The sequence below is a fragment of the Moschus berezovskii genome, chromosome 27 (genome assembly GCF_049115385.1).
Source record: "Moschus berezovskii isolate FMDL1 chromosome 27, NW_MosBer_1.0, whole genome shotgun sequence".
Lineage (NCBI taxonomy): Eukaryota > Metazoa > Chordata > Mammalia > Artiodactyla > Moschidae > Moschus > Moschus berezovskii.
In genome coordinates this window covers 24,154,023-24,442,380 of record NC_142486.1, presented here as the reverse complement: position 1 = coordinate 24,442,380, position 288,358 = coordinate 24,154,023, and the positions used below count along the sequence as shown (strand labels likewise).

Below are 288,358 nucleotides of genomic sequence, written 5' to 3'. Positions count from 1 at the left end.
TATTCTAATTACATCCTGCCACTCTCTTTTGGCCTGTGGAGTTTCTGCTGAAATATCTGCTCACTACCTTATGGGTGGGTGGAGGGGGGTGGTCCCTTGTATGTTATTTATTGCTTTTTCCTCGATGCTTTTAATATATTTTAAATTTTTTTGATAGTTTGATTAATATGTGTCCTGGTGTGTTTCTCCTTGAGCTTATGTTGTATGGGACTCTCTGTACTTCCTGAATTTGGGTGGCTATTTCCTTTCCCATGTCAGGGAAGTTTTAAGTATAATCTCTTGAAATATTTTCTCAGATCTTTTCTCTTTCTCTTCTTCTAGGATCCTATAGTTTGAATGTTGTCCCAGAGGTACCTGAGAATATCCTCATTTCTCTTCATTCTTTCTTCTTTATTCTGCTCCTTGGTAGTTATTTCCACAGTCCTATCTTCCAGCTCACTTGTTCATTCTTCTGTTTCAATTATTCTGCTTTGATTCTTTCTGGTGTATTTTTCACTTCAATTATTGTGCTGTTCATCACTGTTTTTGTTTGTTAGTTCTTCTAGGTCCTTGCTAAACATTTCTTGTGTCATTTCATTCTGTGCCTCCGTGCTATTTCTGACATTCTGGATTATCTTTACTATCATTATTCTGAATTGTTTTTCAGGTAGGTTGCCTATTTCCTTTCATTTATTTGGTCTTGTAGGTTTCTACCTTAATCTTTTATCTGTAAAATATTTTTTTTGTCATCTCACTGTTTTTGATGGGTGGGGCTGTGATCCTGTCTTGCAGGTTGTTTCGCCTGAGGTGTCCAGCACTGGAATTTGCAGGCAGTTGGGTGGAGCCAGGTCTTAGTGCTGAGTTAAGGACCTCTGTGAAACCTCACATTAATTAATATTCACTGGGACCTAAAGCTCTCTGTTATTCCAGTGCCTTGTGGAGAAGGCAATGGCACCCCACTCCAGTACTCTTGCTGGAAAGTCCCATGGATGGAGGAGCCTGGTAGGCTGCAGTCCATGGGGTAACTCAGAGTCAGACACGACTTCACTTTCACTTTCACACATTGGAGAAGGAAATGGCAACCCACTCCAGTATTCTTGCCTGAAGAATCCTAGGGATGGTGGCACCTGGTGGGCAGCCGTCTATGGGGTTGCACAGAGTTGGACACGACTAAAGCGACTTAGCAGCAGTAGCAGCAGTACTCAGTAACCCTCCCCCACCCACCACAGGAGTTCAGGTCCAATGCCTGGCCCATGAACCACAATTCCACAACCCATGTGGTACAGCAAAAACAGCAACAACAACAAAGAAAAAGCAACAGCAAGGATCAGAACAAAAAAAATTTTTTTAAGTAAAATTAAAAAAATAAAAATATGCAGTAGAAAAATAACAATAAAAATGAAACAGCAATAACAAGAGAGAACCATAACAGCAAAAAAATTATAATTTATATGGAAACAAAAAAGACCCAGAATAGCCAAAGTGAACTTAAGAAAGAAGAAAAGAGCTAGAGGAATCAGTCAGTCTCCACAACTTCAGACTATACTACAAAGCTATAGCAATCAAGACAATGTGGTACTGGCACAAAAGCAGAAATACAGATCAATGAAACAGGATAAAAAGACCAGAGATAAACCCACACATCTATGGCCATCTAATCTTTGACAAAGGAGGCAAGAATATACGATGGAGAAAAGATAGCTTCTTCAATAAATGGCACTGGGAAAACTTGACAGCTACATGTAAAAGAATGAAATGAGAACACTTGCTTATACCATACACAGAAATAAACTCAAAGTAGGTTAAACACTAAATTTAAGACCAGACACTATAAAACCCTTAGAGGAAAACATAGGAAGAATACTCTGACATAAATCACAGCAAGAATTCTTTTACCCACCTCCTAAAATAATGAAAAGAAAAATAAACAAATGAAATTAAACTAATTAAACTTAAAAGCTTTTGCTCTGAAAAGGACACCATAAATAAGAGAAAAGACAACTCTCAGTATGGGAGAAAATATTTGCAAATTAAGCAACTGACAAAGGATTAATATGCAAAATTTAGAAGCAGCTCATACAAATCAACATCAAAAAACAAACAAACAGAAAAGCCAAAAACCAAACAACCCAATCAAAAAATAGATGGGAAGACCTAAATAGCTATTTCTCCAAAGAAGACACACAGATGGTCAAATGACACATGAAAAGATGTTCAGTATTACTAATTATTAGAGAAATGCAGATCAAAACTACAATGAGGTATTACCTCACACCAGTCAGAATGATCATCATTAAAAAAATCTACAACCAATAAATGCCAGAGAGGATGTGGAGAAAAGGGAACCCTCTTGCACTGTTGGTGGGAATGTAGATTGATATAGTCACTATGGAAAACAGTATGGAGGTTCCTTAAAAAACTAAAAATAGAGCTACCACAAGACCCTGAAATCCCACCCCTGGGCATATATTCAGAGAAAATTATGATCCAAAAGGACACATGCACCCCAGTGTTCATTGTAACACTCTTTACAATAGCCAAGACATGGAAGCAACCTAAATGGCCATCGACAGGAGAACGTACGAAGATGTAGTGCGTTCACGCGAAGTCGCTTCAGTTGTGGTCAGCTCTTTGTGACCCCATGGACTGTAGCCTTCCAGGCATCTCTGTCCATGGGATTCTCCTGCAAGAATACTGGAGTTAGTTGCCATTCCCTTCTCCAGGGTATCTTCCTGACCCATAACTCGAACCTGAATCTCTTACGTCTCCTGTACTGTATATACATTCTTTATACATTGGAATTATATATATATATTCCATATAATGGAATATTCAGTTCAGTTCAGTTCAGTCTCTCAGTCGTGTCCGACTCTACGCGACCCCATGAATCACAGCACGCCAGGCCTCCCTGTCCATCACCAACTCCCGGAGTACACTCAAACTCATGTCCACAGAGTCGGTGATGCTAAACCATTAAAAGGAATGGAATGATACAATTTTCAGCGACATGGATAGACCTAGAAATTGTCACACTGAATGAAGTAAGTCAGAGAAAGAAAAATATCGTATGACATTCCTTATATGTGGAATCTAAAAAGAAATGATACAAAGGAACTTATTACAAAACAGAAACAGACTCACTGACTTAGAGAATGAACTTATGCTTGCCAGGGGAAAGGATGGGGGAAGGGATAGTTAGGGAATTGGGGATGGGGATGTACACACTGCTATATTTAAAATAGATAACCAGCAAGGATCTACTGTATAGCACATGGAACTCTGCTTAATGTTATGTGAGATAGCTTGGATGGGAGGGTTATTTGAGGAAGAATCGATACACGTGTATGTTTGGCTGAGTCCTTTTGCTTTCACCTGGAACTATCACAATATTGTTAATCGGCTATACCTCAATACAAAAAAAAAAAAGTTTAAAAAAAATGAATGAAATTCAGTCATTGGTAGTGATGCGGATGGACCTAGAGCCTGTCATTCAGAAAGTAAATCAGAAAGAGAAAAACAAACATGGTTATTAAAATACATGTTGGCCTTCCCAGGTGACGCTAGTGGTAAAGATCCTGCCTACCAATGCAGGAGACGTAAGAGACACGGGTTTGATTCCTGGGTCTGGAAGATGCCCTGGAGGAGGGCACAGCAACACACTCCAGTATTCTTGCCTGGAGAATCCCATGGACAGAGGAGCCTTGTAGGCTGTGGTCCATAGGGTCACAAAGAGTTGGACACAACTGAAGCAACTTGGCATGCACACATGCATGGAATCTAGAAAGTTGGTACAGATGAACCTGTTTGCAGATCAGAAACAGAGATATAGATGTAGAGAATGGACATGTGGACATAGCGGTTAAAGGGCAGGTGAGAATAATTGGGAGAGGGCTTCTTTGGTGGCTCAGTTGGTAAATAATCCACCTGCAATGCAGGAGACCTGGGTTCGATCCCTGGATGGAGATCACCTGGAGGAGGGCATGGAAACCCACTCCAGTATTCTTACCTGGAGAATCCCTATGGACAGAGATTCCTGCCAGCTGCCGTCCATGGGGTTGCAAAGAGTCAGGCACAACTGAGCGACTAATCACAGCACACAGGATTGACATATATATATACTACATTGTGTGAAATAGGTAGCTACAGGGAAGCTGCTGTGCTACACAGGAAGCTCAACTAAGTGCTCTGCGATGACCTAGAGGGGTAGGATCAGGGAGAAGAGGATGGGTGTGATGGAGGTTCAAGAGGGAGGGGTATATGCATACACACAGTTGATTCACTTCATTGTACAGCAGAAACTAACACAACATTGTAAAGCAATTATACTCCAATAAAAATGTAAAAAATAAAAGAAAATAAGAACAAATAAAAATAGTAATAAAAAATAATTCTCTGGTGCTTTCTCTATCAGTGTCCTTGCCCCCATGGTGAGCTACAGCTTATACCTACCTAGTAGGTCTCCAAGACCTCTAGGTAGGTCTCTGGTCCAGCCCAACCTCTGTGTGTGCTCCTCTCAGCTTCTCCTGAAGCTGGTTTAAGGCATACATGCCTGCCTGGGGCAGCCAGGGCACAATCTTCCACTGGTACATCCAGAGGAGGCCTTGGAAGAGGGGCAGCACAAACTCACATGGCAAGAATAGGCCTGGGGGTGGGGTGGGGTTCAGGGGACCCACTGAGTTGGAAGAGCCCTGGTTGGGGGTGTATGGCCCAGGCCAGAAGACCCATGTGGCCAGGAGAGGCCTGGAGGGGGTCTCAGGGGGTCTTCTGAACTCAGGCCACCAGGGGGCTGAATGAGACCCTGGGGGAGGGGTGCTCACACTCAGGATCTGCACAGCCAGAGGGGGTCCCCGGGGATGGAGGTTCAGCCTGGTACCCCAGCAAGTTTGCCAGCAGAGAAGACACTGGCTGCATTCCTCTCCAATCCCCTGAGGTCCTTCTCCTTCCCTGCCAATCCCCCATACAGCTCTCTGGATATGAGAGCCCCTCCCCTCCCCCAGGCCCTCCTTAGGGCTGCTGATCCATTGTCTCCACTTTTCTTCCCTCCCTCCCACATCCTACCTGGTCTCACGGGTGTTCCTCTTGTCACCTTTAGATGTCCAAGAACAGTGCCTAAAAGGTGCCAAGTTGTGAGGAGATGTGAATTCTGTGTTCTCCTACTCCACCGTCTTGACTCCATCCCCTGACTCCCTCATGCTTTAAATAAGATATAGAAGCAAAGGGATTTGTCCAAGGCCACTCAGTTGTTGACCAATTATTTTATTGGCAGGACTAGAGCCTGTGTTTCCAGACTGTAGACTCAAGGCTGTTTCCATTAGGCCACTTGGATGTGCAGGTAGCAGGGTCAGAAAAATCACTCTTGGGGACACTAGAAACAGATAGCCCGGGTCTGAGTTCTGGCTTTGTCACTTACTGACTCTGTTACTCATCACAGGGTTTAAGAGCTTGAATTGCCTCATCTTGGACCCCAACTCTCCCCCACCCCCCGCCAGAGTAGAGGTTCAGAGCTTAGAGTCTGAAACCAGACTCTGAGCTTCATTCCAGCTCCACTAACTATGTGACCTTGGGCACATTACTTCACCTCTCTGAGTCAGTGATGTGGATAATTATAGTATTAATACTTACTTCACAGAGCTGTGGAACTGAGTCAGTTTAGGTCTAAATGCCTGATACACAGAATAATGTCCAGAACACATAAAGTACCATATGTTAACATTATTATAATCAAAACGGTGGATTGTATGACTGTTATAAGGACCAATGAGAGTGATTAAGGTGAAAGCATTTTCTAAACTTGTGTAATAAAACAAGTGGAATTTATTATTTTTCTCTATCTGAATTAAAGGACTAGCAGCTCGGAGAATGAATTGATGACTGTCATTTATTAAAGCCTCACTGTGTGCCAGGGAATCTATTTCTATTATTTAAGCACCCCCAATAACCCAGAGATGGTTATTGGTTATTATTTTTTGCTGACAAGAGTGGCAGTGTAGCAGAGTGTAGGAAGGAAGCCCACAGAATGTGAGTCTGAATCCTCACTCAGCCACTTACTGGCTGTGTGAGCACGGGTGAGTTTATTAAATTCCTCATGCCTTGTATATTATCATATGTGACCAGTCCAGGTTCGATGCATGATACAGGATGCTTGGGGCTGGTGCACGGAGATGACCTGGAGGGAGGATATGGGGAAGAGGGAGGTGGGAGGGGCCTTCAGAAGGGGGAACACGTGTACGCCGGGGCGGATTCATGTCAATGTATGGCAAAACCAACCAATATATTAATGTAAGGTAATTTGCCTCCAATAAAATAAATTAAAAAATAAAAAAAATAAATAAATTCCTCATGCCAAAATATCCCAGTCTATAGATAAGAATGATGAGAATAGTAGTTTCTGCTTTATAGGTTGTTCTGAGAATTAAACGACTTCGTTTTGCAAAGTGCCTAGGATAGTGCTTGACACATAGTATTTGTTTAAGAAAGAAGGGAGGAAGGGAGAGAGAAAAGGAAGGAAGGAAAGAAGGGAGGGAGAGAGCCCCAACAAGATTAAGTGATTTGTCCACAACAAGTGACTAATACATCCGAAAGTTGGGATGTGAAAGCAGATCTGTTTGGGTCCTTTCTGAAGTCTGTGCCTCTTCTGCTCATATGGCTTAGGAGAAAGGCAGATACAAGAGATGTTTCAGGATGTCAGGCACCAATCAAGCAGGTTCCAAATGGATGCATGATCAGGGAAGGCATGAGCCATTAAGTGGTGTTCAGAAAGGATAACCATCAGCTTGAGAGTTAGTCCACTTGACATATTTCCAGGGTTTCTGAGGCCACGTAATGAATAGGTCCTTGCATCCCTTGCCAAGGACTTGCCATGTTGGAGCTCACAGCCCTGTCTTTGCTCTCCCAATACTTTGGGAGCTCAGGGAGGGGATCTGCGGTTCAGAATCTAGAAATTGCAGACTACAGTCTGCTGTTTCTCAGTTGGTGTGCAGTGTGTTGCTGGATCATCTAATGAAGTCTTCATTTGTGTTTTCTTCTCCTGGTACCTTGTCTCCTGGAATTTAAGATGCAATTGATTTTAAGATGTGCCACTGCTTTTTGTTTCACTAAGAAAAAAAAATCACACTACTAATTAAGCTATGATACATGCTTGTCATTAGAATTTTACTTTTATATTTGTTTAATAAAAAGCCTGTTAGTCTTTTTGAGACATCAATTTGAACATGTATCATTGTAATAGAATTCTAATGGATATATCAAAAAGAAAATTTTGACAAAAAATGGTTTAGGATGGTCTTAAAACCTCTTCACATACAATGCACAACCCTTGTGAATCATTTTCCAACTCAGAGCCCTCTGTGATCAACAGTGTCTATGATTTTCCACACAGAGTCAGCCTCTGTGCTGTTCAGAGTGTTGATGATATAGCATTTCCTAGAAGACAGCTCCATCATTGTCTCTCGGATTTTCTTCCAAACCTCTGACATTCATTCTACAAGTTTGGATGCTGACATTTTCTTGATCTTGCAATGAAGGTTTTAGTCATTTGTTGATGGACAGGTCAAAGGGCTGTAGGTGTCCAGACCATCTATCTGGAGCCACAGTCAATTTGGACATGCACAGGAAATGTTACCTGTGTCTTGACTGCCAATGACCAATGGTAAGATGGCATCAATAGCGATGCCTCAGACTTTCAGAGATGTTAAGAGGCAGGAAAAGATTTACATCTTAGAATAAATAAAATAAGGTGTTTTCCACTCCTTTGTCTTTGCCTGGAAGGAGAACCCCCTTCTAGCTTTATTGCAGAATTTATTGGGGAGGTAATACTAGATGGGCTCTGAAAAGTGAGGATGGGGAGGCAAGTTCTTTTTGGGGGTGGGGCAGAAATGAGAAGGGCAGAGAGAAGAATAAATCCCAAGTAGACGCTAGTAAAGTCATGCTCAAAATTCTCCAAGCCAGGCTTCAGCAGTATGTAAACCGTGAACTCCCAGATGTTCAAGCAGGTTTTAGAAAAGGCAGAGGCACCAGAGATCAAATTGCCAACATCCGCTGGATCATGGAGAAAGCAAGAGAGTTTCAGAAAAACATTTATTTCTGCTTCATTGACTATGCCAAAACCTTTGACTGTGTGGATCACAATAAACTGTGGAACATTCTGAAAGAGATGGGAATCCCAGACCACCTGACCTGCCTCTTGAGAAACCTGTATGCAGGTGAGGAAGCAACAGTTAGAACTGGACATGGAACAACAGACTGGTTCCAAATAGGAAAAGGTGTACATCAAGGTTGTATATTGTCACCTTGCTTATTTAACTTATATGCAGAGTACATCATGAGGAATGCTGGGCTGGAAGAAACACAAGCTGGAATCAAGATTGCTGGGAGAAATATCAATAACCTCAGATATGCAGATGACACTACCCTTATGGCAGAAAGTGAAGAGGAACTCAAAAGCCTCTTGATGAAAGTGAAAGAGGAGAGTGAAAAGGTTGGCTTGAAGCTCAACATTCAGAAAACAAAGATCATGGCATCTGGTCCCATCACTTCATGGGAAATAGATGGATAAACAGTGGAAACAGTGTCAGACTTTGTTTTTTTGGGCTCCAAAATCACTGCAAATGCTGATTGCAGCCATGAAATTAAAAGACGCTTACTCCTTGGAAGGAAAGTTATGACCAACCTGGATAGTACATTAAAAAGCAGAGACATTACTTTGCCAACCAAGGTCCGTCTAGTCAAGGCAATGGTTTTTCCCGTGGTCATGTATGGATGTGAGAGTTGGACTGTGAAGAAAGCTGATCGCCGAAGAATCGATGTTTTTGAACTGTGGTGTCGGAGAAGACTCTTGAGAGTCCCTTGGACTGCAAGGAGATCCAACCAGTCCATTCTAAAGGAGATCAATCCTGGATGTTCATTGGAGGGACTGATGCTAAAGCTGAAGCTGTAATACTTTGGCCACCTCATGCGACGAGTTGACTCACTGGAAAAGACTCTGATGCTGGGAAAGGTTGGGGGCGGGAGGAGAAGGGGACGATGGAGAATGAGATGGCTGGATGGCATCACCGACTCTGTGGACATGAGTTTGAGTGTACTCCGGGAGTTGGTGATGGACAGGGAGGCCTGGCGTGCTGTGATTCATGGGGTCGTGGAGAGTCGGACACGACTGAGTGATTGAACTGAACTGAACTGAACTGAGGGGAAGTTGGGGAGCTTCTGTGAGGCTAGAAGCTGATCCCTTAATGAGGCCTTGGGGAGTCAAGACCTTAGGGTGATGGTCAAGGTTCACCCATGGAGATGTGTTTAGACCCTGGGCTTCCAGCACCCTTTGGGGTCCCATGGCCAAGCAAGACCCATCATAGTAGAGCTGCCTGACTCTGAAGAGTGAAGTGGCTACCAGAGTATTTTGCTCTTCCTAAGAACTTTGATTCTGAAAGAGATGGGAATCCCAGACCACCTGACCTGCCTCTTGAGAAACCTGTATGCAGGTCAGGAAGCAACAGTTAGAACTGGACATGGAACAACAGACTGGTTCCAAATAGGAAAAGGTGTACGTCAAGGTTGTATATTGTCACCTTGCTTATTTAAATTATATGCAGAGTACATCATGAGGAACGCTGGGCTGGAAGAAACACAAGCTGGAATCAGGATTGCTGGGAGAAATATCAATAACCTCAGATATGCAGATGACACTACCCTTATGGCAGAAAGTGAAGAGGAACTCAAAAGCCTCTTGATGAAAGTGAAAGAGGAGAGTGAAAAGGTTGGTTTGAAGCTCAACATTCAGAAAACAAAGATCATGGCATCTGGTCCCATCACTTCATGGGAAATAGATGGAAAAACAGTGGAAACAGTGTCAGACTTTGTTTTTTTGGGCTCCAAAATCACTGCAGATACTGATTGCAGCCATGAAATTAAAAGATGCTTGCTCCTTGGAAGGAAAGTTATGACCAACCTTGATAGTATATTAAAAAGCAGAGACATTACTTTGCCAACCAAGGTCCGTCTAGTCAAGGCAATGGTTTTTCCCGTGGTCATGTATGGATGTGAGAGTTGGACTGTGAAGAAGGCTGATCGCCGAAGAATCGATGCTTTTGAACTGTGGTGTTGGAGAAGACTCTTGAGAGTCCCTTGGACTGCAAGGAGATCCAACCAGTCCATTCTAAGGGAGATCAATCCTGGGTGTTCATTGGAGGGACTGATGCTAAAGCTGAAACTCCAATACTTTGGCCACCTCATGCGACAAGTTGACTCACTGGAAAAGACTCTGATGCTGGGAAAGGTTGGGGGCGGGAGGAGAAGGGGACGACCGAGAATGAGATGGCTGGATGGCATCACGGACTCTGTGGACATGAGTTTGAGTGTACTCCGGGAGTTGGTGATGGACAGGGAGGCCTGGCGTTCTGTGATTCATGGGGTCGCGGAGAGTCGGACACGACTGAGCGACTGAACTGAACTGAAGAACTTTGAGTTCCTTTCCTAGTCCTGGAGAGTGAGAAGAAACTCTGGTAATGACTGGAATTGAATTTCCCACCTGGCCAATGGGATGAGGCTGGGATTCAAATTTGACTTAGAGAAAATAAAGTACTATGACAGTTTTTCTCCACTTAATTCATAGAATAAGAGCTAAATTCATATCTGTTACTTGTCTGTTAAATAAAGAACTTTTTTAAATTGAAAAACTGCTCTGGACAGAAATAATCCTAGTGTCTAGCCCCAGTTCCCCCAGAATTTCTCTGTGTGGCCTCATTGAGCTTTATATGGTATTTCTCAATGGGTCACTATTATAGGCATTTGGGGCTGGACAAATCCTGCGCATTGCAGATTGTTTTGCAAACAGCTCCTTTTGCTGTCAATGGTGTCTGTTTGATTACTATGACAACCCCAAATGCTCCCCACATTTCCAAATGGTTTTTGTCAGGGAAGTGCCACCTCTGGTGGAGAATCACTAGAATAATGGGCTATAGTCATGGTGTTACTGAGTGATGTTTAAACTCTTTGCGCTTAGATTTCATTCATCATTGCCACTGTGATAATTTAAAGATAAATTCTGAGCAGAATGAAAGTATGCAAAACAAAGAAACAAGGAAATGGCAAAACAACTGATTACATTAAAACATCAAACTCTCTGAGAGTTAGCTTGGGAGAAATCAAATATGTTTGTTCTTTGTGCCGCAATGGTTATTCTTAGAATAGCTAAGAACGCAAGAAACTCTAAACAAGTGCTACTTATCTGCTTTCTCAACATAATTTGGGAAAGTGAAAAAAGAAAACATGATCATAATGATTACCTAATTTCAGACTGGTGGCCATGAGAAAACACTCCTTTTGCTGAGGGGAAAGAAAACAAAAGAACACTTTACTTTTCTAGAATTTTTAATATGCCAGATACTGCAGTAAAGGTATTGCATGGATTCCCAGTTGATCTTCACTGCAATGCTGATGCAGCCATTGTTGTTTCCATTTAACAGGTGAGGGAATCAAGGCTCGGGGAGGTTATCACTTGCTCAAGGTCATACAGCTAGGAAGGGATAAAAGACACATAATTTTTTCATCACAAAACACTCTCCAGATTAAACTGGAGGAGGGTTTATCAAAGCAGCTTTTAAGACTGACTAGCTGGAAGAAAAAGTCAAATCATGATAAGAGAGGGAATGGTCAAGGCATAACTGGGGAGGTTGGTGCTGAATGTGGATGGTCAGGTGAGCTGAAAGAAAGGAGAACCAGAAGTCAGGAGGGCTCAGCACAGGGCTCAGTGGACGCAATAAGTGAGGACAAGACATTTATAATTGAGCTTCTGGGCATTTACATGTGTGTGTGTGTCTATCTGTGTGTATGGGTCTCCAGTATCCCTTTTGCCTGGATCAGAGGCAAGAAAGGGAAAGGAGACTTAAAGGAATCATACAGTATTGATGGGCAAGACGATCAGCTGTGTTACCAATGTGCTTGGTTTAAGGACATGGTCTGTGCTGTGGGCTCCTAAATACAGACTCCTGCAGTAAGAATTTGGAGAAGGAAATGGCAACCCACTCCAGTGTTCTTGCCTGGAGAATCCCAGGGACGGGGGAGCCTGGTGGGCTGCCGTCTATGGGGTCACACAGAGTCGGACACGACTGAAGTGACTTAGCAGCAGCAGCAGCAGTAAGAATTGTGCTCAGACTTCTCTAGCAAGGCCGCTGAAAGCTTTTGCTTCTTAGATGCTCCTTTGGCATGAAGCTGGGATAGTGATTTCATTGCAGCACTATTGGATTCACCGTTTACTCCTGCCGGTTCAGCTAAATTATAGCCAGTTAGCTGACACAGAGGCTGCTTGCCAGTCCTGGGCACTGTTTGGTCGCTGCTCCATCCTTGGACAGTCCGTGCCAGATCTCTCTGCTCTTCCAAGGTTTTGGCTGATATTGCTTCCCTGGCTCTCCTTTTGTACAGGGTCACCACTTTCAGAATCAGCCATTTCATTTTCTGTGCTCCAGCCATTCTGAATACTGTTCAGTTCTTCAAACGTGTCTGGCTTTTTCGAGGCTCTAGGCCTTGGCACGTATGTGTCCCTCCACCTGAAGCACTCTTGCATCTTCCTGGCCTCTGTGCCTGGCCACCTCATCCTTTCGATCTCAGCTGAGACAACACTTTTCTCAAGAGGGCTTTCTGATGCCTCATGCTGGGCAGGGGTCCAAGCCAACATTTATTTCCCACTCTGTGTCCACACACCTCCTCCCCAGCCCCAAATCAGGACATCGACTTGTCACCCCTAACTAGTTATTATGACTGTCTGTTTACCTGTTAGTCTACCCTGTTAGGTGGTTAGCATTATAAGTGTTAGGGGTAGCACACTGACTGAAACCGCCCACCCTGGCCAGGCACCATAGTAACCATTTGCATGGGTTGTTTTACGACAGGAGGTCCTGGTAAGGAACAGGGAACTAATAAGCCTCCACCAACCGGGAGAGTTCAGGAAAGGTCACAATGAGACACCACATGTCCGACCACCTCCCAGAATCCTTTTTGCTGGCATCCATCTTGGCTGAACAAAGCGTGAACCACCAGGAAGGGCTCTGAGTCAGATGATTGGCTAAAGACAACCCGAAAACTAATCCCATCACCAAAAAACCCGAGACTGCGAGCCACATGGCAGAGCAGTTCTCCTGGATTCCCTTACCCTGCTGCTCTCTGCCCCGGTGCCCTTTCCCAATAAAATTTCTTGCTTTGTCAGCACATGAGTCTCCTTGGACAACTCGTTTCTGAGTGTTAGACAAGGGTCCCCCTTCCTGCAACATGAGAACAGAGACTTTATTTGATGTGTGTCCAATTTCAGTTCTTGAGATGAAACTTTGCAACTATCTATTGTTAGTTACTGACAGCATTGGCATTCTTTGTTTGAATGCAGGGGGACGTTCCAAAAACCCTCCTTGGGAGAAGATTTGACATATGTGAAATGAGTGGTGCCTACTTGGTTCATTTGATGGAAATAGAAAGCTGTCGTCCTTTAACAGTCTTACTCTGACATTAGATAATCTACTCTTCTGAGCAAACTGTCTTCTGTTGAGATGTACATATACCTGGAAGAATTAATCATTTATTACAAATTAGCTATTCTCAGAGGTCTCAAATCAGGCTGATTGGAGGGATTACTAAATAGAGTTTTAAAAAATACAGATTCCTTGTCCCTATCCACAAAAATTCTGATTCAGCTGGACTCCGGAATGAATGGATCATTAGCATACTTTCATTCAGCCAACTTTTTAAGGTGAAGCTTTTAACACCAGTAGAACAGTGTATTCTGATGGTAATTTAGAGGGTTAGATTTCATTTCAGCACCAATTTTATCCCTGATTTACAACTAAATTAATCTCCTTTGAGGAAGGATGTGGATTGGTTCAACCCACTTTCACTCTAGCTTCCTTCTTTCTTTTGTTCCTGGAAAGATAAAAACCACATCTCCCAAAGAAGGTTTCTGAAAATCAGACACCCTTGCCTGAAACTCAGTTTCAGAGCTGAATTAAGTAGGGGGCAAGTTAGGAGGCACCCTTGCTGGTGCAGCACATAGTGGAGATGGCTCAGATCTCCAGCTGTAGAGCAGTATCATGGGAGTGGAGGTTCCTTTGGGGCTCAATTCTGCTGTTTGACTTTAGGAGTCATCCCAAGAAACTCAGTCTAGAAGCTGTTTCTTCAATTTTCCCAAGAATTCTAAAATCCATCCTCCACAAAGCCATTAACAGAGCCCCAAAACCCAAGAGATTGATGCTTTAAACGCTGAAGTTCTCTGCAACCAAGTACTAGAAAATCACCTAACAATTCTAGTTCAAACCTCAGACGTTGTCATTCACATTCACACCATTGACACCTTGGGGTCTTGGGAAGATGAGTTTTACCTGTTAGCTTCTCTGTAGAGTCTTCTCTCCACAAAGTGTTGACCACTAAGCGGGTTGCATCATGATTCCATAAAGCCCCAGTTTTTTGCTTCCCTTGTGGTTTCCCCATCCTAGATGAAAGTCCTGTTTCTTCCCTTTCTAGAACTTTCAATCTTTCATCAGTAGTTAACCTAGTGTCTGCGATAGCACAGATTCTTATAAACATCTGTTGAATGAATTCATTAAATAATGAATTAATGAGGAAGTGAGTGAACAAGTAGGGGATGGGGGAATGCAAGTGAAATGGTAACATAATACCTGTGACCAAGTGGGCACTCAATGAATAACCACAGAATAAATAAAGATAGGGACTTTTCTACTGTCAATGCAAGATGTTTCCCTTTTCTCCACACCCTCTCCAGCATTAATTGTAGAATTTTTGATGATGGCCATTCTGACCATACATGATACTTCAGTGTAGTTTTGATTTGCATTTCTCTAATAATGAGCTATGTTGAGCATTTTTTCATGTGTTTATTAGCCATCTATACATCTTCTTTAGAGAAATGTCTGTTTAGGTCTTCTGCCCAACTTTTGATTGGGTTATTTGTTTTTCTGGTATTGAGCTACAGGGCTTTCCTGGTGGTTTAATGGTAAAGAATCCACCTGTAATGCAGGAGACGTAGGTTCGATCCCTAGGTTGGGAAGATCCCCTGGAGGAAAGTATGGCAACCCACTCCAGTATTCTTGCCTGGAGAATCCCATAGATTGAGAAGCCTGGTAGGCTACAGTCAGTAGGGTTGCAAAGAGTCAGACACGACTGAAATGACAGAGAATGCACGCACTCCCACATTGAGCTACATGAGCTGCTTGTACATTTTGGAGATTAATCTTTGGTAAGTTGTTTCATTTGCTGTTATTTTCTCCAGTTCTGAGGGTTGTCTTTTCACCTTGTTTATAGTTTCCTTTGCTGTGCAAAAAAATTTAAGTTTAATTAGATCCCATTTGTTTATTTTTATTTCCACTACTAGAGGAAGTGGGTCATAGAGGATCTTGCTGTGTTTTATGTCAAGGAGTGTACTGCCTATGTTTTCCTTTAAGAGCTTTATAGTTTCTGGACTTACATTTAAGTCTTTAATCCATTTTGAGTTTAGTTTTTGGAGATCCCTTAAAAAACTAGGAATAAAACTACCATATGACCCAACAATCACACTACTGGCCATATATCCTGAGGAAACTGTAATTGAAACAGACACATGTACCCCAGTGTTCACTGCAGCATTATTTACAGTTTCTAGGACATGGAAGCAACCTAGATGTCTATTGATAGATGAATGGATGAAGAAGTTGTGGTGCATATATACAACAGAATATTAGTTGTAAAAAGGAACACATTTGAGTCAGTTCTAATGAAGTGGATGAACCTAGAGCCTATTATATAGACTGAAGTAAGTCAGAGAGAAACAAATGCTGTGTATTAGCACATATATCACCAACTCAATGGGCATGAGTTTGAGCAACTCTGGGAGATAGTGAAGGACAAGGAAGACTGGCATGCCATGGCATCGCAAATAGTTGGACACAACTTAACAACTGAACAACAACAACGTATAAATATGGAATCTAGAAAGATAGTACCGATGAACCTATTTGGAAGGCAACAGTGGAGATGCAGACATAGAGAACAGACCGGTGGACACAGAGGGGGAAGGAGAGGGTGGGATGAACACAGAGAGTAGCATTGAAACACATATTACCATGTATAAAATAGATAGCCAGTGGGAACGAGCTGTATGATGCCAGGAACTCAAACCTGGTGCTCTGTGACAACCTAGAGAGGTGAGAAGGGATAGGAGGTGGGAGGAAGGTTCAGAAGGGAGCAGACATTTGTACATCTATGGCTGATTCATTTTGACGTATGGCAGAGACCAATACAATGTTGTAAATCAATTATCTTCCAACTAGAAATAAGTAAATTTTAAAACAAGATGTGAACAAATGGATAGTATGTTAGTACAATAGGCGCTAGCACTGTAGGTATGTACCTAATAGTACATAGAAGGTGCTCATTAAATTTTTATTGAATGAATAAATGGATATCTATGACTCTAGCAAACTTCTTGGCCTATAACATTTTAAAATAAATGAATGAACCATAATTTCCTACACATGCATGGATTCTTTCCTGCATCATTTCTGCCTCCATTCCTCCTATTCACCTTGGCTATGTTCCCATCTCCTCCCTTGGAACCTTCCTTGACCCTAAGTGAGCCATCAGTTCAGTTCAGTTCAGTTCAGTTGCTCAGTCATGTATGACTCTTTGAGACCCCATGGACTGTAGCACTCAAGGCTTTCCTGTCCATCACCAACTCCTAGAACTTGCTCAAACTCATGTCCATTGAATCGGTGATGCCATCCAACCATCTCATTCTCTGACGTCCCCTTCGCCTCCCACCTTCAATCTTTCCCAGCATCATGATCTTTTCCAATGAGTCAGTTCTTTGCATCAGAAGGCCAAAGTATTGGAACATCAGCTTCAGCATCAGCCCTTCCAATGAATATTCAGGGTTGATTTCTTAAGGATTGACTGGTTTGATCTCCTTGCAGTCCAAGGGACTCTCAAGAGTCTTCTCCAACACCACATTTCAAAAGCATCAATTCTTTGGCACTCAGCCTTCTTTATGGTCCAACTCTCGCATTCATACATGATGACTGGAAAAAAAAATAGCTTTGACTCAACAGACCTTTGTTGGTGAAGGGATATCTCTGCTTTTTAATATGCTGTCTAGGTTGGTTACAGCTTTTCTTCCAAGGAGCAAGCGTCTTAATTTCATGGCTGCAGTCACCATCTGCAGTGATTTTGGAGACCAAGAAAATAAAGTCTGTCACTGTTTCCATTGTTCCCCATCTATTTAACATAAAGTGATGGAAACAGATGCCATAATCTTAGTTTTCTGAATGTTGAGTGTTAAGCTAGGTTTAACTCTCCTCTTTCACTTTCATCAAGAAGCTTTTTAGTTTCTTTCATTTTCTGCCGTAAGGGTGGTGACATCTGCATATCTGAGGTTATTGATATTTCTCCTGGCAATCTTGATTCAGCTTGTGCTTCATCCAACCTGGCATTTCACATGATGTGCTCTGCATATAAGTTGAATAAGCAGGGTTACTATATTCAGCCTTGATGTATTCCTTTCCCAATTTAGAATCAGTCCACTGTTCCATGTCTGGTTTTAACTATTGCTTCTTGATCTGCAGACAGATTTCTCAGGAGGCAGGTCAGGTGGTCTGGTATTCCCATCTCTTTAAGAATTTTCCACAGTTTATTGTTATCCACACAGTCAGTCTTTGGCGTAATCAATAAAGCAGAAGTAGATGTTTTTCTGAAACTCTCTTGCTTTTTTTATGATCCAGTGGATGTTGGCAATTTGATCTCTGGTTCTCTGACTTTTCTAAATCCAACTTGAACATCTGGAAGTTCTTGGTTCATATACTGCTGAAGCCTTGCTTGGAGAGTTTTGAACATTACTTTGCTAGCGTGTGAGATGAGTGCAACTGTGTGGTAGTTTGAGCATTCTTTGGCATTCCCTTTCTTTGGGATTGGAATGAAGACTGACCTTTGCCTGTGGCCACTGCTGAGTTTTTCAAATTTGCTGGCATATTGAGGGCAGCACTTTCACAGCATCATCTTTCAGGATTTGAAATAGTTCAACTGGAATTCCATCACCTCCACTAGTTTTGTTCGTAGTGATGCTTCCTAAGGCCCACTTGATTTCATATTGCAGGATATCTGGCTCTAGGTGAGTGATCACTCCATAGTGGATATCTGGGTCATGAAGATCTTTTTTGTATAGTTCTTCTGTGTATTCTTGCCACCTTTTCTTAATATCTTCTGTTTCTGTTAGGTTCATACTATTTCTCTCCTTTATTGTGCCCATCTTTGCATGAAGTGTTCCCTTGGTATCTCTAATTTTCTTGAAGAGATCTCTAGTCTATCCCATTCAATTATTTTCCTCTGTTTCTTTGCATTGTTCACTTAAAGAGGCCTTCTTCTCTCTCCTTGATATTCTTTGGACCTCTGCATTCATATGCTTATATTTTTCCTTTTCTCCTTTGCTTTTCACTTCTCTTGTTTTCTCAGCTATTCATAAGGTCTCCTCAGACAACCATTTTGCCTTTTTGAGTTTCTTTTCCTTGGGGATGGTCTTGATGACTGCCTCCTGTACAATGTCATGAGCTTCTGTCCATAGTTCTTCAGGCACTCTTTCTATCAGATATAATCCCTTGAATCTATTGGTCACTTCCACCGTATAATCGAAAGGGATTTGATTTAGGTCATACCTGAATGGTCTAGTGGTTTTCCCTACTTTCTTCAATTTAAGTCTGAATTTTGCAATAAGAAGTTCATGGTCTGAGTAACAGTCAGCTCCTGGTCTTGTTTTTGCTGACTCTATAGAGCTTCTCCATCTTTGGCTACAAAGAATATAATCAATATGATTTTGGTATTGACCATCTGGTGATGTCCACTTGTAGAGTCATTTCTTGTGCTGTTGAAGAGGGTGCTTGCTATGACCAGTGCATTCTCTTGGCAAAGCTCTGTTAACTTTTGCCCTGGTTCATTTTGTACTTCAAGGCCAAACTTGCTTGTTACTCCAGTTATCTCTTGACTTCCTACTTTTGCATTCCAGTCTCCTAGGATGAAAAGGATATCTTTTTTTCGTGTTAATTCTAGAGGTCTTGTAAGTCATCATAAAATGGTCCAATTTCACCTTCTTTGGCATTAGTGGTTGGGGCATAGACTTGAATTACTGCGATATTGAATGTTTTGTCTTGGAAACAAACAGATCATTCTGTCATTTTTGACGTTGCACCAAAGTACCACATTTTGGACTATTTTGTTGACGATGAGGGCTACTCCATTTCTTCTAAGGGATTCTTGCCCACCATAGTAGATAAAATGTTCATCTGAACTAAATTTGCCCATTCCAGTCCATTTTAGTTCTCTGATTCCAAAAATGTAGATGTTCACTCTTGCCATCTCCTGTTTGACCACTTCCAATTTACATTGATTCATGGACCTAACATTCCAGTTCAGTTCAGTTCAGTCGCTCAGTCGTGTCCGAATATCTGCGACCCCATGAATCGCAGCATGCCAGGCCTCCCTGTCCCTCACCAACTCCCGGAGTTCACCCAAACCCATGTCCGTTGAGTCAGTGATGCCATCCAGCCATCTCATCCTCTGTTGTCCCCTTCTCCTCCTGCCCCCAATCCCGCCCAGCATAAAGGCCTTTTCCAATGAGTCAACTCGTCGCATGAGGTGGCCAAAGTATTGGAGTTTCAGCTTTAGCATCAGTCCTTCCAATGAACACCTAGGACTGATCTCCTTTAGGATGGACTGATTGGACCTCCTTGCAGTCCAAGGGACTCTCAAGAGTCTTCTCCAAAACCACAGTTCAAAAGCATCAATTCTTCGGCGCTCAGCTTTCTTCACAGTCCAACTCTCACATCCATACATGACCACGGGAAAAACCATAGCTTTGACTAGATAGATCTTTGTTGGCAAAGTAATGTCTCTGCTTTTTAATATGCTATCTAGGTTGGTCATAATTTTCCTTTCAAGGAGTAAGCATCTTTTAATTTCATGGCTCTAATCACCATCTGCAGTGATTTTGGAGCCCAGAAAAATAAAGCCTGACACTGTTTCCCCATCGATTTCCCATGAAGTGATGGGACCAGATGCCATGATCTTTGTTTTCTGAATGTTGAGCTTTAAGCCAACTTTTTCACTCTCCTCTTTCACTTTCATCAAGAGGCTCTTTAGTTCCTCTTCACTTTCTGCCATAAGGGTGGTGTCATCTGCATATCTGAGGTTATTGATAGTTCTCCCGGCAATCTTGATTCCAGTTTGTGCTTCCTCCAGCTCAGCGTTTCTCATGATGTACTCTGTGTATAAGTTAAATAAGCAGGGTGACAATATACAGCCTTGACATACTCCTTTTCCTATTTGGAACCAGTCTGTTGTTCCATGACCAGTTCTAACTGTTGCTTCCTGACCTGCATATAGGTTTTCTCAAGAGGCAGGTCAGGTAGTCTGGTATTCCCATCTCTTTCAGAATTTTCCACTGTTTATTGTGATCCACACAGTCAAAGGCTTTGGCATAGTCAATAAAGCAGAAATAGATGTTTTTCTGGAACTCTCTTGCTTTTTCGATTATCCAGCGCATGTTGGCAATTTGATATCTGGTTCCTCTGCCTTTTCTAAAACCAGCTTGAACATCTGGAATTTCATGGTTTGCATATTGCTGAAGCCTGGTTTGGAGAATTTTAAGCATTACTTTACTAGCGTGTGAGATGAGTGCAATGATGGAGTGGTTTGAGCATTCTTTGGCATTGTCTTTCTTTGGTATTGGAATGAAAACTGCCTTGAGAACTCCATAAACAGAATGAAAAGCACAATGATAGGATACTGAAAGAGGAACTCCCCAGGTCGGTAGGTGCCCAATATGCTACTGGAGATCAGTGGAGAAATAACTCCAGAAAGAATGAAGGGATGGAGCCAAAGCAAAAACAATACCCAGTTGTGGATGCGACTGGTGATAGAAGCAAGGTCTGATGCTGTAAAGAGCAATATTGCATAAGCACCTGGAATGTCAGGTCCATGAATCAAGGCAAACTGGAAGTGGTCAAACAGGAGATGGCAAGAGTGAACGTCAACATTCTAGGAATCAGTGAACTATAATGGACTGGAATGGGTGAATTTAACTCAGATTACGATTATATCTACTACTGTGGGCAAGAATCCCTTAGAAGAAATGGAGTAGCCAACATGGTCAACCAAAGAGTCCGAAATGCAGTACTTGGATGCAATCTCAAAAACAACAGAATGATCTCTGTTCATATCCAAGGCAAACCATTCAATATCACGACAATCCAAGCCTATGCTCCAACTAGTAACACTGAAGAAACTGAAGTTGAACAGTTCTATGAAGACCTACAAGACCTTTTAGAACTAACACCCCAAAAAAGATGTCCTTTTCATTATAGGGGACTGGAATGCAAAAGTAGGAAGTCAAGAAACACCTGGAGTAACAGGCAAATTTGGCCTTGGAGTACGGAATGAAGCACGGCAAAGGCTAATAGAGTTTTTCCAAGAGAATGCACTGGTCATAGCAAACACCCTCTTTCAATAACACAAGAGAAGACTCTACACATGGACATCACCAGATGGTCAACACCGAAATCAGACTGATTATATTCTTTGCAGCCAAAGATGGAGAAGCTCTATACAGTCAGCAAAAACAAGACTGGGAGCTGACTGTGGCTCAGATCATGAACTCCTTATTGCCAAATTCAGACTTAAATTGAAGAAAGTAGGGAAAACCATTAGACCATTCATGTATGACCTAAATCAAATCCCTTATGATTATACAGTGGAAGTGAGAAATAGATTTAAGGGACTAGATCTGATAGAGTGCCTGATGAACTATGGATGGAGGTTCGTGACGTTGTATAGGAGACAGGGATCAAGACCTTCCCCATGGAAAAGAAATGCAAAAAAGCAAAATGGCTGTCTGAGGAGGCTTTACAAATAGCTGTGAAAAGAAGAGAAGCAAAAAGCAAAGGAGAAAAGGAAAGATATAAGCATCTGAATGCAGAGTTCCAAAGAATAGCAAGGAAAGATAAGAAAGCCTTCCTTAGTGATCAGTGCAAAGAAATAGACGAGAACAACAGAATTGGAAAGACTAGAGATCTCTTCAAGAAAATTAGAGATACCAAGGGAACATTTCATGCAAAGATGGGCTCGATAAAGGACAGAAATGGTACGGACCTAACAGAAGCAGAAGATATTAAGAAGAGGTGGCAAGAATACACAGGAGAACTGTACAAAGAAGAGCTTCACGACCCGGATAATCACGATGGTGTGAGACTCCTGGACACTCATAAGTCTGACTCAGTGTCTTGTGAGGACACTGCTCCTTTCTCCTGGCTCCTGATGCACACAAGGTTTTGTTTGTGCCCTCCAAATGTCTGTTTCCCCAGTCCCATGTAAGTTCTGTAATCAAATCCCACTGGTCTCCAAAGTCAAATTCCCTGGGGGTTTTCAGTCCCTTTGCTGGATCCCCAGGTTCAGAAACCTGTTGTGGGTTCTAGAACTTTCTTAACAGTGCAAGAATTTCTTTGGTGTAGTAGTTCTGCTGTTTGTGGTTCACTGCTCAGCGGTTCTATGGTGGGTAATGCTGCATGACACAGATCTGCTGCAGCCAGAGCACCTGTCCCCCTGGCAGGCCACTGCTGACCTGTGACTCCACAGGAGACACTGAAACACCCAAAAGCAGGTCTGGCTCAGTCTCTGTGGGGCTTCTGGCTCCTGGAGCACATAAGGTTTTGTTTGAGTCTTCTGAGTGTCTCTGGTGAATATGGGGTTTGATTCTAAAAGTGATTCACCACTCCTACCGTCTTGTTGGACCTTCTCCTTTGCCTTTGGGTGTGGGGTATCTTTTCTGGTGGGATCCAACATTGTCTTGTTGATGGTTGTTTCACAGAAAGTTGCAATTTTGTTGTTCTCACAGGAGAAGATGAGTACATGTCCTTCTACTCTGCCCTCTTATTGCGATGACAAGCTTGACATCTGTTAATCTGTCTTCTGTCAGCCAAATTCTGGTTCATCCCTGACCAACATTTAAAAAATTCCATGTTTACATAGCTTACTAAAATGAAGAGGTAAGTAGTAATGGATGTTGCCTGCTACTGCTAAGTCACTTCAGTCGTGTCCGACTCTGTGTGACCCTATAGACAGCAGCCCACCAGGCTCCCCCGTCCCTGGGATTCTCCAGGCAAGAACACTGGAGTGGGTTGCCATTTCCTTCTCCAATGCATGAAAGTGAAAAATGAAAATGAAGTTGCTCAGTCGTGTCCAACTCTTAGCGACCCATGGACTGCAGCCTACCAGGCTCCTCCACCCATGGGATTTTCCAGGCAAGAGTACTGGAGTGGGGTGCCATTGCCTTCTCTGGATGCTGCCTACTACTTGCTTATTATGTTTTAGGCACATACTAAATGCTTTCTGTGTATCATCATTTTAGAGCTTCACTACAGCTAATTCCACTCCACTGTTCTTGCCAGGAGAATCCCAGGGATGAGGGAGGCTGGTGGGCTTCCATCTGTGGGGTTGCACAGAGTCAGACACAACTGAAACGACTTAGCAGCAGCAGCAGCACAGCTAATTATCTCCAGTTTTCAGATGAGGAAACTGTGGCTCGGAGAAATTAAGTATCAAGTCCAAGCTCACACAGCTACTAAGTGGATGAGCTAAAAATTAAACCTTTATCTCTTTAACGCTAAAGCTATCTGCTGATTGTGCAGTTTCGCTCCAGAGTCCAGGCTTTTTACCCACTACACCATCCTGCCTTCCCTATTTGCTGATTGTATAGCTGTAAAACATTTGAAATAGACACACATGTGCATCTGAATGCACATTCTTTGACATTAAGATCCTTCAACAGCAGCTCAGTGGTATTCTGGATTAAATAGTTCTTTGTAAGAAGGGGCTAACCTGTACGTTGTAGGCTGGTTAGCAACATCTCTGGTCTCTAGGCACTACATACCATTAGCACTCCTCACCGCAATTTTGATGACTAAAAATATCTCCAGATATTGTAAAATGTTCTCTGGGGGTAAAATTTGCCCTTTTTGAGACAAACTGCTCCATGTAATTGAAGAGGAAGTAGTTCAGCATATTTGGGATGTTGCCAGCAGGGAAGGTGCTCAGAGATGATGGAGCTCTAAGCTGGTTAAGACCTTCGCTTGGCTGACCATCAGATTGCCTGAGAAGTCCTCCATAGGAATCAGGGGGTCAATCTAAGCCCTGCAGTTCATGGGAACACCATGTGAATTCCATACCACACGTGAACTCAGGAACTAGTTATTGATAAGGAGCTTCTGGAAGCAGTGAGATGTAATGGGGACAGTGAAAAACTGGGAAGAGCACAGGGCTCTGCTTCTACTTCATTATGTGCCTTTGGGACCATCTCAATCATCTTATAACAGTACTAATATTTACTAATGGTTATTATGTGCCTCACTGCGGATGCTGATTGCAGCCATGAAATTAAAAGACGCTTACTCCTTGGAAAGAAAATTATGACCAACCTAGATAGTATATTAAAAAGCAGAGACATTACTTTACCAACAAAGGTCCGTCTAGTCAAGGCTATGGTTTTTCCCGTGGTCATGTATGGATGTGAGAGTTGGACTGTGAAGAAAGCTGATCACCAAAAAATTGATGCTTTTGAACTGTGGTGCTGGAGAAGACTCTTGAGAGTCCCGTGGACTGCAAGGAGATCCAACCAGTCCATTCTAAAGGAGATCAATCCTGGGTGTTCATTGGAAGGACTGATGCTAAAGCTGAAACTCCAATACTTTGGCCACCTCATGTGACGAGTTGACTCACTGGAAAAGATTCTGATGCTGGGAAGGATTGGGGGCAGGAGGAGAAGGGGACGACAGAGAATGAGATGGCTGGATGGAATCACCGACTCAATGGACATGAGTTTGAGTGAACTCTGGGATTTGGTGATGGACAGGGAGGCCTGGCGTGCTATGATTCATGGAGTCACAAAGAGTCGGACACGATGAGCAACTGAACTGACAGATTATGTGCCACGGAGAGGGGAGCCTGGTGGGTTGCCATCTATGGGGTCGCACAGAGTCGGACACGACTGAAGCAACTGAGCAGCATAAGCAGCATTATGTGCCAGACACTGTCTTAATGCTTCATGTGTATTTACTCATTTAATCCCTGTGAAAATCCAATAGCTACTCCCTTTTTGTGGGTAAGGATACATGTGATGGAGTTAAGAGTCTCTATTTCCTCCCTGTGTAAAATGAGGGCTTACTGTGCTATGCTTAGTCACTCAGTCATGTTTGACTCTTTGTGACCTCATGGACTGTAGTCCACCAGGCTCCTATGTCCTTGGGGATTCTCCAGACAAGAATACTGGAGTGGTTTGCCATGCCCTCCTCTAGGGGATCTTCCCAACCCAGGAATCGAACCCAGGTCTCCCAAGCTTCAGGTGGATTCTTTACCATCTGAACCACCAGAGAAGCCCAAATGAGGGTTTGGGATAGCTTATTTCTTAGGTATCTCCTAGTATAAAAATTCTAGGATTCTAGGCAGTCATTGATGTAATATACATTTATTGAGCAAAAATATATGCTAGACAGTATGGGGCATAAATCTTCTCCAGAAGCCTATGGTTTTAGAGCAGGTGAAGAAAGACAAGCACATTTTTATTTAAGAAATTAATTGTAATGGCCACTTTTACTTAAGTAGCTTTTAGATGTCAATTACGGTTAGGTGTTTGACCAACATAGGTCACAAAATAAACCTGAGGGGCCAATATCACCTTTTCTTAGATGAACAACTGAAGCTCAGCAAGGTGAAATGACCTACTGGTGATGAGCAGAGCAGTGAAATTAGAGAGGCCTAGAAAATGCTCTATTATGTGTGGGTGCTGAGAGGTGAATGTCTTATGCCAGACTCACAGGAGCCACCGCACCCCTCTGTCATTTGAGAGAGGTTGTGATGGAGGTCAATGCAGACCCCAGACTCTGAAGTCTTGGGGCAGCTTCAAGTCTTGGGGCAGCTTCAAGTCTGTTGGCAGCTTCAAGTGCCTTTCCCTTCCTCCTGAGAATATCCATGGAGGGAGAGAGATTCTAGGTGGATGCCATGGGGAGCTGGTGGCTACATAAGTACCACACAAAGCAGTTTTATCATCTCAGCTTGTTCCAAGAAGAGCTCAAAGGCCCAAGTGTGACTGGGGCCACCTTTTCTCAGAACACCAGACGATGCTTTCCCCACTTGGTATCCCTATGTTATCTGTATAACCACTCCGTGTTGCACCTACAAGCTTGGTAAGGTCCTTTCTGCGTATCTTGTCCCTGCTCTATCCTGCTGGCCTTGTCTCTCTAGTTCCCCTCCCCTTCTAACATCACTTGGCAAACTCCTACTAATCCTTGGTGACACGCAAAATCGCCTCCTCCCAGGAGCTGTCCATAATTCTCCCAGTTTAAATGGCAACTCCTTTTGTACTTCCTTAGCCTTTGGTTTATATCTTTATTTTTATAATCAGTACCCATGTAATGTTTGTCATAGCCACTTGGAGGTTCCTAAAGGATAGAGACTCGTGCTTTATTTGTGTCCTATTGTGCCCAGTTGAAAATATGTATTCATTCATTATTCCACAAATGGTTTCGGGTATGAGGCAAGCACTGTGCTAGACGTTGGGATAGATAAGGTGAATTTTCTTTAACAACCTAGAATCCAGAGTCTGCTTCAAGAGAAAAGCAATCTAACAAAATCTGTGACTGAGTGTTCTAAGGGTATTAAAAGAAGTACATCCAGGCACAGTATGAAACAAGAGGATGACTCTACAGGAAGTCAGAGAAGGTTTTCCAAAGGGAGTGCTCCAGTGGGCTCTGAAATACAAATAAGTGGGAGCTTGTCAGGTAGACAAAGAGGGGGGAGAGGGAAGATTCATTAGATGGAGGGAACAGCCTGAGCAAAGGCCAGGAGGCAGGAAAACAGTGAGGGGAGGTCGCGGCATTGTTCATTTAGCACAGATGAAGGGCAAAATTTGTGCAGGGGTCACAGAGCATGTGGCAGAGAGGTAGCCTGAAAGGGGTAGGGAGTGAAGGATTCTGTATGCCTTACTGAAGAGTTTGAGTTTATTCTGATAGGTAATATGGAGTATCTGTCAAGGCCACAGGCCAACAGCTTGCTGCCACCATCCATAGGCAGAGTCTTGAAAGCCAAGTTTGTTCTGAATGAGCCCACATCCTTGGGCTTAGCCAGCTGGACCAGCAATGGACATCTACCCCAAATCTGGACTAACCCCAAATCTTCTTTTCCAAAATTTGTAATTTGAGATGAGAGTTTAGTCCGTCTTTCCTTGTGGCTTTGATATGTGAAATTACAGAGTAAGCTCCCTTTATGGGTGATTACAGGTGATGTTATGAGCTGAAGCGTCCCTCCAAAATTCATATGTTGACGACCTTAACTCCCCAGTCCTAGATGCGACCATCTGGTGATAGTCTTTAAAGAGGTAATTAAGGTTAAGTAAGGTCACTGTAGCAGGCCCTAATCCAATGTGACAGGTGTCCTTATAAGAAGAGGATATTAAGACACAGATACACAGAGCAAAGACCATGTGAAAACACAGGGAGAAGGTGACCATCTACAAGCCAAGGAGAGAGGTCTCAGAAGAAACCAACTTTACTGATACCTTGTCATGGTCCTTTAGAACTGTGAGCAAATAAATGTCTGTTGTCCAGTTACCCAGCCTAAGGTGCTTCATCAAAGGCAACCTCAGCAAACTCATACAGTGTGTCTCTAGCTAACTTAACCATTTGGGTATCTGGCTTCTATATCCCATCTGGCTTGGGTATCCCATATCTGCTCAGTAGTCCCCAGTGATGCCCCCACCCCCTCCACCTCAGAGTCTACAGCAGGAACGTTCTGATGCCTGGTGGCTCAGGAGGGTGCTATTTCCTTCCTTATTCTGGAAACAAACTTGCCTGCTGTTTCCAAACTGAATGATTGTACACTAGACTCTGATGGAAATTTGAGCAGCTCTTTGCTCAGGGATTCAGGTTCAGGTGATAAGCACCAAACTCTTCATGTCTGGGGCAGCTGGACCTTAGTCTTTGCATCTTGACCATAGGCACCACCCAGAATGCCTCAGGGCTTAGACTTAGAAGTATATACGGTATGGATGTTCCCCATGTCCCCAATCCTAAAGTTTTCCTTTCTCTCCTACCCTTCCTTAGCCCATTCCCTTTATCCCCTCCCCCTAACACTCCTATCTTCCCTCCCGTTCTTGAATCCAGCCCTCACTCCACTCAAATATTCAAGTTGCCGCACTCATCAGTTTCTTCTGATGTCTGGCAGGTTTCCAGTCTTAGGCTCTGCCTGTCAAGGGCTCTTCTCTTCTGCCTTGGTTACTGAGGTCTGTAGAGAGCAGTTCCAACTTAGGGCCAGCCAGCTGAGTTCTGGGGACTGCTTTTTTTCCTGTAGATTGATTGGAACATCCCCTTCTACTCTGCATTTCTACAGCTGGTTGTTCCCTAGAGTATTTAAAATGAAACTAATCTCATCACCTCAAGAATTAATTCATCTCCAAAAAACACCCATGCCACATATACCTCCTTCTGATCTGCATGAGGATTTAATATTCCCTTTGTTAACATAACTTTATATTTATTTCTCATAGCTAATAGCCCGACCTCATTATGTTCTTATTTGCCCCTTACTGGCCCAGGGTTAAATCATAGATTCATTTAACCTGGCAGTGAATGCTCATCCCAATTTCCATTTGTGTTGGAGCCTGGCTGGTCTTATTTTCCTTCACTGGATGCAGAAGCCTAGAAATTGTGAGGTGGCCATAGTGTTCACATCCCTGGGCATGAAGGGGCTGGAGCTGAGGAAGGAGAGGGCAATGAATCAGACATCCAAGAGAAGCATAGAAGGGTGATGGGGAGGGAGATATATTCTTAGTTCCAGGTCATATTCTGGTTTCTGTTTCCAGAATTTTCCTGCCTTTGGGTGACTGGCAGAAATGGGAGTCATCCTGGATGTATAACCTCCCTTTTGCAGTAAGGATAGAACCTCTAGTTTTGGGTATGGGACATGGCTGCCCAGATAGAAGACTACATTTCTCAGCTTCCTTGCAGCTATACGTGGTTATGTTCTGGCCAATAAAATGTCAGTGTAATTGACACGTATGACTTCTTAGTTGTACTCTTCATACCAACTATTGCTTCTTTCACTCACCTTTTCCTTTTTTCTGCTGGCTGGATGGTAGATGTGGTGGTGAACATGCTTAGGCCATGCAGCTGAGAATGATACCAAGGCAAGGCAGAACAAAAAGCTGAAAGGCACCCAGGTCTTGGACAAAAGAGAGTCACCTCACAGACCCTGGTTGGTTTGTAGCTGAACTACTGCATTTAAAGCCACTGTTATATTGGGGTTCTGTTATGTTAGTGAGATCTATAACCATCTTGATTACTGCAGATGGCTTTTTTAAAAAAATCTGGTCACTATCTGTTTTTCCTGCAAATTTTTCAAGTCAACCTGAAGTAAGAGAGCCCACCTTTTCTTTCTTGGTTACTTAAAGAAGCAGTATAGCTCTAGTTGTCACAGGCATACTCCCTTTGGGTGAAAGCCTGTGTGAATGGGAACAAGGAGTCCAAATTTCAGAGAGAAATGGAAATGAGGGCTAGAGAGGCCTGACTGCATTTGAGCCCCTGATTCCTGGGTTGCCCATCTTTACCATATTTTCTGCTGTTTCCTTATGTGACCCAGAACATTGGTCTTTTGAGACTAGGTTCATTGAAGTTGGGTTTTCTTCTTTTCCTGAGCTATCAGATCTTACTAATAAACATGTCATCATACCTTCTTTCTGCCCTTGTCCCCCGTCAAGTTTGCTGGCTTTCTTTTCTATGGCTGGCTACCCATGAGTTCCGCAATCGAAAGGGATTCAGTAGCAGAGGTTTCAACCAGATGACAAATGGGTTAGATACACCTTTTAGGATTTTCACCTGGAGAGTGGTGTAGGTTTTTATCTAATGCAGAATTGAACTCCCCGTAGCCAGACATGGGCAGAGAGGATTCTGCGGGACCCTGTATTTTTCCCTAAGCATCAAACCTTCCTCATTTGCAGAGTGGGACAGCTCCTCTCCCTCTCCTAGGGTTCCTGTAGGCCCAGACCTCAGCTGCTGCCCCATCCCAGAGAATGGTCTGCGAGTCACCCTGAGCTGGGTAGGAGACCTGGGGGTAAGGGTGGAGGCTGTACTCAGAGACTTTTGTATGCCTCTTCATTCAGGGAAGTCACTGGGGCAGAAAGGTTAAGCAAGTGACACACAGCTTTTAACTTGGAGTCCAGGACTTGCAGGGTCTCCCAGGTGGCACAGTGGTAAAAAATCTGCCTGCCAATTCAGGAGACGTGGGTTTGGTCCCCGGGTCAGAAAGATCCCCTGGAGGAGGAAATGGCAACTCACACCAGTATTCTTGCCTGGAGAATCCCCTGGACAGAGGAGCCTGGCAGGCTATCGTCCATAGGGTCTCAAAGAGTTGGACACAACTGAGCAATTGAGCACACACACACCAGGACTTGAAAGTAGATATAAGCCTTAGTTCCCTTATCTATCAAATGGTGATAATAATCTCCATCTCATCAGATTATTGAGGGGCTTAATGGAGACTGTGTATGTTAAGCAGATTGCCTTGGTGAATTCTTGATAAATGGTAGTGGCAATTATTTTTGATCATTATGATTCTTACCAGACGACTCTCTGGGCCCATTGGACCCAGCCTGGAGAGGCTGGATGCAAGAGGTGGGGAGTGGGGCTGCCATGTTGCACAACTCCATGGTGCTTCTGCAGAGTGCTCTGTGAAAGAGTTGCTGACTGCAGGCTTCAGTCCTGAAAAGAAATCAGAGAGAAGGAATCCTAAGGGTGATTTCATTTTAGAGGCTTTTCTCAAGGAAACAACCATTTCCCTCTTCTATGGGAAGCAGAAGCATTTCCCTTTCAGTTCAGAGATACCCCTCACCAAGGCCACTCAGCTCTGCTTCCAGCAGGAAGACCCCTGGGGCAGGGCAGGCCTGCTGAGCTGAAAGCTGCCTACGCAGCTGCTCCCCGTCTGTGCTGCACCCCATGGGCTCCTCTGCAGCTGCGCCCTGGGCAAAGCTTTAATTACTGCCAGAAGAAGGACACCCACAGCTACATCTGGATTCTTCCTGGCAGCTGAGGCAAAGTCTCAGGTGCTGTGGCTGGGGGCAGGGGGGTCTGCCCAGGGTCACTCCCCTATTGAAGACTTTCTATGCCCCACATGGCCCTCTGGACAGAAGCCAAAATCCTTAGTGTGAGGAGCAAGGCCCCATGTGTGACATCTTGTGGGCCATAGTACAACGGTGAATTCCATAGGTGGGCCACCAAATTCAAACAGTGTTTGTACGGGAGCATAAACCTAGGAGCACATTTGAAGAAAGATAATGGTCACTATTAGAGAAATTTGCAAGCTGAAAATGAAGGCTGAATTGCTCAGAGCAGAAGGAGTTTTGAGAGGCAGTGTGGGAGGAAGAGATGAGAGATGAAGGGCCTGGTAGGGGTGAGGGTCTTGAGTGTGTAAGGGGGAAGCAATCCTATTGTGTGCAACTTAGTCCACCCAAGTCTCCACCCAATCCAGAAGCCATTCACTTCTTAACAACAGGTTGTGGAGTGGGTTTATTTTAAGGATGTGTGAAGTGCTTAATCGGCCTTCCTGTGAATGAGACCCCCACCCCCACGCCAGCCTGCAGTTCTGGAGGTTGCATGTGGAAGGTCCTTCACATCTGGCTATGTGTGCAATTTATTCTTGCCACAACTTAGAACAATGCCACAAGTGGGGATACTTCCAAGATCAATATTGCAACACAAGCGAGTATCCAGCAACACAAGAGAGGAATGACCTGAAACATAAAGTTCATAAAGGTAGAGCACGCTATACATTTCACTCACTGCTGTATCCCCAGTGCGTAGAACAGGGCCTGGCATACAGTAGGTACCGAATAATGATTATTCTGTGATCTGCTCCATTTACCTCTCTTGCCTCTTCTCCCACCTTGCTCTACATGCTCTCAGTTTTATCTCCACTTCCAGATTCCGGCTCTTGGAATATACCCTACTTTATAACCCACTTACCCCTACGTTTATTTAGCAAATATCTACAGAGTTCTTGTACCAGCTTGTGTTAGAAGCTGTAGATACTTGGTGAACAGTACATGGAGTTACTTACCAGTGGGTAGATAGGGCGACAACCTAAATGTTAGATAAGGAAATATAAGATAATATAATAAACATCATTAAATAAGGAAATATAAAATTGCAATGAAGGACAAGTGTGAGGGGTTTTAAGACTACATTAAAGCAGGATTTATTCCAGAGGGAGTCAGTGATATTTGATCTGAGCTCTGAAAGCCCCCTAAGCCACTGAAAGCATGAAAGTCTTTCAGTGTGACTGGAGTGCAACCACTCCAGAGTGGGAAAGCTCACCATGAATATAAGGCTAGACAGGTCAGCAGAGGCTAGACCCTGCAGAACCTTGTGAATGATAGTAAAAGCTTTGGTTTTTATCCTAGAAACAACAGGGAACCACTGAAGAGTTTTAGATGAGATGGAGATGCTTTACATGATCAAATTTGATTTATGGAAAGATCATTCGGGCTGTAGAGCTCCCTTGAGCCCCCTGTCACCCACCTTCACCTCACAAACCAAGTTGAGAACTTGCAATTACTTTGCTGATGGTGAAAACAGCCACCAGGTGACTGAAATCTCAGCCATGTATTTACTGACTTTTGGCTAGTGTTCATAATGAACTCTCTACTTCCCTGGGTGGGGTTGGGGGGGATGCTGAGTAGATCTGCTGAGAAGAGGAGGAGGAGGGGGTGGCTGTGAGGGATGGATATGGGGCTCCATGTTCTGTTCTCATGCCTGTGTCTGTAGATGCCCACGCTGCCATGATGATGTATTAGAATTCAATAAGCCTCACTACTCTTTCCCTAGAATTGGAAGGACTAGCAGAGGGGAGAAGTGGGCCCCTCACCATCTTTGAAGGGGGAAGTAGTTCATAGCAGTTCAAATGAATCATTCTACTAACTAACAGGGGGAACCCATGGTTGGTGCAAGGCCATTGCTGTGTTATTAATTCCACTTCTCATCCAGAAAGTTTAACCTTGTCAATTCTGGTGGAAGTGAGACCTGCAAACTGTAAGCTGAAAGAGATGGCCGCACATCACACTGTCTCTGCTCTGGGAACCAGTGTGGAAAGCCTTTTGCTCTGTATGCCTGGGATGTTGAAACCAGGGATGGGAGGGTCTTCCCAGAAAAATGAGGGGCAGCAAATATCCATCTTATCTCCTGCTCAGGAACTGCTATGATAATGTCCTCTGTTGATGGAGGGCTTACTTGGTACTTGACTTAGGAAAAGAGACAGAGGATGTTTGTTTCAACCAGAATTGCTCTTTGGAAACAATAGCTATCATTGTTGGGAAAATATTTTGGTGGCGTTTGGAGCCAAAGTTTATACTTGGAAGTACCTGGGTGGATTTCCAGGGTTGTTCTGGGGAGGCAGGGAGCAACAAGAGAGGAAAGTGACCATATGGTGGAAAGCCACTTGCTTTGTGATGTAATCCTTTCCCATGACCTGCCCGGCAAATTTATGAGTCTTCAAAAGTCATAAAAAGATCTATGCAACTTGACTTCTCATAGACACTGGAGAATCACCTGAGCTCTGTGTCTCGGTGTGCCTGGGTTAACTTTAATCGATGCTCTCCTCTGGACCAATCACAATGGCCAGGAGAATGTGAGGCTCTGATTGGCTCAGGTCTGTGTCACATGCTTAATGGCCGGAAAAAGGGTGGAATCCCACCAGAACTAGTGGGCTGAGAGCTGCCCATAAGGGCACTTCACCCCATACAAACATTATGTGATTCGCCCTCCCTGTGTATGTTCTGCTTTTGCCTTCTGTCTCCGTCTCCCTCTCCTATTTGTTTATCTGCTGCCATCAGTGGTAACCTCTGCTACCAACTACCTGTAACTCGGGGCTAATATATGTCAGCCTCCATGCTATGTAGTTGATGCAAGTTGTCAAATGAGATAAAGAAATGAATTATTCTTATTATCCTTATAAAGATCGTGAAACAGGCTCAGCGAGGGTATACAACATAGCTGCTACATGGCAGGAAGGTGCCAGTAGGATTTTATACCCAGATTGGTCTGGCTGGTGTCCACGGTGCTTTTCCTTAACTCTGCTTGAGCAGGAGAACAGATAAACTGCCACTGGAGAGGGAATCTGGCTAGCTCTGTCTGGTTCCACCAAAGGTAGAGAATTCTGAGCCAGGGTACCTCACGGACCCTCTTAGTTAGGTGTCCAGTGCTGCTTGGAACCAGGACTCCAATCTGTAGTTCAGTTTCTTGTGATTAGGGGCAGCTTATATCACTCAAAGCCCAGTGACTTGAGTGGGAAAACTTCTTGTGGCCCTTTTCTCAGGATGATGAAGGGAAGCATGTTCTGGGGAGGCAGATGTCCCTGTAACTTTGTCCTGTCAGGCTCAAGGATACAAGGATTTGACAACTTAATGTTCTCAAACTGTAGACTACTAAATCTAGTCTGGCACTCATTTGCAGACAGAAAAACTAAGATTCTAAGAGGAGATACAATTAGCTGAAGTCTACATCCCAAACAGGAAGTTTGGGACAAGAGATCTCTGGACACAGACCCTAGGTTTCTTCCTGCTACAAAGGACTGGCCTCCACCCCCAAATCAGAAAAGAGAATTAGAAATGCCACCGTCGCGCACTTGAAGAGGGAGGTTGTTAACTTTCTTCTTTCCTACATAGGCTCATTCTATCCCCCTTTCAAAGTTTTTAAGAAAACCTTGTTAAAAAAAAGATACTGTCTCATTCTGATGTTTTATTAACATTAGAGACTGCTGGTGTCTCAACAATTTTAATTAGGGCTGAATTTTACTGTATGCAAACCTCAGGGAGCATCAGGGAAAGGGAGCCACTGAGCAGACCAGAGGATCAAATGAATAGATTAATTAAATATCACCACATGGGCAGCTTGAGGCAGGAGGACCTGTAGCCTCTCCCCCTGCCACGGATGGAAGCAGGGAGGAGATGGCAGGAGCCGAGGGCACCTGTGTTGCACAGTGGCTCAAGGCAAAAGAGTAAGTTTCAAACTTGTGAGTCAGGGCCCAGAGGGCTGCATTTAATTTGTATCCTTAAACCTCAAGCTCCAGGGGGTCCTTCATCTCATCAGGCCAGCAGTTAGCTCTCAGCAGGACCCAGAATCTTAACTCAAGATTCACTCCTTAACTCCTGTGGATGAGTCAATCTATGGCTCCTGACCATTTGGCTTAGAATCCAGATTCTGCCACTTGCTACCTATGTGACTTCGGGCAAGTTACTTCTCTACCTGTGAAATGGGGGGGGGGTAATGATAATAATGATGCGGAATAAGTGAATTAATATGTGAAAACCTTTGAGTCAGTATCTAACATGTAGAAGGCACTATCCAAGAGTTTGATTCATTATTACTGTTATTTTTATATTACTATTGTTTTCTTCCCAAAAGGCTTCAGATTCTCTCAATTCCTAAACCTGAGATTGTTTTTCTGCTTTTAGCCCCTGTTTGTCCCTCAGACCTCAAAACTTGTACTGTTCCTCCTGCTCTGAGCTTTGCCTTCTCAGCCTCATCTTGGTGTTAACTTGGCCCTGTGTCTCACTGTTTCTGGAGAAGCACCTTCCCCAGTCTAGCCCAGCCCAGCCCAGCCCCTGGGGCTGAACACCTGTTCCCTCACCCTCAGAATCAGCACAATCTGTGGGCAGGTTGCTCTTAGGTGGAAAGGGAATTTCTGGGCCCCAAAAGGGCTCTGTTTAGCATAATCACAAGAGTGATGGTAACAAAAAACAAAGCCAGCTCCATTTCTAAGATCACTAGCAATTAGTCAACCAATCACAAAATGTTTGTCAAGAATTTTTACATTCTAGTTGTTGAGGGGATATGAAAGATAGAGGACAACCCTATACTTATAGATTAAAGAAAAATTTTAAGGGGTAAAATTTCCATAACATAAAATTGACCATTTTAATAGTGGTTAAGTCCGTTCACAATATTGTGCAAGCATCATTATTACTATCTAATTCCAGAACTTTTGCTGCTAAGGCACTTCAGTCGTGTCCGACTCTGTGTGACCCATAGATGGAAGCCCACCAGGCTCCCCCGTCCATTGGATTCTCCAGGCAAGAACACTGGAGTGGGTTGCCATTTCCTTCTCCAAGAACTTTTACATGTTCCCAAATCGAAACTCCATACCCATTGGTGATCACTTCTGACTTCCCCACTTCCTAGCCCGTCATCACTAATCTGCTTCCTCTCTCCACAGAGTTTAAGGATATTCTAATCTACTTACTGAAACAAAGGGAAACAGTCACTAATGGAAATAAGCACCATGGACCAGATGATGCAGCAGCACTGTGGTTAGCTGTGTGGACGCTGAAGCCAAACTGCCAACTCTGCTGTTATTTCTGTGTGACTTTTGACAGGCTAATCTACCTTTCTGGATCTCAGTCTATCTATCTATCTATGTAAAATATAAAAAGAGGGTTGGATAAGTCCCTCCTCCAAGGACAAATTGTGAGGACTAAGTGTATCAGTGCAGGGAAGGATCTGAAAATACCCGACTGTGCTGTATAAAGATTTGTCATCGTCATTAACATGGATGGTAAGTCCTGTGGCTTAACCATTTTGAAGGCAGAAACCTTTTCTACCTTGCTTACCAGTACTTCACAGTACCTAGTATGATGCGTGACATTTAGCAGGTACTTGGTAACTATTTGTTGGGTGACTGGATAGGAATTTAGGAAAGAAGGGAGACCACTGTGGGACACAATAGACTCTTTGGGAATCCCATGCATACTGTCAAAACAGTCCCAAGCTTCTTGGAAAATTTTACCAAGAACCACCTTAGTGCTTGATATCATGTGACCTGTTACAGGCAGAACAAAACACCAGGCCCTGTCTGCAAGATGAATATGGTAATAATGACTGTGACTAAAATTAATCAAAATACCGGTTATTCGTCCAGCACTTAACATGTGCTTGGCACTGTGCTAAAAGTCTTACATGCGTCAATCTGTTTAATTTTATTATGACTCAACCTGTCAGGCAAAACTCACTAGCACAATATAATAATAGAAATGAAAAGCCTTTTTTTTTTTTTTAAACAGAGCAAAATGTCAACGTGTGCAAATAAATCTTGTGATAATTGAGTCTGTATGGAAGGTGGGGTTGTTGAAAAACATCAGGTGAGAGCAATGTGGAATTTGGATGAAACATCTATATCTCTGATGCAGCCAGCCTGTTACTCATCTGGATATTTGCTGCCTGAGCTGTTAGTAGCTTTTGGTTTGCAGTTTTTCTTTTCTCATTCTTTAGAAGTCATCTTTGACTCTTGTATAGGACAGATCTCATTGCCTTGCTGCCTCTTCCAGGTATGAATGGCTAGATGGCAAAGAGAAAGCTTGCAGATGCCTCAATAAACCAGTTCCTGGAGAGGAGAGAAGGTACTCAGGTCTTGTCTCCATCTCCAGGGCAGTGCTCAAAGTCAGCTAATTGGATCCAGGAAGGGGTTACAGAGGTAGTCATCAAGGAGCAATGGCCTGAATCAAACCCTAGATTAATTAAAAAGTGTCCAAGTGGATTGAATATTTCATGCCCTAAGGGCTGAAGTCAAGGTCTCTTTGGGATAGAAATCAGATGTGCTGGTGTGTGTGTGGTGGGGATGGCAGTGAATGGGAAAGAGAAGGACGGTGAGGGGTGGGCAGTGAGGGAGAGAGAAATGAGAATGAACATAAGAGTTAACCAGAATTCAACCAACTTCCCACCTTCGTTACTGGATTATCTCAGAGGGTGATGTACTTTTTTGGGGGCGTTCATGGTGTTATTTGAGCTGATCCTGTAAGAATTCCATGAGGGTAGACAGAGTGAGTTCCTGGTCATAACTTACAACCTTGAGGAGCCTGGAGCCCAGAAGGGCCAGCCGCCACCCGGCCCCGGCCTCCAGCACCACCTTAGATAGAACTGGCAGCAAGCCTGGAGATGAAGGACATTTCTTACCTGCCAAGAAATGGGTTTTCAGAATCTTCTTCCATTTCTCTATCAAGGAATTAGTTCAGTAAAAGGATAAACCGAGAGGAGTGCGGATTCCCTCGGGCAACCCAGAAAGTCTTTGGTCCCGCCCTGTCTCTGAGCCTTCTCAGGCTTTGGCTGTACTCTTTCCATCTCTGTGCTGTGTTCCTGTCTGTGGGGTCTGAGCATCTCTGTGCCTACCGTTCTTTCATGTGTTTGTCCCACGTGTCCTTGTTGGTCTGTCTCACTGCCCCCACCTCCCTCTTCTCTGTCTGCGCAGCTCCCTGCTCCATCTGCTCACTCGTATTCCACTCACCTCAGCCCCCTCTGCCTTCTGTCTCTCTCTGTCTGCACATCTCTGCTCGTCTATTGCCTCAATCTGCTCAATTCACACTCGATCTTCTTCACCAGTTTCTCTGCCCTTCTCCTTCATGTCTTCCTTCTCTCTTCTCCTCACTCCTGCCTTTCTCTTCTCGCCTTTATCTCATTCCTATCTCACCCAGGATATTCTGTGGGTGGCTTTAGTCCATTCTAATCAATAAGCACCTCTAGACTCCCTACCATAGCCAGGTATTGAGCTGGAGGCCCCCTGGGGATCCAGACCCAACTGGTCCCTGTTTGCAAGTGGTTCTTAGTGGCTAAGGTTTTAGGAACTTAATACAGCTTTCATTTGGGACTTAGCCTCAGCCAGGAGAAGTGGTTGGGATGACTGAGAGGGATGCAGGAAGTTGGGATCTCAGTGGACAGAGTGGGTAGGGAGCCTGGGACTGTCCTGAGCAAGGCTGTGCCACCAATGGGGCAGTCCTGACTTCTCCCCACCTGGGAAGGTGGCTCTTACCTGTCCATTGTGGCAGGCCTGGCTCTGCTTTCACCCTCAGGGGAGAGTACCAACCCCTGTCCATCATCTCGAGGCTTTTTTCAAGGACTGATATGTTACATAATCAGTCTGGTCTGGACCTCTGATTATACATTTGGTGACTTCTGAAATAAACCACAAGACTCAGGGAGCCTCACAGCTCTAATTATTTTGCCAACTCCTGCTCCGCATATCAATTTCCCTCCCCACACAATTCATATTCTATACATCTGTCTGGCAGGGAGGGTGCCTGGGGAAATGACATGGTTTTGCACACGACATTTGTTAGAAGCTGGAAGAGAGACTATCTTATTTCACTTGATAATCTCTTATTTATGGATTTGTTCTTTTCGTAATAGTAATGAGACTTACTATTTCCATCTTGTTGTGACAGCTTTATCAACACCTCTGTGGCTGCATTTGCATCCAGGTAATAGAACTATGATCAAATTGAATTGGCATAAATAGCAGGAAAATTCCCTGGTTGGGTATGTCAGCAAGCCCAAAGGAATGGGTCTCACAGAAGCTGCCTTCTCTGGTGGGCGGTATATTTGTTGGGCTCTCTAAGAGTCAAAGTCCACTGTGTCTGACACTGACACAGTAGGACTTTATAAAAGCCTTTACCCCTCTGAATTCAGAGTCTCTCTGCAAAAAATCCTTCCTTTTGAGGCACTAGGTGCTGTGGGAAAGGCACAAATTTTGGAGTCAGACTTACCTGATTTGTGTCTTGCCTCTGTGAATTATTACCTATGAATTTCCTCTTCAGTAAAAGAATAAAAGCTTTAAAATAGCTACAGCACTTGCCAAGCACTTGTAAATGCTTTACCAGTAGCATTGCATTAATTCTCACAAACACTGTAACATAGATTTATTTTCTTGGTAAAGAAACTGAGTCATACACAAATCTCAGGGGTTGGCTCTGTCTGGCTCTTTATAGAAAATTTTGCTGACTCCTCACCCAGATGACAGTTTGAACCCCCTTGAGTTGTTCAATATGGTAACCCTGGAGCCAGGATTTGAACTTGTGTCTCACTGAGTTCTGAATAACTAAGGTTTTCCTACAATATAGGATAACTAGGAAAACTCTTGAGGTAGGAATCCCTCTGTAAAAAATAAATATTTATTACAAAGATTTAGGGACAAGGATGGCCAGTGCGGCACTGTTTTCTACAAGGAGGATTTGGAAATAATCTGAAAGCCCATCTACAATGGATATGGCCAAATAAAGCAGGTACATACCTGTTTCTCAGCAGATTCTTCTCAGAGAAGACTGGCTTTTCAGGTAGCTCAGTGGTAAAGAATCTGTGTGCCAATGCAGGAGGCATAAGAGATGTACATGTGATCCCTAGCTTGGGAAGATCCTCTGGAGGAGGAAATGGCAACCCACTCCAGTACTCTTGCCTGGGAAATCCCATGGACAGAGTAGCCTGGTGGGCTGAGCATGCATTCATGCACGCACATGCAGACAATGGTAGCTCACACAGACATTTAAACAAATGAGGCAGACCCACGTGTACTGAAAGCTGTCTATAGCAATTCACACAATCATACATCTACTAATATATAATTGGATGAGCACTATATAGTATATATAGCAAAATATAGTAGGTATTATGTTACTCCCAAATGCCACTTATTTCAAGATGCACCTTTATTGTGTGTGCCAGTAAGAAAGAGAGAAGTTGGCCACCATACAATGCCTTTAACTGTAAGATGCATTCTTATCTCAGAGATTTTAAACTTGAAAAAAGTACATTCTAGAATACATGAAATATGGTTTGCTTATTTATTCATGTAAAAACATGTGCATTGCAAAGAGAATAAAATACCTAGGAATAAACCTACCCAAGAAGACAAAAGAGCTGTATGCAAAAAACTATGACACTGCTGAAAAAAAAATCAAAGACAACATAGACAGATAGAGAGATGTTCCATGTTCCTGGGTTGGAAGAATCAATATTGTGAAAATGACTATACAACCAAATGCAATCTATAGATTCAGTGTGAGCCCTATCAAATTACCAGTGGCATTTTTCACAGAACTAGAATAAGAAAAATCTCGCAATTTGTGTGGAAACACAAAAGACATCAAATAGCCAAAGTCATCTTGAGAAAGAAGAATGGAGCTGGTTGAGTCTATGCTAGAAAACTACAATCATCAAGACAGTATGGTACTGGCACAAAATAGAAATATAGACCAATGAAACAAAAAGCCCAGAGATAAACCCATGCAACTATGGGTACCTTATTTTTGACAAAGGAGGCAAGAATATACAATGGGGCAAAGATAGTCTCCTCAATAAGTGCCGCTGGGAAAACTGGGCAGCTACATGTAAAAAAATGAAACTGGAACCCTTCCTAACACCATACACAAAGATAAACTCAAAATGGAGTACAGACCTAAATTAAGACCAGAAACTATAAAACTCTTAGAGGAAAACATAGGCAGAACATTCTATGGCATAAATCACAGCAAGATCCTTTATGACGCACCTCCTCGATTAATCTGAAAACAAAAACAAAAATAAACAGGTGGGACCTAATTAAACTTAAAAGCTTTTGTACACCAAAGGAAACTATAAATAAAGTGAAAAGACAACCAACCCTCAGAATGGGAGAAAATAATAGCAAATGAAGCAACTGACAAAGGATTAATTTCCAAAATATACAAGCAGCTTATGCAACTTAATACCAGAAAAACAAAAAAACCCAATCAAAAAGTGGGCAAAATATCTAAACGGACATTTCTCCAAGAAGACATAAAGATGGGTAATAAACACATAAAAAGATACTCAACATCGCTCGTTGCTGCTGCTGCTGCTGCTGCTAAGTCTCTTCAGTCACATTCAACTCTGTGCAACCCCATAGACAGCAGCCCACCAAGCTCCCCCTTCCCTGGGATTCTCCAGGCAAGAACACTGGAGTGGGTTGCCATTTCTTTCTCCAATGCATGCAAGTGAAAAGTGAAAGGGAAGTCGCTCAGTCGTGTCTGACTCTTAGTGACCCCACGGACTGCAGCCTTCCAGGCTCCTCCATCCATGGGATTTTTATAGGCAAGAGTCCTGGAGTGGGGTGCCATCGCCTTCTCCGTCACTCATTGTTCAGTTCAGTTCAGTTCAGTCGCTCAGTCGTGTCCGACTCTTTGCGACCCCATGAATCACAGCACACCAGGCCTCCCTGTCCATCACCAACTCCTGGAGTTCACTCAAACTCATGTCCATCGAGTCGGTGATGCCATCCAGCCATCTCATTCTCTGTCGTCCCCTTCTCCTCCCGCCCCCAGTCCCTCCCAGCATCAGACTCTTTCCCAGTGAGTCAACTCGTCGCATGAGGTGGCCAATGTATTGGAGTTTCAGAGAGCTGCAAATCAAAACCACAATGAGATATCATCTCATACCAGTCAGAATGGTCATCATCAAAAAAATCTATAAACAACAAATGCTGGAGAGGGTGTGAAGAAAAGGGAACCCTTTTGAACTGTGGTGTTGGAGAAGACTCTTGAGAGTCCCTTGTACCGCAAGGAGATCCAACCAGTCGATTCTAAGGGAGATCGATCCTGGGTGTTCATTGGAAGGACTGATGCTAAAGCTGAAACTGCAATACTTTGGCCACCTCATGCGACGAGTTGACTCACTGGAAAAGACTCTGATGTTGGGAAAGGTTGGGGGTGGGAGGAGAAGGGGACGACAGAGAATGAGATGGCTGGATGGCATCGCTGACTCTGTGGACATGAGTTTGAGTGAACTCCGGGAGTTGGTGATGGACAGGGAGGCCTGGCGTGCTGTGATTCATGGGGTCGCAAAGAGTCGGACACCACTGAGCGACTGAACTGAACTGAACTGAACTTGCACTTACAGTGGAAATGTAAATTGATACAGCCACTATGGAAGACAGTATGGAGATTCCTTTAAAAACTAGGAATAAAACTACCATATGACCCAGAAATCCCATATACCCTGAGGAAATCATAACTGAAAAGGACACATGTATCCCAATGTTCACCGCAGCACTATTTACAGTGACTAGGATTTGGAAACAACCTAGATGTCTATCACTAGATGAATGGATAAAGAAGCTGTGGTAAATATATACAATGGAATATTGCTCAGCCATAAAAGGGATGCATTTGAGTCAGTGCTAGTGAAGTAGATGAACCTAGAGCCTCTTATACAGAATGAAGTAAGTCAGAAAGAGAACAACAAATATCATATATTAACATATATATATGGACTCTAAAAAGATGGTATTGATGAACCTATTTGCAGGGTGGCAGTGGAGACATAAACATAAAGAACAGACTTATGGACACAGAGAATGGGTAGGAAGGAGACGGTGGGATGAGTGAAGAGAGTATCATGGACACACATACACTAACATGTAAAATAGATAGCCAGTGGGAATTTACTGTATGGCTCAGGGAACTCAAACTGGGGTCCTGAGACAACCTAGAGGGGTGGGATGGGGTGGAAGGTGGGAGGGAGGCACAAAAGGGAGGGGATATATGTATACCTATGGGTGATCCTGGAGAAGGCAATGGCAAGCCACTCTAGTACTATTGCCTAGAAAATCCCATGGATGGAGGAGCCTGGTAGGCTGCAGTCCATGGGGTCGCTAAGTGTCGGACATGACTGAGCGGCTTCACTTTCATTTTTCACTTTCACACATTGGAGAAGGAAATGGCAACCCACTCCAGTGTTCTTGCCTGGAGAATCCCAGGGACAGGGGAGCCTGGTGGGCTTCCATCTATGGGGTCACACAGAGTCGGATACGACTGAAGTGACTTAGCAGCAGCAGCAGCATGGGTGATCCATGTCAATGTATGGCAGAAACCAATACAATATTGTAATTATCTTTCAATTAAATAAAATTTTTAAAAGAATACATGCATTTATGAAAACACACAGAAAAGTCTGGATGGATATGTACCAAAGTGTATGGTGATTATTTCCAAGAATGTTAAGGGAATTGAGGGGTAAAGGGAGTGAAGGGAGCTTTCACTTTTTCATCTTTATGCCCCTGAATTGCTGAAAAATTTTACAACTGTGTATTACTTATGTAATTGTAAAAACACTTTTTAAATTAAAAAAAGCATTTAATTAGATAATACGTATAAAGTGACTTGTTGAGTACCTGGCATAGAGTTGGAAGATAGTCAATGTCATTATCTTCCCTGCTTTCTGGTTGACCACCAAGAAATCACTCAGTGAAGAGAGACAAAATATTGGAAACATTTCTAAACATTTACAAATTTAAAATGTCCTCGTTCCTTATAAAATATTTCTGTTTGCAGGTAAATATTTGGCCAGTTATTTAATCTTCAATTTTCTGTTCTTCCCTAAAGGTAATTCCTCTGTTAATCATAGACTACAATGAACTCTATAAATACTACACTATAGGAAGAGATTTGGGGTTCTAAGTTTCCCTGAAGAGCATATCAATACAGAAAAATTAGGAAACAAGTGACTTATTAGCCATAGCCACAGGAAATACTTTATTAATAACATTTCAAAAGAAAGAAGTGTTTACACACAGGTTTTCATATCCATTCTCCATACTGCTGAAGGAGAATGGGGACAGGCCTGCTCAGAATAACAAGTAATCCCCAAATCATCTGCAAAATGGAATTTAGTTTGATAGCTCTCCACATTGCAAACAAAATAAGAACATTTTCTTCCAAGTCATATTTTTGTGTTGCTTTCTCCCATTTTGAAATACAAACTGACAATTTTCCATGACGTGAATCAAAGTGTTTTACTTTGATTTTTCATACCTGGAAAAGGGACCTTTATATTAAAGGAATTGGGGTCATAGATTTCAAAGTTTCATGAGGCTGTGGGGGCTGCTTAGTCCAGCCCACTGACCTGTGTAGGAACCCTGTATTACACTCTCTGTGACTGCGGCTCAGCTTTTGCATGCAAAATTTAGATAACTCACAGGAATCTCTGTTTAACTGAACGATGAAAGTGCACAGCAGTAATCGCCATGATAGCCGTAATCTTGGCTATTGGGGGAAAGGGGTAGCTAATACATTCCATAGGGTCCAGGGAAACTTTCTAGAAATGTTGCCTGATTTATCAGTTAGAATGGCTTCTAGCTGCATGTAACATGATACTTATGTAATAATGGTTAAATAAGAAAGACAGTTATCTGATACAACTAAAAAAAAATCCAGAGAAAAGCAATCCCAGAGCAGTTTTAGTGGCTCAAGGGTGTATTAAGTTTCTTTCCATCATTGTACTCCACCTTCATTAGTTTCTAGTCTTTCATGCTTAGGCTTATTGCCACATGGTGGCAAGATGGCTTCCAGAGCTCTTGGAATCATATCTTCATATGATCAAGTCTAAAGAAATGAATCAGAGAGGTGACCAAAAGGGGAGCAAGAGAGAAAGAGAAAGTTTTTTTCAAGTCATTATACTTTTTATCAAGGAGGACCTAGAAGAAATCCCCTATGAAACTGCTCTTTACATACAAATGTCTAAACATAGATAACATAGCTGCAAAGGAAGCTGGAAAGTCAGTATACTGCTTGTTTAGCCTCTACAGTGGGAGGTGGGCAATGGTGAAGGAACATTGAAAATGGCCTCTGGGTCAGTTAATAAGTGTTTGACATAATTACCACTGTGCCCACAGTTATTCATCTCTTTTTCATGGGAGCATGACCTAGGGGAGGATGGGTCCTCTTCAACCCCAAGGGATGAATCACGATTGAACTGAGAAATTCAGTTCCCCATGCCAGTTAGGAATGGGAATGGGATGCAGTTCTGACAATGAGATGTGAGACGATATCTCCCGGAAGTCTGGGGAGCTTCTAGGAGACTTAACTCCCATCCAGAAAGGCAGGGCTATGCTCTCTTCCCCTCTTTCAGAATTTGTATATTTTTGTTTGAGGTTCTGTACTTGGAGTAGGTTCTGCTACTCAGAGCTCTATTAAACTGTGAGAGGATATATGTGAGGACAAAATCAAATGCACTGAAAAAGAAAGACTGGAGAGAGAGAAAGGGCACCCATCCTTCTGAACTCTGGAACTTCCTACTTCCATACTTTTTGTTATGGGTGATTGTTATCTTTCGTTTGCTCAAAAAAGCAGATCGTGGGACAAAGGGCTAATATGCACCTCATTAGATGGTACAGTATCAGGAAACATGTGTGCAGAACAGAGAGAGCGAAGCCAGGAAGGAGGAAGGGTCAATATGAGAACACATTATCAAGTTGGCTGCCATTGAGCATGATGGTCCTCTAAGAAGCCATGTAAACTGCATCTCAGGACAGTGCATCGGAGACGGAGGATGGATAGTTTCTCCACTAACTCTCACCTCTTGTCAATCAAGGATTTTCCTGTGGTGTGTTAATTGCCCCAGACTTCTAAGTTTTGTGTGCATGGGTACCAGCCAGGTTCTACAGTGCCCAATAGCTTAGCATTAACACGGAAACCTTGGGAAGGAGATGAGAAATGTGTGGTGCAGTGCAGGGATGAGCTGAGGTGTAGTCAGATTGCACCTAATTCTGATGGAGTCTCAGTGGTGGATATAAGGATTCAGGTGATATGGTGTCTAATATATTCTACAGCTTGCATCAATCGGATCTCCTCTTGACCTCCACTTTTGAAAACAAGATACTCTTACTCCTTCCCTGAGAAAAAAGATATGACTTATTAATCACAGAGTCCTTTCCAACGTGGTAGCTGCAAAGACTCAAGGCAAGAGGGTTTTTGTAACTAACTATGATCCTTGCTGTTGCAGCTGGTTGAGCTCTTGATTCATATCCATCATCTTCACCCTTGATTACCATGCTGGATTACTCTGGACCTTTGTTGCCTTGCCTTTGTTGGGCCGTGTTTCCTGAAATTGCCAATTCTGTATAATCTCAGGGCATGGAAGCACCAAAAGAAGCTCCAGGGAATTCTCCCTGCCCCCACTATGCAGTTGTGCCTCTAGCTCTTTATTTAATAATCAATTAACCCCACTGGCACTGGCACTCCTTTCTTTGTTTTCTGACCCACGGGCATGAAGAACTCAATGTACTGATAGCATCAGAATAATATGTAGGTGGTATCTAACGTAATTTAATAGTAAATATCCTGTTGTTTAAGTCATTTTGAGTTAAATTTTGGTTTTCTCCTGGCAGTCTAAAACATCCTCACTAACGTAACACAGGAAGTGACAGCTAAGGTTGAGATCCAAAAGAATAGCAGAAATTAAAAATAGGCAAAGATTATGGGCAAGCATGTTTCCGGAAGATGGACACACATAAAAATCTGCACAGGAATAAAAATGTAAAGTGTCTGTAGAGATTTAATTGGTTCAATATGGCCAGAATCAAGATTATTTTAAAAAGTCCCATGTTGAAGTTTCTTATATAATGTTGGCGATTTGCAAAGTAGAGTTTAGTGCCTTTGAGGAATCCAACCTGAAGAAGAACCTTGGGTTACAGAATAATAGCAGAAGTTGCCTTGTCTTCTGAGAATTAGATAACATTGGCTCATATTTCTAACTGCATCCCATGCTATTGGATTAGTTTTCCCCAAGATTTTCCTAAACTTTATGGCTTATGCTCCAATTTCCAGCTCTAATTTCCATTACGGTTAGGGGCATTTGTCTTTTGCTTTCTGTGGCCGTGCTCTTCTCTTCATCATCCCATATTCAACAAAACTCTTTCCCTCGCCTCTGCAAAGTGCCAATCAACAATGGGAAAAGTTAAGATTCACTTAATGTATTTTGGAGGGTGGGTGAGTAGGTGGAGAGAGGCAATAAAAGGGGTTCAATTACAGCACAATTGATCACCTAAGAGGGTGTCCTTATTGTAAGACCCCTCTGCCAGACCTAGCAGAGTATGAGGGGAATTCTCATGGGCCAACATCATTCTTCAAGTTTCCTGTCCTGCAGTCATGATATGGCCTTTCACCTCCAAGAATTTCCCTACTTCTTCGCTATTCATTTTCCCCAGCAGCTTCCAAATGCCTCCCTCATTGTTATACAGAGATATTCAGTGTGAACATCCTAATCCTTCCCTGATTAAGAGTCAAAGGACCATCTTTCCACAACCAAGATTGTTCATCAAGGTGGTTTTGTTAGACAAATGCATCCCTCTCCCTGAATCTCAGTTCTTAATCTGAGAACTGTGGAAAATTCTTCTGAGAACAGTGGAAAATTCCAGCAAACTGTGGAAAATTCTTAAAGAGATGGGAATACCAGACCACCTGACCTGCCTCCTGAGAAATCTGTATGCAGGTCAAGAAGCAACAGTTAGAAGCAGACATGGAAAAATGGATTGGTTCCACATTGGGAAAGGAGTACATCAAGGCTGTATATTATCACCCTGCTAATTTAACTTATATGCAGAGTGCATTATGTGAAATGCTGGGCTGGGAGAAATATCAATAACCTCAGATATGCAGATGACACTACCCATATGGCAGAAAACAAAGAAGAGTAAAGAGCCTCTTGATGAAAGTGAAAGAGGAGCATGAAAAACTGGCTTAAAACTCAACATTCAGAAAACTAAGATCATGGCATCTGGTCCCATCACTTCATGGCAAATAGATGGGCAAACAATGGAAACAGTGACAGACTTTATTTTCTTGGTCTCCAAAATCACTGCAGATGGTGACTGCAGCCATGAAATTTAAAGACGCTTGCTCCTTGGAAGAAAAGCTGTGACCAACCTAGACAGCATAGTAAAAAGCAGAGACATTACTTTGCCAACAAAGGTCTGTCTAGTCAAAGCTGTGGTTTTTCCAGTAGTCATGTGTGAATGTTGAACTATAAAGAAAGCTGAGTGCTGAAGAATTGATGCTTTTGAACTGTGGTATTGGATGATACTCTTGAGAATCTCTTGGACCGCAAGGAGATCCAACCAGTCCATCCTAAAGGAAATCAGTCCTGAATATTCACTGGAAGGACTGATGCTGAAGCTGAAACTCCAGTACTTTGGCCACCTGATGCGAAAAACTGACTCATTTGAAAAGACCCAGATGCTGGGAAAGATTGAAGGCGGGAGGAGAAGGGGACAACAGAGGATGAGATGGTTGGATGGCCTCACCGACTCCATGGACATGAGTTTGAGCAAGCTCTGGGAGTTGGTGATGGACAGGGAGGCCTGGTGTGCTGCAGTCCATGGGGTCACAAAGAGTCAGACACGACTGAACTGAACTAAACTGAATCTGAGAACTGGCTTCTCTACACTTCATTTGGGAGAGAAGGAAAACCTAGGAGTAGAAGGAGTTGATTGGGAGAAGTTTCTCCGAGGGGATACTAATCTTGAGCTGAGTCTTGAAGGCAAAGTTAGAGTCAATAGGGAGAGATGTGCAGAGACAACATTCTCCTTGAGCAAGGACATTGAGGATGAGCATGGTGAACACCCATCCCCTGTATTATGCCTCCTTCCCCTGCAGGATGTTTTAACCTTCAACAAATTATTTGAGCAAGTGAATAAAAGAGGGAACCCCGTGGACCTGATCTGAAAGGCTGGCAGTCCAGAGGCCACCAGCCACTGTCTCTAATGAGAACACAGGGGAGAGCCCCTTCAAGCTGTGCATGTGCTCACTAGGGTCACATACAGTAAGAGGCATTCCTTTTAAGTTCCAGACAGTTTCCCTATAACGTAGAGCCTAAGAGTATTGACCTTGGATCCAGGCTGTTTAGATTCAAATGTTGGCTCAACCACTTGGTATCCATGGGATCTTGGTTCAGCCACTGAACCTCTCTCTGTCTGGGTTTCCTTTTCTGTAAAATTGGAATAATGATAGCACAGGGTTTTCTGAAGATTAAATAAGTCATGTCTATGTCAACTGCTCAGAACAATGCCTGTCACAAACTAAGCCCTTATTAAATATTAGCTCAATGCAAATCATTGACTTGACTCATTGACAATGCTGGCTTGTGATACCTCATGTGTGAGCCATGAAAATATTTCTGGTCCCAGCTGCTTCTGCCACACAAGTTTTTTTTTTTTTTTTATTGGAGGCTAATTATTTTACAATATTATATTGGTTGGTTTTGACATACATTGACATGAATCCGCACACAAGTTTTTTATAGTGGGAAATGGATCTGATGTCATCAATTAAGTGGCACAACCTGTTTAACTTGGACCTCTAGAGCATATAATGGGAACAAAATTTGGAACCAAAAGCATGGATGTAAGAAGAAAAATCACCACATATGTTGCAAAGGAATGCCCAGCTGCTTTATGGAGCTGTTATCTGCTTGCTGGGGACATTTTCTTCACGTTCCTTTTGCGTGCATGCTGTTATTAAGTTGTATCTGACTCTTTGTGACTCAATAGGCTGCAACCCACCAGGCTCCTGTGTCCATGGGATTTCCCAGGCAAGAATACTGCAGTGGCTTGCCATATCCTCCTCCAGGGGCTCTTGGTTGCTACTAAAAATGATGCTCATGGAAGCTTCAATGTATAATATCTGGGTCTTACCTTCATAAATTTTGATGTATCAATAATTGGTTTGGGTTTTAGCTTGAACTTTGGGGTTTAAGGGCTTCCCTGGTGCCGCAGATGGTAAAGAATCTGCCTGCAATACAGGAGACCTGGGTCCTATCCCTGGGTTGGGATTCCTGACCTGGGTCGGGGAGATCCTCTGGAGAAGGGAGTGATACCCACTCCAATATTCTTGTCTGGAGAATTCCATGGACAAAGGAGCCTGGCGAGCTACAGTCCATGGGGTTACAAAGAGTTAGACACAACTGGGGTTTAAAAAAACTCTCCAGATCTCACAATTGAGAACTACTGTTTAAAAAATACTCACCAGCAAACCACACCCAATACAAATTAAATCAGAATCACTGTGGGTAAGGCTTGGGCATCAGCATTCTAAAGGCTCTCCTAGTGATTTAATGTTCAACCACCACTCCCGTGGTTCCAGAATGACCATTCTGGAAGCTCATTAATTTGGATCTGATCTTAAGTGCTGCCAAGGCTATACTCAATGATGTCTCATCAGTTCTATAGCTTCCAATGACAAAATAACACACCTATCTTAAAAAAAGACAACCTTGTTATTGAAATTTCTGCCAAAGCCCCCCCCCCACCCCGAAATTTGGCCTTGCAAGTGAGATGTATTTATAATGTGATTTTTGATAATGTGAGATTTCTTAAGATCACAAACCTCACTCTGATAATAGTGCACCGCTATGCTTTTTTAAAAAAATCTTTTTGGCTACCCCCAAAGCAGATTCTTAGTTCCCTGACCAGGGATTGAGGTCCTTGCAGTGGAAATGTGGACTCTTAACCACTGGACCACCAGGGAGGTCCCTGCTATGCTTTTGATTCCCAGAATGTACCATTTTTCTGATAAAATTATCTCCAGGATTTTCTTTGTAAAGTCACTTTTCTTTAACTCTTATCCTCTGTTTTTTGTTTCGCTGGTGGAGAAGAAAGAGGTCCCAATTAGTGTCAGCCGATTAGCATATCACATCCCTACGGGCATGGTGATTGCTTCCAAAATGGTCAAGTGATCACTTTCTGGCCAATGAGAGTTGAACTCAGGTTCAGCTATGGAGAAAGAGAAGCTTCAACTTAGTGGGATATGAAACTGAGGTATGAGGTCGGGAGCTGTTGAGAGGAGCCAGGCTGTCTGAGAATGAAGTCCCACACAGAGGAGAGCTGAGCAGAGAGTCATGGTGAAGTTGTCTGCTTTCTTGTTAAAGCCCTGGCACCAGCAGTGCCAGATTACCCTCCAGCTTCCCTCTTGCTCATGTCAATGACTGCTCTTTCTGTGAAAGCCAGTTTGAACTGAGTTTTGACTTAATCGCCCTGAAGCATCTAACCGACAGAGCAGAACAGAGGCGAGAATTTACATAGCAAAGTCATTTTAGCTCTTCCAAGTAATTTCTTGCCTGCTTCTTCATTTGGTCCTTGCCACAGCACTGTGGAGTCAGTGTTGCCAAGTGCTAGACTGTCAGCTCTGTGGGCACAAGAAGCCAGGGTGCGTGGCTCCCTCTCCCCAGCACGGTGCCGTACAGGAGGCAGTCACTCCCTAAATAACTGTTGAGAGGAACAGTGAATTCAGAGATTTCACAATGCAGTTTCAGCCTCACCCAGGACTCCCCTTTATCTGAAATGAGCACCTACCATTTCTTGAATGGACCTGATATTTTTAGGCTTTTGGCCAAGTCATTCCTTCCACCTAGAATATGTTTTCTGCTTCCTCTGGGTTTCAGATCCTCATTTACCATTCAAGACCAGGACAAATGCATCCCTTTATGAGGTTTGCTTTGGCTTCCACGAGTTTTCTATAATGATGTTCTTACTCTCTAAGATCCTGTGGGGAAGAAGATGAAAATTCAGAAAAATCCAGATTGGAATCTCCATAGTGTCACTTCCTAGTTCTGTGACCTTGAGCATGTCATTTAGCTGCTGTAAGCCTGTGTTTCCTTAGTACAAGTTTGAGATGAAAAGCCTGCTGATCTAATATGTCTGTTGTGGAGAGCAGATGAAACATACAGTGTATGAATTTTCTGTGTGTTCCAGCACAGAGAAGACAGTGATTCGAAGAGGAAGTCTCCCCGTTTCACATTATCGAGTAACCCGTGCAATTAAGTAACCCATGCCCAAGGTCAAATAGCTGTTCATTCACTTATTTTTAAGTCATTATTTATTGAGCCCCTACTATGTGTCAAACTCTGTGGGTTCTAAAGTCACAGTACTAAACAAGACAGATAAAAATCCCCACTCCCATATTCATAAGAGAAAGTAGATCTGATATAAATAGATAACCACATGCCTAACAAATGGCACAAAGAGGGAGTTTAGGGATATTATGGGGAGGGAATATCAAGATACTGGAACTTGAACATAAGACTTCTCTGAGTTAAGACAGTTAAATGTAAGTGGGAAGAACATGCATGTTCCCCTGTAACATAAGAGGGATCAACCTCTTTCTGTCCCTACTGGTCCTGGGGGGCTGTGACTCGGGCAGCCGGGCACCCCTTCTCTGCAGATCCCTGCCTTGGCCAGCCCCAGGGACCTGTGGAGACCTTGGAGAAGGACTTCATGCCTCTGGCGTGTCTGTTTCTGGCTCTTCTTATCAGTGCCACCAGTTATTACATCCATCCCCTTCACGCGCCTCTCCACTCTGACCAGGCTTCTGATATTTCATTGTTCTCTGAAATTACCTCCGCAAGATTTTAAATAAAAGTGAGAAATGGCCTCTTAGAGCCTCCATGTTGGCTCGGTGCAGTTTTTCCTTCCCTTTGTTCATGCTCCCATCAGCAGAGTTGATACAGCCCCTGCTCAAAGACTAGTCTTTTCCAGAAGCTTCTCGTGGAAAATGCCCAAGGCTGAGGGATTATAAATGGGTGGCACACAGACTGTGGACACACACAGTAGTTTAAAAATTTGGGAATTTCACATGAAAATCCACATTTCGGGCTTCTCCTGAAAGGTCAGACGAATTGGCAGCCCCATTCCCACATCTCCAAAGGCAATACTCAGCTGAAGCTGAGTGATGGCTGTCTCCTTTAGTGCAATCACGCTGCAGTTCATCACAGACCCCACTGCTCCCTGTTGATCCCCAACCCAGCCTTCTGTAGTCATTTACTGCACTTGCCTGGTCTTTGAAAGCACAAAAGTTTGCACTGAATTTTAATTTGTATTTAAAGTGGTTCAGAAATGTTGTAAACACTGAATTAAAAGTAGCTATTATTAATAGTAATTGTGGTAACAGTCAAAGAGTACAGCCCTAGGGCTGGCTTTTAAAAAGTATATATAGGGCCTTTCTCATAGCAATTGGGTACTTTGGCCACTTCATGCAACGAGTTGACTCACTGGAAGAGTCTGATGCTAGGAGGGATTGGGGGTAGGAGGAGACGGGGACGACAGAGAATGAGATGGCTGGATGGCATCACCGACTCGATGGACATGAGTTTGAGTGAACTCCGGGAGTTGGTGATGGACAGGGAGGCCTGGCGTGCTGTGGTTCATGGGGTCGCAAAGAGTCGGACACGACTGAGCGACTGAACTGAACTGAACTGAATGACAGCTCAACAAATATTCAGAATGACACCATCCTTTCTTCCTAATCAGTATTCCTACCTTAGAAAATTTCTTAATAAATTGCCTAAAATCCTCACCCATAATAGAAGCAGAACATGTTGCAACTAGGTAATTATTATTTACTGTCATTACATAATTAGACATAATTTCAATAATTGCCTAAATAGAAGCTACGTGAATAAATATTCCTTAGGAAAACACAAATTAAAGAAAAGGGAATCCAAGTCGGTGATCTGCAAGATCCAGAGGGCTCTTTCCCTTTTGGGTCAGGTGAGGATGATATGCACAGAGGATGGCCGTCAGGGATGTGGACCGGTCAGGCAATTGGGTCTTTTTGAGAATGGATTCAGAGCAGTGAGTTTTCTTTGGCTCAGTCTCTAGCAAGATGGCTTTGTCCATCAGAAAGGGGAAATAACAATTTAACCAAACTTCAACCTGCTTACTTGTGCTTAAATGTGCAAGTGTCCTGCTGTAGCTGACCGCGCTCCCTCCTTCCCTCCCTCCCTCCCTCCCTCTCTTTCTCGTCCCTTTCTTTCTCTTCCTCCTCTTTCTTCTTCTTCCTCTTCCTGTCCTTCTCCTTCTCTTTTTTCTTCTTCCCCTTCTCTCTCTTCCTCCTCTCTCTCTCCTTTATTCAGCGGTCCTTGAGCTGTGGCTTGAGCCTTCTGCTGTGGGCACTGTCCGAGGCGCTGGTGATACAGTGGGGCAGGAATGGAGAATGCCTTGTTGGAATTTGCTATGTAGCACCTTCTCCCCTTGGCTCCTGGGAAATGTGATGCAATCTGTCATTCCATACACGCTTGCTGATCACCTCCTATGTGCCAGTCAGGGAACTAGGTACTGATCTGCAGTAATCAAGCCACTTATGGCCTTCTTCTCTTGAAGTTCACATTCTAGAGAAGAGTAGACTGATAAAGCAAACAATCAAAGCAGAAAAACAGTAGGTACTGAAAATGCTATGCTAAAATTAAGATGGTGTTACAGGTGTCTGAGGAGAAACATTTATCACAGAACCTGGTTTGTGGACACTTAAAAAGTTCTGTTCCAGCTTTCTTCACTGTCCAGACAACCTGTATGATCTCGCTGTTCGCTGTTCTCTCGTTTTTGTCTTGGAGTCTGGAGTCAGAGAAACTTGGGTTTGAATCCCAGCTCTGACTCTGTGTCTCTGAACAGTGCCTTTGCCTTCTAGAACCAACTAATGTATTGTTGATTTATTTTACCTGCTAATTGTCTGTCTCACCAAACCTAAGCTTCTCAGTCTCCCTTGCAACCCTGACTCCTATGTACCTAACACACGTCTAAGGCCTTGATAGGCAGATACATGTTTATTGATTGACAACATGCATGTGAGTTAATTTTCTTTGTTCTGATGCCTAATCATTTTGAGTGGACCAGGTAAAAGGGAGACCTGTGTGGCACAGTGTGAGCATCACATTTGGAACCCACCCACCCCCGCCTCCCCCCACTTCTTATAATGATGCTGACACTCACATGTGTAAGGTGGTTAGGACTATTGTCCTCAGATTTACGAAGACTGAATGCAGTGGATAACTCCCACCTTTCTTGCATGAAGGAGAAATAAAGGATAGTCGTATGGCTTTCCTCAGCTCCATCTGTGTGTGTGAGGAGTGTTACACTGGCAGTAATTACAGAAAGGAGAGGAAACGGAATAACTAGCAAAGGAAGAATTAGTTGTACTCGACCTAATTAAAATCCTGTAGAAAGAATTCTCCGATTTGCAAAGGTGATCTAGCATGACCTTGAAGCCATTGTATTAACCACTGTACTTTTCATTTTAAGGGGAATAAATGGCAGAAAAATCATTTGGGAAAGGCAACCCTTTACTTGCCTTTCAGAAATTAAATGACCTTGATTTCTGAACCACTTCCTCCCAATGAAATTAAATTGCACTGAACCCTGTCGGTTAACAAGGGAAAGCTAATCAAGCTGGAGGAGGGAGGAGCTCACCCAAATGATACTCTGCCAAGGGGTGGGGACTTTGGGGAAGAGAAAAGTAGTAGCAAGATGAGAGCCTGGGGCCTTTGGTCAAAGTTGACTGAGGTTTTTCACTTTGTTTAAAAAACACACGCACATTGAAGATACAAAGTCTTCCTTCCTAGGTAGTATTTATGCTATTTTATATGTCTTAATGGTAGAGAGGTATTTTTCTACAATCTAGCACAGGTTAGAAAGTTTCCAGGCAGTTTATCTGCCCAGAAGGAAGTTGTTTTAGTCAGAATGTGACAACCACTAGCATGAGAGCTATCATGGGTATATTTTTTATCATGTCAAGCTCTTTGTACACATTATCTTATTTATCTTGCAACTATTTATACTAGCTGCTATTATTTTCCCTGTTTTGCAGATAAGAAACCCAATACTTGGAAATGTAGTTTGCCCAAGATCACACAGAGTAAATGAATAGCAGATAGGGGCCAGAATTCAGGCTTGTCAGATTCTGTTACCATAACAATCTTTTGTCCCAACTTGGCCATGCCACCTACAGGAGTGTTTTTCTCAGGCAGGATGTCAGAGGCCCTTTACTCCCAAGTGGGAGGTATCTTGGGCCCAGATGGCTCTGGTTTGGTAATGACAGTGTATTCTATAAGTGCGTGCTAAGTTACTTCAGTTCACTTCAGTTCAGTCACTCAGTCGTGTCCGACTCTTTGTGACCCCCATGAACCGCAGCACATCAGGACTCCCTGTCCATCCCCAACTCCCGGAGTCCACCCAAACCCAAGTCCATTGAGTCGGTGATGCCATCCAACCATCTCATCCTCTGTTGTCCCCTTCTCCTCCTGCCTTCAATCTTTCTCAGCATCAGGGTCATTTCCAATGAGTCAGCTCGTCGCATCAGGTGGCCAAAGTATTGGAGTTTCAGCTTCAAAATCAGTCCTACCAATGAACACCCAGGATGGATCTCCTTTAGGATCAACTGATTGGATCTCCTTGCAGTCCAAGGGGCTCTCAAGAGTCTTCTCCAACACCACAATTCAAAAGCATCAATTCTTTGGCAATCAGCTTTCTTCACAGTCCAACTCTCACATCCATACATGACCACTGGAAACACCACAGCCTTGACTAGACGGACGTTTGTTGGCAAAATAATATCTCTGCTTTTTAATATGCTGTCTAAGTTGGTCATAACTTTCCTTCCAAGGAGTAAGTGTTGCTTAACTTCATGGCTGCAGTCACAATCCGCAGTGATTTTGGAGCCCAAAACAGTAAAGTCAGTCATCGTTTCCACTGTTCCCCCATCTATTTACCATGAAGTGATGGGACCGGATGCCATGATCTTAGTTTTCTGAATGTTGAGCTTTAAGCCAGCTTTTTCACTCTCCTCTTTCACATTCATCGAAAGGCTCTTTAGTTCTTCACTTTCTGCCATAAGGGTGGTATCATCTGCATATCTGAGGTTATTGATATTTCTCCTGGCAATCTTGATTCCAGCTTGTGCTTCTTCCAGCCCAGCGTTCCTCATGATGTACTCTGCATATAAGTTAAATAAGCACGGTGACAATATACAGCCTTGACGTACTCCTTTTCCTATTTGGAACTGGTCTGTTGTTCCATGTCCAGTTCTGACTGTTGCTTACTGACCTGCATCCAGGTTTCTCAAGAGGCAGGTCAGGTGGTCTGGGATTCCCATCTCTTTCAGAATTTTCCACAGTTGATTGTGATCCACACAGTCAAAGGCTTTGGCATAGTCAATGAAGCAGAAATAGATGTTTTTCTGGAACTCTCTTGCTTTCTCCACGATCCAGTGGATGTTGGCAATTTGATCTCTTGTTCCTCTGCCTTTTCTAAAACCAGCTTGAACATCTGGAAGTTCACGGTTCATGTATTGCTGAAGCCTGACTTGGAGAATTTTGAGCATGACTTTACTAGCGTGTGAGATAAGTGCAATTGTGCGGTAGTTTGAGCATTCTTTAACATTGCCTTTCTTTGGGATTGGAATGAAAACTGACCTTTTCCAGTCCTATGGCCACTGCTGAGTTTTCCAAGTGTGCTGGCATATTGAGTGCAGCACTTTCACAGTATCATCTTCCAGGATTTGAAATAGCTCAACTGGAATTCCATCACCTCCACTAGCTTTGTTCATAGTGATGCTCTCTAAGGCCCATTTGACTTCACATTAAGGATGTCTGTCTCCAGGTGAGTGATCACACCATTGTGATTATCTGGATCATGAAGATCTTTTTTGCACAGTTCTTCTGTGTATTCTTGCTACCTCTTCTTAATATCATCTGCTTCTGGTAGGTCCCTACCATTTCTGTCCTTTACTGAGACCATCTTTGCATGAAATGTTCCCTTGGTATTTCTAATTTTCTTGAAGAAATCTCTAGTCTTTCCTATTCTATTGTTTTCCTCTATTTCTTTGCATTGATCACTGAAGAAGGCTTTCTTATCTCTCCTTGCTGTTCTTTGGAACTCTGCATTCAAATGGGTATATCTTTTCTTTTCTCCTTTGCTTTTCACTTCCCTTCTTTTCACAGCTATTTGTAAGGCCTCCTCAGACAGCCATTTTTTTTTTTTTTTTGCGTTTCTTTTTCTTGGGGATGGTCTTGCTTCCTTTCTCCTGTACAATGTCATGAACCTCTGTCCATAGTTCATCAGGCTCTCTGTCTGTCAGATCTAGTCCCTTAAATCTATTTCTCACTTCCACTATAGTCGTAAAGGATTTGATTTAGGTCATACCTAAATGGTCTAGTGGTTTTCTCCACTTTCTTCAATTTCAGTCTGAATTTTGCAATAAGGAGTTAATGATCTGAGCCACAGTCAGCTCCTGGTCTTGATTTTGCTGACTGTATAGTGCTACTCCATCTTTCGCTGCAAAGAGTATAATCAGTCTGATTTCATTGTTGAACATCTGGTGATGTCCATGTGTAGAGTCTTCTGTTGTATTGTTGGAAGAGGGTGTTTGCTATGACCTCAGTCATGTCATGTTACTTCAGCCACATCCAACTTTTTGCAACCCTATATAGCCATCAGGCTCCTCTGTCTGTGGGTTTCTCCAGGCAAGAATACTGGGAGTGGGTTTCCATGCCCTCCTTCAGGTGATCATCCTGACCCAGAAGTAGAACTCAAATCTCTTATGTCTCCTGCATTGGCTGGCAGTTTCTTTATCACTAGTGCCACCTGGGAAGCCTTGTACTCAATAAATGTTTGTGACTGTATAAATTGGCAGGTGCCTGAGAAATGCCCTAGATAAGGTCAGAAGAGACAATGTGAATCTCTCATGGGCTGATAAGAGCTTGTCTATCCAAACATGAAGAATGGAGCTAACAGCTGATGTAACTAACGAGACACAGCAGCATAGTGCAGTCATCAAGAGTATGGGCCCTGGGGTCTAACTGTCTGAGTTTAATCCTGGATCCAATACTTTGCAGTTGTGTGACTTTAGGCAAATTATTTAAGGTCTCTGTGATTCTGTTTCTTAATCTTCATAAATGGAGAAAATAATAATACCTACCTTGTAAGGGTGTCATGAAAATTAAATGAGATAGTTATGTATCTAGCATACATTAAGCATCTAGTATATATTAACTATTAAGATAAATTTGGTCCCCAATCATAGGAAAGCCTGAGCTTCTGGAAGAAGGCAGAAGTGATCAGTTCACTGGAAGCTGATCACCAAGGGAGACTTGTTTAGGGCCCAAGTGAGCTGGCAGAAGGAAAAGGGAACTAGGAGTTAAGAGATGGAAGAGTTCACAGGACTTGCTACTTTCCTGGTAGATGACCCAGGTAGATATCCATGGAGAGGAGGCCTTGCTAGGAAAGACCAGACCAAAAGGAAGGAGAGAAAGCAATTTAGGAGAATCCCTACATATATACATCCGTCTTTATCCTGCCATTCTCTACCCATCCTTCCATCCTTTCGTTCCAGAATCTGCCAACCTGTCTAGACTTCCATCCAACCCTCGGTATTTCTCTCTTTTTGTTAATCCATACGTTTATCCTTTCATTCCTCCTCACCACCTACCCTTTCGTTCCCAGGCTAGCATAGTGGTTAAGAAGGCCAAATGTGGAGATTCAGAGCCTGGATTCCAGACCCATGTTACTCACGGCTTATATGACCTTGACAAAATTTCTTAACCTCTCCAGGCTCCAAGTTTCCTACTTGTTAACTGGGGCTGTCTCCTGAAGGCAAAGGAAAGTGACTGGAAGGTGTTGAACATATTTATGTTTTTGCAAAGTTGCTCTGTCTGCTTTGGGGAGAATGGAGTGAAAGAGGGCAAAATCAACAAGGGAGAAGTCAGTTGGAAGGCATTGAAATAACCACGGCAAAAGATGGTGTGAACATGAGCCAAGTAGTGCTAGCTGTCATTTCTTCTGTATTTGTGGTTTTTCAGTCACTAAGTCGTGTCCGACTCTTTATGACCCCATGAACTACAGCATGCCATGTTTCCCCATCCTTCACCCTCTCCCAGAGTTTGCTCAAACTCATGTCCATTGAGTCAGTAATGACATCCAACCATCTCATCCTCTGTCAACCCCCTTCTCCTCTTGCTCTCAATCTTTCCCAGCATCACTTTTTCAGTGAGTCAGCTCTTCACATCAGGTGGCCAAAGTATTGGAGCTTCAGTATCAATCCTGCCAATAAATGATCAGGGTTGATTTCCTTTAGGATTGACTGACTTGATCTCCTTGCTGTCCAAGGGACTCTCAAGAGTCTTCTCCAGCAGCACAATTTAAAAGCATCTATTCTTCAGCTCTCACCCTTCTTTACAGTTCTTATGTCTTTAGGAGGTGTCAGATGCATTGCTGTCTGCTCTGTCTGGATGATCTCTTTGACCCTTTCTAATAACCCTAATTATTTCCATTTTACACATGTGGAGAAGGAAAATTAGAATATTTTAAGAACTAACTAGGATCACACAACTGGTAAGTAGCCAGGATTCGAACATAGATCATTTGACTCTGACATTTGATCTGCAGTTCCAAGCAGCCCTCTGAGCAAGGACAGTGGAATCAAGAATGAGGAGGAAAGGGCTACTTTCAAGAGACCCTGCTGCTGCCAAAGCAGCGAGATGACTTGATTGACAGATTGCTGGAAGCGTGGGTATTCTAAACTGGTTCTCTGAGGGGAAAACCCTGGTTTTGTAGCTTTCATCAATTTGTATGGTATAAATAATCCCATCGTTACTAATGTGATGTCACTGAACTTGGAACTGGGAAAAGAGTGGAAATTAAAGAGAAGAAGAGTCAAGGCGGCCTTGGGAGTTTTCAGCTTATGGTTGAGTAGAGAGATGTGGTTAATTGTTTCAACTCAGTTCAGTTCAGTCTCTCAGTCGTGTCCGACTCTTTGTGACCCCATGAATCACAGCACACCAGGCCTCCCTGTCCATCACCAACTCCCGGACTTCACCCAAACTCATATGCATCGAGTCGGTGATGCCATCCAGCCATCTCATCCTCTGTCGTCCCCTTCTCCTCCTGCCCCCAATCCCTCCCAGCATCAGAGTATTTTCCAATGAGTCAACACTTCACATGAGGTGGCCAAAGTATTGGAGCTTCAGCTTCAAAATCAGTCCTTCCAATGAACACCCAGGACGGATCTCCTTTAGAATGGACTGGTTGGATCTCCTTGCAGTCCAAGGGACTCTCAAGAGTCTTCTCCAATACCACAGTTCAAAAGCATCAATTCTTCACTACTAAGCTTTCTTCATAGTCCAACTCTCACATCCATACATGACTACTGGAAAAACCATAACTTTGACTAGATGGACTTTTGTTGGCAAAGTAATGTCTCTGCTTTTTAATATGCTGTCTAGTTTGGTCATAACTTTCTTCCAAGGAGCAAGTGTCTTTTAATTTCATGGCTGCAGTAACCATCTGCAGTGATTTTGGAGCCCAGAAAAATAAAGTCAGCCACTGTTTCCACTGTTTCCCCATCTATTTCCCATGAAGTGATGGGACCAGATGCCATGATCTTAGTTTTCTGAATGTTGAGCTTTAAGCCAACTTTTTCACTCTCCTCTTTCACTTTCATCAAGAGGCTCTTTAGTTCCTCTTCACTTTCTGCCATAAGGGTGGTATCATCTGCGTATCTGAGGTTATTGATATTTCTCCCAGCAATCTTGATTCCAGCTTGTGCTTCTTCTAAGTGTTTCTCATGATGTACTCTGCATATAAGTTAAATAAGCAGGGTGACAATATACAGCCTTGAAGAGCTCCTTTTCCTATTTGTTGTTTCAAGGGGGTTCTAATTTCCCTTAAGTCAGACACAGTTATCAGAATCCCCTGAAATCTTGGAAACTGTTTCCCAGAAAATTGCTTGTTGTCACAAAATTCTCAAAGCATTTCAAGGTTTTCACTGTTGTGCCCTTATACTTCATTAAAAAAAACAAAATCCTGGTGGCACTTAATATATAAATCAATAAATATTTATTTAAATTTCATATTTGAGACTTGGCTGGGGTCTGGCTGGGCTTGACTCAATGCGTCCACTCCGTGTGTCCCTCCTTCTCCACCTGGGACCAGCAGATTCATCCAAGCATGGTCACATGGCAATGGCAGAAGCACAAGATGGTAAATGTAAACATTCAAGGTCTCTTTAGCCCTAGGCTTGTAGCTGGCGGCCTGTCACTTACACATCATTCTGTTCTCCAAAGCAAGTCACATGTTTGAACTCAAAGTGAAGGGGTGGGGAAATATGTTTCATCCTTTAAATAGAAAGCAGTGAAAGTCGCATGTCATAGACCTGGATACGGGAAGTGTTGAGGCATTGGGGCCAATGATTCATCTACCACTGGGGCATCTCTCCAGGTGAGCAGAACAGACTCAATGCTGGAGGGCTGTATAAGGGCTGTATACCTCCCCTAGAGTATGCATCTAGCCTCTACCCACCTCTGTTTTTCCTTTACCTTCATGAAGAGAAGAAAGGGGCCTTAGAGTCCCCTAGAAGATAGAGGTCTCCTTGGTTTCCTCCTCTGCTGCTGGGAAAGCTAGTTTTGTCCCATAGTTTAGAGACTTGAGCATTACATCATCCCTCCTTTGCTACTTTGACAAACCAAGTGACTTTCTCCCCACTCAGGGTTTCCAGCGAGCCCTTCAGAAAAAGGTGCTGGAGATGCAACTTTTCCTATTGCATCTTAAAATTAGTGCCTTTTCTTTTTTTAACAAATAGGCCTTATTTATACCATGCACACACAACAAAAAAAGGAAGATAATTAGGCATACACACTGCAATCAAGCTTATTGGGTTCGTTGGAATCATTAAACTTAATTACTTTCACTTGTTATTCCTGGGGGCTATAATATCAGTATTAAATGCCAATGGAATCTTGCAGTATGTTTGATTTAGCTGAAACAAGGATTCAGTAATTTACTGCCTCTCTGAGAAATTTTTACCAAAGCAAGGAACATGCTGCATGCCTCCTCTTGTTTTTCATGGGGTCTGCTGGAAAATACCTTTGCTGAAAGTCTGGGAGGTTGTCTTTCAACCTTTCTCAATGCCCTGAGAGTTTCTCTCTGAAATTCCTGTCCACCTCTAGGAGGAATTGACCACAAGTAATAACCAATGGGCACATCTTATTTAATCCTCATAATTTCCCATTTTGCAAAATAGGAAACTGAGGTTCCAAAAGATTAAGTAATTTGCCTGAACTCACACAGTTTATAAGAGGCAGGTCCGGGACACTGCCTAATGGGGAAAGACCCTGAGCCTGAAATCAGTGTAATCACTTCTGTGATTCCTAAATCTTGGTTATTGGTTACTTTTCCAACTTCTTGATAAGTCTTATTAAAGACTTCTTGATAAGTCTTATAAACCCTCTCAACTTCAAGGTCTAATAAAAACCACGGTATGTGAATGTTTGCCACGTTCCTGTCATTGTACTAAGGGTTCTAACTACTTTGACTCATGCAATCTCCTGACAATGCTGTCTATAGCATACGCTCATTGTATTTTGTTAATATTGTTACTATTACTACTGTACATTCATTCATCTGTGTATGAGGCTAATGTCAACATCTGTATCAGCCAGGAGTGTTTTCAAATGCAGATAATAGCTGCCCACAACAGATTACCAAAAAGGGCTTTATTTTTTCACACAGCAGCAGATCCTGAGAGGCGGTCCCGGCTGCTATGGCTGTTCACAGTGCCATTAGAAACCCAGACTCCCTCCATTTTTCATCTCAGTCATCCTTAGAGGTTGGCATTTTTCTTCATGGTTTTGCAAAATCATCGCTCCACCTTCAGGCATTGCATCTATCATCAAGAGACCAAAAAGGAGGTGAAGGGCTGGAGGCAAAAGCTCCCTCCTCTGTGCCCCCCCCTTTATTATTGGTGCAGGGTCACCCTCTCTGAGGTCTACTCCCAACATCTCACTGTCCTGGGTCACTCCTCACTCAAGAAGGCCTGGGAAAGACACTTTATTTTGGTTGCACATGTGGATGCCATAAGCAAAAGCAGGGTTCCTATGTAAAGAGGAGGAGAACAGATACGGGCAGGAGAGGAAGAACCAGGTGTGTCTGGCACAACCATCTCTGAGGCCTGGGTCAACAGGCTTTGCTTATCGAAGCAGGCTGAGGTCTTTTCCCTTGAAAAGCTCCTTTTCACTCTGCTATTCCCTATGATCCTCACACAATGTTTTGAGGAAGTTGGTCCACTCTCATTCCCGGGTGCTCTCAAAGACATTTTCCTAGTCCGTTTTTTCAGCCTCAGAAATGAGGGGCAGGAGGAGGGAAAGGGGCCGCCTCTGCCATGGACAGATCTGAGCAGGGCTGTCATCTCCCCAGCAACAAACAGGGATGGCAGGCCGGGACAGCCTTTTGAATTGGGAACTGGGATGGAGGATGGGTGGAGAATTAATTATGCAATTAGCTAGGCTTGGAGTCAAACCTCTCACCACGCTCCTAATTAATTGATCAGATGCACCACCTGCTGACCTTCTCCCCTTGAAGGCTCCCAGAATGCAGTGTGGGTGCAGGAGGGAGTAGAGTCTGCTCATACTTTGGGGGACTGGGGAGTTCCGCATGAGGTCTGTGCTCTTAACATAAGAGCCCAGGGACCCCCTGAGCATGCCTTATAATGATCAATTAGGGTGAGTAAGCCAGGGCTACTAGGAAGAGGAAGCTTGATTCATTGGTTACATGTGTAGGGGAGTGGGGCACGGTATACAGCGGTAATCTCCAATAGCCGTTTTCAGCACAGATAAATTCTATATTCCAAGGAGGAAGAAGGCAGGAGAATAAGAATGCCAATAAGAGTTCAATGATTACTGACATATGACATGAGGGTTTTTGTTTTGGTTAAGAGTTTGTAATTATAAAAATCATATATGCTAACAATAATGGACATGAGTTTGAGTGAACTCCAGGAGTTGGAGATGGACAGGGAGGCCTTGTGTGCTGCAATCCATGGAGTCACAAAGAGTCGGACACGACTGAACGGCTGAACTGACTGAACAATAATATAGAATAATATTTCAGAGTGATCATTATTAATGAGACACTGTGCTCAATGCTTTAGCTTTGCTGTCTCATTTAATGCTTACAAGAGCTTATGAGAAGGTTACCACTCCACCTACATTCCAGAGGAAGAAAGAAGGGCTCAGAGAGGTGAAGGAAGTTGCTCACGTCACATGGCTAGGAGGTGGAAACACAAGAATTTGAACCCAGTTTTGTCTAACTTCAGACCTTGTCCCTTTAAACACTAGTCATTCTATCTAACACATGCATTTCAGGAAAACTGGATCCTGCTAACAATTATAAAGAAAGTAATCACCCATAATTTCAGCACCGAGGGACAGTCTGCACAAGTTATACTAATCTTTTCCTCCCACTGTCTTAGCCTCCAGGCCCATTTTCATTTCCCTTCCATCCCCCTCCCACTCCCCTTCACTAACACCAGCACCATTTAGATCAGGGGTAAATAGCTGACTCAAGCTGGGCCAGTCACATCTGCCCATCCTGATTTAGAATAGAGCCACAGAGACCATTAGCTGGGGAAAGTGAGAGTTGCTGAACTGCAGAGGCACGTGGGCCACTGAGGCCTCCACGCTGGGTCTTGTGGGGGCTGATGAATGAACAAAGAGCTGGTCTGCAGGAGTGAAGCAGGAGCATAGCATAAGGGGCAGATTTGAGGGAGTATATGAAAGAATAGGTGAAAGAATAGCCAAGATTACAGCTCTTTGAGACCAGCCTGAATTGTCAACAGGTGTGTCCATAAGCCCAGTCTCCTTTCAATTTAGCTTCCTTGTGTGAGTTTCTCTTCCTGATAGCCATATGCTCCCTGACTATATAACAACTGCTAATATTTAGGAGTGTTTCCTCCTAGTTTCCTTCCTCCCTTCTATTCCTGTCTGTAATCTCAGATTCAAAGAGCTGAGATGCTCCTACTTCCAGAATCATCACTGCAATACTCCTCACTTTACTTATTGTCCCACCCTGTTTATTCCTATTCTCTATCCCCTTCCCTCTCCCTCACAAGCACTTGTTCTAATGTTTTTTGATATATGTCTATAATGCATGTGATTTGAATATATTTAAATGGTGGCCTCTGATAAATCTCCATCAGTTTATTTTTTTTTCAAAACATTGTATACTTTATTATTAATTTTTCCATTCAATTTTAAAAGTTTTTATTAAAATATAGTTGATTCACAATGTTGTGTTGGTTTCAGGTTTACAGCAAACTGTTATATCCAGACAAAACTATAATTCAAAATAAAGCATGCACTCTTTCGTTCATAGTAGCATTATTTATAATATCCAAGGCATAGAAATAATCTAAATTTCCATCGACAGATGAATGGATAAAGAAGACACAGTACATGTGTACGATGGGATTCTACTCAGCCATAAAAAAAGAATGAAATAATGCCATTTGTAGCAACATGGGTAGAACTAGAGATTATCATGCTAAATGAAATGTCAGAAAAAGAAAGAAAATTGTCATGTGGTAACACTTATATGTGGAATCTAAAATATGACACAATTGAAACTCTCAGTGAAACAGAAACAAGCTCACAGACATAGAGAACAGACTTGTGGTTGTCAAGAGGGTAGGTGTGAGGGGAAGGAAGGATTGGGAGTTTGGGGTTAGCAGATGCAAATGGCATATAGAATGAATAAGCAACAAAGTTCTACTGTATAGCACAGGGAACTATATTCAATATCCTCTGATAAACCATAATGGAAAAGAGTATGAAGAAGAAAACACACATATATATGTTTATATATATATATGTACATAAACTATCACATTACTGTACATCAGAAATTAACACATTGTAAGCCAACCAAGGTCCATCTAGTCAAGGCTATGGTTTTTACAGTGGTCATGTATGGATTTGAGAGTTGGACTGTGAAGAAAGCTGAGCACCGAAGAATTGATGCTTTTGAACTGTGGTGCTGGAGAAGACTCTTGAGAGTCCCTTGGACTGCAAGGAGATCCAAACAGTCCATTCTAAAGGAGATCAGTCCTGGGTGTTCATTGGAAGGACTGATGCTAAAGCGGAAACTCCAATACTTTGGCCACCTCATGCGACGAGTTGACTCACTGGAAAAGACTCTGATGCTGGGAGGGATTGGGGGTGGGAGGAGAAGGGGACGATAGAGAATTAGATGGCTGGATGGCATCACCGACTCGATGGAGGTGAGTTTGAGTGAACTCCAGGAGTTGGTGATGGACAGGGAGGCCTGGTGTGCTGTGATTCATGGGGTTGCAAAGAGTTGGACAAGATTGAGCGACTGAACTGAACTAAATGAACTGAAATCAACTCTACTCAAATTAAAAAAAATCTCTCACTCTTTGATTCAGGCAAGTCCCTTCCATCTGTGAGCTTCATTTTCTATAACTGTCAAGTGAAGATTCTTATGTAAATACAGGACTGTGACATACAAACAACACAGTGCCTGGCCTACCACAGACTCTCAACTGTTTTGGTTATTTGCCTTTTCAATCACTTACACCACTTATCACAATATGTTAAAACTATGCATTTGTATATTTAGTTCCTTCATACTAGTCTGAGTACTTACAAGGCAAGGAATGTGGCCTATTCATTCTGTACTGGCATACTCAGGACAGAGCATGTGTTTATTAAGCATTAATTAGATAAATAAACTTTGTTGATTTGGAGTCTGGCTCACGATTGATCAGATGAGTGGCTAGTGGTGGGAGTTACTCAGAGACCACGTGTCTTGCAGTTAGAATTTAACTCTCATTCTAACCTTGACCAGAGTTTCATATCTTCACTTTAATCCAAATCCAAAGCCTACCCTGAACATACATAAATGCCGAGTCCCTGGTGAACTCTAGCTAGGCCTTGAGGTTTACATAGAAAAAGGTCAGCTAATAGTGAAATCGAGGAGGGTTTGAACATGAGCAATAGCAACAAGCAGTATTTTATGAGAACCCATATAGACACGACTACTCTTTGTAAATTTAGCATGGCAAGATTTTAATAAATGAGGCCACTGGGATGTGTGGGGCTTTATATATTATGCCCCATATTTATAGTCCTGTCAACTTTCCTTGCTTAAGCAATGTATTTATTATAGTCCATCTCACCATTTCTCATATGATAGCCACTGTATCATGTCAGACAGAAAAAGTGGGGTGGGCATGGGACTGAAATAATGAAAAGCCCAGAAGCAAAATTTGGAGCAGAGGACCTAGGAATAGTTTGTGCTTTATAAAAACATTCTTTTGTTTTTTGCTCACACAAGTGGCAAATGGTGAGCCTTTTTGTGTGGTTCCCTCACCCCCATCTCCTAGTTTGAGCGTCAGTAATTGAGAGGTTGGTGGAATCCTCTGATAGCCTAAGAAAAGTCAAAGACTATTTGGTCCCCCTAAGATGCATACAACATTTTATACCCAACTTTAGAATGTTCCTGAAGCCTGATTGGTCTGGCTTGAATCAGGTAATCTTCCTCCAAACCAATCAACTGTGAGATCAAGTTGTAACCAGTGTCAAGGACTATGGCATGTCAAGATGGCGGGTACGGGAAGGAGGATTGATAGTTCTCTGTAGTGAAGAGAAGGGAGTTTTCTAGGAGGCTAATGCTCCAGGCATCATACCTAAAGTGCTTTTGATCATAATTCTCCTCCATCTCTCACTTTCCCTCTTAGCCTTTGAAAACACTGCCTTACCATGGTTTCCAAGGTGTGTAGTGGTTTGAGCCTCACCCACCAATGTAGACATGTCTATCTCCACTTCTTGTTTTGCTATAATTACTGGAATTGCTGAACTGCCTGGCTGTGGGTCCCTGGTCCTGACATTGTCCTTCATGTCTCTGGGCCTTTGTGTATGCTAGTCCCCAACCAGAAATACCTTTCTTTCTACTTTCACATAATGCACCTAGTTCAGAAAGCTTTCTCTGACCCTTGTTCCCCAACTCAGTTCCCTCCATCAAGCTGAGAACTGTTAGGCTTTTCCAAAACAGCTTTTTCATTTATTCTCTCTCTTTCCCTCCCTCCCTCTCTACCCGCAGCTCCTTACATGCATAAATATATATCTTTGGAATTCCAATCACCTGTCTACTTCTCTGTCCTGTCTATTAGACTTTGAGCTTCCTGAGGTCAGGGACTATCTCTTATCTCTGTTATGTTCAGCACCTAAATGACTAAATATGTAGGAGCTTAGTAAATGTTGATTAAATGAAAGAAATCCCTCTAGAACTGAGCCATTCACAGATCACAGGGGAAGGTTTGCAATTAGAATTCAGAGCTAGACACCTAATGATGCAGGAATTATGGCCCTGTAATATTTAGTGGAAAATTTTCAACAAGAGCTTCTTTGATTCCTAATTAGGGGAATTATGTTAATAAGCCATCTAGCAAAATCCTTGATAATCATGTTCCAAACTTACCCACTGGGTCTCATTTAGATGTAAAGGATAACAGAAACACTCTGGTAATGAACACGATTTCTGGCCTCAATTAGCACGTGCTGCCCTTATTGTACCCTGAAGACCTCCTATCAGCTGGACACAAAGCACAAACTCAGCAACCACAGCCTTGGGGCTTTTCCAAGTGCACCATTAGCGTTTCCATTGCACAGTTGCTAAGTTTTCCCACTCTTGCGCCTCACTATGTATTTAGTCCACTGATCATTTTTATGGTACTGCCTGACATTAATGTCAAGTATTGATTCTTTGACTCAGCTTCAACAAGGGTTCACTGAATGATCTCAGCATCTGGGGAAATAGGAATGGGATCACATGGAGGCTTTAGCCTTCAAGGTATTGACATATGAATATTAGCCAGAAATACCAGATGACAGGTAAGGATGTGCAAATTCACTTATTCATTCACTTTATCTGTCTTTATGTCCTGTTAAGGCATCTGTGTTTACCCACTTAGTTTTAGGACAGTGTTCTTTCAGCACCCAATCTCTTTGTCCACAATTGCTTAATTCAAAGTGGGCATTGGACTTTCCCGGGAGCTGATATAGAGATCCAGTCTCCTTCTGACTGTGAACAGTGTAAGATGTATAATTCAGGAACTGTCACATTAAGAAAGAAGTGATAGGCAAAGAGAGCTGAATTGAAGACGGAAGGAGAATCTGTTCTAGTTCTACTTGTTCTGAGGCCCAGAGTGTCCCCATCCTTCATGAGGTTTGGTTATTAACCAAGTTTTAGAGATTATGTGAGGCAATAAATTGCCCACCCTTGCTCGAGGTAGTGATAATTTTCTGCTAATATCCATTCTGCCCTTCCTCTTTATGACCTCTGATTTTGGGTTGCCCATATGGCGGCCCAAATTAAAGACCATATTTCTGCCTGCCTCCTTAAAACCAAGGGATGACATGACCACACTCTGGTCAATGGATGTAAGCAGAAATCTTGTAACTTCTGGGTGGTCTCCCTGAACAAAAGGAATAAATCTTCCCCTGCCCTTTTACTTTTCCCTCTTCTTGCTTACAGGAATATTGATGAGGCCATAAGCTCCCTCACATCAGATAGATAGGGGCAGCATTCAAGGGGATGGTAGAGCAAAGACCTAAAGAGCCTGGGTATGTAACATTATGGAGCTGCCACATCAGCCCATGGATGCTTATACGACAGCCTATGGATGCTTATACCAGACATGTGAGAGAAAGAAGTTTTTGTTTTATTGAGACTTTGGTACTCTGGCTCTCTAGTGTAACAGTTGAAGTTATAATCTAAATAATGCAGTGAGTTTCTATTGCTTGCCACCTCAAGAGTTCTAAATAATTCCATTATTTATTGAGCATCTTCTGCATGCCAGATTCTGAAGGATGCAGCAAAGAAGGAAATAAACCTGTCCCTGCCTTCATAATGGTTACAATGGGCTTCCCTAGTGACTCAGATGGTAAAGAATCCTCCTGCAATGTGGGAGAACCAGGTTCGACCCCTGGATCTGAAAGGTCCCCTGGAGAAGGGAATGGCAACCCACTCCAGTATTCTTGCCTAGAGAATCCCATGGACAGAGGAGCCTGGGGGGCTACAGTCCACGGGGTCACAAAGGGTCAGACACGACTGAACAACTGAGACTTTCACTTTCTAAAGTCAATCAATAATTGCACAAAAACCTTTGTAATTACAATTGTGATCAATGTGATGAAGGAACAAATACTCCGAGAACAAATATCGGAAGAAACTGACTCTGGACATAAAGAAGTACATTCAGTGAGAGTCTGTAAAGCAAAGATAGCAGGCTGGGAGGAGAAACAGCTTATGAAAGGGCTCAAGAAGGAAAGGAGTTCCTTCAAGGTTTAAGGTAGTTGAGAGAACAGATTTCAAGGCATAAAGAAACAGCAAGTGAAGAAGGGAAGGGAGTGACCAAAGCTGATGTTGGCAGTGGGCAGAAGTCAGATCCTTTCATTGCAGTTCAGTTCAGTCGCTCAGTCGTGTTCGACTATCTGCGACCCCATGAATCACAGCACGCCAGGCCTCCCTGTCCATCACCAATTCCTGGAGTTCACTCAAACTCATGTCCATCGAGTCGATGATGCCATCAAGCCATCTCATTCTCTGTCGTCCCCTTCTCCTCCTGCCCTCAATCTTTCCCAGCATCAGAGTCTTTTCCAGTGAGTCAACTCTTTGCATGAGGTGGCCAAAGTATTGGAGTTTCAGTTTCAACATCAGTCCTTCCAACGAACACCCAGGACGGATCTCCTTTAGGATGGACTGGTTGGATCTCCTTGCAGTCCAAGGGACTCTCAAGAGTCTTCTCCAATGCCACAGTTCAAAAGCATCAATTCTTTGGCACTCAGCTTTCTTTATAGTCCAACTCTCGCATCCATACATGACCGCTAGAAAAACCATAGCCTTGACTAGGTAGACCTTTGCTGACAAAGTAATGTCTCTGCTTTTTAATATGCTGTCTAGGTTGGTCATAACTTCCCTTCCAAGGAGCAAGCATCTTTTAATTTCATGGCTGCAATCACCATCTGCAGTGATTTTGGAGCCCCCCAAAATAAAGTCAGCCACTGTTTCCACTGTTTCCCCATCTATTTCCCATGAAGTGATGGGACCAGATGCCATGATCTTAGTATTCTGAATGTTGAGCTTTAAGCCAGCTTTTTCACTCTCCTCTTTCACTTTCATCAAGAGAATCTTTAGTTCTTCTTCACTTTCTGCCATAAAGGTGGTGTCATATGCATATCTGAGGTTATCGATATTTCTCCTGGCAATCTTGATTCCAGCTGTGCTTCATCCAGCCCATTGTTCCTCATGATGTACTCTGCATATAAGTTAAATAAGCAGGGTGACAATATACAGCCTTGACGTACTCCTTTGCCTATTTGGAACCAGTCTGTTGTTTCATGTCCAGTTCTAACTGTTGCTTCCTGACCTGCATACAGGTTTCTCAAGAGGCAGATCAGGTGGTCTGGTATGCCCATCTCTTTCAGAATTTTCCATAGTTTATTGTGATCCATGCAGTCAAAGGCTTTGGCATAGTCAATAAAGCAGAAATAAATGTTTTTCTGGAACCCCCTTGCTTTTTCAATGATCAGATGGATGTTGACAATTTGATCTCTGGTTCCTCTGCCTTTTCTAAAACAGCTTGAACATCTGGAAGTTCACGGTTCACTTATTGCTGATAAGTCAGTGTAGGTTTGGGTTTTAGCTTAAGAGCAATGGGAAACCATGCAGGGCTTCGGGCAAGATTAAATGTACATTTCTAAAATGTGACTTGATGTCAGTAAACAATGGATTGGGGTGGGGACCATAAAGAGAGAATGTGGGGAAAATAGGAGCTATTGCAATGGCTATGACAAGAGATGATGGTGCCTTAGATTAGCATGGATGTGGCTGAGATGGGGCATCTTCCCAAAGATGTAAAACAAGGTTCTGCCTTTAATCCTTCTGTAATGAGTGCCATTAATTTGCCCACATCCATTGGGTCATAGAAAAAGCAAGAGAGTTTCAGGAAAACATCTACTTCTACTTTATTGACTATGCCAAAGCCTTTGACTGTGTGGATCACAACAAACTGTGGAAAATTCTTCAAGAGATGGGAATACCAGACCACCTTACCTGCCTCCTGAGAAACCTGAATGCGGGTCAAGAAGCAACAGTTAGAACCAGACATGGAACAGCAGACTGGTTTCAAATTGGGAAAGGAGTACATCAAAGCTGTATATTGTCACCCTGCTTATTTAACTTATATGCAGAGTATATCATGCGAAATGCCTGGCTGGAAAAAGCACAAGCTGGAATCAAGATTGCCAGGAGAAATATGAATAACCTCAGATACACAGGTGATACCACCCTTATGGCATAAAGCAAAGAACTGAAGAGGCTCTTAATGAAAGTGAAAGAGGAGAGTGAAAAAACTGGCTTAAAACTCAACATTCAGAGAACTAAAATCATGGCATCTGGTCCCATCACTTCACGGCAAATAGATGGGGAAACAATGGAAACAGAGACAGATTTTACTTTCTTGGGCTCCAAAATCGTTGCAGATGGTGACTGCAGCCATGGAATTAAAAGCTTGCTCCATGGAAGAAAAGCTATGACCAACCTAGATAGCATATTAAAAAGCAGACATTACTTTGCTGGCAAATGTCCATCTAGTCAAAGCTATGGCTTTTCCGGTAATCATGTATGGATGTCAGAGTTGGACCATAAAGAAAGCTGAGTGCCGAAGAATTGATGCTTTTGAGCTGTGGTGTTGGAGAAGACTCTTGAGAGTCTCTTGGACTGCAAGAAAATCACACCAGTCCATCCTAAAGGAAATCAGTCCTGAATATTCATTGGAAGGACTGATGCTGAAGCTGGAACTCCAATACTTTGGCCACCTGATGCGAAGAATTGACTCATTGGAAAAGACCCTGATGGTGGAAAAGATTGAAGGCAGAAGGAGAAGGGGATGTCAGAGGATGAGATGGTTGGATGGCATCACCGACTCAATGGACATGAGTTTGAACAAGCTCTGGGAGCTGGTGATGGACAGGGAAACCTGGCATGCTGCAGTCCATGGGGTCGCAAAGAGTCGGACACAACTGTGCAACTGAACAGACTGAACTGAGTACCATTGGCTGCCGCCTACCCTAAACTCCCTAAACTCCTTCACCAGCATTCATTTGCCCCTTCCTAACAGATGGCATCACCGACTCTGTGGACATGAGTTTGAGTGAACTCCGGGAGTTGGTGATGGACAGGGAGGCTGGCGTGCTGTGATTCGTGGGGTCGCAGAGAGTCGGACACAACTGAGCGACTGAACTGAACTGAACTGAACAGATCTCTGCTTTTGATTACCTTCCCCTCCCTAACCCAGGCATCAGCTTGAGGGGAAGCTGAACACAGCCTCACAATAAGGAGTGAATCTGATTGGTCCGGGGGTAATCCCACTCCCAGATCAGAGAATGGTTTGGCATGAGCTTGTGATACCAAAGTAGCCAGGAGGGGGTGAAAGGAAATTTGCTATGGACTTGTGGTTAAAACTTACAGCTCCTAAAGTAGAGTAATGAGAAGAAATGACCTCTCTTCTTGTTCTGGATGTTTGTCATCTGAAAATAAAGTAACACCAACCTGGGGACACCAGCCCTAACAGTGACTGAAAGGAGAATTGCAAAGAACCTGGGTCTTTGATAACATTTCTGAGTGGCTGAATCAAGCACTCCAGAAGTCCACTTTCTTCAGACAATCTGCAGGCGAGGTGGTACATTTCTCAGTCTTGGAAGCCAGTTGGAGTCCTGAATTCTCTCTCTCAGCTGACTTCTTCATAGTTGGTACTTTCCCAAACACACACCAGGAAAAACTATACTGGGCATCTTGGGGTCATTCCTTGTCAAAGACCTGGATTCTTTCACCCAAGTCATTCATCTTGTCAGCTCAGCTTGTCTGAAGTAGAGGTGAACTAGGATAAAGGGAGAATGAAGGTATTTAATAACAAGCAGAAAGGTTTAGGTTTTGTACTGAAGGCAGTTGCCAACATCCGCTGGATCATGGAGAAAGCAAGAGAGTTTCAGAAAAACATCTATTTCTGCTTCATTGACTATGCCAAAGCCTTTGACTGTGTCGATCACAATAAACTGTGGAACATTCTGAAAGAGATGGGAATCCCAGACCACCTGATCTGCCTCTTGAGAAACCTGTATGCAGGTCAGGAAGCAACAGTTAGAACTGGACATGGAACAACAGACTGGTTCCAAATAGGAAAAGGTGTACGTCAAGATTGTATATTGTCACCTTGCTTATTTAACTTATATGCAGAGTACATCATGAGGAACGCTGGGCTGGAAGAAGCACAAGCTGGAATCAAGATTGCTGGGAGAAATATCAATAATCTCAGATATGCAGATGACACTACCCTTATGGCAGAAAGTGAAGAGGAACTCAAAAGCCTCTTGATGAAAGTGAAAGAGGAGAGTGAAAAGGTTGGCTTGAAGCTCAACATTCAGAAAACAAAGATCATGTCATCTGGTCCCATCACTTCATGGGAAATAGATGGAAAAGCAGTGGAAACAGTGTCAGACTTTATTTTTTGGGGCTCCAAAATCACTGCAGATGCTGATTGCAGCCATGAAATTAAAAGACACTTGCTCCTTGGAAGGAAAGTTATGACCAACCTTGGTAGTATATTAAAAAGCAGAGACATTACTTTTCCAACAAAGGTCCGTCTAGTCAAGGCAATGGTTTTTCCCGTGGTCATGTATGGATGTGAGAGTTGGACTGTGAAGAAAGCTGATCGCCGAAGAATCGATGCTTTTGAACTGTGGTGCTGGAGAAGACTCTTGAGAGTCCCTTATACTGCAAGGAGATCCAACCAGTCCATTCTAAAGGAGATCAATCCTGGATGTTCATTGGAGGGACTGATGCTAAAACTGAAACTGCAATACTTTGGCCACCTCATGCGATGAGTTGACTCACTGGAAAAGACTCTGATGCTAGGAAAGGTTGGGGGCGGGAGGAAAAGGGGACGACCGAGAATGAGATTGCTGGATGGCATCACCGACTCTGTGGACATGAGTTTGAGTGTACTCCGGGAGTTGGTACTGGACAGGGAGGCCTGGCGTGCTGTGATTCATGGGGTCGCGGAGAGTTGGACACGACTGAGCGACTGAACTGAACTGAACTGAACTGAACTGAAGGCAGTGAGTAGGCTGTAAAGAGTTTGCTATCAGAGTAACAGCAGGGTGGTGGTGTTTCACACAAGCAGCAGCAGCCTTGTGAGGGAGAAGCTGAAGGGGAAGAAGGGGAAACCCTGGGAGGAGGAGGCCTGGCTGGGCTGATGCCATGGTGAGGGTGTGGGTGATGAGGATGGGCTCAGATGATGACTGTAGGGACAGTGAGGAAAGAAAGGAATCAATCTGAGAAATGCACTGGTCTCTTCCTCCTCCCCCGCCCCCAACAGAAACCATGGGGCAGGAAGAGACCTGAGCTTCTAATCTCTGGTGGCACTTCCCCAGGGTCACTGAAAGACTGGAGATGAGCCTCTGGCAATCTCAATACTCTATCTCAGGAGGACTCTCTTTGCAGAAGTCTTGTTTTTTAATTTAATAGCTTTTTATTGTGCATTCTTATAGGGAATATAAATACATAGTATTCATGTTAACAGCCCTTATTTTGTTACCTATGGCAGCCCTTATTTCCTTTTCAGTTCAGTCACTCAGTCATGTCCGACTCTTTGTGACCCCATGGACTGCAGCACACCAGGCTTCCCTGTCCTTCACCAACTCCTGGAACTTCCTCAAACTCATGTCCATCCAGTTGGTGATGCCATCCAACCATCTCATCCTCTGTCGTCCCCTTCTCCTCCTGCCTTCAATCTTTACAAGCATCAAGGTCTTTTCCACTGAGTCACTTCTTTGCATCAGGTAGCCAAAGTATTGGAGTTGCAGCTTCAGCACCAGTCTTGCCAATGAATATTCAGGACTGATTTCCTTTAGGATTGACTGGTTGGATCTCCTTGCTGTCCAAGGGACTCTCAAGAGTCTTCTCCAACACCACAGCTCAAAAGCATCAATTCTTCTGCACTCAGCTTTCTTTATAGTCCAACTCTCATGCCCATACATGATTACTGGAAAAACTTCAGCTTTGACTAAAGGGATCTTTGTTGGCCAAGTAATGTCTCTGCTTTTTAATATGCTGTCTAGGTTGGTCATCGCTTTTCTTACATGGAGCAAGCGTCTTTTTAATTTCACGGCTACAGTCACCATCTGTAGTGATTTTGGAGCCCAAGAAAATAGAGTCTGTCAGTTTCCATTGTTCCCCCATCTATTTGCCATGAAGTGATGGGACCAGATGCCATGATTTTAGTTTTCTGAATGTTGAGTTTGAAGCCAACTTTTTCACTCTCCTCTTTCACTTTCATCACTTATTTCCTTACCTGTGACACAATCAGCAGTGCTATTCTTTCGCAAGGAGTCCAGACTCAGTACTTTCAGGTGTTTCCAATTGATCTGAATTGGTCTGGTGTGGTGAGAATAATGGCCTTCTCCACTACATGCCTGGTCATGTGTGAAGCCCTTGTGTTAGCTTCATGTTGCTGCTGTAACAAATTGCAAGATTTGATGACTTGAAACAATGGAAAGGTATTCTCTCACAGTGCTGGATCTTCTACCTTTTGTGCCTCAGCATCCTTATTTGTAAAGTGGAGATTACAGTCCTTCTTCACAGGGTTATTATGGTATCAAATGGTAAGTGCTCAATAAATCTATGCTATTATTATTTGGTGGTACTGCCCTCCTGGAGGTGCCCCTGGGAAATTGCTCAGGGAAATCAGTCTTTAATAGCACGTCTGATTTTCTCTCACCTTGACAGTTCCAGAGATGGGTGGGAGATGGATTGCAGGCAGATTAGAGTCTTTTTGTCATGTGCACAACTTCCATTATTAAAACACTCTGTGGAAGCAGTTTGCTCCGGGAGACTGAGAACTCTATCTCCAGGCTCTAAAAGGCTCTTTGCTGAACTTGGAGGTGGGACCACTCAGACACTGAGGAAGCCAGGGGGATGATTGCTGTTGTTCTTTCACAAAGTCACATCCAACTCTGAAACCCCAGGGACTGCAGTGCACCAGGCTTCCCTGTCCTTCACTGTCTCCCAGAGTCTGCTCAGATTCATGTCCATTGACTCAGTGATGCTATCCAACCGTCTCATCTTCTGTCGTCCCCTTCTCCTTTTGTCTTCAATCTTTACCAGAATCAGGGTCTTTTCCAGTGTGTTAGCTCTTCACATCAGGTGGCCAGAGAATTGGAGCTTCAGGTTTCAGGAATAGTCTTTCCAATGAAGATTCAGTATTGATTTCCTTTAGGGTTGACTAGTTTGATCTCCTTGGGTCCAAGGGATTCTCAAGAGTCTTTTCCAGTACCACAATTCAAAATCATTAATTCTTTAGCCTTCCTTATGGTCCAATTCTCATATCCATACATGACTACTGGAAAAGCTATGACTTTGACTATATGGACCTTTGTTGGAAAATGATGTCTCTGCTTTTTAATATGCTGTCTAGGTTTGTCAGGGCTTCCCCAGTAGCTCAGTGTTAAAGAATCTACCTGCAGTGTAAGAGACCTGAATTCGATCCCTGGATGGAGAAGATCCCCTGGAAGAGAATGTGGCAACCCACTCTGGTATTCTTGCCTGGAGAATCTCATGGACAGAGGAGCCTGGTAGGCTGTAGTCCATAAGGTCTCAAAGAGTCAGACACAACTGAAGCAACTGCACACACACACTCAGTCTGTCATGGGCCTCCCTAGTGGCTCAGATGGTAAAGAAGCTCCCTGCAATTCAGGAGGCCCAGGTTCGATCCCTGGGTTGATAAGATCCCCTGGAGAAGAGAATGGCTACCCCTTCCAGTATTCCTTCCTGCAGAATTCCATGGACAGAGGATCCTGGAGGGCTACAGTCCATGGGGTTGCAAAGACTTCCAAGGAGCAAGTGTCTTTTAATTTCATGGATGCAGTCACTATCCACAATGATTTTGGAGCCCCCCAAAATAAATTCTGTCACAACTCCACTTTTCCCCCTTCTATTTGCCATAAAGTGATGGGACTGGATGCTAAGATCTGTTTTTTTAATGTTGAGTTTTAAGCCAGCTTTTTCATTTTCCTCTTTCACCCTCATCAAGAGGCTCTTTAGTTCCTCTTAATTTTCTGCCATTAGAGTGGTATCTGGAGAAGGCAATGGCAAGCCACTCTAGTACTATTGCCTAGAAAATCCCATGGATGGAGGAGCCTGGTAGGCTGTAGTCCATGGGGTCGCTAAGGGTCGGACACGACTGAGCGACTTCACTTTGACTTTTCACTTTCACACATTGGAGAAGGAAATAGCAACCCACTCCAGTGTTCTTGCCTGGAGAATCCCAGGGACGGGGGAGCCTGGTGGGCTTCCGTCTATGGGGTCACACAGTGTCAGACACGACTGAAGTGACTTAGCAGCAGCAGCAGAGTGGTATCACTGCATATGAGGTTGTTGATATTTCTCCCTGCAATCTCGATTCTAGCTTGTGCTTCATCCAGCCTGGCATTTCCCATGATGTACTCTGCATATAAGTTAAATAAGTAGGGTGAAACTATGCAGCCTTATCATACTCCTTTTCCAGTTAGGAACCAGTCCATTGTTCCATGTCTGGTTCTAACTATTGCTTTTTGAACTGCATACAGATTTCTCAGGAGATAGGTCAGGTGGCCTGGTACTCTCAGCTCTTTAAGAATTTTCCACAGTTTGTTGTGATCCACACAGTCAATGGTTTTAGCATAGTTAATGAAGCAGAAGTAGATGTTTTCTTGGAATTTCCTTGCTTTTTCCATGATCCAGTGAATGTTGGCAGTTTGATCTCTGATTCCTCTGCCTTTTTCAACCCAATTTGTACATCTGCAAGTTCTCAGTTCATGTATTGATGAAGTCTAGCTTGAAGGATTTTGAGCATAAACTTACTAGCATGTGAAATGAATGCAATTGTATGGTAGTTTGAACATTCTTTGGTATCACCTTCTTTGAGATTGGAGTGAAAACTGACATTTTCCAATCCTGTGGCCATTCTGAGTTTTCCAAATTTTCTGGCATATTGAATTCAGCACTTTTAGGATTTGAAATGGCATCATCTTTTAGGACTTGAAATAGCTCAGCTGGAATTCCATCACTTCCACTAGCTTTGTTCAAAGTAATGCTTCCTAAGGCCCACTTGACTTCACACTCCAGGATGTCTGGCTCTAGGTGAGTGATCATACCATCAGGTTATCTGGGTCATTAATATCTTTTTGTATAGTTTTTCTGTGTATTCTTGCCACTTCTTCTTAATTTCTTCTGCTTCTGTTAGGTCCTTATTGTTTCTGTCTTTTATCATGCCCATCCTTGCATAAATGTTTTCTTGATATCTCCAGTTTTCTTGAAGACAACTCTAGTCTTTCCCATTCTATTGTTTTCCTCTATTTGTTGGCATTTTTCACTTAAGAATGTCTTCTTGTCTCTTCTTGTTATTCTCTGAAACTCTGCATTTCAGTGGGTATATCTTTCCCTTTCTCCCTTGCCTTTTGCTTCCCTTCTTTCCATAGCTATTTGTAAAGCCTCCTTAGACAGCCATTTTGTCTTCTCACATTTCTTTTTCTTTGAGATGGTTTTGGTCACTACCTTCCGTACAATGTTATGAACTTCTGTCTATATTTCTTCAGGCCCTCTGTCGACCAGATCTAATCCCTTGAATCTATGTGTCACTTCCAGTGTATGATAATAAGGGATTTGATAGTGATAGAGGCCTCCTCCTTGGAAGGAAAGCTATGACAAATCTAGACAGCATTTTAAAAAGCAGAGACATTACTTTGCCAACAAAGGTCCATATAGTCAAACTATGGTTTTTCCAGTAGTTATGTGCTGAATGTGAGCAGTTGACCATAAAAAAATTTGAAGAATTGAATTTGAATTGTGGTGCTAGAGAAGACTCTTGAGAGTACCTTGGACTGAAAGGAGATCGAACTGGTCAATCCTAACAGAAATAAATGCCTGAATATTCATTAGAAGGACTGATGCTGAAGCTGAAGTTCCAATACTTCGGCCACCTGATGCGAAGAACTGACTCATTGGAAAAGACCCTGATTCTGGCAATGGTTGAAGGCAAAAGGAGAAGGGGGCAGCAGAGGATGAGATGGTTGGATGGCATCATCAGCTCAATGGGTTTGATTCTGAACAAACTCTGGGAGATAGTGAAGGACAGGGAAGCCTCGCATACTGCCGTCCACAGGGTCGCGAAGAGTCAGACATAAGTTTGTGACTGAACAACAAAGAGGCCCCCGGTTGTCAGAAGAAGCATTGGGTCTTAGCTCCATTTCATTCCCTCACCTTGTCCCCTACTCTCTTCCCCTCCTCAGTCTCCTGCTCCCCCTCCTCCTTGCCCACAGGGAGGCGGCTGGCTATGCTGGAGATCCAAGCATTCTCTCTGTATCTGCCAAGCTGAAGCAGCATATTGATGATCACCTGCAAATGTGAAATAGATGGGAAATGTTTTGCACTTCAGTGGCATAACAGGTGTTATTTCTCCATGGAGGATGGAGCTGACACTTCTTTTGGGATGAAGGAGAGGTGATGGAGTCTCCCACTTCACCTGAGACAGAGATGATTTCTGAGCATTTGTTGTGTACTATTGTTCTGTGGTATTTAGTATAACGGCCTTCATACACAGCAACCTCCCGCCTGGAAGAAATAGTCATCCTTAAGTTTATAAATCAACTCAAGATGCTGTGAGACAATATATCAGCCAGGGGATTTCAGCGCAGATGTAATTCATGATGAGGCCTGAGAGTTTGCCTCCACCCACCTGGGTTTTGGAAAAACATGCTGATGGATGTGGCATTCGGCTTTCTTAGGTAATGCCACAGGCCTCCTTTTCCAGTGCTAGACCAGGGGTCAGCAAACTTTCTGTAAAGGGCCAGATGGTAAGTACTTAGGTTTTGCAGGCCAATAATCTCTGCTTCTGGAGAAGGCAATGGCAACCCACTCCTGTACTCTTGCTGGAAAATCCCATGGATGGAGGAGCCTGGTAGGCTGCAGTCCATGGGGTCGTGAAGAGTCGGACATGACTGAACGACTTCACTTTCTCTATTCACCTTCATGCTTTGGAGAAGGAAATGGCAACCCACTCCAGTGTTCTTGCCTGGTGAATCCCAGGGACGGGGGAGCCTGGTGGGCTGCCGTCTATGGAGTCGCACAGAGTCGGACACGATTGAAGTGACTTAGAAGAAGCAGCAATCTCTGCTTCAACTACTCAACTCTGCTGTTATGACAGGAAAATAGCCATAGACAGTAAGAAAACAAATAGACATGGCTGTGTTCCAGTCAACTTTATTTACACAAACAGGCAATCAGCCAGTGTGCAATGATTAGTCAATCCCAGAAGTCAATCACCTGAGTATGACTCATTCCTTTTCCAGTTACCAGCTGTATGACCTTATTTAACCCACCTGGGCCCCGGTTTCTTCATCAGTAAATTGGGACTAGCAATGCCTCGTAGTAATCATCATAATTGTAATATCCAATGAGGTAGTTATGAGAATTAAATGAATTCAAATAGGAAGAACTTTTACAACAGTGTCTGCTGTAGAGTCAGAGGTCAGTGTCAAGTGGCTTTGTTATTAGCATCATCATCCTCATCTTCAGCATAGTTGAAAGGACTTGGAGCTAGAAAATGGGGATAATACTTCCTTCACAGGTTTGCTATGCGGATGAAGTGAGACAATGTATGCAAAATGCCATAAGCTGCCTTAGCACATAGCAGATGCTCAGTGACCCCGCAGGTGAATCTGCAAACTCTCATCAGCTCTTCTCCAGCTAGTCCTATAAGCCTCTTCTGGTATTAAAAAAAAAAAGTGAAAAACCCAGCCATACACTCTTAAGCTGCTCTAGTCTTAGTTGGGAAAGACAAAAGTGTGAGAAAGATTAAAAGAAGCTTCAGTCATTAGGTAGAAATAATTCAGGGCTGCAGAAAAGAGAAACCTCAAGGCTCAAGTCTGGCTCAAGTCTGGGGTGGGGGAGTCTCCCACTGGGCTGGAGGCTCCCCACCGGAGTTGGGCTTATGAGGGTTGGGAAAGGAGTGCAGTGAGTGACCTTCTCCTCTGAAGATGACCACTACAAACTGCCTCTCTGATGAAGCACAGAGAAAGCCCTGCCTAGCCCCATGAGGACCCATCAATGCTGGTTCCTGCAAAGCCTTTCCTGGTTCTGCAAATTTCAAGGACTTAGTGTCAACATAAGTTAGAAATACTCTGTGCGCACCCAGCCTTATGACTTCCCATTTAGCTGGCCTACACTCATCTTGAGGGAAGAAGGCTGATTTGAGAATGAATTTAGTGATCCTCTGCAATTCTGAGCTGCTGGTTGTTTGCACAGGAGCTGGTGCTGTAATGGAGGAGGAAGGAGCCTGCCAGAGGTTGAGCTGGGGCTCTGGAGTCAAGTGTTTGGAGTTTTCTGGGTAACCTTGGGCAGCTTGTGTTGATAGCACATCAGTGTTCCCATCTGTGAAACAGGGATCCTAAGAGGACTCAGAAAGTATAAGTGGAGACCCTGGCAAGGTGCCTGCCATATTCTAAGCTGTTCTCATGATGAGAAAGATTGCAATACTGAAGGACAGCTGGAGAGATGAACCTGGATTTGAATTCCATTCAGTCTTGGGCAGGCCATTTGACTCATCAGAACCTCAAGTTCCTTATCTGTAAAATGGGTACAGCGATTAAGGATTAGGTGTATTAAAAGGTCTAAAGTACTTAGTTCAAAGTCTGGCACACTTTAAGTAAAAATGAAAGTTTTTATTATTGTTATGGGCCTGACTGCTATTATTGTTATTATTACTGCAGTTATTATTGTTATGGGCCTCTCTAGGGCAGGCCTCAGATGTGCCTAGAGCAGATAGTAGGATGTGGTTGAGCTCAGAGGAAGGAAAGGTCCCTGCTCTTGACCTGGCTCCCATGGAAGGAACAACAATACAGGAGCATGAGGTCGGAGCTGTGCTTGGTGCCCCTGACCCCTAGCCTGGTTTTAAGTATGACTGTGTGATGTTATTCTGACCTTTGGCTCTTGGAACCTCCTCAAGCTCCTGCTGGAGTTTAGGGTTCTGAGACTTGAACTCAATCAAGAGCACTCAAACTTTTGTATTGCACAGGCCTCCCTGAGACTTGGTTTCTTCCCCATTTAAAAATAATAGTGTTGATACTTACCTGGTAAAGGCTGTTATAGCACTTTAATGTGTCAGATACTATTACAAATGCTGTAGACATACTGAATCATTTAATTCTTACAATAGCCCTTAGGGGTAGCAAATATAATCCCTATGTATTAGTTTCCTGACGCTACTTTAAGAAATCATCTACACTTGGTGGCTTAAAACAACAGAAATTTATTCTCTCGCAGTTCTGGAAGGCAGAGTTTGAAATCAAGGTTTTGGAGGGCTGTGTTTCCACTAAGGCTCCAGATGAGGATCTTTTCCTTTTCTGTTCCAGCCTTAGAGGCTTCCAGCTGCTGGCATCCCTTGGCTTACAGCCACACATTCTAGCCTCTGCTTCTGTGGTCACATCGCCTTCTCCTCTTCTGTTTGTGTCTGAGTCAAATAAGAGCTCCCTTATGAGTACACTTATGATGGCCCTTAAAGCCCACCAGGACAATCCAGGGTAAGCTCCTTATCTCAATGTCCTTAATTTAATCACATCAGCAAAAGCTTCACCAAATGAGGAAACAGAGGTTCTATGGATGAGGACCTGACATCTTTGGGAGCTACTATTCAACTCACTGCATCCCACTTTACTGGAGAAGGCAATGGCAACCCACTCCAGTACTCTTGCCTGGGAAATCCCATGGATGGAGGAGCCTGGTAGGCTGCAGTCCACGGGATCGCTAAGAGTCGGACAAGACTGAACGGCTTCACTTTCACTTTTCACTTTCGTGCATTGGAGAAGGAAATGGCAACCCACTCCAGTGTTCTTGCCTGGAGAATCCCAGGGATGGGGGAGCCTGGTGGGCTGCTGTCTATGGGGTCGCACAGAGTTGGACATGACTGAAGCGACTTAGCAGCAGCAACCCCACTTTACAGATGAGATGGGAAGTAGGTGGCAGAGTAACCTGGTTCAGTCTGCACCCGTAACCCCTGTGCTGTGTTACTCCAAGCAGGCTATGCACCACACGATGGCTGCCCTGTCGCTGATCCCTGCAGACATCCCCAAACATCCCTTTCTTTCGGGCACTGTCAGAACACATGGATTTTTGCTCATCAGCAAGCAACCAGAGAAAGTCACGAGATGTAATTTGCCTCTTCTCCTGATGTCTTTCCCTGGTCCCGGCTCTGGTGTTCAAGTTCCTCAGCCAAAACTGAGAGGAAATGACTTCAGTCATGGGTACTAATCCATTTAAAATGAGGCCAATGTCTTGGCACAGGAAATTTTTCTCCCCCCCCGCCCCTTAATCTGTTTTACCATCCGCTCTGCAGACTCCGTGACCCGGTGTTCTTAGACGAGAACAGTGTCCTCTTGGATGTGATTTCGGTGACAATGTCTATGATGAGTAAGCCTCACCCAGCCCAGGCAGCCCTGGGCTCCTGAGGTCACACACCAATCAAAGGCTTTGAGTCCTTGGCTTCCGGGCTAGATGTTGCTGTCATGTTAATGCATAACATTTCAGAAGAGAGATTTTTTGTTCCTGCTCACTCTCAAGTAGCACTTCTGCAGCCTCCCACGGAGGACCATGTACTGTGGACATGTAGGCGCAGCCAGGGAAGTGACACTCTGTGGGGCTGGCATTTGAAAATGGACTCTGACAGCTTTTCTGACCTCAGCACCTCCCACCAACTATGGTTATGAGTGGTCAAACTGCAGCAGCACTGAGTTGGTTGGAGAGAGTTGCTTCTCTAGTGAAAGGCCCCAGGAGAATACCAGTGAGTTACCGAAATACCAAAGAGCAACACTCAGTGTTAGATTGTTTGCCAACATGTTTCTGCACAATGACGTCTTTCCCTTGCTGGCCAATCTCAAATGTGCATGCTCTCTCATCCTATGTTATAGGGGTTGTGCGGGTGTGGGAACATTTCATCTACAGAACCCATTGGACATTGTTAGATGTCTCCTTGAAGCAACGTCAGCTTTTATGTATTGGGGTGGCATTGCTTTGAGGTCAAGTCATGGTTTACATACCCAGGGCATCATGGAACATGCCATGAGACCTCAGCAGCCACGCTGATAAGCAGGAGAGCAACTGACAGTAACAGTTAAAATATAAAACACGTTGCAACATGCAGTCTAAAACTATTGATCATACCACCTGCACTGTTATGAATGTTCACTAGTGACTCATTATTGGATCAATAAGATCAACAAATAGCCAATTAGGGCATATCAATTCCAGAATACAAATGGGCACAGAGAACATCAGAAGAAAGACAGTAGAACAAAGTGCTCTAAAAGCCAGGCAAGCTTAGGTTCAAATCCTGTCTCTGCCACTTCTGAGACATATGACTTGAGCTAGACCCTATTCTCTGAATCCCAGCTTCCTAATACATAAAATGGAGATGATGACTGTTTCTTCCTCACAGGACTGCTGTGGGGTTTATGTGAATTTGTGATTATGAATTCTTTACCATAGTCTCAACAGAAAGTAAGCTCCAAAGTAAGTAGTAAATGCATAAGAAGAAGCAGAAACTTTAGTGTACGTTTCACAAGAGCTGAGGTGAGCCTGTGAGTCCTTGGAGTGGCTCCTTTATCAGAGGGCCATTTTAATCCAGGATACCTCTCTTACTGTTGCCTTCCTGCTTGTTCAAATTGCTGCTGGTGTTTCTCATGATTCATTGGGCATATATAGTGTGTCTTGACCTCAGAGTAGCTCCATTCAATTAATAAAACTCCAGAACACTCCATTAATGAAAATGGTAGGCTTTAGTTAGTAGAAAGAGGCCTCTGTCTTTTCTCCTTTTCTTCTGTATCTCAGACTCTAGTCTTAGACTTGGATGATGGTGTCAAGGACTAAGAATTGTGGCTGGACACTGAAAGACCCTTACACAACACAGTGAGAAGAAATACAATGTAATTAAGTGGCAGGAGCATGGGTCTGGGTTCCAACTCATATGGGTTTGAATGCCAGTTCAGCCACCAACTGCCTGGGCGAACTTCAGTGAATCATTCCATTTCCGAATGACTTCTAAAGAAGAGAATTTGAGTACTGGAGGAGTGAGTTATTTGTCTAAGGTCACCCTGCTAGCAAGCCAGGGAGTTTATTTCAGCCCTAGGACTGTGTGACTCTAAAATCTAGCATTTTGCTCTGGTATTAGACTTCCTGATATTCTATTGTTTTAAAATGTTTTAATTTTTTTTCTTATTATTCAAGTCTGGTGATGCCAACAGATTAGGAGACTGAAACATGTTGAACAGATCAAAAAGATAGTTTGTTACTTACAGTTTCCAAGAGCAAGGGGTCTGCCTCTCCATGCAGGTCCAACCCTGGGGAAGCACTAGGGTTGGTCAAGAGGCAGAGGAGCAGGAGCAATTCATGACCTGAGTTGTGTAGTTCCAGGCTGTGGGGTGATTAGGACAGAAGAATATGGACAAGAGTGTAAGAGCTCGGTAAAGGAGGGGGTTGGTGGGTGGGTTGTCTCCATATGAGAAGTGTGTTTGTAAGAGAGTAGTTTGCTGTCTCTAGGAATTAACTAGCTCTTGGAAGGACAGTCTTTCCCAAGTCAACAAGTCCTCAAAATATTAAAGCATAATAATAATACAGAAAATGAAAAAAAATGTAATTAATACATCTATTCTTGGTGGACTTTCTAAGCCATGCAATTGTTATTCTCTCAGTGGGATTTCCAGATTAATTTGCATGACTTATGTCTATTTGTTATATAATTGCAATTATGAAGTACCATGAGATGGCTTTTGTTGTTGTTCAGTCACTCAGTCGTGTCTGACTTTTTGTGACCCCATAGACTGCAACACGCCAGGCCTCCCTGTCCTTCATCATTTCTCAGAGCTTGCTCAAACTCATGTCCATTTGGTTGGTGATTCCATCCAACCATCTTGCCCTCTGTTGTCCCCTTTTCCTCCTGCCTTCAATCTTTCCCAGCACGAGGGTCTTTTCTAATGAGTTGGCTCAGCTCTTCACATCAGGTGGCCAAAGTCTTGGAGTTTCAGCTTCAGCATCAGTCCTTTCAATGAATATTCAGGGTTGATTTCCTTTAGGATTGATTGCTTTGATCTCCTTACAGTCCAAGGGACTCTCAAGAGTCTTCTCTAACACCACAGTTCAAACAGCAATTCTTCAGTGCTCAGCCTTCTTCATGAGATGGCTTTAACCACCAAATAATTATCTTCATAAACAATTGTAGATATAAAATATACACAAAAATTCCCAGTAGCTTTCTTATAGATCATAAAAATTAATAATAAAATTAAATCATAATAAAATTCTGAGCACAAATGCAGGATATATAGATAAAAATTTAGTAGCCAACATATACTGTATTGTAACAGTGTATTAATGCATATATATGGAATTTAGAAAGATGATAATGATGACCCTATATATGCGACAGCAAAAGAGACACAGATGTAAAGAACAGATTTTTGGACTCTGTGGGAGAAGGCGAAGGTGGGATGATTTGAGAGAATAGCATTGAAACGTGTATATTACCATATGTGAAACAGATCACCAGTCCAGGTTTGATGCATGAGATAGGGTGCTCAGGGCTGGTGTACTGGGATGACCCTGAGGGATGGGATGGGGAGGGAGGAGGAAGGGGAGTTCAGGATGGGGAACACATGTACACCCATGGCCAATTCATGTGAATGTATGGTAAAAACCACCACAATATTGTAAAGTAATTAGCCTCCAATTAAAATTTTAAAAAGAAATATATGCTGTATTGTATGAAATTGAAAATCTTTATTGAAGTGTATAAGAGATAAATAAATGTAATCTTATGTTTTCAGTATCAAATACTTGCCAGTTTATCCCAAATGATATAAATATTATCTGATATTAATTAAATATTAGCAGAATTTTTAGCATTTGACAAAATAATAAACTCATCTGGAGCAATAAATGGCTGAAAAATATTCAAGGATTTTCTGAAAAAAGAAGAGCAATGAATGGATTTCTTCTAAGAAAATGTCTATATATCATAAAACTATTTCAGATCAGAGGGAAGGGTTAATTGTAAAATGAATTACCTTTATTGGAAAGAATAAAGTTAGACCCCCTACTTCATACTTTATATCAAAATAAATTTCACATTGTTTAAATATTTATATAAAAATAAGCAAATAAACACAAAATTCTTATGGAAAAATATAGGTGAAAGTTCTATTCTCTTGAGAGAGGGGAAAGCCTTTTAAAATTTGAAATCAATGTCAGAAACCATCAAGAAAAAACATTGATATATCTATCAACAGATGAATGGATAAAGAAGGTGTGGTGCTTGTGTACAATGGAATACTACTCAGCCATAGAAAAGGATGAAACAATGCCATTTGCAGTCATGTGGATGAGCCTAGAGATTATTATGCTAAATGGAGTAAGTCAGAAAGAGAAAGATGAAGGCCATATGATGTCACTTATATATGGAGTCTAAAATATGACACGCTTATCTGCAAAACAGCCTCACAGACACAGAGAACAGACTTGTGGTTGACAAGTGACGAAGGGAGGGCGAGGGATAGATGGGGAGGTTAGGATTAGCAGATGCAAAGTATAACATACAGGATGGATTAACTACAGGATCCTACTGTACAGCACAGGGAAACATACTCTGTATCCTGTGATAAGCCATAATGGAAAAGAACATGTAAAAGAATGTGCATATATGTATAGCTGAATCACTCTGCTATACAGCGAAAATTAGCACAACACTCACAGCTGTTCAGAGGTAAATCAACTATGTATGACCAAAATAATTTTTTCAAAAAGAAAAAGCATCAATGCCTTTATTACACACAATTGAAAAATCTGCACAGCAAAGGAGAACAAAGTTTAAGGACAAAAGGCACGTTAAGAAGAGTATTTTCAGCATATCTATCTTTAACATTTGAAATGGCACGATACCAAGTTACTCCATTGGGAAACAATGAACAAGATGCCTAATATACAAATTCACAAAGATGTGTTTAATAAACTTAATATTAATGAAGTTTATTAATGTATTAAAAAGGAGACAGTAATGTTATCACCATTTTTTTCTGCCATCAGATTGTCAAATATATAAAGATGGCTCATACACAGAACTGATGTGATGTTTGCTAGGAAATAGCAGGATCATGCACTGTTTGTGAAAGCAAACTGAGCATTTATTTTCTGTTTTTTTTTTTTTCTTTTTGTAATGGGAGTCAAAGTCTTTACAAGACCCATATCCTCTGAAAAGACAATTTCTCATCAAGAAATTTATATGAAGGAAGTAGTAAGAGAAAGGCACTCTTCTGTCTGTAGATACTCACTACATCTTTAAGTTATTTTTTACATAATAATGAACAATGGGAAACAATCTAAGTGTCCAGTGATATGGGATTGATTAATTATCTCTTGTACTTTTATACAGTGGAATAACATACAACCATTAAAAGTTATGTGCATTAGAATGAAGAAACAGACATAGAGAATAGACTTATGGACATGGGGAGAGGGGAGGAGAGGGTGAGCTGTATGGAAAGAGTAACATGGAAACTTACATTACCATGTGTAAAATAGATAGCCAACAGGAATGTGCTGTGTGGCTCAGGAAACTCAAACAGGGGCTCTGTATCAACCTAGAGGGGTGGGATGGGGAAGGAGGTGGGAGGGAGGTTCAAAAGGGAGGGGATATACGTATACCTATGGCTGATTCATGTTGAGGTTTGACAGAAAACAGCAAAATTCTGTAAAGCAATTACCCTTCAATTAAGAAAAATTTTTTTTTAAGTTATGTGCATTATAAAAACACTTCCATGTAAGAAAGGTCTCCATACTGTAATTATAATTAGAAAAAAGACATTTGCAAAATAGTTTGCATAATACAATCCCATTTAGTAATAAATAATATAATCCTTTTCTGGAAGAAGATCTAAAAGATTAGACATCAAACTATTAATAATTATTATTTCTGTGTGCTGGATTAAAGACAGCCTTTATTTTCTTCTATATAATTTTATCTATGTGTGCGTGCATGCTAAGTCACTTTAGTAGTGTCCAATTCTTTGTGACTCTATGCCCTGTAGCCCTCCAGGCTCCTCTGTCCATGGGATTCTCCAGGCAAGAATACTGAAATGGGCAGCTATGCACTCCTCCATGGGATCTTCCCAACCCAGGGATTGAAACCAAGTCTCTTCGGCCTCCTGCATTGGCAGGCAGGTTCATTACCGCTAGCACCCCCTGGGAAGCCCTCAGTTCAGTTCAGTTCAGTCGCTCAGTCGTGTCTGACTCTTTGCAACCCCATGAATCACAGCACGCTAGGCCTCCCTGTCCATCACCAACTCCCGGAGTTCACTCAAACTCATGTCCATCGAGTCGGTGATGCCATCCAGCCATCTCATTCTCTGTCGTCCCCGTCTCCTCCCACCCCCAATCCCTCCCAGCATCAGAGTCTTTTCCAGTGAGTCAACTCGTCGCATGAGGTGGCCAAAGTATTGGAGTTTCAGCTTTAGCATCAATCCTTCCAGTGAACACCTAGGATTTAAGGGGAAAACAGCTGAGAAATCATCTTTTCATAGATTTATAGTATTTTTTTGGATTGTAAAAATGTATATCCCTTTCAATAATTTCAGGATGGGATATACATTTTTACAATCCAAAAAAATACTATAAATCTATGAAAAGGTGATTTCTCAGCTGTTTTCCCCTTAATAGGGGACTTCAGATATTTGGTAGTGAAGAGCATGGAGAATGAAACTAGGTAAAAGAATTCTCAGTTTCCTGCTTTCCATTCTACTTGCCATAGATTGACAATCAAGAGAGAAATTCCTTTGCAGAGCATTCATTGCTCTGACCTTCACTGTGAAATGAAATTAGAAGGCCTGTTCAAAGGAGAATGTTTTCTCTCCAAGTTTCCTATAAATATTTAAAATGGAAAATATGGATTATGTCACATGTGGTTGAGGAAGCTAACACAGAAAGCCCAGGCTCTGTGTTGACACAAGCATGAGGAGAGGGTAACCGTAGGGTGAGGGGGTGGCTGTCTGAAGGCTCAGCTGACTCAGGGTTGCTTCCACAGATCAATAGTGCTGATGTTGTTGCAGAAATGACAGGCCTTGTTGCACAGCTGAGTCTCATTATACTCTACCACTGGGATCCAAGCTTGGACTCTGGAGGGTGGTTCGCGACCTATTATGTCTGAAATATAAGCAGAGAGGGAGAACATCCCTACTGGCATAATTACTTTCCAGGGCCTCTGAGAGCGTGATTCCTGCTCGTTAAGTGGCATTTGCTCACCTAAACAAGCCAGTCTCAAAGTGCCTTCTGTCAAGCAGAATATTAGCTCATCATTGGAGTCTCTTTCTGCTGCTTCTTGTCCAGGTAGGTGTAAAGATATTAAATAGCTCCTCATCCTCACTAACTTACCTGGTATGTTTATAAATCAGACACACCCAGATTTCCAGCTCAACCATATTTCTGGGACTCTGGGTGCCATTTTACCCCTTGGAGAGCTAAGATGTTGCTGGGATGTTGAAAGCAGAAACAGAATAGTGACATTGAATCACTGTCCATCCTTCCATCCATTAGATATTTATTGAGCATAGACTATGAGTCAGGCATTAGAGCTCAGGATGACTCCAGCATGATCCCTACCTTCAAAAAGTTCACTGGCTAGTGAGAGACATAAATATATGAAACAGTATTTGTAGTACCATAAGCACAATAGGTACAAGAAAAACCTACAATGTTATCAACAACCAGAGAAGGAAGAGGCTAAATGTGCTTTGGAAAAACGTGGTGTTAGACAAGCCTTCTTAGTGGAAAGGATTTTGATCTGAACTTTGAAACATGAATAAAGAAGTACAGGCAACAGTTTGATACACGGAAGTCCACAGCATATTTTGAACATACCTGAAACCCAGTAGGCATTTTTTGAATGAATGACTGTGCAAGCAAAGAATTAATAAATCTGTGCAGGGAAAGAGGTTAATGACATGGAAGCAGTGTCTCGCCAGGGGCAGGGGAGTGGCGGAGAGTTGAGACTGGAAAGGAAGCTTAGGGTCAAGTTATGAAGGGATCTGAATATTTTCCTAGGGAACTGGACCTTTCATTGCTTGATGAGCTTGAGCTCATTCAGGGATGCAGGTAGACAGAGCCCCCACCATCTTGACACTCTGGATGGCTTCCACCTGAAGCCACATAGCTCACTTCCACTCACATTATGTCGGCCCCTGCAAATCTCATGGCTTTGTCAGGTCAAAGAAAGGGAACCCTACTTTGTGCTTAGAGAGAGGAGACCAAAATATTGGTGAAGACCACCAATGATGGTCCCAGAAGCAGAAGAATGTTTCCCACTTATTATTCACTACTAATAGGGGTTCTTTTAGGTAAATCACTAAACTTTACTGAGCTGCACTTTTTTTCTTTTTAGTAAAAGGAATATAGAATTCTATTCTATTCTAGAATTCTAATCTACTTCTCTTTCTTCTCTCCCTCCCTGTCTGATGATAAGAATGGGGTGCAACAAAATTGGGTACCAAAGGGGTCAGGTTCTTTCACAGAAGCACAAGCAGACATGCTGATGAGCCTGAGAGCAAAGGACAAAACTTAACCTCAGAGTCCATAAAAAATTTACAGAATTGCAAAGCGCCAAGCAAAAATATAAAAGAGTTCTCTGCACTCCGGGAAATTATTGAAGCCATAAAGATTCCTGCTCTTGCAGATGAGGCAGTTGGTGCGTGGAGCAGAGCAAATCAATAATGTCATACTTCTCGCCTGGATCAAAATACTAAGGAAATAGCTGCAAAGTAAGTGGAGGACAAAGTCTATCTCAGTCAATCACTGCGTTGGGTAATGCCATAGCAGAACACAGCCTAATAGTCTGGCCTGGCATCTTAAAAGCCAAGAAAACACTTAATCAAAATTTGGAGCCATTGTAACTCCTAAAAGATAATTGCTCAGCACTTTGGCAGAGGATAATCTTGAAGAAAGAATCTGATGCGGGCTGTGCATATTTAAATGAATGTTAGTTTCAAAACTATAAAGAATTCTCAGGTAAGACAGGGGCAAGAATAGTTTCCTTTTGGAGGACTAAAAAACTAGACATCACAAGGTGATGACTATAACGAAATACATGTGTCCTGTTCATGGGTGCGTCCTCTGCCTTAGTAAAGGGCCAGGCCCATCCTTCCATTCTTTCCTCTGACCTGATTCATTAAACATCTATTATATTATAGGTACAGTTTTAAGAGCTAGAGTATAGCAATGAACTAAATAAAGTAGGTGTCTGCTCTCCTGGAGCTTACATTATATTGAGGAAGACAGATAATAAACAAGAAAATAAATTTGATCTTAAGATGGTAGTAATGTTATGAAGACACCAGAGTTGAGTTGCGAGCAGGGGGTCTAGGATGCCCTAGGATGCTGAGGACTTTTCTGAGAGGAGATATTCAAACTGAGACAGGGTGGATAGAAAGTGTCAGTCATGACATACAGAAGGAAGAGGAAACAGCAGGCCCTGAAATGGGAACAAATTTGCCGCGTTTGAGAAACTTCGAGAAGGCCAGAGTTAGCAAGCTGGTGGTAGGAGAAGAGAACAGGGTGATGGTAGGGCCTAAAGGGTGTAGAAACTTTGAGGCTATGGGAGGACACATCGTAGATGATCAATAAGTGTTTGTTGAATGACTAACTAACCAACTGATCGAAGTGACTGAATGTGGTGATTTATCCTAGACGATACAGGTTGAGTGACTACACTTTCACTTTTTCTTTCTTTCATATGAGGTATTTGATGGTTTTGCTGAGACTAAAACTTGAGACACAGCCTCAGGGTTTTTCACATAAGATCACAATAAGTTTATAAGTGTTAGTTGCTCAGTTGTGTTCGACTCTTTGCGAACCCATGGACTGCAGCCCTCCAGGCTCCTCTGTCCATGGAATTCTCCAGGCAAGAATACTGAAGTGGATTGTCATTTCCTTCTCCAAGGTATCTTCCCAACTCAAGGATTAAACCCAGGTCTCCTGCATTGCTGGGCAGATTCTTCACTGTTTGAGCCACCTGGGAAGACCAGGATCACAATAATCCCTGGTAAATGGGAGTGGTAGGGAGCAATAGATTTTGGTGTGATAAATACACTCTCTTACATTTATTGAACCCTTGTTTTCATTCATGTTTAACCTCCTCAAATCTCTGTAGATAACTCTTATTATTCTTTCTTGATAGATGAGAAAATGGAGGCTCAGAGTTTGACCTCAGTGGTCACCAGCAGAGACTGGTCAATGGATTGGTGATTTCCTGATGGACAATCTTTATTTTGTTCACTGCTATATCCCCAACTCTTATAGCATCTGATAAATAGCAACCACTAAATACATTTTATTGAATCAACAAATGAACCTGATTGTAACAGAAATGAAGTTGTATTATACAATTTGCTTCTGAACCTACTTTTTCTCATTGTGAATATTTTTCAACATCAGCAAAAGTCTGTATATATCATTCTAATGACATATATGCACATTTTAATGTATATCATTGTATAGATGTCTCTCCATTTAATTTACTGATCCCCTATTATTGGATATTTGGTTGTTTCCATATTTTTACTGTTGCAAATATTTCTGCCAATAAAAAATCCCTGATTTGACATCTTTACACATCTGTCTGATTAAGTTCTTGAGATAAACCCCGTGAAGCAGAAATGCTGGATGGAACAGATGGAGATTTCAGAAGCTTTGCAGACACAAGTCCAAACTGTGCTTTGGAAAGACCAGGTCTACTTAGGTGTCTGTTTGGGTTGCTACCCTTAAAGCAGCATAGATGTGTTCAGAGCTCAGGACCCCAAAGCATGAAAGAAAGAAAGAGAAATCCGGTCAGGCCTTCGAAACAGCCTTTGAAGATATGGAAACCTGGGAGTCTGTTGGCAGAAGCCAAAGGGCATAACTGGAAGTAAATATCACGAAAAGTAGTAGGTGTCAAGCTTAAGTAGCAGAGGTCTGGGAGTAGGCTAGGAGTATTCAACCACAGAAACATTCATGCAGGAGAAAAGGCCTCCTGGAACAGCCATGAGCTGGAAACATTTGACACTTGAGTTATTTCTGTGAGTTGACTTTGTAGTTTTTTCCTATTTCCTTTTGTTTCTCTGGGGAACAAACTGGATGGGTAGCATGAGGGTGATCTTTGGAGATGACAGGAGTCTGAACCCAGACTTCATTTACCTACTGTATGTCACTGAGTGGCTTTCAAACATTTCTGGATCTCAGTTTTCACATCTGTTAATTGGAGATAAAAACACCTGTCCTGCAGGATGCTTAGAGAATTAGATGAGATCGTTTCCATGTGTAGAATCCAGATGATGAGAACATAAGAGCCTGCCAGGTTAGGCCCCTTATGCCCCAGTGTGTCTCCGCAAGTATTTCTGAGAAGCACTTAGGGGTCCTTCTGAACCGGCAGTGTTTCTGTCCTCATCTAGGGCCAATATTCTGGTCCTGAAAACTGTGCTCTGCTGATGAGCCCAAGTACTCTGGCCTCTGTGATGGGACACCATTCTCAGCATTCATTTCACACATATCTGTTGAGTACCCACTACATGCCAGGAACTGACTTAAATGCTGGAAATTGAAGAGTGAGAAAAAATTGAATATGCTTCCTCTCCTTGTGGTACTTACAGTCTAGTAGGAGAGAAAGAGGGCTTCCATGGTGGCTCAGATGGTAAAGAATCTGCCTACAATGTGGGATCCCTGGGTTGGAAAGATTCCCTGGAGGAGGGCATGGCAACCCTCTCCAGCATTTTTGCCAGGAAAATCCCCATGGACAGAGGAGCCTGGCAGGCTGCAGTCCATGGGGTTGTAAAGAGTCAGACATGACTAAGCAACTAAGCACAGCACAGCACAGGGGAGAAAGATACCAATCAAACAATCCCATGAATAAGTATGTAATTGCAAATCATGAATATGATAATTAGGGGATTATGAGAGAGCATAGGAAGCATCTACCTGGTCTGAGGGTGACAATTAGGAGGGTTTTCTTAAAGAAGTGACATTTTCAACGATAGGTCAGAGTGAGCAGGAGTGTGCAGGCAAAGTGGGTGGAGGCCAGCCTTCCAGGCAGAGAGAAGGTGTGCAAAGGCCCTGAGGCAGGAAGGGATGTGGCATATTTGAGGGTCTGAAGGAAGGCTAGAGTGACACTTCCCCCTCAGTGTGGTGTAGGCACTTTGCCTTCATTCCCCCATTAGAGCAGAGACCAATACTAGCTATTAACAAGCATTTATTGGCAACCTGGGGCTAGTTGAAAGAAGGAAATAATATAGAGAATAATTATGACTGAACAAGGGCTTCCCAGGTGGTGCAGTGGTAGAGAATCTACCTGCCAATGCAGGAGATGCAAGAGAGGCAGTTTCGACCCCCGGGTCGGGAAGATCCCCTAGGGTAGGAAATGGCAACCCACTCCAGTATTCTTTCCTGGAACATTCCATGGACAGAGGAACCTGGAGGCCTAGTTCATGGGGTCACAAAGAGTTGGACATGACTGAGCGACTGAACACACACTCACACACACTCACACACACACACACACACACATATGACTGAACTGGTCCAGCTGTGTCCTCAGCTTTTCTTGAATGCCTGGCCCTGTATGTCTCTTTCAACCTGCTTCACCGTGACTGGCCTAGAGTCCCCTCCTTTCCTCACCAGAAATACTCCAGGCATCTCTGCCCTGAGTCCAGGCCCAGCTGACCCCCAGTTCACAGAGGAGACCACTTTCCATCTTTCTCATTTAAGATCTGTTTTCAGAATTCTCATTTCCTGCTCCAGGACTGACCACCCTCCAGGAGGTCTGACTGCAGGAGCCTCCCTTTTCAGGGACAACCCCACCCCCACCCACAGGGCTGTGACCTGTCCCTGCTCACAGACAGAACAATCCCACATCCCATCTTTGAGGTTATTTTATATTAAATAAAGTTGGAAATGAGGCATGGAGATTCCAGTCCAGGTGAAGATGTACTTCTCTCAGAGAATTTTCTTTTCAGCCTTTGCTTATCATAGGTTCAAAAATCTTGTGGCCTGATCTCCTTTAGAAACATCTGATATGGCATGTATTAACATAGCATTATCTTTGTGTATGAAATTGGGCTTCCCTGGTGGCTCAGATGGTAAAGAATCTGCCTACAGTGCAAGAGACCTATATCGATGGAATTAAAACCTCTGATTTCCCCTTGGGTCTATGCCACCCAAGGAGATTAAAGATTACCATTTTCAGCCACCTTTGCAGCTGGCTAATGGGAAATGTACAACTATGCTATTCATAAGTTCACATCCTTAAAGGAAAGGGGCATTTTTTTTCTCCATCTCTCTTCCCAGCTGGCTGGAATGTAGCAATGCAACATCTTGGCCAAGGTTAATGAGGACAATATGTAAAGATGGCAAAGCAACAAGATGAAAGGAACCTGGGATTCCTGGTATCCTGGAGACTCCATACCAACCCTGGACAGCTTACTCCTTGACTATTAAATGAGAGAGAAATAAAATTTAATACCATTTAACCATTGCAATTTGGGGATTTCAGTTTTAGTAACCAAAATTATAATTTAAATTATATAATCTATCATTGTGTAAGAGGCATGGCACATAGGAGGTGCTCACGAAATTGTAGCTATCATTTATCTTTAGAATTCTCCAGCTGACAATGGGGGGGAAATTGCAGCCCCTTAAGGAGCATTCTTTTCTAGTGAGTCAAATCTTCTCATGAGGTGGCCAAAGTATTGGAGTCTCAGCGTTAGCATCAGTCCTTCCAATGAACACCCAGGACTGATCTCCTTTAGAATGGACTTGTTGGATCACTTTGCAGTCCAAGGGACTCTCAAGAGTCTTCTCAAATGCCACAGTTCAAAAGCATCAGTTCTTCGGTGATCAGCTTTCTTCACAGTCAAACTCTCACATCCATACATGACCACTGGAAAAACCATAGCCTTGACTAGACGGACCTTTGTTGGCAAAGTAATGTCTCTGCTTTTTAATATGCTATCTAGGTTGGTCATAACTTTCCTTCCAATGAGTAAGTGTCTTTTAATTTCATGGCTGGAAAAGACTCTGATGCTGGGAGGGATTAGGGGCTGGAAGAGAAGGGGATGACAGAGATTGAGATGGCTGGATGGCATCACCAACACGATGGACATGAGTTTGAGTGAACTCTGGGAGTTAGTGATGGACAGGGAGGCCTGGCGTGCTGTGATTCATGAGGTCGCAAAGAGTTGGACACGACTGAGCGACTGAACTGAACTGAAGGAGCATTGTTATGGGGATAGCCTTTAAAGGAGGTGCCTTAATGGAGATGGAGCAATATTGGATTAAGATAGATCTTTATGAAAAAAAAAAAAAATGCAAAAGACATTTGGTAAATCTGTGGGAATGCACACGACACTATGTGGTAATGGGAATTTAAATATTAATTTCAGTTAAAGTAAGGTGAAACCATTGATTCTCTTGAAGAGGATTAGGGCTAGGAGGGAGAAACTTGTGGAGTCTCTGGAGACTGTTTAATTTGAAGGTGACCCACATCCTTTGTGCTGTATCTAATACCATCGCTCAGAGCATTCCCTGCTCTCTCCCATCAGTTGTGAATTATGAAGCTACATTTCTAGTTGATCTCTGTTTTCAGTCTGGGAAATTGGCATGGTGAGAGTGAAGACTTTTCTTCAGGCTTAATGCCTCTCAGAGAAGGAGAAAGGGAGAGAATTAGGGAGGGATTGAGATTTTAACTGGTTTACCAAAACAGGCATACCAAGAGGGCATCAAACCTCCTGAATAGCTGAGCCATCACCCCATACTATATATAGCCTTCTATCCTAGAGGCCTTTCTTAGTGGGGCAGGCAGAATCCCAGACTTCTAGTAGAACCCTTGAATCCAGGCAAAGTTCCCTAACTATTCCTGGAATTTGCTCTCAGCAGGTACGTGCATGGGCTTTGGCTTCAGAGAGATCTGAAGTGAATGTGCACTCTGCAACTTCCGTACCAGGTGTGAGAATATAGACAAGTAAATTCAGCTTTCTTGAGGCTAACTGTCCTCATTTGTAACATAGGATTCATACCATTTCTTCATGCCACTGTTTTAACTGTGTATTATTCATCCCTAAATTTGTTTGGAAGAATAGATTCAGGGTGAATTGATCAGCTCACTGAAAATAAATATGCAAGCTTGACAGAGGCTATGATGTTCAACTACACAGCAAAACCTGCCATTGATCTGCCCTGTGAGAAATCAAGTGGGAATGGACACTGGACTTAGGCCAGCGAGTGGCTTCCAGGCCCAACTCGATTGCTCTCTCAGTGTCTGCATTAACTGTGTTCCTTCTGTCCTGTGGGCCTTCATTTCCTCATCTCTAAAATCCCTTCCAGGAGAAAGGAGGAGCCTCACCGAACTTCTTGGGAGTGAATACTTAATGCTTTGTGCTCATGCTGTGTGCTCAGTCGTGTCAGACTCCTTTGTAACCCCATGAACTGTAGCCCACCAGGCTCCTCTGCCCTTGGCAAGAATACTGGAATGGGCTGCTATGTTCTACTCCAGGGGATCTTCCTGACTCCAGGACCAAACCTGAGTCTTTTGCATCTCCTACGCTGGCAGGCGGATTCTTTACCACTGTGCCACCTGGAGAAGCATCTTTTATTTGGCAGTAGGAGTTGGTGATGGACAGGGAGGCCTGGCGTGCTGTGATTCGTGGGGTCGCAAAGAGTCGGACACGACTGAGCGACTGAAGTGAACTGACCTGACTGAAGCGTTGATAAAATGAATAATAGACAGTTTTTGGATGATAAAAAATATATAGAAAATAAAATCCTTTCCATGATGTCTGTTGGTCCAGCAAAACCTGGACATCAATAGTATGACTTGGCCATAGGCCCAAAGAAAATCAGTAAAGGCCAAGGTGGACCAGAATCCTGGTCTGGAGTTTTTTCCAGTGCTTTTTAACATCTTGAAAATGCCAACTTAGTACTCACTGCCTGCTGGGTGTGGTGATAGATGCTCTGGGAACAAAGAAGAGAAAACAAGGTTCCTGCTGTCAAAGGCTTACAGTTCAGATGGCGACATACACACACAAGAGGGGTCATTGATTGACCCCCAGAAATTCCTCTCTTGCGCATCATGATTTTACTTGTGACAAGAAGCCCTGTGAGCCTAGAACAGCCTCACACCTTGCCTCCTGCACCTCTGGGCCTTTGCACATGGGAACTTTGTCCTTCTAATCTGCTAGCTTGACTCGCTAAGGTTTACAATACCATGTCAAGTGTTTTTTTTAATGCTCTCTAGAAAACCTAACAAACAACATATGAAATATGGACTATTTGTTTTATTCCCACTTTGCAGTTGAGGAAACTGAGGCACAAAGAAATTTAACTTGCTCAGAACACATAGATAGGAAATGACAGATATAAAATTTGAGCCCAAGGAGTGTGGATGGCTACGCTCTCAGCTGCTAACTATTCAGCAGTTATTTCCTCTATGTCTCTACCAGTCTCTTTTGGGGGTGACCTGGATAGCCCCATGACCCCAAAGCTGAGAGTTTAGCAGGCCACTACTGACAGGAGGTCACCATTATTTCACTGTCTGACACCCCATCTGTGTAGGCCTTTGGGTTCTCCCCTTCCAGGTGAGGTCTCACCCAGATTTTGCTGCGAGTCCCAAAGGAGTTTCACACTAGCTCTAAAATAATTTATTCAAGGTGTGTTTGCCCCAGGCTCCTCTCCAGTGGCTACCTCTCACCAGCTCCTGCTGGAACCACCTTGGCAGCATTGATGAATACAATAGGGAGGTGTCGCCCAGTGCTTCTCAAAGCTGGAATTCCTTAACAACAGCAACATCAAAAAACTATCCAGCATTTAGCAAACACTCTCTGTATACCCAGATAAACACTCTCCCTGTGGAAACTTAGATATTCCTCACATCAGACTTAGGAGGCTGGCATTATTAATTAATGTACCCACTTTACAGATGAGAAAAACAAGACTCAAATAGGAGAAGCAACTTGCCCAAAGTTAGTTAGAGCCAGAGTTTGAACCCAGGTGGTCAGTCCAAAGCCTGAAGTCTGCCCCACTGGGGAAGACCAAATTTCCAGTCTGTCCTGAGTGGAAGCCACGCTGTATTGACATGAGTCAAATGCCACTCTGCCACTGCACCTGCCCCCACTTGGTCCCCTGGTCTCCAAAGCTGTCTGAGTTTGAGGCTCAGAGATACTCCTTCAGCCTCTCTCTCCTCGGGGCTTGTACACCATCCCTGCAGCCAATGAGAACCCCACATTTTTATTCCACATCAGTCAATGACTGCACATGGAGTATTTTGGGGATGCTGACCTCCCAACTTGTCTGACATGCAAAATAGCTTGAATCCCCATTTTCTCAGACAGAACCTCTGTTACATCAAGCAACAAAATTCCTATGAAATCTGCTTCCTTGACTCATCATTTTGTCAGTGCCTTCTCTTCAGGGAGACTGAAACCCATCAGAAAGGATATTTATTTACCCAAGGCTCTGAGAACTTCTGCTACTAGGCTGCTATTTTCTTCTTCTTTTGAATGGGCATTGTTCAGTCATGAACATCAGAAGTTGACTTTGAAGCCAAAATTATATCCTAGGACCAACTCTGATTTTATGCTACAGAAGATCACTAAAGAGCGGTGAGTGAGCTTCTCTTTTTCTAAAGGTTCGTTTTTCTCCATTGGACAAGAAGCGACAGGATCCAGCCCCTGAAGTTTCTACCTGGAGGTCAACTCCCTCCCTGGGTAAAGTCTTTGAAACTCAAGTACAGCAGAGCAAAATGCAGTTTCAGTGGCAAGGCGGGAGGTGAAAGCCTCAAAGCTTTGTGTAAATGCTACCTGCAGTCTCATCACTGTAGTAGATATAGTTTAAAACCCAAAGCAAGGATCTGGCATGATGTATCTGGCAGGACTTGAGATCTCGGTGCTGGGGACATCTACAGTTGGAAATGGTGACACTTGGAAGGGGCCAAAATCTAATAGGGGCCAGAGAAGCTTCCACGTGGTTTTCACCTGTGTTTACTTCACCTCTTATTTGTGCCTTTCAGTGATGAAAAAACGTGTGACTTCTTCCCACTTCATTGTGCCACAATCAATTTCATCAACTGTTTCTCTCTCAAACCTCTGCCAAGAAGACACTTCTTTAGAATCACTGGGTGAAAAATAAGGCTGAGTTGTTAATCTTGAGGCTGGCAAATTTCACCACCTCCCAACAGACAATACATCAAATGCAGCTACAAATGGGCCTCAAACACAGGAGTAATGAATTGGCCACACACTTAGAACAGCAATTGAGGGCTTGGAGCTGAGCTGGCAGCTCAAACTGAGTTTTACATGCATTTTTCTCTACCATGTTTGGGTCATTTTCTTACAAGGCTATGTGGAGACTCCAAAAGTAAGCCATGTTTTAGGGCATCAAAACCTTCTGGACTCACATGCTTTCTGTGTGGCCCAGCAATTTTACTCCTAGGTATCATTCATCTTAGACATTTGGAAATATATGTCCATTCCAAACCCTGTTCATGAAAATCATGACCACATTCTTCATAACAGCCTAAAAATGGGAACCCTACAAATATCCACCAACTGGCGCACGCGCGCGTGCACGTGTGTGTGTGTGTGTATGCGCGTGTGCTCAGTCACGTCTGACTCTTTGCAACCCCATGGACTGTAGCCCACGGAGGCTCTTCTCTCCATGGAATTTTCTAATCAAGAATACTGGAGCCGTTTGCTGTTTCCTACTCCAGGGGATCTTCCCGACCCAGGAGTTGAACCCACGTCTCTTGCTTGGCAGGTGGGTTCTTTACCACTAGTGCCACCATAAAATGCGGCACATCCATGGACTAGAATGCTACTCCAGAGTTAAAAGGAGCAAACTACTGATGCATGCCTGACATGGCTGAACCTAAAAATAGTTATGAAACTTTGTGGGGAAAGCCAGACAGAAAAGACTACATAATGTATGATTCCATTTATATGAAGTTTCTAGAAAAGGAAAAATTAGAGAGTGAGGAAGCTGATCAATGGTCGCTTGGGACTGGAGTTCTGAGTAGGGACTGGCAGCAAATGAGCAAGGAAAGTGATAAAAGAATTCTAAAACAGGGTTGTGGGGATGGTTTCCTAACTGTGGAAATTTACTAAGACTTACTGAACTGTACACTTGCAATGGGTCATTTTTATGGGATGCAAATTATACCTCACTAAAGAGTCAGGGAAACTAACAAGAATCCTCTGGACTTCTTTCTCTCCTTCCTTTACTCCTTGCTTTCTTCTCTCTCTCCCTCTCTGTTCCCCTCTAAACATTTGCTCACAAAGTGTGCCTGGCCCAGTGCTAGGTACTGAAGTCATTCATCCATCCACTCACTCTGCAGAAATGTATTGAGTGTCTATTATGTGCCAGGCATTGGCGTGGGGAGTGGGGAGACAGCAGGGAATAAACTCAATCCCGTGGCCTTGCAGAACATGCATTCAGTGGGACAGACTGACAAATTTAAACGTCATATTAGGAAGCTGTGATGCTTTGAACAGAGGACTAGAGAAGGGTGGTGATGGTCATTTTGGGTAGGGTCTGAGAAGATCTGGAGACAGCAATTGAGCAGCAACCTGAATGAAATGACAGACCCAGCTGTGCAGTGCAGCTTTCCGTGGAGAGAGCAGACTACAGGACCGACCAGCCAGTGCAAAGCTCTTGCTACATGAGACAGAGGAACAAGGAGGCCGGTGTGGCTGGAGAAGGGGGTGCAAGGAAGGAGAAGGCAGGGCCAGGTCCCATGGGCCACTTTTGCCACAGTAGGCACTTTGGATTTTACATTAGTAATGATGAGAAACCACTAGATAGTTCAGAGCAGGATAAGGCCCAATCTGACTTCTGTGTTGAAGATCCCTCTGGCTGCTGTAAAGCACAGTCTGAGGGAGTGGACACAGTACATCGAGTCTGGTAGGAGGCTAATATCCAGGTGGGAGAGGATGGTTGTTTGGTAGGCGCTGTGGATGAGTTATGGTGTGCTGAGAAATGAGATCTGTTTTGAAGATAAACCTGACAGGATTGCAATTAGAAAGTTCAGAAGCTCAAAAGATCTAGTAATGTAGTGGAGGGGGGAACAGCTGTAAAGGCAATAGCTACAGTGAACACCATATCTGCTAAACACATCTTTTAATCCTCACTGATGTTACGATTATCACCATCTTATGTATGGGAGAACTGAGGCCTCCCATTCCCTGGTGCGGCTTCCCCAGTGGCACTAGAGGTAAAGAACCTGCCTGCCAATGCAGGAGACATAACAGACACTGCTTTGACCCCTGGGTTGGGAAGGTCCCCTGGAGGAGGGCATGGCAACCCACTCAAATATTCTTGCCTGGAGAATCCTATGGACAAAGGAGCCTGGTGGGCTACAGTCCATAGGGTTGCAAAGAGTGGGACAAAACTGAAGCGACTTAGCATGCATGCACACACCTTCCTTGGTGGCTCAGATGGTAAAGAGTTTGTCTTCAGTGCAGGAGACCTGGATTCGTTCCCTGAGTCAGGAAAATCCCCAGGAGAAGGGAACGGCTACCCACTCCAGTATTATTACCTGGGGAATTCCATGGACAAAGGAGCCTGGTGGGCTATAGCTCATGGAGTTGCAAAGAGTAGGACATGACTGAGTGACTAACCCTTTCATACATTTTCACTTTCACTTCACAACAGATAGTAGGTGGTAGATCTGGGATTTGAACCTAGAGCTACCCAATCAGGCCCTACTTTCTTAATCACTTAGTTATTATAGCTCTGCACACTAAGTGTTAGTGGAAGCATGCACAAGATGTGTGGATGCAGGTTTGGGATGAAGAAGGCACCCTGGAGTAGGAGGACTTGGATTGTGACTTGACCGAGGAATGGGAGTTCTCCAGGGGACAGAGTACAGATGCTCTTCTTGGCTGGGGTAGCATGTGCAGTCACTGGACATGATCAAGCTAGGCACAAGCCTAAAAGAACACATGAGTCCAGAAGGCTGGAGCATAGCATATCTGAGAAATGAGTTTGGAGGAGGCACAGACTGGATCATGGCCAAGAAATTTGTAACGTCTGGGGGATCAGTGTTTCCCTAAATAGTAAATGCATGGTACAAGCAAATTATATATAACACATAGGCAAGCACTTTCATTTAAATTATTATGGACTTCTTATCTATTTATATTAATGTGAATTTGAAAAATATGTTTGGCCCATCACCTGCCTTCTGAGAAAACTATATGTAGGTCAAGAAGCAACAGTTAGAACCAGACATGGAACAACTGACTGGTTCAAAATTGGGGAAGGAGTATGTCAAGGCTGTATATTGTCACCCTGCTTAGTTAAATTTTATGCAGAGTACATCATGCGAAATTGCCGGGCTGAAGGAAGCTCAAGTTGGAGTCAGGATTGCTGGGAGAAATATCAATAACATCAGATAGGCAGATGACACCACCCTTATGGCAGAAAGTAAAAAGGAACTAAAGAGCCTCTTGATGAAGGTGAAAGAGGAAAGTGAAAAAGCTGGCTTAAAATTAAACATTCAAAAAACTAAGATCATGGCATCTGGTCCCATCACTTCATGGCAAATAGATGGGGAAACAATGGAAACAGTGACAGACTTTATTTTCTTGGGCTCCAAAATCACTGCAGATGGTGACTGCAGTCATGAAAATAAAAGGCTCTTGCTCCTTGGAAGAAAAGCTAAGACAAACCTAGACAGCATATTAAAAAGTAGAGACATTATTTTGCCAACAAAAGTGTGTATAGTCAAAGCTATGGTTCTTACAATTGTCATGTATGGATGTGAGAGTTGGACCATAAAGAAGACTGAGCACTGAAGAACTGATGCTTTCAAACTGTGATGTTGGAGAAGTCTCATGAGAGTCCCTTGGATTGCAAGATCAAACCAGTCAATCCTAAAGGAAGTCAATCCTGAATATTCTTTGGAAAGACTGATGCTGAAGCTGAAGCTCCAGTACTTTGGCCACCTGATGCGAAGAACTGACTCATTAGAAAAGACCCAAATGCTGGGAAAGATTGAAGGCAGGAGGAGAAGGGGATGACAGAGGACAAGATGGTTGGGTGGCATCACTGGCGGACATGAGCTTGAGCAAGCTGTGGGAAATGGTGAAGGATAGGGAGGCCTGGCATGCTGCAATCCACGGGGTCGCAAAGAGTTGGACATGACTGAGTGACTGAACAACAAGTCCATCAAACCTATGATTTCATAGATATTGCTGAGTATGGGAGCAACGTTTTAAAAAATAGTTCATTGAGAGAAAGATGTTATATCACTAACAATATAATTGGAGGATTATTCATGTTGCACTGTTTGCAATATGAAAATATTAGGAACCACCTAAATGTTCATCAGTTGGTCAAAGAATGGGGCAAGTGAGTACAAAGTAACCTTTAAAAATGAAGAAGAGTTTTGTATTCTGATCTAGAACAAGCTCTAAGGTGTACTGTTAAGTCATAAAAGCAACTAGCAGAACATTATGTCTGATATGATTTTTTATGTTAAAAGGGGTGTGTGTGTGTATGTGTGTTTGCTACTGCTGCTGCTAAGTCACTTCAGTCGTGTCCGACTCTGTGTGACCCCATAGACGGAAGCCCACCAGGCTCCTCCGTCCCTGGGATTCTCCAGGCAAGAACACTGGAGTGGGTTGCCATTTCCTTCTCCAATGTGTGAAAGTGGAAAGTGAAAAGTGAAAGTGAAGTCGCTCAGTCGTGTCCGACCCTTAGCGACCCCACGGACTGCAGCCTACCAGGCTCCTCCATCCATGGGATTTTCTAGGCAATAGTACTGGAGTGGCTTGCCATTGCCTTCTCCGGTATGTGTGTTTATTTGCTTATATATTGGTGGATTTTCTCCAGAAGGACACAAGCAGCTAATAACCATTGTCTTAGTCTGCTCAGGCTGCTATAACAAAATACCATACTCTGGATGGTTTAAGGGTTTCCCTGGTAGCTCAGCCGGTAAAGAATCTGCCTGCAACGCAGGAAACCCGTTTGACTCCTGGGTTGGGAAGATCCACTGGAGAAGGGATAGGCTACCCACTCCAGTGTTCTTGGGCTTCCCTGTTGGCTCAGCTGGTAAGGAATCGGCTTACAATGCGGGAGACCTGGATTCAATCCCTGGGTAGAAGGGAACAGCTTCAAAACAACAGAAATTTATTTCTCACAGTTCTGGAGATTGAGAAGTCTTGAGAACTCAAGTTTAGTAATTTCAGGCAAAGTAGAAAATGTTGATAGTTCTGGTTAATTGATTTGATTGGTTTATCAGTCTTTATTTTTCCTATGAGCTATTTTCTGAAAAATGGAACTTGATGCAAACGCTTAAATTCCATGCTCTCTCCCCTTTGCAAACATTGGCATATCGTTGAGTACAAAATGGATTGCATATCAAACAATCTGAGGAATATTTCTTGTAGAGGATTAGATAGGGTGGTGGAACTAGTGTGGAGATGAAGCTTTGAGCGTCTTTTTCTCTCTAGTTTAGGTGTTGATTCCTCGTGTGGATTATGCTCGCCAATGTTAGCACCTCAGTTCAGTCTGCTCCAGATAGGCTACCACAGGTAACTGTGTGAAATCTGGTATGTTTCTTTTTTGGAGGAGTGGGGGATACTGAGAAAGGGGAAAGGATCTACATGATGCCAAACAGCAAGATGTTTTAAAATATTATTTAAATATGACTAGTACCAATAAAGTTCTATGATTCCAGCACCACAATTTTTGAAATGCATGGAAATCTTTAATATGGAAAAAATATGACTTCAATACCAATTAAGTTTTTTGAAAGGCAATTTTGGCTAAATCCAAACCACATCAAAACATCTACATGGAAAAATGAAAAGTTCCTTCCATTATCTAGTTATTTCATTCAAAATATCAAACATTTAGGGATTTTAGCACAAGCAAGACTTATAGCTGATTAATGAAAATTTAAACTTAGATATTAAATGTTTTGGTAACCTGTGGAAAGTTAAAATTTTTAGGACTGAAGATTCAGTAAGTGTTATTTACTTCCAATGAAGTATTTGTTCACTAACTCAAGATATTCTTGGGGCCATTTAAAATGACTTTCACGTTTGACTCCAAACAAAAATAAATAAAAGTTACAGTGAGATTCATTTCCTCACATTACATTGGTCAAGTTTTTAAAAATATTTTTAGTTTGTCAAGAATTATTCACACTAATTTGTTTCTGATGCATGTTAGCCTTTCTGCGGAGCAATTTGACTCTGATGGCAAAAGAATTGACATAGATCATTTGACTAGGAAATTTTACTCTCAGAGAGTCATTCTAAGGAAATAATCATGGATATGAATAAAGTTTTTGGTGCTAGCCTGTTTGTGGTCATGCTAAAATACAAAAAATGGGCAGAACCTAGAAATCTGTGAAAATGGCAGGAAGCATTAATAAGAATATCTAGACATCTACTCCATGCCATGGAAAGATGTTCATGACAAATTATACAATAGTCTAAAATAGTATATTCTGTTTGGTTTCATTACAAAATATGTGGACAGTCATAGGACAACGTGTCTGATAAATGTCTAATCCTCCAAGGTCTTAACATTAGTTATATCTGCCTGTATTATGTTTTGGTTTTTTCACAGTGAATGCATATTGATTTGTAATTTTAAAAATTATTTTATATTAAATGTGTGTAAAAAGTTAAAAAATAAAAAAACAAATTTATTTTTCACAGTTCTGGAGATTGAGAAGTCCAAGGTCACAGTACCAGCATGGCCACTTTCTGGAGGATACCCTCTTCATGGTTCACAGCTGAAGCCTTTTCCATGTGTCCTCACATGAGGGAAGGGGGACGAGAACTCTCTGGGGTCTGTTTTGTAAGGGCACTAATCCATTCACGGGGGCTCCAACCTCATGACCGAATCCCCTTCTGAAGGCCACACCTTCTAACACCATGACATGGGGGTTCGGATTCCAACATACACATTTTGGGAAGATGTACATTCAGGCCATAGCAATGGTGGCGCCTTTGGGAAAGGAACCTAACTGACAGGATGGGTAGGAGAATTTTTGCTGTTTGCCGTTTGATAGTTTCTGCATTTTGAACCACACAAATGCATTCTAAGCTCAGTTACCTAAAATTAAGGAGTGCAAGTCGTCTCTATGGTAAAGATCATCATGGCAGTACAAGAAAGGCACGTGTCTGAGACCCATGTGTAGGCAATGGGAAGGCAGAGAAGAGCAGCTGAGGAGAGTTAGCCAGTTGTCTGTAGGACTTGGCATCATTTCTTTCCTTTCACCCTCTTACACGTCTGTGTTCTCATTGTATTTTCATATGGATCCGAGGGGAAGGGGCCCCTCCCCCAAAGCGAGACTGTTCATCAGAACATATGCCTGTGAGTCAGGCTTGAATGACCCTGTTGTGTCCAAATGCTCTAGCTGACTGCCATGGCCAAGAGCACTTCAGGCCAGACCTGGCTCCAGACTGAGCTCTGACTCTTCCTAGATGACCACAATGAAGTCATTTCCTTCTGTCTCTTGAACCTCAGTTTCTTTTTCTCTAAAACTGAGAAGACTGTGTGACCTCTGTCCCAGGGTTATTGTGAGAATAAAATGAGGCAATAGATGTAAAGCATTTCACACAGTTCATGGAAGACATTAAGGACACAACAAATCTCAGCTCTTCTGGGTCATGGCAAGTCAAAAATATTTCCTCTAAATTCAGAAACATTTGAAAACTGACTGCAGGTGCTATGGAGAGCCCTTATCCTTGAAGATTTCACTTTTGTTAGAGATCCCCAAGAGTCAGACACGACTGTGTGACTGAACTGAACTGAACTGAACGTCCTCCTCAAAACAAAACACGAAACAACAAACTAACAAAAAAAGCAATGCTTGTTTCATTAGTGACACAGGAAGTTATCTCGGGAGCTCTGTGGACAACCAGGGAATCACAGAGTGACCATTTTCCCCTTTGCGTATATTCACTGGTCTTTCTGATCTGAGGAAGATGTCGCAGTGCTGATATGTCCTTAACATCCTTCTAAAATTGGCCAGTTTCCCTTCATCACAAAGGAAGTGGCATAGCAGTTACATTTATTTACCTTTTATTGAAGATAAAATGGATTGATATTATTTGGGTTTAGAGAATATCATGCAGAGAAGGCAATGGCACCCCACTCCAGTACTCTTGTCCGGAAATCCCATGGACAGAGGAGCCTGGTAGGCTGCAGTCCATGGGGTCACAAAGAGTTGGACATGACTGAGCGACTTCACTTTCACTGTTCACTTTCATGCATTGGAGAAGGAAATGGCAACCCACTCCAGTGTTCTTGCCTGGAGAATCCCAGGGATGGGAGAGCCTGGTGGGCTGCCATCTATGGGGTCACACAGAGTCGGAAACAACTAAAGCGACTTAGCAGCAGCAGCAGCAGAGAATATCACGAAGGTGGGATCTGAATGACCAAAAAAAAATGAGAATAGGTGTTGGAAAAATGGGGCATAGAGATTCCAGAGCATGGCCAAAATGGTCAGAGTTGGTCCAGGTCAGGCCATGTTTCCTGGAGGGGGCTGGACTTGATCTAGGGGTTAAATTGATGCAGGAGAAAGACAGTTTCAGATGGGGAAACCAAAGATTTGGCGTGCTGTTTCTAGACCTCCTGGAACAGGCTTCCCACTCTTGACTCTAGGGCTGAGGTCCAGTGTTACTTTATGGGAGAAGTCTTTGCTGACCTCCCTGTCACTTTGCTCTCTTATCACATGCTCCCTTTCCTTTTTTTCTCCCTTTTTTCCCCCTCAAAACACTTATCACAGAATGTAATTATCTATTTGTGTAATAATTGGATTAATATTGGTGTTTGTCCACCCCTCCCACCCTCGTTACACATAGCTTTTGCAAGACAGAAACTCTGCCTATTTCTGCTACTGGGAATTCTCTGGTGTCTAACAGAGAGCTTGGGACAAGGTAGGGGTTCAGTCATTTGTCTAATCAGTCAATCCATTAATTCATTCATTAATGGTTGTCTTCTACTGCAGTTGTCCAAAGGGCAAGGAAAAGAGAACTGACCTCCTGGGGCCTGAGACTGGGGTCTGAAGCTCCTGAACATAAGCACAACGTGTTTTGTGGGCCTTTCTTTTATCTTAGAAGTGTATTCTGTGCCATAATATATCTGTTTGCTTTAATCTAATAGTCTTGTTTTCAGTTACTCATTGATGAAATCATTTAACTTTTTTCCCCCCTAAAACATCTTCTGGTAAATTGACTTTCCAGGAGGAAGATGGTTATCTTCCTCCTGTGGCTTCCACCACCCACACGGCACATGCTGTTTTCAGAAGTATGTCCTTGGAGGTTTTTTAATTTTTTAGCAGATTCCATAGCTGTGATGCCAACACACCCAGGGACAAGGCTGAGGTCACCTCTTGATTCTCGGGGTCTCTTCTCCCGTCTCTCTTTGTTTTCCTGATCTCACTCATGCTTTCTCCTACTCTTACCCTTCATTTTGCTCCTCTGACGCACACAGCCTGAAAAGTGGAGGATCTTAGGGCTGCATCCTGTAGCCCAGAGACCCTCAGAACTTGGTTTTATAAAAACAGATTGCTGGGCTCCACCTCTGAAGTTTCTGATGCAGTGGGTCCCTGGAGGGCTAAGATTTTGCATTTCTAGCAAGTTCCCCAGTGATGTTGCTGGTTCAGAAATACATTTGAGAAGCACCATTGTCATCTCAATCCTGGTCATATAGCCACAGCACTGGATGTGTTGGCGTCCAGACCAACTGAATCAGAATCTCTAGAGGACAGGCTAAATTGCTTATGTGTTTAAAGTTTCCCTGGTAATCCTAATGTCCAGACAGAGTGGGATTTGCCCAAGGTCACACAGCAAGAGGCAGAGGCAAGACTAGAGCCCAGGACTCCTGGTTCTCAGAACAGTCTTCCCAATGCATCTTCATTCATCTGAAATTGCTGGGCTCTTTTAATATGTTATCAGAGATAACCTTCACTTTACAGATGAGGAAACTGAGGCTCAGTGAGACGAAGGCCTCTGCCTACAGTGGCAGAGGTGAAGCTGGCACCCAGGGCTGCCTGCCTCCAATGCTGCTCTCTCAGGGGACAGTATGAGAAAGATTTGGACTTGCCTTCCGTTTCTACCACTTGGTGGAACTTGGTGACCAGGGAAACTTTCTCAGCCCCATAGCTGTAAAGTGGGGTTGATGGTGTCCCACCCAGTGAGAATGAAACGTCTTGCTCCTGTGGAACCCCACATCAGCCCTGCGACCCACACCTGCTTCCTCATACCCTCAGCGATGTACCCTCTTTAGGACCTCAGAGTCCCTTCCAGCCCTTGCCCTGGACCCCGAATTCTTAGGAGAAATCCCACTTAACCCCTTTGCACATCTGAAGTTAGAAGACAAGGGCCCTTTAAGCTCCCTTCACACATCATCTCATTTAATCCCTACAGCCACCCTCCAGGCTAGACATCACCAAAGACACTGGTCCTTGGAGGTTGTACGGTTCATCATGGGTTGGACAGGAGCAGAACCCAGGACCACCTAACAGCAGAGACCATGTTGTTAAGAAGTAAATTGATCACTGTGTGCAGAAAAATATGCTCTCTTTCCAAGTAAGAGCAAAACTTACTCCTTAAAAAAAAACAAAACAAAAAAGCCAGTATCCAAACCAAAACAGATAGCAGAAGGCTGGCATCTATACGCAGCTGCTAGTTAGCAGAGCTCGCTGCTCTCTTCTCAGCTGCTGCTTCCACCAAAGCCCCCACCCCATCTCTCCCTGTGGGGCTGGCTCTCACCCACAGCCTCCCATCCACTGGCTCTGGTCTGATTGCTGGAGAGCCAGACTGGCATTTGCTGCCTGGGGGTTTCTTGAAATCTCCTGACTGTGCAGGGCATCTGCGGTCAGACCATCTCCCCTCTCCTCTCCGGGAAAGCCACGCTCTCCGTGTCAACTGCTTGCTTAACTATGAAACATTCCCTTTCTCTTTGGTGTTATTCAGTCACTCAGTCGTGTCCAACTCTTGGTGACCATATGGACTGCAGCACACCAGGCTTCCCTGTCCTTCACCATCTCCCAGAGTTTGCTCAAACTCGTGTCCTGGGAGGCGTAGTATGCTGGCATAAGTCCTTTTGGAGGAGGTCACCATTACCACCATTATCTCTACCATAATTTGATCTCAGGACAAGCTATAGGGAGGCAACAATCATCAGCAGAAAATTGGATTAAAGATTTACTGAGCATGGCACTGCCCACCAGGGCAAGACCCAGCTTTTCCCAAGCCAGCTCCTTCAGGATGCTTACACAAATCTCTTGTCCTCATCCACCAGAGGACAGACAGAATGAAACCCACAATCACAGAAAACTAACCAAAATGATCACATGGACCACAGTTTTGTAACTTAATGAAACTATGAGCCATGTCATGAAGGGCCATGCAAGGCGGACAGATCATGGTTAAGAGTTCTGACGAAACATCATTCAATGGAGAAGGGAATGGCAAGCCACTTCAGCATTCTTGTCTTGAGAACCCCACAAACAGTATGAAAATGGAAAAAGATATGACACTGACAGATGAACCCCCCAGGTTGGTAGGTGTCAAATATACTACTGGAGAATAGTGGAGAAATAGCTCCAGAAGGAATGAAGAGGTTGAACTAAAGCAGAAATGACAACCAGTTGTGGAGGTGTCTGGTGGTGAAAGTAAAGTCTGATGCTGTAAAGAACCTGGGATATTAGGTTCATGAATCAAGGTAAACTGGATGTGGTCAAACAGGAGATGGCATGAGGGAACATCTACAATTTAGGAGTCAGTGAACTAAAATGGACTGGAATAGGTGAATTTAATTCAGATGACCTCTATATCTACTACTGTGAGCAAAATTCCCTTAGAAGAAATGGAGTAGCCCCTATAGTCAATGAAAGAGTCCAAAATGCAGTACTTGGGTGCAGTCTCAAAAACGACAGAATGATCTCTGTTCGTTTCCAAGGCAAACCTTCAACATCATATTAATCCAAGTCTATGCCCCAACCACTAATGCTGAAGAAGTTGAAGTTGAACTGTTCTGTGAAGACCTACAAGACCTTCTATCAGTTCAGTTCAGTTCAGTTCAGTCGCTCAGTCATGTCTGACTCTTTGCGACCCCATGAATCACAGCATGCCAGGCCTCCCTGTCCATCACCAACTCCTGGAGTCCACCCAAACTCATGTCCATTGAGTTGGTGATGCCATCCAGCCATCTCATCCTCTCTCGTCCCCTTCTCCTCCTGCCCTCAATCTTTCCCAGCATCAGGGTCTTTTTCAATGAGTCAGCTCTTCGCATCAGGTGGCCAAAGTATTGGAGTTTCAGCTTCAACATCAGTCCTTCCAATAAACACCCAGGACTGATCTCCTTTAGGATGGACTGGTTGTATCTCCTTGTACTCCAAGGGACTCTGAAGAGTCTTCTCCAACACCACAGTTCAAAAGCATCAATTCTTTGCCACTCAGCTTTCCTCACAGTCCAACTCTCACATCCATACATGACCACTTGACTAGAAGGATCTTTGTTGGTAAAGTAATGTCTCTGCTCTTTAATATGCTATCTAAGTTGGTCATAACTTTCCTTCCAAGGAGTAAGCATATTTTAATTTCATGTCTGCAATCACCATCTGCAGTGATTTTGGAGTCCCCAAAAATAAGGTCTGACCCTGTTTCCCCATCTATTTGCCATGAAGTGATGGGACCAGATGCCATGATCTTAGTTTCCTGAATGTTGAGCCAACTTTTTCACTCTCCTCTTTCACTTTCATCAAGAGGCTCTTCAGTTCTTCTTTGCTTTCTGCCATAAGGATGGTGTCATCTGCATATCTGAGGTTATTGATATTTCTCCCAGAAATCTTGATTCCAGCTTGTGCTTCATCCAGCCCAGAGTTTCTCATGACTAACACCAAAAAAATTTTAAAAATGTCCTTTTTCATCAGAGGGGACTGGAATGCAAAAGTAGGAATTCCAGAGATACCTGGAGTAACAGGCAAGTTTGGCCTTGGAGTACAAAATGAAGCAGGGCAAAAGCTAAGAGAGTCAAGAAAATATGTTGTCATAGTAAACACCCTTTTCATTGAAATCAATGACAAACTGCTTTTGTTGATTATATTCTTTGCAGGTGAAGATGGAGAAGTTCTATAAGTCAGCACAATCAAGACCTGGATCTGACTGTGGCTCAGATCATGAGCTCCTTATTTCAAAATTCAGACTTCAATTGAAGAAAGTAGGGAAAACCGTTAGGCCATTCAGGTATGACCTAAATCAAACCCCTTATAATTATACAGTGGAAGTAACAAGTAGATTTAAGGGATTAGATCTGATAAGAGTGCCTGAAGAATTATGGACGGAGGTTTGTAACAATGTACAAGAGGCGGTGATCAAAATCATCTCCAAGAAAAAGAAATGCAAAAAGGCAAAATGGCTGTCTGACGAGGCCTTACAAATAGCTGAGAAAGGAAGAGAAGCAAAAGGCAAAGGAGAAAAGGAAAGATATATTCATCTGAATGCAGAGTTCCAAAGAATAGCAAAGAGCGATAAGAAAGCCTTCTTCAGGGAACAATGCAAAGAAATAGAGGAAAACAACAGAATGGGAAAGACCAGAGATCTCTTCAAAAAATTAGAGATACCAAGGGAAGATTTCATGCAAAGATGGGCTCAATAAAGGACAGAAATGCTATGGACTTAACAGAAGCAGAAGATATTAAGAAGAGGTGGCAGGAATACAAGAAGAGTTATACAGAAAACGTCTTAATGATCCAGATAACTATGATGGTGTGATCATTCACCTAGAGCCAGATCACTCACCTAGATCACTCACCTAGATTCCAGACATCCTGGAATGTGAAGTCAAATGGGCCTTAGGGAGCATTAGTATGAACTAAGTAGTGCAGGTGATGAAATTTCAGCTGAGCTATTTCAAATCCCAAAAGATGATGCTGTGAAAGTGGTGCACTCAATATGCGAGCAAATTTGGAAAACTCAGCAGTGGCCACAGGACTGAAAAGCTCAGTTTTCATTCCAATTCCAAAGAAGGGCAATGCCAAAGAATGTTCAAACTGCTGCAGCGTTGCACTCCCCTTCCTTGCTCCCCACAAATCCAAGGGGCCAGACTTTGGCAAAGTTGGAAGTGCCTGGGTGGGGCTTGTCTGGACTGTCTAGATGGGACCTTTATGAAATCCTGTCACCCTTGGCCTAGATAAAGGAGAACTTCATTACTTTGGAGTCAGGATTTCTTGCTCTCCATTCCTTCCTTCCCTCCCTTCTTCCTTCTCTTCCCTTCCCCCTCCTTCCTCCTTGGTTTCTATCTTCCTTCCTGAGCTGATATCAAGGACAAACTGCTCACCCCTGAGGCATCCTCTGAACTTGAACTCATTCAGAAATTCTCCTTCCGGGACCTCACAGAGGGGGTGGGTAGAATCAATATTCAGTCCCTCACCAACTTCATTGCCTTTCTTGCCGAAACCTGTTATGTCTTTACAAGATAACACCTAAGCCTGGCCCTTCTAAGACAAGAGACTCAGCTCAACAGCTATCCTTCCTGAGGATAGCTGAGGAACTTTGGAATCAGAGTCCTGAGATCGAATCCCAGAATGTTCTCCGACTTCTAATGTGACCTTGGTGAAATACTTAACCTTTCTGAGACTCAGTTTCTTTAACTGAAAAATGGGAATAACAGGTCCACCAGTGTTGTTGAGATCAAATGGTATAGTATAGTACCTGGCACTGCACAAGCCATGTTCCCAGGTCCCCATGCTCATTAAAACCTCTTTCTATCAGGCTAACTCACTCAGGTATGGCTGATAATAATTTAAAATAGTTACATAATGATTTCTACTTTTAAATATATTTTAATTTCTATCATCTCACTTATATCCATGCTCACCATACCCCCTTGTATTATTATTTTCACAAATAGTACTTTTTATAGGAGGAACTGCTCTCAGAGAAGTTGTGTCGTTTGCCAGGATCAAAGAGCCAGTGCATGGAGGGCTCAGCATTTTACATAAGGTCTGGGAGCTCCAGGCCTGAGCCTGGTAAGAAGCTAACACATGACCCTGCCATGGAGAACTTGCATTTTTATAGCAATTCAAAGAAGTAGACCTACTAATGGCCTTTCAGACCTTCTTTACCGACCAGTGGAAAAGCCTGTATTGAGGCGGGAGAGGATTCCACGGGGTTCTGCCTTCATACCAGGTGACCCCACCTGAGAAAGCTAACAAGAAAAAAAGTCATGGCTTTTAGGATGGAAAGGAGTCTCAGAGAAAATCTACTGCCATTTTCCACATTTCGAAAAGGAAGGCTAGAAAGGAATTTGAACCCATGGCCTTGTGATACCCTCTGCAGGTCTCTGCAAGATGGAGGGGAGGAGCTGTCACTTGGCTTCTGTACCCTTGGGCCTTAGTGACAGCAGCCAGGAGGCTCCCCCAGCTCTCAGGGAACCCCGTGTTCCCTCCTCACCCCATCATCAAAGGAGCTGGGAGGGAGGAAGAAGCACCCTTTTATCACCCACTTGGCCCATTCTCTGGGACAGGATGTGCAGTACTCTGGTCGAGGGGCTCTGGGGACCCCGGTCGTCACTCTGGAAGGCTCTGAGGAGTGGGAAATGATCCCCCACTCCCCGCCACACTCGCCACTTCAGGGGCGAGAGAGACGGAGGGAGCTGGCAGTGACTGAGAGCTCCATCCAGCGCCAAGCATCGATCTGGCTCTCAGCGTCGTCATGGCAACGGCTCTTCTACTCGGAAGAGATCAGCTCACCACCACAGAGGAGACGTTCTTCAGTCTCCTCTCCTCCTCTGCCCAAGCCACCTCTCCCTCTCCTCAGCCCCCGTACCACCTCGTCCCCACCACACCGTCGTCCTGGTCACCTTTCCATCTGCTCCGGACAGTCGTCCTGTGCCGCCAGCATCCCCCTCCCTCCATCACGCTCCCCCATGCTGCCCCTCCTCTCGTCCCGGCCTCCCCATCCACCCTCTCCCTGCACCTGGCCCCTCCTCATTGGCCTCTCCCTGCTCTCTGCCCACCGGCCATCACCCCGCAGGCCTTGGGGTTGCCTGTCTCCTGGGCGCACACTGAGGTGTGGGGACAGGAGGAATCTCTGAGCTGGGATGCTTCAGACAGCCTCTTCCCCCATCTGCTCCCTGCCTACAGCCTCCTCCAGGGCAGAGCTCAAGGCCACCAGACCATTTTGTCTGCCTGAGTGAGCCTAGAAAGCAGCTCAGACTTACTGTCAGGCCAAACTGTGCTCTAGTCCCTTCTCTGCCCCTTAAAGTAGAAGTGACTTCTGACAGTGACAACTTCTCTGAGACTCAGCTTCCTCCACTAAAAAAAGAAAAGAAAAGCATGGTAACATCATCCATCTAAACCAGTTGTCATGAGGGTAAAAGGGGACGCCAATGGCTGCTCACACTGATGAGCCCTGGCTGAGTACCAGGCACCAGGCTAGGAACCTCATGTGGGTAACTCAATCCCATGAAGAGGCCACATTCGCTGTCCCCACTTATAGACAACGAGCTAGTTCTGTGAGAGATGACGTGACTTACCAAGGTCACCATCACAGCAGAGTCCTGTAGACAGCCAGTCTTTGAGCCCAGTGAGACCACCACCACAGTTCTTGCGTTCAGACTCTGTACTACTTGTCCCCAGTATTGGGAAAGCAGCAAGCAGACTGTCTGGCTCACAGTAGGTGGCAGATATATATCACGTCCTACCTTGACAGTTAATTAATTATATCATTTATTATGTGCCCAACATATCTCAGGTGTTAGAAATACAATGATAAATTTCACACAATCCTTGTCCTTGAAAAGTTTAAGAAGCTGTAGCAGCAGCTCAATTCCAGAAAAATAAACTACCCAATCAAAAATTGGGCCAAAGAACTAAACAGACATTTCTCCAAAGAAGACATACAGATGTCTAACAAACATGAAAAGATGCTCAACCTCACTCATTATCAGAGAAATGAAAATCAAAACCACAATGAGGTACCATTTCACGCCAGTCAGAATGGCTGCTATCCAAAAGTCTATAAGCAATAAATACTGGAGAGGGTGTGGAGAAAAGGGAACCCTCTTACACTGTTGGTGGGAATGCAGACTAGTACAGCCTCTATGGAGAACAGTGTGGAGATTCCTTAAAAAAACTGGAAATAGAACTGCCATATGACCCAGCAATCCCGCTGCTGGGCATACACACTGAGGAAACCAGAATTGAAAGAAACATGTGTACCCCAGTGTTCATCGCAGCACTGTTTATAATAGCAAGGACATGGAAGCAACCTAGATGTCCATCTGCAGACGAATGGATGAGAAAGCTGTGGTACATATACATAATGGAGTATTGCTGCTAAGTCACTTCAGTCGTGTCCGACTCTGTGTGACCCCCATAGACGGAAGCCCACCAGGCTCCCCCATCCCTGGGATTCTCCAGGCAAGAACACTGGAGTGGGTTGCCATTTCCTTCTCCAATGTGTGAAAGTGGAAAGTGAAAAGTGAAAGTGAAGTCGCTCAGTCGTGTCCGACCCTTAGCGACCCCACGGACTGCAGCCTACCAGGCTCCTCCATCCATGGGATTTTCTAGGCAATAGTACTGGAGTGGCTTGCCAAAATGGAGTATTACTCAGCCATTAAAAAGAATACATTTGAATCAGTTCTAATGAGGTGGATGAAACTGGAGCCTATTAAACAGAGTGAAGTAAGCCAGAAAGAAAAACACCAATACAGTATACTAATGCATATATGCATTAGTGGTCATGTATGGATGTGAGAGTTGGACTTTGAAGAAAGCTATCACCGAAGAATTGATGCTTTTGAACTGTGGTGCTGGAGAAGACTCTTGAGAGTCCCTTGGACTGCAAGGAGATCCAAACAGTCCATTCTAAAGGAGATCAATCCTGGGTGTTCATTGGAAGGACTGATGCTAAAGCTGAAACTGCAATACTTTGGCCACCTCATGCAACGAGTTGACTCACTGGAAAAGACTCTGATGCTGGGAGGGATTGGGGGCAGGAGGAGACGGGGACGACAGAGGATGAGATGGCTGGATGGCATCACCGACTCGATGGACATGAGTTTGAGTGAACTCTGGGAGTTGGTGATGGACAGGGAGTCCTGGCGTGCTGTGATTCATGGGGTCGCAAAGAGTCAGACACAACTAAGCGACTGAACTGAACTGAATGCATATATATGGAATTTAGAAAGATGGTAACGATAACCCTGTACGCGAGATGGCAAAAGAGACACAGATGTATAGAACAGTCTTTTGGACTCTGTGGGAGAGGGCGAGGGTGGCATGATTTGGGAGAATGGCATTGAAACAGGTATGTTATCATATGTGAAACAAATTGCCAGTCCAGGTTCGATGCATGATACAGGATGCTCGGGGCTGGTGCACGGGGATGACCCAGAGGGAGGTGGGAGGGAGGTTCAAGATGGGGAACACATGTACACCCGGGGCAGATTCATGTCAATGTATGGCAAAACCAATACAATATTGTAAAGTAATTAGCCTCCAATTAAAATTAATGAAAAAAAAAAAAAGCTGTAGCAGAAAACAGACATGCAGATACAGGCAGTGTGGAGCAGGGGTTTGAGCCCAGGCCCTGGAATCGCTAAGCCTGAGTGCAAATATCACCTGTCAAAGGTATCAGCAGGCACTCCAAACTTGTGACTACATCTTTCGGGATCCTCTTCTCCTCACTCATACGATGGGGCTTTCAATGAAACCTTCCTTCCTAGGTTTATGAGACATGAAAGAGAAGGTACAGATGAACCAGCACAACACCTAGGAAATTCATACCCCACAAAAGGGTTAAGTCAGTATGTTTATTATCAACTCAGTTACACCAGAGCCTGGGGGAGGAGGAGGGCCACATTCTTTGGAGGAATTAGGAAAGTCTTCCTGAAGGTGGTGAGATTTGCAGAATCTTGGAGGAACAGCTGTGTGCCAGGCAGTCCTGGAGGGGCAGGTCATATGAGGCAAAGGATTAAGCCTTGGGCTGATGACAATCTGTGGGTGTGTGAGGAAGGGCGAACGGTGTGAATAACAACAGCAGCATTTACGGAGTATCTGCTGTGTGCCTGCTGCTGCTTTACATCAGTGAATCTCTCTCCTGGCTGCACATTAGAAAGACCTATGGAAGCTTGTGCTTGATCTATTTTAATATGAATGTTGGGCTCCTTTTCCCTGAAGACTTTTATTTAAATGGTCTCGGGTGCCCAGCCATCAGCATGCTTTAAAACTCCTCAGGTGATCCAGGATTGTGAAGCTCTGGTCTAGGTGTTTTAGAAATTTAATCTCCACAACAGCTCCATCAAGTTGGTCCCAAGACTCAGAGATATGAAACAGCTCAAAGTTGTAAAGTTAAGTCAAGGCAGATCTGACTCGAGTACTCTCTAAATATTAGGCTGAGGATGGAGAGGAAGTAATAGGGGAATGTTGAGGGGAAGTGGAGACAGCAAGATGGAGGGGCTGGTGGGTGGATGGGTGGGTAATGAGTGCCATGTGGCAGCTATGCTAATTGTCAGCTTTGCGTCTCCATCTCTTTTGGCATCAGGTGGGGAACCATCTTCCCACAAACATCTGCATGTATTTCTAGGGATCAGGGCCTGGGCCACCTCATTCCTATCCCCAGCCCTCGCTGAGTGAGTTGGGCACTCAAATTTTAACCTCTGTATGCGCCACTATGGGGGAAGTTTATTACAGTGTGCGTTTTCATTCACTAGGTCTGGTGAAGCCTGAGATTCTGCAGTTCCAACAAAGTCCCTGGTAAAGCAAGTGCTGCTGATCTGCAGACCACACTCTGCATAGCAAGTGGATACAAAAGCAAGGATAACTGCCTGTTCTGTCTGTGAGAGCCCATGTACCCCTGAACTTGGAGAGTGCTCTCTCCTCTGTGCTAGGAGTGACTTCTGCACTGCCCCCTGCACCCCATCCCACAGAAGCCTCCCCAGGCTGAGAAATGATCTGCTTTACTTGCACTTCCCATAAGGTACACACATTGTACCCTAGTAGTGGTTCCTAACCTTTATTTTATTTTATTTTATTTTTTTTGGTAATTTATTTATTTTTTATTGGAGGCAAATTATTTTACAATATTATATTGGTTGGTTTTGCCATACATTGACAAGAATTCGCCCTGGGTTTATATAAGTTCCCCCTCCTGAACCCCCCTCCCACCTCCTTCCTCCCTTTATCCTCCCTCTGGGTCATCCTAGAATGCTGTAGACTCATTTGGAAGACCTGTGGAAATACAGCTCAATGGGCCTCATCCCAGAGTTTCTGATTCAGTAGGTCTGGGGTGGGGTCTGAGAATTTGCAGTTTCAAGCTCCAAGGTGATGTTGATACTGCTTGTCTAGGGGCCAGTTGAGAATGGCTCTATCACAGTAATATCTCTAAGGTGGCATTTGTTTATTATGTGCATGTGGTTAGATGCACTGGACTATCCCTATGTACATGGCATCCGGTATGGAGTTAGGATCCCTGGCTTCAAATCCTGGCTGCGCCACTAGCTCTGTCAGTGAACATATCCATTATGGATTAAGATAGCTGTGGATAATGGTCCAAATAACAATGGCTTGTACAAAATGGGGGCCTATTTTTGTCTCGAATGACGTAAAATGCAAAGTGATCCAGGGCTAGGTTCTAGACGTCATCAATATTCCAGACCCCTAACTTTCTGCTCTACTCTTACTTTTGGCTTCTGTCACTAAAATTGCCTCTTGGGCACAAAATAGTCCCCTCAGCTCTGGCTTTCATCCTTGTGTTACAGAAGAAAAAGGGAGAAAAGACAAAGGCGCTATCTGTTGTCAGACCCTCTTTTAAGAAGATGTTCTAGAAGCCGTATCAACAATGTTACATCGCATCGGTCAGAACCATTACATGACCATCTCTCCCTGAAAATGAGGCTGATAAATATAGTATTTATTTGCTTATTTATTCATTTCTGGGTTTATCACCATTGCCACCAAAATCTGGGTTCTGCTTATAAGGACAAAGAAGAGAATGATATTGCTCAGGTAACTAGCAGTTCCAACTACAGTAACCCCTGGCAAGTGACTTTCACTTTGGGGCTCCATCTCTGTAAATTTAAAATGAGATTGTATGGCAAAACCAACCAATATAATATTGTAAAATAATTTGCCTCCAATAAAAAATAATTACCTAAAAAAAAAAAATAAAATAAAATGAGATTGCTATTTCATTTATCATCTTAATGATTCAAAATGATCAAAGAAATTCATTTCAACTCCAAGGTTATCAGATTTCATGATTCTGAACCTACACTTATTAATACGTATCAGTGATGTTCAGGGGAAAGGAAAGAGGCCCGGGTATTACCCTCATGAAGTCCTCCAAGCGTCCTCAGTCTGATGAAATGTCAGGACATATCCTGTGCCTGTCCATCCACTCACCTACAGTACCTATTAAAAATATTTTCAGGTACCTAAAGGGTACAGCAGTGAATAAGACAGGTGGTCCCTGCCCTCCTTGTCCTCTTAGAGTTTACAGTTTAGCTAAGAAGATGTCTCTGAAAGTGTTAGTCGCTCAGTCATGTCCAACTCTTTGCAAACCCACGGACTGTAGCCTGCCAGGCTGCTCTGTCAAGCAAGGATAATAGAGTGGGTTGCCATTTCATTCTCCAGGAGATCTTCCTGGAGATCAAATCCAGTGTTCAAATCCAGGTCTCCTGTGTCGCAGGCAGATTCTTTATCGTCTGAGCCACCAGGGAAGCCCCCAGCTAAGAAGATAGATATTAATAAATAATGCTGAAAATGTTCCACAAAGTACTATAATGAAAGTGGATGTAACAGATGAGTGCCTTAAAGAAGATGCAGGCAGTGCAACTTCAATGGGAGAGGCAAAGAAAATTTCCCCAAGAGTTTATTTTGAAAGTGAAACCTTAGAGAGAAGGAGCCAGCAATGCACAAAGTCAGAGGAAGGACATTCCAGACACAGAGAACAGCAAGTTCAGACACAACCCTGAGGCAGGAAAGAGCTGGGCTCATTCTAGGAAATGAAAGATGGTCAGGGTGTCCAAATGCCATCAGTGAGGAGGAGGCTGACACAGAATAAAGATGGAGCGGTCAGCAGAACCACAGCTTGTAGGTCCACACAGGGCCTGGGGAGGAATTTGGATTTTATTCTAAGGGCAATGGGAAGTCATTAGCATATTTTAGATAGAGGTTGAGTCAAGGCTGATCAGATATGCATCTTTACAGCATTCCTTTGGTTGTTGTATGAATAATGGATTGAGGGGTGCAAAGTAGAAGTGAAGAGACTTCTAGAAAGCTACTATATCTGTCTGAATAGGAACTGATGGGGATAGTGATGAAAAGTGGTCTCACTGAGAATTATCTGGTATATTCATCCATCCATCCATCCTTCCATCCATCCATCCATCCACTGACCCATCCACCCACCTATGTATTCAACTAATATTTATAAAATTTCTTTAAGTATCAGGTTCTACACTAAGGGTGTGGAAGATGGTTCTTGGGTGGATAAGATGGTTCGTTCTCTGTAGGAGTTCAGACAGACACATAAACAAACCATCACAGTTTGGAACAGGCCATAACAGCAGTGAGTTCCAAGAGGTGTAGGAAGAGACTCTTATCAGTGGTGATCTGTTTGCCGACTGTGGACAGGAGGTGAAAAGCCACAGTATGATTCATCCCTCTGGCTGCTGAGAGGGAGGACTTTTCTAGGCCAGAGTAAAATAAACATATATGGGGGCAACAGCAAGACAAGGGGAAGTTTCAGTTCAGTTCAGTTCAATTCAGTCGCTCAGTCGTGACCGACTCTTTGTGGGAATCAGGGGATAGATAAAAACCCCAGAGGCTACTGGGAAGTATACCCACCCAGGAAGCATGGAGCCATCCCAAGAATCTATCCTAGGGGGTCTTCCTGCACGAGTTTGAAGCCTCCTTGTTGACAGCCCATTGGTAATTTATTGGCTGGACTCCAGCGGCTGTCAGTGAGAGCAGGACTGGCTGTCTCTGCACCAGGCACAAAACAAATCCTTGAGACCAGGATGCCAAGGCTCTGGGAGCAGAGAAGCCTTGGGGCTGAAAGCATATGGGTTCAGACAGGCACAGTGGTTGAATGACGCAGGCATTACCACCCAACTGCCTGGATTCAAATCTTACCACTGCAGTCTGCTAGCTGTGTGACTTGGCAGTTGTTTAATGTCTCTGTGACTTAGTTTCCCATCTTACAGGAGAATACAATTGTACTTGCCTTGCTAGGATTAAAGGACTTAATATTGTTATGACGCTTGGGGCAGTGCCTGCAACACGATAAACTAAACACTATGTGTTTGTTGTTAAGGAGATTGTCCCTGACTTAGTTTTTCAGACTCTGATGCTGGGAAAGGTTGGGGGCGGGAGGAGAAGGGGATGACAGAGAATGAGATGGCTGGATGGCATCACCGACTCTATGGACATGAGTTTGGGTGAACTCTGGGAGTTGGTGATGACAGGGAGGCCTGGTGTGCTGTGATTCATGGGGTTGCAGAGAGTTGGACATGACTGAGCGACTGAACTGAACTGAACTGAACTGATGGGGCTGAGATCTGGAAACTGCATACCAGGACATAACCACAGAATGTGTTGATTATCAAGTGTTGTATTGTGTCTGGGGGGGAAATCTATATCCTTCAAAATGGTTGTCCTGATGACATTATTTCCTGTTTCTAATAGCTTGTCACTCATGCCCACGACTGTCCATCTGCTTGCACCATGCTCCAGTGGGCAGAAAGTATACTGTAGTGGAATAAACTTGGGTTTGGGAGTCAGACTTGTTTCAAACTGCTCAGCTCTGTGCAAGTAATTTAACCTCTCTGAGCTTCAGTTGGTTTAACTTCAAAATGGTCAAGAGTGCTGAGCTTGAGAAATCCTGGAATAAGGTAGCTGGAGTTTAATGACCGGCCTATAGTTAGTGGAGCAGAGAAACTGAGAGGACAGAATCAATAAGGATCAGAAAGGCAGATAACATAATGATTGATAGGGTAGACTCCGGAATATTACCTCCTCGGGTTCAAATCTTCTAATTTTCTTTTCTGTCCCATTTGAGTCTGGAAATCCATGTGCCCAAAGTTTTGGCTTCCCAGCTGGGTCAATGCTGACACTTTCTCCTTTGATCATTGCTTCTGAACCTTCAGAGCATCTTTTTAGGTTCTTGCCCACAACAAAGGAAGGGTTAGCACCCTCCCTTAGATGTGGTTACTGGGGCCTAAAGGAGTAACATGGAACTTGGACCAACCTGGCGCATTCTGCTACAAAGTCCACCCAAAAAGAGACCCAGTCTTGAAAGAGTGAGAAGCAGATGAATGCTTAAATATGGGAGTTTTCATCCCTTTGTCTAATTTTTCTTGAATACAGGGTACATGTTGCAAAGGCAACACAGTCAGAATTTGGGGATCCCTGTGATCCAAGAAACAGGATGAGTGTTGGACCATTCAAGATTTATAACTAGCAATTTCAACCAATTTCATTGCTGTTCTGTGCCCAAGTAACCCTGGACTCCAGTCCATGCTCTGCCACTTTCTAGTTACATGATCTTGGACAAGTCTCTTAACCCTATATGTAAATGAGCTTAATTAATAACACCTACCTCACAGGGTTGTGGTGAGGAGCTGATCTGTTTGCCTTTGTCGAAATGCAAAGCCCAATGCCTTGAACTCAGTAGAAACTCAATAAATGTCATGTCCTTTCAAGCAACCACAGGAACAATCTCCAGACTTATCTATTGACAATAGCAGATGATGGACATCTTTGCTTAATTCAGCCCCAGATTCTCCCTGCCCCAGACACATGAGCATAGCATTTTAATATGACCCTTAACAGTTTTTTGTTTGGCTTGACTGCGGATAGGGCTGGGGTTACAGAGGAGCCAGTGATTATGAGAGTCTTATTCAGACAGATCTACATGGTAAAACATTTCCAAATTCAAATACCAGCTGAGCACTAGGGGCATTCTGGACAGCTGGGCTCAGATAAACCTTAGTTGGAACACACTTCTACTGTCTGTTTTCTTCTCAACTCTGTCCTCCAGGACCTGACTCTTCTCCCCAGAAACAGACCTCGGGAGTCAGGCAAACCTGAATTTGAATTTTGTCTCTGGAACCTACTATCAGATATCAATGACTCTAAGATTACTTTGATTATAAAAGACACCATTATTATATATATCACCAAGAATAAAAGAATAGTACCTAGAAACTATGTCATGCCATCAATTATAGAAACTTCAGATATCATAAGATGTGCTTTTTAGAGTCATTTCCCCCTATCTAAGTAACGAGGTGAGGAAACTAACATTTAGTAAGCACCTGCCAGATGCCATCCCCTTACACACAATACGCAGTCTCCCTGCATCTTCATAGCAACCCTGGGAAATGGGTATTATCATCAGCATCTCCACTTTACAGAATAAGAAATTGGGGCTCAGAAAAGTTTTCTGGCTTTTCCAAAGTTACATAGCTATGAATGACCTTGGGATGCCAAAATATGTTGTCTTCTTCGGGCTGCCTTTTAGTGCGTTCTCCATCACCAAAGGCAATCAAACATAGGGTGAGTGCTGCACACTCGGTCGCTCAGTTATGAATGACTCTTTGCAACCCCATAGACTGTAGCCAATCAGGCTCCTCTTTCCATGGAATTTTCCAGGCAGGAATGCTGGAGTGGGTTGCCATTTCTTACTCCAGGGGATCTTCTCGATCCAGGGATTGAACCCATGTCTCCTGCATCTCCTGCATTTTGGCAGGCAGATTCTTTACCACTGAGCCACCTGGGAAGAAAGCCCCCCAAATACAAGGTGGATGACCACAATATCAATATTAGAGAGGAGATCTCATCAACAAATGACTGGCACAGCCACCCATATACTTGTACAATACAAGCATGAATCCCTATTTTATAAAAGGAAATAAGGGCCTCAGTTTACATGACTAATGCAAGGTTATCATAATGCTTGAAAATTAATGAGTTGAAACTTGAACTCAGGCCTGTCTAGCTCCAGATTTCTTCTTGCACTAGGTTCATTGTTTTCTGGGAGGAGGAGAGGAGTTGATACAGACAGTAAATAAGTAGACAAGTAAATAACCAGAATTGTTATAAACATAATTGTTAGAACTGTAAAGGAATAAACCAGGCGCTGTGGTGGGGAGGAAATGGTTGTGGGGAGAGATCTCTTTCAGTGGGGTGATGATCAGGAAAGGTCTCCCTCAAGAGATGGAAAAACTGAACCTGCAAAGCATTCCTGGCTTGAGGATTAAATCTAGTAATGCATAGTATTTGGCACCCAGGAATTTCCCAGTAATTGGTAGCTATTATTAAGAAAAGGAGAATACTTCCCACTTCATTGTGGGATCAAAAGGGCGTTGTGTGCTTTGTCCTGCTTCCAAAATCTAGATGCTTTCTCTGATGCAACAGGGGCAAGGAAGGGGAAAGCAGGGGCAAGGAAGGGGCTGTGAGGGGCTTGGCAAAAGGGGCCTCGGAGGCTGAAGGCTGCAGCGCCCACCAGTGGCCGGCTGATTCGGTGCTGGCAGCTCCAGAGCAGAGCGGAGAACGCCAACCGGTGGAGTCACCTCTGCTCGTCGAGCAGAAGCAGGGTGACCTTGGGTCAGTCACGTCTCCTGTCTAGGCATCTGTTTGTTCAGCTGTAAAATGATGATTTGGGTCTGCCGAATGAAGATCCCTTCCGGCTCTAATTCTGACCGCCTCCCTCCTGCTTTGGACATGCTCCCACAGTGCCCTCTACTGGCCGTTCTGTAGAGAACAGGCACTGCGCAGCTCCGGGAAGATAGGCGCTACCCCTGGGCCTGCGGAGATCTCCCCTTGCTAATGCCCACCCCTCAACCCCCGCGGAGAATTTAGAATCCTTAACGGGCATATATGGATCGGCACATCGGAATAAGAAGAGTCAGGAAATCTGACTTCCTGGAATCAGGATTTCGGAGAAAGAAACGTGGTCATTTTTTTTCTTTTTGCAAAGAGACTATTTATTGCAACAACAGCAGTATTAACTAATATTTTGCTTACTGATGGCTATTTAAAAGGATGGGCTGGTTGCAGTGCATGAAGTGGTGAGTGTCACAGTCACAGGCTTGAAAGGGGCACATCAGTAATGAGACCTACAGTGAGCACTTGTCCATCCTTCACCTGGAAAGGTTATGACAGGCCAAGAGGACAGCATGTACAAAGGCCCCAAGAGAGGCATGGGCCTTGGTGTGCTCAAGGAATGGAAGAAAATAGAGTCAATAGTCACTAGATCCTAGAGGATAAAGAATCTTGGGATGTTTAAAAAAAATTAAAAAGAAGCATGCAGGATACAAGTACAGTCACCTTGGAAAATGGGCCTAGTTGTTAATACTGTAGTTGAATATACACACTTCATCAGAATTGGGTACCTGTGCTCACCAAAAGCCATGAACAAGAAGCAACGCACTTCATGACAGCTGAAAACTGGAAACAACTGACCAGCTTGTCAATAGTAGAAGTGATGAATAATTTAGGTTGCATTCTTTCAATAGAATAACGTCAGTCAAACTGTAACTAAACACAACAGCATGGATCAAGTTCACAAAGATAACACCGACTATAAGAAGCCAGGCTCAAAAGAGACATCGTAGGACTCCTCTTAGATAAAGTTGAAAATCAGACAGAGCTACTCTGTGGTGCTGAAAGCTGGGACGGGTGCTGCATTTGGGAGATGCAATAACCAGATGGGCAGGAAGGGGGCTTCTAATTTGGAACTGGGTAGTGCTTACATTACCCAGTTCCAAACTAGAAGCCCCCTTCCTGCCCCTCTGGCGACTTCACTTTCACTTTTCACTTTCTCACATTGGAAAAGGAAATGGCAACCCACTCCAGTGTTCTTGCCTGGAGAATCCCAGGGACGGGGGAGCCTGGTGGGCTGCCGTCTATGGGGTCACACAGAGTCGGACACGACTGAAGTGACTTAGCAGCAGCAGCAGCAGCAGCAGTGCTTACATTGGAGTGCTCATTTTGTTAAAATTCATCAAGCCATATACATGAGATATGCACATGATATGTGTATTGTTGTTCAGTCACTGAGTCATGTCTGACCCTTTGGGATCCCGTGGACTACAACATGCTAGATCTCCCTGTCCTTCACCATTTCCTGGAGCTTGCTCAAACCCATGTCCATTGAGTCAGTGATGCCATCCAGCCATCTCGTCCTCTGTTGTCCCCTTCTCCTCCTGCTTCAGTCTTTCTCAGCATCAGGGTCTTTTCTAATGAGTCATATCTTCGCATCAGGTGGCCAAACTATTGGAGTATCAGCTTCAGCATCAGTCCTCCCAATGAATATTCAGGATTGATTTCCTTTAGGATTGACTGGTTTGATCTCCTTGCAGTTCAAGGGACTCTCAAGAATCTTCTCCAACACCACAGTTCAAAAGTATCGGTTCTTCGGCAATCAGACTTCTTTATGGTCCAACTCTCACATCCATACATGACTACTGGCAAAACCATAGCTTTGACTATATGGACCTTTGTTAGCAAAGTTATGTCTCTGCTTTTTAATATACTGTCTAGGTTTGTCATAACTTTTCTTCCAAGGTAAGTGTTAGTTGCTCAGTTGTGTCTGACTCTATGCAACCCCAAGGACTGGACCCCACCAGGCTCCCCTGTCCATGGAATTTTCCAGGCAAGAATACTGGAGTGGGTTGCCTTTCCCTTCTCCATTTCTTCCAAGGAGCAAAAGCGTTTTAATTTCATGGCTGCAGTCACCATCTTCAGTGATTTTGGAGCTCAAGAAAATAAAGTCTGTCACTGTTTCCATTGTTTCCCCATCTATTTGCCATGAAGTGATGGGACCGGATGCCATGATCTTAGATATGTGTATTTTACACCAGTAAAAGCATTCTGTGGCTACAAAGTGACATCACCCTTTTGATCACAGTTGCATTACTGTTGTTCACAATGAAACACAGCCACAACTCTTTTGAGGACAATAAAGGCTTTATGTGCCATTTTTCCACCTGAGAAGTTTCAACTGGAAGGGACACTTGGCAAAGTAAACCAGTTCCAGGGAGTCCCCAAAGAAAGAAAGACTAACACAAGAGCTGGCCTACTGGACTCTTCAGAAAGAGCTTGAAGGAATCAAGAAAGGGAGCAATCTCTTGAGTTCTGAACCGCCTTCCCGCCTAGCATTTCAGGACCAGAAAAGTCTTCTCCCAGGTTCTGAGGCAATTAGAGAGTTCTGAGGCCAAGTTTACCACAGAGATTGTGTCTTGAGATAGCCCCAGGCTAGACAGAGACAGCTGTGCTGAGACTAGATCATGTGACAGCCACGGCCTGTTAATGGCAGAGTCAAAGATCATTAAGTGCAGCAGAGGAGATATCATTATTTTAATTTACTGATGACCTGAGGGAAGTTAAGTGGCATTCTTGAACTCACATCAGCAGATATCAGGCTAAAATCTGAATTTCTTGATTTTTGCCCCAGTGCATTTTAAAATCTGAATTTCTTGATTTTTGCCCCAGTGCATTTTAAAATCTGAATTTCTTGATTCTTGCCCAGTGCATTTTAAAATCTGAGTTTCTTGATTCTTGCCCCAGTGCATTCTGGGTGTCAACTTTAATTGTGGACACAGGAGTGGGTAGAATTAGATCGTCTGTAAATCTCCTCAGGTCTCCCAGGTCCAAAGAGCCTTCTGAATTCCTACTGAGTGGGAAAGGATTTCAAAGATGCCTCAGGAAAAGTGGTTTTTATATCATTCAGCTTACAGTTAGTTATCTAGTGGCTGCCAAAATGCACATGCAAACACACATGCATGCATACACAAAGACACAAAAAAGCGTGTGCATGCGTGTGTCTGTGCTCAGTCTCTCCAGTCATGTCTGACTCTTTGCAATCCTCTGGACTGTAACCCTCCAGGCTCCTCTGTCTTTGGGATTCTCCAGTGGGTTGCCATGCCCTTTGCCAAGGGATCTTCCCGACCCAGGGATCGAACCCACATCTCTTGTGTCTCCTGCATTGCAGGCAGATTCTTTCCCCACTGAGCCACCTGGGAAGCCCGCGTACTTGCGTACACATACACACATAGGCATGTGCACATTTTGCCATGGTTCTGAGATAGGTTTTTAACTGTTGTTGCAGAGGATCAGGGTTCATGCTGGGAGGCCAGTGTGGCATGGAAGCAAGAGCACATGTTTTAAATTTCAGCAACCCTGAGTTCCAGCCTTGGAGTCTGTCACTTCCTCACTGTGAAACCTTGAGCAAGTTACCAGTGTTTCAGAATCTCAGCTTCCTCCTCTGTAACATGTGAAATTTGAACTGCTGACCCATTGAGCACACACACAAAAATGACGGGTGTGTGCTATCCATGTGATGATGAGTCCCTTAAATCTCCCAATACCTCAATTTCTTCCTCTGTTAAGTGGGCATAATAGCACATATCTCAAAGGATTATTGTGAGGATTAAGTTAGGTACTAAGTGTCAAATGTGCAGGACACTGGTTGGTGTGGAGTCCTGCCCCAAGGCCACGGGTGTGAGGTCTGGTACCAAGGCCACAGAAGCAGAGCCCAGAACCAAGGTCACTTTTGAAGCTGACTGAGCCCCACTGTAACCATTGTCAGAAGCCCCCCGATCATCACCAGCAAGCTTCCTGACCCCAAATTAGGCAAAAATGCCCACCCTGGAACTCTGTAGTGCTCTAACCATTCACCTAATACTAGCTTGCCAGCAGGAATGTTCTTTGTCTTGAGGCTATAAAAATTAGCTACTAACCCATGAAAAGCATCCACTCTCCCCGGTCTGTCAGGAGGCTGGCCCACTGCATTTGCAGTGACTTCATTATGTCTGCTCCTGCCCTTAATAAACTCACTCCCTTCGGAAATTCTCTGTGTTAGGAAATTCTTTTTCCACCTGTGCTCAGACTGCCTCAACAGTTTGTATGTATTCAGTTCAGTTCAATAACTCAGTCATGTTCAGTGCTTTGTGATCCCATGGACTACAGCACACCAGACTTCCCTGCCCATCAGCAAATCCTGGAGCAAAGGTCACTTTACTCAAACTCATGTCCATCCCGTCAGTGATGCCATCCAACCATCTCATCCTCTGTCGTCCCCTTCTCCTCCCGCCTTCAATCTTTCCCAGCATCAGGGTCTTTTCCAATGAGTTGGTTCTTCACATCAGGTGGCCGAAGTATTGGAGTTTAAGCTTTATCATCAGTCCTTCCAATGAATATTCAGGGCTTGTTTCCTTTAGGATTGACTGGTTGGATCTCCTTGCAGTCCAAGGGACTCTCAAGAGTCTTCTCCAGCACCACAGTTCAAAAGCATCAATTCTTCAGTGCTCAGCTTTCTTTATAGTCCAACTCTCACATCCATACATGACTACTGGAAAAATCATAGCTTTGACTAGATGGATCTTTGTTGGTAAAGTAATGTCTCTGCTTTTTAATATACTTTCTAGTTTGGTCATAACTTTTCTTCCAAGAAACAAATGTCTTTTAATTTCATGGCTGCAGTCATCATCTGCAGTGATTTTGGAGCCCAAGAAAATAAAGTCACTGTTTCTATTGTTTCCCCATCCATTCACCATGATCCAGATGCCATGATCTTAGTTTATTGAATGTTGAGTTTTAAGCCAATTTTTTCACTCTCGTCTTTCACTTTCATCAAGAGGCTCTTTAGTTCTTCACTTTCTGCCATAAGGGTGGTGTCATCTGCGTATCTGAGGTTATTGATTTTTCTCCTGGCAATCTTGATTCCAGCTTGTGCTTCTTCCAGCCCAGCGTTTCTCATGATGTACTCTGCATATAAGTTAAATAAGCAGGGTGACAATATACAGCCTTGAGGTACTCCTTTTCCTATTTGGAACCAGTCTGTTGTTCCACGTCTGGTTCTAACTGTTGCTTCTTGCTGCATACAGATTTCTCAGGAGGCAGGTCAGGTGGTCTGGTATTCCCATCTCTTGAAGAATTTTCCACAGTTTGTGGTGATCCACACAGTCAAAGATTTTGGTATAGCCAATAAACAAAAGTAAATGTTTTTCTGGAGCTCTCTTACTTTTTCAATGATCCAACGGATGTTGGCCATTTGATCTCTGGTTCCTCTGCCTTTTCTAAATCCAGCTTGAACATCTGGAAGTTGAAGCCTGGCTTGGAGAATTTTAAGCATTACTTTGCTAGCGTGTGAGATGAGGGCAATTGTGCAGTAGTTTGAACATTCTTTGGCATTGCCTTTCTTTGGGATTGGAATGAAAACTGACCTTTTCCAGTCCTGTGGCCACTGTTGTTTTTCAGATTTGCTGGCATACTGAGTGCATCACTTTCACAGCATCATCTTTCAGGATTTGAAATAGCTCAACTGGAATTCCATCACCTCCACTAGCTTTGTTCGTAGTGATGCTTCCTGAAGCCCACTTGACTTCCCATTCCAGGATGTCTGGCTCTAGGTGAGTGATCACACCATCATGGTTATCTGGGTCATGATGATCTTTTTGTCTAGTTCTTCTGTGTATTATTGCCACCTCTTCTTAATACCTTCTGCTTCTGTTAGATCCAGACCATTTCTGTCCTTTATTGTGCCCATCTTTGCATGAAATGTTCCCTTGGTATCTCTAATTTTCTTGAAGAGATCTTGTACATATAAAGTTCTCATAAAGTATTACCCCATATCTGAGGGAGGGGGTACTCCCTTTCACATGCTCCCAAGAGTCCTATTTCTGGCAAGCACAAAGATTATGAAAAACAATCTCTTTTGGTTCCACCTAGAAGCTAGGAGTACAAACAGAGACATGAGAAGCAGCTTATTACTCTACCGTGGGGAAATCGCCACGGTGAGGATGCTCCGTCAGGCTGGTAGTGCTGCAGGCATCATCTGTCTGGTTGCAAAGTGACATCATGCCTTGTACCTCCTTTGCTTCTCTGGCAACCTTGCAACTCCCATTTTTACATTTTAGGAGTGGGAGCATTTGCGTGGGTTGTTTGGGACCCAGAGTCTGAGTGTGCTGCCCTTTAAAATTGTAGCTCTTCTCAGTGAGTCTGGAGCCAGGTTTAGGTATTGAGATAAGGTATGTACAAACCAGGCCCCTCTGCCTCCTTGCCAACTCAATTCACATGCAAAGTACTGTATGAAACCACGCTAATTTTTCTTGAAGACTAGGGCTCCCAGAATCTGGTATTGTGGCTAGTGTGCACAATGGATTCTTTCTCTAACACTTGTCTGTTTGAAAGTCCCTCTCTGATTTTCTAAGATTTGTTTGTTGATTGGCTGCAAAGGGGGACAGAATTCACCACTCCAAAATATGCTTCTTGGACATAAGGATCATTTTGAGCTGCTATTTTTAAGAAACAGCAGACACAGGAGACACTCTGAAACCTGAGTAGAAGTTATCTTTAGAAGGTATCTAATAACTTCTAATAAGACATTAGAAGTTATCTAATGTCTTACAAGAGACATTCACATCTGTGAGGGAAAACTCCATCTGAAAGGGTGTGTCCTTCTCTGTACCAGGAAGAGAAAGATGACTCTAAACCTGTAGAATTGCCGGCACTGTAGGCAAACACTTTACCATCCAAGCTACCAGGGAAGCCCCCACACCTCTAGAAACCTCTAACAAAGGAGAGGCAAAGATTTAAATCTGTGTAACAACTTTGCAAAACAACTTGACCCTTGTTTACCTGGTGACTGCCCGTACATGGCCTCCTCCCCACTCAGCTCCCCAAAATCATCTTTTGCCTTTAGCTGGAGATGGTATTTAAGGTGATGGCTTGGACCATTTCAGGGAGTTACACACTTTTCCTGGGCAGCTCTCATGTATATAGGAGGTAGACATGTTATTAAGTTTCTGTTTGCTCTTCTCCTGTTAATCTGTCTTTTATTACAATGTGTGTGTGTGCACACACACACGGGGGACGTGTCTCAACCTCCACCTATAAGAGTAGTGGTGGTGGTTTAGTCACTAAGTCGTGTCCAACTCTTGCAACCCCATGGATTGTAGCCTGCCAGGCTCCTCTGTCCATAGGATTCTCCAGGCCAGAATACTGGAGTGGGTTGCCATTTCCTTCTCCAGGGGAATCTTCCCGACCCAGGAATAGAATCCAGGTCTCCTAAATTGCAGGCATATTCTTTACCGATTGAGCTACAAGGGAAGCCTTATAAGGGTAGAGGGAATGCTATTTTTCCACCCAACTGCTGTGTGCATTCAGTTCTGGGCTTAGTCTCCTAGCATTTATGGGCTTGGTTTTTCGCGGGGTCAGAGAGCTGGGAAATTCAGAGCAGGCGGAACCAGGGTATAAAGCAGATGCATATAAGATCTAAGGCTGAAGAGACAGGCAGGGTTCAAACCGTGAAGGACTTTTCCAGCTAGGAGGCCGATCCCATCCCATAGAAGGTAAAGAGCTGGTGAAGGGGTTTCAAGAGAGAAGTAAAGTTGCTCTAAATGCTGGCTCACTGCAGAGTAGAGAGTGGATGTGGAGGGGTGAGACTGGAGACAGGTCACTTGAACTATTATAGAGGTGAGAGAGGAGAAGGCAATGGCAAGCCACTCCAGTACTCTTGCCTAGAAAATCCCATGGATGGAGGAGCCTGGTAGGCTGCAGTCCGTGGGGTCGCTAAGGGTCGGACACGACTGAGCGATTTCACTTTCACTTTTCACTTTCACACATTGGAGAAGGAAATGGCAACCCACTCCAGTGTTCTTGCCTGGAGAATCCCAGGGACAGGGGAGCCTGGTGGGCTTCCGTCTATGGGGTCACACAGAGTCGGACACGACTGAAGTGACTTAGCAGCAGCAGCAGCAGAGGTAAGAGAGGACGGTAACTTGGAGAAGATCTGGGTCAAAGGAGCTGGAGCAAAGTGGCTGAATGTAGTAGTGCTTTAGAAGGGAGAATCCACCGTGATAAGGAAGGAAAAGAAAAGGGTGATTTCCAGTCCTTTGGAAGAGAAAGAGGCGGACGTTGAAGGAGAGGGTGAGAAGAGATTATGAAATGACTTAGGTGGATGGAATTTTTCCTTTAGGGTCCTCATTCCAATTTCCTTCAGGTGGCCCATTTTCAGGGGACCACTTTCTCCCTGCCGGCTCACACCCAGCTGGTTACAATATATCTTCTAGGATCCCTTATAGGATTAAAAATGGATGTGCTCCTTTCTCTTTTGGGGACCTCAGTTTCCACCCGGAAAGTAAAGGAACTAAATTTTTTCTGAGATGGGATCCTTCCCTCTTCTCCCAGGGTAAGCCAAGTTTTCCTTTCTCCCTATTTTGAAGCAGAGTCTGCGTCGGTCTCACACTGCTCAGCTTTAGCCTGTAGTTTGCATTCCCGGCTTCCCCAAGTTGACTCCAAGGTCCTAGAGGGCAGGGCTGGCCCTGTTCTCTGCATCCTCAGTCGCTGCTCCGAGATGCTCCCACCCTCCAGGATGGAGACACCGGTGTTCCTGATACAGGTCAAGCTCCTTCTCTCTGTTTCTGTCATCCATCTACTCCAGAACTTCCAGATGCTGAGTCTAGAGTCTGTTTTCACTGTGTCTTGGGATGGACTTCTTATCTCAGTGCTGCGCGGGGCAGGACTGGGGATGGAGGAGAGGAAAAAGAATGAGAGCGGGGACATGGTTGGAATCCTGGCTCCTGGGGAGCTGGATTCAGGTCCTGTGTGTTGTTGGTATGTATGCATATGCTCATGTATCCGTAAGTGTCTGTGTGGGTGTGTGTATATGGCATAAGATGTGTTTCTGGTTTTATTTATTTTTCTGTGCTAAGGTGTATGTGTCTGCATCCACATGGCCACACTGACTTACTGCTCCTCAGCATCTGTGTGTCCACTAATATTCATGCCTGTGTATGCGTGAGGGTCTCTGTGTAAGCAAATGTATTTGTCTGTCCACATGTGAGTGTCACTGTGTACTATGGGTTCCCACGTGTCTGTATGTGAGTGGGTGCATGTATACATATGGTGACACTTGTGTGGGCATATGAGTATGTCTGTGTATGCATGTGTGTGTGTGTGTGTGTGTGCTGTATATATAGAGGCAGCAGAGTGCCTGCTGCTGCTAAGTCGCTTCAAGTTAAGAGCAAATGCTCGAAATTCAGGCTACCTGGGTTCAAGCCCTGAATACAGCATCTGAAAGCTATAAGCTCTTGAGTGAGTAATTCCTTATTCTCTGGTTTACTCATCTCTAGACTAGGGGTAATAAAAGTATGTATCTTCAGTATCTAATGTGAGGGTGGAATGATACAGTGTCCACAGTGCAGCTAGAATGATGCACAGGATATGATAAAATGTTAGCTCTTACTAAGTTATTCATGGTGATAAATACATAAGTGACTGAGCTTGACGGCCCAGGTCAGGATCTCTGGGTATGAGATGCATCTTTGAGCACAAAAAGTTGACGTGTATATCAATTTCAAGTGCATGTTGACATGGGTGTGAGGAAGCTGAAATTGCAATACTTTGGCCACCTCATGCGACGAGTTGACTTACTGGAAAAGACTCTGATGCTGGAAAAGGTTGGGGGCGGGAGGAGAGGGGGACGACAGAGAATGAGATGGCTGGATGGCATCACCGACTCTGTGGACATGAGTTTGAGTGAACTCCGGGAGTTGGTGATGGACAGGGAGGCCTGGCGTGCTGTGATTCATGGGGTCGCAGAGAGTCGGACACGACTGAGCGACTGAACTGAACTGAACTGAGGACTAGGCCCAAGGGTCAGTATGTAAGTGTGTGTGTGAGTGTGATATGCATGTGTGTGCCTCTGTGAATGTGTGCATTCCACCAGATTTTGAATGTCTTAGGGGCAGGTGCTGTGTTTCTTCGTTATTTTACCCAGGACCTTAGACTTGGAACATAGCAATTGCTCAGCAGATTAGTGTTGACTGAATGATTGACACAGACTGAATATTCAGCGGCTATTACTCGTTCAGCATGCCCATTCATAGAAAAGGAAAAGTTGTAAGTGCATCAGTGATCGGCAGACAGACGGAGAGGGAAAGAGAGAATAGGATCTAGATGGATGGATGGATGATAGAAGAGTAAATAGACAGATAGGAGACAGACCAATAGGACTGAGTCTAGTTAAGTAGATCCCATGTAATTTATACTGGAAGAGATATTAGAGGTTGTATGTTCCAGGGAATTTCAAACTTTTGCCCCTGGTAACCCTGTGGGTTATCATGGAGTTTCTTTGAGGGGCTGAGGAGGGAAGCACAGAAAGGAAAAGGTAAACCCTGGCATCAACAAGAGTCTATTAACTTCTCTATATTGGATGCTCAGGCAGTCTTGTATTTTAAAAAATGGCTGCCCTATAAATGTTGTGAATCTTGTTATAGCCAAGCCCCTTTTCCCTACAGAAGGGAGATGATGAGCCTCAGAGAGGGGAAAAATTAGGACCTCCGACCTCCTTTGAGGTCCATTGCTAGCACACTACCTTCCTTGGAATGTGGTAGTTGTGAATCCTCCAACTTACTGGAAAAAAGAAAGCAATTTCTCCCAGGAATCCCCCTTTCAAAGAAACCACTATCACAGTGGCTTTGGGATATATGTCCAAGCAACACCCCCATTTATCTGAGACTTGCCCCCTCAGGTCAGCCCTAGTGGCTCTGTTTGTTCTAGATGAGCCCACTCACACTGCCTCAATAATTGGACTGGGGGAAGTGCTCAGACCTACGCAGGGAACTCATACTCCCTAGGTACAATTTGGATGTGGGATACCAAAATGCCAGCTGGTCTCCGTGGTCCCTGAAGTGATGTGAAAGTCCAATGTCCGTATTTAGTCAACGATGATGAATGAATGGGAAAAGTTAATTTCACAGAGAGGGGAAAATGAAGGGGACACCCAAAATTAAGCAGATGTAAAAGCTGTGTGCTTTCAGGAAGACTGACAGGTGGAAAGAGACAAGCCTGTTTCCCATGGTTCTCCGTGTGCAGTCAGGCTGTATCTTTTCTCCTTGGACTTTGTGCTCCTGTATTCTTACAATTAATTCCCCTTTGGTCTGAGTCCATTGGAGTGGGGTTTTGTTTCTTGCAACCACATCATCTCTGACCAGTGTGGCACTTTACAAAGTCTCCTCCTGGCAGATGAATAGGCTCCGCTCCTGGTCACTTATGGGCTTCCCAGGTGGCGCACCTGCCAATGCGGGAGAAGCAAGAGCTGCAGGTTTAGTCCCTGGGTTGGGAAGATCCTCTGGACTGGGAAATGCAACTCACTCCAGTGTTCTTGCCTGGAAAATTCCACAGGGAAACCTGGCAGCTACAATCCATGGGGTCTCAAAGAGTCAGACATGACTGTGCACGCACTCCTGCTGATCTCCTAGCCTTGATCCTGTCACTTTCCCTGAAGCCGACGTGGAGGGGCCTCATGAATAGCATTCTCTATCTGAGGCATCTTTGTGAAGTCTTTGTGAAGGTTCATTCAAGGTTTCCAGAAAGGGATTTTACCCACCCTCCAGGCTCTGCTGCTACATCCCCAGGGCAGAATGGATGCGTTATTTTATACTAGGAGTCCCTGCTGAACCCTTCAGAACAAGGGCATCACTATTTACCACTAGAGGTGTGCTCTTGGGAGACAACATCTCTGCACCCACACTGAGCAGTTCTTCTGGCATCCAGGTCCCAGGAGTAGGAGTTTGCATAGTTCTAGGTATGTCAAAGCAGGTTTGCAGTGTGGCGGGGTCAGGGGAGCATGGGGACTAATCTTCTCTAGTGCAGGGTCTCCAAAACTGGCCACGCTACATGTTTCCAGAGAAATTGTTGAAACCATGATGGAAATACACCAGAGGAAGTGGGGTGAAAGCAAACATCAGTCTGTTCAATTTATTGGCAGTCAGAATGGAGGTACTTCGGAAGATCGTGGAGGGTACCTCTTTTACAAGCTCTGCCCCTGCTCCTTCCCCTCATTGACATAGCCCCTCTTCCCTGAAGCTATGAACATGTGTTAGGCTTGTAGACACACAAGCCCCTAGCAAGTTTGCTTTCAAGAGCCTGCTAATGAATGAGAAAAGTCAGTCCAGGCCGGGTGTCAGAGCCCCCACCATGAGAAAAAGAGCAAATACAAGGGTACTGAGAGTGTTAAACAAGGGAAAGCTCTTCTTTTTCTCCAAAACTAGTCAGGCCTGGAGACTACGTGATTTGTTTGAAGACAGAACCAGCAGAGCTGCGGGGTGACTGGAAGCCATCGCCAGCGGGAAGAACACAAGCTTCAAGGCCAGATGCCCAGCCGAGCTCTCAGAACAGCCCAGCCAGGAGGACAGGCAGGAGAACCATGGACCAGGCCACCAGGAACCCTGAAACACAAGACAGGACTGTCACGTTCTGGGCTTTGGAGCTGAGCAGCCAACATGAGGTGGCATCCCTATCTTCTGCTGGACAAGGATGACAAACACAGAGTATCCTTCATATCTATTTTAGATTTCTGCCCCTGGGAGGTGGCAAAGGGCCATGTCGTAGAGGCAAAGCTGACTCACCACCACCAAACACTTCATTTCCCTGTAAGCACATAGGAAGTTACTCTTTCCCACATGCATTGCAGTGGGTAGGACCATATGACTGGATCTGACCAATAGAATGTGGGTAGAAGTCACATGTGCCACTTTTAGGGCTGGTTCTTAAAGCCTCCTACATAATTTTCCATGCTCCCTCATCCAGCATCTAGGGACCAGATGCAGAGGCTCCAAGAGGGGACTTTCAGGGGACAGCAGAATTGCCAGAATTTACCAGAAGGTAAGAACCCCAGTTCCTAATGATTGTAAAGGGCACTGAGCTGCATCTTCCAGTGATTTTATGGGAAATAAACTGTTGCATAAAAGCACAGAAAGTTGTGGATCGCTTGTCACAGTAGCTAGCATTATTCACTCTAATAGTGAAGAGGCAGAAAGACACTGAAGGCAGAAAAGGAGGTTAAAAAAGCATTACCTCTGGAGCCTGACTACTTAGTTCAGAATCCCAGCTCTGCAACTAGCTATGTAGGCCCAGGCAAGTTATTGAACCTCTGTGTGCGTGAATGTCCTTGTGTGCAAAATAGGATCATTACTAACAGCTATTACTGCATGAGATTTTTGTAAGGCGAGTGAGTGAACTCATAGCAAGCATTTAGAACAGTGCCTGACACATGGTAAACACCATGTAAGTAGTGGTTTTGAAAATCAGACTCTAAGATCTGGGAGACTGGACTCATATCTCTTCTGAACATTACTGTATACTCAGGGTTAAAGAAGGGCTTGTCTCCTGGATCATAGCTGTCTCATATTAGAGGACCTGGGAGAGGCATATGCAAGCCCCTTCTACCCAACACCAGATTATAGTGGCTCCCCAAGCCCTAAATTTCAAAATAACTTGCTAACATCCTTAAGAGGGAGAGGGAGAAGAATATCACAATTTTCAGAAACATATCATTATATGACAACCAGTTTATAATTATGAAACATAGGTTGATGTTCAATTAATTCTAAAAATGTCATAAATGGCTGTGGGAGATAGCAAACTATGAAACCCATAGGCGCACTCTTGGGGTCGTCTGCTACTGCATCATGCTGGAGTGATTCCTCCGTTTTCAAAAGTCTCCAGAAACCAGTACCCACCAAGAAATTAGTCAATTTAGCAAAGTCCATTGCGAAGCCAGGCTGTTCCAGGCACTGTGCTAACCCAAAGCACTGGGAGAAATGAGTGAGATTGAGGTCCCTGCTCTCAAGCTGCTTGCAGTCTGAGCTCTAACCACCCTCTCCAGTGAGCCCTGCTTTTCTGAGCATTGTCTGAATGTTAGCGCTGAGGTTATTTGGAAACGTTTAGACTGTTACCTAGTTGGAGATTTGAGGATGGGTAGAACTTTTTAACGCCTGGGTTCACCAGTATAGGCCATCTGGGGGGATAGTGAAATCTTAATAGCATTGCTTTCCCTTTGGACCAAAATATATTTCTTAGATTTGTCTCCCTACTGAACTCCAATCCATTCATCAAAACCACATTCAGATGTTAATATCAGCTGAAATTCTCTTCTGATCTTATCCAATACAATTAATTACTCTTCTGCACTATCTACTTGCTTGTGATTTATTTGCTTATATGACTATCTCATTTTTGCAACCGTTGTTCATTTTTCCTACAGGGCTTGTTCTGCTAATATTTGCATACCTGGCTCCTTTTTCTCATTTAGTTCAAATATTACCTCCTTCAAAAATTTTCTGACATTTATCCATTCTTCCTTCCTATCTTGTTAACAGATCAAACATTGGTTGGGCGTGGGACCAGCCAGGATAAAGACTGTATTTCCCAACTTCCTTTGCAGCCAGATGTGGCCATGTGACTCAGCACTGATCAATGAGACGTAAGTGAAGATATAAGGTGTCAGCTTCCAGGACTGTTCCTTAAAAGTCATTGACTTCTTCCAAGTTCCCTCCATCCTGGCCTAGATATAAAGATTGGTGTTCTGTCTTCCATCCTGGACCATGAGTATGATGGCCACATCCTAAACATGGTAGAGGGGTGAGATGGAAGGAGCCTGGATTCTTTTTTTTTTTTTTTAGAACCCAATCCCAACTAATATGTGTGGCATGAGTAGTTCCCATCATAAGGTAGCAAAATCGTTGCTAAAAAATTTCATCAGTTAGTGACTCAAGAGAACGTTTCTACTGAGGAGGGAAATTCTCGGTCCGTGCAATGATTCAAGCCTTTAAGTACAGGGCAAATGGACTTGGTTAATTATTACTGTTTTGTAGCGATGTCCTATTGCAGAAAGATGAGAAACGGTGGGGTTTTAATAGTTAGGGCCAAGTGAGGGAGTTGGAATGTCTTTTTGGTAGGTAACTTGTAAGAGGCCCTTATCTCCTGCATTAGGAGAATAGATACCCCTGAGGAGCAAATTTGGACTCATTGTAGTTGCCAGGCTTAAAAGATGGTTGAATGCTCTGTCTAGGCAGCTTTCCAACCATGTCAGAGCCCTGGTTGGAAAAACCTGGGGACTGAGGAAAGTGAGATGGGATCATTTGGATAGAGCTTCCTAAGGACTGTGATTCTTCTGATAGCCCTGAACCAATGCCTTCAGAGTCTCGCTCCCTTTATTAGGAACTAGCCGTCCCCCACCCAAGAAGAGAGTTTGGATTCTTGATAACCTCATGATGCTGGCCTGTTAGTCCTGGATTGCTTGCTTTATTGACTTCATTTATGTGTGAGAGAAATAAACTGTGTTATTGAAGGCAGTATTACCCATGCTGGTAACCTTCTGTCACATCATTCTCTTCTATTTCTAAACTGCCTTGTTAACTTTTTTATTATCTCTTTTGAAACTGAAACACAATCTCCATTAGGGCAGGCACCTGACCTGTGTCATTCACCATTTTAACTTTAGTGCCAATAACAATGCCTAACACACAGTTGGTGCTCAATAAACATTTTTTGTCTAATGATGGCTCTCCTGCTGCACTGTGAGCATCTCTAGAGCCATTCTAGGGTGTGATTCATTTCAGGGTTCTCAGCTCTTGGCACAGTTCTTGGGGCCTAGCACATAGAAGAGGCTAAATAAATATTCACTGAATTAAAAAGAAGGAAAGTTGGGAGGGAGGGCTGTGGGAAAGGGAAGAGAAAATAATGTACCTGCAGTGCTGGGTGTTCCACTCATGACGCCAAGAGACTGGGCACCTGTAGACAAGATCAGAAGGTGAGGATTTCCACAGTCATGCTCCACTGGCTATGGCACTGTAGCCATAGTTGCTCCAAGACCTCCTGGATCTGGTCATCACAGTCACTGGCAATCCACATTGTGGAAACATCTATTATTTAGGCAAGTATCTTTCTAAACACATTTCATGCATTTGAAACTTAATCCTCGAGAGATTTGTGAAGAGTGTTCTCATCCCCATTTGACAGATGAGAAGACTGAGGCTCAGCAATGTCTGCCAATAAGTGGAAGAGTTTGGATTCGAACCCCAGTCTACCTGATTGCAAAGTGGAAGTTCTCAATCCCTTCTCCCTCCTCCCCAATCTACTCTGTGACAACACATGAGCTTCTAGTGGAAGATTCAATAAAAGAACAAGATAACTAGAGGCAGAGTCTTCTTCATGAGACAGCCTCAGTTTACTTATCTGGAGAATGGTAGTGGTAATAGTGCTTATGTCCCTAGACTGGTGTGAACATTCCATGTGATAATGCACATAAATATGGTGCCAGGCAGGAGATATTATTATTAATGTTACTATTATTAATATTATTAACGTTGCATGCGTGCTAAGTTGCTTCAGTCATGTCTGACTCTTTGTGACCCTATGGACTATAGCTCACCAATCTCCTCTGTCCATGGGATTCTCCAGGCAAGAATACTGGAGTGGGTTGCCGTGCCCTCCTCCAGGGGATCTTCCTGTTCTCAGAATGGAACCAGAGTCTTTTATGTCTCCTGCATTGGCAGGTGGGTTCTTTCCCACTAGGGCCACCTGGGAAACCCATTATTAATGTTACTGCACCTTAATTTCTATAGGACAGAAAAAATGCTTTCAGTTTTTTGGATTTATTGATTCTGTCAATTCAGTGCAAGCAAAAGCCATGAGAGTACTGATAACCTGCGGGATAGACAGATGAAAATTTAAGGAGCATTTGGAAAGCTTCTACGTCATGCCCCAGAGCACCATAACTGGATTTTGAGACACATGGTCATTCTCCAGAAACCTAAGTTGGTTTAGCACTTAGACCTCACCTCAAAGGGATCGAGTTATGGGCACTTGGCAGGAGGGAAAAGACAAAAGCACATGCTTGGGAATCAGCCTGAGCTGGGTTCAATGCTAACTCCAGCTGCTCGTGAGTGGGTGATCTCGGGTGAGCCACTTAATCTCTCTGAGCTTCAGTTTTCACCTGTAAAATGGATGCAGTCGAGGAGGACTCTAGCACACAGGAAGCCCAACACAAGTGGTAAATGCTATCATCATTAGCCAAAACATCTCCTGGAAAGATGCATTCACCACTGGGTTTCCTGAGGAAGCAGAAAAGGACCTGGGCTGTTAAGTTGGTGACCCCAGGCACCTGAGGTTAACTGTCAGCACTTGGCCAGCTGGAGCTATCACCAGGACTTGGCTACTTCTTACCTTTGCGAGTGATGGGTCCCAGATCTAGAACTCGGGCTGGGTCGATAGCCACTCCTTCACTGCGGAGTTGACTTCTTGAGCAAGACTGTGGGGATGGAGAATTCTCATTATATCAAAATGTAAAGGCATGTTCCTATCCAAATTGCTCCTGCCATGAGCAGCTCTGGCCCAGGAATGGGCCCCCACCCACAATATGATCCTGACTCTGATGCCGTGGTTTTCACAATCTAGATAATTCTCAGTCATGTCAAATGAACCTGGGTTTGAATCTACTCTCTTTTCTTTCAGCTGTCTAACTTGGGATAAATGACAACACCTGTCTGCTATTACTAAATCATATCTTTTTGCCTGTGAAGGTTAAAAGGAAATATGTGTGCAACACACAGGCACACAGCAAGCACTCAAGAAATGCCAACTCTTAGTAGGCAGTGTTGAATCTAGGTTAAGAGCATGGGCATGTAAGTCATACCTCAGCCAGGGCATACTCAGCCCTGGTACTTTCTAGCTCTGTGGCCCTTAGGCAAGTAACCTCTCTGAGCTCAGTTTCTTCACCTGTAAGATGCGGTTGATAAAAGAATCTACTTAAAAGTGTGCTGTGAGAATTAAATTGGATAAGGCATATAAAAGTTTTAGAATGGTGCTTGACACAGGCTTAAAACTCAACATTCAAAAAACCAAGATCATGGCATCCGGTCCCATCACTTCATGGCTAATACATGGGGAAACAATGGAAGCAGTGACAGACTTTACTTTCTTGGCCTTCAAAATCACTGCAGATGGTGACTGCAGCCATGAAATTAAAAGGCGTCTGCTCCTTAGAAGAAAAGTTATGACCAACCTAGGCAGTATATTAAAAAGCAGAGACATTACTTTACTAATAAAGGTCCATCTAGTCAAAGCTATGGTTTTTCCAGTAGTCATGTATGGATGTGAGAGTTGGACTATAAAGAAAGCTGAACACAGAAGAATTGATGCTTTTGAACTGTGGTGTTGGAAAAGACTCTTGAGAGTCCCTTGGACTACAAGGAGATCCAATCAGTCCATCCTAAAGGAAATCAGTCCTGAATATTCATTGGAAGGACTGATGCTTAAGCTTAAACCCCAATAACTTTGGACACCTGATGCAAACAACTGATTCGTTGGCAAAGACCCTGATGCTGGGAAAGATTGAAGGTGGGAGGAGAAGGGGATGATAGAGGATGAGATGGTTGGATGGCACCACCAACTTGATGGACATGAGTTTGAGCAAGCTCTGGGAGTTGGTGATGGACAGGGAAGCCTGGTGTGCTGCAGTTCATGGGGTTGCAAAGAGTCAGACACGACTGAGCAACTGAACTGAGCTCAACTGACGCAGGGTAAGCACTAAAAGAAGTCAACTATTATTAAAATAATTTAAAATGTTCTGTACCAAGGAAACATAGTAGACATGCTCTTTCATCTAATATGCTTCCTGGGGATACTATAATTGCTTACACATGGGCTTTTGGAGACTTAAGTTACATCCATTTATCCTTTCTTCCCTCTCTTTCTCTGTTTCTCCTTCCCTCCCTTCCATTAATTCATCCATCCATCCATCCATCTTTCCATCTCATTTTCTTTCTCTCCCTTTCTCCCTCTTTTCTCCTTCCCACTCTCCCTTCTTTCAATCCATCAGTTCAGTTCAGTTCAGTCGCTCAGTTGTGTCCGACTCTTTGCGACCCCATGAATCACAGCACGCCAGGCCTCCCTGTCCATCACCAACTCCCGGAGTTCACTCAAACTCATGTCCATCGAGTCGGTGATGCCATCCAGCCATCTCATTCTCTGTCAGCCCCGTCTCCTCCCACCCCCAATTCTTCCTAGCATCAGACTCTTTTCCAGTGAGTCAACTCGACGCATGAGGTGGCCAAAGTATTGCAGTTTCAGCTTCAGCATCAGTCCTTCCAATGAACACCCAGGATTGATCTCCTTTAGAACGGACTGGTTGGATCTCCTTGCAGTCCAAGGGACTCTGAAGAGTCTTCTCCAGCACCACAGTTCAAAAGCATCAATTCTTCGGCAATCAGCTTTCTTCACAGTCCAACTCTCATCCATACATGACCACGGGAAAAACCATAGCCTTGACTAGACGGACCTTGGTTGGCAAAGTAATGTCTCTGCTTTTTAATATGCTATCTAGGTTGGTCATAACTTTCCTTCCAAGGAGTAAACGTCTTTTAATTTCATGGCTGTAATCAGCATCTGCAGTGATTTTGGAGCCAAAAAATATAAAGTATGACACTGTTTCCAGTGTTTCCCCATCTATTTCCCATGAAGTGATGGGACCAGATGCCATGATCTTTGTTTTCTGAATATTGAGCTTCAAGCCAAACTTTTCACTCTCCTCTTTCATCAAGAGGCTTTTTAGTTCCTCTTCACTTTCTGCCATACGTAATTCCAATAAACATGTATGGAGGTACCAGGCCCCATGGCAGGCACTGAATAGTTTAGTCCAAAGAGATACTCACCGGTTGGCACTCTTGTTTAATGAAATCACAGAGAGAAACCTCACAATGCAGGAAAACTAGGTCATAATTTCCAGCAAACATGAACATCTGGACTGAGAACCGGCTTTCCGCTGACACCCCATTCTCTTCCACGGAGACAGTGGAATCACGTTGATTTGGGCAGCTGGGAGGGGGACAGGGACAAGGATCTAGCTTCTAGAACAACTCAGGGGGTCTGAGGCTCTTTCTGCATTTCTAAGCTGTGTAAAAACAGCATTGGAGAGAATGAAAGAGCCTCCTCACCCCCCACCAAGGTTTATTCCAACCTATAGAATAGACTTTTATTCCTCCAGATTTTCTCCACAATGTGACCAATAAACTCACATGGGGGCCTACAGTCCCCAGAATGAGACAGACAGATTTCAACTTCCAACCCAACCCACTTTCTAACTAAATGATTGTGAGGTGGTTACTTTACTGAACCTCAGTTTTCTTATCTGTAAAGTAGGGACAGGAATATGTACTTCCTAGGGTTTGTTGTGAGCATTTAATGAGATAATCCTTGTATTCTGCTTAGCACAGTGCTTGGCACACACCTAAACTCTATACTAAATATTAACTAGTATTTTTACTACAGTTTGAATCATGATCTATAGATATGCATTTCCCTGTGTTTTTGCCAGTTAACAATATTCAATAATATTTTGTCCCACAACACACTGTTTTCATGTTGTTTAGTCAGTGTTAGCGTCAGTATAAAAGTCCCCTTTGATCTAGGAACCTACTGTCAAAATGACAAAAGATACTGACATGAAAAATAACTGGCATTTCTTTACCTTGCCCATCTACTTTGCATTAATCTTTTAAGGCCACAATTTCAGGAGTGATATTTCTGAGTCAAAGGGTATGGTCATGTCATACCAAATTGTTTTCCAAAAGAGGCAAGTCAATTGACACAACTGCCAGGCAGGGATGAGCTGATCATTGTTCTCTACCCCAAACCTCATTTAGGCCGAAAGATAACCCCAGATTGTCCAGTACCTGTTCCTGATGATGAAGTATTTCACAGGGTCTGTCTTGTCTTCAGTGGGTGTGGCATAGCAGTTCTTCAACACCAGGTTAAATCGGGACGTGTCCCCTCTCTCCAAGATGGCGCCCACATACAGCATGGATTCAACGGACAGCACGACTGCAGTCCCTTCATAAGGAGACCTGTAGTCCTGGTCTTGAAAGAGGGCCATCCTGACCGTGAACTCTCCCTCCCCATCCACACTGATGTTCAGGGAACTGAGAACACAAAAAGCACAAGAGTGAGGTTTTGAACAGTGAGGACAAAATCAAGGCCCACACTTGTGTAAGATTATGAAGCCAGAGGCACACCTTTGATTCCTAAATGATCTATTCATTTTCTTATATCAAGTATCTACTGTCTTCTAGGCGTTACACTCAGCAAACAGATGTCTGACTTCAGGTTTCCTGCCAGTCCTCCCTGCATCAGAGAACACATTCACTCAAAGAACACCTCTGTCTTCTCACCTGTGGAACTGGGCTTGGGACCAGTTCTGTGGGCTTACAAATTTTAGCAGCACAGCTCTTCCCTCTATCCCGTAATTTTCAGTGAAACATCAATTTTGATAAATTGATAAATACAATAGCTTTAATATTTCTTTTTTTTTTTTATGAACCTTGGGCCCCAACACATTACAGACTGAAAACTAGAAATGGAACTATAAAATATCTAATCCTGATTCTGCCATTCTGTGAGCCCAGGAGGCAAAAAGGTAAGGGGGATAGGCACTCTGAGTTTCTAATACCCCAGAAAGTCTTCTGGCACATCTAGGAATGCCGAGGGATTCCTTCAGCAGGGACCATTCCAGGCACGATTAGATAGCAGTGAACAAACGTTAAGACCCCCTGCCCAAATTGAATTCCGCCCAAATTGAATTCCACCCAAATTGTTGTTTGGTTCTATATCTGATGACTTTATCCAATTAAACCTGGTCTAGCTTAAATCCCATATGTATAGGGAAGCTTTTCTGCCCCCAGCTTTCCTCCCCAACTAAGATTAGGTCAGAGACCCTTGTTCCCTGCTCCCACAGCACCCTGTGTCTCCCCTACATTGCCTGCATCTCACTTGTAAATAATTTTTGATATAATGAGTTGTTTAATGCCTTTCTACCTCAAGATAAATGAAATTGTCATGCTCTTCTGTTCCTTAGCTTATTTAATTAACACTGTTTCATGTCATTGCATTGCTTCATAGTAATCATCTTCAATATCCACAAAATATTCTATGCCTGCTTTGTTCATGCTGAACATCCTAATAACATAATCAACAAATATTTGTGGAATGGATGGAAGTTCCTGAGGGATGTGGGTAGCATCCTGTGGACATGATAAAATGTGCATGAAGTCAGTCAGGGTTACAAGTCAAAGGGTAAAGATCAGTGCCATACCTTACAATGGGCTGCAGGGCAGTTTGAAGGCTCACTTTCATGTCCAGTGGGTAGGCGCACTGGAAGCCGATGCTGAGGATGGTGTCTCTGATGATGAAATCGTTGACCAAGGAGAGGGTGTTTTTGTAGATGGCGTGGGTCTGGTTTCTCTTTGGCATAAAAACAAGACCACATATATGTGGACATGGATGCAGGTACAAGTGTATCTGGGATTCAGGTCTGTGTGACTCCAGAGCTGATGCTGTCAATCAAGCGGACAACCCTATCCTCTGATCTCACGGAGGCATTGGGCCTCCTCCCCCAGTGACACTGGCACTTTATTGGAAGGGGAATGAGGATTCCAGATCGAAAACTAGAACAATAGACTGTTGACTCTCGGGACCAGTTGGGAATTGCCACACTTGCTCCTTTGTGAACACCTCCCACATTATCCCTAAGTGAAAGAATCATAATCATAACTTTCATTTATTGAGCTTAAGCATCAAGTCTATTCTAAGCTGCCTCCTGGACCAACATGTGTAACTCACATGCCCCTAGAGGTCCATGGAGGCTAAGTGACTGGTCCAAGGACTCACAGTTACTGAGACAGACCTCACCTGTCCAGCTCTTGCACTCTGGCAGCAGGGGTATAAACATCACTCACCTCCAGAACATTTCCGCAGGCACCGGCCTGGGTGGGATTGGTCACGGATATCCAGTTTTCCTCTTCACTCTGCCCGAGGCTGCTGCAGTTCCAGTTCCCGTCTTGCAGGTAGGCGTGGACCTCATCTCTGAAACCCAGGCTTCCCAGCAGACACTTGTCCAGTGACACTTTGATCTCCCTGTCCCCACAGTCCAGCTGAGGCTGCAAACTGTGCACATCTGGAAAGTCGAGGGGAAGGCAGGTAGAGTGGATAGGGGTCTGGAAGGAGTGGGCAGAGCTCACATACTGTGCCCTTTGGCAAACCACCTTGCCACCAGGAGGCTGGGGAGACTAGGGGGGCCTGAGGCCCACGTGGGATTTACACTCAGGCTTATGGTAGGTGAGGCTGGCCAAGATGTCCCGGTCCAAGATTTCCAAGCATGCTGTGTGCAGGCTTGGTGAAGGCTTTCATGTCTGTTCCCTATTGGGACCCAGAGCAGATCATCCCAAAATATGCCAAATGGTGTATTGATTATTTTGAATTAAAGTTACTTAAGTTGCAGCTAATGTAAGAGCCACGCTCTGACACACCTCTCTGTTTCCCTGAAAACAGGAAATGATTCTCCCATGTGAAAGGTGCTTTCTCTGAATGTGGAGTAGAAGGACACGCTTGCCACCACGGACAGGTACCTCAAGCTCCTTCTTGTCCCTCAACATAGAACTCTCTCTCCTTCACAGGGGCGAGGAGCATGCACAGAGCAAAGCAGGCTTGTGCCCAAAGCAAGAATCCAAGGTTGGTTCTTGTTAGAGTCTAGGAGTGAAGGAGATCATCTCATTGGGAAGCTCCTCCAACTCCCACCCAGGGCTTAGCCATGGGTGTAGCCAAGGGTCACCTCCCTGTGCTTGTTTACCTGCTGGGATGACAAGAACATCACCTCCAGAGCCTGCCCACTTGGACTGTTCTTATTGAATTCTCATAAAAGCCCTGCATGGTGGGTTGTTTTTGTTTTTAATTATCTCACTGGCATCTTACAGATAAGGATGTTAAGGTTCAGGGAGGGTAAGTGGCTGGTCCCAGGTCCCAGACCCCACCCGACAAATCCAAGACTGACACAGGAGTCTGCCCCTTTTACTCACGTGGAGACTATGCTGACACCTGAACACAGCTTCCAACACTGGCAGAGTCCCCTCGGTATCTTTGTCCCTCGTGAGTCAAGCCCACCCATTCCCAAGGCCACAGTCCAGTGGCTGACCTGGAAATGTGTCCGACCCCTGGCCCCATCCTTGCAAACTCGCTGGCTTGGCACGTCTCACCCGCTGACCTCGGTTCCAACACCACTGACGGTGGTCCACACCTAGTCCTGACTCTCCGGAGCCCCCTCCCTCCTGCCCTGCCCGCTGGGTTAGCACAGTCCCAGTGCTCACCGGAGACATTGAGGTTCTGTCTGCAGAAGCAGCCCCAGGTGCCACTGACCAGGCGACACTCCTCCTCAGGGCGGCAGGTCCTGTCACACTTGTTCTCCGAGGTGGCAGGGTCTGGGGTGAGGTGTGGAGGAAGAGGATCAGGGAGCACAGCAGGGTGGACTTGAGGCCACCAAGGCCAACCTTGTCATTCTACAGAAGATTTGCCATGTTTGACAAGGGTTGCGCCGTATTTCGTGGAAGCGTCAAGCCTCGAGCTTGAATTTCCCAACTCCCTATCTGGTAGGGTGGGAACCTTGGAGCTGCCATTTTGGTGCTTTTATTACAGGGCAGATGCTAGTCCCAGAACTTGCCATGTGTTAACTCTTTCAGTTCACATGTAGACCTCATGGGGGTGGGGGTAGCATTTGGATTGTGGAGCTGGGAAGCTAGGTTCAAATCTGGCTCTGTCATATTCCAACTCTGTGATGTTAGAAGAATTGCTTAACCTGTCTGTGCCCACTGCAGGTGCTGAATCAAGGCTATTCTGCTCAGTCTCCTCCTGACCCGCTGCACCCACTCTACTGACCCTGGACACTTCACCGGGTTTCCCTGCCCCGCTCACCTGTGCAGTATCTCAGACTACATTGAGGGGTGCCCTCCAACTGGTACACATGGTACGGGCCCGGGCAGGCCTTCACCAGCACCTCTGTCTTCCAGAGGCAGCAGTTGCCACTCCAGTGGGTGCAGGCGGTACGGTTGACGATGCCCTCCCCAAGGCTGGGATGGGTGCCATTCAGCCACAGGGGTGCAGATGTCTGGCATCGGAACATGGGCACACAGTCCTCTGGCATCCTCACTCCTCCGTCCCCCACAAATCGGTACCAGCCGTGTTTGTCACTGTCACAACCTTGGACGTCTTCTGTGTTCTCTGTGCTTCGAAAGGGTTCATTCAGGAGGGTGTAATTCTGGCAGGGGTCAAAACAGAGCTGGGCCTCTGGGGTGCCAGGGGCTCCGCAATCTAAGTCCTCTTCATAGGAACCGGTGGAGTTGGTGGAGTTTCTGTAACCTGGAGAATAACAGTATGCTTGGGTTTACGGAGCAGACCCTGGGGCCTACAGGGTTTTCGTGCCCTACACACTCTGTTTTGGGAATGCTAGGGAACCCAGTGAGGGCAAGAGGCACACGATCTGTTAGTTGCACATCAGCCTTCATCACCTTGGGGTCAGAATAATAATGAGGGCTTTGTGTGGTATATTATAGTCATTAAGAACATCAAAGTCCTCACACTCTCTGCGTAGCCCCAGAGGGTGTCACTCATACTGAGCCTGAGTGGTGATCCGGGCTCTGGAGCTGTGCAGGGCTCCCCTGTGCCACCACATACTGTGGTTCTGCCTGCCAGCATTTGTCTTTCTCATTGTAAACATAGTATAGGCTCATAGGAGGAAACTCAAGGGTCATTAAAATGAATAAAGTAGAAATGACACCTATCATAGCGCATTCCATTCCCAGACGTAACCATAAATTTGCCATACAGTTTTCAGACCCTTCTTATACATATGTTTAAAACACAGTTTTTTTTTTTAATAAAAATGGATTTAATGCTGTACAGCTTTCCTTCCACTTGCATTTATTATTTAGTATATCATAAAGATTTTTCCTTTATCAGTAGATGATGACTTCTCAGCCTCAGCACTACTGATTTTCAGGCTGGATAATTCTATGGAGGGACGGGGGCTGTCCCGTGTACTCTAGGGTGTTTAGCAGCTTCCTTGAGTTTTCTTCCTAGATGCCAAGAGTACTCCTCCCTGAAGTGGTTTCCGGACATTGCCAATTGTCCCCTGAAAAGCAAAATCACCCCTCATTGAGAACCACTGGGTCTAATCAGGCCATTTTCCCATTGCTGGTCTCATGGTTTTTAACAGATTCAAGGACTGTGATGTGTGAAGATATGGAGAAGTAAAGCAGGGGTGGGGTGGAGGGTGGAGGAAGTCACAGGCCAGACAGTCTGGGTTTAAATCCAGCTCTGCACCTGCTGACTGGCTGACCTTGGCAGATGACTTAATTCCCCTGAGACCCTTCTGCAAAGCACCACCTGTAAGCTAAAGCAAATACCATCCGTTCCTATACTGCAGGTCAAGGTTGCCACACAGGTGTCCATCTGTCCTTGTATTTCTCTCATGTGTTTTTTCTCTTTATTTATACACTTGAATTTTATACATTTATTATATTTAAGTTTATCTCAAAAAAAACAAACAAACCTGAAAGCAATATTGAACTCAGACTAATCATTTGCATGCCGAAATATTTACAGATAAAATGCACTGATGCCTGTAGTTTACTTTTTAAATTTTTTAAAACCCTTTTATTTTGCATTTTATTTTGTGTTGAGTGATTAACAAGGTCATTATATATTTCATATGTCTCTTTCAGTGATTCTTTTTATAGATTCATTTCGTCCTAAGGAATAGTATCTGTGATAGCATAGATATTATGTACTAGTTATACGGTTTAATACCCATGAAGAAAAGTACATATAGCTTAGCTGCCAACAATTCTCTCTCTCTCTTTTTTTGGCTATTCCCTGAAGCATGTGGGATCTTAGTTTCCCAACCAAGGAGTGAACTCTTGCCCCTGCAGTTAAGAGTTTGCCATGCAACCTCATTTTGGGATATGCATGCCCCACTTGGGAGAATAAACCTTTAAAGGACTGTTAGAAGGTTAAATGAGGTACTAGGTGTAAAACGGCATGCATGGCACCTGGAGCCTAGTAGTTCAAGCTAGTTCTCTCCTCTAGTCCTAATGTACAAATGCCCTAATGATGAATTAAGTATATTCTCCCAGGCCACATTCCTTTTTTTCTTTTGATGTATTAAACTATTTGATGGATGATTGTGTGCCCAGAACTGATGCACTGATTGCTGGGGTTCAGTCCCTCCCCACAAAGCTCTGTTACATTAGAGGAACATTTTAGGAAAGAGATTTTCAAGCCTGGCTTTTGTACACACTTGTTTTAAGGAAAGGAGTCACTGCACTTATTATTCTTGGACTGGTTACTGCACACACTATTTTCCCAAGGGAGGCCATGAGCTAAGTGCCTCCAGCCCCCTCCACAGGGACGTAGGCAGAAATTTGCACCCTTGTGCAAAGCCTGAGAACCCTTCCTACAAGCATCTAAGATGCCCAATCCATGGATCTTTGAAAGGACCACAGAGAGATCACTAAGCCTGGTCTCTTCATTTTACAGATGAGCAAACTGATCTGGAGGAAAGAGAGATGCTTGCCAAAACAAGGCACAGAGTGACTGGGAGCTTCATGTCCTCATAAACCCCCAGCCCTCTGATTGCCACCATATGCAGGCACAGGAGGTTTTAACTGACTCCCACTGCCCTTGAGAGGGAATTTCTGATTTGGCTCTTTGAGAGGCTGTGACTAGATTCCGGTTTCTCTCACCTTGTTTCCCTCGAGTTTTCATCATGCCCCTGTCTCCTCACTCACCCTGAACCAATTTTCTGCTCTCCCCTGCTGCCTCTCCAGGTATCATGGGTCATCTGAGATGCCAGGTGAGCAGAGTACTCACCTTGCTGCTCTGTAGATGACACGGTCAGAATGTAGGAGGCCAGGGCCAGCCACAGGACAGAAGTCATCCTTTCCAGGAGCTGAGACATGCAGGCCACTCAGCAAACTGCAGACTCTCCATGCAGCGGTTGTGGGGAGACCCAGATACAATCAGGGAGACAGAGGTTGCTCCCCTGACTGCAGGGGTTAAGAATGGAACTAGGGAACTCACATCATTTAGCACATGACTTGAACCAAGCCCCTTGCATACCTTAGCTCATTTAAGACACCAAACCACCCTCCAGGGAAGATATATATATCGTTCCCATTCTACAGATGAAATAGCTGAGACTCAGAGTAAATTAATCCCAGAAATATTTATTGAATCCCTCCTATGTGCAAGTACTATGCTGGAAGTGAAATAGTTTACTTAGGCCCATTTTCTCAGAAATGTTCTGATGGTTTCTTTCATGAAGCCTGTATTCCTTTCAAGTCCTTTCTGTGACTTACAGAAAAAAGACATTATAACAGGAGGAGATTTGTCAGGTGGGTGAGGTTAACAGCAAGAGAGTCAAAGGCAAGCACAAAGCCAGCCAAGACTACCGAATGTCCAGAAGGTCTCAGGGCAGTTCCTACTCGGGTCAAGGTAGAGGCTCTTGGAGATTGGATGGAGGGGAGGGTGACAGAGCTATGAATGTCTACAGACAAAAGTAGCAGCTTCCCTTTCTCGGTTCTGTGCATCACGCCCTGTGCTGAGAGAGCCCGGAGCGTCCTCTGTGTATGTAGATGTCTGTGAGGGTGAGACCATGTCAGACTGAGCCCATCACGGGCTCCTCACACAGTGCCCAGAGCACAAGAGGTGCTCAGGAGACATTTGAGGGATCTGCGAATAACAAGCAAGGAGGGAGTGGAGTGAATCATGGAACTGTGAAGAGCCTGAAACACTCAAATAAAGAACACCTCATTTTCTGGGAAACTCTTTTCTCACATGGGAAAATCTTTGGCTAATGTCCTACAGCCTCTGAAAGACTTCAACTGAAGACAGAAGTTTGTTTCCGGAAAGGATATCGTGGCTATGTTATGAGAGAGTGCCCGGGACTGGTAATTCTTAGAGGTGAAATCCTAAGTAGACGCCTTTCTTCCTGGGGGGTAGGGGGCAGTGTCCAGAGACAAGGGAAGGGGCACTTTTTTGCACGTAGCTGGAGTCACGGTTGAAATACAATGATATCTGGAGTCTTCAATAAAGGCCAGGGTCCAAACTCCTTGTTGGGTTCTGAAAGGGTCAAGTATCAGAGGAAGCCCCACAGGCTCAGGAGAAAGCCTTCCGGGGCTTGAAGCAGGACTTACCTGTTGGCGAGAACACGGAATGTTCTTCCTTCTCTGGCTGTGGAAATGCACGTCTGCTGTGGACCGTCCTTTTATTGCCGTTTCCCACCATGTGGCTGTCTGGGATTGGTGCAGAGATGTGACTGGAGTTAGCCTCCCAGGCATACACTGGGTTGGTTGGGAGCAGGTAAGATAAACAATTTACCAGAAAGGGTGGTGAAGGGAAGGCCCCTTTGTTCCCACACCCCCTGCCCACCACCCCCCTGCATATAACCCTTCCAGCAGTCTCTCCTTCATGCAAATGCTTCTCTGTAAATAAGAGCAGCATGTACTGAACGCTGAACACAACTGGGCACTGCTTTGCACCCATTATTTCTCACTTTTAATCCTCACAATGAACGCATGAAGTAGTACCATATTTATTACTGGAAACCAAACACTAATCAAAAGGAAGCTTAATATCCAAAGGGAAGTGGAGAGAAATCAAACAGACAGTTGTTTGCACAATAGATTTCCAATTGTATCTTGTGTTCCTAGCTAATCACCTTAGAACACTTCTGCTTCTGTCTGGAAGCTACTCAACTTGAAGTCATTTAGGACAAGGGACTAAATAAGGAAGGGAGGATGGGTGTTTCTCATTTTTGGCCCATAGAATCTACCCAACTTCAGATGCCCCATGCTGAGCAGTCTGGGAAAGGCCAATCTGGGGACAAGTGAATCACAGTCTAGCAAAGGATAGCCTAGACCCTGGGACAAAATAAGCATCTGAAGAGCCTGTCGATATGTGGGCTACCCCAGAGATTGCAGGTTAGAGAACTGAGAGGAAGCTGGAGATCTTGGACTTTTAAATTTTAGGCTTGAACCTGGCTTTGTGGGAAAGTGGACATTACGGAACTAACAAAAGAGTCAAAGCTTCAGCAGAATAAATGGCCATTGCCTTTCTGTGTTACTCTGGGACTCTTCAAGGAGCCAAGGCTACAGGGTCAGGGAGCCTGGGAGTCCTGCCTTGGTAACACCTTCCAGCAAAAACTCAACAGCCACCTTCTTCACCATAGTGCATTTGGAGAAGAATCCCCTAAATGTGGAACTTATAACAACTACGAATGCTGGATTCAGAAATCCATCCGAGCCCACAAAATAGCCCACACGTCCATTCCTTTTAGCCAGGTACCCACCCTAGTCTCCCCAGGGGCCACTCTCAACCTTCTCCTTCCTTTTCAAGTCTCTGCAGCCGTTACTACTCGCGTCAGCCTCCCACTTCCTCCACTCTCGCAGGTGTCTTAGATTCCACCTCAAGAAAACTTAGGCCATCACGCTTGACCTCGCTCAACTTTGCGTCCCCTTCCTCTAGAAACATAAACATCTACCTCCGCTTTCCACTTCCTCCCCAGCTTCTGATAAGGTGATCTTTCCTCTTTTCAAAATCAGTTCCTCCACTCGTCTCTGACTTCTCCATTCCAATCTGAGGCATGTGGCTAAGACTGCCTTGCAAACGTCCCCTCTTATGGCCACTTTTTCTGGCCTCTTGTCTATGGATTTTTTGCCGCTTCCTTTAGGCACTCTGTTTTTCCTTGACTCCCCTGCACCAATTGCTTTCTTTATTCTCCTCTATCTGGATACTTGGGCTCTAAAATTATCATGATCATTGTCATGACAATTACCTTCTTCCTCCAGTTGTCCTTGAGAGGGCTGCTGGGTCTTATCTTTCTTTGTTACTCCATGGAATCTCCCTGGGAGGTGTCAAGTTATCTCACGGTTTCAGGTACCATCCACAGGTTGAGGAGTTCCAAATCTGTACCTCCATTCCTTACTACTTCCGTAATTTCAGATCCACCTTCCCAGGTGCCTGCTGGACTGCTTTACTTTTACTGAGATGCTCAAGGCACCTTGAACCTTAGCAGGTCCAAATCCTAACTCATCATTTCCCCTATACCCCTCCATCCTCATGGCATCCCTGGTTGGGGATCCCTCATTGGGCTCCCCTGGTGGCTCAGATGGTAAAGCGTCTGCCTGCAATGCGGGATACCTGGGTTCAATCCCTGGGTCGGGAAGATCCCCTGGAGAAGGAAATGACAACCCACTCCAGTATTCTTGCCTGGAAAATTCCATGGACGGAGGAACCTGGTGGGCTACACAGTTCATGGGGTTGCAAAGATTCGACTGGACACAACTGAGCAACTTCACTTTCAGTTTCCTCATTGCATCATCTATCTGAATCACTGGCACCACTGCTCACCGGGTCACCTGAGCTGGAAACCTGGCTCCTTCCTTTACCCCTCAGCTTAACATTTCCAGTAATCACTAATATCGCAAATAGTCGTGAACCTATCTTTCCTTCTTCAAGCCCATTTCATCAACCTTAAGTCAGGCCAGCACCATCTCTTAGAAGAGTGATTTTAACAGCTGCCTAGCGGGTCTCTTTTGCTCTTGTCCCCTTTGATTCTGTTATCTCCCTGCAGCCAGATGTCACGGCATCACCTGTCAACATTATTCCCCACCACTTGCACGCGAAGTATCCTGGGATCTGACCCCTGTTCACAGCTGCCACCTCATCTACAGCTTCTCCCGACACTATATGCTTGCTTGGATCACTCTGTGCCCAACCTCTTCCTACTGCTTACCATTCAGACTTGCCTCTTCCAGGAGGTCTTTCCAAAATTCCACAGGTGCTGCTTTTCTGTGCTCCTGCACCTCTCTGGGCTGATTGCAGTTGCATTCACTTAACCACTAACGTATCTGTCTTCCTCTGAAGGGTGTAAGATGTTTGCAGACATCAATCTTATCTTTGCAGTTCTAATGAGTACCTAGTAAGTACTAGTTGAGCTAACAAATGGACAAAAATGTCAGTATGCCTGCTTAAGACCCTTTCCTGTGAGTGATGCCTCAAACTTTTGGTGTCCAAGTCTTAGTGAAAGTTTGGTAGAAAGACACAGGCCTCAAAGCATTTGCACTTGCTGGCCCGCCACCTGTAGGCTTCCTCAGATATTCATTTTCTTACTTCCCTCAGTTTCTGCTTATCAGTGAGAACTTTCCCCAGTCATCCTATGTAAACTCACACCTTCATTGCCTTATTACTATTGCTTCCCCCTGCCCCCCCTGTCAGTTGCTTCAGTCATGACTGACTCTTTACGATCCTATGGACTGTGACCCACCAGGCTCCTCTGCCCACAGGGATTCTCCAAGCAAGAATACTGGAGTAGGTTGCCATGCCCTCCTCCAAGGGACCTTCCTGACCCAGGGATCCAACCCACGTATCTTTATGTCTCCTGCAGCGGCAGGCGGGTTCTTTACCACTAGCGCCACCTGGGAAGCCCCGGATGGCTTATCACATAGCTATTGTTTAAACTTATCCCCCCTTTAAACATAAGGTCCTTATCAGCAAGGGCTCTGTTCTGATCACTGGCAATTTCCCTGTTGCCTATAAAAGTATCAAGTCTTGAATTTATGCTCAAAATATTTGTTGAATATTGAGTTGAACAACTATCTGATAGCAAACAAGAGTAAAACGTAAAGGGAAGGGGGAAAAAAGGAACAGAGGAATAAAGGGATAAATCCTGATTTATTTTTTCCTCCAGGCCTTTGACCCTTGTTTTTTTTATGTTCTCTTGTACCTGAATCCAAGTATAGACTGTGCACACATCTAGCTGGCCCATCTGACCATGGACGTCCTCCCATAGCTCTGACATAAAGGCAGCAGGCGTGGGGATTCAGTGCCTGTCTGTGTGTGATAAGAGGTTCCCTAACTCGAGATATGCTGACCTCACAGCCCCATTTGCTGATACACACGTGTGGTTTTCCCTGGGATTAGAGGTTCCAAAAATGGGTCAGGGCCTTGGTCTCTTCTGAAAGCCACAGCTGGGGTCCAGGGAAGCAGCTGGCATCAAGGTGGACATTTCCCATGAGCATCAACTTCCTTCGGTCCACTTGTCAAAGAAGTCCAGAGCCCCTTGAGAGATCTGGGTCTCCTGGGTGGTCTCCAGTTGTGCCTCCAAGGAACCTTGTAGAGGTCTCCCTTGCAAAACATCCTCTCTCAGTGGAGTTAATGGTCTGCTTTCTGTTTTTGCTGCCAAGTCCTTGTAAACAGGTCTACCTCTCCTGCATTGGGCAGGGAGAGAAGTGCAAAGGATGGCGGGACATGCCATCTAAGTCCCTTATATAAGGATTGTGACACTCCAGGGCCTGGGGCTGTGTCTATTCCTATTCAGGACTATCTTTTCCCAGCACCTAGCATAGTGCCTGGCACATACTGGGTGCTCAAATAAATGTTTCTGGAAAGCTGAATGAACCCTGTGAGGGTATCACAGTTATCCCCATATTATAGAAGCAGCAGCCTCCTGTTATACCCTCCATTTCCGCAATGCCAGACGGACTTATAATTACTTGTTCTTTGCCCCTTCTAGACCTCAAGCTCTGGGAAGGCAGAGATTGTTTACTGCTGTATCCCCAGTACATTGCCTGGATCATAGTAGGTGACCAGCAAATATTTCTTGACTGACTGAAAGGATAGATGGATGGATAAAGTTCAGAGACAGTGTGCATTTTATTTAAGCTCATAAAACTAGAGTTTGACCCAGTCTGTGACCAGACCACGAAGCCCATGAGGGCAGGAATGGAGTCTGGTTTTTCTCACCATCAGTTCCTTAGCACCATGGACAGTGCTTACATGCAGCAGGTGCACAATAAATGCTTGTTGAATGAATGAATGACTCACAGACTGAGCTTTTATTAATTATTATTTTTCAATACCCTTTAAGGAGATAGGGACCTCACGAACAGACATATCACAAGTCCCATTTTGAGAGAAAGCAGCATTTAAAGACACGGGCTGTTTTTGGGTAGCAAAATTAAAGGGGAGAAAAATAGGAGCAGAGTGACTGAAGTGTGGGCTCCTTTATCTGTAGGTGGAGTGCTAGTCTTCATCGCCTCGCCAGTCAGTAGAAAGTGAGCTGGTAGCCACAGAGTACAGGATTTCTGGCCATTGATCACAGAGATGTCAAGGTCAAAGTGGCCGATAGAAGCAGAGGCAGCCAGTCCTGCAGGAGCCCTGAAAAGAAAGAGATTATAGGGTTTCTGCTAGCACTGATGTGCACATTTGATGTGCAAAACTACATAAAATGCTTCCTCTAAATTGACCAATTAGGAAAGGACATGTTCTCTGAGCGGATCAGCTAGAAAAAGGAAGTTTTTTTTATTTATCTGCCCTGAAAACCAGTTAGAAAAAGGTGTCCTCCCAGATGGGCCAATCTGAAAAAGGCAGCCTTTCTGCAGGTGCTCGCTGGTAGCCACTCGAAAGGGTACTCCTGTGAAGTGACCAACCTACCCAACCTTGGTGACCTTGAGGGTCAGTCACAAATGACAATCCTCTTGGAGGCACCTTGCCTCTCCAGGACTGAGCTCACTGATATTGGAATGAACCAGCTCATGTCAACACTAGGTTGGTGTAACAACCCAATCAGATCTAGGTGCCAAGAGCCAAGCGGAGCAACAGTTACACAGATTCACTTTTTATCCAGATTTTCAGACAATTCAGTGGCCATAAAAGTCAAGGGCCATTAAAATTCTGCCGGTCTCTGGTCTTTGTGGTCAGAGGAGCAGAGAAGCAGAAAACAGAGTTTTTTGTTTGTCTGCCATGTTCATCCTGGCACCAAACATCCTGACAAAGGTGTTAGAGATACATCGTGAAGCTTCAGGAAAGGCCCAAGGTGCAGATCACAATGCAGTGTGCTTGTCTACTGCGTACAGGTGTGTAACAAGCATGGGTATGTCTGCATATGCAGATTCGCACACAAGCAGCTGCAGGTGCCATGACGTTTTGTGTGTATGAATCTGTGCATGTGACCTTGTGGGTGTGTGTGAAAAAGTCTAGGTGACGTTCACTCTTGTGCACCTGTGTGTGCCTGCGTCCACGTGCACTGCCGTGGGACAGTACAGGTAAGTGTGTGCATGTGCAGCCCCAGGTCCAACACTTTCCACAAACGCAGTCACCTCTTCAGAGCTCAGGCCAAGCAGACCGGGCACTCCAGCACACCCCAGGCCAATAGATAAAAGCCCCAGATGAAGGTTTTGGTCAAGTCCCTTTGCAAAGAGGATCTGAACTTACCCAAGCTACTGGGAGCAGCCCTTGACACTGCAGCCTGGCCCCCTGTGGGAGGAAACAGAAGGATCATGCACGGGAAACCTGGAAGAAGCCCCTTCCATCTGCTCTTCCTTGCAGCCAGAGTGTGGTCTTTTTGAAACTCCAATCTGATCATCTCACTCCACTACTTTGGATCCCTTGGGGGCTGCCATTTTCAGGAGAAAAGGCCCAAAACCTTAGCAAGAACCACATGTCATTTATATTTCAATTAGAAGAAGGAGAAAGGGAAGGGGAAGGAGAAGGAAAAAAAAGAAGAAAAAAGAGAAGTACTATCATTGGAAGGACTGACGTTGAAGCTGAAACTCCAATATTTTGGCCACCTGATGCAAAAAGCTGACTCATTTGAAAAGACCCTGATGCTGGGAAAGATTGAGGGCAGGAGCAGAAGGGGATGACAGAGGATGAGATGGTTGGATGGCATCACCGACACAATGGACATGAGTTTGGGTGAATTCTGGGAGCTGGTGATGGACAGGGAGGCCTGGCGTGTTGTGGTTCATGGGGTCGCAAAGAGTCAGACACGACTGAGCGACTGAACTGATAAGGCCTTACGTTGTCTGGTCCCCCACCTCCATCAGCTCATCCACACCAACCTCTCCTCTTTTCAGCCTGCCTGGCCAGTTCCTCTAGGACCCTGGGTTCCCTCCTGCACAGGCCTTTTGCTCATTCTCTACTCTCTCCCTGGGATTCCTCCCTCTTTTCCATTTCTCCTGATCCCTGTTGATTAATCCTTTCTCAGTTTCCAAACCTCACTTGCTTTCTTCCCCAATCCTCCAGACCAGGTCTGCTTCCCCGGCGGCAAGAGCTCAGAGTTCCTGATCCATGCTCACGCCTGCACTTATCACAACTCCAGGGACAAATAATTATTTAAATGATGTCTCCTCTACCGGTCTGTAAGTGTCACACGAGCCAGGCTTGTACCCATTGCTGCTCATCCTGAGACCCCAGCCACTAACACAAGGCCTGGCACAAGGCAGGCATGAGAAGACAGCTGTGCAATAAATGAGAACCTGCAGGAGGGCAGCTTGTAGTCTACCTCGCCTCACAGGATTCACAGGAAGAGCTCCAGCTCTTCAGACCCCAGTAAGATCCCAAGTGCCAGGTTCTCCCACCTCTCCTCATCTCCAGAGAACATTTCTCACCAGGAACATGGGGAAGGGAGTGGCCTTCTTACCTCTCCGCGTGATGGGACCCAAGTTCAGTACACGCGTTTGGTCTATGATACTCCCACTGCGGAATCTGGTCTCAGGGCAGGTCTGCAGGGAGAGGGTGACAAAAAAACCTTTCCACAAGAGAGACTGAAATGAGGCCCTGCCATGGGGAGCTGGCTGCCCCCTTCATAAGGGCAACCTCTTGCCTCAGGCTGGGACTTAAGGATGGTAGAGGCAGAGGTTGTTAGGAGATCTGTATACATGAGTTCATACTCTGCCATTTGTTAGATGTATGATCTTAGGAAAGTCACTTACATTTTCTAAGCCTCTCTCCCCATATGGAAAAAGTGAAGGAAAGAAAGTGAAGTCGCTCAGTCATGTCCAACTCTTTGCAACCCCATGGACTGTAACCCACCAGGCTCCTCTGTCCATGGGATTCTCCAGGCAAGAATACTGGAGTGGGTTGCCATTTCCTTCTCCAAGGGGCTAGTAAAATACCTCCCTTATAGAGTTGCTGTGAAGTATCAAAAAGTTAACACACACAAGTTGCACTCAGTGCTTAAAAATGTCAGTTTCTGCTATTAGAACACAAGCTTGCAGATAAGTGAGAGGTTTACCAGCCTACCGCAGTGCCCTGATCTCACCCAGCTTCCCCACAGCCTCGTCTCCATCTGGCCATGCCAGCCTTGTCTTCAAGCTCTGTCTACCGCTGTACTAAAATGGAAATATGGCAGAGACATTTGTTTTCTTGTAACCTTGTGGAGAAGGCAATGGCACCCCACTCCAGTATTCTTGCCTGGAAAATCCCATGGGCGGAGGAGCCTGGTAGGCTGCAGTCCATGGGGTCGCTAAGAGTCAGACACGACTGAGCGACTTCACTTTCACTTTTCACTTTCATGCGTTGGAGAAAGAAATGGCAACCCACTCCAGTGTTCTTGCCTGGAGAATCCCAGGGACAGAGGAGCCTGGTGGGCTGCCGTCTATGGGGTCGCACAGAGTCGGACACGACTGAAGCAACTTAGCAGCAGCAACCTTGTGGCCAAGTGTCTTGGGTTATGGGAGCTGGGTGTGAGGATGTGCAAGCAGACTGAGGGAAGGGAGGTCTGACTCACAGGTCGGCACTTTTCATTCATGGTGTCACAGAGATACACTTCACAATGCAGATACACTAGGTCGTAGTTTCCGGCAAATCGGAACATCTGGACAGAAAACCGGCCCTGAGGGGACTCCCCATTCTCCTCCACTTTGATGGTTGAGTCCATAGCGCGAGGACATCTGGGAAGGGTACATCATGTAACAGGGTTGGTTATGCAAACACTCTTGGACCAGACTTCCTGGGTTCAGATCTCACTATATTGCTTATTAGCTGTGTGACTATGGGCAATTTACTCAGTCTTTCTGAGCCTGTTGCCCTATCTATGTGTGAGGAATACTAATTTCAGCTGGCATCATAAGATAGTTGTGACAATTAAATGAGTTAAAATTACAAAGTCAACAGCATGTGCCGTAAAATAGGTGCAACATGTATGTGACTCTAAAATACAAATGTAATCAGTTCAGAGCTTAAACTATCCTTCAGTTCAGTTCAGTTCAGTCGCTCAGTCATGTCCGACTCTCCGCGACCCCATGAATCACAGCACGCCAGGCCTCCCTGTTCATCACCAACTCCCGGAGTTCACTCAAACTCATGTCCACAGAGTCAGTGATGCCATCCAGCCATCTCATTCTCTGTTGTCCCCTTCTCCTCCCGCCCCCAACCTTTCCCAGCATCAGACTCTTTTCCAGTGAGTCAACTCGTCGCATGAGGTGGCCAAAGTATTGGAGTTAGTAAGCACTTTCTGATTTCCCAGGAAATGGCATTCAGGAGTCACTACCTATTATTCATTGGCTATCTACTACTGCCTGGTGTTAATTCTAACATTGGAGACATCTGAGCACTGAAGGCTGCTGGCCAAGTTGGGGTGTGTATGTGTGATCATCAGCACACATTATCACCCAGCGCACCCAAACACACATATAGAAACTCAAAACTGCACGTCCAGAGACTCACGTAGGTGCTGGGCTGGATCAGGGTACTCAGACACTCTGAGCAGGCAAATTGGGCACCCCGTCTGCTTTTTGACACTATCCACTCAAAATGGACTTAGAAAAGGGGCTGAACGCTGACTGCACAGGAGGACCGAGAAAGGAACTTCTTGGAATGGTGTTCACTTTGTTCTCTGTCCCCCACAATTCAAATCTGACTCCACTTGGCAAAAGAAAAGCCCTGTGGTTAAGGGGACCCACCTTACAAAAAGCAGAGAGAGTGGCAGCCAGCACTGCCCTTGGCAGCCCCAGGCAGTCAATCCAAATAAGGCGCCTACGTGTCTCCCCCAGCCCCTAAGCACCTCCCCAACTCATCTCCTCCTTACACCCCTGTGATATTCTGAGCATCTCACAGACTGGCAGTCCTCAGTCCAGCTCCCACCCATGCCACGGCAGAAACTCAGGGCCACAGCCAGCATTTCGTCATGCTTTATTTTCAAGACTTTTTATGGTTTTCACAATGTACATGCTCTACTTTTATACTCAGATAAACACACACACACACAAAGCTTAAAAACCCCTGCACAGTATGTTTTCTTCATGCCTGTTTCACATATGAGAACATGAATATCCAGACAGATGAGCTGACTTGTATCTTGAACTAAGAAACAGCAAACCCACGCTATGAGCCCAAGTCTCCATGATGTCCCAGTGAAGTCATGTCAGTATTTTTCAAATTTCACTTCTTTTTTGCCTAATACAGAAACCACCTCCCTGAATGTTCTCCTGTTTACCAATATCTATACTATTATTTTACATTATTATATTATTATTACTATTTTTATTTAAATCTACAAACGTTTTTGTTGAAATAGATTTATTTTTAAAGGAGATCATGACCACAGATAGCAAACCAAGGGCTTCCCAGGTGGCAAAATAAAGAATCTCCACCTGCCAATGCAGGAGATGCAAGAGATGAGGGTTCCATCCTGAGGTCAAGAAGATCCCCTGGAGTAGGAAATGGCAACCCACTTCAGTACTCCTGCCTGCAGACTTACACGGACAGAGGAGCCTGGCAGGCTACATTCCGTGGGGTCACAAAGAATTGAACGACTGAGAACACAGCACATTACTTGCTGTATATAAAACACGACCATACAAACACAGTCAGACACTCCTATTACATTATTACTTCAACACTGTTAATTGTAAAAGACCCCCAAAAGACTTCTGCTCTCCTTTCTTTTTGTTGTAAAGGGAGATTAGCAAATAGCAGAAGTGGGAACACCAGATGAGCACCCAGTTGAGCCTTTTTCCCTTGATGCGACCAGGCAGATTCTAAGAGAACTGAGACAGAAATAGGTCAGGGTCTCCTGGGAGTGCTTTCTCTGACTGCACTATTTAAACAGCAAGTCCCCTCCCTTTTTCCTACTTCATTTTTTCCTCTATAGCCCCATCATCATTCACGTGCCATGGATGGCACTTTCGTTCCATTGTTGATCCCCCCGCTTAGAATATCAGCTCTAAGGGGGCAGAGACTTTTGTCTATTCTATTCACTGTTCACACAATAAGCTTCCAGAAATATCTGTTCAGTTTATGAACGAAACTGTGAACTGCTTTCTCAGTGTGGTTCATGTTTCCCTAATGTGCTTGATTCAAAAGTAGTCCATCTGTGTCCTCCCTGTTTCAACTGACCCTTGTCTAACCATACCTCTGCTGTACTCCTCCCAGCCAAGTGCCAGCCTGCCCCTGTCAAGGGTCTGCCTTTCCATCAGGTTCCTCATCCTTTTCTGAATCCTAGACCCCCTCTGCCATCTGGTGAAGCCCATGCATTCCTCATCAAAAGTAATACTTTAAACGCATACACTAAATTACATAAGATAATAAAGAAAACCAATTAAATATAATCCATAAAATATCAAACTTAATACATTATATATTTACATATATATATATTTACAAGTACATGTTTTTGATATATATCAAATAATAAGATCTAGTAGAAATTCTAATACTATAACATAGTAACTAAAAATACTGACTTGTATGCTGCTGCTGTTGCTGCTAAGTCACTTCAGTCGTGTCCGACTCTGTGCGACCCCATAGACGGCAGCCTACCAGGCTCCCCTGTCCCTGGGATTCTCCAGGCAAGAACACTGGAGTGGGTCACCATTTCCTTCTCCAATGTGTGAAATTGAAAAGTGAAAGTGAAGTCACTCAGTCATGTCCGACTCATAGCAATCCCATGGACTGCAGCCTACCAGGCTCCTTCATCCATGGGATTTTCTAGGCAAGAGTACTGGAGTGGCTTGCCATTGCCTTCTCCGACTGACTTGTATAAATGTTTTCAAATGTCCTGCTGATACTTCTCTGGTTTGTTGCCTATATCGTAATGAATGACAGTGCCAAATTTCAGCTAGAGGTGAATGAATATAAAGATGTACTTTGCACCCATCCAAGTCTAAAGACCCTCCCTGGCTCCAAATTCCCTCCAGCGGGGCCTTACCTGTCCTGGATGATGAAGTATTTCAAGGGGTCTGTTGCATTGCTGCTGGGAGTGGCATAGCAGTTGGTCATGAGCAGTGCAAACCGGGTCAAGTCGCCCCCATCCAGCATGGTGCCGACGTAGAGAATCGCCTCTGTGGACAGGGTCACGGAGGAGCCTTGGTAGGGCTGTGTGTAGGCAGGGCTCTGGAAGAGTGCCATTCGCACGGTGAATGTGCCAGTCCCACCCATGCTGATATTGAGGGTGCTGCAGGGGGAGAGAGGCTGGTGAGAGAAACAGGAGCAAGCACAGCAACAGACAGGCCACTCTTTCTGATCTGCATTCCTGGGCAGTCCCTAGCAGTTATTTGGATTTTTATCCAGCAACAGGACTGGAATCCACCAACCCCTTGCTCTGAAAAATACAATAATCACACACAGGTCACTTAGGGATCTTGTTGAAATGCAGATTCTGGATCTGTAGCTTTGGGATAGGGCTCAAGGTTCTGCATTTCTAATAAGCTCCCAGGTGATGCTGCTGTGTCAGAAATCCTGTAACATGTCTACCCCCTCACATAGTGGCCCTTGCATTTAAGTGTGGCAAACACATTCTCAAGGGAATCACCTAGATTCTTTTTTTGATCTTAATATAGAACAGTTTTAAAAGATGGGTTATGAGTCCTACAGGCCTTAGTCAGAGTTCTGGTTCCACCTACAGCAGAGGATTAGGATTTTTAAAACGCATTATTTTAAGTCACATTAAAAACAGCCACACTGTTGGCAACTCTATGGGATTATCCTACAAGGGACACTGAAAGACTGATGCCCCAGGAAAGGGGGTACTTGAGAAACAGTAATGCGGAAGTCCATTTTAGAGGTGAGTACTGGGTTATTCGTTTGGACTTGGTGTTTTACTGGGATGAGATTTCTAGCTCAAGCCAGAGAGAGATCTGCATACAGCTGTTTTGTTCCCTGGAACCTAGCAGGTCTGGGGCATGGCCACATTGCTCCAGAGCACTTCTTGGCCAGGTGATGCTCCACACAGAGGCAGACAAGGAGCAACTGTCTTCCTTCAAGTCAGCCAAGCACCTTCATCAGTGTCAGGTGCCCTTCCCCAAGTCTGGTTGGCCCAGAAAACATGTGATCATGGACAAGCTTCAAAAAAAAAGGTCATGGTAGAGTGGAGGCTTTATGCCTGACGGCCTGGGTTTGAATCCCAACTCTGTAATTTACTATCCCCTACTAAACTTTCTTTGAACTTCAATTTCAATAATAATAATACTTACACCTTCTAGGCCATGCTAAGATTTCAATGAGGTGTTCCATGTAGAGCACTTAGCACAATGCCTGACATATTGTCAGCTCTTGATAAACACTTGTTATTATCACAACTATCATTTTTTTCCCAGTATCTGCATCACTGGCTTGTGATTCATCCTATTCAGAAATTTTCAAGTTTATTTAGCAACAGGATCCTTTTATTTTTTAAGCAATAACATTGATAAAGAAGATGTGGTACATATACACAATGGAATACTACTCAGCTATAAAAAAGGATGAAATAATGCCATTTGCAGCAACATGGAAGAAACTAGAGATGATCATACTAAGTAAAGTCAGAAAGATAAATATCATATATCACTTACACGTAGAATCTAAAATGTGGCACAAATGAAGCAATCTTTGAAACAGAAATAGACTCACAGATATATAGAACAGACCTGTGGCTATCAGGGGAAGGGGGTGTGGAGTAGGGGGGTTGGGATTAGCAGATTTAAGCTATTATACACAGAATGGATAAACAGCAAGGTCCTACTGTATAGCACTGGAAAGTAGAATCAATAACCTATAATAAACCATAATGGAAAAGAATATTAAAAAAGAATGTATAGAAATTAACACAACATTGTAAATCAACTATACTTCAATTGAAAAAAAATAAAATTAAAATTTAAAAAGTTCTCTGGTTCACATCCCCAAGTCACCTCCTTAAAGACCTTCACACTCCAAGAAGCGTAATTTGTAAACCCCTCTTTATTCAAATTTCTCCTATTTACAGAGAAAAAAACTGAGGTCCAAATATGGGGTACAATTGCCCAGTCCCATAGCAGGTCTGAACTGAGACCCCTCCCTTCTTTCCTCTGGTCCAACCACCCTACCCCTCAAATAAACCAGGGACCTTAATATGGGCTTCACCTCTGTGGAGCACTTTTGTGTTTCTAAGAAAGACAGTACATTACTGCTGAATCCATTTCACATATAAGAAGACTGATGCCTAGAATAGGGCTGTCAATTTCCCAAAGCCATTTGTGTAATAAAGCCAGGATTTGAAAGTGGGCTCCAGATTTCCTAGCTGGGCTCCTCATGGACTCTTTTTGGAGTCCAACACTGCTCCCAGCTGACTGCCTCCAATCAACTCCTTATTGGTGGCAGCTGACAGAGAAGCTGAGGTCCTGGTGGCTAAGGGTTTGTGGGGAAGAGTTGGCCAGGGACACTGGGGACCCTCTCTGGCCGCACCTGACCATTGGCTGCAGGGAGGTCTTCAGGCTGACTTTCATGTCCAGGGGATAGGAGCATGCAAAGTTGATTCTGATGTTGAGGTCACGGATGATGATCTCATCTGCCAGGTAAAGAGTGTTGCTGTATATGGCGTGGGTCTCATTTCTCTGTATTGGGGTAGGAAGGTGGGCGGAGGAAGGGTGGAAAAGGCATAGAATCTGAATAGGTTTCAAAACCAAAGGCACTGAAACTGCTGAAACTGTCCTCCCAGTTTCCATTAGCATCAGTTGTGAGCTAAGCACCCCGCACCCAAGCTGAATGCCCCACTGCATCTTTGCATTGATCCTTCAATGACCCTGAGAGGCAGGGTGACCACCTCCCTGATAATGATGGACGTTCATGAGAACTGGGTAACTCATCCATGGTGCAGGGGGTCTAAGAAGCCTGGACTCTTCCTGTTACCTCATGCCTTCTCTCACACACGCCAAAAGACTAAAAATCACATTCTGAGTCATCATTAATGGCAGATTGTCAAAAAGTCATATTTGGCAAATGACAATTACTTCCTCGTTTCTTGTCTTATTTTTTTTTTTCCTCTGTGGGGGATGAGGGAGATTCAAGGAAGCAGAACCCACTCACACAAATGTTTACCTCTGGGTCCCTTTGGAGGAGGCTTCTGTGGCTGAGGCCCTAGTTCTCTGAACACTGATAGTGCAGACTCTGCCTCCCAGAAACCATCAGAGACAAACAGATCTGCTTCTGAACTCAGTGCTGACACCTACTGGCTTAGAATAGTCATTGCCCTGTTGGGGCACCACCTTTCCCACCTGTCAAACGGGGAACTATCACTATGGATTGTCCTCTTTATTTGAAACTGCCATTTATTGAGCACTTACTTTGTGCCAATCACTGTCCTAATCACTTTGCACACAGGAACTCGTTTAACTCTCCTAACCCTATGAAGAAGTTACTATTACTCCATATTCAGCGGAAAAAGCTGAGCCACATCCAGGTTAAATAACTCACGCAGTTCACACAACTAGTAGGTGGTGGGGCTGTGCTCCGACCCTGTCCCACACCGGCCAGAACGTACCGTCATCACTGTCCCACAGGGGCCATCCCTGGCTGGGGTCACCACAGACATCCAGTCCCGGTCGCCCCTCTCAGTGAAGCCTGAGCACTGGCTGTCTTGCAGGTACATGAAGACCTTCTCAAAGCCCAGACTCTTCAGCTGGCACTTGCTCAGGGACAACTTAATGTCATCAACCCCACATTCCAGCCTGCGCTCCAGGAGGGAGAGATCTGAAATGGTCAGGGAAGGCAGGATTGGAGGCCTGGGACCACAGTTCAGGGTTCATCACATCCCCAGGTCCCAGGGCCAGCTAGCCAGGTTGGCCACCAGCTGGGGGTACTCAGAGTCATGCTGTGGTCTCCCCTCTCAGAGAGGTGGAGCCATGAGACTGGGTTCCCAGAATCACTGGATGGGTCCATGTGACTAACCACCAGCCCATGTTACCCTAAGGGTAGGCTGTACGAAAAGAAAAGTAACACATTTGGGTCATTCACTGCTCTCCCTGTGTGCTCCAATATGTCCAATTCTTTGCAACTCTATGGACAGACTGTACCCTGCCAGACTCCACAGCCCCAGCATTAAATAACATTGAACCCTAGTAAAACAAATAGCAAGCAAACAAAGCTAACAAGTTAATGGTAATTTCTTTCCCTCCTTTCTATATCGAGGGGACAATCCTCAAGATTTGCTAATGTTGTTATTATTAACACCATAAACTTGCTAATTTTCCTTGAAACCACAGAGAACAGACCTCTGGTTAAGTATTTGCAGCATATAAAGAGATCCAGGTAGATTTTTTTAATGAAAGTATTACATAGTTGCTGAAATTTAACAACTACTTTCATTGTATTTATTATTACTGCTACTGACGACCTAAAGTGTTAACTTGCCACAGATAAGTCACAGTAGTGAACTTCAACGGCCCAAGTTTACTTAAAAGAAGGTTGTGACTAAAACCAAGACTGGAATTTGGGAAACACTAGCCTGCTTTAGGAGAAGGAAATGGCAACCCACTCCAGTGTTCTTGCCTGGAGAATCCCAGGGAGGGCGGAGCCTGGTGGGCTGCCGCCTATGGGGTCGCACAGAGTCGGACACGACTGAAGTGACTTAGCAGCAGCAGCCTGCTTTAATCATTATGTATACAGGGAAACAGATTTAGAGATGGCCAGGGCCCTGCTCAGGGTCCTCAACTGGTCAGTGGAGGGCCCAGTCCAAGAAACCACAGACTGCTGGCCAGGCCTGTGTTCTTGCGCTGTGGGAATACAGCTCAAGTTAGCCTTTGGCCAACAGGTGGCAACCTCCTGCTTATCCATAGGGATTTGGGGGGCCTTCGAAAGAAGCCTGGGGTAGGGTTGTGTCAACTAAGGGGAGACTCCAGGAACCCAGAGAGCTTCTTGCTGATTTTAATGGGTATTACTGGACTGACTTTCCACTCAGATTGGATAATATGCACACGCTGGGTCATCCCCACAGGCCCCCAATTCACACACAGGAATGTGTCCCTCCCCAGGTCCCTGGCATTTCTGAGTACCACCCCACCTCCCCAGCGGCCTCACCGGTGACGTTGAAGTCCTGTTTGCACTGGCAGTGCCATTCGCCATTATCCGATTTGCAGTCCTCATCCACTCGGCACTCCTCACACGTCCCCTCCACAGAGCTGGGGTCTGCAGGGTCACAGATGCAGTCAACCAGGATGAGCTCCAGTCTCTCGGGGCGCCCATCGGGCCCAGGGTGGGGCTGCTGGGAGACACCCACTCACCTGTGCAGTAAGCCAGATGGCACTCAGGGGGCGTCGTTAGGTTGTACACGTAGTAGCCGCCGGCACAGGCCTTCACTTGGACGGGCGCGTCCCACAGGCAGCAGTCGCCGTTCCAATGCGCACAGGCCACGCGGTTCACGATGCCCTCGTCGCTCGATGGGTGCGTGCCGTTGAGCCACATAGGCGCCTCCGTGTTGCAGTGCAGGATGGGCACACAGGTCTCAGGCAGGCGCACGCCGCCCCGGCCCACGAAGCGGTACCAGCCGCCCAGACTGACATCACAGACGTGGCCGGGGCCGTACCCTGCGCTGCGCCAGTATTCGTTCAGGATGCGGTGCGCCTGGCACGGGTCAACGCACACGAGCGCGTCGCCCTCCCGCACGCAGTCTAGCCCAGGCCCACAGGAGCCCGGGGAGCACTCACAGTGCCTCCCGTCCCCACGGTAGCCCGCGGGACACACGCACGAGTAGTTGCCCTCGCCATTGACGCAGGTGGCCAGGGCGTGGCAGCGGCTGAGCCCTGGCTCTGTACACTCGTCCACATCCGTGCAGCTGAGCTCCGAGCTCAGGAGGAAACCTTCGGGGCAGACGCATGTGTAGGAGCCCAGCGTGTTCACGCAGCTGCTGGTGGCGGAGCAGTTGTGCGCCCCCGGAACGGCGCATTCGTCCAGATCCGCACACTCGAGGCCGTCGCCAGTGAAGCCCTCCTGGCAGGTGCAGGTCGTGGCAGCCCCGTCCACCATACAAGTGGCATTGCCGTGACATTCAGAGCAGCTTTCTGCAGACAGAAAAGGCCAGATTCAGAGTGGGGGCCGCTAGGCCACTGTTCACCAAGAGACTCTTTCCATGGTCCTTAGGGTTCTTTAAGACAGAGTAGACCCCCTTTGAAAGAAACAAATCAAACTTCCCTGATGTCTAAACACCCACCTGCATTCTTGTGTTAAGCACTGCATTCAAGCTGTATGGTCTTTTCAAACCTCCACCTTTCCACCCCCAGAAGAATAATGCAGAGTTCCTGACACTTCGGTAAGGACTTAGGCAACCCTGTCACCCCTTCCCCAACTTGATATATTCTATGCCTTTTGCTCAGATCTCCTTCCCTGGCTCCCCTCTCTGCCTGGGAGTGGCACTGACCCTTTGTGTGTTCCTCTGTGACAATAATAACAGTGAAGGTGGTGAGCTGTCATGTATTAAGCACTTAGGATATGCCAGACACTGAGATAGGCATTTTCTATCCATTATCTAATAGAATCCACTCCAGTGACCCTGAGGGATGACTTTTGTATTTAGCCATTAAAAGGTGAGGACAATTTGAGATTCAGAAGGTTTAATCTACTTGCTTAGTTGGTAAGCAGCAGAGCCAGGACACAAATCGAGGTTGCAGGACCACAGTATGTGTGCTCCATGATGACACAATGGTCTTTACTCTGTTCCAGAGAACTCCAGTTGGGGGTTGTGTACAGGTGTCTAGCTCCCTTCTCCAAGAGAAAGCTAACAGCAATGTGCAACCCAATGGAAGGGTCACTTACGTGTGAAAGGGGATGTCTTTGGGTCCCACCCAGGTATGTTCATATCCCTTTTGTGGTTGAGTATGTTCTTGGCCTTCCAGTAAAGTGCCAGGGGTTGGTTAGTTATGTTCTAAACTTTTGTCTCTCAATACGTGATCCAAGGATCACACCATTAGCATCATCTGGGAGCTCGTTAGAATGCAGAGTCTCAGGCCCAACCCCAGGCCTACTGAATTAGAATTTGCATTTTCGTAAAATTTCTGGGTGAGTTGTATGTCTATTAAAGTATAAAAATGAATTTAGAATAAAGACTATGCAAAACCCAAGCATAAAAGGAGAGGGACTGAGACTTCTTCTGCTAGTGGTGACCCTGCTCTCTACACACACAGCACTTACTTGCTGATGAGGTGTCAGTTGCTGCAGGTATGATGACCCAAGAGGTCACCACCACTGCCATCCACATCAAGGTTGGAGAGAAAAGACACTTCATCCTTTCTGCTCCTCACAGCTTCTTCTGATCTGAGAAGACTTTCCCAAAGGCAAGGAAAGGACAGCCTCTTGAGATTTCCTTCCCGTCCCTGATCCCTGAAGTCCTGTGAACAGAGTCAGATGAGATAAATACATGATGGAACTCCCTTCCCCACAATTGGGAAAAGCGCTTTGGTTGTGCACTGTGCAAGTCCAGGAGATGCCATTTATGTGAACCACAAAAAGCGTGTAGTGCCGTGGTCCTTGCTTTGGTAGAGTTTTCCCCTCTGTGGCCTTACTCTTAATTCCCACCACATCCCAGCCTCAGTTCCCCAAGTCTCAGTGCGTTTGAAAGAGCTGAGTCTCTCACCTGGAGCAGGAACCTGCAAGACGTTGGGGGTAGGTGTTCTGGACTCACCATTTTATTGGAGGCACCCTTCCGATCCCCTCACGGAAAACTCTGAACTTTCCTAGATGCATTTATTCAGTCAACAGAAATTTATTGAGTAGTTACTATGTGCCAAACAGGAAGCTAAGCACCAAATTACAGACAAGGTCCCTGACTTCATGCAGTGCACATATTGTGAAGAAGTGGCTTGAGATAAGCAGTTTGAGAGGTGATTAATCTTCATAATGCATTTTAATGTTTCCAGAGTGCTCAGATATTATTTCACTCACCTGGCAAAATAATCTACTAATACCCCAGTTTTTATAGGAGCATCATAAAGTAGCAGGGCGGTTAAAGGTATAGTACCTGGTGGCTGCAACAAGGATTTGAACCCCTATTTTACCAATCACTATGATTGGTAAACTCACATGTGACATTGGGCAATGTATTTCACTTCGCTAAGACTCAGTTTCCTCATCTATGAAATAGAGATTATTGTTTGCACAAACTGAGTGGCTACAATGCATCAGGCTCAGTGTGAAGTCTCCTGTTAGTAAAGAACCTGCTTCATAGGAAAAGTGTTTTACAAACCTTAGTGACCATGATCTGCTGCAAGGAAAATATTTTATGCCATGATCCAGTACAATTGCTTATACACATACACACACATGCACACATGAAATAAATGTTTTACAAAACAGTTCTTACCATTACTACGTGCATTCCTTGCTAATATATCTTATTGTATCTAATTAAAAGAAAATTCTGAATGTAACCCACAAATGATTCCGTAATCCACTAATGGGCTGTGAACTATAGTTTGGCTAATAACGGACTGCATATTATCATCCCGGTACTAACAAAGATGATATGAGCAAAGCAGGTTCAGAGCAGATGCTCTTGCTCACTGCTCTATCCATCCCCAATGCCTGGTATAGAATAGGAACTTCACTAATATGGATTGAACAAAGGGAAAAATTGTAGTCATTTTTGTTAGGGAAGCACAAGATCAAAGAGAGGGAAGTTGGTTTACCAAAGCCCTTAAAGTCAATAGTCAGCAGAGTAATGACTTATCCTAGGTTTGATTCAAGTGTCCAATCTCTTCATTTCCAGACCCCCATCTCTCAAACAGAATGGGAGTCAAGAAAGACTAGATGGGAGAAGGGGCTAGGAGAAGTGAGAGCTGCAGATAGCCTTACCTGAAACCAGAAAGGTAGAATTAATCCTTTTACGAGTAGGTGACTTTCATATCTATATATATACATCTGTCCCCCACTGGCAGTCTCTCCTCCAATGATCCTCTTGTTCTGTTTCTTAATTATTTTAATGGGGGTGGAATGTTTTTCCCTTTTGACACAGTGTTTTCCTTTTCTAGGCTGTGAGGTGGTTGTTGTTCTTTTCCCCAATAGGTAGAGACCCCAAATGATTGACATTGGTGGTCACAGTTGTACCCACAATTACAAGGGCTCTGTTTTATACCTTTTGGCAACAAGAGTTTCTTTAGTTAGAAATTAACTAGGTAAACAATTCCAAGGGCCTGGGCTTTTCTTGGTCATTGAAAAGCACAAGTGAAGCCAAGCAGAGGCCAGAATCTGAAGCCAGGCTGCTCCAGGAGAAACGGGGTGCTCATTGACCCCCCCGGGATGTGTACTTGTGGCCACTCAATTCCAAAGCAAAATCCATCCTCATGGGTTCAGCCAGCTCCCCTGGGGTCCAGATGTGAGCAGGAAAGCAGCTGAGAATGGCTGAAGGTCAGAGACAGAAGATAAATCAGACATCATTGGACCAGATGCTCTGTGAATCAAGAAATTTGAATTCCCATGAAGGAAGGTCCTTGAGAAGTAGAAAATTTTGTAAATGAACAGACTGACTTTGGAGTCAGTCTGTCTGAATCCTTGTCAGCGATTTTTTGTGTGCCAGTGGGCTCATTTCTTTCCTTCCTGAGGTAGTTTTCATCATCTGTAAAACAAGAATCCCCGTGTCCTAAAATTGTTATGGCCCTTAAAGGAGATGATGCAAGTTAAGGCATATAGCAATGGTACCATCTGTGGAAGTCACTGCCAATGCTGCTTTGGTGATGTGCAGTCATGGGATAGAGAATGACAGGGCTTGGTTCAACCTTATGTCTCCTAACCTAATTCTACATTAATGACAATGCCATGTTGAGAAAAATCAGGTGCGTGTGAACTCAGGCTGAGCAGGAAATCTGACAGTGATCCACAGCATTGTCTCTTTGAGAGCTTTCTCCTTCTGTCTGGCCTAGTGGTTGGGTGACTATCAGCAGCGGCTCACTCACCTCCTCAGGGGAATTTCATAGGAAAAGAGGTAGCAACAGTTTTCAGCAATATTTCTTCCCAAACAGCACCCCAGAGAGATCTATAACTATTAGTTTACAATTCCAGCACAGTACTCAGCCACCCTGGGCATTAACTTTCATCTTTGTGGAAAAGTGAGAAATATCTCGTTATTTACTTTTGCAGTTCTTTGATGAAAAAGGAAGTTATCTTTTCATTTGCTTACTATTTATTCTTTTCTGAACTGTTTGTATCCTTTGCCCGTTTTTCCCCCATAAGAATGTTTTTTTTTTCCCTTTCTTTGCTATAACTTAAGAAGAAAATAAAAGTTCTTAATATTCTTTTTCTTAAACCTAGATGGTGAATGCCATTTCTGGTTGGTGAACATGAGGCTCTGTCAAAACCTAAGTATGGGTGTCTTTAAAGGATTAAAGATGGAGCTCCAGGTAGCTCCTGAAGTTGTCTGGGCAGAGATCTTGGGTAGGAAAATAGGGAGATTGGGCTGAGACTATTCTTAAGTCTAATAACCAACCACATTATTCAAGTTTTTGTGTTTGATGTTTTTGCATCTTGAAACTTTGGTGATTCTGGAGGGACTGCCCCACTGAGGGTGAACTGATGCCTAGAGGTAGCATTGGAGATATACCTCGCTATCTCTAGGAATATCATATTCCTGAGAGCATGCCTTTCATATGCAAAACAGCCAGTCTGGAGTCCATCGCCCGAGCTCTCCTCTGTCAGGCTCACACTCAGGACCAGGTACCAGATAACTAGGGACAATTTCCAAGTCCCAGAGCCTACTGACATTATTCCAACTAGCCAATCCTAAATCTGCTTACCTTGCCTCTTCTGTTCCTTCCTGTGGAAACCACAGTAAAGGCTACACTTTCAGATTATAGTCAGATTTCCCCCTTGCTTCCTCTGCCTTCTGACCAACCCTAGCACTTTCCTATGTGCCCCCGTCATGGCATGATATATACCCTCCTCCTAGGATCTGAGAGTATAATAAACTATCTTTTGATGACAGTTACCTCCCAATCTGTTTTGCTTGTCATACCCGAATTATAATAAAATCTGTATTTTAACACAGTAAACATCACCTTCATTCAACACAGCTGGATCATCTTGTGGTATTTCTCTAATTGGCTATATTTCCACTCTTTATTCTTCTACCCTCTCCCCTAGCCCCGCACAGTTAATAATGACATGGCACACTTCATTGGAACCATTAAACTATGCTTCCAACACCTTCTCCATCTGCCTGCCTCTGGACTCATCTTCCACACCCCCTCTCCTTTCATAGAGACAATATCCTTCCGTAAAAGGTCTTTCTCTCCCTCCCAACAGAGAGTCATCACCTGCCCCACCTACCATACTGTATTCACCAATCTGAGCCCCCACTTCCTAAGGCCCCAGTTGCATCTGGGGGACAGGCAAGTAGCACACCCATTTTCTGGCTCATGGCCAGTCAGGAGCTCTGTTCCATGTAATTTAGTTCCACGTGATTTCCTCGCAGCACCCAGGGACCCCTCCTTCAACTGGCAGCACACAGCTTTAAGGCTGAAGCAGGTGAGCTTGGAATCGTGTCTTGAATACTAACACCTACTCCTGCCAGGGCAACTGGTTCAGGTGAGTTCCAGGGCCGCAGGCTGTTCCCTGCTTAGTCTGGATGTGGACAGGCCTGGTTTGGGGAAGAAGAGACTGGAGCACTGGCAATTGAGGCCTGATAAAGTACAGTCAGCCTTTGCGTTACATAATGGGAAGGCTGTGGAGAGGTCCAGGTGGTTTGTGCAGACCTTAGTCCCTAAAATATTATACCTTCCTTTTACCAAGAGGAGGTCTACTATACCTGGATTAAGTGAATGTCACAAATCAGCAGCGTGAATATGCTGCTGCTGCTAAGTCACTTCAGTCGTGTCCAAATGTGCAACCCCATAGATGGCAGCCCACCAGGTTCCCCTGTCCCTGGGATTCTCCAGGCAAGAACACTGGAGTGGGTTGCCATTTCCTTCTCCATGTGAATGCTACCTTACATGGCAAAGGGGACTTTGTGGGTATAATTAAGATCAGCATCTTGAGATGAGGTTATCTGGGCAGGCCCAGTTCAATTACAGTGGTGCTTATGAGAGAGACGCAGGAAGAATTAGAGTCAGAGGAAGCAGGAAGAGTGAGGATGGAAACAAATGGTCAGAATTCTTTGAAGAAGAAACCATGAATGGCAGGTAGCCACTAGAAACTAGAAAAACAGGATAGCACCGTGAGCTCTCATGATACGGCTTTTAAAAAGATCACTTTAACAGCTTTAGGGAATATGGATTGTGTGTATGTATGTTGAGGGGGGACTTGGAGGTACAGAGCAGCAGTAGAGGAACCAATTAGCAGACTTCTGCAGCTGAGACTGGTGCTTGGAGATGGGGAATAGTGGATGGAGCCACATGGAAGGGAGTAGGAGGAGTCATGTGTTTTAGTGGAGTTACTTTTATGGTAATAAAAGGAAAGAAGGGACTTGAGGGTTAGCCTAGCATATGGTTGCTTACGAAAATGGGTCATTTTGAGATGTGAAAGACTAGAGAGAGATTTGGGGTCAAATCTCTTTCCTACTGTGCTAAAATGAAGCATAAAAAGATCATTCCACCTCTTTGAAAGCATCAGCCACCCTCTCTGGGGATCCCAGTGCGGTAGTGATGTGATGTGTGCACCACCTGTGGAGTGAGATTGCCCAGAATCATATTTCAAGTGCTTTCTGGCCTTGTGATCCTGCCTGGTTGCTCACCCTCTCTTTGCCTCCGTTTCCTCTTCTGTAAAATGGGGATGATGACACCTAGCTCTCAGTGAGGCTGTGAGAACTAAGCGAATGCCCAGCATGTGGTAAACACTCATTGAATGTTACTATTATGGCTTCCCATGCAGCCCTATCTGAATTTGAGGCCAAACAGCTCTTCTAAGGCAACACCAAGCAGGAAAAAAGAGGTAATGAGTAACACAGGGCCAAAGACATTCAGGGGCTTTTATTATCTAGCCTCCACCCACCTACCACAATGATATAGAATTTTATTTGGAGTAGATCCACTCAGAAAATGATGCCAGGGTCTGGAAAATGGGCACCCTCTCTTCCTGGCTTTGGAGAGCTTTACAGTTCTTCCTTCATTCTTGGTTTCTTCCCCTGTGTTGGAGGTTCCTTTGGCTCAGCTACCTTCTCCTCCTCAGCCTGTTCTTTCTGTTCAGATGGCCCTTCGAGCTCGGTCACATTCTCCAGCTCAGGCAAATTCTGTTCTGGTAGCTCTTTCTTCATAAAAGCTTCTTCCTTTTCCTCCACTAATACTTCCTTTTCTGTCTCGTCACTTTCCTCAACAGAGAGTAGCTGTTTAAGAAAAGAAGAGCAGGAGGGAGAAAGGGTTGGAGAAGGAAAAATAAATAGAGGCAAGAATTATGCAATAATTGTCATTGTATTGTCAAGCAGCCTTTCGCTGCTCTAAGCACAGAGGTGCTGCTGCCCCAGGCCTGGCTACTGAGATTCGTTACAGGACATGTGCTAGGACTACTAAAGACCTGGTATTATTAATAATACTTTCTTTGCAAGCTGAGAAGGTGTGGTTCTGTGTGGGACAGAATGGTCCAGGGTACTGCTGTTTCACCTTACCTCATCTTCATCCCCAATCTGGATCTTAATTTGACTTTCCAGGAAGTCAGAAAAGCCCTTCAGGGTATGTTCACCATTATATAGTACAGCCTAGGAAGAAAATGAAGCAGAGTTGAAATGGTAGCCTCTTCCTGCAGGATACACAGGGATTGCTCCACAGACAAATCCGGAATCAAATTCCAAACAACCTGAGTGCAGTGATCAAGTTCCTTAACTTCTCTGAGCTTTCATTACCATAAGAATAATGAAACACCCTCCATCATAGGGCTGTGATGTAGTTGTTCAGAGCAAGAACTACGGGGCCACACTGTTGGGGCTCAAACCCTGGCTTCATCATTTCACAGTGTTGTCTGGAAGCTTAACCACTCTACGACTCAGTTTCTTTAACCGTAATATGAAGATAATAACAATCCCTCTCTCATGGTGTTGTTAAATGGATTTAACGAGTTACTATGTGAAAAGGAGGCTTCCCTGGTGGCTCAGAGGTAAATCTGCCTGCGATGTAGGAGACCTGGGTTCTATTCCTGGGCTGGGACGAGCCCCTGGAGAAAAAAAATGGCAATCCAATCCAGTACTCTTGCCTGGGAAATCTCATGGACAGAGAAGCCTGATGGGCTTACAGTCTAAGGGGTCGCAAACAATATGCAAAAGGCACTTAAAACAATGCCTGACTCATAGGAGAACTATATATATTGATATCTATAGATAGATATCAATGTATATATGCTATTTTATTACTAAAGAATAAGAACATTTGTTTTACAAAGTGTCTTGCACATGTTCTTGCTCAGCTATCACCAGCTTCCTTGCCTTTTTCAGTCTTTAAGAAGATTAGGAAACTGCTTACTGCCCTCTGGCTATCTAAACTCCTTTTCAGATAACTGAAGATCTAACCAGGTCCATCCACCCTTTCAATCTAGCCTCATTTTCCATGTGCATCTTCTATACCAGGAGGATGACATCTCTTTCAAAGTTCTGTGGTTAGCCTTCTGCCTACCCCCTTGTTTATATTATACTCCCTACTTATAATTCACACACTTCTGATTTAAATCCCTACCATTCTTCAAAGTGTCATATTTTCATGAAGACTTCCAGCCATATCTGCCCTCCAGAATCTGCCTTATTTAAAGCCAATTGCATTTGGAGATGAGGCTATACCATGATTTTCAGTTCAGTTCAGTCACTCAGTCGTGTTCAACTCTGTGCGACTCCATGAACCACAGCACGCCAGGCCTCCCTGTCCATCACCAACTCTCAGAGTTTACCCAAAATCATGTCCATTGAGTCGGTGATGCCATCCAACCATCTCATCCTCTGTCATCCCCTTCTCCTCCCACCTTCAATCTTTCCCAGCATCAAGGTCTTCTCAAATGAGTCAGCTCTTCGCATCAGGTGGCCAAAGTATTGGAGTTTCAGCTTTAGCATCAGTCCTTCCAATGAACACCCAGGATCTCCTTCAGGATGGACTGGTTGGATTTCCTTGCAATTCATGGGACTCTCAAGAGTATTCTCCAACACCACAGTTCAAAAGCATCAATTCTTCGGCAATCAGCTTTCTTTATAGTCCAACTCTCACATCCATACATGACTACTGGAAAAACCATAGCCTTGACTGGATGGACCTTTGTTGTCAAAGTAATGTCTCTGCTTTTTAATATGCTGTCTAGGTTGGTCATAACTTTCCTTCCCAGGAGTAAGTATCTTTTAATTTCATGGCTGCAATCACCATCTTCAGTGATTTTGGAGCCCCCAAAAATAAAGTCAGCCACTGTTTCCTCATCTATTTGCCATGAAATGATGGGACCAAATGCCATGATCTTAGTTTTCTGAATGTTGAGCTTTAAGCCAACCTTTTCACTCTCCTCTTTCACTTTCATCAAGAGGCTCTTTAGTTCTTCACTTTCTGCCATAAGGGTGGTGTCATCTGCATATCTGAGGTTATTGATATTTCTCCCGGCAATCTTGATTCCAGCTTGTGCTTCCTCCAGCCCAGTGTTTCTCATGACTCTGCATATAAGTTAAATAAGCAGGGTGACAATATCCAGCCTTGACGTACTCCTTTTCCTATTTGGAACCAGTCTGTTGTTCCATGTCCAGTTCTAACTGTTGCTTCCTGACCTGCATACAAGTTTCTCAAGAGGCAGGTCAGGTGGTCTGGTCCCATCTCTTTCAGAATTTTCCACAGTTTATTGTGATCCACGCAGTCAAAGGCTTTGGCATAGTCAATAAAGCAGAAATAGATGTTTTTCTGGAACTCTCTTGCTTTTTTGATGATCCAGCAAATGTTGACAATTTGATCTCTGGTACGTCTGCCTTTTCTGAAACCAGCTTGAACATCTGGAATTTCACAGTTCACGTATTGCTGAAGCCTGGCTTGGAGAATTTTGAGCATGACTTTACTAGTGTGTGAGATGAGTGCAATTGTGCGGTAGTTTGAGCATTCTTTGGCATTGCCTTTCTTTGGGATTGGAATGAAAACTTTTCCATTCCTGTGGCCACTGCTGAGTTTTCCAAATTTGCTGACATATTGAGTGCAGCACTTTCACAGCATGTTTAGGATTTGAAATAGCTCAACTGGAATTCCATCACTTCCACTAGCTTTGTTCGTAGTGATACTTCCTAATCCCCACTTGACTTCACATTCCATGACTTTACCCAACACTTAATCATACTCTTCTTGGTACCAGGGACCTTGGCTTGTGATTCTTTGACGTCCTTCTGCACATACCAAAGTAGCATGAAGTATGTATTCCTTGAACACTGGTGATGTTCAATGGTTCTAAAACCAAAGTGTTAAGTACTTAATTGTCTCCATCATGCAGTCTTCCTTCTTCTGGTACCAACCCACCCTCAATATTCACATGGTGACTCCCCCTACCTTATTCCATATAGTTGAGTGAAGCTCAGCTCTAATACGAGAGGGAACCATTTGACCTAGGCCGGACCATCAAAACACCCGCATCCCCTTTGCCACAATGATTGGGTTAGGGGGACCCAATCAGACTGAGTTGGGAATTTTCTGAAAGCTAGTGGACATTTTTCTCTAACTTGAATATGAAAAGATAATAAGAGTTGGAGCTGAGAAGGAAGTTGATTTGGTCAAAGGGAGAGATGGAGGCTGAGAGAAACTGAGTCCTTGACAATAACATAACATTTCCAGTTACGTGAACCCCAAGAGCCCCTCACTTTTTGAGAGTCCGTGGGGAAGAGCCTGAAGAAGGGGTACCGGTCTTGGTACGTCAGCTCAATATCATTTGCCGTGATGTCGATCTTGGCGATCGTGACTGTGGAGTGGTTTTGATACTTTCTGCCCAACTCTTCCAACACTGGGAACAGCACCAGGCACTTCTGGGACCAGGGTGCATCTGGAAAAGAAGGGCCATCACTCAAGCTCACACTCATAAAGACCCCGAAAACCACACCCCCCATAGACACCATCACTGTGCTCCACTAATGGTCTGCTGCCATGCAAATTGCACTCCCTGTCTCTTTTAATAGTCTGTTAGGTTATCTTGGGCTTCCCTGATAGCTCAGTTGGTAAAGAAACCGCCTGCAATGCAGGAGACCCCAGTTCAATTCCTGGGTTGGGAAGATCCGCTGGAGAAGGGATAGGCTACCCATTCCAGTATTCTTGGCTTCCCTTGTGGCTCAGCTGGTAAAGAATCCACCTGCAATGTGGGAGACCAGGGTTCGATCCCTGGGTTGGGAAGATCCCCTGGAGAAGTGAAAGGCTACCCACTCCAGTATTCTGGCCTGGAGAATTCCATGGACTATATACTCCATGCGGTCACAAAGAGTCAGACACGACTGAGCGACTGTCACTTTCACTTACTTCACTTAGGTTATTTTACATTTCAGCTATAGTATCTGATCATCACTAAATAAACTGGAAAAAATAATAATAACGTAGTCCCCCTTCCACTCAGACATTAACATGTTGGGACATTTTCTTCTATTCTCTGATTTCCCTTTAACATTTCCTTCCATCCAGCTGAAGAGGAAAACCAAACCAAGAAAAAAGTATTTATGTTCTGCCAAAAAGTATGTGTATTTGTGTACCTGAGAGAGAGCACAAGAGTTTTCCAACAGCGGTTAAGTTTAGAGCTCAAGCTCACTTAGTGATTCAAGATGAGGAAGTGGGATTAGCAGACTGGCTGCTTTGACTTGTGACCATTGTATCACACCCCTTTCAGTCCCATGGAGGAGAGTGCACCCAGGAAGTGAACATGAGGTTCCGCTAAGTACAACTACCCCTGGGAAAGAGACACTGGACTTCCCTCCAGATAGCTCCTTAAGTTCTGTGGATAGTCCAGACACCTGGAACTATGGGGAGAAATCGGGACCAGCTCCAGCATGGAAGGGAAACAACCTTGCCTTGGTCGTTCCATTAAAGATTCTGGCTTTGTCGGAGGAGTGGCTCAAAGTCCCTGGAGATTACATTTGGATGCTCATCCCTCCATTTACAGACCGAGTGACTCTGAGATCATCTACTCTCCTGGCTGCATCCTGGCAGCTTCCCTGGAGATCAACAGGCCCTGGGTTGGAACCCAAGGGGGCCTAATGGCTATGGTTGTGAGGCTAATCTGACAACCCTGATTCCAAAAAAAAATGAGACCACTTTGTTTTTTTTACCAGAACAAGTAAGCATTCTCAAGACTCCCAGTGTCAGATGAGTAAAGAAAGGCCTCCTCAGCCTCTCACTTAAAGGCAAAAGATCATGGTTAGTCAGCCACGCAGACTATAAACACCTGGCTCTGTGGATGAATGTCCATTTCAATGAGAGTTTTAAAGGCCTGCATAATGTAACCCAGTCCTTATTTCACCCTCTAGGAAATGATGGCATCAGACTAGGATTTGAACTTTTTGTCTTGCAGCTTACTTGCTATGTGATCTGCGGTAAAGTAATTATTTTCTCTGAGGCTAGGTTCCCTGATCTGTATCATGGGGAAATCTACTGTACCTTCCTAAGAGGCTTGGTTAGAGGAGGAATGAGAGCAGGTGTATAAACAGCAAACTCATCAGTGCTCAATAAATATTAACTCCTCCTGTTAAGTAAAAGAGGTATCTGAAGTCACTGCATTGCCACCCTTCTCTGTGTCTCAGGGTGAAAGAGAAGGTCCCTTGGCTTTGGCTTTCACATGCAAATCAGAAACAATGGAGGAAGAGCAACAGTCCCTGGGTGAACACTGGAAACAATCATAACAGGGAAAATAATGGCAATAGTACCTGCCTTTTATCATGTGCTTACAAGATGCCAGATACTGTTCCAGATCTTTTACATGCATGATGTGAGTCTTCATTTTGGTTGCATCAACTCAGGTATGTTAAATATGGGCTATTTGATGTTACTTAACTTATACTGGTGGCAATGGCACCCCACTCCAGTATTCTTGCCTGGAAAATCCCATGGACAGAGGAGCCTAGTAGGCTGCAGTCCTTGGGGTCGCGAAGAGTCGGACACGACTGAGCGACTTCACTTTCCCTTTTCACTTTCATGCATTGGAGAAGGAAATGGCAACCCACTCCAGTGTTCTTGCCTGGAGAATCCTAGGGAAGGCGGAGCCTGGTGGACTGCCGTCTGTGGGGTCACACAGAGTCGGATACTGAAGCGACTTGGCAGCAGCAGGCAGCAGCAACTTATACTGGTACAACAGTTACCCGTGTAGCCACTGGATTCAGGCTGACTAGGTTCCAATCGCTTACTTAGTTAAGGTCACCCACTAGCTGCATAATTTAGTAAAGTTTCACTTCCCTGGGATTCTGTTTACTCACCTGTTAGGTGAGAGCAATAAGGTAGCTACTTTCAAAAGTAAGGTGTGAGGATTGAGTGAGATAGTATAGAGACGAATGGCGCAGGCCTATAGATCTAGCATTCAATCAGCGTTAGCCGTGAGTATTACTGTTGTTACAGATAGCCACAGGCTTCGATTACGTGAAAGGTATTCCACACACTTCAAGAATTTGATCTGGGGCGAGAGTTGCTTTATACCTGATAGCTTCTTGATCCTAACTATGGATATCTGAAGACCATTCTTGGCATGAAGCTTTGATGGGTTTTGGAGATTTTGGTACCCAAGAATTCAGGAACCTACACTCGAAAAAGTAATGTTGGAGCCACTGCCTCCAGCGGCCTCTGCAGAGATACTCACAGAACATCACAAACACGTCCCTTTCCTTGTCAAACACGACAACGTTGAAGTTCTTCCCAACAAGCTGCTTAACCGGCCCCTGGTCCCAGTAATTTGGAATTTCTTCACTGGATAGATGTTTCTAGGAAATAAATTTGAGACATTTGAACAGTCTCCAGAAATGGATTGGCATTTGGGGTCCCCACCTTGCCTGAAAACAATAGAAAATTTTCTCTTGTTTTTACAGCAGCCTTGGGAAAGTGTTTGAAATGCTAAGAAAGGTCATGAGCTAAATGTGCCACCTGGATTGTCCAGGGCACTGGAGTCAGAGGGCTGAGGAGGCAGCAGAGTTCCAAACCAGGGTGGATTCCAGAATTCCGAATACATGATACTTAGAATTCTTAGATGAGAGTGGTTAATTCTTAGTTAATTTCACATCATTAACATCTAAACTAGTCTATGTCCCTTCTCCCAAAAATATAGCTGTCCTCAATTATCCCAAGAATCAAACTAAGATCATTTATGTCACCTATAAAATATACATTATACTTTGTTTCCTGCCATCTCTCCACGCTCATCATTCTTTCCTTGCTTTCTTCGGCCACACTGGTCTACTCACTCAAAGGGCTAGCCTTCTGCCCACTTCCTCATTCTCAAGCTCCCTTCTCTACCAGAATTATCTCTAACTCAGATTTGTCTTTCAGAATGATCTCAAAGAAGATTTCCCTGACTCTCCCCCAGACTAGGTCACAGCCCTGCTTTCATAAATTCTCATAATACTTGGTACTTTTTCCTGTATCACTTATTTGTCATTTATATTTATGCTATGGTTATGTGACTGACGTGTCCCTCTCTCAGTGGATGGAATGTCAGAGAGGACTTTTCTTCCCTTATCACTGAGTGCCACTGAGTGCTGGGACATCGTGAGACCTCAGTCGATATGTGAACAAATGAACAAATGAACTCAGTTCCTGCTTCTCTTTGAAGGAAGCGGTGAAAAACCTCAGGACATGTATTTTTCGTTGCAACCATTGTTTTCTGAATATCTCTTGAATTCACCCCTTTCTGTCTGCACTGCTACTACTTTGGCCAGGTAGCTTTCATCTCTCATCTAGGTAACTGTTATTAGAGTCTCCTCTCTTTATCTCCCCTTAATCCTCTTCACACCTTTATTCTCCTAAAAGCAGGTTCTACTTTCACCAGGCAAATGTGGCTTCCCATTGCTCTTAGAATACCAAGACCTTAATACGCTTACAAGTCCTTGGTGTGTGGTCTTTGCCCAACTCACCAGTCTTGGCACCTACAATAGCTTCCCTCATCCCTACCCCGACCTCTGGAAAGGACCTGAAGATTCTTTGTGAGGGAGCATAAAAAGAATGGGGGCTGGATGTGAGGGATGGGAAATGGAGAAAATGATGGAGAATTAGCAATGGGCCAGATCAGACTCGTGGCATTTTATAGGTCAGATGAAAGATGCTCCTCTTTGTTCCAAGAACACAAGAGGATGTGCTGGTCCTTGAGAGGAAGATAAACACCTTTGAGATATAGCCAGCATGAGAAAAAAGGGACAGGCGGAGCTCCAAGTAGATCCGCAGATGTGGTGACAGAAAATGAGGGGCCCTGTCCAAAACCGTCTATATTCTTAGTGATATATTATAATACTCAGCTCAGACTGAAAGTAGGAGTGAGGTTGAGGAGAAATAGACTCCAAGACTAAGAGAATGAACACATTAAGTGAAATTTCTACAAATGCAGAACATGTCTAAAAGCCCACAGGAGATTTGATTTGTAACTCCATGAAGCCAGCCTGCCTCAGGGTGATGTTCTTTTTCTTCAGGGTTGGCCTGGAATCAGTAGGAAAGTTAAGTGGGTTCAACTGGAGTTCTGATTTTGCCTGGGAAATGCTACAGGATATAGAGGAGGTAGAAGGTGGAAGGGATGGAGGAGTTAGGGAATCATCATCAGAGCGATGGACATGGAATCCAAGTTAACAAAGGAGGGTACTAAAGAGATTATGAAATGAGATCAGGAGACTGGAGCCACGAAAAGGGTAAGGGGGTGTATCTAGGTGGCTACTAGAGAAGGGAACTGAGAGGACAGGAAGGGTGAAATCAGGCTTTCAGAGGGGTTGCCTAGAGTATGGCTCTAAAAGCAGGTGACTGAGAGGGCATGGACACACCATTCCTGGAGAAGAGATGAGGGTTTTGGATATTGACATCTCTGTAAATGAGGACAGAATAGGAGTGGAGGGCATGTCTGCATCCTCAGAAAGTGAAAGGGAAGTGATCAGAACAGCCATGGGAGGCAGGAGCTGGTGGTCTAAAGTCCAAAGGCACGGAATCTAAAGAGTTTGGAGTTTTTAAAAGCAGAAGGGGGAGAAATGGTTTAGAAAGTGGCATGGAGGACACCAGCCTTACCAACTGGTGTGTGATAATGCTGTACATAAAAGAAAAATCAGCTTTCATTTGAGAAGGCTGCAGAGGAAGCAGTGTCTGTGGGGGAATTGACAGAAGTAGAGGGAGCCCTCCAAAATAAGGTGATCATACATTCCTTTTCGCCTGGAGTGTCCCAATCTATTCCTGACATTTAGAATACTTCCAAAGAACGCTCCCATTACTCTCAAAGTGTCCGCATTTGGAGAAATAAATATGATCACCTAACTCAGCAGGAAGTAACTCAGAAGGGTGGTTGAGGATATAGCAAGAGCTAAATAAACAGCAGGTGGTTATGTAATGGGGCAACATAGTGTTTATAGCCCTCTTTTTGAAGCCTCTCCTCCTTGGTCCCTAAAGTCTGAGGTTAAGTCCTGATTGCTCCATATAGGCCACCCCATCTTCTCCCCCAAGCAAGCATCTACCCTGTGCCCAAATAAATCTTTCACTTTAGAGTCTGAAAGAAGAATTAGAACCTACTTTGAGAGGATGCCAGGCTGGGAGTGCTCATTTCAATTGGAGATTCCTATAGAGAAAATGTCTTAATTTTAAGAATAACAAATTAATGGTGGAATTATAAGGTCAGGACATACCAAAAGCTGAGTAGATTTGATATGGGGAGATGCGGGTATTTCATCATAAGAGCTGTAAGACTGACCTTCCCATTCAGATGACCAAAGCCAGCAGAATGACAGAAAAAGAATTATTTTGAGGACCTCCCTGGTGTCACAGTGGATAAGAATCTGCATGCCAATGCAGGGGATGTGGGTTCGATCCCTGGGCAAGGAAGATTCCACATGCTTCAGGGCAGCTAAGGTTGTGCACCACAACTACAGAACCCAAGCTCGCCTAGAACCTATGTTGGGAAATAAGAGAAGCCCACACACAATGAGAAGCCTGAGCATCACAAGGAAGAGTAGCCACCGCTCACTGCAACTAGAGAAAGCCTAAGCGAAGCAATGAAGACCCAGCACAGCCAAAAAAGAATTATTTTGAGGTTCTGAATAAACGTTATCCAAGGACAGGCTTACCTTAGCCTTTCTATTCAGGAAGCTCTGGCCGAAATTCTGGAGGTTTTTGTAGGTTATTTCCTCAAAAGGCATTTTGTACCTTGCATCGGAGCTTAAGTTTAGGATTTGGATACATGGGACATCAACCTCTGTGATCTGGAAGTATTTGAAGACACGTCTATTTCTGGGCACATCTGTATCCACAAGGATGAAAAGGATCTGCCAAATCAAATGAAACCCATGTCTGTCTGGACTGGAGGTATGGAAGGGGCGAGGGAGAGAAACTGTGGGAAGCTATGGGAGGGCACTTGTAGTGGTAGCAGTTTGAGTTGCTCTGTCATGTCCGACTCTTTGTAACCCCATGGACTATAGCCCATCAGGTTCCTCTGTCCATGGAATTCTCCAGGCAAGAATATTGGAGTAGGTAGCCATTCTCTTCTCCAGGGGATCTTCCCGCCCAGAGATTGAATCTGAGTCCCCTGCATTGCAGGCAGATTCTTGACTGTCTGAGCCACCAGAGAAGCCTGGCAAGGCACTTAATGAAATGCAAATAGCAGTGTCTGTGGAGCACCTCTGTAAAGGCTCCTTTTCATCAGGTGCAGTCCTGAACACCACTGCATAGACAGGCATTAACTGTCATCCTGGTTTCATCATCCTTGTGCAAGACAGCATTCATACAACTGCAGGAAATCAGGAGATCCTGAGCTTTCACCTCAGTTCTTGGGCAAAACAGTAACTTCCCCTCTATGTACTACAGTTTTCTTATCTGTAAAGTGCTAATTATAATAGTATCCACATGACACGGCTGCTGTGAGAATGAAACTGGACACTGTATATAAAAGGCTTAGTTCAGTGACTGGAAGGTAGAAAATTGCTTGTACATGTCAACTCATTATTATTCAAAGTTATTCTTCTATCTAGGAAATGCATAACTCATTCAGCCACGCATTCTACACCTATTTGTGGAATGGCTACTAGGAATTTTACTAAGTACTGGGGATACAAGGTAGGCAAAATTCATGCCTTCATGGAGCTCACGTTTGGGTGGAGAAGACAGGCAAGAAATGAGTAAAGAAATCAATCAATTAGATAGCAATGAGTGAGTGCCAACTGGACAATAAGACAGGGCACTGTGAGAGATTAACTGCACAGATAGGGTGACACAGGGACTCAATATTTTGTAAGAAGGTCAGGAAACGTATCGGAGGAGGTGACCTTTGAGCTGGGATCTAAGTGATGAGTAACTAGTCAGGGGAGCCCTTATTTAAGCAGTGAAAACTGTCACTGAAAAGGGCTGGGTGGGGGGATGGGAACACTTAGAGTGTTCTAGAACAGAGAGGCAGCCCAGTGTGGCTACAGCACCACGAGGGAGAGAGCCATGGGAGACAGTGAGAGATGAGGTCAGATCTACAGTGAGGAGCCGGGGCTTGATATGAAAGAGAGGAGGAGTTGCTGAGGATAATAAGCCAGAGTGTGACATGGTGGTAATTTTAAAAGACCAATCTGGTTGTAGATAAGAAGAAAGTATGGAAGGAGGAGACCATTTAGAGGCCCTTGAAGACCCTGGATTTGGACACTCTCGGGTCATTCATGATTCAAAATATTAAGAGTCCTACTGTGTGTCAGACAGTCTTCCAGGTGCTGGGGAGAGAATGAAAAACAAAGTAGACATATTAAAACCACATATATTTTCAATAAACATTTGTTAGAGGAGAACAAGATAAGGGGCATGACCTGTTGGAATAATATTTATCAAACTGTATAACTTTGCCTTGAAAATGGAGCAAAATCAATAAATGACATTCAACAAGCTTGCTAAATGGGATAAAGGCGATCAACAACCTCAATATTTTGATATACGCCAAAATAAATTCCATCTAGATTAAAGAGATAAATTAAAAAATTAATCTAGAAGAATTATGGCTAAGCAATTATGCTTCCCTGGTGGCTCAGGGGTGAAGAATCTGCCCGGTGATTCAGGAGATGTGCATTCAATCCCTGGGTCAGGAAGATTCCCCTGGAGAAGAAAATGGCACCCTACTCCAGTATTCTTGCTGGGAGAGCTCATTGACAGAAAAGCCTGGGGGGCTACAGTCCATGGGTCAAAAAAGAGTCGGATATGACTTAGCAACTTGTTGTTGCTCAGTAGCTCCATCATGTCCAACTCTTTGCCACCCCATGGACTGCAGCACGCCAGACTTCCCTGTCCTTCACCATCTCCCAGAGCTTGCTCAAACTCATATCCATTTAGTCAGTCACGCCATCCAACCATCTCATCCTCTGTTGTTGCCTTCCGCTCCTGCCTTCAATCTTTCCCAGCATCGGGGTCTTTTCAGTGAATCTATGAGTCAGCTCTTTGCATCAGGTGGCCAGAGTATTGGAACTTCAGTTTCAGCATCAGTCCTTCCAATGAATATTTAGGGTTGAGTTCCTTTAGGATTGACTGGTTTGATCTCCTTGCTGTTCAAGGGACTCTCAAGAGTCTTCTTCAGCACCACAGTTCAAAAGTATCAATTCTTTGTTGCTCAGTCTATTTTATTGTCCAGCTCTCACATCCATATGTGACTACAGGAAAAACCATAGTTTTGACTATACAGACCTTGTCAGCAAAGTGATACCTCTACTTTTTAATACACTGTCTAGGTTTGTCATTGCTTTTCTTCCAAGGAGCAAGCGTCTTTTAGTTTCATGGCAGAAGTCACTATCCACAGTGATTTTGGAGCCCAGAAAATAAAGTCTGTCACTGTTTCCATTGTTTCCCCATCTGTTTGCCATGAAGTGATGGGACCAGATGCCATGATCTTAGTTTTCTGAATGTTGAGTTGTAAGCTAGCTTTTCCACTCTCCTCTTTCACCTTCATCAAGATGCACTTTAATCCCTCTTCAGTTTCTTCCATAAGGATGGTGTCATCTGCGTATCTGAGGTTATTGATATTGCTCCTGGCAATCTTGACTCCAGCTTGTGCTTCATCCAGCCTGGCATTTCTCATGATGTACTCTCTCTGTATATAAGTTAAATAAGCAGGGTGACAATATACAGCCTTGACATACCCCTTTCCCGATTTTGAACTAGTCAGTTGTTCCATGTACAGTTCTGTTGCTCCTTGACCTACATATAAGTATCTCAAGAGGTAGGACAGTTGGTCTGGTATTCCCATCTCTTTAAGAATTTTCTACTCTTTGTTGAGATCTACACAGTCAAAAGCTTTAGCATAGTTAATTAAGCAGGAATAGATGTTTTTCTGGAACTCTCTTGCTTTTCCTATGATCCAGAGGTTGTTGGCAGTTTGATCTCTGGTACGTCTGCCTTTTCTAAATCCAGCTTGAACATCTGGAAGTTCTCAGTTCACATATTGTTAAAGCCTACCTTGAAGGATTTTGAGCATTACTTTGCTAGTATGTGAAATGGGTGCCATTATGCAACAGTTTGAACATTCTTTGGCATTGCCCTTCTTTGGGATTGAAATGAAAACTGACATTTTCCAGTTCTGTGGCCACTGCTGAGTTTTCCAAATTTGTTGGCATGTTGAGCGCAGCACTTTCACAGCATCGTCTTTTAGGATTTGAAATAGCTCAACTGGAATTCCATCACCTCCTCTAGCTTTGTTCGCTGTGATGCTTCCTAAGGCCCACTCGACTTCGCACTCCAGCATGTCTAGCTCTAGGTAAATGATCACACCATCATGGTTATATGGGTCATTAAGATCTTTTTCGCATAGATCCTGTGTATTCTGGCCACCTCTTCTTACTGTCTTCTGCTTCTGTTAGGTCCAAACCATTTCTGTCCTTTATTGTGTCTATCTTTGCATAAAATGTTACTTTGGTATCTATACTTTTCTTGAAGCGATCTCTGCTGCTGCTAAGTCACTTCAGTCGTGTCCGACTCTGTGCAACCCCATAGATGGCAGCCCAACAGGCTCCCCCGTCCCTGGGATTCTCCAGGCAAGAACACTGGAGTGGGTTGCCATTTCCTTCTCCAATGCATGAAAGTGAAAAGTGAAAGCGAAGTCGCTCAGTCGTGTCTGACTCTTCACGACCCCATGGACTGCAGCCTACCAGGCTCCTCCGTCCATGGGATCTTCCAGGCAAGAGTACTGGAGTGGGGTGCCATTGCCTTCTCTAGTCTTTCCCATTCTATTGTTTTCCTCCATTTTTTTGCATTGTTCACTTAAGAAAGCTTTTTCTCTCTCCTTGCTATTCTCTGAAACTCTGCATTCATATGGGTATATTTTTTTTTCTGCTTTGTCTTTCACTTCTCTTAGTGACTAAGCAACAACAAATTGACCATTATAACAAAAATAGCGGGAAAGCAATCAAATTGTAATCAGTTTAATTACATCAAAAATCTAGGTTAAAATTGAATAAACCAGGAATGTATTGCTTCCCAGGTTGTGCTAGGAATAAAGAACCCACCTGCCAATGCAGGAGACATAAGACGGACAGGTTGGATCCCTGGGTTGGAAAGATTCCCTGGAGAAGGAACTGGCAAGCCACTCCAGTATTCTTGCCGGGGAAATCCCATGGACAGAGGGGCCTGGAGGGCTGCAGTCCATGGGGTCACAATGAGTAGGATACGACTGAGCACATGTGTATGCGTGCATGCATACACACACACACACACACACAGAGGAATGCATTTACAACAGATGTTTCTGTAATTAGAACAACTTTCCTGGAGAATAATGAGGTGGGATGCAGTGGCTTTATTATGTGTTCATTTGAGTCTTCAAAGTTTTTAATTGTTTTGTTTGAATTTCAGAAAAATTTTCTTACCTTACTTCTTATAAAAATAAAGAGAAAAAGGAAATAAATAGACTCCGTAATCCAGATGGTGGTAACTACATAAATATGGATATAATACTTAGGAAACACTGATGTGTTTCTAATGATAATAAAAAAAGTAAGCACTGTTTATTGTACATTTCCTCATTGCTTTACATAAAGCACTTCTAATTCTTGCTCTAATTCCCCGTTTTTCACTGAAAGTGACTGAGGCTGAGAGATTAAACTCATCTGAGACAAAATCACTTGTAAGAGGAAGAGAATCTGCACCGAAGCCTGTTGATGCTGAACCCTAGAACACCAGCAACTGCTGTCTGTACTGCTGCTTCACATCTTCAGGCTTTTCACAGTCCCTGACCTCAGGTCTTGCCTTCCCCTCTCCTCCAGGCCAAGTTCTAGCCACAGTGCAGTCACCCACTCTTAGCAGAGCCTGGTCCATCCAAAAAGCAACCAAAACAATCATGTTACCATAGTAGACTTCTCAAAAAGATGAGGGAAGAAAAAGCAAAGCTGTGGTGAGAAAGAAAGAGACACTGGGCAGGAAGAAGACTGCAAATCAGGAGAGTGGTTTGCAAACAAAAATGCCATTTCTTCTTAGATTCATTTACAATCAGCAGAGCAGATGGATGGCATCAGGGTCTACAGGACTTTGATTCCTATCCAAAGAACCCTAAAAAGCAGTGGCAACTTCCACAAACCTTGTTTTGGAATAACTTCGATGCCAACTTGTAATGCTGCATTATCATACGAAATGACTCAGAGCTTTTGGAGACAAAGAGCAACATGTGATTCAGGATGTTCAATTCGTAAATCAGATCTCTATTCTGAAATTAAAAAGAAAACAAGTCATTCTGTGCACACAGCTACCGCAGCTACCCTCCTCCTGAGACCCTTTGCTCACTGACCTCAGTGTTGTATTCAATAACAAGATCTGTGAGTTGTTCTTTTATGAGTTTATTGAGGATTTGTTTGTTGACATTGTCATTAATAAGCTCCTGGCGGTTCACAATTCTTCCCTTGGATAAAAGAAGAAAAACATTAGAGGGCAGTAGCATCCATGACATAACCACTTAATAAAAGTAAATAGCACGACTTTCCCCTCGGATAAAAGGGAAACACCATGGTAACAGGTGTGACATATAATCTAGACACTTAATAAATATAGACATCTGAGCAGACTAACCTGAAGGTGAAATATGGGTATGGGGAAGCCATGAAAATCTCTGGTCTACAGAGCAGGGAGTATAGTTGACTGACAGCCCCATCTGCCTTGCTCTGAAATCTCGTCAATGTACTTGTGCTGAGCAGTTTTTCACACACTGCTCCTAACCAATGAATTTTTCAAGGATACTAAGGCAAGCCCATTTCTGGGAGATGCAAGACTTCTCTTACGGAGGACTTTGATGAACTTTCTTAGGAATACACTGCAATCAAAGACTTCCATTTCACCTCCCCTTCCTTCCAAGGGTCAGATCTGCATCATGGTATGATAAGTTTCCCCAGCTCCCTCTCTGTTTTCCTTCACAGGCATTTCCCCTAATTTTTGCATGACTAAACCTGCTTGATGACTGCTTCTTAGAAGGACCTGGATTAACACAGGAAATTATATAAATTCTCTGTAGAGCAGGGTCAAAGTCTGTCGGGGAAGGAGAAAAAAGTAGCAATCTCCTTATTTCTCTCTACTCCATCTGCTTCTCTACAACTATACCAATTCCAACCTCTAGTCCAACATATTCCCTGAGCTCCTATCATAGTTTCCTACTAGTCTTCCAATTTATCCCCCTGCTTCCCTTCAATCTGTCCCCTAAACTTCAGCCAGAGTGATGTTGTTAAAATGCGACTCTTTCTTAAACATAAGCCCTATCGTCCTCTGGATAAAACCTATACTCTTGTCTGGTTATACTAATAGTTTAATAATACTAATTAAACTTATGGAAAGCTCAAGTTGTACCAGCCACAGTTCTAAACATGCTGTATGTATTAACTCATTTAATCCTCATAACATCTCATTGAGCCATATACTATTATTTTGCCCATTTTACAGTTGAGAAAATTGAGGCACAGAGGGGTGAAGTGATTTGCCCAGGGTTGCTAAGCTAGTAAGACGTGGAGCCAAAATGCCAACTCAGGCAATCTGACCCTAGTGCCCATGTTCTTAACCATTAACATAGACCATATCTCTCCTAAATGCAATGCCAAGTTTGCTGTTTCGTTTTTGATTTTGTGACTGGGTTTGTTCTGCAGAGGGCTTCCCTGGTAGCTCAGCTGGTAAAGAATCTGCCTGCAATGCAGGAGACCTGTGTTCGATTTCTGGGTTGGGAAGATCCCCTGGAGAAGGGAACGACTACCCACTCCAGTATTCTAGCCTGGAGAATTCCATGAACTGTATAGTCCATGGGGTTGCAAAGAGTCGGATATGACTGAGTGACCTTTCTTCAGAATTTAACATTTTTTTGTATGGTCCAAATATATCAGCGGTTTCTTTTCATATTTTCTATGGTTTCTGTCATTCTTCATAAAGGGACTTTCCCCCTCCCTCCAAGGTTTGAAAGCAAATTCTCCTATGGCATCTTCTAGTCTTTCCACAATTTCATTGTTATATTTTTAAATCAGGGATCAATCTGAAATTTAATTTAGTGGCAGGAATGACTTATGGATTTAGCTTTAGCTTTTTTCAAATAGCTACCCAATGCTCTCAATTCTAGTCACTGAATAATATAGTCTGCCTACTAGTCTAAAATATCATCTTTATTAAATACTAAATTCCAGTATGCATTTGGATATACTTCTAGACTCTATGTTGTCCATTCAAAAACACAAATCAGCTTATTTTATTCTCTAGCTTGGAATCTTTCAGTGACTTCCAAGGGCCTAAGTAAAACACAATGGCTCACAGTCTTCCCTATGAGAAGTCAACCAGAATCTGGATCATTTCATCTATTTCCTGTGTGGCCTTGAGCAAGTAACCTAACCTCTCTGAGCCATGTCTTTAAGTAATATGGTTATTTTAAGGATTTAGCTTTGTGTAGGGAGGGAATAATGCATATTCCAGGAACCAAACTACAGAGTCTAAAGTAACACTTCAGTAGAATTTTCTGAGATGATGGATTTGCTCTGTAAATCAATGATATTAAATATAGTAGCCACTATCTACTAATAGCTAGTTTGATTGAAGAACTAAAATTTTAATGTTAAAGTAAATAGTCACATGTGACTAGAGGTTGCTGTATTGAACAGCTCAGATCTAGATCCCAGAGAGGGAGAGGAGGAAAGTTTGTTATAGAGGTTAGACTGTGGAAAGCCTTGTGGGCCTCATCAAAAATTCATATTTATCCTAAAAATTGTGGAACCTGTTAAAGGGTTTTCAATTAGAAGGAGAAAAATAACATTCATATTTTAATTTTGAAAAGTTATCTCTTTAGAGGACAAGATAAAATGTGGTAGACCAGTTGAATGTATGTTGCACTAGGCTATGGGATATGAATGGTCGCTTGATCTATGATGGTAGCCGTAGAAAGAAGTGCATAGATTCATGGAATATTTTAAATGTAAAAATCAATGGGATTGGGCTGATGGATTGGTTAGGAGGGATGGAAAAGAGGGAGGTGTTAGAATGATGCCTCGGTGTTCTGATTTTGTTTACGGAGGAGTTGGGAGCGATGGTGACATCTCACTGTGCGGTGACCGCATTTCCCTATGATTCATGATGTTGAACGTTTGTATTGTGTTCGTGTGCCATGTGTATGTCTTCTTTGATAAAAATGCCTATTTTTATTTATAACTGAGAAGATAATAAAAGAAATGTGTTTGAACTTCACTTTTCTTCAGTGACTGCTGGGTGGAATAAATGTTTCTGCTATTCACGAAAAGAGAGAGAGAATACTAGCAGAGGATTTGGAAGGCAGATCATGACTTTAGGCTTGACCATGTTGAGACATCTGGTGATGGATTTAAAGGTCTGGAGATCAGAGAAGTCTGGCTGGAGATGGAGATTTGTAAATCATGGGTATATGGATGGGGAAGCCTGGATGGACCAGAAGAAAATGTAGGCAGAAGACTGAGCCTTAATTAATGGCATTTACTGGTTAAGGAAAGGAGGAGTTCCCAATGGGAAATGGCTGGAAAGGTCAGAGAGACGTCTAGAGACTGATTTCCCAGAAACCAGCTAGTCAACGCCACTTAGTTCACAAGTGCAGAACCAGACTTTATACCCAAAGCCCATGCATGGTTCATTATTTTGAATTAGAGACCCCTCACTAGCAATAAAACTCAAGTCTTACCTTTTTGAACACTATAACACTATCAAGGGTGACATGGTAACGCCCCATGGCATGTCTAATCGATATCACTCCAAACGTTAGCTCTGGAAAGTCTTTGATCATATCATAGAACAACTCTGCTACTTCTTCCTCTAAGTCCTGTTTGGGGAGAGATGTTTGATGAGGCTTCGACAGAAAGCAAAATGCCTGGCAATTATAAGGACAGGGTGAAAATGGTGACTAACTCATCTCTTCACCTTTCCAAGTTCTGTGGTTTTGGTAGGCTACCTAAATCCACCTTCATGGATGTTTCATACCCAGAATACTTCTATGGCTATGCTGCTGCTGCTGCTAAGTCGCATCAGTCGTGTCCGATTCTGTGCGACACCATAGACGGCAGCCCACCAGGCTCCCCCGTCCCTGGGATTCTCCAGGCAAGAATACTGGAGTGGGTTGCCATTTCCTTCTCCAATGCATGAAAGTGAAAAGTGAAAGTGAAGTCACTCAGTCGTGTCCAATGCTTCGTGACCCCATGGACTGCAGCCCACCAGGCTCCTCCGTCCATGGGATTATCTCCAGGCAAGAGTACTAGTGTGGGTTGTCATTGCCTTCTCCTCTATGGCTATGACTAAGGTCAAAATAGGCAAATCCACAGAGGTAAATAGAGAGAATTGATAAACTTGCCCTTTTCCAAGTATGAGAGTGAAGGCTATACTAACACAGTTGTTGAGACTTTTTATTAATAACATTTAGTCCTTAAAGGGGCTTCCCTGGTGGCTGATGGTAAAGAATCTGCCTGCAAGGCAGGAGACCTGGTTTCAATCCCTGGGTTGGGAAGATCCCCTGGAGGAGGGTATGGCAACCTACTCCAACATTCTTGCCTGGAGAAACCCCATGGACAGAGAAGCCTGGTGGGCTACAGTCAGTGGGGTTACAAAGAGTTGGACACAACTGAGCGACGAAGCACACATGCACACACAGTCCTTAACTGCTTTCAGAAGAAGTCATTGATTTAATCACATGTAGTAGCAAATATGAGCTTCATATTAAGATATGACTGTAGTGTCAGCCTTCATTCTTTAGCTTGAAAGAAAACTGCAGCCAAAAGCAATGTCAAAATGTAATGGGAGAGAAAAAAGTACAAATTCTCCTCATGTATAAATATAGCCCCAAAGTTCTGATTTCTTCTCAGAAAAAGGGAGGAGTCATCAAAGTTACAGGAACTGAGCAAAGATGTATAAGAAACTCATTCTCCAAAAGCAAGGGCAATTTGAAAATAATTTATTATTCGTTAATGTTCTAAGTGGACCTCAAAAAGATCAGTTTTACTATCAAAACCAGTTCAAAATATATTAATCTCCTCTTCTGTCTCCCTATTACTGTCTGCCTTTGTAGTTAGCTCTTCTGGCCATTTCAGTTTCCACTTTTTCTTTATTTTTTATCCTTCCAGTTTTCCCAGAAAGCCACTCATTGAAAAAGGAAGAACGGGCATGGAATTAACCTAAATGGAAGGCCTCTCTTCACCCCACCCACCCTCCCAGACACAGGAATCCTTAGCAATTGAGGAGCCACCTCCCACCTCTTGAATGCAGTACCTGGAAGAAACCAACGATGACCAAGGGCCTGGAATCCACAAACTCTGCTATCTCATTGCTGTTGGAGAACAGAAATGCTTTCTGACTAATTTGTCTTCTCAACCAAACCACCAAGGCAGTAGATTCAACCACTCCTGGAGAGACAGGTACAATTAAATGGATCCCAGAGAAGTTTCCTCTTGAACTGGAACAAGGCCTATCTTCCCCAAGTTAAATGAATAGAAACCTCTTGCCTTAGATTCACACCTCTTGAAAGCCAAGGTCAATTCTTCCTCTTTTCCTCAACCTGAGCCCCAAGGATGTAAACTTTAATAACAACTAAACTTTACCAAACACTTACTAAGGACCAGACACTGTGCTGAGTGTTTTGCATGTATTACATCTCCATAGTAAGCCTATGGGATACATACTGAGGTTTCAACTTTCTATTGGCCACCCCACTAGTGAACCTGCGAATCAAACCCAGGAGGAAGCATGGCCAGCTGTGTTTTCTTATTCACTGTTCAAAGTAAAAGGAAGATGGATTTATTTTTTAAAACATAAAAATGTAAAAGGTAAATAAAAAGACCAGCTAGTTCTGCACCCTTAGGAAAATTCCATTATCTCCCTGTATCTCTCATTCTTTAGCTGAGACATGGATGTCCTCTAAGGTCATCTATCCTGACTTCCATTTCTCAGCTATCATATATCAAATGCCAAGCATATAGAAAGCTTCTAAAATTAGGACACATCTACCGTATCTGGGAGACATAATAGTGTGCCAAAATGTACACGAGGCTACAAATGGACTGTTTGCCAGGATCATTGATGTTATATGATGGCAGGTAATTAAAATATTATTTTCTGTTATAGAATAGAATGGCTCATTTAAAATGAGTTATGAGCTAGAGAAATGCTAGTTGTGAGTAGCTTTGTAAGACGTAAAAAGACCTTTATTCCTTCTCTTATGATTCATTCCTGTACTCATTCCTTCACTTGATAAATACGCATTTGTGTGCCATGTTAGAGTGCCGTGTTTGGTCCTGGGAATAAAACCGCAAACAGAAATAAGACCTTGCCTCTGCTGTGCAGCTCTCATTCTGTTGAGGAAGATAATTGTCAAATAACAGCACAAACAAGTATGTAATCACACCCAAAGTTAGCATTAAAAAGCAAAATTCTGTGGACCAGTAGAAAAGATACATGACCTAGACTATGAAGTTGAGGAGGAAATCCTGGAGGAAATCATTTATGAGCTGAAAACTGAAGGATACATAGGAGTTAACAGGAAGCAGCTGGAGAAGGAAAAGCAGAAAAGGCAGGCTGTGCAAAGGTCCTGTGGTGGGACAAATTGCAGCCTGGGGCTTGAGGAATGCATACTGAGTTGCTAAATTGTCTAAAAAGGACATTATTGTTAAATTGACTGGGAAGGGCACTAAGTGTCTTTACTTACCTTTCCTAAGAACATTAGGCCTTTTAAATTTTTCTAATGAAGCATGTTTACGTGGCGAAAGGTACACAAATTATATACAGTTTGATGAATTTTCATAAAATGAACAAACATGTGTAAATACCACCCAGATAAAGAAATAGAAAATTATCAGCCCCTTAGAAGTCCCCATGTGCCCCTTCCCAACCTCTACCCTACTCTTACCTGGAGGTAACTAGAAGTAACAATTACCCTAGTTTCTAACAGCTTGTTCTTGAACTGCATATAAACAGAGTCACACAGTATGTGTTTGAGGATCTGGCTTCATTACACATGTGAGATTCCTCCATGTTGCACTTTTAGATTCATTCCCACTGCTGTGTAGCACTCTATTGTGAGAATATTCCATGACTTATTTATCCATTCCTTATTAATGGGCATTTGGTTTGTTTACAGTTTGGGGCTATTAAGAATTAATTCTTGGGCATGTCTCTAGGGGCACTTTATATGCACTTCTGTTGGGTACATGACCAAGAGAAGAATTTCTGGTCATGGGGACACAATGTCCAGCTTCAGTAGATACAAATTAGGCGATTAAAAAAGTCACTATGAGTCAGGCCTGTGAAGGTTCATTAGAGGATGATGTTGTGGTCTCAAGGGACAGAGTGGGTGGGGAGGCATCATGCTGTCTTCAGACCATGATTCAACTCACAGCAGTCATCCCCCCCACAACCCAGATACCAGCCCAACGTTGAGATTCTATTTTCACAGTGGTCCAAGGCATCTTTTAGGAAGAAAGAGGCACACATCACGAAAACAAGCCCTTTCTCCTAGAGGTTTTGCCTGAAAAAATTATTTTTTTTTAAGTGACCTGAAAGAAATTAGCTTAGAAATACTGACAATGCCCAAAAAGGTGAATAAAATCCCTCCAAAGGAGTTTGCATTTCAGGTCATCAGAACCATTGCCCTGATTTCCCTCTGTGCTACCCTCTCCCTGTGTCCACACTCCAATCATACCCTTGTCTTCCAGCGCACTGGGCTTGGCATCCACCAGTCCCTCTGCCTGGGCTGGCCTTTCCTCTCAGCCCTCAAGTGCATCTCATCCTGCTTCTTTAATCCCCAGTTTGGTCTTTTCCTACACTCCTTTCAATCATTCTCTATATTATGACTTGTTGTATTTTCTTCATTGAATCTGTTTCTGAAGTTATGAGTTTTTGTTAACTTTCTCAGTAGCTCCTGAGGGATAACAGAATATGCCATCTCAAATTATACTACTTTGGCATATTATTTTGAATTAAAGGTACTTGAGAAAGAGCCTGTGCAAAAAATATGTTCTGACTCTTCTTTATCCCTCTGAAAGCAGGAAATAAATCTCCCATGTGGCGGTACCCTCCCAGTACTAGCAGGGTAGATGACATCCTTATTACCGCTCATAGGGATTTAAGGTCAAGAAGGCTATATAAACAAACCTGGTTATTCCCCTCACTAATTTTTTACCCCAAGCCCCAACCCCTATTTTCTTGTCAATTCTTCACAACTTTATTCTTTGTCTAAAAGGTATAAAATCTACCTGCTTTGATCACTTCTTTTTAGCCTCATATCTTTGGGACTCCTGTACATATGAAATTAATTTTTCTTTCATTAATCTCTCTTACGTCAATTTAATTATTAGACCACCCAAAGAACCTAGAAGGGAAGAAAGGAGAAGTTTTCCTCCCCTACATCTTGTAATGTCTGCTTCATAGTAGGTGTTCAGGAAATCATGGGATGAATGAACGAGGTGAATGAATCATTAGATAACTCTGTTTAAGGGAACTTGACCTTGAACCCTCTTCTCTGGGATGGATGGACTCCACCTGGTCCTCTGGGCCCCATGGGACTGAGACAGCTCTGAACCTGGCAAACAGTTTGTTTCTGAGTCTCGGGCACTGCCCCTGCTATGCAGGTGCCTTTCCTGTTGCTCGGCTCTGAGCCAGAGGACACAGTGGCAACTGAGGTGTGAATGTTGTGTCAATAATTAACTGGGGCCATCACCCTGCTGCATACTTCCAGGCACAAGCTGTGAATGCATCATTAATTGAGGGCCTGGAGGTAGCCTGAGTCTCCCTCCCTCAAAGAAGAGGGTCAAAGCCAAGTCTCCCACCATCAGTCCTTGGAGACCAGAGGAGAACCTGAACTTGACTCATCAAGGACTAAACCCAACCTGCATCTGAGGGAAATTTTCATGGAAGTCACTGTGTAGGAGGCTGGTAATGTGTAGGAGGCCCGCTTGGCTCAGGGAAGTCCTGTCAAGTAGTGGAATTGGCACGAGTCATTTTTTTTAGGAAGTGATAGATCAAGGCTGCCTCAAGCTCTCACAGCTAGTGCTCACCCTAAAATCCGGGCCCTGACTCCAAAGTATTCCACTGCCTCTTTCCATGGTTGAGGGTCATACTGAGGAAGAAGGAAGTGGTCAAGCCTAGTACAAATAAAAGCTGGCTTCTTTACTCCAAGCCTGCTGCAGTGGGGCCCTTCTAATACCACCCCATTCAAACACAAAATATGCATTAAAAACCTAAGCATTCCAGGCCCTGGACTAGGGTCAGAAAAGTAATAGCTTGAGGATAATAATGACATTGATGCTTTAAAATGTGGTTTTGGAGAAGATGCTTGAGAGTCCGTTGGACGGCAAGGAGATCAAACCAGTCAATCCTAAAGGAAATCAACCCTGAATATTCATGGAAGGACTGATGCTGAAGTTGAAGTTCCATTACTTTGGCCACCTGATGCGAAGAGCCAAGTCATTAGAAAAGACCCCGATTTGGGTAAAGATTGAAGGCAGGAGGAGAAGGAGATGACCAAGGAGGAGATGGTTGGATGGCATCGCTGACTCAATGGACATGAGTTTGAGCAAGCTCTGGGAGTCGGTGATGGACAGGGGAGTCTGGTGTAGTGCAGTCCATGGGTTCACAGAATCGGACATGACTGAGTGATTGAACAGCAACAATAATAACCGCAACTGCCATTTACTTAGAGGACAGAACAATGTGCAGGAAGGATCCATCAACTATAGCCCATGGGCCAAATCTGACCAGCCATCTAATTTTATGTTGTTTTTATTGGAACAGAGGCACAACTGTTTGTTTGTGTATGACTCCTCTTTCAGAGCATCAGCAGAGTTAAATTGTTTCAACAGAGACTGGCCGGTAAAGCTTGAAATATTTACTTTCTGGTCCTTTAGAGAAAATGTTTGTAAATCTCACTGCTTATTAGCTGGGGAGCCTTGAGAGTTATTCTACTCTCTGCACCTCAGTTTCCCCACCTGTAAAAGCACCTCCTACACTGTGTTATAACATCTGAGAAGGGCCTAGAACAGTATCTGTAACACAGTAAATGCTTCAGACATGTTCACTTATCTTTCTTCCCAGGCACCCTCAGAGGTAGATACCTTTGCCATCCACACTTTACAGATGAAGAAATCAGAATTCGATGGGAGGACGTGACTGCTCCTCTGGTACATAGTGAGGATTTGAAGTCACAGTGTCCACCAGCTCTGGGAGCCTTTTCAGGAACCCCAGGAAAGGAGGTGAGATTGGATTCTGTCCTGTGCTCTAAGGTGAGAGGTAAGATCTTTGAGGGGGAAGGACAGGTCCCACAGGACAACAGAAACGGGGCAGGCACTGTGACCCAGGCGATCAGGGGAGACTTCCTAAAGGAGGTGATGGTGATGCTTCCTGAATGATGAGGAGGCTCCAGCCACTGGCTCTCAGCACAAAGCGGGCTCAGACAGTCTGGAAGTTGCTATGCTGCAACCCTTTTACCCTTAAGTGGAGTTGGACTTCACCTGTCCTTTAGGATGTGAGGGTATCCCAAGAGCCTGAGTAACTCCATGAGCAGATATGTACCTTGACAAAGTAACTTCGGGCTTTCATTTTTTTCACAGCCCTCCCCTAAACCAATGCATCAGAAAGGGCTCCTCGCTTAGGTCAGTGTGTAGCCATTGAGGGTTAGCCCTCAGTGCATAGGAAGCAGCAGTCTTGATTCTTCCTCTCACTCCTCTCCTCTCTCCTCGTCTCTTTCTCTTCTTACTCCCTCACACACCACCCTCCTACAAACCAGCTGGGAGGAGGCTCCAAGTCTTACATTGGAGAAAGAAATGGCAACCCACTCCAGTGTTCTTGCCTGGAGAATCCCAGGGAAGGCGGAGCCTGGTGGGCTTCCGTCTATGGGGTCACACAGAGTCGGACACGACTGAAGTGACTTAGCAGCAGCAGTAGCAGCAGCAGCCCTGAGGTAGGCTCTTCTGCAAGTCTGGCCTGTGAATCTCATACTCTCTCTGTGTCCATTCTGAGAGCTGCAGTGCAGCCTGAAGCCCCTGCCCATGGTGGCCCTCTCCAATCCACCCCTTTGGTTCTTGCAACCACTCTCAAATAGGATTTTCGCAAACATGCTAAATGCTGGGCCCTGCAAAAGACAGGTTCAGTTTTCTGTGATTCAATCATTCAACATACACAATGGGAACATTCTACTAATAAAGGAAGGGCTGTGTTGGGCATTTCTGTCTTCATCAGTTTTATTCCATCCATCCATCCATTCATCTACACATTCAGTTCAGTTCAGTTGCTCAGTCGTGTCTGACCCCATGAACCGCAGCACACCAGGCCTCCCTGTCCAACACCAACTCCCGGAGTCTACCCAAACTCACGGCCATTGAGTCGGTGATGCCATCCAACCATCTCATCCTCTGTCATCCCCTTCTCCTCCTGCCCTCAATCTTTCCCAACATCAGTTCAGTTCAGTTCAGTCACTCAGTCATGTCCGACTCTTTGTGAACCCATGAACTACAGCACGCCAGGCCTGCCTGTCCATCACCAACTCCTGGAGTCCACTGATATTTCTCCCAGCAATATTGATTCCAGCTTGTGCTTCATCCAGCCTGGCATTTCACATGATGTACTCTGCCGGGAGAAATATCCATAACCTCAGATATGCAGATGACACCACCCTTATGGCAGAAAGTGAAGAGGAACTCAAAAGCCTCTTGATGAAAGTGAAGGAGGAGAGTGAAAAAGTTGGCTTAAAGCTCAACATTCAGAAAACAAAGATCATGGCATCTGGTCCCATCACTTCATGGGAAATAGATGGGGAAACAGTGGAAACAATGTCAGACTTTATTTTGGGGGACTCCAAAATCACTGCAGATGCTGATTACAGCCATGAGATTAAAAGACACTTACTCCTTGGAAGGAAAGTTATGACCAAGCTAGAAAGCACATTAAAAAGCAGAGACATTACTTTGCCAACCAAAGTCCGTCTAGTCAAGGCTATGGTTTTTCCCGTGGTCATGTATGGATGTGAGAGTTGGACTGTGAAGAAAGCTGAGTGCTGAAGAATTGATGCTTTTGAAGTGTGGTGCTGGAGAAGACTCTTGAGAGTCCCTTGGACTGCAAGGAGATCCAACCAGTCCATCCTAAAGGAGATCAGTCCTGGGTGTTCATTGGAAGGACTGATGCTGAAGCTGAAATGCCAATACTTCGGCTACCTCATGCAAAGAGAGAGTTGATTCATTGAATAAGACCCTGATGCTGGGAGGGATTGGGGGCAGGAAGAGAAGGGGACAACAGAGAATGAGATGGCTGGATGGCATCACCAACTCAATGGACATGAGTTTGAGTGAACTCTGGGAGTTGGTGATGGACAGGGAGGCCTGGCGTGCTGTGATTCATGGGGTCGCAAAGAGTCATGCGACATGACTGAGCAACTGAACTGAACTGGACTCTGCATATAAGTTAAATAAGCAGGGTGACTATATACAGCCTTGACATACTCTTCTCCCAATTTGGAACCAGTCTGTTGTTCCATGCTCGGTTCTAACTGTTGCTTCTTTTGACCTGCATACAGATTTGTAAGATAGTCTGTTACTCCCATCTCTAAGAATTTTCCACAGTTTGCTGTGATCCACACAGTTGAAGTAGATGTTTTTCTGTAACTCTCTTGCTTTTTCAATGATCTAACAGATGTTTGCAATTGGATCTCTGTTTCCTCTGCCTTTTCTAAATCTAGCTTGAACATCTGGAAGTTCACGTTCATGTATTGTTGAAACCTGGCTTGGAGAATTTTCAGCATTACTTCATTAGCATGTGAGATGAGGGCAATTGTGCAGTAGCTTGAACATTCTTTGCCATTGCTTTTCTTTGGGATTGGAATGAAAACTGACCTTTTCCAGTACTGTTTCCAGGCCACTGCTGAGTTTTCCAAATTTGCTGGCATATTGAATGCAGCACTTTCACAGCATCATCTTTTAGGATTTGAAATAGCTCAACTGCAATTCCATCACTTCCACTAGCTTTGTTCATAGTGATGCTTCCTAAAGCCCACTTGACTTCGCGTTCCAGGATGTCTGGCTCTAGGTGAGTGATCACTCCATAGTGGTTATCTGGGTCATGAAGATCTTTTTTATATAGTTATTCTGTGTGTTCTTGCCATTTCTTACTATCTTCTGCTTCTGGTAGATCCATATAGTTTCTGTCCTTTATTGTGCCCATCTTTGCACAAAATCTTCCCTTGGTGCCTCTAATTTTCTTGAAGAGATTTCTAGTCTTTCCCATTCTGTTTTTTCCCTCTGTTTCTTTGCTTTTTTCACTTAGGAAGGCTTTCTTGTTTCTCCTTGCTATTCTTTGGAACTCTGCATTCAAATGGATATATCTTTCCTTTTTTCCCCTTTACCTTTAGCTTCTCCATATACTTAACACTTTTTAAAAATTAAGACCTACTATGTGTCACACTGAGGCACAAAATTCTTCAAAATTCCCCAACATTAAGATAGGGCTTGAGGGATTTCCCAGATGGTCCAGTGGCTAAGACTCTGTGCTCCTAATGCAGGGAGCCTGGGTTCAACCCCTGGTCAGGGAACTAGATTCCACATGCCACAACTAAGACCCAATGCAGCCAAATAAATAAAAATAAATGAATATTTTTAAAAGATGGGGCTTGACACATGTTCAGTTCAGTTCAGTCACTCAGTCGTGTCTGACTCTTTGCGACCCCATGAATCACAGCACACCAGGCCTCCCTGTACATCACCAACTCCCGGAGTTCACTCAAACACACCTCCATCGAGTCGTGATGCCATCCAGCCATCTCATTCTCTGTCGTCCCCTTCTCCTCCTGCCCCCAATCCCTCCCAGCACCAGAGTCTTTTCCAGTGAGTCAACTCTTTGCATGAGGTGGCCAAAGTATTGGAGTTTCAGCTTTAGCATCAGTCCTTCCAATGAACACCCAGGACTGATCTCCTTTAGAATGGTCTGGTGTTAGGTTCTTAATAAAAAAGTATGGAATAAGTAGGTGAATGAGTTAATGAAATGGATGGTGACAGAAGCTTTAGCTTCTAGTTTAGTAGTCACCCTGTCCCATACTCATCTTGTTCTAGCACCTCCCAGTCTCCCTTTTGATCAGTCAATGCTTCCTTGGCCTGAGACCCCATCAAGATCATTCTAAAGTGGAAGAGTGCAGTGGGAGTGGGCAGTTAGGTAAGCTGGGAACTCACTCTCTGGTCTTTTTAGTTTAGAAACCATGAACCTCACCGTGCCACCTCGTGTGCCTCCAGGGCCCACCAGCTCAGATATGGTGGAAGTAATTACATGTCCACCAAAATCTATGAAAAAACATCATGGTCGTAGAGCAGGGCCATATTTCCCAGCCTTTCAGTTGGGTGGAGCCACACAACAGAACTCAGGTCAATAGGATGAGAATAGAAGTGATATCCACCACCTCCAGGTCTGGGCTATGGACTCCACTGGTGGCACTCCTCTGCCTCCCAGCACTGACTTCTGGCCAGATGCAGAGGGAACACCCAGAGAATCAGAGGTCCTAGGGGAGGACAGTGCCACAGGCTGAAAGGGACTTGGGCCCTTGAAAGATTGTGTGGACCAGGAGTCCCACATCCAACCTTGGTTACAACTGGGTTCGGTGCAAGCAAGACATAAGCTTATAATTCTGTTAAGCCACCGAAGTGCGGATTTTTGTGCTTCCATAGTTAGCATTCCTTTGATTGACACACAAATACCATTACCTTGGCAGCTGATGGGCTGTGATCTGTTGCCCTCAAAAAACAGCTTCAACTCTGGGGCCTTCTTGACATCAAACTCCTTCTGAAGTTCCTTCTCAACTGTGATGTCCACTTTGCCAAAGCCAATCCCATTCTTGCCTTTGCCCATGATCTCCACGGCTTTGCCCAGCTCCTCAGCTAAGCTCCTGGATTGCTTTGAGGATGGGTTATCTGAAAGAGCCAATAAGAAGACAGAACTCACTAGAACCTCTCCTCCATCCCATCTCCCAAGGAGGAGGCTTTGTTTAGTTTAAGCCTTTGTTAAGGCTTTTTTTGAAAGTTAAGGAATGCTTAACTCCTGGGTTTTTCTCATGCTCCACTGCTAATGGGTAGATTCAGAAATGAAATGTGACAGGATATCACAGTTCATGAAACTGATCAGTTTGGGAGATAGGCATCAGGTTTTGGGGGGGTTCAGCAACACTGGAACAATATAACTTTGGGCAATTTAATTTCTCAAAGACCTACATGCCTCCTCAATAAAGTGGGGAAATAGTGGCGGCCTTGTGAAGCTGAGTCAAAAGATTTAACAATCAATTATATAGTGCTTATTACTTTCAAAGAGGTTTATGTGGATTAAGCCACTGAATCCTCCTAGTACCCCTATGGGTGTGTATGTGTGTGTGTTAGTTGCGCTCAGTTATGTCTGACTCTTTGCAACCCCATGGACTGTAGCCCCCTCTGTCCATGTAATTTTCCAGGCAAGAATACTGGGGTGGGTTGCCATTTCCTTCTCCAGGGGATCTTCCCAACCCAGGGATCAAACCTGGGTCTCTCACATTCTTCGCAGATTCCTTACCATCTGAGCCACCAGAGAAGCCCCTATGGGGTAGGTATGGCTATTATTATCTCACTGTGATAAAGGAGGAAACTGTTGCATAATTGAAATGACTTATTTGCCCAAAGCTACATGGCAATAGGACGTGTAGCAGGATAGGACTCACTCACTCTGGCTTGGGTGCTTGCTCTCTAACCTCCACTGGGCCTTTGCATCAGGCCTGGCACTTGGTCAGTATATAATGCCTTCTTATTAATACTGTTATTATGGTAAAATTTCTATCAGAAATCATAGTAGAGGGAGAGAGAGAGTGAGAGGGAGGTGAGAGAGAAAAAGAGAGAGAAGTGAGTGGGGGGGCATGGAGAGAGAGGGAGAATGAGCACCATCTGCTGGAAATTCCTGGATCTAACAGGACAGGTTCTGCACCTTCATTTGCCCTGTATCTGCATGTAATATGGCAGGGGACATGCTTATGAAAAGGAGGCCAGATGTGAGAAGGGTAAGGGGGTGAGGGGAGGTTATGATGACCCCCTACCCATCCAGCTCATCTCCTTGGTCCAGACCGTTGAAGAGACCTGACACTATTGACCAAGATTCCTTGGCCTCTCACATTGCCAGGCTGGAAGTAGACGTGAGGGGCCCTTTTCCGGAAAGAGCCCCAGGGGACTAGCATGCAATCCCAGCAGCAGTAGAAGACTTCCTGGCCTAAATGGGAGGGGCTAAAAGGCAATCACATTTGTCTCCCTTCCTCCTGATAAGTCGTGAGACTGTAGGCCCCTCACTGGTTCTCACAGCCCAGTGTCTGCAGCAGATGGGTTGAGTCAGGGTAGGGGGTCATTGATTCCCTTTTAAGCCAGAATGCTTTATCTTTCTCAAACTCCCTTGTCCATCTGGAGCACTTGAAACCAGGGCAAGTCATTTCCACTGCCATGGGCAAGTTCCAAGCATAAGACAGAGGGCTTTTGTAAAGCAAAACCCAGAAAACCAGGCCTGGGACAACTGGCATATGCCCCATTGCCAGCCAGTACACTGCTCTGGTGATGGAACCCAAATGTGAATGATCACTTTAACTAAACTCTCAATCAATGGACACAATGTGTGACTTTTCACCTCCCTTGTAGATCAGTGCCTCTCCACTGCCTGCTTTGTCACCAGCATTGCCTTCAATACCCCATCCCTCACCGCCAGCAGGGGTTGGCCTGCTGCCAGCAGCTCTGGCCTGCAGACCTCTCCTCTGGCTTCCTCACAGATTTGGCCATGCCTGGCTCAGGGCTGCTGATTGACGTAGCATCCGAATCTGAGTTTCTAAGCTTGGGACAAGAGAAACACTTGGAACGATTGTCCAAACAGTGGAGTTTTTGAGGTTCCACACATAGTCCAGTGCTTTTTGGTTTCTAACATGGAAGTGAGAGAAAGAGACTGTGACAGCTGGGGCCTGAGAGTTGGATGGATGGGACCTACTAGTTACAGTAATGGGATCCATTCATTCACGCGTCTGACAAATCTTTTTTAGAATCTCCGATGTGCCAGGAAGTATGTTAGGTATTAAGGACTTAACGATGAGCAGACTGAAAAAAATCACTGCTCTCATTGAAAAAGGCAGATAATAAAGTAAAGAAACAGGCTATATTCTATGTTAGATGCTAAGTGCTATGGAGAAAAAAGAAGCAGACATGGAAGTTGGGAGTGTCTGGGAACGGAGTTTAAGTAGGGAGGTACAAGGAGGTCTCACTGAGAAGAGGATAGAACATTTTAATGAAGACTGAAGATGAAGGAACAAGCTGTGTGCTCACTCACAGGAGGGATAGAGTTCCAGGCAAAGGAGCCATATGAGCAAAGGCCTTGAAGTAAGAGAACATGCAACATGTCTGAGGGATGACAAGAAGTCCATGGGTCTGGAGCACAGTGAGCTGGGATGAGGTCAGTTGACACAGGCCTTGTAGACCACTGAATAGACTTTGGTCTTTGCTCTGAAGCTTGTGGAAATGTACTAGAGGATTTGGAGTGGTGTTAGATGTGATGACTCACGTTTTTACTGGATTGTTTTGAATGTTACATGGAGATTAGACCACAGAGGAAAAAGGGGGTCAGCTGGAGGCCACTGTAATAATCCAGGCAAGAAATGTTAATGGCTTGAATCAAGGGAGTGGCAATGGAGGGGGTGAGAAGTGGTCAGAGCCTCGAGGGGTCTTGAAGGAGAAATTGACAAAGTTCATTGATGGATTGGAGGTGGAATGTAAATGAAAGAAATCAAGGATGACTGACATTTTGACCTGAGCAACCAGGATGATGATAGTGATGATGATGGTAATGATTGTGATGATGGTGGTAGTATTGATAACAAGATAACATTTATTGGACACTTACTATGCCAAGTACTTTGCTAAATGTTACGTGCATAATCTTGCTTAGTCCTCAGAATAAGCCTAGGTGTCATCTACTATTGTAGACAGTCATCTACTCTTACAGGTGAGGAATGTTAGACCAGGAAACAGAAACCCAGAAGTCTCACAGCTAGTAAGATTTAGGCCAAGACAGCTCCAAGGCTGCTGCTTCTGCTAAGTTGCTTCAGTCGTGTCTAACTCTGTGCAACCCCGTAGACAGCAGCCCACCAGGCTCCCCCGTCCTGGGATTCTCCAGTCAAGAACACGAGCGGGTTGCCACGTCCTTCTCCAATGCATGAAAGTGAAAAATGAAAGTGAAGTCGCTCAGTCGTGTCCGACTGTTAGCAACCCCATGCACTGCAGCCTACCAGGCTCCTCCGCCCATGGGATTTTCCAGGCAAGAGTACTGGAGTGGGGTGCCATTGCTTTCTCTGGCTCCAAGGCTCGCTGACTCCAAACTCCATGTTCTAACTGACCTTGTAGGCAAGCCAGACTGAAAAAATGCTCTTTTGCCCTGGAGGGGTGAGTTTCCAATCTCCCCTGCTCTGGGTGATTCATATCAGAGCAGATAGACTCTGGAGAACCAAATCTACATTTTATGTCCAGTTATGTTTACTACTTTCTTTTTAAAATTTGCAAATCAGTGTTTACCTCTGGAGCCTCGAATGCCAAGCATGTAAAGGTGAAATAAATGCATATACCCTCAGGTCTTGGTGACTTTGTCTCGTGGGGCATGGAGTCAATTCAGCTGTACATTGGAACCTGGGCAAAGCAGTGCCTAGTGGACTGTGGATGGGCAGGGAGCCCTTTGCTGGGAGCTCCTTCAGTTTTAGCCCTCCTTGGGTTCTAACTAGGGTCCATTGCCTGGCACATACTAGATACTCAACAAACATGATTTCCTTAGGTTGCTTCATAAATCAGACAGTTATGGTGGCTTACAGCACCTATGGTCCAGGAAAGGTGTTTTTTAAATATCTCTGAAACTTAGCTTCCTCACCTATAGAATGGGGATAGTGATAGTTTCCATACCTTAGAACAAGCCTACATAGTAAGCCAAGGTATGCAAAGCTCTGATACAGAAGTGCCCAATAAACATTAAGCATTATGACATGGGAGAAATTAATGGTCTTGCTCTGACCAGACGTTCTCCGAGGAGGAAGGATCCTATGTAGTTATCAGGATCTTCAGGAAATCTTCTGGTTCCTGGGGAAAGGAAGACAAGGGTGACAAGCTTCCAAAACACGGCTGAGGCCTATTCTGTGGCTCTCTCATGGGTTTGGGGGCTGAGCAAATGGCACCCAGGATCCCATTAGAGTCAGCAGTGGCTCTCAGTGTGCCTAGTGTGTAAATGTGTTAATGGCTAATGGACCTAGAATCAGTGTTTGCCTGGGTCTTTAGTAGGTAACACCATGCTCCCTTTTTGGAGTAGACAGTGTGGGTTAGGGGAGGGGCTGATGGCCGGGGGAGGTGTGAGTGGAGGGACTGGAGATTAGCTCCCAGCACAGGGAGCTGGAGTCTGCCTTTCTTTAGGCTGTGGTTCTCAACCGGGCACGTTTGGCCCTATCTGGAGACATTACTGGTTGTCACATCGGAATACTACCGGCATCTAGTTGGTAAAAGAAAGGGATGCTACTAAATATCCCATAGTGCACAAGACACCCTTCTCCCCATCTCACACACACACGCGTGCACACACACACACACACACACACATACATAGAGAGACAGTGCTAAGAATTAGCCAGCAGAACTGTCAACAGTACTAAGGATGAGAAACCCCACTTTAGACCAAGTTCAAGATCAAGCATGGAAAAGGCTTATGAGTACAATACTCTCACCATTCCTTAGGATGCTTTATAGTGCTCACAGGTGATAAGGACTTCAGGATGGTCTCCAACTCCCAGCGCCTTAGGGTCCAGCCAACAAGTTTCTTTGACCATTGAAAAAGCCTACAAAACTCTACAGATCTGCTCCTTACCCTTCTGATCTTATTTCCCACTACTTTTCTCTTCACAACTCAGCTTAGCCACCTTGCACATTCCCACCTCAGGGCCTTCGCACTCGCTGCTCCTTCTGCCTGAAATTTTCTCAGGTTGCTGTTTTACTGCCATCAGGTCTTTGTTCAATTTCCATCTTCACGGGAAAGCCTTCTCCGGCTACCCTGTACATAACCACAGCCCCACTTGCACCACTCCTTGTACTTCCTAAGGGCTCTGCTCTGTTTTTCTCCATAGTACTTCTACTTATAAGATATGCTACATTTTTCGCTTCTCCATCATTTTATCTTGAGTTTCCTCTCTCCAAGCTTCCCTTGTGGCTCAGCTGGTAAAGAATCCGCCTGCAATGCGGAAGGACCTGGATTTGATTCCTGGGTCGGAAAGATCCCCTGGAGAAGGGAAAGGCTACCCACTCCAGTGTTCTGGCCTGGAGAATTCCAAGGACTGTATAGTCCATGGGGTCCCAGAGTCGGAGACGACTCAGCAATTTTAACTTTCATTTTCACTCACCTCTCCAGGATAAAAGACCTGTAAAGCAAGGGTGTCTGTCTGTTTTGCTTACCACTCAGTGCCTAGAATAGATCTGGCATATAATAAATATTCAATAAGTGTTTAATGAGTGAATGTTTCAATTATCAGCACAGTTTAAGAAGAATTGAGTGTTAGACCTGGTCTGAAATCCTCATCACTTACCATTTGTATAATTTTGGGCAAATCCTAAACCTTCCTGAGACTTTATTTGCCTTATAATATAAGACAGGGACAATGAGAACAAGCCTGGTGCCTGGAATACAGGTCTGAGTAAATGGTCTTCCTTATTTTCATCATGACGATTGTCCACATCATCACCATCATCATCACCATCCTCATCTACTATACCATCTACATCATCTAATCTGCTCCCAGGGCAGACTCTTGCCACCTCTGCCTTAGGGATGATTACTAATTAATGAACCTAGAAACAGCTCCTAATAAGTCTCATTTTGGCCTCCTCCACTAAATGTAGCTTTTCCTTTTCTCTTGTCTCATTTATGGAGAACACTGTGGGCCAAAGGAAAGCTCATTTGTTTACCAACATCTCCAAATGCCTACTGTGCTCCACAGTCCTAGATGTTAGCAATCAAGAGATGAATCTGTTTTGACCCCTGTCCCCTGTGAAACTCACAAGTTTAAAAGCAGTTTCAAAGTGGTGTGGCAAATGTTATGAAAAGCAGGGTGCAGAGGGCTGAGTGAGTATGCCAGAGCCTAGGTGGGAGGGAGGTGAACACAGCCTCTTGACAAGGCAACTTCATGAACTTAAACTTCACAATCCAGCTGAAGAAATTCAGGAAGGACACTACAGGTAGAGGGAACCTCAAGTGTAAAGGCCAGAAGGCCCGTGCCAGCGTGACCTACCTGGTAGCAACAGTCAGGTTGTAGAGCACAGACTTCAACTGGAGTGGAAAAGTAGGCCTGGGTTGAATCAAGTGAAAGACACTGTAGCTATATTAAGGAGTTTGGAAACTTCGGGATTTTCAATCAGAAAGCGATCCAATCAGATGTGCGTTTTAGCCTCTAAGAATGATGCTGTCAGTGTAGACATGTTTGATGGTGTGGTGGCCTTCAAAAATTGCTTCTGTTCTTCCTGTTAACATTTTTTCTTTTGAAAAGTTCCAAAGGCTTGTCTTTAAATGCAGGGTGCTAGATCTCTGTGTGGCAAAGCGGTTTTGAAGATTTCATGGTTTTGTTGGCCAGCTGGTCACCATATAAAGTGAGCTTAGAGAATATAAATCACCTGTTGCAATGAGCCTGTAACTTAAGTCTCTTGATATTTTCTTGTAAATGTGGCTTCCTTTTTGTTGGCAGTCTTAGAATATTCTGCTATCTCATAATTTAGTCTTTTCCCCTTTGCAAAGAAGCTCCCCAGTGACACTCATTTTTTACTCATTTTGGCTAGAGTTAGCTTGTGAGTTTGCCAAAACTGTGACTGAGACAAGTGCGCAGTGTGGAAAAGCAGCAGAGACAGAAGTGGTAAATAAAACATGGGCAGGCCATGCACAGACTAAAATAAGTGTCAGATTCTGACTTAAAGCCTGCCACCAAGATCCAACTGTACAATTGAAGAAATTTACCTAACTTGCCACTATAAAGTCTGCCCCCAGATGCAGCTTAATTGTCTCTTGCCACTCACTGATAGGGTTTTGATGAGTCTGCAAGCAATAGATTTATTACGATCTCTGCCTCAGCTTCACATCAGATTCTCAGAAGAAACACACACTCTAGACCTCTTGCACGTGCAAGTCACAGTAAGGTTTGTGCTCCTATGAGAATCTAATGCCATCAGTGAGATGACAGAAGGCAGAGCTCAGGCAGTAATGCAAATAACGAGGAGTGGCTGTAAATACAGATGAAACTTTGCTTGCTCACCCACCGCTCGCCTCCTGCTGTGTGGCCCAGTTCTTACCCCTGATCTAGAAGATGCCACAGTGGTTCAGGGAGAGAATGATGAGGCCATAATGACGGCAGTGGCAGGGGGAATGGGGAGGACTGGAGATTGCAGAGGGCTTCGGGAGGTAGTTTCAATAGGTCTGAGTGAGAGATTAGAGATGAGACTAGAAAGGAGTCAAGAATGATCTGGGATTTCTGACTTTGACATTATAAAGATAGCCATGCTGTCAATCAAGACAGGATGTGAGAAAAAGCAAAGCAAGTAAAGATGCTGAGGTCTATTTTGGACACATGTGGCATTGAGATATGTGAGAAATAAAAGAGAAAAGATGCCTCTGAGTGTTGAACCTGGAGTTCAAATTGGAGTCCTTGGAGAAATGAGAAACTGGGCAGCAGCTAAGGATTTGACAGTTACCAGGACAGTATTTCCCTGGGACAATATTGGAAAGACCTTTTTGTAAAGAGCCATTTACTCCTGGAAAAAATAAAAAGCTTTTATAATGCTCGTCCTAAGTGATTCGTTTTTCCAAAGGTCATTTTAAAGGGTCTGCCAGCTTTTGAGAATTCATTTTTATTTAAACTGCATATTTGAAGGAATCAAAATTTCAAATGAAATGAGTTTGAGTGTCTTTTTAGATAGCATCTCTGCCGGTGTTCACCAAATTGAAATACCTGCTGGTGGGAAGACTTTGAAGTATTCAAATTGGTTGTTATAATTAAAGAATGTAAAATGGATTGACTCCCTTCATAGCCCCAGGTTCAATGTCAATCCCTAAGTTATAAAAAGTCAACATCCCAAAGAACCATGAACTTGCCCTTCTGCCCTGATTAAAGCAGAGTACTCGTAGACAGAGTCTTGCATTCTCACACAGATAGGATAGGTTACCCAGGCTTGTCCGTCTGCCGTGTCGTTTTGGAAGCATAAATGAGTGTTGTGGTGTGTGGTGTGTCATGCAAACTGTGTGGCTCTAAATCCTTCAATATCTCCACTGAGGGTCCAGGATTCAGGGATTAAGCCTGCAGCAAAAAAGAGAAGATGGCTTAGATGGCTGACCTGTGCAAACCATTAACTCACAAGCCACAGCAGGTAGAGCAGCTGCAGAGTTCTCAATTCTTCCCTGAGAAAAGAACCGTGAACCAAATGTTCAAGTAGTGACCCAAGTCTAGATGTGGATGAGGGAGGTAGGGAACCAGCTGGAGGAGCAGTTCAGTAAGGTGGAAATCATGTCCTGCTCATAGGCTCCTATGAAGAAAATGGCCTAAACTGGATCTCACCTAGGTCTTGCTCCATGGGCTTGAACCAAAATCAGGTGTGCATTCTGACACTTTGAAGGAAACAAACCATTAACAGCCTGAACTGGATGGAGGTCAGAGGCTTGGAATTATTTTGATAGAACTTTACACAATAGGCACACTTCATGTTCAGTTCAGTTCAGTCGCTCAGTCGTGTCCGACTCTCCGCGACTCCATGAACCGCAGCACGCCAGGCCTCCCTGTCCATCACCAACTCTCAGAATTTACCCAAACTCATGTCCATTGAGTCACTGATGCCATCCAACCATCTCGCCCTCTGTCGTCCCCTTCTCCTCCTGCCTTCAATCTTTCACAGTATCACGGTCTTTTCAAATGAGTCAGCCCTTCGCATCAGGTGGCCAAAGTATTGGAGTTTCAGCTTTAGCATCAGTCCTTCCAATGAACACCCAGGACTGATCTCCTTTAGGATGGACTGGTTGGATCTCCTTGCAGTTCAAGGGACTCTCAAGAGTCTTCTCCAACACCACAGTTCAAAAGCATCAATTCTTCGGCGCTCAGCTTTCTTTATAGTCCAACTCTCACATCCATACATGACTACTGGAAAAACCATAGCTTTGACTAGATGGACCTTTGTTGACAAAGTAATGTCTCTGCTTTTTAATATGCTGTCTAGATTGGTCATAACTTTCTTTCCAAGGAGTAAGCATCTTTTAATTTCACGGCTGCAATCACCATATGCAGTGATTTTGGAGCCCAGAAAAATAAAGTCTGACACTGTTTGTGCTGTTTCCCCATCGATTTGCCATGAAGTGATGGGACCTGATGCCATGATCTTAGTTTTCTGAATGTTGAGCTTTAAGGCAACTTTTTAACTCTCCTCTTTCACTTTCATCAAGAGGCTCTTTAGTTCTTCACTTTCTGCCATAAGGATGAAAGTTGGAAGGAGGCAAAATGACCAAATTAAATTTTCTCTCCTGGGAACTACCAAGGTTAAAGGCAAGGTTAAGGTTAAGGTTGTTGTATGTTGCTATGAAGTGGCTGTACAAGTCAGCTGAGGAAGCAATGGGATCCGTGGGAAATGAGCCACTGATACTGTCACAGTATGCGGGCTGATGCAAAGACCACCCCGCTGAAGTGGTGCAACTCGGAGAGAATGCATCCAGTGAGGAGAGGCAAGAACTGAGGAAGGAGCCAGGAGGCCTGCGTTTCAGGCAGCAGACACAAACGCAAATGCTAGAGGGGTGAGGCCGGGGTATGACTGTTGGGGCTGGCTGACTAGGAATGTGGCAAACTGACAAGTGTGCGGCTTTCTGATCACAAGGGGGAAATTGTCACTTAGCTCCAGACAACTGTCACATTATAGGAACGTAAGCCAGGGCTTCCGGATCTTTCAGTTTTTCAAGAGCAGATGTAAACTGAATTTCAATTATGAAATGTCCCCAAATAGGAAAACAAATAGTGGCAGCACACCGGGTGGTTATGAGGAGTATGTGAGAACATTTAGTGGGGCTGTAAGGACAGTTCCCAGCACAGAGTAAGTGCTCGTTATGTGAAAGTTCTTATGAACATCCCTTCCATCCTGTCTCAAAGCACAGACATGGGTCTGTGTCAATGTCTAAGGAAAAAGAAGTCTGTTTCCTCCATCAAAATGCCTGCTGATGCAAAATCTGAAGAATAAAAGTGGGCATGCAAAATTCAGATGAAAAAGCTGAAGATCTAAAAATCTTCCTTGAGACGGTGCCCATAACTGTGTCCCAGCAACTTACAATATTATTTGGCAACTTAACAACTTATTTTATCTTCACAATAATCTAGTGTGGCGCTTGTGTTTATACCCATTTTACAGAGGAGAAAACTAAGGTTCAGAATGGTAAAGACACCTGAAAGTAAATCCTGGCTTCTTGCCTTCAGTGGAACAGAGGCTGCTGCTGCTGCTGCTAAGTCGCTTCAGTCATGTCCGACTCTTTGCGACCCGAGACGGCGGCCCACCAGGCTCCCCCGTCCCTGGGATTCTCCAGGCAAGAACACTGGAGTGGGTTGCCATTTCCTTCTCCAATGCATGAAAGTGAAAAGTGAAAGTGGAGCCAGGTACAAATCAAGACCAAAGAGGCAACATGGTATCTTGCAAATGACTTAGTTTCCCTGGACCTCAGTACTCTCATCTGGGAATTAAGGATGATGCTACTTTTAAAATTATTATTGAAATGTGTTCTCAGGTATTTGTGCTAAGTTGCTTCAATTGTGTCCCACTCTTTGCAGACCCCATGGACTGTAGCTTGCCAGGCTCTTCGACCCATGGGATTTTTCAGGCAAGAATACTGGAGTGGGTTGCCATTTCCTTCTCCAGGGAATCTTCCCAACCCAGGGATCGAACACACGTCTCTTGCGTCTTCTGCCCAGGAAGGCAGGTTCTTTTCCACAATTCCTCTGGCTGCCAGAAGAAAGGGGGCAGGTCTCAGGCCACCCATCACCCATTGCCCAGGAGTGGGGGACACTCACGGAAAAGCACCATCAGGAAGCGCGTCTCGTTGAGCATCTGGGTCAGGCCGGCAGGTGTTAGCACCATCAAGTTTTCCTCCACAAGGATATGCAAGGGCTGGGACATGTCGATGCTCTCCTTCTTGCCATTCATCTCTGGTGAGCCCTGGACAGGGCCGACACGAGAGGCTACTAGCAGCAGAGACATACAGAGCAGCTCCATGGCTGTCCTTCAAGGGCAGGAGAAAGAACAACTCTTATCAACATGGGTGGTGGGGACCCATGCCATCACTCCGTCCCCTTCTCCTTTCCTAAAAGGTCAGTCCTGATGTGGAGAATATGGCTTCAGCATGCTCCACTGGCTTCCTAGCTGTGCCCAGAGCTCAGCAAAGCAAGCTGGTAAAGGAGAGGCAAACTTTGCCAGTGAGGTTAACCTCGGGGCCCATTGAAACTGCACGGGATTAGCTCAGAGCAGCAGGGTCCCACTCGGAGCAACAGAAAGCCAAATCACCAACCAACACTCAAGCCCGCTGGCTCCCCAGACGCTAGGTAAGAATATTTTTAGATATGAAACTCAGTCCAGAATCCCAAGGTGAGCCTCTGGGTCTCAGAGATGGCTAATCCAATCCCTATCACCGCCTCTGCTTCATGCTCCCCCAATCCCTGCTTGAATACATCTTTCGATGGGAAGCTTACTGCTGGCAGTGTACCCCATTTGATTTTTGAGCAAATTTTCTCAAGTGTAAATATTTCTTTCAAAAATAATCCCCATAATGCACACGTGCAAAAATTCCAAGCAACACAATAAAAAAATGTTAAGTAGAAAACAAAAATTTCTCCCATAACCCCACCTCTGAGAAATTGACTCAGTTTGGAATGAATCTTTACCAGTGTTGAAAATGCCAGTATGAATGTATATTTAAATGTACATATGTAAACATATTAATAAATGGAATTAGATAGGCAATACTGTTCATTGTCCAACTGTCTTACTCAATGATGTAAAATATATTCCAGATATCTTTCTGATAAGAGTACATATTAGGTCTGTAACATGATTTCCTTTCCTCTTTTCTTTCCCCTCATTTTTTTACTTTTCCTTTTAATCTTTTCTTTTATAATTCTTATCTGTTCAGGTGGTTTGGGTCAGCAGTTGTCTCTCTTTAAGTGCCACTCTTCCCAATAAGGTTTTCCCTAATAATTTAGAGTATAGGATCACTGTCACAGATCTTTGCGTGTTGTCCTTAAGCACAGAGCCATATTCCTATGTAGCGTACAGACTACTCAAGTGTTTTGAACACGGCAAATAGCTGGTCCAGATTAAATTTATAAGGACTTCAATTTCTTTGAATGCTGTATTCCTAGCACTTGGTATTTATGATAGGCAAATAAACAAGAATGAATGAGTGGATATTTGATATCTACCTGGTAAATATGTTTGGCACACTATCTGAGGATTCTTCAGAAGTAGATCTTCTAATGTAATTTTTTGGTCTAATACCAGAATAATTGGTATTAGATAGTTGGTCACAAGTGTTAAATTTTATAAATACCTATAGCTAACCATACTTGTTAAATTATGTATCAAGTATTAAATTTTTATAAATACCTGTAGCTAAATATACTTGTCATGTATGGCTGTCCTTTGCATTCCATGCCATCATCTCTCCTATGACAATTCTATAAGATAGTAATATTATAATCCCCATTTAGTGAGTACAAAATGAGGCGCATTGAGGTTAAGTGATTTGTCCAAGGCCATACAGCTAACATGTGACAGCGACAGGATTTCAAACAAGGCAATCTAGCTACAGAATCCATGTCCTTAACCAGAATGATGTACTGTCTCTCTAGTGCCTCCTGTAAAACTGGTGTAGTGAACAGTGTTTTGAGACAGTAACTGAGGCTCCCTGACTCCAACCACCGTCTCTGGTATCCACCATCTAATCATGCTCTGTCTCAGAAGGGGAAGACTAAGGCTGGTAATAAAACAGAATCAAATTTTTGGTTTGGGGTTACAAAACAAGCCTTTAAAACTCAGGAGGGGCTTGCAAGTCAGGGTTCTAATTGCAAGAACTAGGCTTTTCAGCAAAATAAAAAAGGGTTTTTGATTACTCCAAGGTTTATGCTATAAACTCTAGGTAAGGAAGAACACATTGACAGAAGGAACGTTTACCTTCCCCAAAGGTGATAAAAGTGAGCCTTCTTATTAGGAGGGAAGAGAGCAGGGAGGAATGGCAAGAGCTCTGATGCTTCCAGGGTCCTGAGAAAGGGTTCTGACCCTCTGTCCCTTCTCTTTTTGCTCACCACTACAGTCCCATCCCCAGTCCCACTCTGGTCACAGTAATAAATCAATCACTGTGTATTAAGCTAACATTTGAGCTTTACACACATCGCCTCATTAATCCTCACAGTAGGTCCGTGAGGTAAGTACAATGATGATGCCCAACTTACAAAGGTGGAGACCCACCCTAGAAGAAGGAGCAAGACTTGAGCTCAGGTATATCTAAGCCTAATGCATATGGGTCTAAACCAGGACTCGCAATCTACAGCCCGCTGCCTTTCTTGTAAATACCATGTTAGAGGATTCACAGCTACACCCATTCCATCACTATTGCCTATGGTTGCCTTTATCACAACTACTAGGTTAAGTAGTTGTAATAGACACCCTATGTGGCCAGCACAGCCAAAAATATTTTATTATCTGGCCCTCTTTAGGAAAAGTTTGCTAACCTCGGGTCTAAATCACCATAGCACACTGCCCTCGGGCCACACCTCAGAGTTTGTACTTGGGAAGTGGTCACAGATTCTCAGATTTGCAAAGTCCACTATGCACAGCGCACACAGAGCACAGCGCCTCCCTCTGCAGAATGGGTGAGCAGCCTTTCATCCCAGAGTAGTTGTGGAGATTCATAATGAGCGTGTGCTTGATTAGCACAATGCAGGAGACCCAGTTTTGATTGCTGGGTTGAGAAAATTCCTTGGAGGAGGAGATGGCATCCCCACTCTAGTATTCTTGCCTGGAAAATCCCATGGACAGAGGAACCTGGCAGGCTATAGTCCATAGGGTCGCAGCAAGTTGGACACGACTGAATGGCTAACATGAACTAAGAACCTGGATTCACATTAAAATTCTCTAGGGAGTTTTTAAGGTGATACTGATGCTCCTCTGACCCTTTATTAATTCAAAATTGCTCAAGGTGGGGTCCAGATATCTGTATGTTTTAAAAGCTCTCCAGGTGATTATTTTAACTTTCTATTTGGAAAATTTTGAACATAAAAACAGAATGGTATGGTACAACATACCCCCAAGGTAACTCACCACTCAACCGCAGTTGTCACCCCCAATCATATCTTTTATACTCCTGTCAACCCCCCACCCTGGATTATTTTGAAGCCAGTCCCATGCATCATATTATTTCATCCATAGATATTTCATCATTAATCTCTAAAAGATGAAACTCTAATAATAAAACATAACTACAACACCATTATCACACAACAAAATTCACTCTAATCCCTCATATCATCAAATATCTAGACAATAAACTACTCTGATTATTTCATAAGTTTTCGGTTTATTTGAATCAGAATCCAACTGAGATTCATGTATTGTCATTAACTATTGAATCTCTTAAGCCTTCCAGGTAATTCTATCCTGCAGCCTGTAGGTTGAGAACTACATGGTCAAATAAAATCAATAAAGGAGAGCTGAGATAAGGATGAAGGCAGAGTGGAGAGCCTGGTTTTCTGGAAAGCTGTGATGCATATCATTCAAATCTACATTTCAGCCAAAGGGCTCATTACTACCACCCAGCCTGAAGGGTACTTAATGATCCCCAGAATCCCAGGACCCACAGATAACATGCCACTTGTTAGTCCTGGGGAAGTCTGGTACAGGGTGATGACTATTAGATGGAGCTTTTGTTTTCAGTATTAATTCACCTTTGTTGACTTTGGAAAAAACACATAACATAAGAGCTGTGAGTTGAAGTTAGTGTCTCGTTGAAGACTATAGCCTGGGGAGCCAGCCTCTCAGATGGCTCTGAGAAACTGCTCAGAAGATGAAGGGAGGAGGTCAGTGTGTATATAATTCTGGTGAAGGGGTAACATGTAATCAAACACATTTCTCAGTAGAAGGTTGCTATTGGTTACAAGGAACCAATGTCCTAGTTATTGGGTTTGGTGCTTTTCTAAACATGAGAAAATGCAAGAAATTGGGTTCAGAAAAATTTCTCCTAAAAATATCTAACTATTTTGAAGACCTATTCTGCCAGTTTTCCCAGAGCACAGAGTACTTCATTCTTCATCTTTGCCCTGAACTCCTTTCAGGGTGTATTGAAGGTCAGTGACTTGCAATGACTAATGACTTAATTCTTATAAAACCAGGTGGTGAGCTCTGTTCTTTCATTGGCACCTGTTTGCTTATTTGTTCATTGATTAATTTACTTGCAAGAGAAACTCTCATCTAAATTTCTTTGTCTAGATGGAGACATTAAAGTGCTAGAGAGTTAACTTTTATTTTACAGACAATCACCAGAATAACCCCTTATCTATTATGTAAGCGAAGACAGTGAGAGCCACCCAGAGCCTTTCTGTGACTGACCATTGGTGACCCCTTCCAAACCCCTTGGCACCCAAAATCTCTTGTTTGGCAGGGGTGGGAGGGATTTGCCAAAGTACCAATGGGTCTTCTGGAAAGAAATCTCAAGATTCGAGGTTGCTAGACTCTGAGAGATCCGCATGGCTCTTGTCAGAGGGAAGGGAAGCCTGGGCCAGTGGTCCCACCTCACTCACTCGGGAGAACTGTGCCGTGATAGGAAATTTTTATTAATAAGAACAAGAATAGCTACCACGGAGGGGCTTCCTACCCGCCGTCCGGTGCGCTGAGCACTGTGTGTGTGTTGTCTCCACCAGCATTCCCAGAGAGGCCCCTTGTCCCCGTACTGTCGGCCCTCGTCCAGTTTGAGCAGTGGCCTCCTGTCTGATCCCTCTCCTTATTCCCTTTACTTCCCCTCATCCAGTCCCCTCCCAGCAGTTATCAATTTTCTTTCTAAGCATAATGTAGATCACATTGCTCTCTTACTAAAAGGTCCACGGCTTGCTGTCCTGGACAATCCCACCGCACGTCTGTCCTCTCAGGCCCCTCAGGCCAACTCCGGCCTTCGTGGGTCTTTTCCCCTCTGACACCTGCCCTCCATTCTCCACCCCTATTCACAGGGCACCAGCCACATTGCTTTCCTTTCCTCTCCTCAAAGACACCCTGCCTCCGGGCCTTTGCCTTGGCCTGGTATCCCTCATCCTGATCTTCATTCAGCCTTTTCTGAAGGGTCCGGGTGCAAACACCAGCAACTCAGAAGGGTCTCCACAGGCCACTCTGTCTCCCCAAACCCCGACTTTGAGCACTCTCGGTCACATCACAACAGTTTGCTTCAAATTTTGTATTTTTACTTCCCACTGCGTCTTGTTTATAGTTCTAACTTTTTGGAGAAGGAAATGGCAACCCACTCCAGTGTTCTTGCCTGGAGAATCCCAGGGACGGGGGAGCCTGGTGGGCTTCCGTCTATGGGGTCACACAGAGTCGGACACGACTGAAGTGACTTAGCAGCAGCAGCAGTAGCAGCAGTCCTTGTTCATGGCTGTGGCTGTTTCCCCTCCTCCTAGAATGGTGTCCAGACCAGATTTGGAGCTCAAGGACTTTGAATGAATGAATAAATAAATAAATAAATAAGCTAATTTAATTCTCATGCTGACCCCACATGTCTGTCTCAGTGGTTCTCAGCCATGACTCTGCATTTCAATCTCCCAGAGCACTTAAAAAGAACACTGATGCTTGAACTCAATTACACTGGATTCAATTCCATTGATCTGGAGTGGGGTGAGTCTGGGCATCTTTTCTTTTTAAGCCCTCTTGGTCATCTTAATGTGTAACCATTTATGCTGAAATTCACACTTAAATTCGTAACCACCTTGGCAGTAGGAAGGCTGTCAGGGCAAGGCCCTTTAGTCAGAATTGCCATTTTCACTCAAGTTCATACCTGCAAGAAGCCTGGTTTCTCTCTGGCCTCCTGGGGCTGAGCCAGGGCTGGGGCAACAAACTCTTCTGGCCCTTGAGGAGGGCAGTCGTGGGCTGAAGAGTAGGTTCCTGACTTCTCTTTGTGACCAGAGCAGGAATCAAAAGCAGCTGAGTGTTCGAAAGAAATCTAGAGGCAGAAATGGAGTCCCTTCCTGGACACACTGAGGCCACAGCAGCCGTAGCCTCAGTGTTCTGAGTTCTGGGGTTCTGGAGGACCAGGGTTGGCCTGGGAGAAGAATAGGCCATTGTTGAGTAACAGGGGATCCTCCCCTGCCCATGCTGTGTTGGGGGAGGGGGGCTGAAGGTCACAAAAAGGGCCGGAAACAAAACACACTATGGGGTACTTGGTGTCCATCAAAGGTGCCTATAGATTGGATCCCAACTCTGTTCCTAAGCATCTGTGTGATCTCAGGAGTGTCACTTAGGCTTTCTGAGGCTCAGTTTTCTCACCAGTAAAATTGAAACTGTTTACTTTAGATTGGGACTTGAACTCACATGACCAGCACTCAAACCCAGCCAAAGCCCACAGTAATGAAGCTCAGGTTCTTGATATCTCATCACAGAAAGAATTCAGTGAGAGACAAAGTGATAGTTAAGAAGTGGCTTTATTCAGAGAGAAACATACTCCATAGACAAAGTGTGGGGGCATTGCTGAGGGTGAAAACGGTGGCCCCAGAATGTGGGGTGGTTAGCTATTATGGGTTGGGCAATTTAATAGGCTAAAGAGTGGGAGGATTATTCTAACTACTTTGGGGAGGGGGTGGAGATTTCCAGGAGTTGGACCACTGACCACTTTTTGGTTTTGATGGTGCCTTGGAACTGTCATGGCACCTCTGGGGGTGTCATTTAGCTTGCTGATTGAGGATCAAAGTTTAGTCGAAGTTGACTTGTCTGCCATCTTGGGCCCATTTGATTCTAATTGGTTTATGTTATATCCATGGGCTATGTCATTTTTTCAAAAGTTGTGCCCTGCCCCCTTTCTTGTTTCAAAATGACATACAACACCTAGAAGGGTTGTAAGTGTTAGATGAGATGATACCTAGAGGTAGTATCTAGAAGGCAGGAAACCCTGCCCTGGTAATCACGTACATGTGTATCAAGTCATCACACTGCATACCTAAGTATAAACAATTTCATTTGTCAGTCATACTGAAAACTCCAGGCTGGACATTTAGAATCAGTCAGCCTCCTGAGAGAAGGACAGGTGGGGTCCAGCTGAGGAATTTACAACCAGCCCCCTGTTGACTGGTAAATAGCCAGCCTTAGTCTCTTGTAACAAGAGACTTCTCTGTAGCTCAAATGGTAAAGAATCTGCCTCCATGCAGGAGACCAGGGTTGCATCCCTGGGTCGGGAAGATCCTCTGGCAAAGGGAATGGCAATCCACTCCAGCACTCTTGCCTGGAGAATCCTATAGACAGAGGAGTCTGGTGGGCTACAGTCCACGGGGTTGCAAAAAGTCAGACACAACTGAGCAACTAACACACAGGGAGCTAACATCCAGCATGCCTTGTAGAGCTATATTAAAAAGCAGAGACGTTATTTGCCAACAAAGTTCCATCTAGTCAAAGCTATGGTTTTTTCAGTGTATAGATATGAGAGTTGGGCCTTAAAGAAAGCTGAGCACCGAAGAATTGATGCTTTTGAACTGTGGTGTTGGAGAAGACTCTTAAGAATCCCTTGGACTGCAAGGAAATCCAACCAGTTCATCCTAAAGGAAATCAGTCCTGAATTGGAAGGGCTGATGCTGAAGCTAAAACTCCAATACTTTGGTCACCCGTTGTGAAGACCTGACTCATTGGAAAAGACCCTGATGCTGGGAAAGACTGAAGGCAGGAGAAGGGGACGACAGAGGATGAGATGGTTGGATGGCGTCACAGAATCAATGGACATGAGTTTGAGCAAGCTCCAGGAGTTGATGATGGACAGGGAAGCCTGGAGTGCTACAGTCCATGGGGTTGCAAAGAGTCGGATATGACTAAGCAACTGAACTCAACTGGAGTCTCTTGTAAACACCTCAAGGGAATAATCATGGCAAAGACAAAGAGAAGGAAAAAACCCTGTCTGAGTAAAAAATAAAGGGGACCAACATCTGTTGGACTATCAAAAAAGCAAGAGTTTCAGAAAAACATCTATTTCTGCTTTATTAACTACCACAAAGCCTTTGACTGTGTGGATCACTACAGACTGTGGAAAATTCTTGAAGATATGGGAATGCCAGACCCCTGACCTGCCTCTTGAGAAATCTGTATGCAGGTCAGGAAGCAACAGTTAGAACTGGACATGGAACAATGGACTGGTTCCAAATAGGGAAAGGAGTATGTCAAGGCTTATATTGTCACCCTGTTGCAGGAAAGGGGACCCCTTCCAGGGCCCGAAACTGGGCTCTTGTTTAACACTTGGAAAAGAATTGTCCGAGGAGACATGTGCTGACAAAGCAAGAAATTTTATTGGGAAAGGGCACCCGGGTGGAGAACTGTAGGGTAAGGGAACCCAGGAGAACTGCTCTGCTACATGACTCGCAGTCTCTGGTTTTATGGTGATGGGATTAGTTTCCGGGTGGTCTTTGGCCAATCATTCTAATTCAGAGTATTTCCTGGCGGCGCACGAATCCCTCAGCCAAGATGGATGCTAGCGAGAGGGATTCTGGGAAGTGGACAGACACCTGGTGTCTCCTTTCCACCTTTCCCGAACTCTTCTGGTTGGTGGTGGCTTATTAATTCCGTATTCCTTATCAGGATCTCCTGTCATAAAACAACTCATGCAAATGGTTACTATAGTGCCTGGCCAGGCTGGGCGGTTTCAATCAGTGTGCTTCCCCTAACAACCCTGCTTATTTAACTTATGTGCAGAGTATATCATGAGAAATGCTGGGCTGGATGAAGCACAAGCTGAAATCAACATTGCTGGGAGAAATATCAATAACCTCAGATATGCAGATGACACCACCCTTACGGCAGAAAGTGAAGAAGAACTAAAGAGCCTCTTGAAGAAAGTGAAAGAGGAGAGTGAAAAAGTTGGCTTAAAGCCGAACATTCAGAAAGCTAAGATCATGACATCTAGTCCCATCACTTCATGTCAAATAGATGGGGAAACAGTGGAAAGAGTGACAGGTTTTATTTTCTTGGGGTCCAAAATCACTGCAGATGCTGATTGCAGCCATGAAATTAAAAGACGCTTACTCCTTAGAAGAAAAGTTATGACCAGCCTAGACAGCATATTAAAAAGCAGAGACATTACTTTGCCAACAAAGGTCCATCTAGTCAAGGCTATGGTTTTTCCAGTAGTCATGTATGGATGTGAGAGTTGGACTATAAAGAAAGCTGAGCGTTGAAGAATTGATGCTTTTGAACTGTGGTGTTTAAGACTCTTGAGAGTCCCTTGGACTGCAAGGAGATCAAACCAGTCAATCTGAAAAGAAATCAGTCCTGAATATTCACTGGAAGGACTGAAGCTGAGGCTGAAACTCCAATACTTTGGCCACCTGATGGGAAGAACTGACTCATTTGAAAAGACCCTGATGTTGGGAAAGATTGAAGGTGGGAGGAGAAAGGGATGACAGAGGATGAGATAGTTGGATGGCATCACCAACTCCACAGACATGAGTTTGAATAAATTCTGGGAGCTGGTGATGGACAGGGAGGCCTGGCATGCTACAGTCCATGGGGTCACAAAGAGTTGAACATGACTGAGCAACTGTACTGAACTGAACTGATACATGTACAGAAAGGCTCCTTGGAGTCAAAAGTTGGAGGGTAATTCCAGGCCATAATAAGTCTTGCTCCTCCCAGAAGACTTCACTTTGAGATTCAAATGGTGTGCATGAGATTAGCCACACCTTAATGGTTAAAGTGTACATGTGCACCCCAGGGGAGGGTCCCAAGACAAATTAACCAGTGTGAAACAAAGCAAGGTGACTGAACTGAGGGAAGACAGACCTGGAGAAATGCCCCTTATAAAGGATTTAAACTTCCCAGAGGCTTGACTGTCTCTCTGAGCTCGCCCATGCACCTTTCCGCATGTACTTTTCCTTTCAATAAACTTTTCATTTTACTGTTTACCTTCTGCCTCCTCACCTGAATTCATTCTTGACTAGGCAGGCAAGACTAGGGAATTTAGCCCTAACTGCTGGCCCCCATGGTCCAGGGGTTAGGATTCCAGGCTGGGAAACTAAGACCCTGCTTCCAGCTACCGCTTGCTGCTGCTTGCTGAAAACTGCCAATACTGCTGCAAGCGTCCGGAATCAACACCTCAGTGAAGTTGGAGAAAAATAAAAATATATTTTAACATATATTGACTGTTAGAAAGTGATACATCCTGGGGAGGAAGATGGAGAAGAGAACAGTGAGTCGGAAGCATCAGATGGGAAAGGATTCTACTTTCGATGAGGGAGTGGGTTGAAGGCTCCATGAGCTGAGCCATGTGGATGGAGCTTCCTGGCAGAAGATCTGAAAGAAGACCTGAAGCCACATTGGCCAGAGCCAGCCTGAGAGCTTGTTAATATTTAGAAATTTTGCAACTCTGGTCGGTTGAAACTTGTGGGAATCGAAACTGGCCATGGTGGAAATTTTTAACCACAGATACTGGCAAACACTGCAAGTCACTTGTGCAGTTTTTGTTCTCAGAGAACCAGTTTACTAGCAACCCCACCCCAAGCCAGAACTTCAATCCCACAAGGAGACCACAGTGGCTACAGCCCAATAAGCCAGGTGAGAACTGTTTTCGAGACTTTGCCTTTGACTCTGAGTGACACAAGGTGACAGAGGAGGCTTAGTTATTTTTAGCAGCTTTATTTAGGTATAATTCACATCCCAAAAAACTCACTCATTTCAAGTATACAATTATTTGTATTACTATTAATTTCTTTTGGTAAGTTAATGGAGTCCATGGGGTCACAAAGAGTCGGACACAACTGAGCGATAACTGAACTGAACTGAAGTTTATAGAGATATGCAGTCATGGCCATGCTCCAAGTTTAGAACATTTCGAACAAAGAGATCCCTTGTGTCCAGTTCCTCTAGGCAATTGCCAATCTACCTCTTGTCTACTTCCTGTCTCTGGAGGGTTTTACCCAGAAAAGGGACATGATTTAATTTATATTATTGTCACGCTTGTCTCCTTTCTGCCAGAATATAATACAAGTTCCTGTTCTCTTTCTGAATTAGATGGTGACCTGAATTTTCAGGGAAAATATCCCCTAGGTCCAGGACCCTCCAGGCACTGGGGTTGGAATTGCCTCTCCCAGCTGTGAAAAAAAGTTGCAGGGCCACTCTCCCTGGCTCAAGTGTGCTGACCAGCTGACACCATGTGTCCTCTGCTGACTTCAGGTTCTGCCCTCTCTTGGCTGCATTTGGGACCAAAGTTCACACGGGAGGCTGAGTTAGCAGATTGCCTTTACCAGAGTTCCTGGGAGCCTGAATGTTTTCAGGCACAAAGGCCTGCATTCCGCTGAAGCAAAACCTGGAAGTCTTCTAATTTCCTGGGTTCAAGAACAAGGTACAGTGAAGAGAAATGCTTCGCAGGAGGGGTCAGCTGCCCCAGGCCTTTACTGATTAAGCCTAAAGGGGACAGGGCCGGGAATGGGGTTTTGATAAACTTAGGAAGGAAGCCTGAGATTCTAACTATCTGCTGTCAAGGGACCCCAGGAATCCAGGAGAGAAAGGCGGGGGAAAGGGATTGGGGCAGAGTTCTGGAGAGGTAAAGAGTAAGGGAGGGAGGTGAAGGAAGGGGAATCCTGAAGCTGCAGCCACCACCCCCAGCCCGGCCCCCGGGGGACTGGTAGCCACACAGGGGCTGAGGTCTAGCTTTCTGGGAGGTGAGACCTGGAAGTCACTTTTCCCTTCCAAGCCTCGCTTTCTTTATCTGTAAAATAGAGAACATAACACATTACACAGTTATGAGGATTTAAGGAAGTAACATTTATAAGGCACTTTTCAAATGCTTATGAAGATGACAGTTATTATTGCTTTTCTGGTTATCCTGGCCCATTATTATTGTTATCTTAGTCATTTTGGCTGCTCTACAAAAATACCGCATACTCGGTGGTTTAAACAACATTTGTTTGTCATAGTTCTAGAGGCTGGAAAGTGCAAGATCAAGGCACCATGGACAGATTGGTGTCTGGTGAGGGCCTGTTTCCTGGTTCATAGTTCTAGCCTCCGCAAGCAGAAGGAAGGAGGGAGTTCTTTGGGGTCTCTTTTATAAGGGCTCCACCCTCATGACCTAATCACCAATCAGCAGCCTCACCTCCTTACACCATTACATTGAAGGTTAGGATTAAATTACATATGAATTTGGGGGGAGCACAAACATTTAGTCTATGGCAGTTATTATTACTGTATTCTATTATTATTATTACTAACAGGAACTTGGCAGAAAGGAAAGGAATCTGGGGATATAGTCCTGTGGCCACTGCTTCACTTCTTAAACTTTAATGTGCTTAGCTGGCCTGGGGTTCATGTTGAAATGCAGATTCTAATTCCACAGGTCTTGGATGAGGTCTAAGGTTCTGCCTTTGTAACCTGTTCCCAAGTAATGCTGATGTCACTGGTCCGTAGACCACACTCTGAATATCCAGATACTAAAACTATTCTGGTCCAATACAGTAGAGACTAGCTACGTGTAGCTTTTGGAGCATTTGAATGTGGCTGGTCTAAGCCGAAGTATGCCTATAAATGGAAAATGCACATTGGATTTCAAAGACTTAAGAGAGACAGAACATAAAATATCTCGCTAATGTCTTCTGATATTGATTATATGTTTGAAATTATGGGATACGGCCAGTGTCAACTGAAAAATTAGTCACAACCTGGAAGTAGAGAATTATTTTATTTGGTGGGAATGTTAAGGACTCCCAGCCCAGGAGGCAGCATCTCAGGAGCCCTGAGAAAATTGCTCTGAGGAGGCAGGAAAGGGAGTCAGGCTATATACAAGTTTGGAACAAAGGGGGCAAGCAGTCTGAACATCAAAGATTATTAAGTATGGAAAACCAGATAATTCATTCCTTTCATATGCCCCTCTGGAGGAAATGGCAACCCACTCCAGTAATCTTGCCTGAAGAATTCCATGGACAGAGGAGCCTTGCAAGCTAGAGTCCATGGAGTTGCAAAGAGTCAGGCATGACTGAGCAACTCTCACTCACTCACTCATACGCCCTTCAGCTATCTGGAGCCAAACCCTGTTTCTTGATTGTTTACATCCTTAATTCCTTGTTCACCATAAGGAATGGCAGATGTAGTGGACGGTTGCTTCTTGTATTTCGCACCCTTCCCCAGCTCCTCAGCAATCACCATAGGGAGCGTTGAATCTGCTGGATAGCAGGCATTGCATTCCCTTTGGGGAGCCCCCATTCACATTTGGAGGCCCCAAATCACTGATGGTTGTGACATTTCTTGCCCACTGACATGGCAGGAAGTATTCCATTCCACAAGGGCTTCCCTTGTGGCTCAGCTAGTAAAGAATCTGTCTGCAATGCAGGGTTCAATCCCTGGGTTGGGAAGATCCCTTGGAGAAGGGAACAGCTACCCACTCCAGTATTTTGGCCTGGAGAATCCATGAACTGTATAGCTCATGGGGTCCCAAGAGTCAGACACGACTGAGCGACTTTCACTTCACGTCATTCCATTCCATTCTGCAATAGTTAAATAAAATGTATTCACCTCTTTCTTTCTATTTTTTTTTTTTTTTGAGTGAAACTACCAGAGAATTGTGCATTACAGGAGGAAGTGTGGTTCATATCACATTCCTTTTGGAAGGTGCTTCTCTGGAACTTTCCTCAGGCTTATCAGGCCAGTTCAGGATTTGCCAAAGGCTTTTTGGGATTCAGTTTGAAGAACTGAGCCTTGGGAGGTGGGCTCTGAGTTCCTGCCCTCCACAGAGACCCAACAGGCCGTGAAAGGTGGAAGAGATGAACCCCAGGCCCAGGGAGGAGAAATGATCAAAATCACACCATGGAACTCAGATTAAAGCCCAAGACTCTGCCCTACAAGCCAATATTTGCTGTGGTCACCCTAGGGCTGACCATAGGTTTCTCTCCAACCTCAGTGTCTCCCTAAAGCCCAAAATTCATGATGACTTTCTCTCTCTTCTTTGACGACAGGCAGGAGGCAACATGAGGCTATGGCTAAGAGAACTGGTCCTCCAGGCACTGAGAAATGCCCGGGGTATCTCTGGGTCTCATGGGCAGCCACCGCCTCTTCCTGTCCCTCAGAAGATTGTGGCCACCTGGGAGGCCATCAGCCTGGGCAGGCAGCCAGTGCCTGAGTATTTCAACTTTGCCCGTGATGTGCTGGACGTGTGGAGTCAGCTGGAAAAGGTAAAGCTCACGGTGTCCTAGGGTCCAACTTGGGCATCAGATTCCGCCTTCACAAAACCCCAGTGAGACTCAAGGCTACAAGACATGTGTACATTTTGGCTTGAGAGTTTTGCAAGTCTTAAAATTTAAACTGTGAGCACTTAAGCCTTAGAAAAGCTATTATGACCAAGGTTTTGGGCCTTACACACCCCTGCCTAATCCCTAGTATTCTCACATCCCTAAGCTCAAATTACACAGGGTGAGAGTTTCGCCCCAATTAAATCAATGATTTGATTTCCTTCAAATCATTCTGAGCAAGTGAAGGAGAAGGTTTTGTATTACTACTAATCTGTTTTTAGTATCTTCCTCACATTGCGTCCGTCCCTTTTAAACAAGGAGAGAGCTTGGCTCAGGCTCAAAGCTTTTCACAGATCACAGCAAATACACAGGACTGAATTCAGACGATCTGGATTTCCTTGTGTGTCTCAGTGCGTTTGCTTCCTTCTTTGTCCTCCCTTCCTTGTGTGTCTATTGTGCCTCTCTTCGTACTCCATGTCAAAGATACCTTTTGTTTATAGTAGGAGAATATAAACTTTATCTCAAAGAAATTTATTTATGTTAATTTTAAGAAGAGCTTGTTTAAAGAAAAAAGTAGTATTGTGAGTAGATGTAGTAATAGTCTACTGTTAGTGGATATGGCAAAATGTATGGGGGTGGTATGAGAATGACTGAGATGTAAAAGCAAGTTTTGCTGTCTGATAGATGGGCTTTATCTGCTTGAAGCATGATCTTGAGCAAATTGCTAGGCTTCTTGGATCTCAGTTGTCTCATCTGTAAAAACGGAGTCATACAGTATGCCAACTGGAGCTGTGAGAATTAAATGAGAAGTAAGAGATGGGGTCAGCATGCTCCTTTACTATCTACAAAGTGTAAGATTTAAAAAAAAATAAATAAAACCACACTGAGCTCATCCAGTGTTTCCCTGAAATGACCTTCCTGCCAGGCTCTACAGTCCCCTGGATTTCATAAGGTCACAGGATATGTGTATAGCTAAAGTGGCCCCAGCTCCTTGCCTGCAGAGTGGGGATGACAGCAGCTCTCTCCTGCCTTGGAGGAGGCAATGGCAACCCACTCCAGTATTCTTGCCTGGAGAATCCCATGGACAGAGGAGCCTGGTGGGCTACAGTCCATGGGGTCGCAAAGAGCCATATGGGACTGAAGGAACTTAGCATGCATTCATGCAGGTTCATCCTTAGAAGACTTCTCCTAATGAAAAAATCAAACAAAGAGGGTTAAGTCAGAAAAAATGATGGAATAAGGGCTTTCTGAAATTTTATTCTCCATAAAAGCAAAACAAAAAACTTAAGTCATAAGTTTTAAGTCAACTTTTCAGAACTCTCTGTTCAGTTCAGTTGCTCAGTGGTGTCTGACTCTTTGCGACCCCATGAATCACAGCACGCCAGGCCTCCCTGTCCATCATCAACTCCTGGAGTTCACTCAAACTCATGTCCATCGAGTCGGTGATGCTATCCAGCCATCTCATTCTCTGTCGTCCCCTTCTCCTCCCACCCCCAATCCCTCCCAGCATCAGAGTCTTTTCCAGTGAGTCAACTCGACGCATGAGGTGGCCAAAGTATTGGAGTTTCAGCTTTAGCATCAGTCCTTCCAATGAACACCCAGGATTGATCTCCTTTAGAATGGACTGGTTGGAACTCCTTGCAGTCCAAGGGACTCTCAAGAGTCTTCTCCAGCACCACAGTTCAAAAGCATCAATTCTTCAGCGATCAGCTTTCTTCACAGTCCAACTCTCACATCCATACATGACCACGGGAAAAATCATAGCCTTGACTAGACGGACCTTGGTTGGTAAAGTAATATCTTTGCTTTTTAATATACTATCTAGGTTGGTCATAACTTTCCTTCAAAGGAGTAAGCATCTTTTAATTTCATGGCTGCAATCAGCATCCGCAGTGATTTTGGAGCCCAAAAAAATAAAGTCTGACACTGTTTCCACTGTTTCCCCATCTATTTCCCATGAAGTGATGGGACCAGATGCCATGATCTTTGTTTTCTGAATGTTGAGCTTCAAGCCAGCCTTTTCACTCTCCTCTTTCACTTTCATCAAGAGGCGTTTTAGTTCCTCTTCCCTTTCTGCCATAAGGGTGGTGTCATCTGCAGATGAGGTTACTGATATTTCTCCCAGCAATCTTGACTCCAGCTTGTGCTTCTTCCAGCCCAGTGTTTCTCATGATGTACTCTGCATATAAGTTAAATAAGCAGGGTGACAATATACAGCCTTGACGTACTCCTTTTCCTATTTGGAATCAGTCTGTTGTTCCATGATCAGTTCTAACTGTTGCTTCCTCACCTGCATACAGGTTTCTCAAGAAGCAGGTCAGGTGGTCTGGGATTCCCATCTCTTTCAGAATGTTCCACAGTTGATTGTGATCCACACAGTCAAAGGTTTTGGCATAGTCAATGAAGCAGAAATAGATGTTTATCTGGAACTCTTTTGCTTTCTCCATGATCCAGTGGATGTTGGCAATTTGATCTCTGGTGCCTCTGCCTTTTCTAAAATCTGCTTGAACATCTGGAAGTTCACGGTTCATATATTGTTGAAGCCTGGCTTGGAGAATTTTGAGCATGACTTTACTAGCGTGTAAGATGAGTGCAATTGTGCGGTAGTTTGAGCATTCTTTGGCATTATCTTTCTTTGGGATTGGGATGAAGACTGACCTTTTCCAGGCCTGTGGCCACTGCTGAGTTTTCCAAATTTGCTGGCATATTGAGTGCAGCACTTTCACAGCATCATCTTTCAAGACTTGAAATAGCTCAACTGGAATTCCATTACCTCCACTAGCTTTGTTCGTAGTGACGCTTTCTAAGGCCCACTTGACTTCACATTCCAAGATGTCTGGCTCTAGGTGAGTGATCATGCCATCGTGATTATCTTGGTTGTGAAGATCTTTTTTGTACAGTTCTTCTGTGTATTCTTGACACCTCTTCTTAATATCTTCTGCTTCTGTTAGGTCCACACCATTTCTGTCCTTTTTCAAGCCCCTCTTTGCATGAAATGTTCCCTTGGTATCTCTAGTTTTCTTGAAGAGAGCTCTTGTTTTTCCTATTCTGTTGTTTTCCTCTATTTCTTTGCATTGATCGCTAGAAACTAACTAAAGATTAGAGTAATCCAAGGAATGTATACTAAAGATACTCTGGTTAACATCTGGGTGTATCTCAATGAGAATGCCCCAGAGATATTACCTCATTATGCAAAAATTACATATCTTTTGTGACTATTCTGAAAATGTTAAAATACATCTGATGAAATTTAACATTTAGCAGCCAAGAACTACCAGAGAATAATTATGTATTACATTATGCATACATTTAAAAGCTTACCTGAAGTCTGTTATATAAAGGAATAGTATGGATAAGTTGATCTGTATGTTTTAAAAACTGTTATTAAGGTAGAAATTATAAAGTTGCAAAAAATGACAGTGTATACCAAATTGATCTACATACTCAATTTAAGCTTTATCAACATTCCAGTAGACTTCTTTGCAAAAATATACAGTCTTGTCCAAACAGTCATGTGGGAATGCAAGGGACCCAAAATAACCAAAACAATCTTGAGAAAGAAGCACAAACCTGGTGGACACACACTTTCTTATTTCAAAACCTACTACAAAGTTACAGTAATCAAGCCTGTGTGGGGAAAAAACGAAGAAGACAAACTGGTACTGGCATAAGGATAGGCATAGATGAATGGGATAAACCTAAGAATCAGAAATATATCCATAAATCTACGGTCAATCAGTTTTCAACAAAGGTGCCAAGAAAATTAAGTGGGGAAAGAATTGACCTTCCAATTAATGGTGCAGGCACAACTGGATACTCACATGCAAAAAAAGAAGGTGATCCCTGCCTCACATCACACACAAGAATCAACTCAAAAATGGATCAAAGACCTAAATGAAGGAGAAAAAAGCTATAAAATTCCTAGAAGAAAGTATTGGTGCATATCCTGGATTAGGTAATGGTTTCTAAAGTATAAGCAATGAAAGAAAGTAGATAAATTTAATTTCATGAACATTTCTAGCATTTGTAAGTCAAAATGAAAAGACAACACACAAAATCACATATCTGAGATATATAATTTGTGTATATACATGTGTGTGTTTATATATATATATAGCACATATCTGCAATGTATAAAGAACTGAATTAAAATATTGGCTAAGTATTCAAATAGGCATTTCTCTAAAGAATATTAACAAATTGCCAACAGACACATGGCAAAATGCTTACCATCTTTATTCATTAAGGGAATGCAATCCCAACCACAAAGAGATACAATTTCACACAGAGTGACATGGCTAAAAACAAAAACAGACAAACAAAAAAGTGTTGGGCAAGAAGAAATAAACAGAAACAACAGGAAAACAAAAAACAAAAAGTGTTTGCTAAGAAGTGTTAACAAAGATATAGAGAAATTAGAAACCTCTACAATGTAAAATGGTGCAGATGCTGTGGAAAACAGTTTGGCAATTCCTCATAGAGTTATCATATGACCTAGAACTACTCTCATAGGTGTATATTCCAGAGAAGAGAAGCACATATTCACACAAACACTTACGCATAAATGTTCATAACAACATTATGGAAGTGGAAGTAACCCTAATGTCCATCAACTGATGAACCGATAAACAAAATATGGTCTATCCATGCATATGAATACTATTTGGCCATTAAAAGGAATGTAACACCAATACATGCTACAACATGGATAAACCTTGAAAACATGCTAAGTGAAAGAAACCAGACACAAAAGGCCACATATTGTATAATTCCATTCATGTCAAATAACCAGAATAGGCAAATCCATACAGAAAATAGATTAGTGGTTGCCACGGGCTTGGTAAGGAGAGAATAGGCTGTGACTACTAATCTATAAAACATTTTTTTAGGATAATGAAATTTTTCTGGAGTTAGATAGTAGTGATGGTTACATAACTTAGTGAATATACCAGAAACCCTTGAATTGTGAGCTTCAAAATGGTAAATTTTATGGTAGGAGAATTACATCTCAATTTTATAAAGGGGAGGTCACAGAATAGTGTGACTCTTAGACTATCTTTTGCATTAAAAAGATGGGATGGAAAAAAAGAACATACTTATGTTTGCCTAAAGATTCACTGGAAAGATTTGCAAGAAACTAATAATTGGATGGCATCACCGACTCTGTGGACATGAGTTTGAGTGTGCTCCGGGAGTTGGTGATGGACAGGGAGGCCTGGCGTGCTGTGATTCATGGGGTCGCAGAGAGTCGGACACGACTGAGCGACTGAACTGAACTGAACTGAACTGAATAATATTGGTTGCTCATTGAGACAGGTAAAGTGGGGAGCAGGATAGGCACAGTGTGGAAGAAGCCTTCTCAACACATGCCTTTTCATATCATTTTGATTTTTTAAACCTGTGAATTTAATAACTATTGTAAAAAAAATTAAATTAAAAAAAAAAGAAGAAGAACAAGCAAACAAAAATCATCACCCATCGTTTCCATTTCTTTTTTGCCTATACAACTGTCTAGGCTGGGCACCGACCCCCAATCCCTGCCTTCTGGTGGGTTGATGGTACAGGAGCAGAGGTCAAGTGGAGCTTTGAAGAGCTGGGAGAGCAATCCAGGAAGGCGGCTAATGTGCTGGAGGGTGCGTGTGGCCTGCAGCCTGGAGACAGAATGATGGTGGTGCTCCCACGGCTCCCAGAGTGGTGGCTGGTCAGTGTGGCTTGTATGCGGACAGGTCAGTGAGCCAGGCTGAGACTCCCATTTGGGGCTGATACAACCAGCCTGAGTTTGGGCAGCATCCAAATGTCTGGGAGGTGGAGCAAGTAGAACCTCATGTGTAATTTTGTTTACTTCCCCTTTACCCACCAATCACAACATGATTGTATACAGGGGCCAGATAGCACCATAATTGATCAAAGCAGGTCAGTATGTGTTTTGCTGAACATTTTCACTTTTGTCTCAGGTTCAAAGGATTTGTTAATAAACCACTCGTTAAATGCAAATAAAGAATACAGATATGTATTAGAGAATTATCTAGCTTACTTTCAACATACCAACATGAAAAGAAAAGAGAAATAGAAAGAGCAGAGAATACATCACCAAATTGGGTTTTGACCAACATCCAGACTTAAACAGCACTGGGAAGCCCCGAGTCACAGCACATTTGGAGTCCCAGTTGGGAAAGGGTCCCAGGCAGTGTGTAGACTCCATGGGTGAGACTTCAAAGATTGCAGTTCAGTGTTCTGCTTATAATCCCAGAACTACGAAAACTGACATCGTCATCAATCTGTGACCAAATCGCAAGCCTGGTTTCATGTTAATACTGTTTGTTTTGTCTTGTAAAACTTAGAATGTTGCTAAGCCTGGGGCTTGGTTGGCCAGGCCCCCTCCAGGGGCTCAACAATCTCAAGATTTCTCCCCCATTTTATCTTTGGTGCTGGAAGTCTTACATTCACAGCAAGCAGTCACTCCCAGTCAGGGCAGTGTCCCAGAAGGTTAGAAGCAAGATCAGAGGACTGCTCTGCTTTGTCTCTGAAGCCTAAACAAGACCATTCATTTAATTTCCCTAACAGTGTGAAGCAGCAGGGAGTGCTGAGGACTGTGGTGAACTGGAGCACACATGCCTCACCCATCAGGGATGACTGCTATCTTGAACATATTGATCTTCAGATGGTTCTTTCCACAAAAGAGGGAAGGCCAAAGGATATAGCCCTTAGAGCCCCAAACGCCTCTGCTGGCTCTGTGTTATGCACATGTTGAAAGGGTTGGAGTTTTTAGGCTGATTTTTCAAAAGCAAGACATCTACTTTTGGTGGAGTGCTAGTTTCTCCATCCCCTAGGAACTTTCTACCACTTAGAATGTCATCCACTCCCTTCCAGTCATATCTGTAGAACAATCTACCTGAAATTTATTGTCACAAATGTTTGCAAATCAGTACAAACTCATGTCAGAAAATTAACCTTCCTGTATGATCAAGCTTAATCCAACCATTTTGTGAATAGGTTGTCCTCCCCAACATTTTATTTTTACATATTTCTGGACAATAAATAAAAGTGAGCACCATTAAAGTGTATTCAGTTCTGAAGAAAAGAAACAAGCACACAGGTTTGGGGACTTCTCCATATTCTGCCATGAATATAAAATCCATTTAAATGAGGACTGAGGTAAGGGTGATCCTGAGGACCTGCTATGTTCCAGGCACTGTGTTAGGCACCTTGCATGATCAAAACTTCTCTTGACAGTATTATTATCATTTTTTTCTGGAATGATAAATGGAAAATGTCTCCAGTTTCCCCAGTTATACACATACCCTATCTCTTTGTTGTCCAAGTAGCTCAAGGCCATGTTCTCCATCGCCACATCAAGTCTAGCATCCTGTTCATTTCCAAGGCTACACAGCCTGAATGACCTCACATTCTCACATCCCCATGTTCTCCTGATAAGCACTTATCACTTTTCTTCCAGTCTATGGTGTTCACCTCGTTTCTCTTGCTGACAGCTCCAGCTGTCCACCATCTGCCTGGGCCGTCAAAGCTCCGGATAGAACAGACTTGGATTAGAAACAGCTGAAACAGAGAGGTGGAGTGAAGAACCAAACTGCTCAGCTCCCAAAGTGTTCACGCTGGGCTTTAAGTCCTGTAAAGTTTGGGAGATAGAGAGAAGGGAAATGAGGGTTTTGCTTGGACTTCACACTATTTGGGATTGGCCCTTTCCTCTGACTTCTGTCCTCACTCACTGGGTGGCCGATTATGTTAGGATCTCTTTCTTCTCGTCTGTGAAATGAGAATGTTGGACTCAGTGGAGTGTGGAGTGTTTACAGCCTGCGTTCTGAGATGTTCAAGTGGTTTTTCAAGAGTCTGATTAAAATTTGCCCCTGTTTTCTGCTTCCTTATCACTTCCCCTTGAGAGTAGATGAACTCAACTACTATAGAGTGGTTTTGTTTGAAGTTATATGGGGCCATGGAGCCCCCACTGCTATCCCCTTGCTGCTGCCCCAAGTGACCCACACCCAATGCTAAGATTCACTATAGCCTTTTGTATGAAAGGCCTGAAAAAGCATTGAACTAGGTAATCTCTGTGTGTGTGTTTGCTAAGTTGCTTCAGTTGTGTCCGACTCTTTGAGACCCTATAGACTGTAACCTGCCAGGCTCCTCTTTCCATGGGATTCTCCAGGCAAGTATAATGGAGTGGGTTGCCATTTCTTTCTCCAGGTAATTTCTAGGCCAATGTAATACAGTGTTCAAGATCATGGAGTCTTAAGGTTACCACTGCCTGGGTTCACAGTCACAGCTCTACAATATTTTAGCTGTGTGATCCTGGGCTAGTTAATTTATTTAAGGCACAAAGGTCTAGGTCTTAGTGTTTTGAATCTGCCAAATGGGTTTAATGATAACATCTACTTTCCAGGGTTGTAAGAATTAAATGAAATAATGCATGCAAAGTTCTTAGCATGTGTAAATGCTCTGTAAACATTCTCTGAATTTCAATATTTTATCATTAATAGTGCCTCTTCCAGTTCAGGCATTCTAAGTATCTCTGGCACTTTCCTGCTTCTATCTGGGAATATCTGGTCTGGATCTGTTCACAGGGATCTTCCCTGTCACCCAGTCAACTTTCCCTCTCTGTGTGGTATCAGGGACCATCATGATTCCCGGCATCTCTCAGCTGACAGAAAAAGACCTTAAATTTCGGCTGCAGGCATCCAGAGCCAAGGCCATTATCACCAGTGACTCCTTGGCTCCACGGGTGGATGCCATTACCACCGACTGCCCTTCCCTTCAGACCAAGCTGCTTGTGTCAGACAGCTATCGGCCAGGCTGGATGAACTTCAGGGAACTCCTCTGGTAAGTTGGAACTCTCCAGAGGAGAGCATGAAAATGAGGCCACAGCATTTCTCCCCTGTGTAAAAAGAATGCATTCCTAATTGCACATGGAGAGAGTGAATCAGAAAGGTGAATCACTTTGGAAGCCAAACAGACCTGAGACTTAATCCCGGTTACTACCTGAAGTTCCTTCAGTGTTACTCACTTAGTCAGTACTGGAATTATCACTAGATTTTTTGTACATTTGTCTCTATGATGTAATAAATACAGATTATCAGCTGGAGTAAATGAGATGATTTACATGATGCACTTAGTACATAGTAGGTGGTCAATTAATAATCTAATTTCTTCCATGTATTGAGTGCTAAATGTATTCTGAACTGTGGTGTTATAGAAGACTCTTGAGAGTCCCTTGGACTGCAGGGAAAGCCAACCAGTCCATCCTAAAGGAAATCAGTCCTGAATATTCATTGGAAGGACTGATACTGAAGCTGAAACTCCAATACTTTGGCCACCTGATGCGAAGAACTGACTCATTAGAAAAGACCCTGATGCTGGGATAGTTTGAAGGCGGGAGGAGAAGGGGACGACAGAGGATGAGATGGTTGGATGGCGTCACCGACTCAATGCACCTGAGTTTGGGTGGACTCCGGGAGTTGGTGTGAACAGGGAGGCCTGGTGTGCTGTGGTCCATGGGGTTGCAAAGAAGCAGACACAACGGAGCGACTGAACTGAACTGAACTGAATGTATTCCAGGTGTTGTGCTGGGTTAGCATTCACCTGCATTCAATCTTGCAACAAAAACTTAGTGAACACCTGTTTTGTGACAAGCATGAATAATACTTGTCAATAATGAATAATGAATTCAATAATTCATTGAAACAATAATAAATCAGCATTGTCTTATTCAATCTTTGAAAAACCCTATAAAGTGCACTTTACCCTAATTTTCCAGATAATGAAACTGAGACCTGGAAAGATAAAATGACGTGTTTGAGATGATGATAAATAATGAAGTTAAGGTTGGGACAGAACCGAAGCCATTTGCCTTTCAGCGGAGAAGGCAATGGCAAGCCACTCCAGTACTCTTGCCTAGAAAATCACATGGACAGAGGAGCCTGGTGGGCTGCAGTCCATGGGGTCGCTACTAGTCGGACATGACTGAGCGACTTCACTTTCACTTTTCACTTTCACACATTGGAGAAGGAAATGGCAACCCACTCCAGTGTTCTTGCCTGGAGAATCTCAGGGACGGCGGAACCTGGTCAGCTGCCATCTATGGGGTCGCACAGAGTCGGACACGACTGAAGCGACTTAGCAGCAGCAGCAGCAGCAAGGACTCATGGAAATCTAACTGGGCATTTTAGACTTTGTCTTGACTGGAGGCCAGAACTAAAATGGGTCCTTCACCCGGGCCTGCACTGTTAAGTAACAAATGCTTGTCTTCATAGATCAGGGGCACCAGATTCACCTGCTATTTTACTTTTTTTTTTTTGACTAATCTCAGCATTTGTCTCTTGTCCCTAGCTTAAAAGAAAACTTTGTGTCACTTGCATTTAATTGTATTATAATTTTTAGGACTATAAGACTCACAAGCATAGGTTATAAATAATGTGTCCTGTATTTTATAAAATATTATATTTCCAACAAATGGCATTGTCTATACTTTCCTTCTATTCCAATATAATCATAAGCAGCTGAAAGTTGAACAGAAAATAATCAATATATGTAAGAAATATAGTTAGATACAAAGATATATTTAAAAGCTTAAGGACATGGTAAATGCTTTTTTGAATGTCCTTTCCTACACTAGAATATTAACTTTCCACCATAAAATAATGGGAAATTATTTATTTATTTATTTGAGTGTATGCTTAGTCACTTCCATTGTGTCTGACTCTTTGTGACCCTATGGACTGTAGTCCACCAGGCTCTTCTGTCCATGGGATTCTCTAGGCAAGATACTGGAGTAGGTTGCCATGCCCTCTTCCAGGGGATCTTCCTGATCCAGGGATCTTCCTGATCCAGTGATCGAAAGCTCATCTCTCATGTCTCCTGCATGGGCAGGCAGGTTCTTTACCACTAGCGCCACCTGGGAAGCCCCATTTATTTATTTATTTTGGGGTGAGGTTTGAAATACAGATTTTAAGGTCCCACATCTGACCTACTTAACCAGACATATCTGAACAAGGGCCCAGATCCTTATATTCAGTGATCTGCCCACGTGATTTTGATGAGCTGTCAGGTTGGTCTGAATCAGCAGGCTCTGAATTTTGGCAGTCATTAGAATTACGTAAGGAACTTAGAAAAATTAAGAAAAAAAATGTTCAATTCCAGAAAAATAAACAACCCATCAAAAAATGGGCCCAAGAACTAAACAAACATTTCTCCAAAGAAGACATACAGATGGCTAACAAACATATGAAAAGATGCTCAACATCACTCACTATCAGAGAAATGTAAATCAAAACCACAATGAGATACCATTTCACGTCAGTCATAATGGCTGCTATCCAAAAATCTATAAGCAATAAATGCTGGAGAGGGTGTGGAGAAAAGGGAACCCTCTCATACTGTTGGTGGGAATGCAAACTAGTACAGCCACTATGGAGAAAAGTTTGGAGATTCCTTAAAAATCTGGAAATAGCACTGCCATATGACCCAGCAATCCCACTTCTGGGCATATATACCGAGGAAACCAGAATTGAAAGAAACATGTGTACCCCAATGTTCACTGAAGCACTGTTTATAATAGCCAAGACATGGAAGCAACCTAGATGTCCATCAGCAGATGAATGGATAAGAAAGCTGTGGTACATATACACAATGGAGTATTACTCAGCAATTAAAAAGAATACATTTGAATCAGTTCTAAAGAGGTGGATGAAACTGGAGCCTATTATACAGAGTGAAGTAAGCCAGAAAGAAAAACACCAATACAGTTTACTAACACATATATATGGAATTTAGAAAGGTGGTAACGATAACCCTGTATGCGAGACAGCAAAAGAGACACAGATGTATAGAACAGTCTTTGGACTCTGTGGGAGAGGGCGAGGGTGGGATGATTTGGGAGAATGCCATTGAAACATGTATATTATCATATGTGAAATGAATCACCAGTCCAGGTTCGATGCATGATACAGGATGTTTGGGGCTGGTGCACTGGGGTGACCCAGAGGGATGGTATGGGGAGGGAGGTGGGAGGGGGATTCAGGATGGGGTTCAGGATGGGGAACACATGTACACCCGGGGTGGATTCATGTCAATGTATGGCAAAACCAATACAATATTGTAAAGTAATTGGCCTTCAATTAAAATAAATAAATTTATATTAAAAAAAACCAAAACTGTGCCCAGGCCCACCAACAAAGATTCTGATTCCATTTTCTTCAACTTGGAGCCCAGGAAACAATATTTCTTTCAAAAAACCTATCAGGTGATCCTAAGATCAGCCAGGATTGAAAAACAGTGAATTAGAACATTCTCCAGATCACAAAACTTTTAGGAATTACCCACATCTCAAAACTCCAAATTTAGCGAACACTTAGGAAAACAACTCTAAATTACCAGGAACTGAGGTAGAACTCAAAAATGCTGGTTCCCCCAGAAGGTCTCATGCCTTGATAAAAGCACAGGATTTTTTGAGTGAGTCATTTAATTATTCTGAGCCTCAATTTCCTTATGTACAAATGGTTATAACCCCATGAGATGATTGTAGGGGTCAGAGATAACTCAAGCTGGAGCTTCCAGCAGGTTCCTGACACATGGTATTTATCAAATGTAGCCTGTCTTGTTGTTGTAGATATTACTGTGACTATGACTGTTGACACTGCTAGCAGTACCCCTGTAATATTTTTATATTTACAGGGAAGCATCCACAGAACACAACTGTGCAAGGACCAGGAGTCAAGACCCAGTGGCCATCTACTTCACAAGCGGCACGACTGGGACCCCCAAGATGGTCGAGCACACCCAGGCCAGCTACGGACTGGGTTTTGTGGCCAGTGGGAGGTACCAGGGGTCAGCTTGTCTGGTGGGTCCAAGGAACAGAAAAGTAGGTGGATGAGCTGGAGGAGAGTGGATGACGGGGAAAGTGGCAGGAGTCGAAGTTAGGAGCTAACAAGGGGTCAAATCAGGTAAGGATCAGAAGGCTTTGGGCTTTACTTTGAGTGAAGTGAGAAACAATTGGAGGGGTTTCTGTTTTGTTTTTTTTTTAAGTGTGGTAAACTACACGTACCATTAAATTTACCACTTTAAATATTTTAAGTATATAGTTCAGTGTCATTAAGTAAATTCACATTTTTGTGCAATCGTTCCCACCATTCAGCTGCAAAACTTTTTCATCTTGCAAATGTGAAACCCTGTACCCATTGTACAAAAGCTCCCTAATGCCTCCTACCCCCAGCCCTGAAACAAACATTCTACTTTCTGTCTTAATGAATTTCACTCCTCTGGGAACCTCATAAAAGTAGAATCATACAATATTTTTTCTTTTGTGTCTTACTTACTTTACTAAGCATAATGCCTTCAAGGTTTATTCATGTTGTAGCCTATGTAAGAATCGCCTTCTTTTTTAGAACTGAATAATGTTCCTTGTGTCTATACTAATATTGCTTATCCGTTGCTTATCCACTGATGGACACTTGGATTGCTCCCACCTTTTAGCTGTTGTCAATACTGCTGCTATGAACACGGGTGTACAAATATCCATTCAATTCTTCTGGATATATAATCAGAAGTAGAATTGCTGGATAATATGGTGAGCCTATGTAATTTTTTGAGGAACATTGGAGTGTTCTGAGCAGAGGAGTGACAAGATCTGATTTGCTTTTTTTTTTAAAGGATAACTCAGAATATTGGGTTAAGAATAAACTGTAGGAATCAAAGGTGAAGCAGAGGGCTACTTAAGAGGCCAGTGCATTGAGAGGCAAAGGTGGAGGCTTGCCTGGGGGAATAGCAGTGGAAGGAGTGAGAGGAAGCGTGATCCTGAAAGTATTTTGAATGCGGACCTAATAAGATTTGATGGGAGGTGACAGACAAACCTCAAGGATAATGCCAAGTTTATGCCTATACTTACTAAACTATAAGCCCCTCCAAGCAAGACTAATCATTCATTTCTCTATCCCCAGTGGTAAGGGCAGGATAAATACTGAATAAATACTGACTGAACAAATAAAGTGCCCTTCCACATTATATTGAGATTACTTGTTAACTTATATATCACTCTCAGTAGACTGCGAAGTGTTTGGAAGCAGCACATTTGTTTTTTTTTTATTCTAGCCTAGGATATAGGAATATAGAAGATGCTCAATAAATGCTTTGGAGGCAGTTTGGCTTTATGGTTCTTATACAGATATGACAAGTGTAAGTGAGTGAGTAAGGCTCCAAATAGGAGAACAGACTAATGTAATTCTTTTTAAAACACTGCTGAGGGTTCTGATTTTCTCCAATTTTTGGCAGGAGGTGGGTGGCCTTGAGCAAATCAGACATCTTCTGGAACTCAACTGACACTGGCTGGGTGAAGGCAGCCTGGACTCTCTTCTCTGCCTGGCCTAATGGGTCTTGCATTTTTGTGCATGAGTTGCCCCGGGTCGATGCCAAACTTATCCTAAATGTAAGAGACAAAAACACCTCTTCTGTGTCGGGTATAAATTAGATGAGTGGGATATAGGTTTTGAGTGTGCAGGATAAAAGGCATGAACCGGTGACTACAAAGTTTCTTTGACATTAACCCAAAAGTCTCCCAGGACCTTCCATAATCTGGTTCATGCCCTCCTGGTTGTCTTGAATCATTGCCCATCCTCTAACTATATTCCTAGACATAAGGCCACTTAACATCTCCAAACCTTTGCATGTTCTATTTGGTTTTTTGTGGGGTGCCTTTTCTGATACTACTTTCTTCCTTGTGCTCTTGTCAAAACCTTGGGGGAAAATTACAACCTACTCCTCAACATTGTGTGCTGCTGCCCATGATGCAGAGCATAGACAGTTCACCCAATCCTTGACTCTCCAGCCCATCCTTCCAGGGTTTTCTCATAATCAATGTCCCCAGTGAAGATACAGGGCATCTTTCTTCTGCCCTCCACATCCTAACCACAACTTTTTAAAATATCAGAGGAACCATCTGCCCATGTTCTTTGCATTGAGGCAAGCTGTATAACATGGTGGTTAATAGAACAGGCTGGGCCATTAGTCAGACCTGGCCTTTGATCCTACATCTTCCGTTTGCTCGCTTTGTTTTCTTGGGAAAGTCACATAATCTCCTTTAGCTTCATGTTTCTCATTGGCAGGGAAGAAAGGGATAATATGGCTCAAGAGAGTTGTTATGAGAATTAAATAATATTAGGCCTATGGCCTGGCATGTAGTAGGTTCTTAACATATATTAATTATTTTATCATCATTAGCAAACTCACCATCATTATTACTCGTCCAGGGCTTGATAGGCCAATGTGTGCCTTCTCCCTCCGCTTCCCCCTACTCTGAAGCAGTATGTCAGTCGTCTACTGCTGTGTAGTAAATTACTCCAAAATATATTAATTAAAAAGGGGTTTCCCTGGTGGCTCAGTGGTAAAGAATCCACCTTCCAGTCCCTGAGTTGGGGAGATCACCTGGAGAAGGAAATGGTAACCCAGTCCAGTATTCTTGCCTCAAAAGAATCAGACACAACTTAGTGACTAAAACAACATAGAAATTTAAAGCACAAATATTTATTATCTCACAGTTTCTGATGATCAGAAATCTGGGATCAGCTTCCAGGTGGCTCTGGATCTGGGTTTCTCAAAGGGTTGCAGTCAAGATGTCAGAAAGCTATACTCATGTTGACAGTGGCATTATTCATAATTGTTAAAAGGTGGAAGCAATCCAAGTTCTAGCAACCCAGATAAAATGTGACACATACTTGCAATGGATTATTATTCTGCCTTTAAAAAGAAGGAAATTCTGCTATATACTACATCATGTTGAAAACATCATGTTAAGTGGTATAATATATAGGACAGAAGGACAAATAATATATAAATACCTGAAAGTGAAGTCGCTCAGTCGTGTCCGACTCTTTGCGACCCCGTGGACTGTAGCCTACCAGGCTTCTCTGTCCATGGGATTCTCCAGGCAAGAATACTGGAGTGGTTACCATTTCCTTCTCCAGGGGATCTTCCCGATCCAGGGATTGAACCCGGGTCTCCTGCATTGGAGGCAGATGCTTTAACCTCTGAGCCACCAGGGAAGCCCATATAAAAATACCCATATATACATGCCCATATATAAATACCTAGAATATTCAAATTCATGGAAACAAAGTAGATGGTCAGAGGATGGGGGTAGGGGAAATAAGGAGTTATCATGTAACAGGTAGAGAGTTTTAGTTTGGGAAGATTACAAAAAGTCTTAGAGGTGAACGGTGGTGATGACTGCAAAAGAGCATGAATTTACTTAATACCGCTGGACCATACTTAAAAATAGTTAAAATGGTAAATTTTCTGTTATGTTTATCACAAAAACAAGAAAAAAGATGTCAGCTAGGGCTGCAGCTGTCTTGATATTTGACTGGGATTGGAGATTATGTTTTAAACTGCACTTATGTAGGTTTTAGAAAATTCCAATTTCTCACTGGTTCTTTGCCAGAAGCTTCAGTTGCTCACTACAAGAACTTGTCCATTGGACGACTAGAGTGTACTCACAACACAGCAGCTTGTCTTTCCCAGAGTGAGGGAACCAAGAGATGGAGAGACAGTGACAGTGCCCAAGGTGAAAGCTGTGGTCCTAATGCCACATCTGTGTTAGGCTATTGGTCACATAGACCAAATGTGGTACCTTGTGGAAGGGGATCGAGTTTAAATACTGGTAGGTGGAAATGGTGGCTCAGATGGTAAAGCGTCTGCCTCCAATGCAGGAGACCCGGGTTCGATCCCTGGGTTGGGATGATCTCCTGGAGAAGGAAACAGCAACCCACTCCAGTACTCTTGCCTGGAGAATCCCACGGACGGAGGAGGCTGGTAGGCTACAGTCCGTGGGGTCGCAAAGAGTCGGACACGACTGAGCGACTTCACTCACTCACTCACTCAGGTGGAAATCATTCCAGGCCATCTTGGAGGCTGGGTACCACATGGCATTTTCAACTTTCCTCCTCTGGTAATGGGAATATAAAGACCTGATTCACCCACTCCCCCTCCGTGAAATGCCACCCTCTTAACTCTAAAAAGATCTCCACACTTTGTTTTTGTTTAGACTCTGTCCAGGTTCCCGATCACCACCCTCTGTTGTGTCCCCACCATCTTCCGTCTGCTTGTGCAGGAGGATCTAACCAGGTATGGCCCATCTTTTTGGTGCTGTGGTGTTTTTAGATACCCAAGTATCTAAATTTATAGCACAATTCAGTTCAGTTCAGTTCAGTCATTCAGTTGTGTCCGACTCTTTGCCACCCCATGAATCGCAGCACGCCAGGCCTCCCTGTCCATCACCAACTTCCGGAGTTCACTCAAACTCACATCCATTGAGTCGGTGATGCCATCCAGCCATCTCATTCTCTGTCATCCCCTTCTCCTCCTGCTTCCAATCCCTCCCAGCATCAGAGTCTTTTCCAGTGAATCAAGTCGTCACATGAGGTGGCCAAAGTATTGCAGTTTCAGCTTTATCATCAGTCCTTCCAATGAACACCCAGGACTGATCCCTTTAGAATGGACTGGTTGGATCTCCTTGCAGGCCAAGGGACTCTCAAGAGTCTTCTCCAACACCACAGTTCAAAAGCATCAATTCTTCGGCGATCAGCTTTCTTCACAGTCCAACTCTCACATCCATACATGACCACAGGAAAAACCATAGCCTTGACTAGACAGACCTTGGTTGGCAAAGTGATGTCTCTGCTTTTTAATAGCTGTCTAGTTTGGTCATAACTTTCCTTCCAGGTACCCCTGATAACACGTGCCTCTCTTATTCCAGTTTTCTTTCTCTCAGTGTCTCTCTCACACAGATGTACACACATACTCACAAGCATATACACACATATCCTTTGTAGACACCTCTTAGGAATGAACTTCTGGCCCCCAGGAATTTGCAACCAAATGGAACTGAACTGAGTAGAACTAAACAGTCTGAAATTTTGGTGCTTACACCCATATACCCATAGGCCATTCCCTCAGCAATGAAATTAGAAAAATTGATGGATAATTGTTAATCACCTGTGGAATAGGTTTGTGGCCAGAGCCTTAGGTCTGGTGGGACTAACAAGTCCACCACAATGGAAGCTCCATCCCTAGTCCCATACTAACTCCAGCCAGCCATTCTCAAGTGAATGCCACTGGGCACCCAACAGAAAGTGACAAGACACTGCAAATGGCTCCCATCTTGGGTGAATCCAAAGCAACATCTTCTGGTAGGGCAAGTTTCACTGCTGGGGTGGGTAGAGAGAGGTCCATGCCCATTGGTCACCTGCTGACCCTCATCTCTGTCTCCCTTGTCTATTCTCTCCCAAATAATGGGAGTTGCCCCAACCCCCTTATCTTCCCTAATCCCATATATCTGGTCATAAAGTGCCTAAGAGAGCGAGTTCTTCCATGATTCTCAAGGTTAATTCTTCTATGATGTAAGAATTCTTCATATCCATTGATCTATTGTGAATATTTACACAGCATGATTTGATCAAAAGCAGACTTAGAATGATTTGTTCAAGCATAAAGTGATTGAAAGATACTTGGTAATATTAGGTAATAGCCAAACCAATTTAATCCAAAGGGGAAAATGATCACAAATTTATCTACAGTCTCTGATCTTTCACATTTTGAATAATTTGTTGAATACTTTTGCAATATATTTAATATCTGTCAGAATTTTGGGGTTTCTAAAGGGCTACTGGAGAAGACTCTTGAGAGTCCCTTGTACTGCAAGGAGATCCAACCAGTCCATTCTAAGGGAGATCAATCCTGGGTGTTCATTGGAAGGACTGATGCTAAAACTGAAATTGCAATACTTTGGCCACCTCATGTGACGAGTTGACTCACTGGAAAAGACTCTGATGCTGGGAAAGGTTGGGGGCAGGAGGAGAAGGGGACGACAGAGAATGAGATGGCTGGATGGCATCACCGACTCTGTGGACATGAGTTTGAGTGAACTCCGGGAGTTGGTGATGGACAGGGAGGCCTGGCGTGCTGTGATTCATGGGGTCACGGAGAGTCGGACACGACTGAGTGAATGAACTGAACTGAACTGAACCAAAAGGGCTACTTTCTATCTTCTTAGTTGTTAATTGATTTCTCTTTTTCAGAGATGGTTGTCCTAACCAACTTATTATCAATCTGTTTGCAACGAAATCATTTTGACCAATTCACATGGAATTCACCATTGTTATGCCAAAACCTATTGTATGAGGTTCTGATTTTATTTCAAACTCAGATAAGATTTTTTTTTAAGTTTTTTGTCCATACCTGCAAGGTCAGGGCACTTGGGGCAGATTTATAACCTTTATAAGTATAGCAGCCTATGCTTTAGTGCCTCAAGGTGTCTGCCAGCTGTGCTAGAGTATGAGGTTGGGCATGGGGATTCTGACATATGTGGCCTTGTTTTTTGGCTGAGAAAGATACCAGTTTCAGAGCTTGAGACACTGTGTGACCGGAGGGGAGGCTCTGACTCCTGATGTGAGGGAAAAGTGGAAGAGCCAGACGGGCCTGGAGCTGCACGAAGGCTATGGTCAGTCTGAAACCGTGAGTGTTGCCAGGCCAGTCCCTGCCCAGGTCACCTCCATCTGAGCCCTCAGCCAGTCAGTAGGGATAACTTGTCTGTAGGGACAGCTGGTCTGCAGAGCCTCCTGCGTTTCTGGCTGTCGTCTCTGTGATACCTTCAGGGACTGCCCTGTACACAAGGAGGAGAAGAGAAGTCGCTCAGTTGTGTCCAACTCTTTGCGACCCCATGGACTGTAGCCTACCAGGCTCCTCCATCCATGGGGTTTTCCAGACAAGAGTACTGGAGTGGGGTGCCATTTCCTTCTCCAGGGGATCTTCCCAACCCAGGGATCGAACCCAGGTCTCCTGCATTGCAGTCAGACGCTTTACGATCTGAGCCAGCAGGGAAATCCATTCCCCATTCACAAGGAAGAGAAGCTAGTAACAAAATACTAACTTTTGTTAAAAACAGAATCGGCCTTTCCTTCCTTTTGTTTTAAAGGTAATTTAATTTCACAATGACACCATAGCCAGCAAACTAATGCTCATGGCTGAGGTATTTGTCTCCACCAGGACAACCCATGTCTGTCTCTGGTCAGAGTCTGGTCTTAAACAGCATTCTCTACAGCCACCTGGGCACAGATTTGGTGATCAGTTGAGTCTTTTAGCTTCGTGACAGCTTAAGTTCTTTATGTGTGAGTGTCCATTTGAGTGTTCAGTAAGTGTTTGTTCTTTATGGAAAGAACTGAAGGAAGAAAGGAAGGAAAGGGAGAGAAGGAAGGAAGGGAAGATGAAAGGAAGAGGAAGAAAGAGGGAGACAGTTTGAAGCCAGAGTGAAAGGAAAGGCATGGACCAGGAAGGAGACTAAGGAGATAAGCCTCCTCCTTATTGGTTCTGGTTTCTCTTCAGGTTCTAATCTGTGCCAATCCAAAAGGGATGAAAATCAAGTCAGGATCCATGGGGAAAGCGTCCCCACCATATGATGTGCAGGTAGGCAGCCTCTCCCAACTGTTGATAAGGCTTGATAAGAGCAAACACACATATCTGGATTAGCAATAGCTGACAGCTGGCAGGGTGGCCTGGCTGTATAAATATCAAGACACCATCCTGTGATCTCTCTGCCAGGTTGTAGATGAGGAGGGCAACGTCTTACCTCCTGGAGAAGAAGGGATTGTTGCTATCCGTGTCAGACCCACCAGGCCCTTCTGTTTCTTCACTTGCTATTTGGTAAGTAACAGAAAATGGCCATTTTCACAACAATTGCACTGTGCCAAGCATGGTGCTCCATGCTTTATAAGTATTTATTTGTTTAGCTTTTGCAATAACCGTATGAGTTGGCACTAATATTGATAAGACGTTATTATCAATAAGGAAGCTGTTATAGAAAGATGAAGGGACTTATCCAATATCGATCACTTAGTATTAATATGTACAGGACATGGGATTTAAATGTGGTGTGTCTAAGGGTACATGCCATCATTTTAATGATGAGATAAGGGCAACTCAATCATTTTAATGATGATAAAATCAAGGTTCAGAGAAGGGAAGGGACTTATCAAAGGTCAAATTAAAATTTCTTATAAGAACCTAGTTTTCAGAACTCTTTGCCTTGAGTCTTGTGTGGATAAGGGTTTGCTGTCAGGGCTTGTGTCCTGGGTTTCCAGTCCAAGTTTCTGTGATAATTCAGTAATTAATTCTCCCTTATACCCACCTTGGGTGGTGCTTGTGACAGATTCTGTTTTCTCCAAACTCTTCTCTACAAAACTCTGCTGACCTGGCTCTCAATCCTGCTCATTAGTAGCAGCTTGGAAGCTTCACACATTACTGATACTCAAGTTCCAAGTCAGTGAAAGGCAACTTTCTGAGAATGGGCATCAGCTCCCCAGGTGATCCATATGTGTGGCCCAGCTTTATAGGAACTCCATCTTCTGAGCAACAATATTGGAAGAAGCAGATGAAAAGCAATCCATTTGTTTTTCAAATGCTGTACATGTATTTTATGACTTTTCTGTGATTACAAGAGGAAAATCTTTCATGATATTCCATTTAAAGTGATAGAAAGCAACCTACAAAACAACAACAAGATAATAATTCCATCAAGCAGAGATGATGTGAAAATTTAAATGTATTTCCTTCTAATCACTTTTGTAAACAAAAGTAAATCCTTGACTTTCCTGAAGAATTTATTCCGTATTCACTGAGTACCTACTTCAAGCCAGCATTGGACAGGAAAGATAAGACCCTTGTTCTCGTAGGGCTTCCATACAGGACTTTTGTGAGCCTGTGATCATGCCATTGAGAGTCAATGTAAAGTTTTTTCCTAACAAGAACATTTCCTTTCTTCAACTTTTTCATTTCATCTTAGCACTAGCTGTTAGTTTTGTTTCTGGGTGATTTTTAGCAAAGAAAATTCTGAAAGCATTTAATCTCTTCATGAGAATCATGGAACATTGAAAATTAATAGAGGTTGTCAGGCCAGAGTTGCTCTGTGAATGCTGGGTTGTCAGTAGGACTGACCAGGTAAGCTCATCCCCCTTCATTAGTGTGTATATTCCAAATAGCTGAGATTGTACTTGTCAATTAACTAATGTGCCTACGTTAATTTTATGCCCAGTGTAAGGAATTTACTTATTTTCCTATGGAAACAAATTGTCAAATGCCAGATGTTCATTAGAGAATGGTTTATAATAGACAAAAAAATGTGGATGTACTATCTGAATTTCTAACAGTGGGAAATTAGTTACATAAATGATATAGCACTGCATATAAAAAAAAAAGAAGAAGGAGAGAGAGAGAAAGATAGAAAAAGAAGAAAAAGGAAAGGGAAAGGACTAAAAAGAAAACGAATCCAGTTTCTAATAACATAAAATTGTTTAAATAAATAATATTGCAGTCACACGGGAATATTATGCAATTATTTTATATTTCATTAGACTTTTTATTATTCTGAAAAGATGCTCATGATATATTGTTAACTAAAGTAAAACTGGATTTTAGGAATACATAGAACAGAATATTTTGTATTCACACAAATGTGTATATGTGTAGAATCACAGATAAGCCACGAAAAGGTACCATACACAAGATCAAATTTTTAGCCTTAGTTATCCTAATAGTGAGACTGATCTCTTGTCATCCTTCATCTTTATTTTGTATTTATTCTATAAGAAATATATGATTATATAATATAGAAATGATAAATTTTTTTAAAATGAAAGGGTCCTCAAGTGTAATTTCACATATATAATTGGTACCACACCATACCACAACTTTGTACTGTGTACTTTTTAACATTATGTCATGAGTCTTTTTTGTGGCACTCAGTATGTTGGGAAAAATTCATTTTTTATGACTACTTAGAGGTCCCCCACTTTGGGAGTAATATGATTATTAAGCTTTGTGTAGCACATTCCCTTCTGAGGGCCTTGGCTCTGATGGCAGCACATTGAATACATCCCTGTGCCCAGCCTGACAACAAGCATAATTACCCTGAGAAAGTTAGAGACTTATTCACAAAAACATTATCATAAGTCTCAATATCTAATAGAACAAGTTTCTCCTTCTTAACTTCTTTAGAAATGTTTTACCTACTTACTCTTATTTCTCTTTTCTTTCACAGTCAGTTTGGAATCAACTTGCCAAGTTCTCTAGAAACTGTTAGCATTTTAGTTGGAGTTGCATTGTGTATAGATCAATCTGTGGATAATTAACATCTTTATGATATTAAGTGTATCTTTCCAGTCATGCATATCTTCTTTGATGTTCTATAGAGTTTTATATTTTCTGTATACGCTTCTTACAGATTTTGTGTTAGATTTATTTTTAGGTGTTGCTAGCTTAGCTTTTTCTTTATTTTTCAGAATGCATGTTTAAAATTAAAGTATAACTTACATACAGTGAAATGCCCCTATGTTACATGTACAGATCAATGACTTTTGACCTGTGTAACCACCATGGCAATTAAGATATAGAACATTTTTTATTTCCCCCAAAAGTTCTGTTGTGCCCTTTTGCAGTCAACTCCTAGACTCCAGGCAATTGCTAAATTGCTTGTCATCACTGAAGAATAATTTTCCCCCTTTTTTTAAAAAAGAACTTTATGTAAATAGAATCAAAGCATTAATTTGTGTGTATCTGCTTTCTTTTTCTCAGCACACGTTTTTGAGATTCATTGCAGGTGCCAATAACTTGTTCCTTTTTCCTGGTGAGCAGTAGCTTTTACTTTAAAGCTTTGAGAATCAGAATTTGATGTTTTATTTCTTTCCTCTACCTTTGCTTTTGCCAACCACCCCCTTTCTATTTTCGGTGATTGCTGAGCACAAAGAGTATCAGTGCGCTCCTTTGTCCTGAAAAAACAGAGCTCAGACCAGGACTTGGAAACAACCTAGAGGAGTGGGATGGGGAGGGAGGAGGGAGGGAGATCCCAGAGGGAGGGGACATATGTACACCTATGGCTGATCATGTCGACCTTTGACAGAAACCAACACAATTCTGTAAAGCAGTTATCCTTCAATTGAAACTTTAATTAATTAAAAAAAAAAAACAGAGCTAACAGCTCTGTGCCCACCCCCCTGCCCACAAGTATGCTGCCTAGACACTTCCAGGGATGGTAGTGAGTGTCTGTCCTTAATCATTTTCTGATAGCTCCCTTTCAGTTAAAAAAGGGAAAACCCACAGATTCACAGCTCCCCGTCCAGCAGTGACTTCTGGCCACTGGATTTCCTGTTGAGGGGTCCTCAGACATCTGCAAGGGACTGCTCAGGCCATATGTACTGGGTGACTGTGTTCAGATGGCCCTTAATGGGCTCACTGTGTCTTTCAGGACAACCCTGAGAAGACAGCAGCATCAGAACGAGGGGACTTCTACCTGACGGGGGACCGAGCCCACATGGACAAGGATGGCTACTTTTGGTTCATGGGAAGAAGTGATGACGTGATCAATTCCTCAAGGTCAAGTTGTCTACACTTGCCTTCTTCCTTTGAAGCTTCGTAGCAGAGAGGAGGACCCTTGAAAGAGTTTGTTTTTCTCTTCCAGCTACCGGATCGGGCCTGTTGAGGTGGAGAGTGCACTTGCTGAGCACCCAGCTGTCCTGGAGTCTGCTGTGGTCAGCAGCCCGGACCCCATCAGAGGGGAGGTAACTAGTCCAACCAAGAGCATTCTCCTGGTTCTGTACCTGCCAGCACCCAGCAGAGTAACCTGGAAGGCCCAGGTTCCCCCATATCTCACTCCATCCAGGTACTGCAAAGCCTGAAATGCTACCGTCAGACAAATACACATGTCTTTTGGTTAAGCATTGCCTTCATGTCTTTAAGGATACAAATACTCTCCAGAGGGACACCGTAGGAAGATATAAACACTTTGGTGTCAACTGGACATGGAACTGGATCCAAAAGGGGCTATTAGATGGAGATGTTGGTGACAGGTGCAGGCTTTGTCATTCATCCTGTCCAATAAAAGGTCCTTTTCCATTTGCAGATGAGAGTATAGTAAGCAAACCAAACATGGTCACTGTTGCCTGTGACTTGATAGGGATAACCAACTTGAGGGATGACAAAATAAGTATCCCAAGTGACCTTGATATGTCAGATGTGCTCAGTCACGTCTGACATTTTGCAGCCCCATAGACTGTAGCCTGTCAGATTCCTCTGCCCATGGAATTTTCCAGGCAAGAATACTGGAGTGGGGCACCCTTTTCTACTTCAAGAGATCTTCCGAACCCAGGGACCAAGCCTGCATCTCTTGTGTCTCCTGCATTGACAAGCAGATTCTTTACCATTAATACCATCTGGGAAGTACATGATATATCAGAAAGATAAGCCAATTTTAATAAATTGGCCTTTCTCAGGAAATATGCAAATACCTTCCAATGGGTCCCAGAAGAAGGGACAGTATGACAGAAATAAACTCATAGGCAGACCTATGAACTTTTCAGTGGCTGTAAATCCAACATAATCCTAAAGTATAATGTAGTTACTTTATGAAAGTTAGTACAAGATCAAGCTACATCCTCAGAAGCCTCAGGAGAGAGGAGTGATTTGCAAAGTCTGGACCCTGGACTGCTCACAGCTTCATCTTCTGGGAGTTTTGTTTAAAATACAGATTTCTAGACTTAAAGTGAGACTTGTAGAATCAAAGTGATTGGGGATGCAGCCTTAAGGAATCTTCATTTTGACCAGAAGGCCCTAGCCAAGTGATTCTGATACCCACTAAAATTTGAGACCACTAATATACAGTGAAGGAGGTACAGAAATTGTAGCTGGAAAAGTATGACTAGTCCTGCATACCCCAAATTAACTGGGGCTGTGACAAATGCCTGTGTGTTCAAAGTTAAGCCAAGTACGGTGCTCAGAATAGAACCTGGCACATAGAAACTGTTTGATAAATGCTCAGTAGTTTTAACAGTAAGAGAAGGCCCTTCCTAAAAGCCAGATCTATCTGCACCTGAAATGGTATGAGATGCCCACCACTGGAATGTATGTAAAGACAATGAACCACTGCCTAGGGTATTGTTGGCAGAGTTGTATACTGGCCTTTTGAACTCTTCCATGAACTCTTCCATGGTTTCCATCAGAAACCATGTTCTGTTGTGCGTGAGTTTGGGACTGTTTCTTGTCCTTAGCAAGAGGCAACCTGCAAGAAAGATCTGGGCAGAGAGAGCCAAGGTGCAGAATGTCCAGGATGTTTCAGGATGCCTGAAACAGCTGTGCAGCAAAATGCTTGCTGATTGCAAATACTCACACATGCAGTCTCAGTAAGACCCACCATCCCTTGAAATGGTATGAATTTTCCCCCAGCCCTGCCTCTACAACCCTATTCCTAGCTGCCTTCCTAATTCCCTGGTGGCTCAGTTCAGTTCAGTTCAGTTCAGTCACTCAGTCGTGTCCGACTCTTTGTGACCCCATGAATCACAGCACGCCAGGCCTCCCTGTCCATCACCAACTCCCGGAGTTCACTCAAACTCATGTCCATCGAGTTGGTGATGCCATCCAGCCATCTCATTCTCTGTTGTCCCCTTCTCCTCCTGCCTCCAATCCCTCCCAGCATCAGAGTCTTTTCCAATGAGGTGGCCAAAGTATTGGAGTTTCAGCTTTAGCATCAGTCCTTCCAATGAACACCCAGGACTGATCTCCTTTAGAATGGACTGGTTGGATCTCCTTGCAATCCAAGGGACTCTCAAGAGGCTCAGACGGTTAAAAAAAAAAAATCTGCCTGCAATGCAAGAGACCTGGGTTCAATCCCTGAGTTGGGAAGATTCCTGGAAAAGGGAATGGCTATCCACTCCAGTACCCTTGCCTGGAAAATTCCATGCACACAGGAGCCTGGTGGACCACAGTCTGTGGAGTCACAAAGAGTCAGTCACAACTGAGTAACTAAACAAACACAGGCTCACTATGAGCCCTAAGGAGTCTGTGAAACTCCTCTCTCCAAGGTATTGTCATCTTAAGAGAAGCATGTTGGCTTCTAACTGTCATTTCATGTATGGGGAAGAGTTTGGTAAATAGGATTCTAAATCATTCTATAAAAGCCATAATTCCCAATAATTACTCCCAATAATTGATCCTAACAAAGCAGACAACAGAAAAAAATTGGTGTCCAATTTGCAGGCCAAGTCCAAGTCACTGGTAAGTTTCATGTTGAGCTGGTAAATGTAAGCACTTATTCACAAGGCTAGGTTAAAGAGAAAAGAGTCGTTATATGGGGACTGATTCTTTGTTTTTTCCTTTGTTTGGTTTTGGTTTTTTCAACAGGTGGTAAAGGCATTTATAGTTCTTTCTCCAGCCTACTCCTCGCATGATCCAGAGAAACTAACCCAAGAACTCCAGGAGCATGTGAAAAGGGTGACTGCTCCATACAAGTACCCCAGGAAGGTAAACATCTAGGAGTTCTAGGACTTGAAAAGCTGGGAAATCAAATGGGAATGTGCTCCCTGCACTCCTACTCAGGGCCAGGCACTAGGAGTGTGAAGACTGTGTAACTCTGGCTGCTTCACCCATTTCTCCCTGTTTCTTCACTGGGCCTTCCTTATAGCACACTGTGTGCCCACACTCAGAGTTGGCATAAACAAGATTCAGTGGGTGGTACTGAAATGCTTCTGGAAAGTGCATGTATTCCAGGCCAGCTGTTTTTATTGTTGCCATTTGGGGAAAACAAGGAATCATGGATGCTTTCCAATGACATGTCAGAGGGTAATGATTCTTTCAGGACAGAAGTCTTGCTGTGAAATGATCACTGTAAAGAGTTCTTTTGTTTTTTTGTTTTTATGGTCACTAGATAGCCTTTGTTTCAGAACTTCCGAAGACAGTTTCTGGGAAGATTCAAAGGAGTAAATTGAGAAGTCAAGAGTGGGGAAATGAGAAGCAACCCCAGAAAGGTCCTATAAGTCACTGAAACTTCCAAGAGGAACTGGTGGAATCACTGGCTAATCCCCACTTGGAGCATCATCCTTTCAACCCTACTGAAATCAAAGGCTTGCAGTCTCCAAATGGGCATCTTTAGCATCATTGGATGACCCTGGAAGAAAGCAGAGAACATCATTAACCACCAGTTCAGAGCCACTGCCCGGTCTAGCAACTGTTCGGTGGCTTAGCTTCCTCATCTGTCGGGAGGTATCCTCAGTAGCTGCCCACTGGTATTACTTCCTAATAAGCTTTTAGCTAACCCTCCAATGGACAGGTCACCAGAGTGTTGGAGGCACTTGTGATCTTACTGCCAGGGGCAGTGTAACCACTTGACCCTTTTGATAAAACTATTTGGTAATCATATCCAGGGCCACAAAAATTAATCATACCTTTAGTTCAGAAACTCCATCTTTGGAAATCACTACAAAACAAAATATTCAAGAGATAGTTACTGTAGAATTGTTTAAAACAGTAACAATTTGGGGGAAAAAATTAATGCCTAAGTAATAGGGCAATGATTAACTAACTAAACTGTGGTAGATTAACTCAATAACATGTTTTGTAGCTGGCCATTAAAAATATGTGTTGGGAAAAACAGGCTAAATTCATTTTGTCAGAATAAAAATAATATATGTATAGTGGAGAACCACAACTTTCTATGATAAAGGAAAATCTACAGAAGAAAAGAGACTGGAGGGAAACATACTAAATGTTAACAGCAATTTTCTTGAGTATTGAAAATAATGGGTGATAGATTTTTTCCTTTCTCTGCTGCTGCTAAGTCGCTTCAGTCATGTCCGACTCTGTGTGACCCCATAGATGGCAGCCCACCAGGCTCCCCCGTCCCTGGGATTCTCCAGGCAAGAGTACTGGAGTGGGGTGCCATTGCCTTCTCCGTTCCTTTCTCTACATGTCTCTATTTTCCAAGTTTTTCAGTGAGTATATTTAACTCTTTTAATTAAAAAAAAAATATTTTTGAGAAATGATCACTGAATATCACACTCTGCCTCATATCTTGTTCTTCCTCCACATACAAACACATCACCTCCAAATGCAAGCATGTTGTCTCACCCAGGAAAAATATAGGGACCTGAAGTCATGTCTCAGAAGCCCAGAAATGGAAAGGGTGGCTCTGGGCAGCTGAAACCAACCATGCAGAGGAGAAGCAGGTAGAAACTGATCCTAGCACTGCTACCTGGCTCTCAGCACTTTCATTCACTCCTTGATCAATGTTCATTGAGTGCCTACTCAGTCCTGGACTGGGGACACACAAGGATAAGCAAAGCCAACTGGTCATTATCTGTATTAGTCTGCTTGGGCTTTTATAACAAAGTACCATGATCTGGGCAGCTTTAATAAAAGAGATTTATTCTCTCAGTTCTTCATCCTATAAATCCCAGATCAAGGTGTTGGCAGGGTTGGTTTCAGTCTGAGGCCTCTCTCCTTGGTTTGTAGATGGCTACCTTCTCATGGGTCTTCACATAGCCCCTTCTTTGTGCATGTCTGTATCCCAATCTCTTCTTATAAGAACAGTAGTTATATTGTTGACTTCATTTTATGACTTCATTTTATGACAATTTATGACTTCATTTTAGCTTAATCACCTTTTTAGACCCCCATCTGTGAATACAACTACCTTCAGAGGTCTGGGGGTTAGGACTTCAGCATATAAATTTTAAGGGGACATAATTTGGCCCATCGGAGAAGGCGATGGCACCCCACTCCAGTGTTCTTGCCTGGAGAATCCCAGGGGTGGCAGAGCATGGTGGGCTGCCGTCAGTGGGGTCATACAGAGTCGGACATGACTGAAGTGACTTAGCAGCAGCAGCAGTTTGGCCCATGACACTGTTATAGCCACGCATTCCAGGAAACAAACTCATTCAGAAGGACAATGCAGATAGTGGAGTGCGATTTATTACACTGGCAGGCCCAAGGCAGAGTCTCCTCTTAGCCAAGGACCCTGACCAGTTTTTGTGAAAACTTTATATACCCTAAGTGTATATGCCCAAACCCACCTCCCCAAATTCCCTGAAACTAGTCTGAACAAAGGAAAAGAAAGATACAATCAAAGATAACCTGTGATTCTTATGCCTTAGGCCTAGGTAGTTAACAGTTGGACAATTATCAATAGGCCTGTGGTCAAACCCCAATAAGCATACTAGAATTTATGATTCTATTCAGTTACACAGATAATTAGGGTATTCTTTGGTGACGGAGAGTCTAGGTATGAGCCCTGGGGCTCTTCCATCCCAGGGATCTGGTTTTCCAGTTTGTATGTCATTTCCATAGATACTGGGAATATAGATCAAAGTCCATAGTCCAGCCCAAGATGGAGCCCTGCTTTCAAGATGGAGCCTGTTCTGTCTCTTTCCTCCTTCATTCCCCCCTCTTGATGCTCTTAACTCATAGTATGAGCATCACTCATAGGTGTATATTGCACCCTAGCTCTCTGACTGCCAATTTGGGAGAATGACACCAACCTTTGGGTTACAAAGTTCATAATACATTGTAAAATGGAGGGTCCACAAAGCAGAACTATCAAGGCAACTATCAGTTCAGTTCAGTTCAGTTCAGTTGCTTAGTCGTGTCCGACTCTTTGTGACCCCATGAACCACAGCATGCCAGGCCTCCCTGTCCATCACCAACTCCCGGAGTTCACTCAAACTCATGTCCATCGAGTCGGTGATGCCATCCAGCCATCTCATTCTCAGTCGTCCCCGTCTCCTCCCACCCCCAACCCCTCCTAGCATCAGACTCTTTTCCAGTGAGTCAACTCATCTCATGAGGTGGCCAAAGTATTGGAGTTTCAGCTTTAGCATCAGTCCTTCCAATGAACAGCCAGGATTGATCTCCTTTAGAATGGACTGGTTGGATCTCCTTGCAGTCCAAGGGACACTCAAGAGTCTTCTCCAGCACCACAGTTCAAAAGCATCAATTCTTCGGCGATCAGCTTTCTTCACAGTCCAACTCTCACATCCATACATGACCACGGGAAAAACCATAGCCTTGACTACAAGGACCTTGGTTGGCAAAGTAATGTCTCTGCTTTTTAATATGCTGTCTAGGTTGGTCATAACTTTCCTTCCAAGGAGTAAGCATCTTTTAATTTCATGGCTGCAATCAGCATCCGCAGTGATTTTGGAGCCCAAAAAAATAAAGTCTGACACTGTTTCCACTGTTTCCCCATCTATTTCCCATGAAGTGATGGGACCAGGTGTCATGATCTTCGTTTTCAGAATGTTGAGCTTCAAGCCAACCTTTTCACTCTCCTCTTTCACTTTCATCAAGAGGCCTTTGAGTTCCTCTTCACTTTCTGCCATAAGTGTGGTGTCATTTGCAATAGGCAACTATAACAATGGTAAATATAGTTTTCCACCAATAACCCTTCACCCAAGGTAGGACCGAAGTTCAAAAAAGAATATTATCATCAGACATAGCTTTTACCTGACCTTTCATGTCACCTAGGGTGGCTGATATATTGACAGATAAATCAGAAATATACACACAACATTCAACTTTAATTACAGCACAGGTCCCTCCTTGTGCTGAAACTATAGTTAGTCTCAAGATGATACCAGCAAGTCCTTGTAGCAGCAGCTGACTGTAGAGCTTCATCTCCTTTTCTTCTTTAAAATGATCTTGGTTTCACGGGGATCAGTGGGGTTTCCCAGGGTCCTTTTGTGTAGTCCACTTGGCATCCTCCGGGTCTGCGTGGTATGCTCTCTACACCCTCACGTGGTGGAACCAGGGAGTGACACCTGCAACTTTAACTGCTGTAGGGGTGGTTAGAACAACAGTATGTGGGCCCTTCCAACGTGGTGCCAAGGAGTTGTGTTTCCAGTCCTTGACCCACACCCGATCACCAGGCACAAATTTGTGAATCTGTTCCCCAAGGGGGAACGTCACACTTTCTTGTACACAGTTCAGTTCAGTTGCTCAGTCGTGTCCGACTCTTTGCTGATTTATTATCTTACCCAGTTGTTCCATCTGTTGGGAAATCTCATCCCCCCTTACCTGAGGCAAATTTGTTGACACTTCTTTTATTATGGGAGGGGATCTCCCATACACAGTTTCACATGGAGAATAGCCATGGGACCATGGGGTCATCCTGAGTCTGAGCAGAGCCATTGGAAGCAAGTCCACCCAAGAGCAGTCAGTCTCTATCATCCATTTGGAGAGCATCTCTTTAAGTGTCCGGTTGGTTCATTCCATCATCCCAGAACTCTGGGGCCTATATTCAGTGTGTAGTTTCCACTTGATATTTAGAGTTTACATACCTATTAAATTAAGTCGGCTACTAATACAGGGCCTTATACTGTCTGATCCTATACTGGTTGGGAACCCGAATCTGGGGATTATTTCCTGAAGCAGACAGGGATCCACTTCATTTGCTTTTTCCATTCATGTGGGGAAGGTCTCTACCCATCCTGAGAAGGTACATACCATGACCAGTAAATAACGATAGTGTCTGCAGGGTTTCATCTCAGTAAAGTCCACTTCTAAATGTTCAAAGGGTAGAGTGCCTTTTACCTGTATTCCTGGAGGTTTTTGTTTATGTCCAGGGGCAGCATTGACCTGTGAGCAAGCAGAACAGTTCCAGGATTCCATTCTACATAAGGAGGAAAGTCATAAAATTAAGAGATATTTTTTAATTAATTATTCCTGTCATGTCCCAAGTGAGTTGCCTGGTGTACCTGAGATACCAGTGTGGGGGGCTAATGCCTCGGGTACCAGTAACCTGCCATCCGGCAGTTCCCACCAACCTTTTTCATTTTTGGTGGCCCTTTCTGCTTCCGCCAGCTGGTCTTGGGCCGGGGTATACTGTGGGAGAGTCAAAGTTAACTCTGGCATTTTTGAGAGTACAAAGGTTCTAATGATCTCCCACCAGCAGCCCCAAATTTCTCAGCTGTATGTTTTGCAGCTTTATCTGCTAGTCAGTTTCCCCGTGTTTGTGGAGTGTCTTCCTTTTGGTGACCCCAACAATGCATCACTGCTACCTTTTCAGGTTCCCATACAGCATCTAATAGAGTCAAGGTTTCTTCTTTGCTTTTAATATCATTTTCACTAGATGTCAAAAGGCTTCTCTCCTTATACAGAGCCCCACGTACATGTAGTGTGGCAAAAGCATATCTGGAGTCTGTGTAAATGTTTGTCTTCTTACCTTTTGACAGCTGGAGGGCCCAGATTAGAGCATATAGTTTGGCCCATTGAGCAGACCAATGTGATGGCAGAGAGCTAGCCTCAGTGATGGTTTCTTCCGTGACTACTGCATGTCCTGACAGTCACTGTCCTTGTTTCACCAGGCTGGTGCCATTGGTATACAGGACCAAATCTGGGTCTTGGATTGACTGGTCTCTCAAGTCAGATCTGCTGGCATAAACATCTTCTAGGATTTCCTTGCAATCATTTGAGGGCCCACCTTCTCCCACAGGAAGGAGAGTGGCCAGCTTCAGGGCCTGACAAGGCTCAATAGTAACATGGGAGTTCTCACATAACAGTCCCTGATATTGATTAATCCGGGATGTCGACAACCATTTAAGGGTGGGGTCCCCTCACAAGAGAGTGTTGACTTCATGCAGGACTTTTACTATCAAATCTTGGCCCAAAGTCAGCTTGGTTGCCTCCCGGACCAGTAAGGCAACCACAACAACTGCCCACCATCCTGGCCACCCAGTGGCAACATTGTCCAGCCGATTCAAAAGACAAGCCATGGGTCTGTCCCATTCCCCATAGTCTGGGACAACACTCCCTTAGCCATTTTGTCCTTTGCAGTCACATAAACAGTAAATGACTTAGCAAGGTCTGGCAGGCCCAAGGCGAATGCTGATGTAATTGTACTGGGTTTGAGTTCTAGTACCACTGGGACTTGTTGTTCTGCAAGCCTGGGGGGTTGTCTTCCACCCAGACCTCAGGGAATTGTTGAGTTAACTCTTTCTCTCTCTGTTTAGCCAGTCCGGTTTCCCTTCTGGGAGATTGTGCAACCTCCATTCATCTCGAGGGGTTAGTTACTGAGAGGGAGAGTAAATAGTTGGTTGAGCCCACTCGAAGAGTGGATGTTTCATTATGGGGGTGAGGTCACTTGTGCCCCCCAGTTTAGACAGCAAGTCTCTTCCTAACAAAGGTACTGGACATTCAGGAATGTATAAAAATTCATGAGTCATTTGATGTCCCCCCATCTGACATTTTTGGGGTAGGCTTGAGACACAAAGGCTGCATTTATCACCATCTGAGACATCTGGTCTCAGATCTATTGGCATGTAAAGTCTATAGGCCTTGCACAGTCTTTCATAGAACTCAGAGGGTGATTCAGTTTCCCTTTGAATCATTTCAGAGGGTTTTGCCATTCTCATAGGTTTTCGGGCCCCCCTCTTGAGGCCTTGTAAAATAACTGCCTGTTATCTCTCCAGATGGCCCCGCCCTTCCTCTGTGTTACAGTCCCAATTGGGCCTCTCATCGGGGGTGGCTAGTTCTGCCCACCGCTGCGGGTTTGCAGTACCCCGGATGACATTTCTCTTACCCATTTTCTGGCCTCAGTTAGGATCTTGTATCTTTCCTCAGTGCTGAAAAGGGAGACTAGTAGTTGGATTATGTCATCCCACGTAGGGCTGTGGGTTCGAAAAACAGTCTCCTTTAGCCTAATCATGGTTTGTGGCTCCCCCAAGTATGGTGGAACGTGTCTCTTCCAGTTTAATACATCCGTGGAGGAAAATGGCTGGTACTAACAGGCTACAGGGGGCTGATGGTAGTGCCCCATGCGTCCTGAACTGGAGCTGTTGCAGCTCTCTGAGGGGCATCTGTAGTGGGATTCTTTCCCCCTGTTCCTTGGCAGAGTGCAGCCTCTGTCTAATCGCTATTTTCTTCCCCCTTCCCATCAGTGCTCACCAGGAGAGGTGGATACAATCTAGGAGGTCCGGCTGAGGTGGAATCCTGGGGGTGTTGACCAGAGGTCTCCATCACTGGGATCAGAGCCTGCTGAAATGGCGGCTCTACCATCTCTGGGAGAGCTGGTGGAGGAGCAGCAGCTGCTGCAGGAACTTCACCTGGCCCTGGATTGGGCATGAAGGCGGCCTCTGGTTCTGGTGAAACACTGGATGGCAGGGGCGTCATTATCCAGTATGGGGGAGGGGGCAGGTCATCCCCATCCAAATCCTGTAGAATTTTCTTTTTTATCATCAGTCAATTTTTGTGCCATTAATATTTTTCCTTTCCCTTCTGGATACAGAATCTTGTCCAAGTAGGAGGGTCTTGAGCTAACCCTAGCCATGAGTCGGTATATGGATATTGATCCGGGTGTCCTGGCTCTCCTGTGACTATTGTATAGACTGCTTCCACTATTTTTAAGTTCATGGTGTTCTCTGGTGGCCATGGTCTCCTACTCCCATAGGGGGCCATTCGACCTCACAGAGTCTGTGGAGGTGGTTAGGTGTCATCTTCACCCCATAGCCTCCTCCAAATCCCTTTAAATTTTTAATCATGCACTCCAATACAGTTGCGTTAGATTCACTTCCCCCCATCTTGCTTACCTTCTCAGACCTTCTTCTACTTTTCCTTTTCGTTCTGTCTACAAAGTTCTCGGTACCCTATGTACTTCTGATATTTCCACTCAAAGAAACACTTATATTGCCATTTCGCCTCCTTCCTAATTGGGGTGAGAAGAGCCTTACCTGCCAGATCCCAGAGGGAGAAGGGGGATCGGCGTGTCTTCACCTGCCAGTTGGCATGGACAAACCAGAACACCGCGTGGTCTAAGACTGTTTCTCCCTTAACTTTTAAAGTCTGTTCTGCCTTGGTGGGTTTGATCAGGTGCAGATGAAAACACAGATGGGTTAAATATCCTACATCCCAGGCCATCTCCAGAAAAGCCAATTCGTATTCACTTATGTATCCCCCACCTTCTAGCCTGACAATTCCTAGGGGGTCAAGAGTTTCACAGCAGATGGGACACCTCCTTGGGGGGTGCAGAATACAAGCATACAAAGACCAAGTTTCTTCTCTTAACAATCCCCTGGCCATCACTTGGTAATAATTTTCCCTAAGACAGCATGGACACCACCTCCTAAATGACATTCACAAATTTCCTTCCTAAGCCCTAACACGCTCATCAACCTGTGTACCAAGCAATTTCCGCCACCTGCCTCTTCCAGTCTCCTGTGGGTCCGTGCCCCTTCTAGTCCCTCCAGGGGGGTGATCAGGCCCCTCTTCCACCCTGCCTGAGGGGTTCCTCCTCACCTGAGCGCTCACCTCCCCTGCTGCCATCCACTACCTGCTAACATAAAGGTCTGGGTGATGAGAAGCAGAATCCTTCCAGAAGGGCGAGGCGCCATCCGCCTTGTAGAAGATTCAAGCCGCAAGGCCTCGGAGTATTCCCAAATGGGAGCTGTATCCTCAAAGTGAGGAGTTTCCCAACCAATGCACCAAATGTTGTAGCCACATGTTCCGGGAAACACTCACTCAGAAGGACAATGCAGATAATGGAGTGCAGTTTATTACACCGGTGGGCCCAAGGCAGAGTCTCCTCTTAGCCAAGGACCCTGACCAGTTTTTGTGAAAACCTTATATACCCTAAGTGTATGTGCCCAAACCCATCTCCCCAAATTTCCTGAAGCTAGTCTGAACAAAGAAAAGAAAGATACAATCAAAGTTAACCCCTGATTCATATGCCTTAGGCCTAGGTAGTTAATAGTGGACAATTATCAATAGGCCTGTGGTCATACACCAACAAGCATAATAGAATTTATGATTCTGTTCGGTTACACAGACAATTAGGGTATTCTTTTAGGTGATGGAGAGTCTAGGTATGAGCCCTGGGACTCTTCCATCCAGGGGGTCTGGTTTTCCAGTTGGTATATCTTTTCTGTAGATACTGGACATATAGCTCAAAGTCCACTGTCTGGCCCAAGATGGAGTCCTGCTTTCAAGATGGAGCCTGTTCTGTTTCCCCCTTCAACACTACCTTTGCGGAGTTTACAGTCTAATGGTGAGGTTGATATTATCCATCAAAGAATAATGCAAATAAGGCGTGGATGTGAAAAATGTCATGAAGCAGAGAGTACTGTTAAAACACAGATTGGGAGACTGACCAAGAATAAAGAGGACTCAGGGTTTTGAGATCAATTTCTGTAAGGAAGTTCCCAGTGAGCTGGTATCAAAGGAAAAGTGGAAGGAAACTAAGAAAATTAGGAATGAGCTTTCTGAACACAGGATTCAGCATGTGCCAAGAGCTTGGTTTGGAAAGACAGGTTTTATGTTTCTAATTGAAGGAGGAAACAGAGCTGGCTCCATCTTAGGCCAAGCTGCGAACATTAGGCTACATGCATGGTCAACCTCCCAATGGACTCTGAACTTTGTGTCCGGTGTCTATAGAAGCGGCATACCAATGGGAAACCAGACCCCCGGATAAAAGAGCCTCAGGACTTGTACTTGGACTCTCTGGTGCCTAAAAGAATATGCTAATTATCTCTGTAACAGAACAAAGTGGTAAATTCCATTATGTTTATCGGGATATGACCACAGGCCTATTGATAAGTGTCCACTGTTTATCCGGTCTTGTGACATATGAATCATAGGTTAACTTTTATCGTATCTCTCTTTTACCTTGTCCAGACTATTTTCAAGGAATTTGGGAAGGTGGGTTTGAGCAAGTACACTTAGGGTATATAAGGTTTTCACAAAAATTGGTCAGGATCCTTGGCTAAGAGGAGACTCTGCCTTGGGCCCACCGGTGTAATAAACTGCACTCCACTATCTGCATTGTCCTTCTGAGTGAGTTTGTTTCCCAAAGCGCATGTCTACAACATAGTAACAGCTCACACTCAGCTCAATTCTAAATTTTTAAATTCTCAACCATCCTGTCAAGCAGGTATTGATAATACTCTCATTTTATAGATATGTCAATTGAAATAAAAATGTATGTAAAAACTGTAAATTTCAGTTTTATTTGGAGACTTACTGAGGACTATAGCCCAGGGGAAGTCTCTCAGATTGTTTTGAGGAACTGCTCAGAAGTAGTGGGGAGGTCAGTACATATATAAGATTTTGGTGAAAGGGTATGTGCACACAAGTGCACATCTCAGCTTAAGATTGCTGCTAGTCATGAGGAAAACATATCTGCTACTGATTCACGGTTGATTCAGGATAACCTAGTTCAGGAATTTTGTTCTTCTGTGAGTGCTAGGGAGACACTGAAGGTTTACGGCAGAGAAACATACCTCCTAAAATTTCAGTAGTCCTTAAAAAAGAAAAAACTTGACTTTCCTGGACTGGGCAAATTTGCTTTATTATTGCATGAAGGTGGAAGTTCAGAGGACTTTGGCAATTTGCACAACAGCTAACAGGAGGGGTCACCGGAGGCAAAGAAAACATGCATGTCCAACTCACATCACCAGTGCTCTAGTACTGAGGCTTGTTGTCTTGGATGGGTGCTCCTGGAATTCCTAATAAGCTCCAAAATGTCAGTTCCATGAAAGCCTGGAAATCACACCTGGGGAGGCAGCACCTATCATTTCTGGCATTGTGGTTATACTGCTTTCTTCTCTAAGCCTCAGCTGCCTTGCATGCCGGGTTGATATTCTCTGAGCTCCACTTCCCTACACCCTGGGCTGAAGCTGTCTGTTCTCCACTTGTATTCAAAGCTCTCCACCCAGGACCCCTTTCCAGACTTCAGTCTGAACTAGGCAAAGATAATAAAGGGTGGAGGAAACCCAGTTCCCTTCCCTTTCCCTTAGGACCACTCGTCCTCCCCTCCTCCAACACAACGAGCCCCTCAGTCAATTCTCTCACAGTAACCGCAGCCCAGTTCGGCTTCAAAAAATAAGAAGCACAGCTCTCAACTGCCTTACCAGCACACTGACTCAGAAATCATTGGTAGTGACACAATAGCAAATGTGATCACTTTATCAGCAATTTAGTCCATGCAGAGCATTGTGCTAGAGGCTCTGCCAAAATCCTCACCTCAATCTTTACTCATTCCTATTCTACCATCAAATCCCTTATGATTATACAGTGGAAGTGAGAAATAGATTTAAGAGACTAGATCTGATTGATAGAGTGCCTGATGAACTCTGGACAGAGGTTCGTGGCACTGTACAGGAGACAGGGACCAAGACCATCCCCATGGAAAAGAAATGCAAAAGAGCAAAATGGCTGTCTGAGGAGGCCTTACAAATAGCTGTGAAAAGAAGAGAAGCGAAAAGCGAAGGAGAAAAGGAAAGATATAAGCATCTGAATGCAGAGTTCCAAAGAATAGCAAGGAGAGATAAGAAAGACTTCCTCAGTGATCAGTGCAAAGAAATAGAGGAAAACAACAGAATAGGAAAAACAAGAGACCTCTTCAAGAAAATTAGAGATTCCAAGGGAACATTTCATGCAAAGATGGGCTCGATAAAGGACAGAAATGGTATGGACCTAACAGAAGCAGAAGATATTAAGAAGAGGTGGCAAGAATACACAGAAGAACTGTACAAAAAAGATCTTCACAACCAAGATAGTCACGATAACGTGATCACTAACCTAGAGCCAGACATCCTGGAATGTGAAGTCAAGTGGGCCTTAGAAAGCATCACGAAGAACAAAGCTAGTGGAGGTGATGGAATTCCAGTTGAGCTATTTCAAGTCTTGAAAGATGATGCTGTGAAAGTGCTGCACTCAATATGCCAGCAGATTTGGAAAACTCAGCAGTGGCCACAGGACTGGAAGAGGTCAGTCTTCATTCCAATCCCAAAGAAAGGCAATGCCAAAGAATGCTCAAACTACCGCACAATTGCACTCATCTCACACGCTAGTAAAGTCATGCTCAAAATTCTCCAAGCCAGGCTTCAGCAGTATGTAAACCATGAACTCCCAGATGTTCAAGTAGGTTTTAGAAAAGGCAGAGGCACCAGAGATCAAATTGCCAACATCCGCTGGATCATGGAGAAAGCAAGAGAGTTTCAGAAAAACATCTATTTCTGCTTCATTGACTATGCCAAAGCCTTTGACTGTGTGGATCACAATAAACTGTGGAACATTCTGAAAGAGATGGGAATCCCAGACCACCTGACCTGCCTCTTGAGAAACCTGTATGAAGGTCAGGAAGCAACAGTCAGAACTGTACATGGAACAACAGACTGGTTCCAAATAGGAAAAGGTGTACGTCAAGGTTGTATATTGTCACCTTGCTTATTTAACTTATATGCAGAGTACATCATGAGGAACGCTGGGCTGGAAGAAGCACAAGCTGGAATCAAGATTGCTGGGAGAAATATCAATAACTTCAGATATGCAGATGACACTACCCTTATGGCAGAAAGTGAAGAGGAACTCAAAAGCCTCTTGATGAAAGTAAAAGAGGAGAGTGAAAATGTTGGCTTGAAGCTCAACATTCAGAAAACAAAGATCATGGCATCTGGTCCCATCACTTCATGGGAAATAGATGGAAAAACAGTGGAAACAGTGTCAGACTTTATTTTTGGGGGCTCCAAAGTCACGGCAGATGCTGATTGCAGCCATGAAATTAAAAGACGCTTGCTCCTTGGAAGGAAAGTTATGACCAACCTAGATAGTATATTAAAAAGCAGAGACATTACTTTGCCAACAAAGGTCCATCTAGTCAAGGCAATGGTTTTTCCCGTGGTCATGTATGGATGTGAGTTGGACTGTGAAGAAAGCTGATCGCCAAAGAATCGATGCTTTTGAACTGTGGTGTTGGAGAAGACTCTTGAGAGTCCCTTATACTGCAAGGAGATCCAACCAGTCCATTCTAAAGGAGATCAATCCTGGGTGTTCATTGGAGGGACTGATGCTAAAGCTGAAACTGCAATACTTTGGCCACCTCATGCGACGAGTTGACTCACTGGAAAAGACTCTGATGCTTGGAAAGGTTGGGGGCGGGAGGAGAAGGGGACGACGGAGAATGAGATGGCTGGATGGCATCACTGACTCTGTGGACATGAGTTTGAGTGAACTCCGGGAGTTGGTGATGGACAGGGAGGCCTGGCGTGCTGTGATTCATGGGGTCGCGGAGAGTCGGACACGACTGAGCGACTGAACTGAACTGATTCTACCATCAGGATTGTAGCTTTAGCCACACACCATCTGTGCTGGAAATGAACTCACCTTTCAACGCACACATCTAAACCCTAAGCAATATATTATGCTTTAAAAGAGGAATCTGTAGCTCTGTTAGCTTTTTTTCTAATGCAGATTGTCAACTATAAATGGCATTTGCTGTCTACTTCTACAAGGGTTAAATCATGTGCTGCTGAGGCTGATGATCTTCAACAAGTCCCAGAGGGAGTTTAGAGTGGAGATTAAGACTGAGACATTCTGTGCTTTGGAAAACTGACAGAATGGGTCTTCAGATAGTTTGATATGTTTAGGAGAAGATTTTAATGAGCCCAATTCTTGCATCTGCTCTTATCTGGAAAAGCACTAAATTCCTTTGTTGCAGGAAAAACCCCATTCTGGCTCCCTGTTGGAACTGTTTCATTGACTTGCTTTCTTTTGCTTTTGTTATTATAATCATACAAAATATCCTGCCTCAGAGAATCCTGCCCCTCTGCCCGACTGGAACTAAAGTGCCTTTTTTCAGCTCACAGAGAAATAATCTGACCCTGCCACCTGTGAATAGCTGCAAGAAAGAAGAGATTAATACATCCCTTCCTTGAGGCTGGCTGTTCCCAGAGACGTTTTGCAAGACTTATGGAACTTTTACTTTCTCATTGTCTATTTTGCCTTTTTGCTTTATTTTCTCACCTCCCCCCATCTCGGTTCTATAAAAGAATCTGGTATCCAGCCTCTAGTAAGATGGCTATTTTGAGATACTACTCTTCAATCTACTCATTCAGCTGGCTTTCCAAAGTCATATTCCTTGCCCCAATACCTTGTGTTTCAGATTCATGTGGCGAGCAGAGGGAGCTGGGACTTGGTAACACTTTGATGGTGACATCTGCTCCTCGTGACTAACTGAATCTTCTGCAAAAATATGTGTTTGATTACATAAACTTCTCCTTCACCAAAATCACATACCTCTTTGGAGCAGTTTCTCAGAGCTGTGTGAGGTTCTAAGAAACTGTTCCAAATGTTGCAGAGAAGAAGCCAATTCTGACTTCATGTTGGAACCTGTTTCTTTGGCTTGCTTTTTGTTGCTTTTGTTATTTTAAATAGAGGCTTGCTTAAAAGGACCCTGCCACTCTGCCTATTTGTAAACTAAAGTGCCTATGTTAATCTTATAGGGAGATAAACTGACGCTGCCAAACTTTGAATAGAGGAGATTAACACACCCCTTCTGAAGACTGGCCATTCCTTGGAGATTGTTTTGCAAGACCATTTCACTTTACTTCCCCACTGCCTCTCCCTCTCTCGTCTGCCTTTGGACTTTAGTTCCATACTGCTTCCTTCTCTCTGACTCTACCAAAGGACTTGGCATCCAGATCCCAGCAAGATGGCTCTTTTGAGGCACTAGCCTGCTATTTTCTTGGTCAGTGACTCCCTGAGTAAAGTCTCTTCCTTGACTCAACCCATCATCTCTCAGATTTATTGGCCTACTATGTGGTGAACAGAGTCAGCTTGGACTCTATAACACAAAGAGATGAGGGAGTTCCATGCAATCAAGTGTTTCTTTTACAAAAACTTTTCTGTTAGTCAAGAGGAGCTGGAGTCACCATGAAATGATTTAGTGCTTTTCTGAAGAGGAAAAGTTAAAATTTTACATAACCTCCTGCTCGTTCTGCCTCTGTAACTCAGCTTGCTCCTTGCAAAGTCTGGATCACGTAGGTCACATAGTCTCAGAAAGTGGGGACTTACAATGCTAGGAACTGAAGCTTATCTTATTCACCCTTGCCCTGCTCTTTGCAATTGCCCGGCCCCTGAGAACGTGGTTAATCATCCCTGTCAGGCATCCCCCTCCCCATCTTGACTGCTGCTCCTGCATGCGAAACCCCTTAGTTTAAACCAGCCTACTAGCAGCTAGTGTGGCCCACTAGTGTCTGTCTATAAAAACGCTTGGTTCAGGGCTCAGAGCTTGGAGTGCTAACTCCTCTGGGCCCACCGGCATAATAAACCTGAGTTCTCCAACTCTCTGAGTATGATGCTTGGTTTCTCAATTACTGGTTTCTGCAACATTTCTGGAGGCCCCAGTGAGATTCCAACCACGCCAGCCCCTTGAGCCGCCAAATTGGTGGCTCAGCCAGGCTGGAGAGAAGGAACCCGAGACAAACAAGGAGGCCTACCACCTGACAGTATTCTGGGTTCTCTTTCAGACCAGTGTTTTGACTTTCTAGAAGGCTGAGCCCTGACTGGACTGATTGGAGGGACAGACCAACTCACCAGGAATGGCCACAGGATCAGGTAAGGCCCTGGGGCCAGTCCCCAGGTAGGTTCTACCCCAATGGGTAGAAGATACCTCCCAGCAGGTACCTCCCAGAAAGACTGAGCTCCCAGGAAAGGTGCATCAGAGAGAGAGAACTGAGGACTCAGGAGAAGGGAGGCATTGTGACTAATAACCCCTTTGGAGCTCCCAAGAAGGGAGCAACAGTTAAGGAAACCTGGGTGCTCAGGAAAAGGAAGGCATTGTGACTGATAAGCTCCTTGGAGCTCCCAGGAAGGGAGCAACAGTTAAGGAAACCTGGGGACTCAGGAGAAGGGAGGCACTGTGATAGCCACTGAATGATTGTGAGTGTGTGATTGCTGATTGAACAGAGTAAGAGAAATTTTTCCTTTTGGAAACTGGAAAAGCAATTGTTTTTGCATATGCAATTAAAAACAACTAGCTTGTTAAAAGGCCTGCCTAGGAAAAAGCTTGAAGTTAACCCTTTCCATGTCCTTGAAATACACAGCCCACTTTGCCTGAGACCTCAGCCTTGGGCAAATTACAACTTCAAGCAAAGAAAAAAAGAGTCAAAGAGATATTTTAAATTTCAAACAGAAAACTATAAGATCTCTGTCTGTTTGGATTTATGTATGTTTCAGTGTATGTCTTTTTTTTCTGATAATATTGTTGAAGTTGTAAATGAGTTCTCATTTAATTGACCTAAAGAAAAGTAAACGCTTACAAATCAAACAATTCTAAATACAAGAAAAATTAACCTAAATAAATTTCAGGTTAACGTAAACTGGGAAATATTCAATATTAAATATCTAGTATTAATGTTTGTTTGCTAATCTAATAAGGAAGTAAGATGCATGTTTTTAATAAAGAAGATATAAAAAACAAAATTACATTTTATAAAGGGAAGAGAAAGTAAGTCTGACTTACAGGTGGCTGTTACAGAAAGTAATTAAAAGGTTTGTGGAAAATGGACCCTAAAAAAGTTTTGTGCGTGGTTCAGCTCAGTTCAGTTCAGTCACTCAGTCGTGTCCGACTCTTTGCGACCCCATGAATCACAGCATGCCAGGCCTCCCTGTCCATCACCAACTCCCGGAGTTCACTCAAACTCATGTCCACAGAGTCGGTGTAGGACTAAGTTTAAAATAAATTTAATTAAGTTTACCTAAATGAGTTTAAAGTAAGCAGGTGCAAAACTTGAATTTGGCCTGTCTCTCTGTTAAAAGGATATACTTTCTTCAGATGTTGAACAGCTTTTAATAATAGATTTAAGTTTCTTTATCTCTTAATTGATCTGTTCTATATTTACCTTTAAAATCTTTTGTTAACTTTGGCTAAGTAAATAACTATTATTTCACAGTAACTTATATGATCCTACCTGACTGAGTGTTATAAACCCTTTTGACATTTATTGACAAAATTTCCTAAATAACTTGACTTCTAGCTGACTTTGGGATGCTTCAGAGGGCCCCTGAGACATCCCAAAGTGCTATTAAGCTAGCTTGGTTCATTGGACATGTTAAATCAAATGGTAAGTACTGTTAAATGGGTGATAAATCTTTTCACATTATACTGTAAGGTTGATGTTACTAATATAGATATCCTAAAATTATGTGAAATTCATATAGATCTGATATGCCCTGATAAAATATGGTCAATTATAATTCTAGTTATCATGTTAAAGTGTTATGACCAGGTTTCTTTGTCAATTGCAATAGAATCAGATTTTAAACATGCCTTCTATGGTTTTACTCTCATACCTTTAGAAAAATACTGCTAGTTCTTCAAGATTTATGAAAAAGACTTTCTAAGATTAAGCAGATAAACAAATTTTGTTATTAACAGTAAGCTGGTACCAGATTGAAATTTGGTCTTCTCTCTTTTTAGAGAACAGTTTTCTTAAAATACAGCTTTCAATAACAGATTATGAATTTTTTTTCCTTTAAGTGATTTATATTTATTTTAAAATCTTTTTATTACTTTGGCAAAGTAAATAAACATTATTTAAGATTATGGTACACGTAGACAAAGCTTATTCTGCTTCAACAACAAAAATAACCCCTCACACTTAGACTTTTGCTATCCTGATGTCCTTAAAACATGGCAATAGTCTGGTCCTATATCAGGAAATTAAAAATGGATGAACAACAGCTGAAAATCAAAGAGCCAGGTCTATGGGAAATCCAAGACAACCGCTTGGCTTTTCCTGGCTCCCTGACAGACTCCATTTTTATTTGATGGGTTAAAGCCTTACCTGGCTACAGTGTTAATGACCTCACAATGAATTCTCCAAAAAAAGAAAAAGTTATGTTTCACTGAATATTAAATTCTAGTTTTGTTAATTAAGGTCTGTGCTTACTAAGACTCACTTCTGAGATAGTTCCTTGTTATGTTATATTGCTAAAAGGCTTAATTAAGTTATTAAAAAGGACACTCTAAGATTTTTTCTAAAGCTTATCTCAGTAACCAATCTTTGGATAAAGGTCAGATGCTCCATGATGTACAACCAGGAGTTTAACACTTTTCTATAATCATTTAACTAAGTCAGATGACCTGGGGTATACTGGGCTATATCCAATGAAAGTTCTTGACTTAAATTCTTGCTTGTGACTTTACTAATAACTGCTAGCTATTTTATTTTCTATGTAGCTTGCTTCAGAAGATAATTTCTTATGTTACCAAATGTGTGACTGAGGCTGTGTAGAATGCTGATATGCAGATCCATATGAGATCAATAATTGTAATAATGTATCTCTAGATGTGGGAAGAAACAACAAGAGGAAATATTTTCCTGGACCAAGAGGCTAGTTTAAGACAGGTATGGTCCAGAGACTTTTGTTGCTTACAAGGCCTGGTCTAGTGATAATACATTGAGTGGCCTGTCAACGGAATCTTTGTTAGATCTGGGAATAAGCCTTCCCAGCACCATGGGACACAGTGACTATGAAATGCCCCCAAAACATTGTCAAATATGTGGCTATGAAGGGGCCCTGCTGACTGGAAGTTGGCCCTTGCCAGCTGCCTCTACAAAGATTAAATATGACCACTATAAGATGCTGACCTTCAACACCCCCTTGAAAGGCGTTCAGGGTGGAGACAAAAAATAAGGCACTCTGTGCTCTGGGAAAACCCTGGAAAAGCAGGCCTTCAGATAGTCAAATGTTTTCAGGTAAAGATTTTTATGAGTCCAGATTCTTGCATCTTCCCACACATCAGTTCAGTTCAGTTCAGTCGCTCAGTCGTGTCCGACTCTCCGCGACCCCATGAACCACAGCACGCCAGGCCTCCCTGACCATCACCAACTCCCGGAGTTCACTCAAACTCATGTCCACAGAGTCGGTGATGCCATCCAGCCATCTCATTCTCCGTCGTCCCCTTCTCCTCCCGCCCCCAACCTTTCCAAGCATCAGAGTCTTTTCCAGTGAGTCAACTTGTCGCATGAGGTGGCCAAAGTATTGCAGTTTCAGCTTTAGCATCAGTCCCTCCAATGAACATCCAGGATTGATCTCCTTTAGAATGGACTGGTTGGATCTCCTTGCAGTATAAGGGACTCTCAAGAGTCTTCTCCAACACCACAGTTCAAAAGCATCGATTCTTCGGCGATCAGCTTTCTTCACAGTCCAACTCTCACATCCATACATGACCACGGGAAAAACCATTGCCTTGACTAGACGGACCTTGGTTGGCAAAGTAATGTCTCTGCTTTTTAATATACTATCTAGGTTGGTCATAACTTTCCTTCCAAGGAGCAAGCGTCTTTTAATTTCATGGCTGCAATCAGCATCTGCAGTGACTTTGGAGCCCAGAAAAATAAAGTCTGACACTGTTTCCACTGTTTTTCCATCTATTTCCCATGAAGTGATGGGACCAGATGCCATGATCTTTGTTTTCTGAATGTTGAGCTTCAAGCCAACCTTTTCACTCTCCTCTTTCACTTTCATCAAGAGGTTTTGAGTTCCTCTTCACTTTCTGCCATAAGGGTGGTGTCATCTGCATATCTGAGGTTATTGATATTTCTCCCAGCAATCTTGATTCCAGCTTGTGCTTCTTCCAGCCCAGCGTTCCTCATGATGTACTCTGCATATAAGTTAGAGAAACACTAATGTCACAAACCAATGTCTGGACCTGGTTTTCCTGGCTAGCCCCCCAGCAGCTCTCCTACTTCTATTAATCTTAACTTTATTAGTTAGTTTCTCCAAGTAGGAGTACGACAAGAATACCCCCTGGCCAACACCCAGACAGTGCTAGAACAAGCTGCCTTATCATTCTGTGGACTCTCATCTCCCTCTGTAAATGCACCGCAAGGTCCTCAGGCTATTTGTCCATTTGAGATCTTATATGGGAGACCACCCCTAATAATAAAAATGTTAGGGGAAGCACACTGATTGAAACCGCCCAGCCTGGCCAGGCACCATAGTAACCATTTGCATGAGTTGTTTTATGACAGGAGATTCTGATAAGGAATAGGGAACTAATAAGCCACCATCAACCGGAAGAGTTTGGGAAAGGTGGAAAGGAGACACTGGGTGTACGTCCACTTCCCATAATCCTCTCGCTAGCATCCATCTTGGCTGAGGGATACGTGTGCCACCAGGAAAGACTCTGAATTAGAATGATTGGCCAAAGACCACCCGGAAACTAATCCCATTACCATAAAACCAAAGACTGCGAGCCACGTGGCAGAGCAGTTCTCCTGGGTTCCCTTACCCTACTGCTCTCCACTCGGGTGCCCTTTCCCAATAAAGTCTCTTGCTTTGTCAGCATGTGTCTCCTTGGACAATTCTTTTCCGAGTGTTAGACAAGAGCCCAGTTTGGGGCCCTGGAAGGGGTCCCCTTTCCTGCAACAAAAATGCTCAAGGGAGATCACCAACAACTAGCTGAAATGGAGATGCCCCAACATCTCCAGGCCCTGGAAAAGTCTTCTGCCATATCACCCAAGAAAACTTAGAAAGGACACCCAGTCCTTTGGGCAATTGGGTTCATCCCTATCATCCAGGAGATGAGGTCTGATTAGAGGGTTAAAGGTCTGATGAGGGTTAAAG

At 43.9% G+C, this 288,358-nt stretch overlaps 4 protein-coding genes across 10 annotated transcripts; 1 reads left to right on the top strand and 3 right to left on the bottom strand.

Moving 5' to 3' along the window:
* Positions 1–142,158: 142,158 nt before the first annotated feature.
* On the bottom strand, positions 142,159–159,433 carry GP2 (glycoprotein 2). 4 transcript variants are annotated; one of them, XM_055409599.2, is made up of 11 exons: positions 159,280–159,433; positions 157,955–158,130; positions 155,000–155,443; positions 154,399–154,509; positions 152,995–153,212; positions 152,352–152,500; positions 150,937–151,182; positions 149,917–150,079; positions 147,431–147,515; positions 145,952–145,996; positions 142,159–142,650 (listed from the first exon to the last, which is right to left on the bottom strand). In XM_055409599.2, the coding sequence occupies exons 2-11, from the start codon at positions 158,040–158,042 to the stop codon at positions 142,592–142,594; spliced, it is 1,608 nt and encodes a 535-aa protein (XP_055265574.2). In that variant the 5' UTR covers positions 158,043–158,130; positions 159,280–159,433; the 3' UTR covers positions 142,159–142,591. The 4 variants fall into 4 exon arrangements, with proteins under 4 accessions (XP_055265574.2, XP_088689158.1, XP_088689159.1 ...); XM_088833032.1 differs by having other exon boundaries at positions 157,955–159,205; positions 159,280–159,426; XM_088833033.1 differs by having other exon boundaries at positions 157,955–159,194; positions 159,280–159,424.
* Positions 159,434–164,091: 4,658 nt separating this feature from the next.
* UMOD (uromodulin) lies at positions 164,092–178,435 on the bottom strand. Its single transcript, XM_055409594.2, has 10 exons — positions 178,289–178,435; positions 176,386–177,162; positions 176,183–176,290; positions 174,648–174,856; positions 173,573–173,721; positions 171,078–171,323; positions 167,658–167,820; positions 166,569–166,650; positions 165,359–165,400; positions 164,092–164,302 (listed from the first exon to the last, which is right to left on the bottom strand). The coding sequence occupies exons 1-10, from the start codon at positions 178,380–178,382 to the stop codon at positions 164,241–164,243; spliced, it is 1,932 nt and encodes a 643-aa protein (XP_055265569.2). The 5' UTR covers positions 178,383–178,435; the 3' UTR covers positions 164,092–164,240.
* Positions 178,436–184,172: 5,737 nt separating this feature from the next.
* Positions 184,173–225,923, bottom strand: PDILT (protein disulfide isomerase like, testis expressed). Its single transcript, XM_055409600.2, has 11 exons — positions 225,722–225,923; positions 214,347–214,553; positions 204,889–205,022; positions 203,315–203,452; positions 199,940–200,050; positions 199,733–199,858; positions 194,274–194,471; positions 190,832–190,952; positions 187,869–188,047; positions 184,683–184,772; positions 184,173–184,403 (listed from the first exon to the last, which is right to left on the bottom strand). Exons 1-11 carry the CDS (start codon positions 225,921–225,923, stop codon positions 184,173–184,175), a joined length of 1,737 nt encoding a protein of 578 aa, XP_055265575.2.
* Positions 225,924–236,464: 10,541 nt separating this feature from the next.
* Positions 236,465–268,610, top strand: LOC148773675 (acyl-coenzyme A synthetase ACSM5, mitochondrial). Of its 4 annotated transcripts, none has more exons than XM_088832897.1 (14): positions 236,465–236,483; positions 237,102–237,270; positions 239,873–240,088; positions 245,661–245,871; positions 248,773–248,980; positions 252,830–252,973; positions 254,423–254,576; positions 257,190–257,269; positions 259,534–259,657; positions 260,525–260,605; positions 260,741–260,842; positions 264,438–264,565; positions 264,651–264,851; positions 267,365–267,484. In XM_088832897.1, exons 3-14 carry the CDS (start codon positions 239,885–239,887, stop codon positions 267,369–267,371), a joined length of 1,644 nt encoding a protein of 547 aa, XP_088689023.1. In that variant the 5' UTR covers positions 236,465–236,483; positions 237,102–237,270; positions 239,873–239,884; the 3' UTR covers positions 267,372–267,484. The 4 variants fall into 4 exon arrangements, with proteins under 4 accessions (XP_088689023.1, XP_088689022.1, XP_088689021.1 ...); XM_088832896.1 differs by lacking the exon at positions 236,465–236,483 and adding an exon at positions 267,888–268,610 and having other exon boundaries at positions 239,877–240,088; positions 264,651–264,750; XM_088832895.1 differs by lacking the exon at positions 236,465–236,483 and adding an exon at positions 267,888–268,610 and having other exon boundaries at positions 264,651–264,750.
* Positions 268,611–288,358: the final 19,748 nt, after the last annotated feature.

Bases quoted from the DNA above. Each gene is read 5' to 3' on its own strand.
- GP2 (XM_055409599.2), bottom strand. From the start codon at position 158,042: ATGTCTCAGCTCCTGGAAAGGATGACTTCTGTCCTGTGGCTGGCCCTG. The intron at 145,997-147,430 runs GTAAGAAGTAGC...TCTTGTCTACAG, and splicing joins GGGACCCATCACTCGCAAAG to GTGCCCAGTCTCTTGGCGTC. The intron at 142,651-145,951 runs GTACATTATTTT...CTTGTGTTTCAG, and splicing joins TGGAACACCCAGCACTGCAG to GGTTCCTGGTGGCCTGGTCC.
- UMOD (XM_055409594.2), bottom strand. From the start codon at position 178,382: ATGAAGTGTCTTTTCTCTCCAACCTTGATGTGGATGGCAGTGGTGGTG. The intron at 177,163-178,288 runs GTAAGTGCTGTG...TTCTGTCTGCAG, and splicing joins AACTGACACCTCATCAGCAA to AAAGCTGCTCTGAATGTCAC. The intron at 174,857-176,182 runs GTGAGGCCGCTG...TGACCATTTCAG, and splicing joins ACAGGACTTCAACGTCACCG to ATCTCTCCCTCCTGGAGCGC.
- PDILT (XM_055409600.2), bottom strand. From the start codon at position 225,923: ATGGAGCTGCTCTGTATGTCTCTGCTGCTAGTAGCCTCTCGTGTCGGC. The intron at 214,554-225,721 runs GTGAGTGTCCCC...TGGCTCTTTCAG, and splicing joins CTTCCTGATGGTGCTTTTCC to ATAACCCATCCTCAAAGCAA. The intron at 184,773-187,868 runs GTGAGGGGCTCT...TTTTCTTCCTAG, and splicing joins TCCCCACGGACTCTCAAAAA to GCTGTACTATATAATGGTGA.
- LOC148773675 (XM_088832896.1), top strand. From the start codon at position 239,885: ATGAGGCTATGGCTAAGAGAACTGGTCCTCCAGGCACTGAGAAATGCC. The intron at 264,566-264,650 runs GTCAAGTTGTCT...TTTCTCTTCCAG, and splicing joins GACGTGATCAATTCCTCAAG to CTACCGGATCGGGCCTGTTG. The intron at 264,751-267,364 runs GTAACTAGTCCA...TTTTTTCAACAG, and splicing joins CGGACCCCATCAGAGGGGAG to GTGGTAAAGGCATTTATAGT.